Source organism: Tubulanus polymorphus, chromosome 2 (assembly GCF_964204645.1).
Source record: "Tubulanus polymorphus chromosome 2, tnTubPoly1.2, whole genome shotgun sequence".
NCBI classification, from domain to species: Eukaryota; Metazoa; Nemertea; class Palaeonemertea; order Tubulaniformes; family Tubulanidae; genus Tubulanus; species Tubulanus polymorphus.
In genome coordinates, this window is record NC_134026.1 from 17694472 (window position 1) to 17982829 (window position 288358).

Sequence of the window (288358 nt, forward strand, 5' to 3'; positions counted from 1 at the left end):
TGAGTCAATAGCAGAAGTTTCAACCTCATTGAAACTAATTGAACGCGGTGGAAAAAATTGATTAGGAGGCATCGAATTCCATTCAATGTTATAACCCAAAACCAAATTCAAAATTGATTTGTCAGAAGTTAAAGTCTCCCAGAAGGAGAAAAAAATGTTTAATTTGGCCAGCAACAGATGGTAATTGAGAACTTATTGTTTCCTCTGATGTTGACCTCTTTTCCAAAAATCCTGTTTAGGGAAATTGGAATAAGCAGGCCTTCTATATGGCTGGAATCTCCCGTTTCCATAACCTCTAGATCGATAGTTCCCACGACCTCGATCTACCATCTTCGTAACCATACGACTTGACCTTTCTATGTCTCGCAACTCAAGTTGTCATCAAGTTGATCCCCGAAAAGATCTTTCCCAATAGGATTTGAGGGGAGCCAGATTGGCTTATAAACATCGTTAAATCCACGCTTCAATAGTTCCCGACGTCTTAAATTCATTTCATAGTTGCTTTGCGCAAAGAGACTCAAGGAGTGATATAACGTCATACCTAAGGTATTTTTGTCTAAAGGTTCTAGACCCGATAAAAGATCCATTGTGTGACCGCAGTAATACCTCATAGGTTATAATTCTGAATCTTCTGACACTTTAAATCGAAAGCAGCCGACTCTTTAGTTAGCTTAGAACAAATTGGCTGATTTACTTTAGCGACGGCCAAACTCGGAACATTTTCAGGGCAAGCATACTGCCTAACGGATTTCTCCAATTTATCGAACAAATCCTTCTTAATATCAAAATTATCTCTCCCCTAAACCCTGTCATCAGTTTATCAACGGCTTGTGCTAACTGTAGATTTTTTGTTGGGGGTCCGACATTTTTAAGACCCTCCATCTCTGACGTAATACAGGTCATAAAGTCATTGTCCTCATGTAACTGGACGTTATTATTACGATCTTTATCTTGGAAAAAAATAGCCGCAAATTGGTCAGACGCATTGAGCTCATCACCCAAATCACAATTCGATTTGATTTATTTTGCATGAATAATTGGTACAAGGATTATAGCATAATAGTTATTACATAATATATAGTCGGTGTAACAATAATTTATGCGAGGAATTGAAGAAAAGCCAATAAGGCTTATACTAGTCTGAAATCCCTCACCACATACGCTCACATTCTCGCAATCATACGCACACCACACACATACGTTACTAGAGACACTCTAAAAGATATAAATATAAATTAGACTTGAAGTCAGAACACACAATCATGGTTACTAGTAATTAGACAAGAGCAGACTTCTGAGACTGTAACGAAATATACTTAAATGGGGCTGATTTTTCAATTCAGATGGTAGATTGTTCCAGTATTTTGCACCTTGAATTTTAATACTTCTAGATTTTATATTAGTTTTGGAAAATTCGATGAAAAGATCATTGATTCTGCGCGTGTTGCGCCAATTAGGTCTAGTACGCCGAAAAATGAAGAAATCTTCAAAAAGGTCAGGTAACAAATTATTAATTTGACAGAAGGTGAAAGTTCCAAGCTGTTGTTTATAAATATCACATAATTTCAGGATTTTGAGTCTTTTGAAAATTGGTGACGTGTGTTCTAACCAGTCAGAATGCGTTACAGTACGTATTGCTCTTTTCTGGAGAACAAAAAGAGGGTTTAAATAGGTACAACAAGCATTTCCCCATATAACATTGGCATAATCCAAATGTGAATGGACAAAACAATGGTATAAATTTTTCAAAATGTCTGGAGATAAGAAATTTTTCAACCGGTTAATGATGCCAATGCCACGTGAGACTTTTTTACAAACAAAATTGATGTGTTCCTTCCATGTTAAAGTTTGATCAAAAATTATGCCTAGAAATTTTGTGCTTGTTACTCTTTTTATCGGTTGACCATCTAAGCGTATATTTAGATCCGGAAAAAATCTGTTGCCAAAAATAATTTAATTTGTTTTATCTATATTAACGGAAAGGCGATCGATTCGCTCTAAACCAGTTGAGGAGCTGATTTAACTCTCGGTTAAGAATGCCCTCTAACTTTTTATAATTAGAGTTACTACAAAAAAAGTTGCTATCGTCAGCAAAAAATATAGAGTCTAATAATTTACAAGCATTAGGACAGTCGTTTATGTATACTAGAAACAAAATAGGTCCTAGTATGGAACCTTGTGGAACACCGGATGTTATATCCGCAGTTAAGGATAAAGCATTTTTATACTTGACCGCTTGTTTTCGACCTGTGATATAACTTTGAAACCAGTTTAGCGGAATGCCACGAATTCCATAGTGCTCAAGTTTAGAAATCAGGATATCAAACTTAAGGGTGTCAAATGCCTTTGACAGGTCAATAAATACCCCTGCAGTAAAAAGGCCCTTATCAAGGGCACTAGATAAGCGAGTGTAGTTGAGTACTTTTTCCTGAAACCAAATTGGTGTTGATTAAAAAGTTTGAGTTTTTCAAAAAATTTGTTAAGTCTGTCATATACGATTTTTTCCAATATTTTTGATATAGACGGCAAGACGGAAATAGGACGGTAATTACTGAATAGATTATTATTTCCACTTTTATAGATTGGAGTAACATGAGCTATTTTGAATGCACTGGGCACTTGCCCTGAAGTGAAACTGCAATTGAATATATGGCATAGAGGTTGTGAAATTATAGAAATAATCGATTTAAGTAACTTCATACTTATGTTATCAAAGCCACTTGAAGGTTTTGACTTGAAATTAGAGACAATTAATTCAATTTCCTGGGTACATGTTGGTGAGAGGAAAAAATTTTCACATACATTTTCACCTAAGTAATCTTTAAAGTTTTTCTCGGAAATAGGTATTTGAGATTCCAATGACCGCGCAGCGTTTACAAAATACTCATTGAAACTTTCAGCAATTTCTTGCTCATTTTTTAGAACTTTATCATTAAGAAGAAATTCTGAGTTAATCTCAGGATTTTGTTTACCTTTGTTAAGTAGAGAATTAACGTTTCGCCATATTTCTCTAGGGTTTAATTTACATGCTATAAATTTGTCCCTATAAAATGAATATTTACTCTTCTTGATGACAGAATTAAGAATATTTCTATGTCTATTATATTTATCTTTCCTCTCTTTAGTCCGTTTTCGTAAGTACTTTTTATACAGTTTTTCCTTGAAACGAATCGATTTTTTTATTCCCGTGGTAATCCACGGCTTATGGCTATAATTTGATTTATCACGTATAGATTTAATTGGAAAACTCGTCTCAAAACAATTGTTAATAATCTTATAAAATTCCGTGCATGACGCTTCAGGGTCACTATACTCGTACACACTTTGCCAATCATTGGTCAGCAAAGAACGGGAGAAATTTTCAATGGTCCTAGGATTTATATCATGGATTAACTTAGTATTATTACTTGTTTTATGTCTTTTATAGATACAGTTAAAACTAGCAAAAATTGGGTAGTGGTCTGATATATCAACTAAGAAAACACCACTTTGAGATTGGCAATTGTCGTTAAAATTGGTCAATATATGGTCAATAACAGTTGATGTAGTATCTGTTACTCGAGTTGGTAAATTTATATGCGGGAAAAAAGAATTACTTATTGCATAGTTAAAGAAAGAATCATTTGGTGAATTATCACCGTATTTACCGAAATAAATATTAAAGTCACCTAATATAATAACACGTAGCTTTTCATTGTCGACTTGGCTTACAAATTGTTCAAAATCAGATAAAAGTGCCGCTATACTTGTATCAGGTGCACGATATACAACGCCGATAACAGTTTTCATGCATGATTTACTTTGTGGAATCTCTATAATGAGAGATTCTGCTAAATGGAGGTCTTCCCTTCGTTTAAACGGAATAGTATTATTAACCAGAATACCAACTCCGCCTCCTTTTTTATTAAGCCTGCTCTGGTAAACACCGGAATAGCCAGGCAGATTATATAAACATTCATTTGGGTGATTAGTATCAGTCCACGTTTCAGTCAGACCGATTACAGAAAATTTGAACTTTAATAAATGTAGGTAGTCAGCTAACGAGTCGAAATTTTTCTTGGCACTTCGGATGTTAGAATGAAACACACTAAATAAGTCATCGTGCGATTTCAAGTTGAAATCGGACGAAAAATAGTAATTACAATTATCTATCAGGTCTGGAATGTCATGCATAACATGTACAAACATAGTTATTGATCATCATCGATATAAGGCTTTTTGGTTATTTTCCCTGCGCTTGGTGGCGTCTGTGATTCAGATCGATCTTTTCTTTTCGTTGTATTCACAGGGGTACTGAAAACTTCAGTGTGGTTTTCAGTAGTAATCGCAGTGATCATCGATTCAAAGTTCTTCGCAACAGTTGATTTCCCGAGTTCGTTCAAATGAATCCCCGATTTGTCACTAATGTTGTAAAACCTATCTCTTAAAGCCCCGTGGGGTTTCAGAATGATGTCATTATCAATGAATAGGATGTTCTGTTTGGAGCAGAATCGCCCCATGTATGAATTAACTGCGCAGGCGGCAGTATTGAAATCCCTCGCAGCGTTTGAGTTCCCTTTCTTAGGGAAGATACTTGAAAGTGATATTTTTGCGGAAGGAAAGTTTTCCTGAACTTTGGCGATGGCGAAGGTAATGTTCATTTTGATAGCATCGGTATCGGACTTGTTGCGATTGACGTCATTGGTACCAATGTGAACGATGACCTCCTTAACGGATTCTAGATTCGGTATTTGGGATGATGCTTTTTCTAAAAGCGACTGAATATTTTCAGCGGCTGCTCCAGAATGGTGGATGACAGCGCTGCTACTATGTGGATACTGGAGATCTCGCATGTTCGAATCTCCAATAATGACAACATCAGGCGATTGGTTTCTATCGGATTCTACACTTGTTTGCGTGCTTTCAGGTCCTGGGAGATTAGCTCTTTCAGTGACCGGGTGACCAATACTCTCTTGTTTAGCATGGTCATTCAACAACGGACAATCGCGTTTAAAATGATCTGCCGATTTACAGTTGTGACATAAACGATTGTTCGGTCGGCGCGGGCAATTTGAAGAATTGTGATCACAATTCAGACAGAGATGACATATAGAGTCGCAATCCAATCTCACTGGAAAATTTCCAATTTTTGTAAATGTCGGCATAACGTTTGCAAGGTTACGAAGCTGGAGATACCTTGTACCTGTAAATATCTGAGTTCCTTTTATGACACCTCTTTTAATTGATCCGTCCACGTAATCTCCGTATTTCAATAAAAACGCAACGATCACCTTGTCGTCCATTTCAATCGGAGCGTCAACTATCTTAACATTAATGTAATTAACATCCACATCGGTGAAATTAACTTGCCGATCCATGATAACAAGTTGGAGCTTTGATAAACGATTTTTTGTTTCCTTGTCAGTGGCTGTGATTATACAGTTAGAGTTAGTTAACTGAATCGACAGGATTTTACTCACGTCAATTTTATATTTCGCTAACGCATTTACTACATCCAGATGTCCTAACTTCTGCTTCCCAAACTGACTGAGGCTGAATTTAACAGAATTCTCTCTTATTAATAACGATTCTTGCACAGCATCCATTGTCTTACGATCACTTGGACAACGATTATTGAGAAAATATAACGAGCACGAAATTTGTGCGTCTGACTCTAAGCCGCCATATTGATATACTCGTATACAATGATCCTGTAACCGATCATAATCATTTTGCAAATATTAAGACTCTAAAGCCTCAGGTCTCTTTTTCATCTCTAAAAACTCTGTTATAACAGGATCGACATGACTTTCAGATAAAGTCTCTGGTTGAGCTGAACCTGAGCTTTTTGACCTAACAACTCGACGAGCAATTTTAGGAATAACTTTCAGTTTAGCGGCTTTGTCCTTATCTTTTTTATCAACACTTACAGCCTGAGTGTTCTTATTTGAAGACCCATAATAGTCAGACAGAAGGAGAAAAGACTGACTCCGTCCTTTATCAATAGCCTGTTGAACCGACATTTCGTCAGCCACAAGACCAGCAGAACAAGCTGACTCGTCCTCATTGGCGACCGTAATTTCTGACCCAATGTCAAGTAAATCTAATTTATTATGAGCCGCCATGGCATAAACATACCTTACAACAGTAGGTAAAGAAAAAGTAAACAAATATAAATATATAATATTTTTCACCTTACAACAGTAGATGACCACCGATAACGAACCAAAATAATTTTGATGAGAGCACTCTCAAAATAGGTCCGTCACCCACAAGGAAGTTGGACCTCAGTGACTCCGGAAGTGATCTCTTCTCATGGAATCCCGAGCATTATGACGTAATGCTGGAGAATTAGCCCCATTTACTCGTCAACAATGTCTACAATCCTGATTGTCGACCGATTTTACTCGTCGACTATGTCTACAATCCTAATTGTCGACCGATTCTACTCGTAGACAATATCTATATCTACAATCCTGAGCAAAATCCTGGGCAAAATGGCGGCGTGTATGTAGACGCAAAGTGTGTATGTCGTCCGAAAATATTTGCAAAATTCCTTTGATATGACATCTGACACTCACAAGGATTGGACAAGAGAAAGTACGTAAATCTCGGGAGATGTGTATGCATGAATTTTGTGAGTTTTGCGCAATATGGTGACTTGTAAAATACATTAGAAAACTTCGTGATTTTATTCGCTATTGGACTTAGTAATTCTCGCCATTGCAGACCCGATCATTACCAATAGACGCGACATAGGCGAAATTCCGTCACGCATGAATGAAGCTATAAACCCGCTCGAAACTAAGTAGTGAATGCACTAGAAATCTCTTCACAAGCAGTATTACCGTTTATTTCGTGATGCCTGCAAACGGGAAAAAGGACAAAGGTAAAAACCATAATACTCCGCAAACTCAGTCGACCAAAAGTTCAAAACGTGGCTCATTTGGGGCAAATAACACCCCTCCCGCTAAAAAGTCGTTACCGTCCAGAACGCTCCAGATGAACCAATTTCCTCGGAAAATGAATAAGCATCGGACTACAGCGACGACGAGGATGCGCTTACATTGAACGATGTGCTATATGAGATCAGGGGGATGAAAAAACCATCGAAAAGAAAATCGATAGGAAGTTCAACCTACTGAGAGAGGAGATCCAACACTCCAGATCCGAGATTGAAAAAACTATCGATTTTAGAATTGATTCTGTCGTAGGCCAGTTACGAAATGAGTTTACCATAAAGATAAGCGATGTCGAAAAATCGGTTAAGTCGTTGAAGTCATCAGGTACGAACACTAATGTAGAAAATGCCCTGTTCAAATTACTGGAGGAACGCGTTATTGATCAAGAAGCCATAGATGGGAAACTACAGCTGACTTGGCGCAGTAGGCGTCCTATCCCTAGCCGGCGTCCTAGGCCCTCAGTTAATTATATACTAAACGATGGTATACCGCAAGAAAGCCTCGACAAACCTCTTCAATCAATGGGGACGCGGTAGCGGCGAGCGGCGTAGCGGCGAGCGGCAATCTGGAGCTCAAAATGAAACCTCATTTACACAAATTTTGACTCTTGATTGGTGGTTTACTTAATGGAGAATTGAAATGTACAAAAAAATCTAATGTATTCACCTTCAGGTCAAAATTTAAAACTAGTGGTTTATCTAAGTCCTAGAAAACAAGTTTGATTTTGAGAAATTGCACTGGGGTTGAATACTTTTTCAATACTGTTGTATGTTTCTCTCAAAATATAGCCATAATTAATAATATACTTTCATCGAAATTTAACACGCTATAAAGATTAGATGGTCTAAACATTCATTCACTGTCATGGAATAAGATAACAAGAGATATACAGGCCCGTACGCAGCCTCTCTTTTGGGTGGGTTTAAATTTAAAGAGGGTGGAACTTATTTGATTGCGTCCGTGGCCAATGCGAGCGCATTGAAAAAAATGTAATTGATCCTCGAAACATATTCAGAATAAGTTTGTATTAAGTAGGTCTTACTCCAATAACATATACTGGAGTCTCATCCTTCGTTTATGGAGACTGGCTATTTTTTATAACGGGCTATATCCATATCATAGTTATATGAATGTGGGCAAGCGAGAGAAGAGAGACGTGAAATCAAGTCTTGAGAAATTTTCTTTGACAAAAAATAGTGGATTTCTAGATTTTGTGTGGAGGTGCCCTGCCTCCTCCCCCCTCCCTGGTTACGGGCCTGATATAATCTCGCTCAGTTTTACCAAGGGGAAACCAACCTAAAGGCCTATTTTGAGCCAGTCTACGCAAGATCATGCTACAAACTGTGTACAGTATCGAGTCGCACGTTTCCTGTAGCCGTTGACAACAGATCATGGCCATGTTCTTGACAGCTAGTACCATACCTGATGTTTCGTAGCTGCTGTCCACTGACCACAGAAGCGAATTACATACATCCGAGATATTACATAACTTAGCTTCCTCCCATGATATATAATGAGAATATTATCAGTTGCTAGTTCAATGTACTTTTTAGTTTTAGTTGTGTGGACATTCTGGTTTTGTTCGGTTTTCGGTGGCTCCCTTAGCTTCATTCGATTCCAGTTTTCCGATTTAGCACCATTCAATGAGATTCAGTGAGATTTCAAACTTTCATATGAATCTATTCAAGTCACGAATCTGGTCGAATTGTGCTCGTTTTCTGAGAATTGATTTTTTATTTTTATTTTGTCAAATTTAACAATGAGTTAATATACAGGTATATAGCTTATTGATCAATGATGCAAAGAAAATAGATATATATATGTATATATATATTGATAGGTATATTTCCTTATTCACGGGATTATCGGGACAGATGACGTCACAGCAATCCCGAAGAGGCATCGCGAATTTTCAAAAATCAATTTTGTTGCCATTTAAAATCTTTAATGGAGCTAAAACAGTGTCAATGTTTCCAAAAAATCATCTACAATTGAAATTATGGGCGCTCCTATATTTCAGGATTAAAATTGACACTAAGGACGTACTTCGGCAATCATCGGCAGTGTTCGGCTGTCCCGATAACTGCGGGTAGATTTAAGCATTACGGAGATAGGATCGTTTCCAGCCTTTCTGTATAGTATAGCTAAACGACCGGCGCGCGTTGCATCATGGGTAAATTTATTTTAAAACATGGCGGATCTATTAAAGTAGGATTGACGTATCGCTGGTAAATTATCAAATATTCATCCATTATCAAAGCCCATATTCAAGTGCCTGTGATTGTAGTAAGGATGTTTGTCGCAAAGAAGCATCTCGATTATGGGTACCTGATATCAATGCGATTGATATAAGCTTAGTTTCAGGGTTGAATCGGAATATTATAAACGTTGATATTAATAAACACTCCCAACGAGCATTAGTCGATACAGGTGCATCAATTTCATGTATTGCTAGATCAACGGTCGAAAGGTGTATCAAAAATCCCATATATAGTCATTCGGATATAAACATTATTAGAGGAGTTTGTGGGGAAGCACATTCAGTAATTGGTAGAATTGATGTACCCATTTGCATTCAATCTCATGTATTAACGCATAATTTTTATGTATTCGATAGGCTACATACAGATGTCATTCTAGGACTGGATTTTTTGAAGGAAAACAATGTAAACATTGACTTTGCATCAGGCACAATTGAATTTAAAGATGTTTCGATTCCATTAAAGATTCTTAGGAATAAACAAGAGCTGTACAGAAATAAAGCTAAAACGGTTAACATGATAGTTATTTCACCAAATACTAAACAAATAGTTCAAATAAGTGTCGATACGTTGGCGGAAGGTTCATTGGTTGTTTTTGAACCATACAACCACAAGTTATTGAATAAATGTTTAGGTGGAGGTAAAACATTATGCAAAATCACGGACGGTAAAATTTTCGCTACTATTGTGAATCCTACTAATGAACCAATTCAAATTTCAAAAGATTATGTGCTTGGATTTGCATACAATGTAACTGACGATGATTGTTTCGATTTCGCAGATGACAATACTAGTGCAAACATTTTCAGCCAGCCTGCCGATACAACAACAGTAATAGGGGTAATGGGCTTTCAGATCAAAGGTCGAAGGGTCGAGCTCGTAAAAAATGAAAAACATAAAAATAATAACAATTTCTACTTGAATTACTCGCGAAACTCATAAAAATTAAAAATAAATTCTCACACGCTCGAATTTATTTTTCATTTTTACTCGCTAGAAAAAAGTGTGAGTGAAATAATTCATAAATCATTGAATATTTATATTTATATGCGTTGGATTCATTTTGATAAAAGTTTTGTTATTGAAATGAAGACAGAAGAAGAAGAACCCAACTTTAAAATCGAAATCAATGAAACCAATAAATCATTTTCACAGTTTTACATTAAAAATTATATTTCAGCAACAAATTTAGTGTCCGCAAGACATTATAAAATCGATAACATAACTATGATTAATCAAATATTATCAAATGAAACATATTTACTCACTGAACTAGTAGATACTTTTGATAATGGTGTTAAAAATCCTAAAGTATTCAATACAGTTTTAAATTTTAAAGGAACTTTAGATGAAAACATAATTAATATTCTTAAAACTCCTTTCAATGAAAGAAATGATGATATAATACTTTCAAAAGATTACAATGATTTGATTAACTTAAGAATTGAAAAAAGACAATTATATTATTTCAATTTTGATAATAAACAAATTATCTATAATGAAAATTCATCAAATATTGGCATTCAATGTGAATTAGATAATGAAAAATCATTTAAAGATATTGCAGTTCAATGTAATTTAGATGATGAATTTAGAAAATTCAATCCTAATGAAAAAGTGCATTGTTATTGCGGAGGTAAATATTTAAAATCACATAAATCAAAGCATTATGAAACAATTAAACATAAAAACTGGCGTAAAGAGTAACAATTCTACATTATAATTATTGAATTGAGTTAAATGATTTAAATATCTAATAGACTGTTAAAATGATAAATTGTTTTACAGTTAAAATGATAAATTGTTTGACAGTTAAAATGATGAATTGTTTGACGGTTGAAATGATAAATTGTTTGGCAGTTGAAATGATAAATTGTTCGACAGTTGAAATGATAAATTGTTTGACAGTTGAAATGATAAATTGTTAGACAGTTAAAATGATAAATTGTTTGACTGTTGAAATGATAAATTGTTTGACTGTTGAAATGATAAATTGTTTGACAGTTGAAATGATAAATTGTTTGACTGTTGAAATGTTAAATTGTTAGACTGTTGAAATGTTAAATTGTTTGGCTGTAAATTTAATTGTTATTTGATTTAATCATTTAAAGGTTTAATATTTTTAAAATGATTATAAAATATCTAATTAAAAACTAGCAAATATTTTATAAACTGTTTAATTTTTCTCTTAAATAAATGGATGGTTTCATCCCAACTGGGAAAAGTGATTTGAAACATTATTTAGTTGCTGGAGGTTTAATATTGGCAGCATTATATTTTTACTATGAGAATATTTCAAAAGATTTGATGAATGAAAATAATAAATTGAGTAAAAAATTAAAGAAGTTAAATGGAAACAATCACAGAAATAAAAAGAATAAAAATGTTAATTTAGAAAATGATTTAGAGGATTAAAACAGCATCTTTTAATTTCATATATTTTGACTATAAAAATGAGTGAAAATATATTCAACTTATTACATCTAATATATAAAAATCAACAGAATATTAAATCAATTATTATGCTTACAGGTTTATTTTCTTTTTCAATTTATAGTATAAAACAGTTGTTAGAATTCTATGATAGCTGTAAAATTAGATATACAGAATTGAAAGATATGAAGATATGATCTGAATAAAAAAACAATAAGTTACTTTATCTAATACTAACTTATTTAAATTATTGTTTTTTTATTCAAATCTATTTGATTTCTATTCGCGCTATTGGTTAACAAGAATTGACTAGAATTCAAATAGATTTAACAAGAATATCAATAACTTTAACTGTTAGTATCACTCTAGTATTATTTCATTGTTTCTCTTATTGAATAAGCCAACTAACTAATATCACTCTTGTATTATCCTAGTCAAATGTAAAGAATTTAAAATATCATACTTGAATGAATTAAAACATAAATTGCTTCTGTTACTTCATTTTCAGAAATAAAGCCTAATATGTATTTAATACCATTAATACGTATTTAATACCATTAATACGTATTTGATACGTATTTAATACGTATTTAATACATTGATACCTCAACCCCCTTTTTCAATTAACTAATATTTCATACCAATATTTTATATTTTCAGCTAATTTAACAGTCTTATTCGTGATTTATCATTTAGTTTATGAATATACAATCTACACAATTCAATACTTAAACAGTTTAACAATCTAGCGGGTTCATTGTATTACTCTGTTAATTATGATAAATGTAAATATATAATTTAATATGATTTATACTTTTCCAAATATTTATAATAAATCTGTGAGATAGATAAATAAATATTGAAACAGAAATATATATGATAAAACTATTTATATATCTATGTACTAGACGTACGTAAGAATCCAAGAAATCTTACTTTCTTACTTTCTTGGCAAGAATCTTACTTTCTTACTCGTACGTCTAGTACATAGATATATAGATTAGTTTTTATAAAAATCATAAATATAAATTATTAATCTAAATATTGAAATAGTTATAATATTATCTATTTTTATATGTTCAACCAATTTAACAGTCTATTGCTTAATTTGAATTATACAGTTTATCATCTAATTCATGAATATATTTATGAGTTTTTAAACTCTTTTTATTTTTATATCTTTTATTGCATATTTCACAGCATTTAATATTATTCAATCTATCTGAAATATAATTTATGTTATCTTTCAATTCTGTATATCTAATTTTACAGCTATCATAGAATTCTAACAACTGTTTTATACTATAAATTGAAAAAGAAAATAAACCTGTAAGCATAATAATTGATTTAATATTCTGTTGATTTTTATATATTAGATGTAATAAGTTGAATATATTTTCACTCATTTTTATAGTCAAAATATATGAAATTAAAAGATGCTGTTTTAGTCCTCTAAATCATTTTCTAAATTAACATTTTTATTCTTTTTATTTCTGTGATTGTTTCCATTTAACTTCTTTAATTTTTTACTCAATTTATTATTTTCATTCATCAAATCTTTTGAAATATTCTCATAGTAAAAATATAATGCTGCCAATATTAAACCTCCAGCAACTAAATAATGTTTCAAATCACTTTTCCCAGTTGGGATGAAACCATCCATTTATTTAAGAGAAAAATTAAACAGTTTATAAAATATTTGCTAGTTTTTAATTAGATATTTTATAATCATTTTAAAAATATTAAACCTTTAAATGATTAAATCAAATAACAATTAAATTTACAGCCAAACAATTTAACATTTCAACAGTCTAACAATTTAACATTTCAACAGTCAAACAATTTATCATTTCAACTGTCAAACAATTTATCATTTCAACAGTCAAACAATTTATCATTTCAACAGTCAAACAATTTATCATTTTAACTGTCTAACAATTTATCATTTCAACTGTCAAACAATTTATCATTTCAACTGTCGAACAATTTATCATTTCAACTGCCAAACAATTTATCATTTCAACCGTCAAACAATTCATCATTTTAACTGTCAAACAATTTATCATTTTAACTGTAAAACAATTTATCATTTTAACAGTCTATTAGATATTTAAATCATTTAACTCAATTCAATAATTATAATGTAGAATTGTTACTCTTTACGCCAGTTTTTATGTTTAATTGTTTCATAATGCTTTGATTTATGTGATTTTAAATATTTACCTCCGCAATAACAATGCACTTTTTCATTAGGATTGAATTTTCTAAATTCATCATCTAAATTACATTAAACTGCAATATCTTTAAATGATTTTTCATTATCTGATTCACATTGAATGCCAATATTTGATGAATTTTCATTATAGATAATTTGTTTATTATCAAAATTGAAATAATATAATTGTCTTTTTTCAATTCTTAAGTTAATCAAATCATTGTAATCTTTTGAAAGTATTATATCATCATTTCTTTCATTGAAAGGAGTTTTAAGAATATTAATTATGTTTTCATCTAAAGTTCCTTTAAAATTTAAAACTGTATTGAATACTTTAGGATTTTTAACACCATTATCAAAAGTATCTACTAGTTCAGTGAGTAAATATGTTTCATTTGATAATATTTGATTAATCATAGTTATGTTATCGATTTTATAATGTCTTGCGGACACTAAATTTGTTGCTGAAATATAATTTTTAATGTAAAACTGTGAAAATGATTTATTGGTTTCATTGATTTCGATTTTAAAGTTGGGTTCTTCTTCTTCTGTCTTCATTTCAATAACAAAACTTTTATTAAAATGAATCCAACGCATATAAATATAAATATTCAATGATTTATGAATTATTTCACTCACACTTTTTTCTAGCGAGTAAAAATGAAAAATAAATTCGAGCGTGTGAGAATTTATTTTTCATTTTTATGAGTTTCGCGAGTAATTCAAGTAGAAATTGATATTATTTTTATGTTTTTCATTTTTTACGAGCTCGACCCTTCGACCTTTGATCTGAAAGCCCATTACCCCTATTACTAACAACCAGCCGGTTACAGTTATCACGTCCGCTTCACACGCGGAAGGTCGCGGGTTCGGCCACGCCGAAACCTTTTTGTGTAGTATAAATATCTTTTATGGGTCTGTCTAAAGAACATACCTCTAACCGCCCTTTGGTTTTTTCGTTCCGATTTTGATTTTAGTGTTTTAGATGCAACCTGAATGATTCACCCAGTCCCGAGCGTGGCGCTCCGTAATACTGCTCGCGTGTGTCCGATAGCGATATACCACTGTCACTGACACTCAGGTTCTCACTCAGTGCATTCGTTATCGATTAAATAATTTTAAGAATGAGATTAATCAATTTAAAGAATGGAACATGTTATTCATAAGAAAAAACATCATTAAGGCTATGCACTAGCCTAGTGCTTTTCTCTGCTGTGATGTATCATCACTTATAAGTTTCATTCACTTCAAATAACGATATATTGTATTTTGTAACAAGTACAAGGTATGGAATGATCAACTGTCTAAATCTGTTTTGGAATAAATAGAATATGTGACTAGAATTTAATACGATTTTGTTCACATTTCTGGTTTTTACAGTAAAATTTCAATTTAGAAAATTAAAACTCCTTTGTTGCAGAATTGAAATTTTATTGAAACTTTTGGAATGATATTATGATATAGCAGTGGTTTAAATCGGACACCAGAATTTAACCATCCTGTTTGGTATTTATGCTCAAATAAATGTATTTTAATCGTGAAAATGACATTCAGGGTCCAGTTCCACAGTTCTGAGTTAAGATTTAACCCTGGGTTAAAACATCGAAAATGAACTAACTTTAACTCAGAGTTAACTCTAACTCACAACTGTGGAACTGGGTCCAGATGAACGAATAGTAGTTGCTATAGCAACATCTTTAAGGTCACGCCTGCAAAATTTGGACCAATGATAATTGGATCCTGGTACTAGAGAACAAGGGCTACCTTCAAAAAAAAAAAATTCACGAAATTTCCACTCAAGCGAAAAGTCAATTTTTGGGACCCATGGACAGGACTAAAATATTGGAAAAGGTACATTTCAATCGTCAACGACAATTTTGGTATCATCTGAAAGAGGAAATATAGGTGAATAAGTAAGTCTCACATTTCTAAAAAAATTTACGTCTTCCTAACCCAATCAGTTTTTTTTTTCAAATTTAATATCACATTTCCAGTTTTCCATCTTATTGACAACTGGCATTGTTGCTCAAATTTAATATCACATTTCCAGTTTCCATCTTATTGACAACTGGCATTGTTGGCGCTTGTGCGCAGAGCGGTCTTCCTCTAAGTTGGCATTGGTTACACATCAGTAAGTGTATAATTATGTTTTCAGATCGAAGGTCGAAAGGTCGAGCTCAAAAATAAAAAACATTCTCGCCGGCTCGAATTTATCTATATTTTATTCACTCAACCTTTCAACCTTCAATATGTAAACATGATTATACACTTACTCTAATATCTATTAAAATGTTTTATTTTCATAATTATAAATAAATAATGAAATAAATATCAAAATATTAAAATCTAAAATTGATAAAATAAAAAATGATTATTTTGAATTTTTTAATAAATATCATTCAATATGTAACAAATAATATCTTATTATATTTATATTTTATAGTTTGTACCATTTTCAATATTAGAAAAATTATAAAATGTAAATATGACACTTGTTTATTATATCACCCCTGTGTCTTTATTTCTCCTTAGTAATTTCAGTCGCTTTATTAGATAAGGAATATAAAAGTAGTTTTAAAAATATAAAAATAATGTTTATATATTATTATTATTTCATAACTATTTCAATATCATAAAATTATGTGAATATTTCTCAATAATGATTAATGTATCTATATTACCTAATTTATTAAAATATTAAATAATATCAAATAATAATATAATAATTTTATTTTTGATAAGAAATATGTATAATGAATGGAGCGTAAACAATCACAAAACAATAAAAACTTTATTGAAAGAATAAAAGATATAACAGTTGCTAAGAATGTAGATTATAGATATAAAAAATTGATTGAATTAACATTTAATAAAAGATATTTAATAACAGATATTGAAATAATATCAACTGAATATGAATTTGTAGCACATTTAAGAAATAATCATGAATTTAGAACATATTTACCAGATAGATTTAATAGATTATCAATTGAAGATATTGATGATTTAAAATCAGGAATATTTGATTTAATTTATAAAGATAAAGATGAAAAAGGACATCATGTTATAGATTTTGAATGAAAAATATGTAAAATAAATGAAAGAATATAGAATATATGTTGATTCTAGAAAACTTACAAATCAAAAATCTAATAATTTACAAATACAATTAGATAGAGAATTATGTTCATTTAAAATTAGTAAATATTAGTTTATGTAATTCTTTTTATAATATAACGGATAAAACTCTTGAAGATAACGTTTTTTAAATTCATATTAAAATATAGGTAAATGGTTTACTTTATTTTTAAAACCAGGATTATACTATTTAGAAACATAAGCTCACGAAATTAATAGACGAGCACGGTTGAAAATTAGAGGTGATGATAAATTACTAATTAGATTTATAAAAAGTGATAGTTCAAACAAAATCAAAATAAAGGTATATGATGAAAATGAACAAGCATTTTTGGTAAGAAAATCAATAGCAAAGTTGTTAGGAATTAAACCAGATATTGTTACTGGAAACATAGAAGGTACATCAAAATTAATACCTTTTACACATTTTTATATTTATTGCAATTTAATAGACCCTGTTTGAAGCAAGTAAAGTACAATTTGTAATTCTAGTTTATTAAATATTTTGCCATTAAAAAATGTTAAACGATTTTGAACACAAATTAATTATAAGTTATCTGAATGTGATTTGTATTATTTAGAAAAACAGAAATATATCATTGATTGTGATGTATAAACAGGGAATAATTTTAATTGTAAACATTGATAAAATTAGTAAAAAGATTTATCAAAACTGAAGGATCAACTGTTATTTCTTCCTTTAATTCAACGTTTACAGTATTAAATAAATTGATATTTAGATTTATATTGCGTGAAACAGGAATTAGTTTCACAACTTTAAAAGAGATATAATATAAAATCTAAACCTTTTTATAAATAAGATACGCTTGATATTGAAGAAGATTTTAACATAAAATTATTATCAAAACAAGAATTTTAAGAAACTAGAGGGAATGAAGGAAATTAAACAATTTCAAGAGGATATCGATAAAAATAGAAATGAAATTTGTAATGAATTAAAGCAACAATTAAATATTGATTAATTATTTGACACAGCATTTTAAAAAAACTTGAAATAATTCCTGAAGTAAAAATTAATCATTATATTCCTAAAATATCTGGCTTTGAAAATAATACAATTTTTGAAATTAGAGGTTTTTCAACCAAATGTAAATCTTTCATCACCATCAACATCAACATTCGGTTGGATTCAACAATCGGTGTGCTACGCTTACAATATGCTTGCCCGGTTCTTATATGCTGGTTCCTTGTTCGCTCTATTTTCTTTAAATCGTTCTTCCACTTTCTTTGAATTTCCTTTGAAGTCGTACACCTTCGTGCGCATGCGTTAGAGTTAGATGAGCCAATTAGGACGCATCTGAATTGGAATAAGACATAGGCCCTCACTACCCCAAAAGGTCGTTGTGAGTGTAGTCACATCCATATTGCGTCACTTATACGTAAACACTGATACCTCCAAAAAGCCAAATAATCAATTCATAGTTGCACAGTTCTGGATTCAGTTCCACAGTTCAGGATTCAGTTCCACAGTTATGGATCCAGCTGCTTAGTTAAGAATTGACTCCGTTTAAGTAACAGAAAACTAGCGCATATGAAGCTAGCTTGGGACGTTTATTTACAGGTACATGCAGAACTCACATAATTCGGATGACTACGGACCGCCTAGATTTCTACGAATTAGGTAAGATCCGAATTATGAATAATAGTTTACATGGTTCCACACTTTCCATGGACCAAGTATTTCATCCGAATTAAATGAAAATCCGGATTGAGAAATCCAAATTAAGTGAGTTCTACGGTACTGATGAAAAATTTCAGTGACCATCAAACAAATAAAATTATTCAGATTTGAATTGTGGATGGTTTTTTGATTTAAACTTATAGGCTAGATACACACGTATAAATTTCATGCGATGTCATTACAATAAAACACAATCCTTTTTAAGGGTCGAACAACAATGAATGATACAAAATACAGAAAAACGCACCGGTTAAAGATTTAAGTATCGAAAAGTCTAAATCTACTCCAGCCAGATATCAATATTTTTTCCAGTCAACAATACAATCGTAGATTCGTTTTCTAGCAGCTTTTCTGAGATATAAGTGTTAACATTATTTGCATTTCACAATTTTTACATGGTTGTATTTGACGGTTTCCTTAGCTACAAAAACACAAAGCTCGAAAAAAGGTTTAGGGATTAGGGATCACTGCGCGAAAAGGATTAGTTCAATGCATAAATATTTTTACGGAGATCCAGAAATTTGAGCGAGGGAGGTCAAGCGCAGTGTTTCGCAGATAATTTTTCTATATTTCAATAAAAAATGCATTCTCCTGAGAAAAGAATTTCATTCATAAAGATGTGTACATTACCTACAGTAATTTCTGGCAGACACCGAAACAGCAATCGATAAAAAATTTGAAATGTGGATTGATATCACCATCGAAAAAATTATCAAACACGGAGCTGGTCGAGACACCCTAAAGCCCCTTCGCATCCGCCCTTGATTGGAAGGTAAAGAGGCGATTGCACGTATACGCATATGCATACGTACATTGGATGTAGTATATACCATAATCTAGTTCATAAAATACGACATATATGGTAAGTCCTGGATGCGATGAGATTTCGAACAGCAAAAACATAAATATGTGTTCGTAATTCAAAACCTGGAATTTAGTACACAGACAGTACATGCACTGAAAAATATTCTTACGAAGTACAAGGGGGTTAAAAGATCCAGGAGGAAACACACTAGATATTCGAAGGTTGGTAGCAAAGCAGTTGGTAGCTAGGGGTCTGATCGGTAGTAGTGTCATTTTTGGCCAGCACACAGATCACAACCATCATTGTCAGTCAATTTGGCAGGTGATATTTCGCCAATGCGTTACAAAATAGCGTTAACAATTTATGTTAATTATTACTGAGGCTTATTAAATTATTACTTATTACTGAGGCGTGTGACTTAGAAAATCCAAGGAAAGTGTGGAGAAAAGAGTTAGAGAAAAAAGAGCGGGCAGAGTAGTATTCGAGCCCGGGACAGCAATTGCTTATTCATATATTACGTACACGCGTTGGGGGAGGGGGTCATGTCTGATGCGTACAAGTCTATACAGGGAAGGGAGGTCAAGATATGTTGTGCGTGCGCAAATATGGATTTCTGAGACCACTCGATACGACGAAAGGCTCAAACAGCCAATACGGTACCTCGAAAACCAATAATTGCATTACGATATTAAGACTTATAAAGTCGAATTTCCAGTTTTCTTTTCATTTCGAATTTCGACTTAATTATGACGAATTTTGTGTTATTTTCATGTAGACTTATTATCTCGAAATCCGACATTAAAATAACTCGAAATTCGATATATTAACTCGAATTTCGACGTAAAAATTAGTCGAATTTCGACACAATTAAGTCGCAATTCGACTTATTAAGCCGAATTTAGACTCGTATGTCACCTGGATTCCGTACATATCAGTGCTATCGATCTTAAATCAATATAGAATATGGCTTGAATCTGTCTGAAATCCTGTTTAGAAAAACGATTTTTTGCAATTTTGTCTACTTGTAATGTATGAATGAAAGGTAAGTCCTTCGCGTACGTGTATGTACGTTTGAATACGTAATCGAGGAAGGGCCGCAAACTGTCCTTATGTACGTATACGCTGTGAACGTATGCTTGTTTTATGAAATGAGGATTTTACACTATAGTTTCAATGTCAAAATGTATATCTTATAATCATCAGTAAAGTAATGTATCCAAGCAGTATGAGAGGGTTTGAATATAGACACTATTGATTTAGTAATTACCAACTTTGGAGAAAGATAATTAATATCATCATACTAAGTCTGAATAGTAAATTGTAAGTTCGGCACTCTCTCACATGTCAGTTTAACGCCTATGTCAACTCTAGTCATCACTTCTAAACATCTAATAAACATTTTTGAGATAGTTCAGTTAAGCTCAGTGCAGAATACGTTCTGAAACCGACAAGGGCCGACCTGCGAGTCGTGAGCTCTGGATATTTATTAGCGAAAAGGCCGACCTGCGAGTCGCGAGCTTTGACATACATCAAATAGATAACATTCACGTCAGATTATCAAAAAGATGCTATCGTTAGTATTCTCCTCGTCTGGATTCGGATTTTAAAGGCCGAGGAGTATGGATGCTAGTTAACCGGGTGGCAAACACTTGAGATCGGCCGTCCCACTAACTACAGTATCTTGTTTATAGTGTTTAGAGTGAGCGAGGTTGGCTCACAACAGAAAAGCAGGTCACACACAGTTAAATTTGACAAATTCATAAAAGTTTTCATATCAAATTCTAAACTAATTTTAAGTAATCTAGTCATAGTGGGAATGAAAATCTGATGCTAGCGATGTTTTTTTGTAGAGATAGGGCCAAGATTAAAGATTTTAGAGACATTTCAAATTTTTTGAAAATCATTAATTTTTATCCGATTTCCATGAAATTTGGACACATCATTGATGGTAGATAACTAAACAAGTGTACGAGATTTCAGACTGATCCATTGACCATAGAAAAAGTTTTGATGTTGCCAAATTTTGGTACTATAAATGAGGCTATGTTTTGTTTATGTATACTGATGACTATAGGTATCAAATTACTGTTTATGTGCTCTGTGAGCTACACTAATTCACTGGATAACTCCTCCCTCTATGTCATTCAAAGATTCAAATTTTGAAGGAAATACCAACTAAAATGCTTAATTTCTCGTAGAGGAGGGCCTAAAACACATTTTTGACTGCAGAAATGAATATATTACACATTAATACATATGGAATATAGGATCGTCTATTCGTTTCATTTGCCAGGGGGGAATTGAAAAATAGGAATTTTAAGCGTTCGTAATAAATGAATGCTCTCTAGCCCATGTGTATAACCGGGAGCGGTGAATATAATGTAATTATGAATTGTACACATATATTAAATGACGCCACCATGAAACAAGTTGACTTAAAATGGAGTGATACAAAAACATTAATAAAAGACCAGACGATTATCGCGATAGTTTAAATATGAAAGAAAAATGAATGCCAGTAGTTAATGTCAGATTGAAATTCACTATAGGTGTCAAGTATTGGTAATCCACTGCTAGTTTAGATGGGATCGTAATTCTCTTCTGGCCGATATAAAAACGCTATATTGGTCTATACTCCAAAACATTTAGAAACCTGAAAAAGATGAAAATATATATACAACATAAACATATTTTTAAGAAGGGGAGGGCTTATTCATTCCATCTACACTCAGGCCTTATTATTCTGTCTATTTTTAATCGGACAAATCCCAACCCGAGGGCGCAAACGATATTGCGGAAAATTGAAAGCAGAGGGTCATCAGATTGGATTTATAATCATGTCATATAATATAACATTAATGATAGACACGAACTGGGGCTTCGATACAAATAATCTATTAAAAGTCCCCAGCGAAAGGGTTCCTGTGCATACCAATAAAATCGCTCACAATTTCCACGCATTTCTCATCATCAAATCAAAGTAAGGGTCGTCGTCTATCGATGCACTAACGCCGGCGTAATAGTTGACAAATTCCTCTCTGGTTATCTGAAATTGTTCAATCTAAAGTCAACGCTCTGAATAACATTAAGTTCTTGATCAAGTTTTAAAAAGCGACGGTGCGTACTTATTCAATATTAGTAATAGGGGAATGTGGCTTTCATACCAAAGGTCGAAAGGTCGAGCTCGTAAAAAATGAAAATAACAATAATATAGCACCCTGAGATTTCCGCCTCGCAAGCCCAGGGTAACTACGTAAAAAATCCTTAAGTCGCGAGAAAACGTTCTTAAAACTTCAAACCGTAAATTTCACTTTATTTTCTTCGATATATCGGAGAGACGAGGCTGGACATCCAACCCGCTCAAAAGCTACAACTCGAATCTCTGATTTCTTTCAACAAATTTTCCACCAGGATACTATTACATAAGACACCAAGGGTGGCAGAGACCAGAAGGCAGTTATCAAAACAATACAAACTGACTGACACTTCAAGTACATTTCTAAAACAAACAAACAGTCCGACACTCCAAAACTGATTGCCATCCTGCCCCCTTAGTAACATCGATGAAAATAAGACAATATTTGTAAAATAAGAAATAGAATTCATAACTAGACCTAAAAATGCTCTGTTAATTTAGACTAAATTTAGTTAAATATCTACGATGTTATAATAATTTCCAGTTGAATTAGTCGCGCACACTCCTAATTCAACTGGAAATTATTGTTATTTTCATTTTTTACTCACTCACCCTTTCAACCTTTGATATGAAAGCCACATTCCCCTATTACTCTTAAAATATTCATTTACATGGATAAAATATATATGAATAACATATAAAAGTAATTAGGAAATGGCGTTTTCAGATCAGAGGTCGGAGGTCGAGCTCTTATAGATAGATATATAGATATATTTCAAACATTATTTCAATATTTATATTTGTATGAGTTAGATTTTTAAACATTAAAAGTGTTAGTAAAGTGTGAGTGAAATAATTCATATTTAAATCATTGAATATTTATATTTATATGCGTTAAATTCTTATTTTCAATATAAAAAGTAACGAGTAATTAACGAGTGAAATAATTCATATTTAAAACAGTGAATATTTATATTTATATGCGTTAAATTCTTATTTTATGTTTAAAAGTAACGAGTAATTAACGAGTTGATGAAAATATCAATTTTAATTAAAAAATTACTAATAAATATGAATGAACAGATACTACAGTTCAAAGATATCGATTTAAATGAATTAGAAAAATATTTTACAATTAAAGATTTCATTCCTATTAAAGATTTGATTAAAACTGCGCGTCTTCGTTTTCAAGTGAAAAATATTACTGAATTAGTGTTTAAAAATCATTATCTAATAATAGAGTTATCGAATGATAAAGATAAAATCTTATTCAATACAATAATTCCAAAATTCACAACATTTGATGGAATAGATAAACATTTAATAATTACAGATGAAATGCAATCACTTTTTAATAATGAAAATTCACATAAAACATATATATATATATATATATATATATATATATATATATATATATATATATATATATATATATATACACATACATACATACATACATACATACATACATACATACATACATACATACATACATACATACATACATACATACATACATACATACATACATACATACATACATACATACATACATACATACATACATACATACATACATACATACATACATACATACATACATACATACATACATACATACATACATACATACATACATACATACATACATACATACATACATACATACATACATACATACATACATACATACATACATACATACATACATACATACATACATACATACATACATACATACATACATACATACATACATACATACATACATACATACATACATACATACATACATACATACATACATACATACATACATACATACATACATACATACATACATACATACATACATACATACATACATACATACATACATACATACATACATACATACATACATACATACATACATACATACATACATACATACATACATACATACATACATACATACATACATACATACATACATACATACATACATACATACATACATACATACATACATACATACATACATACATACATACATACATACATACATACATACATACATACATACATACATACATATATATATATATATATATTGTGTTAAATTTAATATAGAATACAAATATTATATTTATACTCAAAATATTCTTCCAATTCATGTGTTAAAAAGTAAAATATATATATTATTACACTCATCCATTCTCATCCACTCATCCACTCATCCAATTCATCCAACTCATCCACTTATCCATCAATATGTAAATAGAAATTAATCTTTTTCATTTTCATATTTTTCTTTAAGCTTATCATACAGGTGATAAAATTGATTACGCACAAGCAAAAATATAATTCTCAGCGGCATAAAGAATTAGTAGTAAGTCTAATTGTTATTTGAAGTGAAACATATAAATATTTAATATTTTATAAACTGTTTAATTTTTCTCTTAATCTACTCCAGCCAGATATCAATATTTTATATTGTGGAGTAGATTTTTTCCAACAATAATGAGGGGTGGTAGGTAGTCATGCAATTCAAGTCATCATTTATTACACGTTACTTCCGTGTTGTTGAAAATCTCGCGAGTCCTGGACCAAACCCCATTGAACAATATGATCTGTGTGTTGGCCACAAATGCACACAGATCACACTACACTACCCATTACACACTCCAGTACCCACAGCTTTCATATATCCATCCAAATATTGAGAGTGTCTTTCTTCCTGGATTTCGTTATAGAAATTTTCAAAACTACGGTTGTATAATTTTTTATGCATCTTGCTTGCTAAATAAAAGTCACCGAATGATGTCATTTTCATGCACGCAGCTCGGTAAATCAGCTCACAGATTATCAAAGGTGAATATTGTGAAAAACACCACGGAATATTTGAAATTTTTGAAAAACCTTTAAGTTTTTCTAGATATGAATATTGAAGTATTTTACTATATTTTGCCGTGAAATCAAATATGGGGGATTTTTACCAGGGTGGGGGCGGGGCGATTTTCACCTAGGGGGGAATTTTTACCGGGGAGTTATTTACTGGGAGGATTTTTACCGGGTGATTTTTGCCTGTTACCGGAAGCATCGATTCAATAGGGCACCTTTCCGAATTCCAACGACGAAGCGAGCACCAACATATGAAACTCATTGCAAGTTCAAATATACAAGGAAAATCAAATTTCCATTAATAAAAGAAATTGCAACGCTGGCACAATTCTTAATCTGAGATAATTAAAGAGTCATGCCTTATAGAGCATATTGGTAATAAGATATAAGATAGCGAGAATATTTTGAAATAAATTCTGCCCTCTATAGGATTTCTTAAACTATTTTTGGTGCCCTTTTCTGAATCTTTGACAATATTACGCGCCCTTGAGGAGTTTTGGCAATCTTTTTCGAATACAGATTAGTTTTATTTCCATCAAATTAATATACATCATCTTTATCTTGCCACGCACCACATACGGCATTACGGGCAAGATTTGAGATTTGATTTTTTCGGTAACATAGATTGGAATTTTGGGAAATTGATTTTGCCATGTACAGGATTTCTATATTCCTAAATGACAATTTTTAGTGCCCTTTTCAGAATAATTGGCAATATGACGTGCCCTTCATAGGTTTTGTCAATTTGAACGTGCCATTTCTTGAATATTTGACAATATTATTATTGAGTCGTGCCTGCCTGCCCCTTTTTTAGAACAAGGTTCCGGGCTGGACAGTTTTTTGCGAGAAATTTTTTGAAAGGGTACATGACCAATTTAAGTGGTCGCACGTGCCCCAGGTGCGGACCCCTGTATCCGTCCCTCCGAGGTCTCGACCCCTGCTCCGTATTCGAAAATATTCTCTGATAGCTATATCAATCACATCAATCATGAAACTAACCACAATTAAAATCTCTATTGATTGCTGTTTCGGTCTATGAATTACTGTAGGGATTGCACAGATTTTCATGCATGTAAAAATTTTTACTGGGAAAACATTGCGCTCGACCCCCTCTGCTCGAATATCTGGATCCGCCCCTGACTGTTTCTCTTCCTAGTATTGTTTGCAATATAGAGTCTCAAATTTGCTTAATTCAGATCGGTTTAATAAGTTTGAAAAAAAAATCTCCGATTGGAAATTGTGTAATCAATCATTATTTTAGTAATACGTACATATATTGGATGAATAAACGAGTGAGAGCAGGTGCAATAAGGCGAATATTTCCACTATTAAACAATCAATGGATTTGCAGCAGATGTGAATTGAATTGTTGGTCATGCTCTACAGATTCGATATACGTATACATATTTGAAATACACGCCCGACCGATCTTTGAGTAACCTAACAATCGAAGGACTAATGAAGCAACATCATCCTGCTATCACTGTCATTCCTGCGGCGACCGAATCGTTTTCGGTACTTTTCGATCTGTGGAACGTATGACGGGTAAAATACGTTATAGGGTAACTATTTCAGATACGAGCTTGACTTAATCCAGTAAGCCCATTAAAAATACAGTGGAACCACATTTTACGAATTTAGTGGGCAAAAGTGAAATTGACGTATTAAACGATTTCTTATTATCCAAAGCTTTTTTCATATAAATGTTAGCTGGGACATGCTGGAAACCATCGTAATAAACGGGTTTCGTATAAACGAAGTTCAACTGTAGAAACGATGCATAAGTTACCCCATATTCGAGACCATAATCGACCTACCTTTCCATCCTTATCATTGGGCGTGTCAAACGTGTGGAGGAAATTTTCCAGACATTCATTTTCTGTCCATTCACCGTTGACATATTTCGGGTGATGCCTCACATTGTAAACACCTTTCAGGTCTTTCACCGTCACAACTCCGTCACCAGTTTTATCTAATTTGTCGAAGGCTGCATTTATTAAGTTGAGTCTTCTTTGGTTCATCGGTGGCTACACAGAGACAAAGAACGGGTCGTTTCGATGGCTTGCTTGAATATATATGTGAGTTTTTTTTATGAGGCCGATCCACAAAATTTAAGAAAGAAATGCGATTTACAAATGGTGTTATGCTAGACTTCACAATGTCACGCGTATTGTTCACATAGGCCTATAATGCGACATATTGACCATCAAATATTAATTCTTTTATTAATTTATTTGACTCTAGGTCCATTTAAACATTCATATAATTGTTTACACTATTTTCTACGAGATGTTGCCCTTAGGGGCCAATAATCATTCAGAAGCGGACAATATGGAAGTCAACTGCGACTTCTTTTCTCCAATTGCCGCTTTCACCCTTGACTGCAAATATAACGTACTATAAACCCTATAGGCCCTACTCACTCGCAAAGCTACTAGGAATTCATCGAAAATCAGGGAACCACTTCCATCTGCGTCTAACATCGCAAATAGCTCTCCAATTTCGTCTTTGTCTAATTTCAGTCCGTAGTCGTGAATTCCATTTTGTAATTCTTGAATAGTCAATCTTTTATCGTTATTATCGTCCATGATTCTAAATGTTCTGCGCGTGTAAATACAAGTATATATATACGTAAACGTAAAAATAAGAGTTCGATTTCAGATGATGAAAATGAAACTGAATGTAAGGTCTCAATATATGTCTAAGATTATATTAAGTAGATCTATAATACGATCTAAAAGTGACCCGAAACGACGAAAAAATAGACCTACTTTCCGAAGCCTTTGATTCCACAGATGCCTCGTGATAAACATTGCGCCCGCAGTTTTTCTATCGGTGTTTTTGCCGTTCTTGCTTGTTCTCTGTTTTTCTTGATCATTGCCTCTTCATCCCGCGACGTTGACGTCATGATGTCTGGGTTAATTTACGATATAGATAAGATGAATATGTCTCCTTTTAGCAGTTGTATACTTGTTGCTGATGACTGATACGACCATATAACATAGGCGTGAGCCCCGGAAAATCGATCTCGGAGCCAACAGATGTTTCAATATATTGTCGTCTGCGTATTATAATGCTTGCTTTCCCTATACACATGCATATGTACATTGAATCTAGCTCTGGCAGCTGATAGCCGTCTATCACTAGTAATGTAGTATACTGTCGCCAAAACTCAATATAGTATATATTGATCACTGATTATTGATTAATCAAAGGGTAATCGATCGCCCTGATGAAACGGACGAATCGCTATTAGTGCAATGGGTTTATAATTGATTATGAATCGTCGCATCGTCTCCTTTGAGAATGCTAACAATCCACTGTTTGAAGGTGGTCATTCATTTCCATCTCCAGGTTAGAACAATGGCTGCCACGTCATAAGTTTCTTTCTTTTATAGTTCATCTTGAAACCAAAATCTCATTTTATATATCATTTGCACGTCATGCAGTCCAGGATCTGAAAGTTTTAGACACAATCTACCCGATGAACGTAGGCCAAAGTTCTTGTGGCTAATTCTATGAGGTATTTGTACCCGGGTTCTCGGACATTCTAAGGATACAATCATTCGGTTCAGATGTTATCTTTATATATCTTACAGTTTTTTTTCTCACGCGCTCTAAAGCTCCGGTTCTCGGGCACATAACTCAAGGGAGAAAACCCTACTAAAAACTACAGTTCTAAACGAAAATTTCAAATTTCGCATTATAAAATTAGTATGGCGTACATTTGATATTTGTTTTTTAAAATAATTTATTACTACATTTTGTCTGAGAATAAGGCCTACGTATCTATCCATCTCAGTCAGAAATAATCTCGTCATTGTCTAGCTCAAATTCATGCCTTTTCTCGTCACCGAGCAACCTTTGTTTCGCACTTTCTAATTAATCACCAATGTATCTACGTATATACATCTTCTAGAACTAAAACCATTTTCGTGAGCTAGAGTCAGACAACGAATACGGTATAATAAAACATAGAAGTATAAACTAAACAGTTAACACTTAGCAACGAGCTAGTTGATATTCAGCTACACATTTTTCTTGTGTTATAGTTTTAGTTTATGTTAGTTTCTATTTTAAAAAAATAATTAGATACTCCCACCCGCATCAATAAACATTTGCCCATAATTAATTGCAAAATGACGCTTTTAGGCCAGAGGTTGAGAGACCGAGTCGACCGCACTCTTTAGTGCTTTTTTGCAGAGTTAAAAACGATGAGAAAAGAGAAGTAAAACTATTTACTATTCTGATTAAAAGCGAGGAGTAAAAATATCTATCATTCTTGATTAAAAACGAGGTTAAAATGAGGGAAAATTTCTATTATTTCTAATTCAAAAAGAGGTTAAAATGTGGAGTAAAAATATTTATCATTTTTGATTAAAAACGAAGACAAAAAAAACTTTTTTCACCATATTTAGTTTTTCTAACTTAATATTTTATGTTCGATTTCTTGTGAAACATCAACCAATCTTTTTATTTCACATTCATTTTTTTATGGTTTTATTCTGTTATTTATTGACACTAAGAATGTCTTTCTATCTCCCATTTATAAGGGAAAAAATGCTGATGACTCGACCTCTGGCCTGAAAGCGTCGTATTGCTGTTACTCTCATATATATCATCTTTTTCCTTTTTTCGTGCTTGGATGAAAAGTTTGCATTGAATCAGTGATTGAAATTTGTGTAGATCGGGTTCAAAACTGCCGTGTTCAGAAGCAATGTCGAAAAAATGTCTTTAGACACTCCGAGCCAATGTCGAAGAAATTTGCTTCAACAATGAGAAACAATGTCGAAGAAATCTCCATCGACAATCACCGAATAAATATCAATTTCGTAATAATACCGACAAACATGTACCAACATACCGACATGGCCCATCTATCCCTATATGGGTTGTACGCACCGACACCCAGTCCCCTGATCTCAGCCACTTTATATAGGGGTTATCCAACACCCAGTTCCTCGGTCCCGGCCACTTTATACAGGGTTTATCCACTCAAAAAACTCAGCGCCTCGGTCCCAGCCTTTGACTGAATCGAAAAAAGAACTCAGACACCTGCCTCTCGTCACTTGTGAGAAACCAGTATGATGAGAAACACGGTACATGTATCAACTTTGAATGGCTTCAGGTTTCACAAACGGCAGGACCCTTCATGATTGAATTTTATTGAGTTAGATATCTGATATGCACGTCACATACACATTAGTAATGAAAAAAATAAATAAATACACATAATATCTGCCGTTTGTGAAACCTATTGAATTAGCAGGATATTGTATGCCTTAAGTAAGCCCCGACGGCCTTCTAGAAAACAGATAAGACACGATGATATATAAAAGAATGCATTTTATTGTCAATATTCTGATTCAAGTACAGACGAGAACAGAATGAGTTTTTTTTCTTAGTAGGTAGCAATTAATGTAACTGCTCCCACACGTAATACATGTACAAATGTTTTTCTACATCATTTTATTCTTACTTATATACTACAGCACACACAATGAGAGCGAACATTGACTCATATCCAGTATATACTTATAGTAAATAAGTGAGGCTAAATACAATTTTGCATACTTTTGAGAACACAGCATTTAATGGTTGCCATCTAACTATAATAAGTTTAAATTTCAAGAATAAAATAACTCGGAGCAAAGGTCCTTCAAAGTTCAATCATTTATATCCAAGTTGACATAAATATCCGGGTGTATAAACATGTCTAGTGGCCTTTCATGTATTAATAGAACCCAAATCACTTGGATTTGAACATTTTGGAACAAGATCCATTGTAATCTCTGATAAATTTGACTCTAGGATTAAAAACATTGGAAATTTATGTCCCTTAGTACATTTCTAACTCGACTGTGTCATTTGATTATCAATTTAACTCGGGCAAACATTGATTACATAATGTCATGTATGCTTTCAACTCATCTCGGGTCTTCACTCAAGTCAGACAAAATCCCAGAGGCAGTTCGCAGACTGTGTTTGAATTTCACCAAGGGTTAGTTCAACTATCTCTTCACTGTTAAAACTGCTCCATAATAGCGCCGTCATCTTGAGTTAGAAACATCATTTGAGCTTTGAAAAATGATTATAGCCGCACCACACAATCTAACAGCAATTGTAGCAGAATGTTATATGTACTATATGTATGCAAAAACGAAAAAACCTCTCACAAGAAATTGGCCCATCGTCTGAAGTGAAGTGGGGCGGAAACACACTGCAGAATAGTTATTATGCTACATGGAATCGTTGACTGTAAAATGGTTTAAGAGTCCATGATAACAAGCCCAAGTTTTGCAAGATGACTGGGTCACAAGTCGACCTGTGCTTAACCTAGGTAATCTTATCTGAATGGGACATTGTTGAAATCAATAAGGGATCGTTCATTTATTACATACGCATAAAAATTGATCCCCTTTCAATCTTTCAATCCCTTCCCATGTACACAAAATTGGCGATTTCCTTATACAAATTTAGCATTCCAGTACGCAATAACACTTACCCCACTCCCTTAACGTAATAAATGAATGACCCCTAACGAATCATAACGTTTGTGTACAGTAGGTAATGCAGTCTTAACACCAAAGACAGAGGGGTAGTGTTTAGTTCTGTGGCTATCAGGTTTTAAAAAACTTCCGTGACTTGCACTAGGAGATAATTTGCTCTACACAGCTTCTTTCAATGCACAAAGAAGTGAGTTTGAAATAACAATGTGAGAAACAATGCCGCACCCAGTTCCACGTACAGTTGTCAGTTAAGTTGTAGGAAGAAGTTCCTAGTCATCAGGGGAGAAAATAGGGGTATGAATTCACGTTTTTATGCAAGTAAATGATGAAATTCACAATTCTATGGCCGTATTTTTTGGATAATTCACAACGCACGTGTTAAATTCATAAGAATGGTGAGTTTTTATGAAAAACCGATATATTAGAATCCTCACAACCCAACTATGGCACTCAAAACCATAACAGACAGGCAAATGAAATTTTGTGACTACACTACAGATTTTCCCAAAATGTTAGGAATTTTCGACCACTTAGTCGATATTGGAGAATCAATATCCTTGAAAATAATTTTTCAACTGCGAGGATTTTTTCAAGGAATCAAAAAGTAGTATGAATCCCGAATGAACAAAAATTGAACCACATAAATTTCATAAAAAAGTTCACAAGTAAGTTTGTGCTCAGGTACTCCTGAAGATATTTCTACAATCATTTTAGCACTTATTCAAAGGTTAATGGTGCCAGTCCATCTTATCACTGCGGTTGAAGAGTTACTAAGTAAATCTGTACAAAAAATAAAATGCATATTCATACAATATACACGAACATTGATATTATTTCACATAATAATATACTGTTGATTATCATATCATTTCCTAGAGGCAACATACAATAACTTAAGAACGTCAGTGACAAAAAAATCATTGAAGGTTATATATACTTTCATTAATATACACACATCATCTTCATTATGGCATTCTTATAATGTACACAATACGCAGAAAAGTGCAATTTACATCATCAATAAATTAATGGTTAAAATTAGTTTTTTAAAACGCGTGCTTCGTCCATCTTGTTTTTTCAAATTGTTCAAACCTTGGCATGAATCCGTTACATATGCCCATACTGAGTTTCTTGTCTTGTTCAAATGTGAACTACCTGATTACACTACCTTGATACACATATACGGATAATCCCTCGGCTCCCTCAATAATGGACAAAGTTTTTTTTCTAAGGAAAATACACTCTACCTATTCTGGAAGAGCATAATCCGTTAAGTTATTTCCAGGTTTATCAATGAGAGGGTAATAAGCCACTAATTTGAGGATCAGAAAGTCTACATAGAAACCAGAAAAAAGCATCCACTCTTTTTGGTATTTTCAAGAGTAATGCCTAGTGGTAATATGGTGTGTCAACTAAAAAATGGCGAAATCAATTTACAAAGTGGAGTGGATCGATTGAACGATACTGCCATTTACACAAGTGATTTTGAGATCTATGAACTTGGTCCGGGGAATAAAAATAACATACACAAGTCATGACTCAAAAGACTTAAGTTTGACATTTAAGTAATTTTGCTGTATGAGATATTTGATGGATGTTCATCAACCAAAATTTCCATATATCGCAGAAGGCTAACTTTTAACCCGCAGAGTTGTCAAAACAGCATCACTAACTGCTGATAACCAATTCACCAGGGGCCAGATCTATAGACCGGTATAAGCTTTAACCCGGGGGGGGGGGGGCTAACACAATTGAAAATGAATTGAGTTAGCCCCTGGGTTTCATTCAGCACCTGTCTATAAGACCAACCCCACTTGATTAACAAATAAAGCAATATACACTAAACTAGGTAATAGACGTACTAAGATGCTGAATGCCTATTTTACAAGGTAGAATTGTTAACGAATTGCTTTCAACTATTAAATGTATATCTATAGAATATCACTTTTTACATTCACCTACTGTTATTTAAAGCTGACCTTGTTCAAGTGAAACTAAGTGCCACTACTACAAATACTAATATGTCCAGTGCGTAGTAGAATTCATTTGGCCGATGGTAGACGCCAAGATTTCTTTTCCTGACCGCGACTCCTTTGCAATAAACTTTCAGTGTCAACGACAATGAGTTCGGTGAAATCCATAAAATCATGCACCGAATCAATCTTATATCATTTGTTCATCATATTGTAATTCACATATCCTCCAGTCATAATATAATCACCAATCATAAATTCTGCACTAACGGAACTATTTATACTCTGAAAAATATCGAAAACACAACCATTTGATATTATCTCTTTTATTCGGTATGATTGGTAGTGGGCAAAAAAAAAATCGGAAAACAGAATGTTAGTTTCTAAGTGAGGACTGTACCATAGCAAATAGCGAGCGCAGGAGGCACGAAGCTACTTACGAGGGATCCTCCCTGGAAAATTTTGAAAATCCAGCGATTCTTTTAGACAGGGAGACTTAAAAACACATACAACAGACAGATCAATGTACTAACTCAAACAGCTGATGGCCAAGATGATTTTCAACTGTTTGTTGATTGTTCTCATCTGTTCCTGGCACACTACACTAATTTCCCGCAAGAGACATCGACAAGACAATCATGACGTTTTTACTGTCCCGATTGAGTTGTCGATATCCTTAACAAAAAAAGCCCCGACACCTCCCTAAAGGTTAACACCTCTACTAACACCTCCCACCTCACATTTTCTCGAACAGATTTACACAGATGTCAGGAGCCAGAAGGAGAAAGAAAAAAAAATATCCGATTGCCAGTATAAATCCGAAGATAATGGATTTGGTATGTTTGTTTAGTTTCTCTAGTTAGATGGCTTTGATGGAAGGCAGGTACTGTAAAATGGGATTGATTGAGGGAGTTAAGAACTTTGTTACCTTTATTTGGCAGCCATGTAGATTTTGGTGGCTATCTAGGATTTTTTAATCTTTTAATGATTATAAATAGTATGTAATCTCAGGTATAGTTGGTTGATAGTTTTCAATATGTTCACATATTCCAGTTGCAAGAATTTTGTCAGTTTGAGCAGAATTCAGTTGGACATTATTCCGCAGAAAATCAACAGTTGATCTCTAAATACCTTGTCCTCCTTCTCTTCAGGACCTTTTGACACAACGAACCAAGTGTTCACACTAGCAAAAAGTCTGTTCCAGTGTGAACGTGGTTTATATTTTGGAAGGATTGAGTGTCAGCTGATCAGTTCTATGCAGTAGAGTAATTCATAGTATTTTAATTTCTACGACGCCCTTTTCACTATGATGTTCAACGGTGCTTTCCATTAAATTGGTAATATTGCCCCTGTAACTTCAACCATCATTCATCTTTCCCTGAGGAGAAGTAACATCCAAGCAGCTATAAGGTGCTCAGGAATCATCCATCAAACCAGGTACCCATTTACTCATGGGTGAAGAGAGGCTATGAGGATAAGTGTTTAGGGCATGCCGTAATAGCAAGGCTCCATGTGGTTATTGTTGTCAGGCCTGGGATCTTAAGGCTGGCTTATGTCGACAAGCAACGCGTCGCCTACCGACGCAACTGGGTTTATCGCTGATTAGCGGCAACTAGCGGCCTACGAGAGGCCTCCAGTTGCTGCTCTATCGGTTTGACATAAGCCGCCTTGGGACGGCAACCCGACGCCTACCGACTCGTCGCAAGCCGTATCCAGCTAGTTTCCCATGTTCAAATTCGGCCTACAGTAGGCGGACAGTTGCTTTCGATCGCAGCCGATATAAGCTCATTTGCGGAGCGACGGAACTGAGCTCAGGGGTTCCAGCCAATGAGAGACCGCATATACATAGTACAGATTATCACCGCTAGTTAGCGTCATTCGTAATTAGTCATAAACTTTCAAATTCAAGTAGTTCAAAACGCAAACCAAACCTTCAGCACGGCAGAGGAATGGACCGAAGATCTAGAAACGAAATTGGTAGAATTATGGTGTGAGCGGCCATCTTTATATAATGTCGCTAGCACGTTGTATTCAAAACAGAATCAGAAAGATCAATGTCTTAAAGAAATAGCTTTTCTAATAGAAATATATTTCCTAATAATTCAAATTTATTCTCAAAATGCTTATCACGTGACCATTTGAGCCGTTGCAGTTGCTAGTAATCGCAACCGACATAAGCAGGTAAGCAACTGGGAGGATCTCATATCCCGCTAGTCGGCCTCAGTTGCTGCGAATCGGAGCGCAGTCGACATAAGCTGGGCTGCGATCGCGGTTGCTCTCAGTTGCGTCGGTAGGCGTCGGTAGGCGTGGCGTTGCTTGTCAACATAAGCCAGCCTTTAGGGAACACCAGAGGAAACAACTACAGATGAACAGAAGGAAACAACTACAGATGAACAGACCATGAAGAAGTAAGCAAGAAATTTGTTGTCATTTTACCATTTTGGAGGGAAGTAATGCAAGTTACAAATGTTCCATTATAATCTGTCTGGAATATCCAAGCACAGCAACTCTGAGCTAGAGACGGTATTTTCATTGTTACAGTTTAACCTTTTTGCTGCGTATGATTTAACCTTTTCATTTTGATTAACCTAAGTATTGTATAGCACGAGTCATCACACATAGTTATAACTCTTTGGACACATCCCAGACATCTTAAGCTTTGATTTTTTTCCGAAAGCTGGCAAAGCCTTCGCCAGTTGTTTCGGGTGGTTGGCTGGCGGAGCCATGTGCTGTCGCATCTTGATGGTGGTCGGAATTTAGAAATAATATTTCTAGCTATTTATAGGAAACACCACGAAACATCATAATAAATAAGGCCCAATTAAAAATTAATGGTTTTGTTTTATTCAAATTGCCTTGATTTTAATTTTTGACCTAGGGATCCCAGCACACCTCAGTTGCAGCCATGTTCGCAGCGAAAGGGTTAGAATCATTTCAAGATTTTGGAAGGGAAGTAAGTTTTCAAGGTGACCCGTTTTGCAGGTAAGCTAGGTTTACCGTAGTTTCATAACATATCACAAATACAATACAAACAGTTGAATAGTAAGTGACGTGTACGATGATGACTGATGAAACTAGGGGTATGAGACACCATGCCCTCTTAGTGAAGTGCTTGACAATCTGTATTTCACTAGTCAATGCAATATGAAAAGGTGCCGATATAACTGATTTCACTATTCAAGATTCCCTGCTGAACATACCAACCAAATTACCTTGAAACTCACCGCAATTATAGATCATGCTATGCGCCACAATATCGAAACTGATTGTAGTTAGACAACATGCATAGGTACCAAAATGAATAAGATTACATATCCAACTCCCCTGGTTTGGAAAATGATACATCAAATACCAAGAATTATGGGAGTTAAAACCTGTCGATATTTGTCTAAAAAAAACACCTTTATCCATCCATGAAGGAGACTAAGATGGCTCGGATTGCAGAAAAATCAACTGATATCAAACCTGTCTGCCATGTTAAACCTGTCCTTCCTAAAGAATGCCCACCTACCTCAATTTCAACGGATATGGCAAACCATGAAGAAGCTACAGATCTAAGAATTCAATAACCTATTTTGCCACAAAAAGGCAATTTCTTCTACATTTGATAAAATTTTTCTTGTGACGTTGTATCCTAGGGCGATACATATACACACCAATCATCAAAACAATTCATCCCGGTGTCTTCAAAATTTCCGACCGGGCCAGTTTTTCAAGTACAAATCTGTAATCATCTTCCAATACTAATTCAATCATTCCTGGATATGAGGAGTTTTAAAGGAGGAAATTTCAAATGTGTTTGGATCTCTTTCACATCCCAATCACTGTAGACTCCTCCAAAATCGGTACTGTTATCTCAGTAAACCATAATTCGGTGGTTATGTAAGCAAATCTCTACACTTTACACTACCTAAGCTTGGTTGCTAATTTGGCTAATTGGGTAAAAAACAATTCAGGTCCCAACTATACTTATTTAGGGGTTTATTGTACAAATTTAATTTCTTATCGCCTACTTCACAATGAAGGAATTACCCCGGTATGGGTATTTTGTTCAAATTGAAGTAGTTTCAAGCACCTTTAAAAGCATTTTCCATTTTAAAGGAATCAAGGAGTCATAGGGACTCTATAATTCTAGAGTGCTCAATCCATCAAAGCGTGTTAAAAACTTCCCCATAAATACCTCCATCTACAAAAGGCCCACAAAAAAAATGAACGCACTAGCCCATTGGGGCTTCTGAAGTTGGCTAAAAATGGAATGAAACTTACTAAAGGATGGTTTGTCTGCATACCTGGCCTTGGTTAAATGCAGCCGGACTTATACCGGCACCTATAGACGTGCGGGTAGTCTGCTGTTGTGACACGAGACTAATCACGCTAGGTATACTGCCTTGATTGATTGGTGCCGTATTCACTGCAAAAAATAACAAGAGGCCCATTGGTTTCGAAGTATTGGTAGATTATCTATACTGTGGTATGGTGTGAAACGATTAATGTTCATATCTGACGAATGCACAATTATGAGAGTGGTTGGCATGACCACAGACTTAAGGTCAATAACAATGTTTTAATGTACATTTTCTTTTTATTTGTGCTGAATTTGATATTCCTACTGAATGAAGGGCACACCTGTTGCCTCAAAAGATTAAACCATTTTAACCCTGAGCAAATGTTTTCTCCGGGCCCTGGGCTCCCAGCTAAAAATCGGCACCCCCTGAAAATTACAATTTTTGGAACTAAAATTTGTATTTCCGAGTAGTACTTACCCTTTCCTATGGTTTTTGCCAATATTTTCTAAATTTGGATTTATCGCCAATGGTTTTTCTATACGACCTGGCCCTGCGGTATTGCATTTAGCCACCGGCAAAATCCGCCATCTTTTTTCGTCATAGCAGACCAAAAAAAACAGCTATGCGGGGCAGGTGGGCGGGATTCCCACCATAGGAAAGGGTAAGTACTACTCGGAAATACAAATTTTAGTTCCAAAAATTGTAATATTTCCGTCGAGTACTGTACCCTTTCCTATGGTTTTTGCTAGACTAGCCTAGCACAAGGATGGTGGGAAAGGTAGATAGAAAAACCACCACTCAAACGCAAGGTAAGAGGGAAAAAGAGAGCACTTACCCAAGCACGGAATGGAGCACTGTAGCACAGGGAAGACCGGTTGGCCACAGTGAGTCCGTCCAGCTCAGGGGCCCCCCCCAGAATTTTGCGAAATTAATACTTGCAGATATAAGCCCAAACTATGTACAAGGATACACCCCCTGTGATCCTGATAATGCTACATAAATATTCTACACTAAAGGGTCCGATCGGAAAGAACGGACACCTTGAGCCATGACAACAGGACCAAGTGAAGCTAATGAGCCTAACTGGCCTGAAACATCCCGTAAATAAAATGACGTGAATGTCGACGGTGAATTCCAAAAGGCGGCCCGACAGACTTCCTCCAACGGAGCACCCGAAAAGGCTGCGCAGGAAGTAGCCATAGACCTCACTTGATGAGAAACGACTCCCTCCGAGGAAAGATTCTCCTTCAATAAAATGTCCTTGATCATTGAAGAGACCCATCGGGCTACTGTGTCCCGCGAAATATCACCCTTTAGGTGATCCAGCAGCGGAATAAATAACCGCTCCCGTGAACCCCTCCGTGAAGCAGAGCGATCTAAATAGAAACACAACGCCCGCACAGGACATAAAGTCCTGTCCGGGATGCCCGGTTCCACTCGATGTTTTAGGGCTTCAATTCGCCCGACGCCCAACCGAGCCTGGTCGTTGGTTCTTTGCCAAAAATTCCAAAGCAGGCCGCAGCGAAATAAATTCATTCGCTGGCCCAAAGACAATGTGACCTTGTCGGACTGAAAGCGCATGAATCTCAGAGCGACGGGCCGAGCAAGCCAAGAACAGCAAAAATACAGTCTTTTTTGACAAATTTGCAAAAGACGCTGCCGAAAGAGGTTCAAATGGAGCCTCCATTAACTTCTTCAAAATTACAGACAGATCCCATGGTGGAACTGTCCTTGTTACCCGAGGCCGGGAAATAGAAAACCCAGCAACCAGCTGGGATATCCGATGATCGCCTGCTACATTTGGCCATCCAGAAGCACGCAATGTATGAGAAATCGCGGAGCGGTAACCTTTAATAGTTATGACCTGTAAACCTTTTGCTACAAATAGGTGCAGTAAAAAATCTGCCAATTGAGCTACAGAGGGTGAGCATGGATCAATTTCCCCTGCAGCACACCAATCCGCAAAATGACTCCATTTGGCATCGTAAATGGTACTTGTTGATGGCCGCTTAGATCCTGCGATAAAGGAGGCAGCCTGTTCTGAAAAGCCTGAAGCTGACAAGGATCGCTGGACAATGGCCAGGCGAGCAGATTTAACCACTGGCTGTTTGGATGATGCCGAAAGATCCCCTGAGACAGAAGCGATGGGAAATTCGGAAGAATCCTGGGGTTGTCGCACAGTAGGTTGAGAAGTGGTAGGAACCATTTCTGAGCCGGCCAACATGGTGCTACCAGAACTATGTTGCAATTGACTGATCTCTCTATTTGATCCAGTAAGCGCGGCAGGACTGGTGTGGGCGGGAACGCATACGCATGCATCCCCGACCAGTCCAGAGAGAAGGCATCGACCCCCCACGCTTCCGCGTCTGGAAACGGGGACACAAACAGAGGACACCTCCGATTGAACCGGGTGGCAAACAGATCCAGCAGCGGATTGCCAAAAATGCCCCGAACCCGATCGGCTACTTCTTGGTGGAGAACCCATTCTGTCGCAATAGCCTGACCTCGACGAGACAGAGCATCGGCCATCACGTTCCTTTTCCCTGCTAAATGTGCCACAGTCAGGGACACGCCCTTTGTCTGGCACCAAAGAAGAATTTTGGCCGACAGACCTGTGAGGGTTTCTGAGTGAGTGCCCCCTTGGTTCTGAAGGTTAGCCCTCACTGTTGAATTGTCTGTGGCTAACCAAACGTGGTGGCCCTCCACTCTCCTGTGAAAGAACTTCAGGGCCTTCCACACGGCCAGCATTTCTAGGAAATTTATGTGGTTGGTGGCCTCGTAGCGAGACCATTTCCCGGCTTTCACTCGGTTCTCCAGATGTGCCCCCCAACCTTGGTGACTGGCATCCGTGAATACACGAACTGGAGCCTCTAACGGGGCTAGTGACACCCCGAGCCGAAGATTCGTAGTGGCCGCCCACCACTGAAGATCCGGACTTAGATCGGTTGGAGGTACGGGAATCAAGGCCTCCCAGTTGCCCTTCGACTGAGACCAGAAGACCTTCCAATATTGTTGCAAGCACCTGCTTCTGAGGCGGCCTAAGGGCACCACCAGACCCATGGAGCTGATGGAGCCTAGAAGCCGTGACCAGTAACGAGCTGTTCTCGGGGTTGTGGACACTCCCGCTACAGCTTCTTGAAGTTTGGCCACTCGAACCATAGACGGAAAGACTTTGCCGATTCAGAGATCGAAGTCCATGCCGAGATAAGTGAACTGTTGGGCCGGCGTCAACTGAGATTTTTCCCTGTTTACGCGGAACCCTAGCTGATGGACTAAGTCCAAGACTGAGGTCATTGCCTCCCGACATTCCTGAGCTGAATTCGCGACTATTAACCAGTCGTCGAGGTAAACGAACAGTCGAACACCCCGTGAACTGACTTGACCAACTTGGTGAAAATCCACGGGGCCGTACTGAGGCCAAATGGAAGAGACCTGAATTGGAACTGGCGGCCTTTCCACTTTATCCTGAGAAATCGCCGAGATTTTGGGTGAATTGGAACCTGAAAGTAAGCATCTTTCAGGTCCAATGAAGCCGCCCATTGAATCACGTCCTTGGGCTTGGTCATCCGGAACCTTGGAATGTCTAGGTGCCGATTGAGGGATGACAGATCTATCACTGTCCGTTGACCCCCTGTGGCCTTTGGTACCATGAATATTCGAGAAAACCAGCCGGGAGAAGTTTCGTTGAAAACTGGTTCTATCGCTCCCTTCTCTGCCAGTTCCTTGAGAGCCGGAGAGATTAAGGCCTCCTGACCTGGTTTTGGCCGCATGTCGGGAGGTGACCTCATCAGGCGCGGTCGCCTTAGGAAACGGAGACGGTAGCCCCGAGAGACGACCCGGGAGGGCCAACCGTCTCCAAAGAGGTCGGACCAGTGGGTTGCTGCCTGCTGCAGACAACCTCCCACTGGTCCCAAGAATTCATTTCGAGTTTTTCCGAAAGGAAGAGCCCCTTTTTGGAGCCTTCCCCTTGCCTCGATACGAACCGGAACTGTTACGACCGGACGAGGCTTGACACGATTGTTGAAGTTGCGCGCTAGTTCTCCAACCGGCATCCAAAGCCGCCTGAGAAAGCGCTGAAGTTTGAGATGGTCCTGTTTGCGTCCGTGCCGAACCGAACCTTGCGCCGCCGGCGTCGGACCAGAACGCTTTTTCCACGGAGTTCGGGGGTTGGACTTGGCCTGAACCTCCCGAATCTTCCTCAGCTCTGCGGAAACCGGAGCGCACCAACCGGAGAAGAGACGTGAAGACGTCCCCAATGGGGCTCTCAGCAAAGCATTGGACACCATATCCGGTAGACGAGTTTTGGCACTGGAGTCCATCACTGACTGACGGGAGGCTAACACCAGATTAGCCTGACCCCGAACCGACAACGGAATTACATGCGAAACAGATCGAGCCAAAGATTGGATAATCCGGTCCATTCCCTCCAGTTTTAGGGCAACTGACTCTGGGTCGGAGCCCGCATGAACGGCGGCGTGAGTCTCGCGAAGCTCACCCGTCAACACCTTAAGTGCCATATCTTGAAACGAACCAACCCTGGTAAGATTGTCCAGGATTGACGTCATGGCCACCAAACCGGACTTAGGCAAACGAATAGCCGACTGTGCTGTAACAGTATCCGGGCTGATCAAAGTATGATCAGCATCCAGGCAGTTATGACTGTGATCCACAGCACCTGGAGTTGCGTAATACGCCGAGCGAAATGCGCCTATAGGTGGATCGGTTGAACTAAAATATTTCCCAGATTTCATACCCCGTTCTGGAGGGGGAAATGAAAAAGTTCCAGGCCGACATTCACCCCATAATTGCGTATCCAATCGAGCCCATTCTCTCGAAACCGCTGACGATTCCCGTAAAACGTTAAGATCGGAGTCCGGAGGGCGATAAGCTTCCATTGACTCACCGACCAGAGGAGCTGCTGTGGGCTTAGCGCGAGTTGCCCCGTGCTTGACAAAGAACTCACTTATCATCGCTCTAAATGGCATGTCCCCCGCTGGTTCGGATAAAACTGAACGGGACGGAGATACATTGCGAGCCAGGGAAGCCCCCATCGTCTGGGGCAACCCACAATTGCTTGCGACAGGAACGACCCCAGAAGGAATTGCCGCCTCTGGGACCGGATCCTCATTGAAATCAGACCCTACCGCAGCATCCAGGAATTCAGAGTCAGAATTCCGAAAAACTGAGTGGGCTGGCGAACTTCTAACCGGACAATCAGGAATAGGCTTACCTGTTGTAGAAGTTGCAGCGACTTGTTGCGACGAAGATAACAAGTTTAAAATTTTCTCCTCAAATACATGGAAATCCTTCTGAGTCAGGTATTTTCCAGTATCCCGACGATCATGCCGACTTCGGTGACGGTCCCTCGAACGGGATCGCGACCTACTAGAAGAATCGCTTTCATCGCTAACCGACGTCGACGAACGATGAGAAGACCGACGGCGAAACTTCCGACAATAACGATCGTAGTCCCTCTCGCGATCAAACCTTGATCTGCGAGGAGATCTTGCTCGTTTATTACGCTCACGGCGTCTAAATCTAGTGGGAGAGCGAGCTCTATCCCCGGAGCGACGATCAGAATCAGACGATGAACGTACCGGATGTTTTGAACCGGACGACGTCTGGACCGGACCGGTGGCCGAACCGGACCGATGCCCGACCCGGACCGGTACCGACCGAACCGGTGCGGGCCGTTCGCGACTACCGCGGCGCGCGCTCGGTTCCGAACATGTAGTCTGAACCGGCCGAACCGGTGAACGACCAGAGACCGGTGAATGACCGGAGACCGGTGCCGGTGAACCAGCGTTCCTCCACGGTGAACGGAGTTGGGAAGCCGATCATACCTGAACGACTGGCGACCGCTCCGCTTTACGATAAGAAACAGGATTAGAAACGTCGGTTGGCACATCGGCCGAAACCGACGAATCCCTGCTAACTCGACGACGATCTCTTAGTTTAAGAGCCTTATCGGCCCGAAGCCAAAGGTCCTCGGACCACACGACGCAAATATTGCAAGGATTGCTCCTTGCACATATTTGACCAGATTTGCGCCTGCACGACGCACATGAATCGTGGTTGTCCCAGGCGCCAAACAAATGCCTGCATCCCTCCCCGCCACGATGCTGACCCTTAGGAGGGGGTGGCATAATTATCCTGTTACAAATCAAAACAATTCAATTCAATTCAATCAAATTATATTTGTAAATAAAATTCTTACGGAAAAAAAGAAATCAGGGATAACCCCCAAACCGAACGGACTCACCGTTACGAGAGTGAAAACTCCCTAATATCCTAATTCCCAGATTTTTACGGCGAAAAAATCCAACGCGTTCTACTGCGAGAACGCCAAGAAAAAAGATGGCGGATTTCGCCGGTGGCTAAATGCAATACCGCAGGGCCGGGTCGTATAGAAAAACCATTGGCGATAAATCCAAATTTAGAAAATATTGGCAAAAACCATAGGAAAGGGTACAGTACTCGACGGAAATATATTGTCTTATGGATTAATGCCAAGTGATATTTTCTATCATCCTGTTAATTATCACTATTGACTACTTTCAGTTTCATATTCATCAGAATTGTAATCCGAAATGAATCATGGTAGTTCTCAAATATGTTATTCAATCGTATTTTTGTCTCATTTTCAATTCTTAGCCATTATCATGGGTCCCAACATACTGAAACATTCCATTAAATCTTTATAAATTTTTTTAACGCGGAAGTAAAAACCATGATGTTTACATGTGCAGCAGTTTGTTATAAGATTGCCGATTGATCGACATCTTGCTCGGTTTCAATGTTTATCATGGAAGAATTCATCAGCGACATTGACATCGAAAACTCGTCCCGCACACTAGCAACAATGACACAGCTTCAAGTGTTGCATCTGCCACTATTGTAGGTCAAGTGGCCAATAAATCAACAATATGATCTCTACGCATGTGCATTGAATCTAAATCTGGCTAAATACTGCAGCATTGCAGCAGAATTAGGCGCACACTCAAACATATATAAAACAAATATCAAACATGCGGCAAAAACACCTAAAAGATATAAGTGCACACTAGGTGATTGTCATTGTTGGGGGAAAGCTATTGCAACAACGACAGGTTTTTTAAAATATTTTTTAAACTAGAATGAGGCAAAGCCTCGAATGCCCCCCCCCCTGAAATTCACTGCCACATGAAGTTACAGGGTTTGTGGTAAATGCATTAGAAATATCGAGGCCACAATTACTTCTACAAGAATGATATTAGAGAACATGTGTACAAAGTGTAAAAAATTGATCAACAGTTGTAGCCTCTAGGCGGTTTACCTCTGATGGCCCTAGTGGCCACAATTTGAATCGAATTGACCCAGAATCTTACATAGAAGTTGGAAATAAATCAGACAATAATTGCGGCCTCTAGGCTGTAAACATCATCATGTCCGCCCCCTGGTGGCAATAATTTGAATTATATTAACCCAATTTTAAATAGGGTTCTGGCCCAAGTGATATCCTACAAGTGTATCAAGTTTGAAATGAATTGGTCACCAATAGCAGCCTCCGGGGCCAAAATCAGTTTTCGTATCTAGTCGTATAGTGGTCGGAACTAATAACCAATGCCCTTGATTTTCGAACTATTGCTGGAATATAGTTCCGACTAACGGACAATCGGTTTCGCTTAGTTCGACTATAGTCGACTAACTCGGATAACCGAAGGTGGCCCAGGCTGTTAACGTAGTTTTTCATGTCGGCCCCCTGGTGGCCATAATTTTAATCGAATCGACCTTATTTTAAATAAGGTTCTGGCCCAAGTGATATCCTACTGGTGTAACAAGTTTAAAATAAATCGGTCAACAATTGCGGCCTCTAGGCTGTTAACGTCATTTTTTCATGTTGGCCCCCTGGTGGCCATAATTTGAAACAAATCGAACCAATCTTAAACAGGATTCTGTCCGAAGTGATATCCTACTTATGTACTAAGTTTGAAATTAATCGGTCGACAATTGCGGCCTCTAGGCTGTTAATGTTGTTTTTCATGTTGGCCCCCTGGTGACCATTATTTGAATCGAATCGACCCAATTTTAAATAGGGATCAGGCCCGAGTGATATCCTACTTGTCTACCAAGTTTGAAAACAATCGGTCGACAATTGCAGCCTCTAGGCTGTTAATGTGACTTGCGGCGGCGGCGTATTCAGACGGGGGTTAATCTATATGCCCCAAGTTGAGCCGGGGGCATAAAAATCTTAAAACTAAAGCTGTATAACTGAGAACATGTAAATCAACTACAATCCTACTCTCAGAAGCAAGCATCACTGCCACTGGGGAACACATCTTAAGCTAAAGTGCACTTATGAAGTGACAATGCTGATGACAGACAATGTACTAATGTCTATTCATTTTCGTCTGACATCGATTTTCTGGGGCTATTTCTCTTTATCTTTTGAACGCATAAACCTCAAATTGGTCTCAATACGACCAATGAAACTATGCAGTCTAGATAAACAAGCATCTTTATAACCATTTTACACTGTTATGAAGGATTGCTAAAAAGACTCCTTTAACTTATTTGAATCGGAGAAAAGAGAGTCCATATTATGAACCAAATCAATTCTAACAATATGTTTCTCCATGCCTTCCATTTGAAATTATTTTCAAATCGTCAAAAATCGTGATCCGTGGGCATGGAAGACAGGATACAAATTTTTAGAATTTCAAAAATGGCTGATCTTGTCTCATTTTAACGTGAGAAAATAAAGACTTTATAAGCAATACTTCAATACAATCTAAAATGGATATAAAAATGATGGTTTATCTGGACTGACTGTCTGACAGACGAAAAAAAATAAATATTTTCCGCAGTGTAAAATCACCGCTTCACGCTAATGCCAATAAACCACTGCCCGATGTGTCTCCATGATAAAAATAGGCTCCAAAAATCTGTATTCAAAATCACCTTCGTTATTAGTGAACGCTTTTTCGATGAGATAAATAGCAGCCTAGTGCGTGAATTTCTACCACTTATATTCCCCCAGTCCTTGAATTAATGAAAGCACCTCATTTGTGGCGCTCTCCACAAGAACTTGTCGCAGGAAAAATACATCTATTGACAACAACTCGCACTTAGGCTTCAGTGAAATATTCGTTGAATTTTGAAATTCATTTAGTATCCTTTGTCAGAAATTAGTGAAGATATGGACTTCACTAAGGCAATAGTCCATAACTAGGGGTCCAGGGTCACCATGCCCACTTGGGAAGTGGTTTCAAATGCTCAACAATCTAAATATTTCAATATTCAACGCCCACCGGTGACCATATACAAAAACCAATGACCTTGGACCTCACCACAATCATAGAAAATGTCAGCAGCTACTATTTTGTAATTGATTGTGATAACAAAATATGCCTCGTTACCAATCTAATATGGAAATACTAAGTTATTCTACTATTCAACGCCCCCTGGTGACCATATTCAAAACCCAATGACCTTGAAACTCAACATAGTCAGGTTATGAGCTACAACTTTCCAATTGATTGTGGTAACAAAATATGCTTAGGTATCAATATAATGTGGAAAAACTTTTTCCCCACCTACGAATCAGTACCGATGACACAAAGATGGCCGCCAATTGCGTCATAATTGGCTGATCAAAAATACCTGTCTCAGGTACAAAACATCCCTTTCCAAAGAATACCCATCACAAATTGCAATGAGAAGTAGTAAACCAGTAGGAAGCTACAGGACTCAGAATTCGGGCCAAAATTGACACTTTTGGGCACTAAATAGGACATAGGACGGCCATCTTGAGTCTGATCGACCCAATCATTCTTATGCTAATGAGCCCTTGGGGGATTCAAAATATAGATATGTCTAGGGTAGATACATGTGTAACCCAAATATCAAGACATTACATTGAAGCGTCTTCAAAACTTCCCAAACTAACTGGATTCCGTCTACGGACGGACGGACGAAAAGTGAATGCATTAGCCCGCTGGGACTAAAGTCCCAAGCGGGCTAAAAAATGGATTGCTTTTTGGTCTTGGGTAACCTATTCATTTCAACCATTCTGCAAATATCAATGTGCACGTATCGTGATGCGATTGCTTAACCCCTCTTCATCCACCACATAACGGGCAAAAATACGATGAAATAACTTTTTGGACCATTGAATTAAAAATTGGGCCACACAGTGTTGTAGGAATAGTATAAACATATCGTGTCTTAGCTTATGTTGTGTTGTGTCTAAGGTCTCACATGAACGTGATTTCGTATTTACTATCTTATGTCTTACATGAACTGTATATCGTATATACTATAGGTGAACAGGTTTATTTGTGCAACGATCAGTCAATATTGTGAAGTTCACTACTCAACCCTGGAACAGCACAATGAATGAAGGTAAAATAAAATCATCAGACCGCTCTGACTTGAGGTTCCTATTGAGTAGTTTTCAGCCCAGTGTTTCAGACGAACATTAAGCATGATCGATACCCAGAAACTGCCCAACTTGGCAATGACCCTGATCATTCACAAAAGTTGATTTGAGATTAAATTCAACATTGAATTCGAACAAGTCGGATAAGATTTGATGGTCCCGAGAGTTTCAACTTGAGCCAAGTCTACTTTACTCAGCATTAAATCATGGAATTATCAAATGGATAAACTTTTTTAAAAGAGTTGACTTACCAACGGGTATCAAATTGCTCTGCACTATTTGACTTGCATCGATTGTAGCTCCGTTAACACCATTGATCATGTAGGTTTGAACATCTGAAAAATACGACAATAATCATAGAATACCTAATAGTATTACTTATCTTAGGCATGGGTGAACCATGAAAACTCATTTTGTGAAAATTCTAAGAGATTGTGAATGCCCAAGAAAACAGCGATTGCAAGTTAGGCAGAATGTGCATAAGTGTACAGACACTTCAGTCTGATACCAATTCAATCCTAACTCCATATTTATTGGAACAATGTTACCAACGCTATTGCTGTTGAGACACTTGCAACTGTCAATAACCTACAATGTTCACTAATTAACTATCCAAACGTGATGGATATGCCAGTCTCACAATCAAGCAATGACTGGGCTATTCTTCTACAATTTGTATCTATTTCAGTAATGAACTGAAAACAGCCATGTATAGAGGTCTTGCATGTGATGTTATAGTTTGTTTGCAGGCGAGGTCTTGGAGACTTGCCATAAATAACAAAACATAATCAGGGGATTTACAATCATTGAGGGTACGTCATGTAAATCGGGATCATTCATTTATTATGTACGCATAAAATTTGAATTTCCTCTTCCTCCTCCCCCCTCTAGGCAAAATCGGCCATTTTTTCATATACAAGCATTACAGTACGCATTAAGCATTACAGTACGCAATTGCACTGAAACCTCCCCCTCCCCTAATGCGTACATAATAAATGAATGACCCCATCACCTATTGAGTCTACCAACCAATAAGTCGTCACTCACGGCCAAAAAGCACATGGCTGCAAGACCTATATACAAGTTTCTGAGTGTTTCCCATGTCCTACTCTACTATTGTTATATTGAGTAATTGTTTCATCTTGATCTTGTTCTTCACTGAGAAAATAAAATTTTGTAAGTTGAATCAATCATTTGAAGAATGAGAATGCATGCTTACTAATATCATAAGTCTTTTGGAAAAAGAAATATCTTTAGTATAGAGGAGTTAAGCGCTCACTTCTAAGTGCAGTTACTTAGAGAGGGTTATTAAAACAACCTTAACAAATATCAGGCTGGAGTGACTAGATTTAAATTAATACCCATTCTAGGTTATAATGTTAATGACTAATAGGATAATCAATTCAAATGAGGGAATACCAGTACATCTATTTACCTGCAGTGTTATTCCAGTATTGATCGGTTGGCGATTGGGACGCGACACCAGGCGGTGGCTGCGGAGCTTGTCCATTGTAGCGGAAAAATGGATTTTTCAGATCCAGGGAATTATTTGACTTGTTACCAGTGCCATCAACTTCCAATTCTATATCAACATCATAGCTTTGTCTAAAAAGCACAAAATTGTAATGATGTCATACAGTAAAGATAGGTGATTAGACCAAGAACAAAAATAAATTGTGAGTCAATTTAGGGCCTATATTGTCACGGACTGATATACACATACAGAGTTAAAGTGCAAATTCTCAAATTCAGAGGCAATTAAAGGTCCTTAAAAATGTTTCGTCAATTTAGAGTTTTCAATGAATCAAGACGCAGTATGAACCCTGGAGTATATACTTTACCTTGAGTTCGACCGAAGCACCACTCGCCCAGACACCGTTTGACCTTGCTGAACGAACAAGGGACGTTGAATCAAGCACCGTACCTGATACCAATGAGTTAATGGCTCAGTTGGGGATGTTGACAACCATACATCTTGTCTGAAATATTCACATTGATATTGTAACCTGGTAGCATAATGGATGATCAGTATAATTTTTCTTAGTGATTATTACAGTTTTGATAGATAATTGGTTAACTTATATTTCGAAGGCATAAGAAATTGAAGCACGTCTTAGCTTGCCACAAGTGGAATCCTTGATTGCCATAGTAGCAACAAGGTTCAGCATACATAAATAGACGAATATATTAACAGGAGAACCCAATGTCAATCATACAGTTTCACGTGTTCAAATTATGACAAATACTTACGAACTACCGAAAAATGCAACGTCAAACCAGAATGAGAGTCCATGTATGGCACCTGATTGATGTATCACATATTTTACTGGTATGTCTATAGTATACAGATCTGTTTCATCCGCAGTTAGGAAATCTACGGTATATTTGTGTGGTTTAGCCAGACATATCCGTACATCAAATGTGTCCTAAAAAAATCATTACATATGATCTCATCTTACCGTTTCAGCTTAAATAATGCTTTATGAGAAGAGCTAAGTATATTACTTTGGTGCACTAAGTAGATTCACGATTTTATCACTCTGCTAAAATGTATGCGCAGAAACAAATCATCTTGATAATCACTACAATCATTGATAAATCTCATGATCTACAACTATGCTATGATTGTAATTACAAAATATGTAATATAGGTACAAATATAAATTGAAATATTTAATCCATTTCATTATTTGACTTCATCTGGCCGTGAGAACAATACACTGGGCAATCCCAATTCGATGAGAGATGTGTCACATGACATTGTTTACAATGATTGAATAAAAAGACTAACAATGATTGAATATGACTATTAAAAGACTATAAGTTAAAACCTCAAAAACCATTCTCCAGATATTTCATCCGCTTATTTGCATTGTATACTAATCAGTTTATTATGTTTTTACACTCACACCACATCTAGTTTTTCTTTCGATGTGTTTTAAAATATTATTCCTTTATCCAAATTCACTTTTTATATTATATTTCTTTTTTTATTTCATATCATGTATGACTTCCTCTGATTCTCTTAACTAACAAAGAATCACTTTTTTCAGTTAAAAAATTAACCAAATTCGGGATGACAAGATCTAGACAAATAAAAAGTGAACACAATAGGCTATCATACATTCTCATCTAACAAGCTTACCACAACTGGTTGTTTGAAATATTCTATGACAGCAGCATTGCGTAAACTTGACAAATCCACTCCGTAAAATGAATGTTGATACCTAAAATATGTGCATGCAACAAATTGTAAAAACAATGAATATTTTCAGGGTTCACACTGTTGTTGTTCAAGTGAATCGAAGTGTATCTCAGTACAGTGTTGATGTTCTTAGAATAACTCCATAAAAAAATCCAGTTTTGGCTTACCAGAAATTGGCCTTAGAAAACTGTTCCATATACAATGCTTCATCTGTGAATGGCGCTATATGGAGATCACCTTTTGATGGGAACATTTTACCTATGAAATAAATGTAGCGCAACAGGTTATTTTTGTTTTAATTAAAGTTAAACAAATAATTTCCGAGGAAATGCTGTCAGACATGTACCTCCTGGTTTCAACCACTTTTTAGCGTGTAAGTAAGATTCCAACATTCGTTCATTAAACAACATGTATCCCATTGGCTCTGATATGATTACATCAACTTTTTCTGGCAGTTCTACTTCTTCAACTTTTCCTGGCACAACCAATATCTTGTGACCTAATTGGTTTTCTTTTACAAGCATCTGAAAGAATACAAATTCCTCACTTTTATCTATTCTTTACCAAACACAACATTAGTAGTAGCTGAAACATTGTACAATGACCATGAATCAGAAACACTTTTTGGCTTGTTCCATAAAGCCGGGCTCAGATCGACCTTACAACGCGACTCAACTGTCGGCGACTATCGTTGATTGTACTCAGATCGAATTCAGCGATAATCGCCGACCAGTTGCTATCGGTCGTAACGACTGGACGTGAGCACGCTCACAACGGCACCGATACCCCGAGTCGTAGGCTCCCTACGAGTAGATCATGTGACCCGTTCAAAGCCACTGCACAAATTTCCCTAATAAAAAGTAACGATATGTATGCCAATTTATTGCATAAACTCTCCATCTATTTAGCGGCATTATTGTGGGAGAAAAATTAAATTTTATGAGTGATTGAAATTAAATATTGATAATTTTAGGTTATTCATCAAAGGTTTTTTATCAACATGCAAAAATGTTGTGTAAAGGCAGCAGCAGGCTGTATAATGAGGCTGTTTCTCTTCCAACAATAACAATGAGCTTTCCTTCATATTTGGCGGGCCATGGGGTCGCCATGTTAATTTCTGATCCGCCACTCTGGCTGAAATTAGTTGTGGAGTCGGCAACTCATCGCAGAACACGCACATCGACGACGATGAGTCGGCGACTGGTTCCGTCTAATTATGTTTATCGTAATCTTACAATCTCTAACAGGGATCATAACTGCCCAAAAAATATCGGAAATAAAATTACGAATTTTTGCGGTTTGAATTAGCATCATCAACTGACAGAGTCAGCCGCCAGAAGCGAGCGCCGAAGGCGCGACACTGGATAAGGGGGGTCCGATGGATTTTTTCCCAAACGTTTGTAAATTTAGAGTGCTCTAGACGCACTCTGGGCCTTAGAGCTACACAAAATCAACGATAAAATCACTTAAATCAGACAGCCATTTTCATTGTTAACCACAGTTTACAGAGCTGCCAGTTGGTTGCGCCATCTATGACACATGTTTTATCTGTTGGTTTCGAGTCTTAAATACACGTTTTTCTCATTTCACTGCAGTCTCAGATATAGACCGTATACCGATTCTATGTTGTACTATTTATAGCTGCAGTAGGCTATTGTGCAATATACCAGAGATCGAAAAAAAAATACTCCAAGACGCTTTTACGGTTGGATTGAGTTTTCGATGTCCATGACAAGACCGACCCACAACCTACCCCCTCCCCCAATTATCTCAACGGATTTACACAGATCTCAGAACCTGACCAGACAAATAAAAAAAATCGGATTTCCGATAATAATCGGAAGATTATGATCCCTGATATTATAAGTAAATAAATCATTCATTCATTCTCTACGCACCTCACAATGAGTAGCCATAGAACTGGCTTCGATGGCATATACTTTTTTAGCCCCTGCTTGAACGGCAAAGAATGAGAGAATTCCGGAACCTGCTCCGACATCCAATACAACCTGGAACATTTAAGATATACGTAAATTAACATAAATAAATAAATGTCCATGGTGGCTGATGGACAGATTAATGTTCAGTATGCATTGCAGGAACACTGTCACATTGCATACAGTCAAGTTGAGTAGCAAGCTAACTAGAATCTTGTATTGTGATTCTGAAGGCAATGCTCAACGATCAGTCACACTGAAAGATGATCATCTCGAATTAAATTGTAGCATCGGAAACAAAAGAGTCAACACAACGCACAATTATTAGAAAGATACCCATACGGAGACAGGATCGCTGCAACTCCAATATGCAGTTTATCCTAAACTTCACAAGTTTGCTACCTCTACCGTGGTTCTCTTTGAAATGTTGTTTTTTTGTGTAAAATTTATCCGTGTATTCACACTTTGTAATAAGTATATGTATCACATATATTTTTTTTCCAAGATAACTACTAGTACATATAAAAAAATTTCAGAAAGCCAGATATTTTCAAATGAATATAGGCCTAATCGTGAACGAGAGGTCCATGGACTTGGTTGAGATAATTCAGTGCCAGACTGTTTGGAAGAATGAACTAGAGCCCGACTTAGACAGACAGGGCACCAAGTAGCTTGTTAACACGTTCGCAGCCACTGACGAGACAAATCGTCATGTCTGAATTTTTTTCATAAAAATCTTCGGAAAGCAATGAATTCTAGCTTCTTTTCTGGCCCATATTTAGAGAGCATATAGTGACTAAAATCATTCTATATCATTTTTACTATGAAACTTTTATTCTTTTCTAGATTTCTATTTGATTTTTCACACTTTTCACTGGCAATGGAGACGAGAAAAAATTGAGAATCTCTTCACCATTGCCAGTGACGAGCTATCTAGTCACTGGTTTTTAATACTTAAATAGATCAGTGTATTGATTTATCGATGTACAAATAGCGCTGGCAGCATATAAAGTGTATAATGTCAAAAATTACAATTTTTGGAACTAAAATTTGTATTTCCGAGTAGTACTTACCCTTTCCTATGGTTTTTGCCAATATTTTCTAAATTTGGATTTATCGCCAATGGTTTTTCTATACGACCCGGCCCTGCGGTATTGCATTTAGCCACCGGCGAAATCCGCCATCTTTTTTCGTCATAGCAGACCAAAAAAAAAAAAACTATGCGGGGCAGGTGGGCGGGATTCCCACCATAGGAAAGGGTAAGTACTACTCGGAAATACAAATTTTAGTTCCAAAAATTGTAATATTTCCGTAGAGTACTGTACCCTTTCCTATGGTTTTTGCTAGACTAGCCTAGCACAAGGATGGTGGGAAAGGTAGATAGAAAAACCACCGCTCAAACGCAAGGTAAGAGGGAAAAAGAGAGCACTTACCCAAGCACAGAATGGAGCACTGTAGCACAGGGAAGACCGGTTGGCCACAGTGAGTCCGTCCAGCTCAGGGGCCCCCCCCAGAATTTTGCGAAATTAATACTTGCAGATATGAGCCCAAACTATGTACAAGGATACACCCCCTGTGATCCTGATAATGCTACATAAATATTCTACACTAAAGGGTCCGATCGGAAAGAACGGACACCTTGAGCCATGACAACAGGACCAAGTGAAGCTAATGAGCCTAACTGGCCTGAAACATCCCGTAAATAAAATGACGTGAATGTCGACGGTGAATTCCAAAACGCGGCCCGACAGACTTCCTCCAACGGAGCACCCGAAAAGGCTGCGCAGGAAGTAGCCATAGACCTCACTTGATGAGAAACGACTCCCTCCGAGGAAAGATTCTCCTTCAATAAAATGTCCTTGATCATTGAAGAGACCCATCGGGCTACTGTGTCCCGCGAAATATCACCCTTTAGGTGATCCAGCAGCGGAATAAATAACCGCTCCCGTGAACCCCTCCGTGAAGCCGAGCGATCTAAATAGAAACACAACGCCCGCACAGGACATAAAGTCCTGTCCGGGATGCCCGGTTCCACTCGATGTTTTAGGGCTTCAATTCGCCATTGACGCCCAACCGAGCCTGGTCGTTGGTTCTTTGCCAAAGTTCCAAAGCAGGCCGCAGCGAGACAAATTCATTCGCTGGCCCAAAGACAATGTGACCTTGTCGGACTGAAAGCGCATGAATCTCAGAGCGACGGGCCGAGCAAGCCAAGAACAGCAAAAATACAGTCTTTTTTGACAAATTTGCAAATGACGCTGCCGAAAGAGGTTCAAATGGAGCCTCCATTAACTTCTTCAAAATTACAGACAGATCCCATGGTGGAACTGTCCTTGTTACCCGAGGCCGGGAAATAGAAAACCCAGCAACCAGCTGGGATATCCGATGATCCCCTGCTACATTTGGCCATCCAGAAGCACGCAATGTATGAGAAATCGCGGAGCGGTAACCTTTAATAGTTATGACCTGTAAACCTTTTGCTACAAATAGGTGCAGTAAAAAATCTGCCAATTGAGCTACAGAGGGTGAGCATGGATCAATTTCCCCTGCAGCACACCAATCCGCAAAATGACTCCATTTGGCATCGTAAATGGTACTTGTTGATGGCCGATTAGATCCTGCGATAAAGGAGGCAGCCTGTTCTGAAAAGCCTGAAGCTGACAAGGATCGCTGGACAATGGCCAGGCGAGCAGATTTAACCACTGGCTGTTTGGATGATGCCGAAAGAGCCCCTGAGACAGAAGCGATGGGAAATTCGGAAGAATCCTGGGGTTGTCGCACAGTAGGTTGAGAAGTGGTAGGAACCATTTCTGAGCCGGCCAACATGGTGCTACCAGAACTATGTTGCAATTGACTGATCTCTCTATTTGATACGCATACGCATACGCATGCATCCCCGACCAGTCCAGAGAGAAGGCATCGACCCCCCACGCTTCCGCGTCTGGAAACGGGGACACAAACAGAGGACACCTCCGATTGAACCGGGTGGCAAACAGATCCAGCAGCGGATTGCCAAAAATGCCCCGAACCCGATCGGCTACTTCTTGGTGGAGAACCCATTCTGTCGCAATAGCCTGACCTCGACGAGACAGAGCATCGGCCATCACGTTCCTTTTCCCTGCTGAATGTGCCACAGTCAGGGACACGCCCTTTGTCTGGCACCAAAGAAGAATTTTGGCCGACAGACCTGTGAGGGTTTCTGAGTGAGTGCCCCCTTGGTTCTGAAGGTAAGCCCTCACTGTTGAATTGTCTGTGGCTAACCAAACGCGGTGGCCCTCCACTCTCCTGTGAAAGAACTTCAGGGCCCTCCACACGGCCAGCATTTCTAGGAAATTTATGTGGTTGGTGGCCTCGTAGCGAGACCATTTCCCAGCTTTGACTCGGTTCTCCAGATGTGCCCCCCAACCTTGGTGACTGGCATTCGTGAATACACGAACTGGAGCCTCTAACGGGGCTAGTGACACCCCGAGCCGAAGATTCGTAGTGGCCGCCCACCACTGAAGATCCGGACTTAGATCAGTTGGAGGTACGGGAATCAAGGCCTCCCAGTTGCCCTTCGACTGAGACCAGAAGACCTTCCAATATTGTTGCAAGCGCCTGCTTCTGAGGCGGCCTAAGGGCACCACCAGACCCATGGAGCTGATGGAGCCTAGAAGCCGTGACCAGTAACGAGCTGTTCTCGGGGTTGTGGACACTCCCGCTACAGCTTCTTGAAGTTTGGCCACTCGAACCATAGACGGAAAGACTTTGCCGATTCGGAGATCGAAGTCCATGCCGAGATAAGTGAACTGTTGGGCCGGCGTCAACTGAGATTTTTCCCTGTTTACGCGGAACCCTAGCTGATGGACTAAGTCCAAGACTGAGGTCATTGCCTCCCGACATTCCTGAGCCGAATTCGCGACTATTAACCAGTCGTCGAGGTAAACGAACAGTCGAACACCCCTTGACTGAAGTACCTTCTGAACTGACTTGACCAACTTGGTGAAAACCCACGGGGCCGTACTGAGGCCAAATGGAAGAGACCTGAATTGGAACTGGCGGCCTTTCCACTTTATCCTGAGAAATCGCCGAGATTTTGGGTGAATTGGAACCTGAAAGTAAGCATCTTTCAGGTCCAATGAAGCCGCCCATTGACCCGGACGGAGCCCTTGAATCACGTCCTTGGGCTTGGTCATCCGGAACCTTGGAATGTCTAGGTGCCGATTGAGGGATGACAGATCTATCACTGTCCGTTGACCCCCTGTGGCCTTTGGTACCATGAATATTCGAGAAAACCAGCCGGGAGAAGTTTCGTTGAAAACTGGTTCTATCGCTCCCTTCTCTGCCAGTTCCTTGAGAGCCGGAGAGATTAAGGCCTCCTGACCTGGTTTTGGCCGCATGTCGGGAGGTGACCTCATCAGGCGCGGTCGCCTTAGGAAACGGAGACGGTAGCCCCGAGAGACGACCCGGGAGGGCCAACCGTCTCCAAAGAGGTCGGACCAGTGGGTTGCTGCCTGCTGCAGACAACCTCCCACTGGTCCCAAGAATTCATTTCGAGTTTTTCCGAAAGGAAGAGCCCCTTTTTGGAGCCTTCCCCTTGCCTCGATACGAACCGGAACTGTTACGACCGGACGAGGCTTGACACGATTGTTGAAGTTGCGCGCTAGTTCTCCAACCGGCATCCGAAGCCGCCTGAGAAAGCGCTGAAGTTTGAGATGGTCCTGTTTGCGTCCGTGCCGAACCTTGCGCCGCCGGCGTCGGACCAGAACGCTTTTTCCACGGAGTTCGGGGGTTGGACTTGGCCTGAACCTCCCGAATCTTCCTCAGCTCTGCGGAAACCGGAGCGCACCAACCGGAGAAGAGACGTGAAGACGTCCCCAATGGGGCTCTCAGCAAAGCATTGGACACCATATCCGGTAGACGAGTTTTGGCACTGGAGTCCATCACTGACTGACGGGAGGCTAACACCAGATTAGCCTGACCCCGAACCGACAACGGAATTACATGCGAAACAGACCGAGCCAAAGATGGGATAATCCGGTCCATTCCCTCCAGTTTTAGGGCAACTGACTCTGGGTCGGAGCCCGCATGAACGGCGGCGTGAGTCTCGCGAAGCTCACCCGTCAACACCTTAAGTGCCATATCTTGAAACGAACCAACCCTGGTAAGATTGTCCAGGATTGACGTCATGGCCACCAAACCGGACTTAGGCAAACGAATACCCGACTGTGCTGTAACAGTATCCGGGCTGATCAAAGTATGATCAGCATCCAGGCAGTTATGACTGTGATCCACAGCACCTGGAGTTGCGTAATACGCCGAGCGAAATGCGCCTATAGGTGGATCGGTTGAACTAAAATATTTCCCAGATTTCATACCCCGTTCTGGAGGGGGAAATGAAAAAGTTCCAGGCCGACATTCACCCCATAATTGCGTATCCAATCGAGCCCATTCTCTCGAAACCGCTGACGATTCCCGTAAAACGTTAAGATCGGAGTCCGGAGGGCGATAAGCTTCCATTGACTCACCGACCAGAGGAGCTGCTGTGGGCTTAGCGCGAGTTGCCCCGTGCTTGACAAAGAACTCACTTATCATCGCTCTAAATGGCATGTCCCCCGCTGGTTCGGATAAAACTGAACGGGACGGAGATACATTGCGAGCCAGGGAAGCCCCCATCGTCTGGGGCAACCCACAATTGCTTGCGACAGGAACGACCCCAGAAGGAATTGCCGCCTCTGGGACCGGATCCTCATTGAAATCAGACCCTACCGCAGCATCCAGGAATTCAGAGTCAGAATTCCGAAAAACTGAGTGGGCTGGCGAACTTCTAACCGGACAATCAGGAATAGGCTTACCTGTTGTAGACTTGTTGCGACGAAGATAACAAGTTTAAAATTTTCTCCTCAAATACATGGAAATCCTTCTGAGTCAGGTATTTTCCAGTATCCCGACGATCATGCCGACTTCGGTGACGGTCCCTCGAACGGGATCGCGACCTACTATCGCTTTCATCGCTAACCGACGTTGACGAACGATGAGAAGACCGACGGCGAAACTTCCGACAATAACGATCGTAGTCCCTCTCGCGATCAAACCTTGATCTGCGAGAAGGAGATTTTGCTCGTTTATTACGCTCACGGCGTCTAAATCTAGTGGGAGAGCGAGCTCTATCCCCGGAGCGACGATCAGAATCAGACGATGAACGTACCGGATGTTTTGAACCGGCGATGTTTTTACGGCGAAAAAATCCAACGCGTTCTACTGCGAGAACGCCAAGAAAAAAGATGGCGGATTTCGCCGGTGGCTAAATGCAATACCGCAGGGCCGGGTCGTATAGAAAAACCATTGGCGATAAATCCAAATTTAGAAAATATTGGCAAAAACCATAGGAAAGGGTACAGTACTCGACGGAAATATTAGCATTGGCAATGGCCACCGGACCTTAACTGCTAGGTGGCAGCGAACGTGTTAAGTTCTCAAAGTATAATTGCCTGCCTTATACATGTACATGAACTCTAAACGACATGAGTAGTACGTACTATGTAGGCTAACTATTTTATTTGACACAAGAGCTTTCACTACTTATGTATATTAGCTTCATCAGGTAACTCATACACCTGATTAAGCTACTACATATTAGTAGCGAAAGCTTGTGTGTCAAATAAAATAGTTAACCTACGTTAAGTACGTACTACTCATCTCGTTGTATGTATTCTAGTTAATTTTGGATTCTGATAAATGTCATGAATTCATCGCATTTAGAGTTCATATACAAGCCAGACAATTATATTTTGAGAACTTAAGACGTTCGCTGCCACCTACATAGTACTACTCGTCTCGTATTTATTCTACTAATATGGCATCTACACGAATTTGAAATCACACTCGCCAGCCTGAAACTATGTATTCTGGAAAGTTGTTTAAATGAAGGAGACTGACGAGACCAAAATGGTTACCAGTTCTGCATGATAATTGAGCAAACAATAATCTGTATGAATGATGAAAATTGCATGTTATACCAAAGGCTATAAAAGACTACAGACCTTATCACGGAAATCATTTATATTTGCTATCATGGCTTTCTGATACGTTGATGTTCGGATATAGTCTTGCATCATGTTTTGCTGCTGTGATAGATATCCATAAAACTGAAATTAAATAAGGTGCCCATGGGCAGTTAGATTCATTGCAGAAGTTAGCGAATTGAAGGAGTTAATCATATCCACCATACTAGACCAAACATTGGTTTTAGTAAGGTGCATTATCAGCTTATACTTAACATAAAAGGAAATGCATGTTATAATAGTATAAGGTAATTAGATTTTAAATGACAAACAGTTGTTTATACAAGGAAGAGAAGGTAAATACGTAGAAAAAAAGTAAGTAGGCCTAATAGATACATGGGCCCTATAATCATTATAATTTATAAGCCTCCTAATAAATTATGAGGTTTCGTTAAATCAAAAGCATCTCAGATGTCATATTTATATTTCCGTTGCTGAAGCTGAAATCAAATCTAGCTGTATCGGGAGATGAGAAAGTATTCTAAGTTCCATACAAACTCTGTGAGGATTTTCAGGATTCAAAGCCAAGACCTAAGGCTGAAAAATTGATGCCTTGTCTCTCCACTCATTGCTGAGCTTAAAAGTTGACACAGCCGGCCACCTATCTACCCGGCACATTACTTTTTAAAACCATGATCAATGATATTTGACTATAACAGACCCGGCAGTTTTAGATATGAACCCATAAACATTTTACAACTAAAAAGATTCATTCTGCGTGGTAGGGTTAGCAACAAGTTTGACATTATAATGAATTCTCTATCTATTCTCAAACTACACTAGATCAGTTCAACATAAACAATATGTACGTGTAAGCGATATCTATTCGCCGGACAGAAGCGACATTCCATGTTCCCTCGTAGTGACATTTTAACGGCAATTCAGTTTAAACCACGCCGTATGAGAGAGCGCGGATCACGGCCGCCCTGCTATGTACCCGTCTCATCATAAACCTTAACATCAGAGCAGTAGCACAGAAGAGACCCAGAGTTCAACAAGACGAATCCCACGCAGAGGCAGGATCGTAGCGAGTAAGCCCAGCACTCGCAAGGTTCGAATTCAACTATTTACTACACAATATTGGTCGACGTGTATGGTGTTTTTTAATGCGAATTGGAATTGTTTCAAATTCATCTGTATATCGATACAAAAGTTTTTTTCGTCAAGATAATCTCGGGCATATCCATAATTAAGTTCAGTTCAAATATTTTCGAACAAATCTTTTTTTATTAAGATAATATCCATTATCTAAAGATTAACAGCTTCGTTGATTTTGGTGAGCTTCACGTGTTACTAAAACGAGGGCGCTATCATCACAGCTCCGCAGTAAATACTGTAAACTATGCCGTGCATCGACATGCAATTTTCAGCACAGTACAAGAACAAGGGCCCCAAGGGGCACTATGGCCAGCCTGTCAGCTTTTCAAAAAATGGCAAATGATGATGCATTCTGTGGGTTAAATTTGTCAAAATACACTCCCAGCTCAGAGTCAATACCTAATAATTTACACAATACAATCGTAGAATACAAAAGTAGCACAGACAGCGACTGGATCTGGCAGAAACAAATACCTCAGATAAATCTTTTCCCTTGGTCTTATAGATTTTAATGCGGAATAGAATTGAATTTTCTGAAATTTGCTCAATAAAACAAAATTGAATTGGATTTGATGCTTTTATTTGTTCAATAAAGTAAAATTGAATTGTACTTAATAAAAATATTCCTGCCAAAAACCAAATCAACTAAAGCTTTCACAGAAATCGATCTTAAAATACAGTTGCACAGTAAAAGAGCCTTTGCTCTGGAAACCATGTCATTTAAATTCGCTGAATTTGTATAGTAATAGGCTCAGCCTACGGCTGGCCTAAAAATGAAAATCCTCGTCGATTTTATTTCTTCTTTTGTAGTTTTCTTATTGAAGAATTTTATATGTTCTATCAGTAATATATAGTTTAGCTGCGCTGAACCTAAAAAAAATGATTAAATTCCAAATAAATATCAAACTTATTCAATTGCCAGACATTATAATTCCATGACTTTCTTTAGCCAATCTTCATAACTTGATGACGACAAATTTTCTTATTGGTCAGCCAATCGAATCCCTACATCCTCATCCTCAAAGTATACTACAATTCCAAAAAACTTAAAGTTTGTGATAGACTAGGCGAACTTCGCCAGCTTAGGAGAGCAAAGTTGAATTCAGTGCTAAGACAAAATGATCACATCAACGCTCCCATAAAAACATTTGCTGCCACAGTATTGATACTCATTGGTTAGCACTGGGGCTCTTACTTAGTCAGTCATTGCTTGAAATTGACCAATAACCATCGAGAATGAAGCCGAGCTTGTTCGCATTGCCAGCCAGACACGAACTGTGTCATTCCCTTATGCCAGAATGCTAATATCTAACTATAAATTGGAGGAATCAACAACAAGTGTACTCATAGTGGCAATGGTGACGGAACTGTAAGGAGTACATTAGTAGCTGGCACTGAAAGTGTTAACCACTATTACAATAACAACACTCCAGCGGTTATAATATTCCCAGTTTTGTCTTTTATCACTTGGTTTCCTAGGCCTTAATTGAAATCGAATGGCTTGTAGCATGAATCGTGCCAATCCGACTAAATAATCTAGCATAATTCATAACAAGCCTACATGAATATACGATAATGATGTAAATTTAAACAACTTGGGATAGTCCAATATCGGCGACTTTCAACGACATTACATGTGGTGCCTGCACAAATGTAGGCCTAGAATCGTATGGCTGCTGCTGATCTTCCTGCACGCATTTAATAATTGCTAGCTGCGCTCTTCGAAGATCATCAGTACTCAGCTTATTGGTCTTCAATCCTTCAGCATTAGCGTTTTCGGCTACGTTGCGATATTTTTGTCTTTCTTCTGATCTAAAGCAGCAGCAGCAGCAGCAGCAGCAGCAGCAGCAGCAGCAGCAGCAGCAGCAGCAGCAGCAGCAGCAGCAGCAGCAGCAGCAGCAGCAGCAGCAGCAGCAGCAGCAGCAGCAGCAGCAGCAGCAGCAGGAGCAGCAGCAGCAGCAGCAGCAGCAGTAGCAGCAGCAGTAGCAGTAGCAGCAGCAGCAGCAGCCATATGATGCTTTTTAATCATCAGGACCTTTCATTTACTGGATTTCTTTCATTGTTCCCGGCAAATGATCCGTATTAAGTGGGGTCGGCACAAAACCCCTCTATTGGATACTGTTTCCTTGCAGCTGATCTTTCTCAATTACCTGGAAGTATTGAACAGCTGATGCATCCTCTGTCCGCTGAGTAAAAACTGACCTTTCCTTTTTCAGTATCATCTGTTTTAGACGATGATTAAATATTCTATATTCTGAAAAAAATTCATATCAGAAGCATGAAAATAAATGCCGATAAATTATACTGTTGCATTGGTTTCAAATGAAGAGATTAATTCATTTTTCATGAATCATGTATACGCATTCAAATTATAATTCTGAAATTCTCTTTCTGTAAGAACCCAGAAAACGTATTGATCAAGGAACGTGTGGTGTGGTCAACGTATTTGATTGAATTGCCTGAAGTTCCAGCTACCGGAATATCAGAAAAATTTGTCAAATTCCCAGTTTTCGCTGACTTTTTAGATTCTCAGTTTACCAGGTTTTCTAGCTCAGTGGACCCCAGTGACACTTACACATACCACATCTCTAGACAATCTACTAAAGGATTTAGAAAAATATCTAAATAAATATTTTTAGTGATTTACGCCGATGATAGATATTGTGCTGTTTAAGGAGCACTAAGTAGCATTAGTAACTCAGTCTTAAGGACTTGCTTGTGAACCATGTCTGTTCATGTCTATATTTACGATCTTGCTGCATTCATTTATTATTAGACATTTTGCTTTATGTTTGACAATCTATTGACATATAATTGTAATGGGTATTCGCAAAAATGTCATTTAAGTTAAATTGAATAATGAAGTCATACCAGATATGACCATTTTAATGATAGGGCTAATGAAATTATCATCACTGATAATCCAGTTACAACTTACCTTTCTCTGATGAAAATTTGAACAGGACTGAATTTGTTTCAGAATTGACAATGTAGCCTTGCTTTCCTAACCGACAACATTCCGTCTCATTAGTCAATGTGAAGTTTAAGACCATTTGGGTACCTAAAATAGAAATGACAAGGGAGAGGTTAAGCAAAGTTGGAACGTGATTGCGTAAAGATGCCAATAGCCTTTAGCCGCGATCACACGTGCATTTTTGGCCTGTGCCAAACTTGGTCGGTGCCAAATTTGGCCCGGAACAACTGTTCACACGGGTGCCAAATGGGCCTAAGCCTGTTTGGCCCGACCAAAAACATCGGACCAGACCCGAGCCTAATTTTAGCACCAGACAGATGATTGCGTTTGAATTGCAACTAGCACCGGAAATGATCCACATCGCTTTGTTGAGTATTGAGTGAATGGTTTACATGTGAACGCGCTCTTTAATTAGGCACGGGGAAAATTTGGCCCGAGTCTGATCGGTGCCAATTTTGCCCAGGCCAAATCGTCTCCATGTGATCACATCTTTTATTTCCATCAAACTGTATCCTGATACAATGACCCAACTTGTTGTTTCAACCAACCTACTCTCAGCTTCGAGGTGACAAGATTCAGAACCAGCATACACATATTATAATGACTTTACTAAGGCTATGTCACAGAAAGTATACGTAACTAGTAACTTGCATTAATTCACACTTAAAGTTAAGTGTGATTCAATTGCGGTGAATTTCATTAAAATTAGGTCCGGATCCATAAAATATATAAATCAAAAAATAAATCCCTCATTGGGGTAAAGTGCAGATCTGCACTAATTCTTGAGATTGACGTAATCTATTTTGAATTACAAATCACTGTTTCAGACTCAGAATGTCGCTAGGAAACCAACACAAGTTATTTATTTTATGAAAAATGGGTTTTTGATTTCCCAACTCTGTGTGTGAGTATAGGGTTGAAATGTGCTTAGTACACCACAGTACATAAGAGAGAATGTATGTAAAATTATCCAGAAATGGCGTTTCCAAGCCCAGCTTGATTTCAAATTTTTCTTTGGGCGGATCCAGGGGGTTCTGGAATACTGTCGAGCTTTGTCTGTGCCACTGGATCCACGGATTTGATACATAAGTGCCCTCATTTGTCGTAGTAAGTGCCCCTAAAAACCACAACTGATGTGAAGAGCCCTTGTTTGCCATAAAAAGTGTCCTCTCCAATAATAGTGGTGCCCTTATATAATTTGGAACCCCCTCTTGATAGACAGGGTCTTCGATCCGCCCCTGCCCCTGAATCGCTTTGTCACAGTCACGGATGCTCGATTGAGCACCTAAGCAATTCAAAGTGCTCAATTGATTGGTAAGGCACCCATACCTAAAACTTTTAGAATCTAACCCCTGAATTTTCATCACAAGATCGTCACAATTTTCAACTGGATGCCATCTCAGATTTGGTTATTCAAATGCAGACTTGTCACAAATACTGAACTGAGAGGGAATCAGTGCAATTACGTTAATCACATCTCAGTCAACTGTCACTTGGGTTTCACTAATGTCTATTTCAACTTGACTCGAGAGGACGTCAGGTGGCCTAGCTCAGTCAGTTTTGGTAGGATATACCTGATAGGTTTTTATAGGACTAGAATTGACTGACAGTTGAACTACAACATTTATTTTTAATCCATTCTTTACTGTATTGAAGGATTGCAAAAAAGGTTTCATTGAAAGGGGTTTGATAAAGAAAAGTATTCAAATCATGGAGATACTTTTCTCTCGCTTTCACCAGCCCCCTGGCCTCACGACGCATGATTTCATTACTGGCGCTTTTGCACATGACACGTCATATATCGATTTGCGAGGTACTTTCTTGTTCAGTACTTTCTTGGTCCATTTAACGGATATTCCAACAGAAGCCTAATGCTGTTGGTTACGTGCGCTGTGATTGGAACGACCGGATTCTGGTCGGCTAGTAACGACTCGTGAGGTCAATGGGTTCGGGGAATGACTTCAGCTTAGTGGGTTCGAATCCCTTGACGGGTGATGATGTCAATACAGTATAAAATGGATTAAAAATGTTTTAATTCAACTGCCAGCCATACTAATTCTCCCCCGGCATAGATTTCAAACCTGATGGCATTGAGATTGCCATGGTATGAACACTGCCACACTACACCGAGTGTGCAGCTATATGTGCAGCTTAGATAATATCATTATTAGCCAACCAGAAATCCTGTTTCACTTTAGCCCGGGTTTTCCTATCTATAGTTCTTCAGTGAAATATGCCTCAGCGATAATACAACAAGCAATCTGATCCGGTGCGTTGCGCTGCAAGTTTTCCCACGGCAAAGCTGCGCATGTACCTGTGCACCCGGTCTGGTCAAATCAAGAGGATCACAAAACATTGTTTCAATTTTAACGATTTTTGACATATCCCCACTTAAGATTTACCAATCCAATATGGCATCAGTTGCAATCATCGTGATGTACTTGAGCCAAAAAAACGATGACATTTTGATTCTGAGAATTGAAACAGTTATACTTGACACTGACAGCGAGAGGTGCGGATCTTGAATCTCAACTAACGAATTAACCTCGATTCACTTTATTCTCCGCGTATTTCATCTATCTAGGCCACAACCACTGAATGCGTTGTTTAGGACTCGTACAGGAATTAGAAACGAAAGAATCCAAGGCGGAGGTTCGAAAAACCACCAGAAGATTCCAGAATGGGTTAGGCCGGTATTCAGTAATACATAAAAAATATAAAAATCAATTCATTCTTCTTTTCCATCCCTCTTAATAAAACGCTTGGATAGGATTTGTCTTGATTTTGATTGTTCGTCGCGTGAACTTCTGTTGCCGTGGTGGTGACAGTAATTCTTTCTTCAAATGAATATTTTACCGTTGAACGCGCGTAATACAGCTTGACTTCCATTCTGCGACAATTCAACACGAACAGGGACGTCTAATTTCCCATCCAACTGACCAGAATCGTTAAAAGATCCTAATTCCACGTTTTCGAACACGGTTGCCATTGTAAAACGGGGGACTCGCACACACACAGCTCGCACCTGCACCGGGGCTAGGTAGTATCTAATGTCGCCAGCAGATGGCGCGTGTGCGAATTCAAATTACTTTATTGATTACAAAAGTTTTATTGAAATACTTAAACATGTTAAAAGATCGGAACATGTAACGTTAGAAAAACGAAATCAAGGTGGAAAATATTAAATGAAATATTTGCTTAAATGATCCTTAATTACATTAAATTGATTGAATTATGTTGGTTATGAAGACATCGGGCTCTCAATCTCAAGGACGCAGAGCAAATCACGAATCTGAAATTCACGAGTCCTCGTATTCTGCTTGTTGCCGTTCTGAAAATGGACAGTGTCAATTGCGTAGTTATTCCTGGCGATACCCTTCATTCTTTTAAATGCGCAGGAAAGAATGATCAAGTTGTAGTCGGACCAGGATTGAGAAAGGAGTCAGGAAACGTCATTGCGTCAAAACCCGGCATTCTCCGGTTCAAAGAACCCAATATCTATTGGATAGATAGCCACATCAGAAGGGTAAATGTTTTTTTGTGACTATATGTAAATGGATGAGAATGCACCTTAGGTTTAGGTCACTTTTCATTTTAAGGTGCAGATCTGGGCTAGAGCCGCACCTCTCACTCATGAAATGAATGCTGCAATTATAATATAAGGCTTAAAATGAGAAATTCTTAACTTCTCATCAAGTTACAAGTAACATGTAACATTAGGTCGTACTTCATTTTTCGAAAGCCAAAAGGATATTTTCGCGTTGTAACCTCATATAATTTACTTTGCGAAACTGTCAAAGAATGCAAATATCCTAATAATGCAGTAACGGTCTGAAACCCCTGTTCAGAGATGCTAGTTTTCCGGAAATATCCGGAATTCCGGAAATTTAGGATTGCCGATGTAAATTCCGGAAATTTGGTGAGAATTCCTCGCGGCGACCAGTAATGGCACGGACCGTAAAAGCGTTCGTTTGCTTGTACTCGTCGTCGCTTCTGTGTTATTTTATCTTGGTCTCTGTTTCCGAGGACGTTCTGCTACAATGTATATATGTGTGCTTGTTGTGGTATCTGTGCGTGCGTAAGCGGAGCGCCACTGTTGTGACGCCATTTCCAATTAAAAGTCAATTATCTTTGCGCGCCGTTGTACATCGTCCCGCTGACGGCCAACAATGTGAAGATGCACGTGGTAATAATTAAGATGATATTTAATCAATATCATCTTAATTATTACCACGCGCGTGCTATGTCCTGAGGCACGCAGCTTTGTAACTTTCTTTTTGCGGGACGGTCTGCAAAATGAGCACGCACGGAAAGATTGTCAGTCGGGAGTCGGCCGATATAAAGGCAATTGACAGCGGTATAAAAAATAGATTTAACTGGCACTGGCTAAAGTGTAAGGACAGTAACGGGGACTACTTATCGAACTACATTCGTAAGATAGACTTAGCTGGCGTGGCGTACTGCGTCGTTTGTAAAGACCAGGTCAAATACGGTAGTGGCGGGAAAAAAGATATTCTTCGTCACCCGGATAGCGCGCGGCATAAGAAGGCAGCGAGGGATGTGAAGCACAACGAATGCCTGCCGTCGTATTTTCAGATGAAAGATGCCGATCGTGATACTGCATCTCCGGCGATGCAAAAACGCAAAAATTTTTCTGGGGGAGGATCCCCAGACCCCCCCCCCGTTCTAAATTCCGGAATTTTGGTACTTTGGCCCTAGCATCTCTGCCTGTAAGTCAAAGTGAAATATGTGTAACGCTATGTAACACCCTATAACAAGGGTGTAACAGACTGTAACGCTATGTGAAACCCTAGTAACTAAAAGTGAAATATCTGTAACACTGTAACACCTTGTAACAAAGGTAATACCAGGCTGTAACGCCATGTGAACCCCCTGTAACTCAAAGCGAAATATGTGTAACGCTATGTAACACCCTGTAACAAGGGTGTAACAGGCTATAACGCCCTGTAATGCTATGTGAAACCCCTGTATTGTAACTAAAAGTGAAATATGTGTAACGCTATGTAACACCCTGTAACACGGGTGTAACAGGCTGTAACGCCCTGTAACGCTATATGAAACGCCTTGTGAAACCTATCCTGTAAGTCAAAGTGAAATATGTGTAACGCTATGTAACACCCTGTAACAAGGGTGTAATGGGCTGTAACGCCCTGTAACACCATGTGAAACCCCTGTAACTCGAAGCGAAATATGTGTAACGCTATGTAACACCCTGTAACAAGGGTGTAACTGGCTGTAACGCCCTGTAACGCTATATGAAATGCCTTGTGAAACCTATCCTGTAAGTCAAAGTGAAATATGTGTAACGCTATGTAACACCCTGTAACAAGGGTGTAACAGGCTGTAACGCCCTGTAACGTTAACTTATCTGAAACCCCTGGAACTCAAAGCGAAATATGTGTAACGCTATGTAACACCCTGTGACAAGGGTGTAACTGGCTGTAACGCTATGTGAAGTGTCTAACCAAATTTTTTTAAAACTTTTTCGATCTCGTTATTGTGGGATTTATATTTTTATTCGTCTCTCGCGATTCATTGCGTAGTTTTACCGTGAAGTCCCACAATGGTTTATTTCATATCCCCACTTGAAAGTAGGAGGTTTTTGGGCCATTTTTTGTCTCAAAATTGTTGCGATTTTGCACGGGACGACAGATTGGATTAGAAAATCTAAAGTGGAGATTTCAAGGACAGATCTAGGATTCTTAGATGTGGGTGGACCCGACAATTGGTCCAATTCCAAACTACATGCCCATTCCAATTTGGAATGGGCATGTAGTTTGAAAAAGGCAGATTTTGCAATGCGAGGGCTAGAAGTGCCAAACATTAGCAGGGTTTCTTGTGGCCCACCAACAGAAATTTTTGGATTTATATTTGTATGCAAGATCTAATTTAAATTTCTATGCAAAAATTGTTTTTCATGACTTCTTGGAGGGCACATTGGAAGTTTGAAGGGGTGGACCAGTCCACTCTAAATCCGGCCTTGGATTTGTTAAAAATGTTTTTTGATGTAATCAATTTGAGAATGAAAAGTATAATTTTCTTATATCAATTTTAACCACGATATCAGACAATTTGGCTAGCATAAGTAACCCAAGCGACAGTTGACTGGAATATGATTAAGGTTATTGCACTGATTACCCTCACATCATTTCAGTCAGTATTTGTGACAAGTCTGCATTAGAATAACCAAATTGAATATGGAATCCCGTGCAAAAAAATTGGGACAATCTTGAGTTGAGAAGAACTGGTCCATAAGTCTACTTTCTGTAAAGATCTGTGAATCACTAGAGTTGTGGATCTGCACTTTATCCACTTTTGTGATTGTGTTACTGTTTGTGTAATATGTAGTAGAAGGTTTACGCACATTATCATACCAGACACCTAAACTGCAGTTACTCCTAATTGCTTATGCTGTTGAAACTCAAACCTTTTGCAAACCATTAGCCCTAAACCTAATCTTTGCCATTTAACCTCAATGGTACTGTATTTCTAACTTCCTTTCTTTCCGATACTATGAAAACAATCAGAAGTTTTTGAATTATATTTGATTATTTGAATTTTACAGTATGTGCCTGTGCGCGGAGATTGTGTGATAGGAATTGTAACACAGAAAGCTGGAGATATATTCAGAGTTGATATTGGAGGCAGTGAACTCGCATCACTTTCATATTTAACATTTGAAGGAGCGACAAAACGGAATCGCCCTGATGTCAAGGTTGGTTTAGTAATGTGTTTGTCCAAACAACTGGCTGATTGATAATCTTACACAGGGCCGGATCCAAACGGTATTTTCCATCTTTTCAAATATGATCCAATTTTTTTTGCCCTTCCGAAAGTCAGCAAGAAATTCTTTTGATCCACCCGCTGGCACCATATCTCTGGTTGGGGAAATGGCTGTCAGATATGCACCATATAGGAATGAAATTTTCAAATAGTCGTCGAAGCACCCTCGAGTCATTGACTTTGCACTAGTTACTCAATGCATGCATCAGTCTTCTATCTGCAATCTTTCAGCAAAAGATTATTTATTACTTTTTTTCCAATTTTTAATCATCCAGAAATCATGCCTTCGGGGCTTTACCTTGATAACAAACAAACAAATAATCTACATACCGGTATACATTGTAGATACACAGATGGTTTAGGGCTGCAATTTGCCTTAACTGAAATCCTTTCAAGTCGTATTGTCACTTGATTCTGGTAGCTACTGTAGTTTCTATGGTTGACTCTTTATATTGATTCAATATGTACTGCAAATTTTACAGGTTGGTGATCTAGTTTATGCTAAATTACTTGTGGCAACAAAAGATATGGAACCAGAGCTAGTGTGTATGAACAGTCAAGGAAAAAGTGGAGGCTTTGGTGTGATAGGAGATGGAGGATTATTGATTCACTGTTCTCTAAACTTGGTCAGAAAGTATGTACAAGCCAAAAAAATTAATTATATACACACACGCACACGCGTATATATAAAGTAGGAATTTCGGAACTATTTATTGGCCGGACAGAACCCTACATTTGATGAACCTGACTGGTTGTATAGGATATTCCTGGGGATAGTAAACCCCCGAGTCTAGACAATAACTATTAACTGTCATCAGCAGCAAAAAAAAGTTCTAAGGTATCATCAGTACTGTATCGCCAGGAATATCCTGTGAAACCAGTCAGGCTCATAGAAATGAATATAGCGTTCTGTCCGGCCATGGAAAAAGGATACAATTTTCAAAGTGTGAAGAAAAAGTTGAAATTGTTACCAACAAGGTACATCATCATGCAGTAGTAATAATAACAATCATTTCAAGTCTCATTTTGCTTCTAAATAATGATGCACGGAAAAAAAATGGATTGGTCTAACCACAACATCAATATATAGTTGACCTCACCTTACTCGCACATGGCCATCTCAGATTTTATGATGCTTAACTCTGCCCAGCAAGATGATCAGCAAATACAAGTTGGCCATGCCCGAGTAAGGTGAGGTCTTCTGGAGTACATGTACCAATATACCAACCTGTCACTATAACTCATCATGTTTAAGAACAGAGCGCAGAGAATTACCAATTGGATTAATTTCATCTGAATGCAACTCCCATTTACTTAGAACTAGAGTTGAATTCTATTAACCCTTTCAGTGCGTATACACCCCATAGTGGTGTATAAATTGGTGATTGACTTTGCAGGTACACCACACACTGTATAATGGTGTATCGATGTAATTAATAAACATTTTTATCTCTAATGAAAGATGGCAGCACCTGTCAAACACAGTTAGATATAAGTAACTAACAATTCACCACAGCAGACGTGTTATAGCTGATGCCTGTTATTTGATGCACTGGGCTGGAATTTTTCACACATTTTCAAATTATCTCCAGCCCTTTAGGGTATTAGATAGTCAGCACTGAAAGGGTTAAGTCGTCATGCGGATTATGTCTTTGACAGCGATGGTCCCAGCCTATTTGATTTGAACTTTGTCTGGAATGTTCATACAGACGGTAAAGATTCAATACCATTTTGTCTTTACAGGGTACTGTCACCAGAATGTCCTCTATTGAAGTTACTGGGAAAATCGATGCCATACGAAACGGCAATAGGAATGAATGGTCGTGTATGGATTAAAGGACGTTCAACAGTTGAGACAATTGCATTGGCTAATGGTATTTCAGACGCTGAGTTTATCACTAATGATAAATGTAAACAGTTGTCGCAAACTGTGATGGATAAAATCCTTGGATTTACGTGAAATTCCTATAAAAATACTAAGTATGTTCGATAAAATAAAATAATTTTACTGATACAATGAATTACTCATGTTCATAACAGTCGGAAGTTTAATTTGACTCAGGATTCCAAGTACAGTCAACCCCACATAAGTCGTCATCGAATAAGTCGTATCAACACATCTCTCGTATAATTATTTTGATACTTTCTTGAGCGTCCGTATAGGCCTATATCGTATTTTCATGGGTTATTCGGGAATTCGTATAGAACCACGATTTATAGATAACTCGTAAAAATATGACTTACATGTGGCTCGTACATCACGAAAGTGGTAGAAAAATCGTCAGTCCCAAGGGCTACGACTTATGCGGGGTTGACTGTACCATAATTTTGACATCAGAGTTGAATCTGTGGAACTGGATCCAAGATATTCTTGACCAAGAAATTTCATTCGGTTAATGAGAAATCCAGATTAAAAATCCCACAGGCCCCCAGCAAAGTACATCTACAGTAATGAAGTCACCTGAAGTCCCAGTCCATTTGGAATTTAAGATATAAAATACAAGGGTCTATTCTAAATTAGTGGATCCACGCCCCTAAAATTAGGGTTAACTCTGATTTCATAAGTCAGAATGATAGAATCTCTTGGTCCAATTTTGAAAAAATATAGTATATTTTCGTTATCCCATGAAGCCGCAGCGGAAATATTGATCAATCGAACTGATGTGTTTGATAGTACATAGCATTGGAGTAACAATACACACACATCCGTCCATATTTTATACAGCGCCTCACAAACGCATGCAGATTGATTAGGCCACTTAAGTCAAAATACTTCTTGAAGTTGACAAAGGAATGGAAACTAGGGGTCCAAGGACACCATGCCCACTTGGGAAGTGGTTTCAAATGCTCAACAATCTAACAATTTCAATATTCAACGCCCCCTGGTGACCATTTACAAAAACCAACGACCTTGAAACTCACCAAAATCATAGAACATGTCAGCAGCTACGATTTTGTAATTGATTGTGATAACAAAATATGCCTCGTTACCAATTTAATATGGAAATACTAAGTCATTCTACTATTCAACGCCCCCTGGTGACCATATTCAAAACCCAATGACCTCGAAACTCACCACAATCATAGAACATGTCATGAACTACAACTTTGCAATCGATCATGGTAACAAAATATGCCTAGGTACCAATATAATAAGGAAATACTAAGTTATTCTACTATTCAACGCCCCCTGGTGACCGTATAGAAAAACTAATGTCCTTAAAACTCGCAACAATCATAGATGATGTCATGAGCTACAACTTTCCAATTGATTGTGGTTAGAAAATATGCATAGGTACGAATATAATAAAGAAATGCTAAGATATTCCATTATTCAACGCCCCCTGGTGGCCATATACGAAATCCAATTACCTTGAAACTCACCACAATCATAGAACACGTTATGAGCTACAACTTTCTAATTGATTCTGGTAGCAAAATACGCTTAGGTATCAATATAATGTGGAAAACCTTTTTCCCACTTACGAATGAGTACTGGTGACACAAAGATGGCCGTCAATTGCGTCATAATTGGCTGATGAAAAATACCTGTCTCAGGTATAAAACATCCCTTTCCAAAGAATACCCATCACAAATTGCAATGAGAAATGGCAAACCAGTAGGAAGCTACAGGACTCAGAATTCGGGCCAAAATTAACATTTTTGGGCACTAAAAGGGTCATAGAACGGCCATCTTGAGTCCGACCGACCCAATTTTCGTTATGTTGATGGGCCCTGGGGAAATTCACATATATCCGATAGATCAAGGTAATTGATCAAAGCGTCTTCAAAATTTCCCTCAAAAAGTTAAAAAATGTGTAAAAAATGCTGATTTTGGCGAACAACAATGGCTGCTAGTCGGCCATCTTGATTCTGACAGGGCCAGTTTTTGGGCTGAAGATGTGTCTAGGGTAGATACATGTGTAACCCAAATATCAAGACATTACCTTGAAGCGTCTTCAAAACTTCCCAAAATAACTGGATTCCGTCTACGGACGGACGGACGAACGGACGGACGACAGACGAAAAGTGAACGCAATAGCCCGCTGGGACTAAAGTTCCAAGTTTGGGAAGTGGTTTCAAATGCTCAACAATCTAGCAATTTCAATATTCAACGCCCCCTGGTGACCATATACAACTACCAGCAATCTTGAAACTCACTTAGAACATGGAACATGTCAGCAGCTTGATTCTGGCCAGTTTTTGGCTGAAGTTGTGTCTAGGATAGATACATGTGTAACCCAGATATCAAGACATTATATTGAAGCGTCTTAAAAACTAAATGACTGTGTTGGTCATTTCATAGCCAGTTCAGTGACAACTACATTGCACAAGAACTTTTGAATGGTCTGGCATAATAGTCACGGTACCTCAGAACTTTCTTGAGTTTATAAGTTATGGAACGCTTGTTACGACTATATGAGCATTTTAGTTTTGAAGCTATCATTTAATTTTTTCGTCAACCTTTACAACGAAGTACATGTATCGGATACTACAGTTTTTATTTTACCCCCAGAACTTCGGTGTAATGAGGTTTGACTGTACGGCTATGTATCATGAATACGAGGCATCAGTGTTAAGAACAATGTCTCAGAAATGTATTTTCTCACATGAAAGTACTTAATTTCTGAGGTGGAAAATGGCCTGGAATATACAGTTACCAGTAGATCTATAATCATCTGATGACTGGGTAGATGAAGATCCGCATCCCAAAGTATGTATGGCAAACTGCGTATAAGAATTCTTCAAATTTCCACAATTTCTTATTATGATGTACGTACAAAATGTTATGAATGCCTCTTTTTACAGAGCCGTTGGAAGGAATTTTTCAGTGGCGAGGCTTATTTCTGAAGGGGGTCTGGGGGACCTCCCCTAGAAAAATTTTGAAAATTCAATTGCCGGAGATGCGTTTTGGCGCCATTTCATGGTCTCATTCACAGAAGCATGTGAAGTCGTGAGCCAACCACCTAGTACAGAGAACGACGAGCTGCTACACGGTACAGCATGCTTTTGAAAAACATTTTGTTAAGCAAAAAAGTGGGGTGGCTTTGGCCGCCCCTGTTCCGAGCGCCCTGTTTTATAATTTCTGATGAAATTTTCCGAAAAAGCTTTCACTCACCACACAATCATGCAGAACCTTGGTGATAAGCAGCTATTTTTGAGTGTCACGAGACCATAACAGCAGGAGAAAATTAAAACAGCCCAACAGAATAGACATGTGTAAATTGCATGACTTTTTTGATTCATATATTTTATTTAACAAAAAAAAAAATGTCTACAGTAGAGGCCAATCATAAAGGTTTTAAGCTATTTTCCAATGTACAATGCTTAAAAATGCATATATACACACACATACATCAGGCCTTAGCATAGCGGAAGGCGTACAACGTTGTGAAACTGTTTATCGAAGTATACGATGTCCCTAAGGGGGAGAGACACTATGCGCATTTTTTATGCACAATGTCTGCGATCGCTGATTTTGCACCGAAATTCACACATTGTGATCAGTCCATTGCACCAATATATCAAACATTTCGCTGGAAATTTATTTGCATAGCGTGTCCATGAGATGCATTTTAGCCAAGCGCTGGGGAGCTTTAAATATCGTGATGAAAGTGATTGTCTGGATGCTGCTGTCGTAGGCATCAACAACAACCTAAACTTGGTTTTCTCAAAAACTAACACTATGACTTTAAAATTAGATATGTCGGATGACAACTGCTCTCTGTGGTTTGAACAATCCGCCATTTAGGTTAGTTCAGTTAACTCTTGAGAAGGTCAAATAATTTGCCTGCTTACTCCAACCAAGGCTTTACAGATCAAATTTTGAGCAAATCCGTTCATACAATAGTCTTAGATTTTAGATTAAAAATATTTTAGTAGACCGCATTGTTTTGCACCTCATATGATCACATATCTATATCTATACGAAGTCTCTCGCATCGCCATGCGACAAAATTGGTCGTGAATTTCGCAGTGTCAGGGGCGGATCTAGGGGGGTCTCAGGAGTCCGGATCCCTGCCTTCCCTTTAGAGTTGCCCCTGCCTTTTTCGTTGAAAATATTTTTTTACCTAATTTCTTTAAACAATGAATGATAATATGCCTTCTCATCTAAGTAGCTTGTGAGACAAAGCTACATAGAGGAGACTTAGTCTGGTCTAGACTAGTAGCATTTCCCTTAAACGCTGTAAAAAATCACGGGTCTGTTTATTCGACTATTGTTTGCTTGATAAATAATTAATCTTGAGATAATCTTCATAATTCATAATAGTCGTATAAAATTCACATCAAAATGTTTTATCATCAATCAGAATATATCTTTATCAGTTTGTAGCATTTAAATTAACATTCATATTGTTGTTCTAGATGCTGTTAATTGCGCAATTTTTCGATAAATGTCTACAGCATGGCTTGCTGTTTGAGGTAGAAGTCACTGTTGTGCCCCTTAATTCCTGTTCGGACCCCTGCCTTCTTTCAATCCTAGATCCGCCCCTGAGTGTGTCCCCCGCATTACATGATGTTGTCAGTCCGTGGAGCAGAATACAACAGCGGACCATGGACTCTTAAAACAAAGGGTCCATCATCCTCTGAGTAGACCTAATCCAAATTTGAACTAATCATTAACACAATACACCAGTCATGGATTGGTTGAAATCGAGCACAACATTTCCAAGTCATTTGACCCAGGGGCCAGTTGCACAAACATTGCTTAGATTTGAGACCAGCCTAAACCTGTTTAGGGTTCCATAGCCTATCTTACAACTTCTCAATCTTGATATTGAAGACTACTTAAGCTCTGATGTTACAACCATGCAACAAGACCCAGTATTCTCTCAACTAAAAATAATTTCAGCCGTGTCGAGTTCTATCTACTACACATGTAAGTCCATATAGGTACCCTGATTGTATAAGCGTACTCGTACATTATTTTCTAGTACATATATTACAACAGTTAAACAGAGCAGACTAAAAAGCTAAATCTTCATTAACTGCCATTTTTACAGTAAATTCATGTATTAAAATTGCGGTAAAATTCATATACATTGGTAACACAGTAGCCCGCTATCCACAATGATCACAGTAAATCGGTTTATAACTTCACACATTAAAACTCTCGCCACAGCCACACATCCCCTTCACATTTGGATTGTTGAACACAAATTCACTGCCCAGTTTGTGCGTTACAAAGTCCATTTCTGTTCCTAAGAGTGTCAGTTGTGCTTTCGAGTCAATTATCACACTTATACCTGAAATATTAGACAAGTGTCAGTGAATTAGACAACAAATATCGTGACACCCCTGCTCGGCTACCAAAAACATTTTTTACTAAAAACCAATCGTTTTCTTGAAGGAATGTACTCAATACAAAGCGGGCGAACAGTACTACATAATCTGTACCATATCATCTTATGTTAGGCCAAACAATATGCCGTATAGGCCCCTATCAGAGATTTTAGTGTGCGGTTTAACATTTACATTCTTTATGAACCAACATGCGATAGCTCTTCTAATGAGGAGTGCGTTTTTGCCAGGTGTGAGCATGGACGTATAAACTAGTTTATACCTCCATGGTGTGATATACCCTCTACCTATCTAATGTCATAACTAGAAATGACTGTGTTGGGCAGACTAATGCCCCAAAGCAGCACTGTTGGTAAGTCACAAAAGGATGTGTTAGTTAACAAAGGAATGCTTAGGTTTCAGGAACATCAAATATCAAATCAGAGAAATGGCAGATACTGGCATACATGTATCACCTTTTTTTGTAAAATAAATCTCAGGCTGTTTCAGGTATCAGCAAAATACAACTATGACCTAAGAGGAATTGTCAGAGCAAAGTTTACTACATAGATTGATATAAAAATGGCCACCAATCAGTCGACTTCGATAAAAACAAAAAAAATTAATAAATTGCAGGTACAACACAAACTAAAGCCACTGCATACAATTAGTTACATTGATGAATGAACGGACAAGCCAGTATACCCTCCTCTTCTTTCATTCAAATCAACAAAAGCCGTAAGAAATTAGTACCCTGCTTAACATGTCTCACGTGGGGCCCAATGGTTTAAGATTGAATAATAAGACATTATTAATAATGTAACTGCTACACAGAACTACTGTACCTTCTTTTGAAACAACTTCATCAAATTTCGCCTTCTCTTTGCAGTAATCTAGAGTATATGACAGACCGTTACAACCTCTTGTACGAACACCAATCTTTAACCCTAGCTGAAAAGAAAATATGGCTAAACTTATTCCATAGAAAGCCCTAATAAGAATGAAGGGAATACCTATCAATTATTGCGCCGCCGCCCATGGTGAACATCCAGAAACCAATGACCTCGAAACTAGCCAAAATCATAGAGCCAGCCATCCTAGCCAAACCATTAATACTTTTATTATATGAGAACCTTGATTATTTACTACAAGATAACACAAACTTACACGTAAATCAACTGGGAATGAGAGACAAGTATTTTCCCTTGAATTTTCTGAGGAGTAATAGGCATAGTGAAATTCCTGAGTGCAAAATGGTGCAGAATTCAGACCTTAAATTACCTTATTTGATGGGGTGACTAGTAGGCCTATAATTCCAAAGTAATGACAATACCAGTGGCGGATCCAGCCTACCGTGAGTACCGCTGGAAGGTTACTCAAGATTTCCCACAACATTTTCATAATAGTCAATATTTGTTTTTACAGTAATTCCTGTTTTAAAATTGCTGAGATAGCGACTGAGAGCACCTAAAATTTCAAATTCCTAAGGGGGAGGACCCCCTAACCCCCACAAGGGCATTGGGCCTACTAGGGAGACAATATTACTTTGAGCAGTACTCAGAAATGACCCCTGAATCTGCCACTGAATAAATCAAAGCAAATAGAAAACTTCCCAAAATGATTTGATTCCATCTATAGACCTACGGATGGACAGATGGATCATGGACAAAAAGCGAATATACTAGCCCTCTTGTACTTCACACAAATGAACTTAAAATGACAATTTGATATTTATTTCACTTACCATATCAGGTTTATCTTTCATAAGATCCTTAATCCTGTCAATGGCGGCTTGAGTCTGAAACATTGATAGAAATTAAGAAATTCAACATAAGAAACACTGTTGAGTCAAATTTTTAATGGCTTCAAAATATGCCATTTTAATTCTTATTTCTAAAAAAACATTGCCCTGCCAGATAGCTTTAGTAATTTTATTTGTCTGAGAAACACAAGTGTATCTTTTTTAAGCAAGCAGATTTGCCCCTCACCAATATGAGTGGATCTCTGGTGGGAATTAGCTTTTTTCTGGCAACATTGCGAACAGTGGCTGTTAATGCAGATTTTACTGACGACATGTTTCTGCCAGCAGCGTGTACGCTGGATGTAAAAAGAGACCTGTCCGTTCCCAGCAAAACTTCTGAAAGAAACCAGAAAGAGATGAATATATTGAGAGGTACTGTAGCAGTATCTCTAGCCTACGGAAATGTAATTGGAACTCGTGTGAATTCCTCTAGACGAAATTATATTGCGATAAATCATGATTTACCGTTATAACTAAATCGATATAACGCGTTGATTATCGCGATTAATTATCACGATATATTGCAATACAGATCGCGACTATTCTTAATGTCGATATCTGTATCGTGACATTACCGTACCGTCGAAACACGTATTACCACTTTACTTCTAATATCGTGATGCGTATGTCGATTTTGTGAGACGATATATTGAGATAGCCGATGTAAATCTAATATATGTTTCCATAAACATAGGTCTGAGAATAAAATCCATGATACAAACGTAACAGGGCCATAGGAACAGGGGCATGGGGGCATATACCACATACCAGAAACCAACCCCCCTCCACTTTTCAAACTGATAAATTTCTTTACATAGCCTGCAGTTAACTCAACTCATGATACCATGGTGTAAATACCGTTATTGTCGTATTTCTACATAGCATTTAAGTTACGTTTTGAAATATCTCTACAGCTCATATTATACTTTAATTAATAAATTTCAACCTGAAATGTACTATGAAATAAAATACTAAGTATTTTAAGTACTTAAAATACTATGTATACATACATACATACATAGGCCAACATACATGCATGCATGCACCATGCACGACTTGTTTGAGTCCTTCGATGAGAAGAAACAGACTGATGTGTGTTAGATTTTAGTAAGGCCTTCGACAAGGTACCCCACCAGCGTCTATTGAAGAAACTCGACAACTACGGAATCCAAAGAGCAACTCACAAACGGATGGCTGACTTTCTTTGCGGGAAAGCCCAGGAAGTTATCATGGAAGGTGCTAAGTCAGCATCAGTTACAGTAGAGTCAGGAGTACCACGGGGTACTGTGTTAGGCCCACTGATGTTTCTCCTTTTTATTGACGACCTACCAGACCAAGTCTACTCACGGGTCAGACTTTTTGCGGAGGACTGCCTGTTGTATCACGCTATCAAATGACATGAAATGGGATATCCACATAAACTCAACTGTTGCCTCTGCTAGCAGGACTCTGGGTTTTGTGATACGTAACCTTCGGAACGCCTTGAAACCACTTAAGGAGGTAGCTTACATGTCACTAGTTAGATCAAAGCTGGAGTATGCGTCGACCCGTACCACCGAAAGATCATCGAACAACTGGAGAAAGTGCAGCGGAGAGCCGCAAGATTCGTGATCGGAAACTATAAACATACCAGTAGCGTCACGACAATGCTGGAGGAGCTGAAATGGCCAAGCCTAGCCTCACGGAGCCAAGAAAATCGCACAGCGTTCATAGCCAGAAAAGTAGACAGAATAGTCTCAGCAATACACAAGGAAAACTACATCACACAAGGATCCTGAAGAACTAGATGGCAGAACGATTGTAAACTGCTACAGTTTAGGACATCGACCAAGGAGTTCCGAAACTCCTTCCCAAGTACAGTTGTGGACTGGAACATCAGCAGTCAGGAGAAGATCCATGGGATATGTTCTGCCGCCTCAGTACGCACCACCAATATACACGCTTCTTCTTGCCAAGAACAGTTGTGGACTGTAACAACAGCAGTCAGGAGAAGATCCATGGGATATGTTCTGCCGCCTCAGTACGCACCACCTAATCGCACCAATATACACACTTCTTCTTGCCAAGAACAGTTGTGGACTGGAACAACAGCAGTCAGGAGAAGATCCATGGGATAATGTTCTGCTGCCTCACTCAGTACGCACCATGTTATCGTATCACCTTCCCCCTGCATCGTTATACGAGAGATTGTGGTTCAGATGCAGTATCCCATGTAGACGTAGATCAAGGAGTACAGCCAAGTTTAGTCTAGTACCTAGCCGTTGTTCCTGAAACAACGTCTAGGGCGAAAGTGCTCATATAAGGTTAATTTTCGTCCCTCATTTTGAGGGACGAGGCTTTGAGCGTCTATTTCACCCCTTAAAACACCATCAACTTTCCTCAAACTGACTGTTCTGTAATCAGATGGAAGTTAACTATTGTTTGTGCCTAAATTTGTAATCCTAAGTAGCTTTTAACGATCGTAGTAGCTCAAAACTTTTGACTAGTCGCCTCAAAAAACAGTTGAAGTGAAGCAACATAACAAATATGGCGGCTTTTCGTGGTGCATGATGGGAGTGTAAATTACAGATTCGAACTTAAACTTGGTGTCAATGCAGATATTATTCTTGTTTTAAATTATTAAGGTTAAAATTGACCAAAATCTATGCGTTTTATCAACAAAAAATAATATTTAAAGTAATTTTAGAAAGACATATTGAATTTTCACATTTCAAGGTTCCTACAATTCCTGGTATCCAGAATTCAAGGACTTTTCAAGGAGTAATTTTCAAAATTCAAGGAGGTTTTTGCAGTCATATATAAGGAAACAAGAAATACTAGGGGTCCAGGGACACCATGCCCACTTGGGAAGTGGTTTCAAATGCTCAACAATCTAACAATTTCAATATTCAACGCCCCTGGTGACCATTTACAAAAACCAACGACCTTGAAACTCACCAAAATCATAGAACATGTTAGCAGCTACGATTTTGTAATTGATTGTGATAACAAAATATGCCTCGTTACCAATTTAATATGGAAATACTAAGTCATTCTACTATTCAACGCCCCCTGGTGACCATATTCAAAACCCAATGACCTCGAAACTCACCACAATCATAGAACATGTCATGAACTACAACTTTGCAATTGATCATGGTAACAAAATATGCCTAGGTACCAATATAATAAGGAAATACTAAGTTATTCTACTATTCAACGCCCCCTGGTGACCATATAGAAAAACTAATGTCCTTAAAACTCGCAGCAATCATAGATGATATCATGAGCTACAACTTTCCAATTGATTAAGGTTACAAAATATGCATAGGTACGAATATAATAAAGAAATGCGAAGATATTGTATTATTCAACGCCCCCTGGTGGCCATACACGAAATCCAATTACCTTGAAACTAACCACAATCACAGAACACGTTATGAGCTACAACTTTCTAATTGATTGTGGTAGCAAAATACGCTTAGGTATCAATACAATGTGGAAAAACTTTTTCCCACTTATGAATGAGTACTGGTGACACAAAGATGGCCACCAATTGCGTCATAATTGGCTGATGAAAAATACCTGTCTCAGGTATAAAACATCCCTTTCCAAAGAATACCCATCACAAATTGCAATGAGAAATGGCAAACCAGTAGGAAGCTACAGGACTCATAATTCGTGCCAAAATTAACATTTTTGGGCACTAAAAAGGTCATAGGACGGCCATCTTGAGTCCGACCGACCCAATTTTTGTTATGTTGATGGGCCCTGGGGGGATTCACATATATCCGAAAGATCAAGGTAATTGATCAAAGCGTCTTCAAAATTTCCCTCAAAAAGTTCAAAAATGTGTAAAAAGTGCTGGCCATCTTGATTCTGACAGGGCCAGTTTTTGGGCTGAAGATGTGTCTAGGGTAGTTAGTTACCTAATCGTTGGTGGTAAGCTTTTTATAATCGGATGGGCTTATACCAATGTTAGGGATGACAAGGACCAAAACACGGTTGAAAAAAGTAACACTTCAAAAATATACTTTCTATTCACTTCAGTCCACAATTAATGGCTTTATTCACAAACTAACACAGGTACCTTTCGAAATAATCCAATTTTATGTATGTTTCGAGTGATTAATCAACATTATTTTGAGAAATTAATTAATTTCTCCACAAATTTCGCCATTGGCCGCCATTTCTCTGTATTGCACATGTGGCATGATAAGTCAAGGGGACCTACAAGGATTTATATAAAACTTCCAAGACGAAACGACAATTTTTATTTTTGATGGTTTTCCAACTTTTATTTCAAATCTTCGTGTTTTCCATAACAAATAATGAGATAATAAATTTCTGGTAAAAGAAAAATATGAATAAGTGTTGATTTCTTTATTTTTTTTTAATTTCGTCGTTTCGCTTTGTTAGTTTGTGCTGTTGTCCTGGCCTCAGTCCACAGGTGCCAGCACCTCCAGTAATTTTCAAAATGGCAGCTGTTGACTGGACGGAAATTTACTCTCACTTTACGGCCGATTTGCACATGGATTAAGATCGTCAGGTGAGGTGTTATAGGTATCAGACAAACTACGAATCTGTTGTGCGTCGATTACAACAAAAATTAGACAGATATCTTAAGAGACAATGAAATGCCAGGCAAATTACTCGTCAGTCAAATTGGCTGACGAAGATTTCATACAAAAATGACCTTCCCATTCCTGACTGTGGTTTGTGAAAATATCCGATCGTGAAACTAAACCACAGAGAGGTTACTGACTATGTCTAGGGTAGATACATGTGTAACCCAAATATCAAGACGTTACCTTGAAGCGTCTTCAAAACTTCCCAAAATAACTGGATTCCGTCTACGCACGGACGGATGGACGACGGACGAAAAGTGAACGCAATAGCCCGCTGGGACTAAAGTCCCAAGTAAGTGGGCCAAAAAAGTCGAAAATTCAAAAACAAAATCCATGTTTTTCTCAAATTTTGATCAGTTGTTGTGTGTGCCGTTTTGGTTTTACATGTTTAAATGTTTTAAATCTCAAAGTGAAACAACTTTCACTCACAAGTCACACAATGAAGAATAATAGAATACACTGTCTTCTGAAAAGGACCTTTTGAAAATTTTTAATAGGACTTTCCCAGAATTTAAGGAGTTTCAAGGAGTTTATGGATATTTCTCAAAATTAAAGGATTTTCAAGGACCTTGAAAAATATATTCAAAAATCAAGGAGTTTTCAAGGATTCAAGGAGTTGTAGGGACCCTGCATTTTATTAATTTAGTCTGTATTGGAAATCCCTATAGGCCTAGTGGCAATCAATTCAATTCAAATCAAATCAATAAATTCTCCGGTTCGCGATTTAAATCATCAAAAATTTTATTACAAAACACGTTTTCAAAGTCAACAAGGAAACTTATTAATTTACTTAAGTACAAAGGTTTGATTTGACACTAAAATCAGTTGTTGCATTGCAATTAACAGGAGTTAACCTCTCTATATGATACTTTAGCGTCAGACGTTGTAGGGAACCGTAACAACGACTGGTATTCAGACTAAGCCAAGTTTTGACCCTGACCACTTTAACCTTGACCTTTGACCTATTCCTACTACGTATGGGACAAGAAGGGTTGATAGAATTATTATCCCAATATTCATTTCCGAGAAGGTTTATGTCAAAAAACTAGCCAACCATAACTTTTGACCAATGCCAAGCCCGATACAAACATTTACCCGTACTGTCGGCGTCCACTGGCACTGCCTGCCTGCCACTTTCTTAAAACTTAAGATTTTGTCTTTCAAAACTAACAACGTAATTTACAACGTAATTTTATTTGTCTCGTGGGTCGTTTACTAAAAACGACCCACGAGACAAATGGTTACAGTTCTACAACAAAGCGCCAACGTGAATTACAAGAATTTACCAGTTTACCTTGATTAATTATTCCAGTTCGGTCTAACTAACAAATCGTCAATGCTTACATAATTAATGGAAAAGTTCGAAATGGTACGCTAATCGACTAAACCACCACCTGCTGGCGACTCTCCAACTAACTAATTTGTAAATTAAGAAGCGAATATGAATAACTATGAAAACAATGCTTCAACGATGAATTGGTAAGTCATTCAATTTAGAACTGCACCGAGGAAATAATAAATGGATTTGTAATAAAAAGGTAACGTTAACGTTATGCTTATATATCTTTTTAGATCAACATTTTTCATCGTTGTTGCTTCAAAGTATCAGTACTCACTCCATATGCAACCAATATGAATAACTATAGAAATTGAGCGTTTAGTGAATGAATTTACAATATTAATTTGTAGAATAATGGAATATCAAATGGATTTAACATAATCGTCGTTGCTTTAAAGAGTTATTACTCTATATGCAACCAATTAGTAGTCATGGTTACAAAACCTCGATTCGAGTTGATTGCTAGGTAGAGGTTTGTTCCCATGCCTCACCGTAAAATACTATGACGTTGGCGTATAATTCGAACTATTTAAAATGAATATAAGCTGTTAAAAAATCTAGTCCTTACTACCCTTGTAATATTCATCAAATAAATTGAGTTTCTTGTTCAAAACGCAGAATTTAATTCCATTTAACTAAGTCAAACTTGGAAAATATACTAAACAATAAAACAAAATTTGAATTGACAGATCCATGCGTAATTCGTTATAACCATGTCTCTACAAAATTAACAAACGCTATTACCCGATTACTTGAGCCTGCCCTTCTGCCCTGCCCGTGCCTGTTCAGGTGGTCAAAAACATTATTCTGACCCGGTCACAAATTGGTTTTTATCGACGACAGTACGGTAATGTATTCTTCACCTTTTTAAAAACTTACGTTAAAATGTAAAGTGGTTTTGCGTTGCGTTGTGGAATTTTTGGAAGGAAAATTCTAGAATTTCTCTAGTAGCGGAAATTGGCCTCTTTAAAAAATGTTGGCATTTTCGTCAGGGTATGTGTCAGAAAATTTCTAAGTTATCTTAGATGAGTCAGCTACTGACTGTCACACATGCTCTCCGTGCGACGTTTTGATACGTAATTTTCGTTAATAATCGGCGGACTAGTCTGAATACCAGTCGTTGTTACCAATGTGGACTAAATTAATAAAATGTGAAAATTCAATGTGTCTCTCTAAAATTACTCTAAATGTTATTTTTTGTTGATAAAACGCATAAATTTTGGTCAATTTTAACCTTGACCTTTGACCTATTCCTGTTTGAAACAAGAATAATATCTGCATTGGCACCAAGTTTAAGTTCGAATCCGTCATTCACACTCCCATCATGTACCACAGAAAGCCACCATATTTGTTATGTTGCTTCACTTCAACTGTTTTTTGAGGCGACTAGTCAAAAGTTTTGAGCTACTACGATCGTCAAAAGCTACTTAGGATTACAAATTTATGCACAAACAATAGTTAACTTCCATCTGATTATAGAACAATCAGTTTGAGGTAAGTTGATGGTGTTTTAAGGGGTGAAATAGACGCTCAAAGCCTCGTCCCTCAAAATGAGGGACGAAAATTAACCTTATATGAGCACTTTCGCCCTAGAGGTTGTTTCACGAACAACGGCTAGGTACTAGACTATCGGCGGACCTACCCTTATTATGCATCCAATTTGTTCAGTGAGGAATTTGCATGCAGAATTAAACAACAATTTTTCCTTAAGTTTATTTTGTTTACATTTGAGCAATAGTTTACTCAGCATACCGCTTGTGTAAGGCCAAATAAAAAAAATTAGTTGTTAATCGTCCCCGCCCGACCCTACGAAAAATACCCGACCCAATTTTTTTTTAATTGTGTTCTATTTTGGTTCCAATCGAAAATATTTGCCATAGCTACTGTTTTATGTCGATTGTAGGACAGTATAGCAGCAAACAAAATTTATCGATCGACGAAGTGCGTTCACTGAATAACAAATTGAAGTAAATATTCGGTTATGGAGCATACACAGCGTGGATTTCCGGTTGTGGAGTGTATTTAGATCGATTTTAAAATCTTAGTTAATAAAGTTCTATGAATTGAATTGTATTTGTATTACTTGTGGCGCCACTCTTCCAGTCGCGTGCCTGTTGTGCAAATTGAACAATGCCACTTGTGATAGCTTCAATCGCATGGACGGGTCTTCGAGTCAAAATGAAGAGTTAAAATAAAAAATGTTTCGATGGAAAACCTGCTTTATTTTATCAATCGTATATCATTTACAACACTCGATCTAAAATAAAAGTTAAAAAAAAAACCTCCCGCCCTACCCAAGCTTTTTCAAAAAAAGGACGATAAACAACCAATTTTTTTTATTTGGCGCTCAAGAGACTTTGCTGTGACTTCATCACCTATTCATTAGCATAACAAAACAATGTAGGTGGCTTTCATTACCCGTAGTGTGTATCAGTTTTCACAACCTGTCAATTACAATTTCCAATGAAAATCTGTCTCTTCAAATATTCAGTAAGCATTTTCTCAAAGATCATACACTCACTCACCTTTTCCAAAATATGCCAATAACAACAAAGTTTGTAGATTATTTTCAAATAGGGATTGGTTCCGTCAAACACACCTCACGTATAAACCAGAGCCAAAAGCAACTGAAGCGTCTGTCGATTCTGATCTTCGCGTTATCTTGGTTTAAACGTGTACTGTGGGATTGTTGTCTCTATTATGTGGCAGCACAACGTGGCAACTGATACACACTTCCGGTAATGAAAGTAAGGCCTATAACGCGTATTGATTATTAACGAAATTACGAACCAAAATGTCACCCGGAGAGCATGATGTGTGACACACAGTAGAAAGAACAGCCCTGTATTAAATGCTTAAAAATTAACCTAGTCTTTAGGCACCTTAGAGTTATTCTAAAATTCTCGCTCAGAAGTTATGAGATTTTTAAGATCTCAAAATGGCTAGATTTTTAATATTTTTTATGTATCTTTATACTTTTTTTATTTAGGTTATTATGCGTAATTGATTTCTAGCCCTATTTGATAATTTGATAAAATTTTACAAAATCTGTAAGAGTAATATGCTAAAGAATTAATTATTTAAGTAGATTCTATTCATCCCTACCCAGTGAATATGTATGTAAGTCAAAATATATCTTTTATAGGCCTTATTTTCCGAAAAGCATGTGCACTTTTTTACTAAAATTATGACATCACCTGACTGTCCATACATCAACAAAATTTGAACAACAAAAAACTGCTTCAAAACGATGTTAGAATTATATAGCCTACTTGGTTCTCAAAAGCACATACTGGTATACTTAGAAAACAGCCTAATCTTTCGATTATCCGTGGTAAGCAATACTTAGTGTCATGTTTCGATCCATAAGACAATGAAAAAAGATTGTACTTCTGAAATGGTGGACCACGGACCTCCGTTCTGGGTAAAATTTGATAGCGTTCTCCTCATTAGTTTTTAGTTCAGGTTACTAAGGTAACTTGAGTCACCACCAGTGACTGTGTGAACTGATGAAAATCTCAGTATAGTTAACAAATAAAAACCCACTGTAGATTTGTAGAAACAGTTTATTTCCTAACAGTTTTGAGGTCAAAACTAAACCTCAACTTCAGAGGAACAAAAAATACAGTGGGTTTTTATTCACCACCAGTGCTGCAGTCACATCTCTCCATTGTAGTCTGTCCATTGCCAGAGGGCCGGTGTTTTCATTACCGGTATATGTACCATATTCTCCCAGGCAAGCGCCCTCTCTGCTGTTAACGCCCCCCACCTGTTCTTTGGAGATGAAGGAAACTCCATGTATGTAAAATGCATTTTTAACATTTAACTTGATTTACGCTTGCTAAGTGACAAATGAACCCACTAAGCTTTAGCCGTTCTTCTTGACCTCACAACTTGTTAGAGTCGTTACTAGCCGACGTTGGAGTCGTTACTAGCCGGATCAGGTCGGGTCAATCACAGCGCTTCTAACAAACAACATTAGGTTTCCATGGAATTTCCAGGTAAATGGACCAATCAACGAACACGTAGCGAACGCAGAAGTATTGTCGCGTGTTGATATATGACGTCATGCGCAAAAGCGCCAGTAATGAAATTGCCTGTAGTGAGGCCAGGGGGTACGCACCGCACCGCTAGCAAGCAAGCGAGGATGTCTTCAAACGGGAACTACGAGCAATCATCTCGTGCTCGTAGAAGTTAGTGTATCTCCAGCCATTCCGCATTTTCCCAATCAAAACTGTTTGACTTTTTCCCAATCTGGGTCAAAAAATTTCCAAAACCGGTAGAATGACAAATTGTAAATTTGAAAAATGGCCTGCTAAGCTTCCCCCAATCATCTCATTAAAATTATCAACACCTTATCCTGGCCACAGCTCAGCAGGATGTCATAATTTTCACTGAAACCATCGCACAAATGCTGTTGAATTGCACCATTTTCCTGCGGATTTTTCAAAATTTTCTAAATGGTGTTTACCAAGGATCTCCGTGGTAAACGCCCTCTGGGTCTCTTGCCAAAAATTACAAATTATTAAGGGGGCACTTGTCCGGGAGTATACGGTACTTCAAACTTTCAAATCAGTTAGAGACAGTATTTGATTTGCAAATAGGTTTCATTATTAATATGCCGACTCGCGTTCAGATATATTAAGGGCTTTGAACTCACAACTTATCTTCAAACCACGAGTACTTCAGCAATGGGGTACCGGCAACGTTACTGTGGTAAAGCAAAATTCCAACATTATCCGCCAGGTTTGCTAGAGTACAAAACAACGTCAACGCTGGATTTCTTCTCCAACTCAATTAAAATCTAATAAATTTCTCAAATTCAATGCATGATGTATGAAAATCGTGCCACATAGACTAATCAAGAGTTTTTTTTTATGCATGATTTGCCTAATTTTTGGATTGGAAGACCGAAAATCGAGATTAGTTTAAGTTACTTTAAAATGAACTAATTTTGATCAAGTTTGTCTGATATCTCAGTGGCGCCATCTGAGAAGATAGCTGGTGTGCCGCTTTTCCATTCAATGAAATTTAGAAGGAGGCTGAAACCCTGGAATTCCCTGATATCATACTAGGGAATCCTGAAGGTAGCCTACTCCCAAAAATAAGCCAACCACAGCGATTCTGGTGGAGGATACCCCTGGGAAAGCCACTAGGCGTGAATCAGCAGCAGAGAATGAATGGATGGCAGCATGGATTGCATAGTTCCCACAGGCCAGGGGAATTGAGAAAAACTAGGGAATTTTGAAATGATAATTCCCAGTTTGAAAATATTTTGGAATTTGAAAGTTTTGAAGTTTTCCTCAAATCAGGGAAATATTTGGCAAATTCATTAATATTTCATGTCAGTATTGTTATTTGCCAAGGGAAACTTTCTTCAGCGATTTCCCTTGAAAATTACCTATGGATCAACCAGTCACCACTCAAATGTTGACTGTAGCATGATGGTATCTGTTCATTTCCATTTGGAAAAATTGAAAAAACACCCATGAAATACTTAGGAAGTTTTAATTTATGTTAATGCAGGAACCATGGAATTCCACTGAATTACAGGATGGGGCTTAGGACTACGATTCGTACAAATAATTTCAATACGGATTTATTGCAAGTTACAGAATTATTAATGCAAAAAACCCATTAGGCCTATCAAGCCACATTTTGCTACTAGGTTTTACTTAACAAAACCGTATGGGGTACCATATATTAGGGGACATCCAGGGACGAGGGTATCCTTCAGGCTCATAGGCCTGTGGATGAAAGGAAGACTAGGAGCTCTGTTAAATGTTTCTACTATTATTAATAAAGAATAATTTTCTTACAGTTAATCAATCAAACTCAATAATGGCAGCTACTGAACGAGGTAACAGAGAATTGATGCAAAAATCAGCAGAAGAAGCAAAAAATGCGAAAACTCCAATTGAAAAGTTACGTTGTCAGTGTTTATCTAGAGGTGCCCATGGAATCAAAGGATTAGGAAGGTTTGTCGAAATAGAGCTATTTGAGTCAGTGAGGAAAACCCGCTACCATATTCATGATGAATAATCGTTCATGTAGTTGTGAGTGATGAAGATGGTATCAATTGACAGATTTTCATGAAAACTTCTGGATTCAATCATGGGGGACATCTTAGGCTTTTTTGATTACTTGGAGTACGGATTCTCTGAAATTCTGCCAAAAAACTTCATGCCGAAGATAGGTAGGCCTATGCATTTCCATTCATAATTCGAAAAAAGACACTTTTTTCTTGATATTTTTGGCGTCCTTATTTCCGATCTAATTATCTCTGAAAAGTCAGTCTTCTATCATTTGAATTCAATCCAATAGTTTTCACTATTTTTCATTTGTTCTGCTTATAATCTCTAATCTAGAGTACCAATGTTTAATTCAGATGCTGATTAATTATACTCATGTAAATTTAGGAAAGTCCGTATTGAGAATTTCGTTTCTTGTTGGTGTTTTTAAGTTATTAGTATTTAGTTTTTAACTATTGAATGACAGCAGCACCTGTCAAAGTGAAATATTGGTAACATGCGATACACCGCACTGTGGTGTAGACGCATTAGAAGTTGGCCATTATTCAACACACTGGGTTGGATTCTCCAGGGAATTTTAACAAGTCAGCAATGAAAGGGTTAAAACCAACATTATACACATTTCAGTATGATTATTTAATTGATATACAATTTTAATCATATCATCACCAGTGGTTTATTGGCTTTATTGCAGAGAAGTGACAGGATCATATAAAACATTAAGTTCATTGATTTCAGAAATGTTGCTTTATAAATGCAGTGATAGACTATACTAGACTACACAAAAAAATCCAGAGAGATCATTATTTCAATTTCTTGCAGGTCATTCCGAATAATGGACGATGATCGCAGCAGAAGTTTAGATTTTAATGAATTCAAAAAAGGAATTGAAAACTATGGCTTGCAGCTGGAAACAAATGAAATTCGTGAGATGTTTGAAGAACTGGATCGAGATAACAGCGGAAGTCTGGATTTTGAGGAATTCTTGAAAGCTGTGAGAGTGAGTATTTAGGATCATTAAATCTTAGTAAAAAAGTAGAAAGTCTATGGGAAGGAACTTTTTAGCTCCGCTGTGATGGAATGTCAGCTGAGCTGCCGCCGTCTCCGTCTCTCCGTCCGTCCAACTTTTACTTTGAATCGCTAGTAGTCCTTAAGTTCTTATTTGATCATTTCCAAAATTAGTATGAATATTCCATGGGGGAAGAGCTACAAAATAGAGCCACTTATTGGATTTGACCCCCAGGGGTTGCCCTACAGGCTGTGGCCCATATTTTTATGAATCACGACTAATCCTACAGTTTTTGTAGGATGGAGATATAACTTTGTACCAATGATCTGTGGCCTAAGGCTTAAGACAATATAGAAGAATTTTTTGGATTTTACCTCCAGGGGTGCCCGTAGGGGTGGGGCCTGTATTGCTATGCATGGTTCCCACAGAACAGGGAAATTGGGAAAAACTTGGGAAATTTGAAATATTAATTCCCAGTTTGGAAATATTTGGGAATTTGAAAAATTTTCTCAAATCAGGGAAATATTTGGGAAATTCATTACATGTCACGTGTTGCATTTGCCAAGGGCAACTTTCTTCAGCGATTTCCCTTGAAAACCACCTTTATCAACCAGTTACCACTAAAATGTCGACTTCAGCATGATGGTATCTGTTCATTTCCATTTGGGAAATATTTGGGAAAAACTTGGGAATTTTCATTCATGTAACTGTGGGAACCATTGGCGATTAGTCCTACAGTTTTCGTTCAATCAATGCAAAACCTGGTACAAATGCTCCGTTGGACAGGGTCTAATGCAATATAGAGCTATTATTTGGATGTGACCCCAGGGGGTGGCTTAGGGCCCATATTTCTATGAATCATTTCTTGTTTTCTGAATGTTAAGGACAAGCCTTAAAGACTATAGAGCCGTATTCTTTTATTTGACCCCATCTATCTGGGTGAAAGACTACAACGATAAAGACCCCTTGTTTTAGGATTTAACGGCCAGGGGTGGCTCTACCATGTAGGACCCATATTTCTATGATTTGTTACTAATCCTCCTCGGGTACCTTAAGTAATGGGGCAAGTAGATAAATCATGAATAATGAAGTAAACAAGACACAGCGGAGCTTTATCAGCCGATAGGCTGCATTTTATTTCGGTAGGCCTAATGTAGGCTAATTAATTAACCCTCCTATCAACAACTGCTAGTCTCGATAACCACCATGAAAAATATCTTTGTAAGGATTAATATTCATGCAATTATCTGCAACATTCACAGGTTATGAGTCCACTGGCTATTTCATTTCACTATTTGTCCATTATCTGTTGGTTGCTTGTTTGTAGACGGCATGCCGTTATTGTATCCCCAGTAACAGGGGATATTATGGTATTTCCGTCGAGTACTGTACCCTTTCCTATGGTTTTTGCCAATATTTTCTAAATTTGGATTGATCGCCAATGGTTTTTCTATACGACCCGGCCCTGCGGTATTGCATTTAGCCACCGGCGAAATCCCCCATCTTTTTTCTTGGCGTTCTCGCAGTAGAACGCGTTGGATTTTTTCGCCGTAAAAATCTGGGAATTAGGATATTAGGGAGTTTTCACTCTCATAACGGTGAGTCCGTTCGGTTTGGGGGTTATCCCTAGTTTCTATTTTTCCGTAAGAATTTTATTAGGGTTTTCTGTTATTTCACAGAAAACCCTATTGATATCCGCGTGATTATTATTATTATTATTTTCTTCCACACTATTTTTACCAAAAGAACATAGGCTTTGTTACCTTACCGCTGTTTCATATACAATCCATATAATATCGTTCAGCTCACTGAGATCTACAAATAGCCCGCGTGTTTTTTCACGAATCATCGTTACAAAAGCGCTGTCGGGCCGTAAACATCGAAAATTTAGCCCCATTCAATGGGGCGACATGTTTTTCGAGTCGTCATCCCGAAATCAACCCGCAGGCCGACTGTCACTTCGATTATCAATTCAAGTATAAATGAACTAATTTATTGCCGCAGACTTCACATTCAGTCGCGGTCTTCAAACAGTGATTTTAACAATAGCCCATTTTCCTCATCAGATCATATTACCGATACACTGGAAATTAACTACTTTAGATTTTAAAAGCTCTGTCGAGCCGTAAACATCGACGAATCGACGTGTGTTACTACATCGTCGTTCCGGGGATCAGCTGCGAGTTTCTCCTCATCATGAGAATCAAATCGAGTACAAATTAATTTATTACTACTAGTGATTTGGCTGCGGGTTTCAAGGAGTTAGTTTAACAATACCTATTTTTCTTTACCGAATTAACCGTGTATTTACTAAGATAAATCTTTAGTGTACCGGGGAATCGTAGGCCTAAACCAAACACGCCGAAGATATATAGCGGAGAAAAGCTGTTATGTCGACGAGGTATCAAAATAAAAGAATATATTACTTTATTCGGCCGCGGGCTACAAACTCTATACCAATACCATCAATACTCTATATTTCCTACAGTACATACCGATCATTGTCAAATGCACAAGGTATTTACTAAAAACAAGTATATAACACACTCCTTTCCGTATGCTGGACTCACACTTGACATTCGGAGTAAGCGTTCGCTGTGGGGGAAAGAAGATCGTTCGCTGTGTCGCTTGAAGTGTTTATCGAGTTTTACGCGGCTTTAGGCCTACCGGTACTGAGCTATACTAAAACACAGTATAATTGTTGCCTTTATTAACGGACTCATTGGATTGAACTTCAAAACAAAAATATAGCTGCAAAGCAGCGATAACGGGTTTTCTGCACAGTCTTTGAATCCTGTTCAATGGTTAATACAGTTTTTATTAGAGGAAGCTCGACAAACAGTCAATTAGACCTTCTTGAAACCATGGACAACTGAACCAGATGTCCTATTTGACTCTGGAAAATCGACTGTTAGGTGATAATTACTCTTTATGATTTAGCATTTAATAAGGTACAACATCAGCCATTACTAAACAAGGCTATTAGGAAACAGTATCAATGATAGGTTGCCGAAATGGCTCAGCATTATCTCTGAACGAAAACTTGTAGCCGAAATCAACGGAACGCTTCATCTTGGATTAAGTCGGTCTAACTAGTTGAGTCACGCAAGGTAGTATCCTAAGTCGTCTTCTGTTTAATGTCCTGACAAATGACATACACAGTAATCCAAAATATACCAGACCGAGTAAATTTCCAAAACGACCTTAACACGCTGTTCGACCAAAAAACTTAATGATCCGACAAGAAAATCTTGTACGCTTTTTGTTTGAACCAAAACTTTTCTTCATTCTGAAAGCTTTGTTATTGTTGAAATGAAGAACTTTTTGTCCCGGCAAAAAAATTTGGTTGAGCGAAAACAATTTTTTCGAACGAATGTTTGAATGAAAACAATTCTGTTTGGTTGAACGAAATACTTAATACTTTTGGTTCGGAGAAAAAACTTTTTACAATATACTTGTTCAAACGAAAAACTTAATGTTCTGAAAAGAAAATTCTGATCAAATTCAAACGATTCTGTTCAATCGAACAATTGTTCGAACAAAAAACCTTTCGTTTGGACAAAAAAAAGTTTGTTCAACTTTGTTCTAACGTTTTTTTCTAAATTGGTTCAATCGAACAGAATATTATTGGTTGGAATGAAATAAATTTTGTTCCGACAAAAGAATTTTCAAGCGAAAGGTCTTTTGAACGAAAAAAAAGATATTTCTGGGGCTCCGCAGTAACTTAAAGCCGGACGTAGGTCAGCCTTGTGACGCGATGCGATCCTTGCGTTGCATCGCAAGTTTCGGTGCAAGTTGGTTGCGATACGATTGTCAGCGACTGTGTGCGACTAGTTTCTGCCAGTCGCAAGAGCGCGTCGGTTGGTTGTGACAGTCGTGTCGGGTCGCAGAAAGTAGAACACGTGCGACTCCTTGTGACTGGCGTTGCTGAAAGTCGCAACCCGTCACAAGGGAGCGTAGGTCGATGAGTCGTTGCGACACAATCGTCGCTGGCGGTCGCAGTGATAGGCGTCGCAGTGAATCACAAGCCGTCGCTAGGCCGACCTACGCCCTGCTTAAATCATAAGAAATTAATGAAATACCAGTTTCATTTATGATGAAAAAACTCAAATGAAAAGTCTGGCTTATAAAGCTGTCTGCTCAGACGAAATTTTCAAAAAAATCTTCATTTTTGGCAATAAAATTGATAATTGTGATTGATCGTTGCAAGTCACAACCAGTTAATCACTAATTAACATGCATTTTAATAAATCTTGATTCCTCCTTTACAGTGAACTTAGCTTTAACCTAGTAGAGGCTACTAGCCTATGTAGGCCTATGTATATGCGTAGGCCTAAAATCTGGACAGATTGGTCGTAGGCCTATTGAATAACAACCCACCTAAATATCGTAAATTTTGTTTTGAAGTTCAATCCAATGAGTCCGTTAATAAACACAACAATTATACTGTGTTTGTTTAGTAAAGCTCAGTACCGGTAGGCTTAAAGCCGTGTAAAACTCGATAAACACTTCAAGCGACACAGCGAACGATATCCTTTCCCCCACAGCGAACGCTTACTCCGAATGTCAAGTGTGAGTCCAGCATACGGAAAGGAGTGTGTTATATACTTGTTTTTAGTAAATACCTTGTGCATTGGACAATGATCGGTATGTACTGTAGGAAATATAGAGTATTGATGGTATTGATATAGAGTTTGAAGCCCGCGGCCGAATAAAGTAATATATTCTTTTATTTTGATACCTTGTCGACATAACAGCTTTTCTCCGCTAAATCTCTTCGGCGTGTTTAGTTTAGGCCTACGATTCCCCGGTACACTAAAGATTTATCTTAGTAAACACACGGTTAATTCGGTGAAGAAAAATAGGTATTGTTAAACTTACTCCTTGAAACCCGCAGCCAAATCACTGGTAGTAATAAATTAATTTGTACTCGATTTGATTCTCATGATGAGGAGAAACTCGCAGCTGATCCCCGGAACGACGATGTAGTACTACGCGTCGATTCGTCGAAGTTTACGGCTCGACAGTGCTTTTAAAATCTAAAGTAGTAAATTTCCAGTGTATCGGTAATATGATCTGATGAGGAAAATGGGCTATTGTTAAAATCACTGTTTGAAGACCGCGACTGAATGTGAAGTCTGCGGCAATAAATTATTTCATTTATACTTGAATGATAATCGAAGTGACAGTCGGCCTGCGGGTTGATTTCGGGATGACGACTCGAAAAACATGTCGCCCCATTGAATGGGGCAAAATTTACGATGTTTACGGCCCGACAGCGCTTTTGTAACGCTGATTCGTGAAAAAACACGCGGGCTATTTGTAGATCTCAGTGAGCTGAACGATATTATATGGATTGTATATGAAACAGCGGTAAGGTAACAAAGCCTATGTTCTTTTGGTAAAAATAGTGTGGAAAATAATAATAATAATAATCACGCGGATATCAATAGGGTTTTCTGTGAAATAACAGAAAACCCTAATTTACGATATTTAGGTGGGTTGTTATTCAATAGGCCTACGACCAATCTGTCCGGATGTTAGGCCTACGCATATACATAGGCCTACATAGGCTAGTAGCCACTTCTAGGTTAAGCGTTCGCTGTGGGGGAAAGGAGATCGTTCGCTGTGTCGCTTGAAGTGTTTATCGAGTTTTACGCGACCTTAAGGCTTTATAGTATGGGCTTTATAGTATGGTTGCTGATAAGGGCCATGCGTAAAAAAACACGTATATGCAAATGAGGGCGACATTATAACAAAACGACAAAACTAAAATAAGGCGACAAAACAATAATTTCGGTTTTGGCACCCCCGACAATTCATTATTTTGGTTTTATCGCCCGCGACAATTCATTATTTTGGTTTTATCGCCAGTGACAATTCATTATTTTGGTTTTATCGCCCGCAACAATTCATTAGTTTGGTTTTGTCGCCCGCGACAATTCAATATTTTGGTTTTGTCGCCCGGGACAATTCATTATTTTGGTTTTATCGCCCGCGACAATTCATTATTTTGGTTTTATCGCCCGCGACAGTTCATTATTTTGGTTTTGTAGCACGCGACAATTCATTATTTTGGTTTTATCGCCTGCGACAATTTTTTTTTAATCGCCTACGACACTTCAATATTTTGGTTTTATCACCTGCGACAATTCAATATTTTGGTTTTATCACCAGCGACAATTCATTATTTTGGTTTTATCGCCCGCGACAATACATTATTTTGGTTTTATCGCCCGCGACAATTCATTATTTTGGTGTTGTCGCACGTGACAATTCATTGTTTTGGTTTTATCGCCCGCGACAATTCAAGATTTTGGTTTTATCGCCCGCGACAATTCATTTTTTTTTTTTGTTTGGTCGCCCGCGACAATTCAATATTTTGGTTTTATCGCCAGCGACAAATGATTATTTTGGTTTTATCGCCCGAGACAATTAATTTTTTTGGTTTTGTCGCCCACTTTGTTAGCTTTTGAATAATTAGGCCAATTAATAACGTAATAAAGACTTATGCTTTCGCCTATTTTTAAGTCGATTAATCTGATATAGTACAGAAGCGATAAAGGGCCTCGAGTTGTCGCGTTCAAACTCGACAAGTCGCCATATTTATGTCGATATATCGCGATATATCGCGTCAAGTCCACATGAATATGTCTACATATTGTGACGCTTTCACAACAAATTTCGCTTTTTTGCTCATTTTCCACGGGACAAGCCGTCATTTGAAGGCATGTCTAAGTGTAAGATGAGGACGCTAGTAATATGACGACTGAGTTTCAAGTCGTCATGAATATGTCGACTTGTCGCGAGGAAAATGGTCGAGAAAACGAAATATGTCGTCAAAACGTCACGATATATCGACTTGACACGATATATCGCGGTATGTCGACATAAATATGGCGACTATTCGAGTTGGAACGCGACATCTCGAGCCCCCTTATCGCTTCCGTAGATATAGTGTCGAATATTAAGGTCATTTTGGCAGATTCTTTTTTTTTTTAAGTGATATTAAAGCGATCATTCAAGTGATCCTACTTAACGAAAGATCTACCGAAGCGATAAAGGGCCTCGAGTTGTCGCGTTCCAACTCGACAAGTCGCCATATTTATGTCGATATATCGCGATATATCGCATCAAGTCAACATAAATATGTTGACGTATCGTGACGTTTTGACGACTTGAAACTCAGTCGTCATATCACTGGCGTCCTGATCTTTCAGCAACGCCAGTCACATGGAGTCGTACGTGTTCTACTTTCTGCGACGCGACAAAATCGCAAGAGCAAAGTTGAACAAACTTTTTTTTGTCCAAACGAAAGGTTTTTCGTTCGAACAATTGTTCAATTGAACAGAATCTTTTTTAATTTGAACAGAATTTTCTTGTCAGAACATTAAGTTTTTCGTTCGAACAAGTGTATTGAAAAAAGTTTTTTCTCCGAACCGAAAGTATGAAGTATTTCGTTCAATTGAACAGAATTGTTTTCATTCAAACATTTGTTCGAAAAAATTGTTTTCGCTCGACCACATTTTTTTGCCGGGACTTTTCATTTCAACAATAACATAGCTTTTTATTCGAACACATTTTTTGTCAGAATGAAGAAAATTTTTGGTTCAAGCAAAAAGCGTATTGTTCGATCAAACAGAATTATTTTCATTCGAACAAGATTTTCTTGTTGGAACATTAAGTTTTTTGGTCGAACAGCGTGTTAAGGTCGATTTGGAAATTTACTCGGTCTGGGATATGTTGGATTAGTGTGTATGTCATTTGTCAGGACATTAAACAGAAGACAACTTAGGATACTACCTTGCGTGACTCCACTAGTTTGACCGACTTATTCCAAGATGAGGCGTTCCGTTGATTTCGGCTACAAGTTTTCGTTCAGAGATAACTGCTGAGCCATTTGGGCGACCTATCATTGATACTGTTTCCTAATAGCCTGTTTAGTAATGGCTGATGTTGTGCCTTATCAAATGCTTCGTCGAAATCCACCGTTGAACAGGATTCTAAGACTGTGCAGAAAACCCGTTATCGCTGCTTTGCAGCTATATTTTACAAATATAATTTGATTCAATTGAATTGTTTTGATTTGTAACAGGATAATTATGCCACCCCCTCCTAAGGGTCAGCATCGTGGCAGGGAGGGATGCGGGCATTTGTTTGGCGCCTGGGATAACCACGATTCTTGTGCGTCGTGCAGGCGCAAATCTGGTCAAATATGTGCAAGGAGCAATCCTTGCAAGATTTGCGACGTGTGGTCGGAGGACCTTTGGCTTCGGGCCGATAAGGCTCTTAAACTAAGAGATCGTCGTCGAGTTAGCAGGGATTCGTCGGTTTCGGCTGACGTGCCAACCGACGTTTCTAATCCTGTTTCTTATCGTAAAGCGGAGTGGTCGCCGGTTGTTCAGGTACGATCGGCTTCCCAACTCCGTTCACCGGGGAGGAACGCTGGTTCACCGGCACCGGTCTCCGGTCATTCACCGGTCTCTGGTCCTTCACCGGTTCGGCCGGTTCGGCCGGTTCAGACTACATGTTCGGAACCAAGCGCGCGCCGCGGTAGTCGCGAACGGCCCGCACCGGTTCTGTCGGTACCGGTCTGGTCCGGGTCGGGCATCGGTTCGGGCACCGGTCCGGTCCAGACGTCGTCCGGTTCAAAACATCCGGTACGTTCATCGTCTGATTCTGATCGTCGCTCCGGAATATTTTAGTTCAACCGATCCACCTATAGGCGCATTTCGCTCGGCGTATTACGCAACTCCAGGTGCTGTGGATCACAGTCATAACTGCCTGGATGCTGATTATACTTTGATCAGCCCGGATACTGTTACAGCACAGTCGGGTATTCGTTTGCCTAAGTCCGGTTTGGTGGCCATGACGTCAATCCTGGACAATCTTACCAGGGTTGGTTCGTTTCAAGATATGGCACTTAAGGTGTTGACGGGTGAGCTTCGCGAGTCTCACGCCGCCGTTCATGCGGGCTCCGACCCAGAGTCAGTTGCCCTAAAACTGGAGGGAATGGACCGGATTATCCCATCTTTGGCTCGGTCTGTTTCGCATGTAATTCCGTTGTCGGTTCAGGGTCAGGCTAATCTAGTGTTAGCCTCCCGTCAGTCAGTGATGGACTCCAGTTCAAAAACTCGTCTACCGGATATGGTGTCCAATGCTTTGCTGAGAGCCCCATTGGGGACGTCTTCACGTCTCTTCTCCGATCGGTGCGCTCCGGTTTCCGCAGAGCTGAGGAAGATTCGGGAGGTTCAGGCCAAGTCCAACCCCCGAACTCCGTGGAAAAAGCGTTCTGGTCCGAAGCCGACGGCGCAAGGTTCGGCACGGACGCAAACAGGACCATCTCAAACTTCAGCGCTTTCTCAGGCGGCTTCGGATGCCGGTTGGAGAACTAGCGTGCAACTTCAACAATCGTGTCAAGCCTCGTCCGGTTCGTATCGAGGCAAGGGGAAGGCTCCAAAAAGGGGCTCTTCCTTTCGGAAAAACTCGAAATGAATTCTTGGGACCATTGGGAGGTTGTCTGCAGCAGGCAGCAACCCACTGGTCCGACCTCTTTCTAGACGGTTGGCCCTCCCGGGTCGTCTCTCGTGGCTACCGTCTCCGTTTCCTAAGGCGACCGCGCCTGATGAGGTCACCTCCCACCATGCGGCCAAAACCAGGTCAGGAGGCCTTAATCTCTCCGGCTCTCAAGGAATTGGCCGAGAAGGGAGCGATAGAACCAGTTTGCAACGAAACTTCTCCCGGCTGGTTTTCTCGAATATTCATGGTACCAAAGGCCACAGGGGGTCAACGGACAGTGATAGATCTGTCATCCCTCAATCGGCACCTAGACATTCCAAGGTTCCGGATGACCAAGCCCAAGGACGTGATTCAAGGGCTCCGTCCGGGTCAATGGGCAGCTTCATTGGACCTGAAAGATGCTTACTTTCAGGTTCCAATTCACCCAAAATCTCGGCGATTTCTCAGGATAAAGTGGAAAGGCCGCCAGTTCCAATTCAGGTCTCTTCCATTTGGCCTCAGTACGGCCCCGTGGATTTTCACCAAGTTGGTCAAGTCAGTTCAGAAGGTACTTCAGTCAAGGGGTGTTTGACTGTTCGTTTACCTCGACGACTGGTTAATAGTCGCGAATTCGGCTCAGGAATGTCGGGAGGCAATGACCTCAGTCTTGGACTTAGTCCATCAGCTAGGGTTCCGCGTAAACAGGGAAAAATCTCAGTTGACGCCGGCCCAACAGTTCACTTATCTCGGCATGGACTTCGATCTCCGAATCGGCAAAGTCTTTCCGTCTATGGTTCGAGTAGCCAAACTTCAAGAAGCTGTAGCGGGAGTGTCCACAATCCCGAGAACAGCTCGTTACTGGTCACGGCTCGAGGCTCCATCAGCTCCATGGGTCTGGTGGTGCCCTTAGGCCGCTTCAGAAGCAGGCGCTTGCAACAATATTAAAAGGTCTTCTGGTCTCAGTCGAAGGGCAACTGGGAGGCCTTGATTCCCGTACCTCCAACCGATCTAAGTCCGGATCTTCAGTGGTGGGCGGCAACTACGAATCTTCGGCTCGGGGTGTCACTAGCCCCGTTAGAGGCTCCAGTTCGTGTATTCACGGATGCCAGTCACCAAGGATGGGGGGCACATCTGGAGAACCGAGTCAAAGCCGGGAGATGGTCTCGCTACGAGGCCACCAACCACATAAATTTCCTAGAAATGCTGGCCGTGTGGAAGGCCCTGAAGTTCTTTCACAGGAGAGTGGAGGGCCACCACGTTTGGTTAGCCACAGACAATTCAACAGTGAGGGCTTACCTTCAGAACCAAGGGGGCACTCACTCAGAAACCCTCACAGGTCTGTCGGCCAAAATTCTTCTTTGGTGCCAGACAAAGGGCGTGTCCCTGACTGTGGCACATTTAGCAGGGAAAAGGAACGTGATGGCTGATGCTCTGTCTCGTCGAGGTCAGGCTATTGCGACAGAATGGGTTCTCCACCAAGAAGTAGCCGATCGGATTCGGGGCATGTTTAGCAATCTGCTGCTGGATCTGTTTGCCACCCGGTTCAATCGGAGGTGTCCTCTGTTTGTGTCCCCGTTTCCAGACGCAGAACCGTGGGGGTCGATGCCTTCTCTCTGGACTGGTCGGGGATGCATGCGTATGCGTTCCCGCTCACACCAGTCCTGCCGCGCTTACTGGATCAAATAGAGAGATCAGTCAATTGCAACATAGTTCTGGTAGCACCATGTTGGCCGGCTCAGAAATGGTTCCTGCCACTTCTCAACCTACTGTGCGACAACCCCAGGATTCTTCCGAATTTCCCATCGCTTCTGTCTCAGGGGAACTTTCGGCATCATCCAAACAGCCAGTGGTTAAATCTGCTCGCCTGGCCATTGTCCAGCGATCCTTGTCAGCTTCAGGCTTTTCAGAACAGACTGCCTCCTTTATCGCAGGATCTAAGCGGCCATCAACAAGTACCATTTACGATGCCAAATGGAGTCATTTTGCGGATTGGTGTGCTGCAGGGGAAATTGATCCATGCTCACCCTCTGTAGCTCAATTGGCAGATTTTTTACTGCACCTATTTGTAGTAAAAGGTTTGCAGGTCATAACTCTTAAAGGTTTCCGCTCCGCGATTTCTCATACATTGCGTGCTTCTGGATGGCCAAATGTAGCAGGGGATCATCGGATATCCCAGCTGGTTGCAGGGTTTTCTATTTCCCGGCCTCGGGTACCAAGGACAGTTCCACCATGGGATCTGTCTGTAATTTTGAAGAAGTTAATGGAGGCTCCATTTGAACCTCTTTCGGCAGCGTCATTTGCAAATTTGTCAAAAAAGACTGTATTTTTGCTGTTCTTGGCTTGCTCGGCCCGTCGCTCTGAGATTCATGCGCTTTCAGTCCGACAAGGTCATATTGTCTTTGGGCCAGCGAAGGAATTTGTTTCGCTGCGGCCTGCTTTGGAATTTTTGGCAAAGAACCAACGACCAGGCTCGGTTGGGCGTCAATGGCGAATTGAAGCCCTAAAACATCGAGTGGAACCGGGCATCCCGGACAGGACTTTATGTCCTGTGCGGGCGTTGTGTTTCTATTTAGATCGCTCTGCTTCACGGAGGGGTTCACGGGAGCGGTTATTTATTCCGCTGCTGGATCACCTAAAGGGTGATATTTCGCGGGACACAGTGGCCCGATGGGTCTCTTCACTGATCAAGGACATTTTATTGAAGGAGAATCTACCCTCGGAGGGAGTGGTTTCTCATCAAGTGAGGTCTATGGCTACTTCCTGCGCAGCCTTTTCGGGTGCTCCGTTGGAGGAAGTCTGTCGGGCTGCCTTTTGGAATTCTCGATCGACATTCACGTAATTTTATTTACGGGATGTTTCAGGCCAGTTAGGCTCATTAGCTTCACTTGGTCCTGTTGTCATGGCTCAAGGTGTCCGTTCTTTCCGATCGGACCCTTTAGTGTAGAATATTTATGTTGCATTATCAGGATCACAGGGGGTGTATCCTTGTACATAGTTTGGGCTCATATCTGCAAGTATTAATTTCGCAAAATTCTGGGGGGGCCCTGAGCTGGACAGACTCACTGTGGCCAACCGGTCTTCCCTGTGCTACAGTGCTCCATTCCGTGCTTGGGTAAGTGCTCTCTTTTTCCCTCTTACCTTGCGTTTGAGCGGTGGTTTTTCTATCTACCTTTCCCACCATCCTTGTGCTAGGCTAGTCTAGCAAAAACCATAGGAAAGGGTGCAGTACTCGACGGAAATATTACAATTTTTGGAACTAAAATTTGTATTTCCGAGTAGTACTTACCCTTTCCTATGGTGGGAATCCCGCCCACCTGCCCCGCATAGCTGTTTTTTTTTTTGGTCTGCTATGACGTAAAAAAATGGCGGATTTCGTCGGTGGCTAATGCAATACCGCAGGGCCGGGTTGTATAGAAAAACCATTGGCGATCAATCCAAATTTAGAAAATATTGGCAAAAACCATAGGAAAGGGTAAGTACTACTCGGAAATACAAATTTTAGTTCCAAAAATTGTAATTTTAGCTGCATTTCATTTCAGCCACCGATGAGCAGAAGACGGGTGAAGCTGATTCACGAAGCATTTGTGAAATTAGATCGCACAGGTGATGGAGTGGTGACTGTTGAGGATTTGCATGGTGTATACGATGTTTCGAAACATCCAAAATATTTGAATGGTGAATTGACGAAAGATCAGTGTTTGAGGAAATTTTTAGACTCATTTGATAGCCCTGATGACAAAGATGGACAGGTAGTGTATAGAACTATTCTGAAGAAGTGTATTTACTCTTGTTGTTTCATTTTCACTTTCATAAATATATCAATTACCGGTACATGTACATTGAAACTAGCTGAAGTTATTGTCCGGTCCTGTCAAACAAATGTATAAGAAAATATTTATGCTAGTAGATTTGGATTCTGAAGTTATTGTTCGGTCATGTCAAACAAATGTGTAAGAAAATATTCATGCTAGTAGATTTGGATTCTGTTTCTCGTCAATATTTCATTGCAGAAAACATTTTAACCCTTTCAGTGCTGGCTAATTAATACCCTATGGTGCTGAAGATAATTTGAAAATTCTGAAAATTCCACCCTAGTATGTTGAATTACGGGAATAGCACTATAGTGCGTCTACACCCTGGCGCGGTATAACGTTAGTTACTAATATTTCACTATGTTTGACAGGTGCTGCCATCAGAGAGATAATTAATAATACCTAATTAAATCAATACACCACAGTGCTGTGTACTAGCAAAATCCACTGATTTGTACACCGCACTGAAAGGGTTTAAGACATGTTCCCTGTTAAAGTTTAGCAATTTAGCCTTATTTTCACTGGATAATATAGCTTCATTTATTGGAGCTTTCATCTAGTTCTCTAGACTTGTTCACCAACTGGGATTTCCTCTGATGACATTATTCTAGGATTCTAATTGGTTGAAGCAGTAAGTGGCTGCCCCTTATTTCTGTTAATATTCCACACATTTGAAAGTTTATACCGGCCTGACCTTATTAAGGGTTGGGTTGAGAGTTCTGATGTGGATGGCTTTCTTCACCCCATATTTGAAGCTTGGCGTTCCCCTCCTAAGATCTTAACAGCATCCATATCAAAGCTGTGATCAGAGTGGTCAATGTTCTCATGGCGCGAAACTTCTGAGGTGGTACAGCTAGGACGTCTGTGTTCACCCATGCGTGCTTTCAGCCACCGATCAGTTTCACTGATGTAAGAATCTGCACAGTTCGAATAAGGGATGTAATGGTAATGATGTCATCAGAGGAAACCCCAGTTGGTGAACAATTCAAGAGAACTAGATGAAAGCTCCAGTACGTTAAGGTATATTATCCAGTGAAAATAAGTCTTAATATTGCTCAACTATATGAAGATACCTAGATAGATGAACGCTATGTTCCCTGTTGCCTACAAGATACCTTAATGTTTTCCACCATTTCCAAAGATGAATTATCTCAGGCGAGCGTTCATTAAGTGTGGGCTATGCAAGCTGTAGCTACCAACTAAAAGTTTAAAGCATATGACCTGAATATCTACCAGTTGCTAGGTAGCTAGCTTTTGACATGACGTATACGCAGATCATGATCAATTGATTGTGCATTTTCTGATTACGTTGCTGTTTTTTAAATGGAACTTACAGACACAATTTTGAGACACTTAGTTGACTTATTTTACATAGAACTCTCATAAACAACAGTTTAAGAGAGGTACTTTAAGTACCTATATCACAAAAGACACTGAATATCTAAACTGCCAGAGGCTGTCAGTGTCTGTACATAGGCCTATGGCCTTCTTTTATGGTAAATAATGATTTATGATATGATAATGAAAATGGGTAAAAAAAGAATTTACAGTTAGATGGGTCTTGCTTAGAGAAGTAGATTAAGGAGGGTATATTATTAGCCCACTTGGGACTTTAGTCCCAGCGGGCTATTGCGTTCACTTTTCGTCCGTCGTCCATCCGTAGATGGAATCCAGTTATTTTAGGAAGTTTTGAAGGGGCTTCAAGGTAATGTCTTGATATTTGGTTTATACATGTATCTACCCTAGACACATCTTCAGCCCAAAAACTGGCCTTGTCAGATTCAAGATGGCGACTGGCAGCCATTGTTGTTCGCCAAAATCAGCACTTTTTACACATTTTCCAAGTTTTTGAAGGAAATTTTGAGGATGCTTTTATCAATTACCTTGATCGTTCGTATATATTTGTATCCCCCAGGGGCCCATCAGCTTGAGAAAAATTGGGTCGATCGGATTCAAGATAGCTGACCTGTGTGACCTTTTTTGTGCCCAAAAATGTCAATTTTGGCCTGAATTCTGAGTCCTGTAGCTTCCTAATGGTTTGCAATTTTTCATTGCAATTTGTGATTGGTATTCTTTGGAAAGGGATCTCTTATACCCGAGACAGGTATATTTGATCAGGCAATAAATGGCCATCTTGGTGTCATCAGTACTCATTACTAGGTGGAAGAAAGTTTTTCCACATTATATTGATACTTAAGCATATTTTGTTACCACAATTAATTGGAAAGTTGTAGCTCATGACATGGTCTATGATCGTGGTGAGTTTCAAGGTCATTGGTTTTTGCTTATGGCCATCAGGGGGTGTTGAACAATGTAATCACTTAGTATTTCTATATTATATTCCTACAAATGCATATTTTGTTACTACAATCAATTGGAAAGTTGTAGCTCATGACATGGTCTATGATTGTCGTGAGTTTCAAGGCCATTAGTTATTCTATATGGTCACTAGGGGGCGTTGAATAGTAGAATAACTTAGTATTTCCTTATTATATTTGGTACCTAGGCATATTTTGCTACCATGATCAATTGCAAAGTTGTAGTTTATGACATGTTCTATTATTGTGGTGAGTTTAAAGGTCATTGGGTTTTTCATATAGTCTCCAGGGGGCGTTGAATAGTAGAATAACTTAGTATTTCCATATCATATTGGTAAATAGGCATATTTTGTTACCACTCAATTACAAAATTGTAACTGCTGACATGTTCTAAGATTGTGGTGAGTTTCAAGGTCATTGGATTTTTTCAAGGTCATTGGATGGGGCGTTGAATATTGATATTGTTAGATTGTTGAACATCTGAAACCACTTCCCAAGTGGGCATGGTGTCCCTGGACCCCTAGTTTGTGTTTCCCACATATTGATAATGTGTGCACATGGTAGGAGGTTATCATGCTAACAGTGTGTTAGGCCTATGTGCACACAAGCGGGAATGGATCTAAATTTTCTCTATTATTTCCCTGTAGACAGTGCAGCCTACTAAAATGAAAGCTTTCGAGTAGCATCCCACAATAATGATCATAGAAGTGAATGTGTTAATGTGTTCACACAACATTTTTTCAGATTGCTGTCTTTTATGTTATACTTGGCCTTTACTTGGGGATAAGAATTTTCTGCTGTGCCATGGGATTCTGCTTTTTAGCATTGGTTGACGTCTATGACGTCATACCAATGCTAGTAAAATGGATCGAAAAAAAAAGCGCCAACTCTTCTCATTTTCAAAGTAACTTCAAATTGTTACTCCGTTCTCATAAAACAGTAGACACAGCTAATAATGACTCATAATGATGTTTCAATTATTCCCTACAAGATAGCGTCGCCAGATTTTGATTTAATGGCCCAAAAAGTTATTCTATCGCATTTTTCTCGTAAGTTATCTGGTGGATGAGAGGGGGTTAAGCAATTGCGTAGTGATATGTCCGCATTGACATTGGCAGTTAAGAATGGGAACGGCCTCTTCTGAATAGAAAAACATGATATTATGTACCTCTTATTATATTTATAAATATCATAGTGTTTGAATATCACTGTTATTCCAACTATCAGTAACCATGGGATTAATTGGGATTAATTCTCAGCGTCAGAATACGTACATTGAACGGTAGGCTACCACCACGATACGATATCACCAATAAAGATAGATCGTTTTATTCAATTTTACCAGAGTTGTTAATTGGAGGAACATCATTATTAAGTACGCCGAGAACAACCATGTTGTATCATCAATCAGTTGATTGACAGTTTATTGTAAAATTTTACGGTTAGGCTATATTCTACATTAAGTTTTCACTTTAAGACGCCCTGCCTGCCTCCTGCGCACTCACGAGGCGGTAGCAGCCCCTTACGCACTCGGCAGATTGATTCGCTTTGTAATGCACGCTGGGGAAAATAACTTTTATCTTTTCCACATGTTGAACACCACAACAGTGATTAAATTTACACATTGTTTGTCGCAATTGGTTATTTGCCACTATCAATGTTGAGTGACAAGTGGGTTCGAGTCCTGCTGACTGCTTACAGTGTGCGGGCAACACTTCAGAGGCCGTCCCGTCGTGAGGTTAAATGAACAATCCAATAGGGTTAAAAACCAAGGTCCAAGCGACATAAACAAACAAAAAGACAAACAAGCAATCATCAGCCTGCTTTAGTAGTGACACCAACGCCGGCGTTGCTCTCTGCGACGTTTTGATACGTACATTTGTCCGGGTGATGCCCCTTAGTATTTTGCATTCAGAAAAATCGTTCTGTTTTTGTTTTCATTATTCAGCAATAGGGCCTAACAGTTCATGCAAGGAAAACCACCGTCAGTCGAGATTTCCCTTACAGGTGTACGTTAAATACGAATCTAATATAGGCGAAAGGGCCGAAATTGTTGTATTAAATGGGTTTTCAAATCTTGGTATACAAATCTTGATTGATATAAATCTCTTAACTGGGTGGGACATGATGGAAAACATCAGAATAAACTAGTTTCATTTTTAACAAAATCGCGTAAATGAGGTTTAACAATACAAATAGCCTATAGGCTAAATCGTTCGGCAGAAAAATGAAATTCATTCAATTCTTAAGTCTGTGGTCTTCCCGATCAACATCGTCATAGAACATTTTCTGGCAGATGTAAAGCATTAACCACTTAATACCTTACCACAGTGTAATCAACCAATGCTTCAAGGCCCATGGGGCTCGTGTTTTAGTTCGTGTATCGTGAGATGATATTTTGTTTCGTAGATCACAAAAGAAGAGTTCACCAATTATTACGCGGGGGTGAGCGCATCCATCGATCAAGATGCCTACTTTGATTTGATGATGCGAACTGCTTGGAAAATCTAGGTATCCAATCGAATGGTGGTAGTTCATTATTAGATATATTTCTAATGAGATACATATATATATATATATATAGCTTATATCTCCATAGCATGCTTTCAATAATCTTTCAGCCTATGTAAAATGACAGTGGAACTTCATTATAATGATCTCAGATAGAATCATTCACCAAATAAAACCAGAATTATATCCCAAACAGGCAAATTCTAATAATTCCACTAAAAAATGATTGGCTTATAACATATTTTCTGGTACTCTGATGGTTGTTGCAACGAGGTTCCACTGTAACATAAATTACAATTACCGGTAGTCATAAATTGATGGGGTACTGGTTATATGCAACTGTTTCAATCAGTGATTCCACTCATGGCAGGGGAGTGTTGGCTAGTAGATGGATAATTTTCAATGCTTCTATTTCTATCTGTATTTCAATTAAAATTCGTGCAACTTTTCTTACCAAATCAAATCAACTGCCAGTAATAACAATGAAAGCAAAAAACCAGAAATTTATGTATTTCTATGAAATATATAAATTTACTGATTTTACTAGCATGTTACTGACAGTTCATTACATCAACTCATCAGACCTATGACTTGGAATTTAGTGACATATCTTGTAAATCTACCAATTATGCCTGATAGCCTATGTCATTCAGATATTGCTGCCTAAAGTGGCTGGAAACTGAAATTTGGCTAGATAGTTTATTTGGATGGAGGAAAGATATTATTATTCTGTCTTACCAAGTATAAGGTAGCTTGAACTGGATAATGTTTGTACTTTTCCATATAGCTTCATTATCATCAATATCACAGATAGATGGAGGCCTGCGAGAGGTCCATTGGTGTCCGGCTAATTTGTTGATTTATTGGTTAAGGTGACAGGGTTTTTATGAAAGCTCTCTCACCCAGATTATGAATATATCGCTGTCCAAGTGTAGTCTATTGGGATAAAACATCAAATCTGATAAGTATCAAGTACAGTAGACTCCACTTACCGTTAAGCCTGTTGCCTCTGAACATTTTGTGGCCTGGACAAAATATCTAAAATTTCCTAACCGCAATATATGCTTTGATAACCCAACATGGCTGAGACTGCCCCATGAATCGCTTTCCCCATAGAAAATTTATCGATCCAGCGAGATCTGAAGTGAGCGAGGTTTAGTGGGTTAGCTATTCTCCCTAGACCATTGACAGAATCGTCTCAGTAAAATCATCTTTGCACCACTAATTTACCAAGAATTTGTTGCTTTTATTACTGCGTGTAGATCACAAGGGAAGAATTTCTAAATTATTACGCCGGTGTCAGCGCATCCATTGATCATGACGCTTATTTCGATCTAATGATGCGAACTGCTTACGGGTTATCAGGTTAGATGATCCCTAAAAGGTAATAATAGATTGAATTCGCTCGAATTGTTTTTATGTTAGATAACCGTTTACTAACTCCGCTTAAACAATGGCGCTTTCTTTGTTCATTAAGCTTTCACCTATATTACTTAAATGTTACCGTAATACTTGAAAATAGTATCAGTAAGGGCTTGGTAAGTGCTACACTGATTTTATTTTATGATGCGCTATCAATGGATTCCTGACAATTGCATTTTAAATTAAAGACAACAGCTTGATTCTGGATTATGTTTAACTTGATTGTAATGCAGGTATGAATCAATGGTCTGGAACCAACCCCTTTAGACATTCACCATTGTTAAAAGCGAGTCTTGAAAATCGATTTTTCAGAGAGCGGTTCGATTTAATTTCATGTGAGGTCCTGAGCTAAAAAGCCAGTGTTCCATTTAAAGTTTCAAAAAATTTAAGCTTATAACGGCCAAGTTTGAATTGTTGTCTTTAAATACATGAAGTAACAAATAGTAATAACCATGAATTTTGTATTAACTTACCCTAGGTTTCATGAAGAAGTTAACCTAGGACAACATTGTCCATGGAGACAACATTTCAAGCTTAACCGATATAAGCTTTAACCATTTCATGTAACCGGATTTTGGACAATGAAATTGTGACAAAAATTGTTGAATGTCTGAGAGAGTGCTCTCCAGCTGTAGCTTGATACCTGCTTAATTGCAAACATGAGATATCTACTAGTCTTTTAAATAGAAACTTCTTGGGATGGTTCATGAATGACTGGACAGTGGCCAGTAACTCAAAAGTGGGTTGGTTGTTCATAATTAACATGATTACACTGTTACCATTGCATTTATCCAATGGCTTGCTTCATACAACTATTGAGGAACTGGCCCCTGCCTTGAAATGTTGTGTTGTCTTACAGTTGGGTTATTTCATTTAACCAAAGATGTCTGAGTTTCTATACTTGGTATCGACCTTACTGGTAATTGGGATATGAGAAAACTGACTTCAGGCTCAAAAGCCTTGGCCTTATTTGTTTTGAGCCTCCTCATTTCACTGACTCGGTGATTGAAATGAAACATCTCGTTTCATTTCCGGTAGGTGTGGTTGGTTTGTTAGGGACACCAGGGCCCAGTTACACTAAAAGATCAAGGCCTAAATCGATTTAAGATCAACTAAGGAATTAAACCGATTTTAAGAGTTACACCTTTTTGTGAACTGGGCTCAGAGCATCAAATCAATCTCTATCAATCACCCAAGACAATCAAATAAATGAATGACCAAAAGCAAATGAATGTGCTTTCTTGCGGCGAATGTGCGAATAATGTCTTATTTTGTGATTGTAGACAATGATTTATTTGTGTTTCTATGTTTATGGGTCACTTAAAGACGTTCATATCATTTTTTGGTAACAAAAGCTTAAAGTGATGATATTTAGAATAGGTGATACATTGGTAAATGAAATTGAATATATAAATCACATGATGATATTGAATATTGCTGTTCATTTCAACCGTATCTGCATTTATTCATATCAAAATGTCTCTTCTATATCTATAAATCGAATTAAAATGAATTTGCATGCACTGAGGATTTTTTGCAATTCTTTTCAGATACACCGCTCAGAATTTATCAACTACTATTCTGGAGTTAGTGCCAGTATTGATTCGGATGCCTACTTTGACTTGTTGATGCGAAATGCCTGGAACTTGTAAACTATCAGCTCCCAGGTGCGAGAATTTCTGTGTAATCAAATGAACTTTAGATTTCACTGAATCTTTCACATTATCCAACATATCGTAATGTCATCTAAATGACTGAAAATCGCGGTTTCAGATTATGTGTTATTGACCATAATTTATGTACTGTGTGCCTTCTGGTGGGGAAGACGGATCTGGAAAATTTAATGTATTAAGTAAATGGGGGTGTCATCAGGACCATAGGGAGCAACGGGTGCGAATGTCCGGTTTAGAATTTTACTTTCAACCAGACAAGAACTGACAAAACATATATCGATACTCTAGGTTTCCTCAGCAGGATTTGATCATCTTAAAATCAATTATTTTTCCATATTTTAGAAGCAGGTAATTTTTTTCTGCTTACGTAATTTTTCGAAAATCTCTGGACCTCAGACTTCAATGCTCAGTAATCTCAGCTAAACCGACATTATCGTTACTGCAATTACAGTGGAACCTCATTATAACAAACTCTGATACAACTATTCATCGAATATAACAAATACAGAATTTTGTCCCAAGTAAGAAATTTAACTAATTTCATACTGGATACTGGAACGAACTAATGGTTATAACGAGCATATTTTCTGGCCCTCGCTGTAATGAGGTTTCACTGTAGTTCCATTATTCCATACATTCGAGGCGCCTTAAAAAATCCTGGTGACACCCTTGTGAAATGTGGCTGAAAAACTATTTATTTGAATGAATAGGCAAACTTTTTGGCTGTCCTGAATCATTATACACGCCTTCATTTTACACTGACTCCAGAATTATGTATTATAAAACCATGCCATCCTGTAGAATTACTCATTGGCTGCTTTCTATTTAATTTCAACGTTATCTGCCAAAGGTGCGTAAGCGTAGCTACAGTCATTGTCCATTCTTCTCGTTGGCAAATTCTCTACTTAATAGCTGGTATGGGAAACTAGCTCTATAGGTTTAGGTTAGTTTGCACAAAGGTTGTCAAATTTTGATCATAGGAACCAAAATCCATAAACACTGGTCTTTGAATTTTTGGTGGCATAATACGATTTACAAATGTACTTAAACATGTTACTTCGTATTAAAAACCAAAACCTCTTTCGACATTTCTGAGTTAGATTTAACACTTGGAGTAAAAATAAGTTTCTTATTATTCAAGCTTCTTCAAATTTTAATTCAGTAATGTCGAATTGGGTCCTGTTAACATCATACATTCTTTGAACAAGTGGCCAGACTATATTAGATTTGTTATGTAGATATTAATATTTTTTTTATGAACTGATTGAGTCCTGCTTGTAAATCTTTGATTGCCAAATGACTGTTACATTCCTGTACTGTACTGGAAAATACCAAGTCGGCAGATTCTGATTTAGCAGGACAATAGGCAATTTTCAGGGCAATTTAGTTGACGGTAAATCCACCTATCAAGTTTGGCAGTTGAAGAATATCTATTACCTTTGAGTCATCCGAATTCAGTCTCCCAACACTTTATGTCACCGGTGACCGAATCGGCTAGTGTGTCAAGCTATGGCAATTATACGCCTATTAACTGGCCGATGACAGTTCTCCAATGGTTCATGTGATAGCAAAATGGCGACTAGATCTTTAAGGGGTGGTGCTAGCATCTGGTTATGTCACAACAGCGATGAACTCAAGACGCCCGATGGCGTCACATAATGTCTTAGCTACTCTACGTGACCAAATCACTGAGAAAATCCCCTGTGACTGAATCACCAACTCAGTCACCAGCTGTGATGATTGCCTAGTGAGTCCGTGCTTTTTGTTAATGACCTGAAATGTCAATTTTATAATTTTCATGAGTTACATTCATAATTTTGATGAAATAGAGGGATTTTGTACTTGTGTTAAATTGTCACACAGAAAGAATTGCTGGTATTACTTGTAGAAACACTTGTATTTTCAAAGGTAACCATGAAAGGCCTTTTAATTTCTTGATTTTCTGTCTTGATTACATCAAGTCTTATCAAATCTATGTATGCTACATCATTCATTTCATTAGTTAATGATTTTGTAAGTAGTAAGTAGTATAATGTCACATTAAGGGTAGCATACTTTAGTACTAACTGATGGTTTATAGAATTTATTCATATCATTATCATACAATAAACCTCATGTATAAAAGTTGGATATTTCGGAACTGGCTGAATTTCTCTGGCCCAAATAGCTGATGATTCTTAACATATGCGATTTTAATGTAAATTTACCAAAATATTAAGAAGAAACTTCGACTGCGACCTTTTATCCGACTTATGCGAGGTTTGCTATTGAGGTGATTGTGCATGTACATTTATTAGCACGGGCAGATTTAGAGGGGGCATACGTTTCAATCAATCAAGTGTTGTTGAAAAACATTGGGACAATGAGAGGAATAAGAACAGAATTCATTTGCAGGGAAATGCATCTAAAAGCATAAATTTTTCTAAATTTTCTGGGGAGGATCCCAGACCACCCGTTATGGGTTTCTTATGGCAACAAATTTCTTTTTACTCAAAGAACGCCCTTGTTTAAAAATCTTCTAGATCTGCCCCCTATCTGGGGTGTTCTTGTTACAATTACTGGGTAAAATGCAATTTGTTTTTAGTACAATTAGCATTCTTTAGCATCAGAGAAAATTATTTATATTTATTCAAACTATTTTCTATGAGTGGTATCGAATCAGGTCAAATATATACAAGTATATTCCTGTGCGCTATATTTTTCCGTCCAAATTGCTACTGAACCCAGCAATTGGAAAATTGGTACTAGTTTTTCCATCCATCGTGTTAATCGTCCAGAGATTGTAACTTTTTATCAATCCGTGACCAATTGAAATGTTATTTTAAATTTTTGTTCATTTTATCAAGAAGTTTTCATTGCTGTTCCTACAGGAATTGTTGTGATGCTGGTTTTAATGAGTGGTCATCTCAAATGCGATATTGTCCATATAATGTTGTATCCAATATAATGTATGATTACTCTTAGTAGCACTATGAAAATATATGTATATTTTATATTATATAAAATTTTACATGACGTTGATGTTGATCTACTCGACCATTCATAAGTATATGGATTCCATACATATATACATGTATTACATAGTACATATCACCAAGAAAGAAGTTGTCTCTACATTGTTACTACAAGGGTTTGAATGAATGGAACCTTTAGAAATGAGTACTGCTCAACTTCAGTAGGATGCCAGTGGAATGAAAACTGGATTACTATATATATTTCTCTAACAAGAAAAAATTTTTCTTTTAATTGACCCGATGTTGGTTAGTGTAAACTTTTATTAAATTTATCTTTTATTAGAACTTTTTTGAATAATATCTTCGAAAGATTGATGAGAATTTTAAGACTTAACAAATGTTCATAATTCTAATATATCCTGAGAGAAGATGACATACCAGCATACCAGGTAAGCAACTAAAACTAAGAGAAAAAGCTTATGGATTCGTGACCAGGTACAACCACGAGATAATTGCTCATAGGTACAACACAGTACAAACTAACTGAAAGTTTACTCATCGGTTCATTAATCATATGGACACAGTTATAAAACAAATCAGAGGCTTTTATAAGTTTTTAAAATTTTGCAGGGCATTAAAAATTAACTGACGGAAAGTTTATTGACTGACAGTGGTTGTGTAGGCAAGTATCTGTAGATATTACTACGTGTACCACCTGCACCACCTGCTCGAGTTGCGCGTTATCTAATACTGACACATATCACTATTCTGATGAATCGATGGGTGCTATTCTCATTTCTGTGCCGCAGTTAACAAAAAAAATACAGATAAATGGGTTCCAAAAAGGATCGCGGTGCGGAAATCTACGATTTACGATCTTCAAGTTGGCTGAAGTCCAACTGTTAATAACTCGCAAACTAATCAACATGGGGGGGATTTTCAACAATGTAGAAGATCCTAATTATTTTTCTTCAAAAGTGTAGATGAGAATTACTAATTTTATGGAGTTCATACCTTTTGAAATGTGCAGGGTTCCTAGTGGTAAGGCCAGGATAAAAAGAAGTACTAAGAAGGACTTTGACTACAATTTTAGACCCAAAAGGAAGCATATTTTTGACTTGGAAAGAACTTTCCAGTAAAATGAGGGTGCATAAGGAAGCATTTTTGCAATGCCTTCACCAGTCGTATATTCCGGGGTAATTCTATAACACTTTCCTGTATATTCAATCTTACTAATAATTAACAGGCCTAAATATCAAATTTGGACTTTTTCATGATAAGGAAGGACTTAAGTCAAAAAGAAGGACAAAGTTGATGTTTGTCCAAACATTTTCCAAAAGAAGGACTTGGAAGGACTGCTGGAAACCTTGAGTGGGCAAAAAGCGCATTTTCTGGTACGATGAACCAGTTGACTTCACGCTGACTTCAGCATCCAGCGAAAATATTCACTCTTGAATGCAACAAGATTTCAAATCTGAATTTTCATTGCTTTTTACTTCTAAATCTGGAAATGTTTTGCTCTTTATTCACTCTTGCCTGTAACCATAGTAACAAGCAGCTGGAGTCCAGCGAAGTAGTGATGCTCTGTGTGAGTTTTACCACTTACAGCTGTCAGTATCAATTAAATAGTTTTTGATACTGGCTCTATGAGAGTGAAATGCTGCGGTCATAACCACTAAAACACATTTCTAGGCCTTGTATTATAATTAACTAGGGGTCCAGGGACACCATGCCCACTTGGGAAGTGGTTTCAAATGCTCAACAATCTAACGATTTCAATACATAACTCCCCCTAGTGACCAACACGTTATGGGCTACAACTTTCAAATAGAATATAGTAACACAATATGCTTAGGTATCAATTTAATGTGGAAAAACTTTTACCCACCTACGAATGAGTACTGATGACACCAAGATGGCCACCAATTGCGTCATAATTGGCTGATCATAAATACCTGTCTCAGGTATAAAACATTCCTTTCCAAAGAATACCCATCACAAATTGCAATGAGAAATGGCAAACCAGTAGGAAGCTACAGGACCTAGAATTCTGGCCAAAATTGACATTTTTGGGCACTAAAAAGGTCATAGGACTGCCATCTTGAGTCAGATCGACCCAATTTTTCTCATGCTGATGGGCCCTTGGTAGATTCAAATACAAACTAAAGATAGAGGTTATCGATCAAAGCATCTTCAAAATTTCCCTCGAAAACTTTGAAAAAGTGCTGATTTTGGCGAACAACAATGGCTGCCAGTCGGCCATCTTGAATCTGATAGGGTCAGTTTTTGGGCAAAAGATGTGTCTAGGGTAGATACATGTATAAACCAAATATCAAGACATTACCTTGAGGCGTCTTCAAAACTTCCCAAAATAACTGGATTCCGTCTACGGACGGACGGACGAAAAGTGAACGCAATAGCCCGCTGGGACTAAAGTCCCAAGTGGGCTAAAAATGAAAGGAGCCAAGATTTATAACTGCATGCAAGTTTTTGAACTTAATTACGAAGTTGAAGCTACCAAAATTACTTAATCGTGTTAACAAGGAGTTAAGTAAGAAACACGCTAGCAAAATGGACTCTAACAAGTCCGTAAAAATTGTTTAGTATGGCCATTATGTTGAACTGCCACTAGATGGCAGACTAGTTCAGCATGGATTAACACTGGATTCTTTGTTCAATAGGAACCTCGTCATGACAACCCTAGATTTAACAATTTATCGGTTATTACAAAATTAGAAATCCATCCCAAATAGGACAATTTTGATAATTTTGTATTGGATAAAACAAACTCTCGGTTTTAATTAAATAAACATATTTTCTAGTCCCTTGAAATTCATCGTAACTGGGTCCCATTATAGTTATAGCTTTTTTCAGTAAACTCTACTCAAGTCAGACCCGAGTTGGATGTTATGTACTTCATGTAATGCGTCACAAAAATGTTTCAACAAAAATCTGAATAAAGCATTCATCTGAATTGATGTAATCTAATTTGAGCCAAGTCTACTGCATATTCTATTTTCCCTTTATACAGACCAACCAACAGATAACTTACAATTACATGTAATAACATGATTAACTAATTTATTACATCATAAATTCATAAAAATCTAAAATCTTGAATTTTCTTTTAATTGACAAGCATCCGTTATCGTTTAACTATTACAAAGCCATAAAAAGTCACAAATTCCTGTTTAAATCAATTATACATTTTATAATAGATAATACAGTACATAATATTATACAGTACAGTAGTAGACCATTTTAACTACCCTTAAAATATAGGCCTAAAACGTAATGCCAAATAAGTATGCGTCAACAGCCTCAGACATTAGTTATTTTATCACCACAAGTGATTGTCAAGATTTTGTCCAACAATGGTGAATGTCTTATGGGGTGGAGATGATTTTAGTTCCTGTAATAACTAGTTAAAATCAATTATCAAATAGGGCCTAGTTGAATTCTAACTCGGAACTTAATTGGTAATGACATCTTTCACAAACAAACATTTTGATAGAGGATACACAGCACATGATTGGTTATCACAGATGTTCTTGTACCTTGAAGTGTTCCATAACGTACAGGGATCAAACTCCCTGAACTAACAACCTCAGTGATAACATGGGTGAACATTTGAAATATTAGAATTTTGATACCAGTTAACAAATCTTCACTGATGCAATACGTAGTCTTGTATCGACACATACCATTAACATTTACGTCTACATGGTAGTATGATCATAATTGTGTTGAATTTATCACAGCTGAATCAAAAAGTTTTGATTAAGTTTAAGAGCCTATTTCTTCAGTGTCTGCCGTTATTGGTTTGAATTCATAAGCCCCTCGTCCATCCATATGTAAGTAGTACTGCAAATGCACAAATAGACAATGAAACTTAGAGATCATCAGCAGCTAGAACAAAAAAAAGTACATGTATATGCTTTTCTCAATTGTCTACCTCATGATGTTTCCATAACGACTTTCGATGTGATACGGTGAAAAGTGTTATTCCAACCTGTAATTAATATAATTAGAACATGTTACGTCAATTTTGTGTACCCGCACTTAAAAACTCATTTACTGTAATGCACAAATATTTAAGAGCTATTGGTAGAATAGTTATACTAATTAGGGTATAAGCAGAAATGCCCTGTACTGTACCAAAAACTGAAGGGACATTATTTCAAGCTTTAGATTCTTTTATCTTGTATACAAAATGAGGGCATCCCTTGTTAGAGAAAATCCAAATGGTACGCACACATGATAGGGGAAGGGGGTCAGTGAAAATGTATACAAAAATGCGTACGGGGAGAGAGGGGGCATATGGCTCTGCGTGCAGTACGCACCTAATAATTATTTTTGCACCCTATCGACTGTTCATTCTGCATTCAAGTTACAAATGAGGTGAGATTTAAGTACTTTATGTTCTCTATCGCATTTTTTGTAATTTTGTAATAATGACTGCGACATCGACAATGATTTTATTTGCACTATTTTAGAATTAATATCCGGACCCATAGACGTCGCCTATCTGTTGAAAACAAAAACTAAAATGTGTTATGATAAAAACTTTAAACAAATTTTTATACAAACATATTGTTCTTGCGTACATACTGGGGGGGGGAGTCAAAATCGGCAGATATTAGCGTATGTATTAAATGGATGGTCCCCTTATTGAACTGACAAAGATATCTTAGTCAGATCAATAGCAACAAGTTTAACTCAAATCATACTTCACGTACCTCCTTACAATGTTGATAAATATAACCTTCGACGTCAACACTAACGGCACTGGTGCATTCATCTAGTATAGCAAACTGTGGCATGTGATAGAATAAACGTGCCATCTGAAATTGATAAACAAAATTTATATACCCATAAATAATGTACATACTGGGTAAACACTTGATTGCACAGTTGAATCTTAGGTAGCAATTCAAACAATATCCCTAAACTGCACCCACTGGTGCACAAAATTGAAAGACAGCTCTATTTGGACAGTTACAAAAAGCAGTACTTACAGCAATTCTCTGTTTTTCACCTCCACTAAGGACATCCATCCAGTCCTGCACAGAATCCCATCCACCTTCTCGATCTAATATATACGACAGCTGAACCTTGTCTAATATTCCTAGTAGTTGTTCATCATTTACATTTTTCTGCCGTTGATCTTGGGTAGTATCAGGGTATATAACTTGATCCCTTAGCGTTCCCAGAGTCATATAAGGCCTCTAAAAAGGTTATAGCCTGTGTTACTGATGATGAAACAAAGGATGATGAAACTTCTTCATTATCATCATCTAGCACTTACTTGAGGAACATAGAATAATTGACCACTGATAGGCTTTGTTAGAGTTCCGCCAAATAAAGGCCATAACTATAATCAATCAAATGGCATAACTTGAAAACACAAGTACCTGATAAATACAATTTATAGATGTCACATGCAGTTATATATCTCAGAAATGTCAGGCACCAAGTCATATCATTTTACTGGATGTGACGCTTTTTAACTACGTGGTCACTTAAACTAAGTGGTCACGTCAACGTAAAGAAACAGAAACAGAAACAGAAACTACTAGTAGACTCTGGTTTACTTGGCAGCATTGGCATAACCAGTATTTCAACAAGGTGATACTGAACACTGAGTAGAAACTAGGGACATAAAGAGTTTTTCCGAATAAATTTGAGTAATACTAACACACTAGAGTGTCCCCTGAGTTTGCCGATAAGAGTAAAAGTATCTACTATATATTGTCAACTCCCAGTTATTCGCCACTTTCAGGGCCCAGTTGCTTAAAAGTTGAAAAAATCCGAAAAAAGTCCGATTTTGAAAAGTGATTTTGCTGAAAAAGGATAAAATACCCTTGTCCTATTATATATGTATGATATGTACTCCTGGTCTTATAGGTACATACTCCATAGGAAGCTTTGGACTGCAAGCGTATTTGCAAGGCTACACTTTACCTTAACAACCAAAAAGGTCAGTATATAAGGAAAATAAACTGCCCATAAAATCAGTCATGCTTACAGGCCTGTTGATTCAATATGTCTTTTAGTCATACTTCACTAATAGATACTGGAATCAATACATGTTTTCCACACACTCGAAAATGAATACAAGATGATGAAGCCACATCTATTGATCTGCGATATTGCTTCAAAATTTGTTATCAATAACCTAGGTTCAATACATTCTTATCTTCCTTTCAGTTTTTGTAACATTTATATCATGACAGAAACTTACACCGCCTAAAACCCTGAATAAGGAGCTCTTGCCACAACCATTTGGACCACAGACAAGGACGTTAGTTCCAGACTTCACTTCGAATGACATGCTCTCAACTAATAAATCGCCGTTTGGTGTCATTAGTGGTACTTGATCAAATCTATCAATAAACAAATGTTTTATATCTAATTAGGAATATTGACACAAGTCAGCTACATACGTAAGAAACAAGAGAAATAAGAATGAAACGAAAGTCCCAACATAAAACATAAATATGAAAAGTCAATTATATTGGGAGGGCTACAGGTAATATATTCACCATAAATGTATAGCAGATGTAGTCTCTCAGTCAGTAAACCATCCAATATTACTAAGTTAATCGATTTGTAAATAATCATGAATTAAATTAATGAGATGAACTGCATTGTTCGTTTGAATATAAGAATTTCCATTAAACCCTAGTATAGCCGATTCAAGTTGAAGCACATGCAGTTATCACGTAATACATGTAGTTTGAGATGTATCAAACTTTTTTTAACGTTGCAAACCACTTCCATTAACCATTCTTAAACACTACGGCGGCAGGTGATGGAGGTTTTCCACTGACAACATGGGATGTGATCTGTCAGTGGGCAGAGTACACAGATGAATGGATGGACGACGGATGAAAAGTAAATACAATAGCCCATTGGGACATAAGGACCAAAAATTACCAATTACTCATTTGCAAGTGATTAGGATGGCCCTTGGCCTAGGATGACCACTGATTATGGTAGCCCATTGATCAAATACTTCCTAAATGTTTTTTTACATAAGAAGACAACAATATATTACAGTAAACCTTGCATAAGTCGGATCTTTTGAAACCAAGAAAAATCCTCTGATTAAAAAAGTCCAACTTTGAAATAGTTGGATTTCGGCCTCTTTCAGAAAACTACGTCTTGGGAATAAATTTGTCGGAAAAATTAAATCAACATCAACAAGAAATGATTTAAAAACACTTGAATATGTCGGGTTCATTTTTCTATTTTCATACACTAAGCACAAATAAAATAATGTCTGTAAACATGTACATGTATTTTCAATTTCAAGCCAGGAAAAGGGTTCAGAACAGTGAAGAAATCAAACTGCAATGGGAAGAAAATAACTCTCCGACTTTTGGTGAGGGATTTTATGGGACCAAGAAAAGTACTACGAGATAAAATCTGACTTCGGAATATAAATTTCTTTGAAAAAGAGAAGGAAAAATCAGGACCATCAATATTCATCCGATATAAGCAATTATCAGACTTTCACCAATCCGACATATACAGGGTTTAACTGTATCTACAGACTCTCATTCAATTCTTATCAAAAGTAGATCTTCATTCTTAATTTGTAAAATTGCTGTATAATTGTTAAATCATCCATGTTGCACAAATTGTATCATACAAATAGAATTTTCCAGGGGCTATATCTGATAGCTTTCAGAAAATCCATAGTTATCAGGGATTACAAAGTGTTTGAAAATTTGATCTAGCATGGATAGTGATTCAGTCATACTACAAAGGGATAAATATACAATATGATTTTACTAAGGGTCCAGTGACACTCAATCAGTATATGCTGGACAAATCTGATAATTACAATGTTCTACACCCCCTGGTGAACAAATACAGAAACCTATCACATCTTGATTTTGATTGGTATGGGCCAAGGGTATATACATGTATAAGGCTTAAACCAAACTTATCAAGACAATATAACAGCGCGTTGAAAACTTCCCAAGAAAACTTGATATCGTCTACGGACAATATTGAATTTTATAGCCTGAAGTGGGCTAAACAATGCTGGTCCAACATTTCTTATAATTGGTCCAAGACTTCTCAAATTTGCAAATATTTTGATATTCTAATTTGAATTTTTAGGGGATTCATCCTAAACATAATGCTAACAAGAGCCCCAAGGGGCACTATGGCCAGCCTGTCAGCTTTTCCTAAAATGGCAAATGATGCATTCTGTGGGTTAAATTTGTCCAAATACACTCCCAGCTCATAGACTTAGGCTAATATCGTGTTTTCATAAGTAGCACAGACAGCAACTGGAGCTGGCAGGAACAAATACCTCAGATAAATCTTTTCCCTTGGTCTTATTGATTTGAATCCGAAATTGCTCAATAAAACAAAATTGAATTTGCAGTTTGAGCACATGGCTAATTAGCATATCAAGGTCATCCATTGATTTGAGAAAAAGCTATTTTTCCCAGACTTTGCACAATCGTCAATGATATTTTCTGTAGTGCAAATAAAAATATTCCTCCCAAAAACCAAATCAACTAAAAATTTCACAGAAATCGATATTGAAATACAATTTTAGATCTTAAAATAAAACCTGGAAGTAAAACGGTAGACGATACCGCGGGTTTACGTGAACACCTGCTGATCTCTGCGGCTAAGCCAATCATAGCGAAGTCTTTGCTTTCTGATTGGCTTTTTAAAACAGAAAGTTTTGCGATAAGATTTTCGCGAAAAACCTAAAAATTCTAACGAAGCCCTCTTTTAAAATTCAGCTTCGTAGGGGTTGGAGAATGGATAATGCTCTAATGAATGATTTGTATGAATATATGCTCAGTTGCACAGACAAAGAGCCTTACTCTGGAAACCATGTCATTTAAATTCGCTCTATTGTATAGTAATAGGCTCAGCCTACGGCTGGCCTGATAACGACGTAATTACATGCTTAGCTTACTTGATTATGCGATCTTGCGTGATTACTTTACCACATCCGGGTTTTCGGGCGGTTTCATCTGAAGTTGTAGAAGCAATGTTAGACACTTAATTTACACCAGCTAAGCGTATATTATATCAACAAATATCATAGATTAATTATGAATATATCAAACCTTGATCCTGAGTAACCATTGTCCGCTGGTAAACTCCACGATTCAGGTCACTCAAAACCTTCATCAATTCCGTCACTCGAGCTGTGAATCTGCATCAAACAGTTGAAAAGCATGTATTATTATTTAAAGATTCTGAGAATAGGGATTGATAAACAGACAAACCCAGTAAACAATGACATGAACAATTTGTAAGTACAATCTCTTCCACTATACCGATGATGTTTTTGGTATAGTTGACATTTTGTTTTCATTGGTCAAATTCAAGCATGATTCAGTGTAACATTCTAATTGCAGGTAAACTAGACAAGCTTGTGGCACTGTACAGAGTACAGAGCCCCACTTCTACCAGCCTCTAGTATTCGCTTTTCATGAATAATGCAATTTGTGGGCTCAACATGTTTGACAAAATACACTTTCTGCTTCAATATAATTTACAACGTATAATCGTGTTTTTAAAGCATCACAAACAGCCACGAATACCTCAGATCAATTTTCTTCTTTTGTCTCATTGATTTGAATGCAGAAATTTGTTCAATGAAATAAAAGTGAATTGGAGTGAATTTTGAATTAAAACATACCCATAACTAAGAAGAAAAATGTGATAATGTATGGATTAAGGTGCCTAAAAATTCAGTTTGAAGTTCATTCATCGATAAATTAATTTTGACAATGAAAGACTGAGCGTTCGTCACACCATCTGGGGATAACTTGGTGTTGGAGCTCCCCATTGGAAAGACAATGTTATTTCACACTGCAATGTCTCACTGGTGAACTTGTAGAGAAACCAATGACCTAGTAATTCACCACAATGATGAACATATCTTAAGCTACAAATTTGCAACTGATTGTGGTTACATAATCCGCTGTGCCTGGTGGTTCAAGGCTGAAGATTGATACATGCATTCAATCAAACAAAATAACTAGTTTTCCTTGCATTAGTTATTTAATGCATCTAAGTTACAATAAACTGAATTAAGAAATCTGTAGGTTTTTCAGTTCTTACCCGGAAAGTCTTGTCATTTCTCGTCCAGCTAAAACTACTCGTCCAATAGCCTGAGCCATTCTTACTAACATTCGACCGCTTTTATAATAATCCTGAAGATATTATGTAAATTAAGAAACTAATACTAATGGGCATACTTTTGATGCCATAAAATTGTCAAACATATAAGGGACCAGTTTTATAAACTGGTATCAACTTAAACCTAGGGGATATATATAAATAAATCACCCATGGGCAAAGTGATTGACCTTCAAAGTGGAGCTTGTTAGGCAAGGGCATTACCTATGAAAAATCTTTTTAATTCTTGAGTTCAAAGTTCTATTTTTAGATAGTATTTTATCCTTTTCACAGAATTTTTTTGTAGCCAAATGAGGCCAAAATGCTCATTTCAAAATTTTGAAGGGTACAGGTAGGGAAACTATTTCATATTTTGAAAAAAATATTTTTTACAATATGAAAAATATGATTAAAAATTCATATTATATCACCAATCAGAGGTTGGCTGAATATTGAGCATATTTTACTCTGAATACTGAGGTATTTTCTTAAATCATTGCACAAATTTGACTTTTGCCAACCAGAAAATGGACCAGTGACTTAGAGAATTGGATTGAATATGGAACTAGGGGTCCAGGGACAATGCCCACTTGAGAAGTGGTTTCAAATGCTCAACAACCTAACAATTTCAATATTCAACGCCCCCTGGTGACCATATACAAAAACCAAAGACCTCGAAGCACACCACAATCATAGAACATGTCAGCAGCTACGATTTTGTAATTGTTTGTGATAACAGAATATGCCTCATTACCAATTTAACATGGAAATACTTCCATATTATTCTACTATTCAATAATGTCAATATGTCAGCAGCTATGATTTTTCAATTGATTGTGATAGCAAAATATGCCTCATTACCAATCTAATATAGAAATACTAAATTATTTCTACTATTCAACGCCCCCTGGTGACCATATTCAAAACCCAATGACCTTGAAACTCACCACAATCATAGAACATGTCATGAACTACAACTTTGCAATTGATCATGGTAACAAAATATGCCTAGGTACCAATAAAATAAGGAAATACTAAGTTATTCTACTATTCAACGCCTCCTGGTGACCATATAGAATAACTTATGTCCTTAAAACTCACCAGAATCATAGACGATGTCATGAGCTACAACTTTTGATTGTGGTAACAAAATATGCATTGGTACAAATATAATATAGAAATACTAAGATATTGTATTTATTGTATATTATTCAACGCCCCCTGGTGGCCATATACAACAACCAATGACCTTGAAACTCACTACAATCATAGAACACGTTATAAGCTACAGCTTTCTAATTCATTGTGGTAACAAAATATGCTTAGGTATCAATATATGTCAAAAAACTTTTTCCCACCTACGAATGAGTACTGATGACACCAAGATGGCCGCCAATTGCATCATAATTGGCTGATCAAAAATACCTGTCTCAGGTATAAAAAATAGCTTTCCAAAGAATACCCATCAGCAATTGAATTGAGAAATGGCAAACCAGTAGGAAGCTACAGGACTCAGAATTTGGGCCAAAATTGACAATCAAAAAGTTCAAAAACGTGTAAAAAGTGCTGATTTTGGCAAACTACAATGGCTGCCAGTCGGCCATCTTGATTCTGACAGGGCCAATTTTTTGGCTGAAGATGTGTCTAGGGTAGATAGATGTGTAACCCAAATATCAAGACATAACATTGAAGCATCTTCAAAACTCCCCAAAATAACTGGATTCCATCTACGGTCGGATGGACGAATGGACGCTACGACGCACGGACGGACGACGGACAAAAAGTGAATGCAATAGCCCACTGGGACTAAAGTCCCACAGGGCTAAAAAGGGAAAATCCTAGTAATACTTAGGTGTTTACAACTTAAAACTAGAATGTCGCTGAAGACGACTGATGCCCCCACATCAGGTGAAACGCCTGAGAGTAAAGTACAAGATTAATTCACTAATTATTTTACATAGTAATCGTAAACAATCAATGAATCAGAGCCCAGAAATGAAAATTCCAAAACAACTTCTAGTGACCTTGACCTTTGACCTACAGGACCCAACATCAAACCAGTTATCTATTTGTTCTAGGACAATCCATCAATTTAATTTCACCAAGTTATCTTAAACCATTTATGAGTTATAGCCCGGAAATGAAAACAGCAAAATAACTTCTGGTGACCTTGACCTTAGACCTACAGGATCGGATATCTAAGCAGTCACTGAAGGTCTCTAGGGTAACCCATCCATAAAATTTCTGCAAGTTATCTTAAATCGTTCATGAGTTAGAGCCCGGAAATAAAAATACAAAACAGCTCCTGGTGACCTTGACCTTTGACCTACAGGTTCCAAAATCTAATCACTTACCCACGGTCACTGGGATAACCCATCCATAGAATTTCACTGAGTTATCTTAAACCGTTTATGAGTTTGAGCCCGGAAATGAAATTTACAAAATGACTTCCGGTGACCTTGACCTTGGACCTACAGGATCCAAAATCTAATCAGTTACTAACCTCATCTAGTACAACACAGTTGTTAAATTTCAGGAAAATTTGTCAAAGGGTTTGGGTGCTAGGGCACGGAAACCACTGCGGACATACAGACGGACGGACGGACGGACGGACAACGAAGTGAATATAGTATGCCCCCCACAACGCATTGTGGGGGCATAACTACGACATAGAGACAGATTTTAAACGATAATGATAATGAGTAACTTGACGAATTATACAAGTTTTAGCAGTACAGAAATTCTAAGCTTACCTCCAATCGCTCACTGTGAGAACTAGTAAGATGTCTTGGATCAGCCAAGTTGAGGAAAGGCCGACTTACAACTAGATATCCTATCACAGTAGCAAAATCTGAAATTGACAAACAAGTATGGCTATGATGAAGTACATGTACTTGAAAATTGAATTATTCTACAGTAGAACTGGTTAAGTCGGTAAGCTTTAAGTCGGAAAATGGGCTAAGTCGGCCGAAATTCCAAGGTCCCGATTTTTTCAGTTCATTTTCCTATCAAAATCTTCTAGAATCGGCTAGAATATATGTTCCCAACATTTCAAAGCAATGCATTCTTCAATCAATAAGTCAGTCGGCTAATTTCAGTTCATTTTAAATACATCGTCACTGGCACACAGCGTCTATTATACACCGGTAGATCGATTTTTCTGTCCACGGTCACATATTAACCACATGTTTGAAATAGTAGCAGGCTAAAGAATAGAGTATCGACCCCGTGTCACTGAGTTGTTAGGGTTTAGGGTCTTAATCTGTAGCATACTCGGATTTTTCTTAGAAAACTCCAAAAATCCGACTTATTCATAATCGGAAATTTTCTAAGTCAGACATTTTCCCGTTGTCCCAACGTGTCCGACTTACACCAGTTCTACTGTATTTGATAAATCTATCTTTGAATGAAACTTACACTTCGCAATTATAGTATCGATAAAACCCATAGAACATCGGAAAGATATGAATTTTCTTATATGATCAACCTTAAAAAGATAAATGAAGCAGGTCTGATTCTGACATTTTGTAGATGGTTAGTAGAATTAGGGGTCCAGGGATACCCTGCACACTTGGAAAAGTGGTCTGAAATGCTCGACAATCTGAAATTTCAATGCCCCTGGTATATAACCAGAAACCAATCACCTTAAAACTTGCCAAAATCATAGAATATGCGCACTTGGGAAATGGCTTGAAATGCTCAAGAATCTGACAATTTCAATATCAAAAACCCTGTGGTGAACATATATAGACACCGATGACCTTGAAAGTCAACACAATCATAGAAAACTAAATATGGTAACAATATGGTGCACACAAAATATGAACAGGTACCAATATGATATGGAAATACTAAGTTATTCGATGTTCCCAGGTGACCATTCCCAAAAAACCAATGACCTTGAAACTCACTGTAATCATAGAACATGGAATCAACTACAATTTTGCAATCAACTGCAGTCACAAAATATGCATAGGTACGAATATAAACAGACAAATTCAATGGGCAACTCCCCCTGGTTGCGAAAACAAAACTGGGTGATCCCAATTCCATGTCAGGAGATGTATCCTGTAACGGAGCTAACAATTATCAAATATCAAGACAATAAATTCAAACCTGTAGATATTTTCTTCAAAAACCCTTTTACTATCCACAAATGAGGACTGATGACACTTTGCTGATCAAAAACTCATCTGATGTGTTAGAGACCCCTTACTAAAGCAGTATATCCATCACAAATTTCTATGAAAAATGACAAATCATAAGGAAAGGAACTACAGGTCCCTGAATTCAGGACAAAATGATTTTTTTAGATTCACGGCATGACCATCTTGTGTCCAATCGACACAATAATTAGGCCTATGTGCAAGATCAAGATAGTATTAGAGTTGCATGTGTGTGTGTTGGGTAGATGCATGTACATGTATGAACCAAGTATCAAAACAATCCCTCAAAGCATCTTCAAAACTTCCTATGATAACTGGAAACCTTATTTTTATTTCACTGAATTGAACGGATTACTGGTTAGACCGGTACCGGCTTAGGCATAGTCTACTGTAGCATGTTGACAGATTTTGATATAGATCTGAAATGATAACTCACCAGTCTAGCGAACGTAGCTAAAATTGTGGCTTGCTCCCTGCGATTTCCTTGGTAAAATGCAACCTCTTCACTGTAAAAGCATACATATTATCAATGAATATGTATTTGGTCACAGGAAAAATACTAATTCTTCATCACTTCATCAAGGGCATAGCACAAAACTAGGACAGTCTCTGTTAAACGTAATGAAAACTAGGGGTCCAGGGACACCATGCCCACTTGGGAAGTGGTTTCAAATGATCAACAATCTAACAATTTCAATATTCAACACCCCCTGGTGGCCATATACAAACACCAATGACCTTGAAACTCACCATAATCATAGAGCATGTCAGCAGCTACGATTTAGAATTGATTGTGATAACAAAATATGCTTCGTTACCAATTTTACTAATTCTACTATTCAACGCCCCCTGGTGACCATATGCAAAACCCAATGACCTTGAAACTCACCACAATCATAGAACATGTCATGAACTACAACTTTGCAATCATGGTAACAAAATATGCCGAGGTAATATATTATATAATAAGGATATACTAAGTTATTCTACTATTCAACGCCCCTTGGTGACCATATAAGAAATATATATATGACTGAATAACTAATGTCCTTGAAACTCACCACAATCATAGACGATGTCATGAGCTACAACTATGCAATTGATAGTGGTAACAAAGTATGCATAGGTATAAAAATAATATAGAAATACTAAGTTATTGTATTATTCAACGCCCCCTGGTGGCCAGATACAAAAACCAATGACCTTGAAACTCACCACAATCATAGAACACTTTATGAGCTACACATTTCCAATTGATAGTTGTAACAAAATATGCATAGGTATCAATATAATGCGGAAAACTTTTTCCCACCTACGAATCAGTACTGATGACACCAAAATGGCCACTTATTGCGTCATAATTGGCTGATCAAAAATACCTGCCTCAGGTATAAAACATCCCTTTCCAAAGAATACCCATCACAAATTGCAAACCAGTAGGAAGCTACAGGACTCAGAATTTGGACCAAAATTGACATTTTTGGGCACTAAAAAGGTCATAGGACAGCCATCTTGAGTCCGATCGACCCAATTTTTCTTATGCTGATGGGCCATTGGGGGATTCCAATAAATACAAAAGATCAAGGTAATTGATGAAAGCGTCTTCAAAATTTCCCTCAAAAAGTTCAAAAATGTGTAAAAAGTGCTGGCGAACAACAATGGCTACCAGTCAGCCATCTTGATTCTGATAGGGCCAGTTTTTGGGTTGAAGATATGTCTAGGGTAGATACATGTGTAACCCAAATATCAAGACATTACATTGAAGCGTCTTCAAAACTTCCCAAATTAACTTGATTCCATCTACCGACGGACGGACAATGGACGAAAAGTGAACGCAATAGCCTGCTGGGACTTAAGTCCCAAGTGGGCTAAAAATATCTAGGCTATATGTAGGCCTACCTATTAGTTATAAGACGAGAATTTACAAATCTGAATTCTCCTTCATGTTGCTGTTCAATCATCGTCATTTTGCCAGCTGGACGGCGTAATCTATGGAAAATACATAATTTCTTATTGAATAGAAAGGCATGTTACTAATTCTTAGGAAAATACTAATATTGCACTAACGGGATGTGTAGATGATATGCAAAGGAAAGCGCATAAATACATACACAGTACAAAAACATAAGAATTTATACCCATAGAAAGCATGACCTTATTTCGATTTTACAACCCTGTTCAAAGGAAGTTTAAATTTTTTATGCTTCAACCCAATATTTAAATAATAACTGCTATCAGTGGTCTTGACTCTTGAAAAACAATGTAACTTGTCTTTACTAAAAAACTGGTACTTGAAATACATACCAAAGCATTACTTGGGGTACTGGTAGGCTTGTGATCTGCAACAAACTTGAGCTAGAATTTTGTAGTTGCTTCTGGTTACAAAATGCGCATTGGTACCAATATTCAATACATTGAAATACCATGTTTTTCTGCTTTTTAATGCTGCCTGGTGATCATTAACCGTAACCAATGACCATGAAACTTATCACTCTCAAAGAGTATGTCATGATATACAATTTTGCAATTTATTGTGGTAACAAAATACGCCCAAGTACCAACATTTCTTGAAATACTTAGGCCTATATATTTTTTCCACTATTCAATGTCCCCAGGAGAACATAAACAGAAACCAACGACCTTGAAACTCACCATTGTCATAGAGTATGTCAAGAGCAATAATTATGCAAAATATGCCTAGGGTTGTACTCTTTTATCAGATCGGAGAATCTGTTTGCCTCTTATTGTATTTTATTATTGGTCACATGACCTTTGGTGAGTCCAAAACCTCTTTTTTTGTCGAGGTGGAGTGATTTGGATTTTGTGTGGAGCCAACCCGAGATTTCGAATGGAGACATCGGGGTCATAAGAGTACATCCTAGGTACCAATATAATATGCAAACACTAAGTTATTTTGCTATTAAATGCCTCTAGTGACCATACAAAAACCAATGACCTTGAAACTCACAACAATAGAAAATCTCAGGAGCTACAACTTTGCCATTGATATCGGTTAAAACATGTATAGATACCAATATAAATAGACAAATTGTTTAGAATTCAATATTTAACTTCAACTGGAATATGGCATGAGCTACAATTTTGCAATCCACTGCGGTCACAAAATATACATAAATACCAGTTTAATACAAATTTGATAATCAACTCACCCTGGTGGCAAAACCAAAAAATCGAGTGATCCCAATCCCATGTCAGGAAATGTATCTTATGACAATTAACTTACAATTATCAAAACATCAAGGTCCAGTTCCACAGTTCGGAGTTAGGATTTGACCCTGAGTTAACTCATTGAAAATGAACTAACTTTAACTCAGAATTTACTCAAACACACAACTGTGGAACTGGGTCCAAGAGTATATACAACAAGACGAGTACCGCCTATTGTACTTAATTAGAATAACTATTTTATATGATGCAAAAATCAATCGAAGCCTCTTCAAAGTTCTCTTCAAAACTTCAAAAATGTGTAATAAGTGCGGATTTTGGCAACCAAAAATAGCCAAGTTTTTGGCTTGCAGGTGTGTCTAAGGTATAAACATGTATAAACCAAACATCATGACAATCGATTGAAGCGTCTTCAAAACTTCTCAAAATAACTGGAAACCCATCGAGACAAATAAACGTCCGGATGAAAGGGCAGGAAGATGGACAAAGAGCTAATTCAAACATCCTAAGTGGGCAAAAAAAAGACTGTTTTTTAAAATTTTCTCTCACCTTGTTAGGATCATTCCTGATACAGTCAAATAAAGTAACATATACGTTGGGCCCTAAAGAGAAAGAGAAACATTTCGTACCAATATCTGCCCGTCGGAATTGGATAATAGAAGCTAGCAGATAGCAGTGTCTACATTTAAGGCCGAGCTCCAGTATAAAAGGGCCATCAATGTCAATGGATTCATTCTCATTCTAGCAACCTTTATTCCAGAGTATAGACGACAATTCCCTTCAAAAAGACAATATTTTGTTTCACGTAGAGTAAAAGATGCCGTATAAGCGTATTCCATGCTGTATAAGCTTAGACATTTTCGCGCCGCAGAGATATTTCACCCAGGAAAGTAAAAAATGTCAGTAGATGGCCCATGTACATGCAAAATGATGCCACCATGGAAAACCCGGAAACAATATTATTCAATTCGATACTGTATAAGCATGTATGAAAGCTCCATTTCATAGTAGGTATATATATATATATATATATATATATATATATATATATATATATATATATATATATATATATATATATATATATATATATATATATATATATATATATATAAATATATACACATGTATACATGAATTTCTTTTTTTAAGAATCTAAATTCTAATTCGGGATAAGGAATGAAATATATTAATAACATTTTTATATCTGTATTATGAGGTACGAAAACATGTGAAATAGGCATCTATTTCAGGTTTCCCCCATCCTCCCATGGCAGGGATTCGAACCTGATGGCATCGCTACTCTCAGCCATGGCACAAACCCCTGCCACAGTAGGCCGGGGGCGCAGGTACACACGCAGCTTTGCCGCATAAAAACTTGCGGCACTAATCAGATTGCTTGTTGTATAATCGCTGAGGTAAATTTCACAGAAGAACTCTTAATGGGAAAACCCGGGCTAAAATAAAACAGGATATCTGATTGGCTGATAAAGACATCATCTAAAGCTGCGCACTCCGTCTAGTGTGGCAGGGTTTCGTACCGTGGTAATCTCGATGCCATCAGGTTCGAATCCCTGCCAGGGGAGGATGGGTTTCCCCAGACGTTATTGCGAATTTCACACAAATGTCAAGCCAAAACATTGAGACAGCTAAAATTATAACGACGTTGTAATAATACCAGGTAAGCGAAGTTAAATTGGACATTTATTTCCTGGTTTTCCAAGATGACGTCATTTACCTGTACTTGGCAGCATCTGCTGACATTTCTGCACATGATTTTGTGGCACCAGTAATCCCTAGAATCACAAAAGTTTCATTTATTTCCATCTAGTAATCAGATTTTTACTGGTTTTAGTAGAATCAATGGTCAAGTATGCAGTTAGTAACTCTGCATGGCCAGTCCAAGAGTCATGCTGAGATGCAATGATAAACAAATACACTGAGTTGATACATCGGTGTAACGTGGGATGGGCTTCGGAACAAAATATCAAGTAGAATAACCCGGTAAACTCAAGTCATTCAGAGCTCGGCCTTTAAAGGGCACATGTCCAATAAATTGTACTATTCATGATTAATACTAAACCAAATGCTACTTTTGTATAACAATAACAACTTGAGATGTGACTGATCCAAAACAGATTACTTATTAACCCTAAATCAGTCATTTATTTAATGTTTACTTTGTTTATGTAGTTCACCTACAACCCGCATTCGGCACTATTTTTTACCGTATCTCCATGATAAACGTAAGCACGTGTGTGCTTTCAGTACATAGTAGCCTATGTAAAATCAACTTCATTTATTTGCTTTTAACACAGCTATATAAAATACACCCACTGATATACGGATGTTTATCATGTCATATACGATGGCACAAAACATATTTAATAGTTTTTCCAAAAGGATCAAAAACCATTTGAAATGACTAGTGAAAACAATCGGCATTCAACAGAGATGATGTCAGATCTGCACCTGCAAACAATATCGGCGAGCAAGTGCTCAAATTGCCGATAATTCTCAGTAAAGGCTGAGCTAAAATACAATCAGTAGCATACTCATAATTTGTGAACATATTAGTTTATAGAATGACTTGCACACGTTATTCTATTTATTGGGCATGCAGTTGCCCTTTAGGCACAACACTGGAGTACATGAACAATATACAACATACCAAACATCACTAACACTCACAACCCTGCATTGTTGAAGAAATTAGTGATGCTTTGACAACTTAAACTAATCTTTAATCTTTTATATAGCGTCAACTCTCAGTTATCAACCATATTTTGTAACCAATATCTTCAATATATTATGGGAAATCGAGTGAGGCAATCATTTTATTATTGATTTTTTTATAATCGGGAATTAGAAATTCTGGTGGAAAACCAAAGGATTGTCAATGTTTTGGTTAGTCTAACTTACCATAACACCAATGGCACCAGCTAATTTAATGGCATAGAGCACTATATCCAACATGGGCTAAAAAAGAAATAAAAGGCTGATTTCACAACCATTATAGAAACTAAATTTACTTTACTTTTATCTACCTATGGTAACAATTGAATGTGAGAAACTGACGGAGTTGAGAACCATTCTAGCTAAACAGTAGATTTCGCTTTCCTGGTATCTTGCAGCACCAATAAATCATTTCACAAATTTCGAGGCAGTCGGAGCAGGGATAGGTCATTATCATAATGAATTTGAGTAAGTTTGTGATTTATTGTCTGAGCCACAGGAAAATCCAAGGCAATCGGCTCAAACGGCTTGTTTTATGAAGAAAAAGGTACAGCCGGTTAGTGTGATCACTTTTGTCATGATATCAAAAAGATTCCTAACACGGGTTTCTCTACAATGAATCTATAACACCAACCCAATGAATATCAATTCCATAATGATTTTTAGTCTACTAAAATGCCTACCTTACTCAAGTTGGAATAAAGATCACCAATACAGTTACAAAACTTCTCAACATCTTGAGTGAGCAACTGGTCCACATTTGCTATCCTCGTATCAAGATTATTCATCTTGTAGTAAGTAAAACCCCTGTTCATTATAACAGAAAATTGAATTAATGATATAAAACTAGAGGGTCCATAGAAAGGCATTCAAATCAGTATCAACTAGTGGAACTGACCTAAGATATTTGTCAAACAAATCCATGGTAAGTCGAGTACGAAACCTTAACTTCAACTCAGCTAATCCAAACTGAAAAACGTGCAAAAAACAGCCCACATTTATATTTCATTCAAATCGCATAAGATCCAATCCAATAGTCAGATCGTAAGGAGGCAACTAGTCACCTATTTATCAGTCGGAGAAATTCTGCAGCATGAATGTACTTAAGATTGTTAAGACTGATTGTTGACCAGTCGTAAGCAAAATCGTAAGGATCAGACATGTTCTATGTCTTAGAACGATCAGATCGGAATTTTTAGTTTACTAACGACCGATCATTAGGTCGTAGCCAGTGAACAGCAATGTACACATCACATTACTTAAGCGTTCGGTTCAAAATGATCGTTGATCTCAGGTGACCAGAGATCAAATTAAATAGTCTAGGCCTAATCAATGATTCGTCCTTACAATGTGACCGAATCGCAGAGATCGGATCTGATCTTTAATGCGACCAGAGTTTGGCTTTAAACATCATTATCACCAACAAAGAAACACGTCAAGCCTATCGACCACGCATATGGTAGTCTTAAGTTCATGGACCTCACCTTGAGTATATTATTTATGATTGACATCTAAAATATAGAAATGAAAACCAAAAACCATGAATATTCAAATTATAAATAAAATCTGGTATCACTATCTATTGATGATGTTAACATATACTTACTGCAGGCATGGCAAATATAAACTTGAAAAGATGAGCTTTGAAAAGTTTCATATTCCTTCCTATGATTGCACTGAAATAAAGAAACTTGAATCAGTACTCTCTCATTGTTTGAATAGGTATGATATGAGTGATGTTAAAGGGCACATGCCCAATAAATTACGCTTTTTGTGATTAGTAAACCAAATGCTACCTTTGTATACAAATAACAACCTGAGATGTCAGGGCCGTTGGAACAGGGGCGGCAGGAGCGGCCAAAGCCGCCCCACTTTTTTGCTTAACAAAAATTTTTCAAAAGCACGCTGTACCGCGTAGCAGCTCGTTGTTCTCTGTCCTAGGTGGTTGGCTCACGACTTCTCCCCCAGACCACCTTTCAGAAATAAGCCTTGCCACTGAAAAATTCCTTCCGACGACTCTGGATGTGACTGACCGAAAAAAGATTACAGATTACAGCCCTAAATGAGTAGTTGATTTATTCTTCACTTTGTTCACATAGTTCGTGTACAACCCAGTCACCACTATTTTTGACGGTATCTTGGTTTTTATGTGTGATAAACACAAGTATGTGTGTTCACTCAGTACGCGCTAGCCTATACAAGAGGTCCATGGACCTTGAGACTTCGTCGAGATAATCGGAAGTTCCAGTTTGGGAAAAGGAACAGGTCCCGCCTCGCCGGGCAGGCTGGATCAATGTTTCTAAACGTATCAATTACATTTACATGCATAACAAACATACATATGTCACCACTTGTGCTGAAATGTAATTTTAGAATTCAATACTGTCTTAATTTTTATATATGCTTGTCTTCTGGACTTATTTTCTCAAAGATCCACATGAGTTGAAACTTTTCACTGGTAATAATACCTTTTGAGGTTTATGTTTGATGCTTTATCAAACCACTCCAGTTTCAAACTGCATATCAGTGAATACCTCTTAAAGGAGATGATAACTGCCTCAGCAAAAACTTCACGGAGAAGACGAAAAATGGTTGTCAAACTTACTCAAACTTTATTGAAAACATTTTCAAAAATATTGCAATATAAAATCTCTCAATGAAAAATAAACATTACATAAAGTCTTGATTATAACACATTATTTGTTATTACAAATACAGTTAATAATGTAACGATATAAAATATTTCAGCAATTCTAAATTTTACTTAAGGACCTGCTTAAAAGTAAAAAAAATCAACAAGACTGTCTTTGCTATTAGGACTTAAAGGTTAGTCGTTATCACTAGCAAAGTATGAATAAGCATGAATAAGTATGAATATGGACATTTTAACTTACTTGTACAACAAATTCTATGGGCACACAAAAATAAACATTGAACCATGCTCTTTATTTTCTGGATTTGAAGTGAAGATAGGTGGCTGAATGAAACATACATGATTAGATCAAAAGCGACCCGCTTCTCGATATTTTTGAAAACGCACAGCAGTTTGATTGCCAACAAATTTTTGAGGAACAGTGAGTCCATTGAGACTTGAATTGTATTAACTTCAACTTTTCTTTTTAATCTTAAAATAGGGATTGTCCCTGTTATCTATTTGGTTGGTAAATTTCGTTTGATTTTTTGATTGGGTGTCCCTTACGGACCCACCACACCTGCCAGGAGCGAGCAGGGGGTTTGATTTTGAAATCGGAAATCGAAGTACAGATATACTTGTGTGATCGGTGGTCGAGTTTACAAAAGTTTTTCGTTTAAATTGGAGTACATAATTGGGAAATTCGGTTCCAGATCATTCAAACAATCTTCCATTCAGTCCAGACCGGCAAGCAACTGATTGGTTGAATTTTCTTGGCTGCCTAATCTAATACATTAATGTGCGGTCTGAGGGAAATTCAATGTCTGATCTAGGCCTATCACTACTGCACGTGCTGTACCACTAGGTTGTTTCAGATAGGAAATGCCTTTACTCAAATGGAGTATCGATTTTGAAGCTATTCCGAGCAAAGCAGTGTTTGCTATAGTATAGACGAATAGAAACAAATGTCTAGTGTAGATAGGGATTGTACCTACCATTCAACATCCATTTGACAAATCTGAAACAATAGAAATGTACCAATCTAGTTTCCGCCTAATCAAAATACTGTCAGGGCTCGTCAAGTTAGGATATCTATAAGGCCGGCCATGGAAAACCCCATGATCTAGTTACCATTGGCGTTGTTTGCAAAAAAAATCTAAGTCAAAACCTAAGAAAAATTTGGGCAGAAGCTCCTGCCCAGCCAAGCCATTTTCATTCATCCTCCCAACCCCATGCAAGTATACGACAACTGTCACAATAAATTGCCCCCATCCCAAATTGAAATTACAGAAATACTGAAAAAAAACTCATTTAAGCAGGAAACCTGAAGCAGAGATTGAGAACAATGAATCTGAAATGAAAATGGAAATATTTTACTCATTTTATCGTTACATAGGTCCATATGCGGCTGAGAGCAGATCGTCTCCCAGGTGAAATAAATTTAGTTGAAATTTGAATCGATAATTAATAATCATTTGAAGGGGACACAAATGCGGTTGAAAATAAATCACATGCAATTAAAAATTACGCTACATACTTTAATATCGATGCAATGTAGCTCCGTTAATCATTAGCCTAGGTAAATGACGGTTCGTCGCTAGAAATCGACAGAAAACACCAGCTAAAACCACAGGCACAGTTGTCACGTTGTCTAATCTACTTTTCGTAAGAATTATGCGTGCTTATAGGACATTGACGGAATAAATTAAAGTCAGAATTCCATCAACATTGGACCCAGCATTGCCATACTTAACTGGATTCTTACACTACATTAGATAATTCTACCATATTCAGCAAAAAACATGAACTTCACTTACCCAAGCGGGTATTCTGAGGGTATGCTGAGAGTTTCCCTGGTATTCCCTAAACAACCAATCAGAGCGCAGCTTTCTCACAATGAGGTCACAAGCGCGATCACGCAGGCTGCGGTCTACCCCGTTGAAGAGCAGTGATTAGCTGTAAGAGCCCACGTTATCTCCGCAGAATGAAGGTATTCATGTTCCGGATGGAACATATATTCGCGAAAAAATACCGAACTTTGACTAGAGAGAGAGAGAGGGGAGAGAGAGAGAGGGGGGAGAGAGAGGGGGAGAGAGAGGGGAGAGAGAGGGGAGAGAGAGACTGCTAATTACTGCGTAACTGGAACGTTTCACAGTTTCACCTTCTCACCGTTTTATCTTTATTTGGTAACGTTTTAAACGGCACAAATCGCATAACGAAAGTGTACGGTACAAAAGACGAGTTTATGTGCACAGCATTTTGTGAGCAAGTTATTTCCAGACAGTTCTCCAGACCATGAAGACTTTGTCGACTATGTTGACAAAGTCAATAAAATCAACATAATTTGATAACTTTATTTACGGCTATACAGTCACCCACTAACATATGTTTATCATGTCATACATGATGACACCAACATATACAACAGTCTAGAATTCATGAATTCAAAAAATCTTCCAAAAGGATAAAATGCCCTTTGAAATGTCTAGTGAAATGTGTTGAAGCAGTCAGCATCCAACAGAGATGATGTCAGAAACATGCATACATAAACGTAAACAATAACAGTGAGCACATACTGAAATTGCTGATTAATTTCTCAGTAAAGGCTAAACTAAAATTCAAATCAGTAGCATACAGGTATTTATTATTTGTAAACATATTACTTAATAGAATAACCTTTATATATCCTATTTATTGGGCATGTGCCCTCTAAGGCCATAACCATCAATGATGGTGGCAAACTGCATGACTGGGTGATAGGGCCTACATCAAAATATCCAGTCAGAAATTTCAATACAATAAGGCTCACCCTAAACTAGGGGTCCAGGGACATACCATGCCCACTCTAGAAGTGGTGGTGAAATGCTCGACAATCTGATAACAATTCCCAAAATAAATTGATTAAATCTTTAGATGGCAGGATGGAAACTGGACACAATGAAAAACTGGGGCTTCACCCAAAGTGGGCCAAAATGAGCAATAGCCTAGGATTTCATGACAAAAATGTAATCATGCTCTATGACTATCAGTACCTTGCACAAAGTAGACTATTCCTATTTAACATTACATATATTACCTTTCAATAGCAGTTCCATTTTGTATCATCCAGATATCACAGTATGTCCGAGCCACCAATGTGGCAGCAACCACCACAAGATACCCAGTCTATAGAAACAAAACCCACAGATTATATCTAGGTATCCCATATCAGCGCCTGTTCAACAAAAACAAGCTGATATAGAAGCTACCATAAAAGTAACAGTTGAAGAGTAATCATAGTTCATTGACGCCACCACTGTTTCCTAAACAGCCATTATCAGGTGAAGTGATGAAATACAATGAAAAAGTATAGGAAATGGAACCTTGTTAACAGCGAAATGGTTGTATCCAAACAGGTTTTATATCATTTGAATGTGGATTAATGTAAATATCTCAACCAGGACAGAAATCATTGTCTTGTTAACAGGTTTTGTTCTAAGTTCAACTATACATCTACCAAGATGTAAATTTACCAGGGATACTAATCTATTGAAGAAACGACAACTTACCTCAGGAGTAAACCAACCTGGAACAATAATTTTCAGTATTCTCAAAAGTCGTCTAAAAATAAAAAAAGAAAAATTATTCCTAAGTAGGATTCATCCGCTATAAAGCTTCAAATGCTCTAATCATGTGATGAAATGTATGAAGGTGGATATCCTCCGGGTTGTTCAATTCATTCACTTATTAGTTGACTTTGTGGTCGGGATACTAGTACACCAGCTATTACGCCAAGGCAAGGCCTACTAATGCTTGACAAAAACTAGAATGAGGCAAAGCCTCTAATGCCCACGGCCTGAAATTCACCGCCAAGTGAAATTACAGGGTTTGTGGTAAATGCGTTAAATATATCATGGCCAAAATTGGTGAACGATATTAGAGAAAATGTGTACAAAGTGTAAACTAGGGGTCCAGGGACACCACGCCCACTTGGGAAGTGGTTTCAAATGCTCAACAATCTAACACTTTCAATATTCAACGCCCCTGGTGACCATATACAAAAACCAATGACCTTGAAACTCACCACAATCATAGAATATGTCAGCAGCTATGATTTTTCAATTGATTGTGATAGCAAAATATGCCTCGTTACCAATCTAATATAGAAATACTAAGTTATTCTACTATTCAACGTCCCCTGGTGACCATATGCAAAACCCAATGACCTTGAAACTCACCGCAATCATAGACCATGTCATGAACTACAACTTTGCAATTGATCGTGGTAACAAAAATATGTCTAGGTACCAATCTGATAAGGAAATACTAAGTTAATGTACTATTCAAGCCCCCTGGTGACCACATAGAATAACTTTTGTCCATAAAACTCACCACAATCATAGACGATGTCATGAGCTACAACTTTGCAACTGATTGTGGTAACAAAATATGCATAGGTACGAACATAATATAGAAATACTAAGTTATTGTATTATTCATCACCCCCCTGATGGCCATATACAAAAACCAATGACCTTGAAACTCACCAAAATCATTGAACACGCTATGGGCTACAACTTTCTAATTGATTGTGGTAACAAATTATGCTTAGGTATCAACATAATGTGGACAAACTTTTTCCCACCTACGAATGAGTACTGATGACACCAAGATGGTGACCAATTGCGCCATAATTGGCTGATCAAAAATACCTGTCACAGGTATAAACTTCCCTTTCCAAAGAATACCCATCACAAATTGCAATGAGAAATGGTGAACCAGTAGGAAGCTACCGAACTCAGAATTCGGGCCAAAATTGACATTTTTGGGCACTAAAAAGGTCATAGAACGGCCATCTTGAGTCCGATTGACCCAATTTTTCTTATGCTGATGGGCCCTTGGGGGATTCAAATATATACAAAAGATCAAGGTAATTGATCAAAGCGTCTTCAAAATTTCCCTCAAAAAGTTCAAAAATGTGTAAAAAGTGCTGATTTTGGAGAACAACAATGGCTGCCAGTCAGCCATCTTGATTCTGAAAGGGCCAGTTTTTGGGCTGGATATGTGTCCAGGGTAGATACATGTGTAACCCAAATATCAAGACATTACCTTGAATCGTCTTCAAAACTTCCCAAAATAACTGGATTCCCTCTACGGATGGATGTGTAACAAAATTTCATTTCTCAAGACAGATACCTCTATCCCCTTGGTTATCAGCGACCGTGCAGAAGATACATTTCCCCTTGCTTCAACGCCGGCGATAACCCGCGGCTCCTTAGTCCCGAAATTGTTCCCGGTGGTAAATAGTACCGCCGCTGTATTTATCTCGCCTTTTACACACTAAATAATTATCGAAAGTCATCATGTACGATACCGTTTGAAAGAGGATTATAAAGTCTTGACTCGGTGAAAGCATCTACTAATGTCATCGTTTTTTAGGCGACACGAGTTGTAGTTTGGTAGATGAACCGATTTCGCCGGTTTGTTTACTTCCGGTCCGGCCACATGATCCGCTCGATGAGCGGGAGAGTTAAAGTTTCTACGATGACGTCTTGTTACTGTCACCATAACATATCACCTTAGTATTTAGTCACATAAATTAAGTTCTTAGATAATTATCATTATTACAAACCTAGAAGATGATTTCGGCACCTTCGTGCCTTAAAGCTAATGAGTATTCGACGGTTAAACCTGCGATCTCGAACGCGGTCACGCATGACGACAGCCTTTCGGGACCTCACTTGTCTTTACGACCGAACTATCTAACACGAATTTCATATCATCGGAAAGTACAAGTTCCAACCTTTTTAATGGTATATTACTTCGATAAGAAGACAACGTAGTTCAGCAGCAAAGCGGCTCGGAAGAATCCTAGGAAGCACATCCGACGGGGCGGCCATTGTTGAGCGACCAGTGAAGCGACGCGGAGTGAAGATGCAACACATCGGAGTCGGCAATATCAGAATATAAGGCGCGCAGTTTTTCTCTTTCAGTCAGTTACTCGGAGAACGTCTTTAAGATGTAAGTCGGTCCGGGACAGCGCCGCCTGGCGGCGTTTCGGGTCTTGTACCCGTTCGTCTCTGTTCCTTCTTTCTGAGTTAGAAATTAAGGGCCTTAGGCCCACAGAATCCCCCTTACTGTAAATACGTTACTAGTCTTGAGTATTACTCTTTGTTAAGCATTAAGCTACGGCAAAATCATAGTACGATTTCCTCACCTATGGCCATAAGTCATTGGGCATTACGTTTACCGTCCATACTTATGTATTATTGACGGGCCCTGTGTTTCTCGTTTGTCCTTAGGATCGTTGAACTATATATAATCCGTCAATACTTATGTATTAGGTATGGATTCTTGATACCAGGCCTTGGGTTCTTGTGTTTCTCCCCGTTTATACTTAAGTATATAGAGACGGGTTTGACCATTACTTGTGCTTATAGCTTTATCAAACTATTATTCTGCCTTCATGTATGTGTGATATAGGTCCTTAAGACCAGCTTTCAGGCGCGTATCTTTAAGTTTCAATAAATTTTATATAGGTATAATGTTCGCGGTCTATATGTTCGTTGTATAAGTTTGAAGCGTAACAGCATGTGTCAATCGCATTATCTTTTCCCTTTGTAAGTATGTAAGCATTTGTGGAGTATGAACCTGTCTTGTATTTGAGCATGACGTATGTCAGTTTCTGATAGACGAATAAAAGCTGCTGTCGCAGCACGTAATGGTATTAACGATTTAGTAATAGATGTTGGGTAGTAAAACCGTGGAGTTGGTCGGAGCGTCCATGGTCTGTATAGAGGCTTACTCTCGGAAATGGTAGAGTCCAGCGGAACGTAGTGCAATCCCGTTCGGGTGACGGGCGGTTTCTGTTTATTCCGCTATCCAATTTAGGCTCAAGCGAGGAAATTCCACGTCGGGGGTGGGTGACGTGGTGTGTGATACGGTCGATTCGGGTTCATGTATAACTACGAGGTCGTATGTTATTGGGTGAACAGAAGGGTGCGCATCGCTATCTGTAGGTTCTAACATAGGGTTGGGCCCGATCCTTAGTTCCCGGAGGATAGTTTTCGAATCGACCCAGTCGTTACGTTCCTGGATCTATCAGCAATCTACACCCGGGGTTGCGGGAATTGCTTACTCGTGTGCTAGGTCGAGTTAAGCCTGAGAGTCATTTATTATTCTACACACAAACATAACTTCCTGTGGTGGTCGTAGACCCCTTCATAAACATCTTTCCCGTTGTTTACGTGACACAGGCGGACCCTTTGTAGCGGCGCCATTTTACATACATCTATTACATAAGTACACATTTACATATATACACTCTGAGGACATATAAGAGGATCACGCTACCGCTATGATCGACTCTGGTGCGAGTGAGTGCACACACTCGCCCGGTGAGTATTTTCAGGTACTATGTGGATGAAGAAACATGCTAAATTCTTAATGTATTCTAACTACGAAACGCTACAGATGGACGAATGGACGGATGATGGACGAAACGTGAACGCAAAAAGTCCCAAGTGGGCTAAAAATTGATCAATAGTTGCAGCCTCTATCTAGGCTGTTTTCCCCTGATGGACATAATTTGAATCGGTCAACAATTGCAGCCTCTAGGCCCTTAATGTTGTTTTTCAGGTCAGCCCCCTGGTAGCCATAATTTGAATTGAATCGACCAAATTTTGAATAGGGTTTTGGCCCAAGTCATATCCTAATTGTGTGTCAAGTTTGAATGAACGGTCAACAATTGCGGCCTCTAGGTTATTAACGTAATTTTTCATGTCAGCCCCTGGTGGCCATTATTAAAATCGAATCAACTCAATTTTAAATAGGATTTGGGGCCAAGTGATACCCTACTTGTATACCAAGTTTGAAAACAATAGGTCAACAATTGCGGCCTTTAGGCTTTTAACGTTGTTTTTCAAGTCAGCCCCCTGGTGGCCATAATTTGAATCAAATCAACTCAATTTTAAATATGCTTCTGGCCCAAGTGATATCCTGCTTGTGTACCAAGTTTAAAATGATTCGGTCGACAATGGCAGCCTTTAGGCTGTTAGCGTTTTTTTCATGTCGGCCCTTTGGTAGCGAGAATTTGAATCGAATCAACCCAAATTATACAGGCTTCTGGCCCAAGTGATATCCTACTTGTGTACCAAGTTTGAAAACAATCGGTCAACAAGACTGTTAACGATGTTTTTCATGTCAGCCCCCTGGTGGCCGTAATTTGAATTGAATCAACCCAATTTCAAATATGCTTCTGGCCCAAGTGATATCCTACTTGTGCACCAAGGTTGAGGTCATTGAAGCCTCTAGGCTGTTTATGATCGTTGGCGGTGTATTCAGACAGGGGTAAATCTACATGCCCACTCTCAACTAAAGTTGAGCCGGGTGCATAATTACATTCAATTCCCAAATAACTAGAGCTAGATCTAGATCTTGCCTTTCAGATCAAAAAAATCGGTAAAACATGCACCATTGAATATTGCACGATTTTAATCTCATTTTTCATTAAATATTTCAGAACTTATAGCCTAATTCAATCTCACAAAAATACAGCTTAAATTTTGGTTTGTACACAAGTGAACTCATAGAAGATCTCAGTCAAACCTTGTTTGCCACAGTAGTTTTTTTTTTGTAGAAAAGACTATAGGTCTATTAAATAAAACGTATTACCTGAAGAATATGCCATCAACTGCAGCTTTCTCTTTTTTCTGTCCATCGTCTTTCATCACAAGACGTACATCTGGAATCTCATCCAATAAACTGGAAAAATAATTAAGCTCATTTTGATGTAACTACTGTGATTTGGATCTACTTAAGATGGAAAAAAAGACAATTAGGCTTCGACGAAAAGCTAACTATTGGGTATTTTTGTAAATGCTATTTTGCCAATGTATGACATCATTTCGAGGAAATTCCATCCGCAGGTGATTTTGGTCATCGGGTTCGAATCCGGATATCAATAAATCAAGAAATAAAGCCATAACAACTAACTTATTGTTTGAATCATTTCCATACATTTTTAAAGTTCTATTTCTATCAGTTATGGTGGCAGATTTAGAAACATGTCAATATTTTTTTCATCCTCCACGAAAAAACACAAAAACAAATCTTACGCACAAAAACAAACAAAACATTTAGTTTTTGCGTGCTAAAAGTTTGTTTTTGAGCACGCGCAAAAGCGAAAACGTCATGTCCCAAATCAGCCACGATAATCAGTCTATTTCTTATCTGTTAATTGAAGCAACTTTTCAACCCTACCGTAAGCAAGGAATAAGGAGACGGATGTTCATTGTATGGATAACGGAAAAGGAGCCGGAAGATAAGGCAACGACATAAGATCATTTTTATTCATTTCTCATATCCTATTTAATCACTTTATCATACTTCTATTTCAGACCAGTGGATAGAAACGAAATAAATGCTCACAGTTATCAAATACATGCATGCTATAGTAAAATATTTTAATCCAGATATTTTGTGAACCAGATAAATTTCATTGGTCCGTAATGAATGGGGTTTGCCCAGATGACGTAACATATATTTTAGCCAATGAGAACAGGCCTTTACTAAAATAAAGCCTCATAGGTAAAATATCCACTTCCTTAATTTTAACTCATAACTCTCACATTGTTTCCGCAAATACTGAAAATCTCCGCAAATACTGAAAAGCTGTTACAGTTTTAGAAACTACATCGCCAGAAACGGCGTTTTTAGCTTAGTTTTATAGGTGCTATTTATAGTGCTTTGTTCGATGGGAGTCCCTATTATGACATCATCGCTTTTCTGCTGGAATACATTTGTATATTTGCGCCGAAAAATTTATCTCATTGATTCATTCCAGGCTTCAAGAAAGAATTAAATATAAATGTACAGGTTTCCGAAAGCAAATGTATTTGAATTCTGTTCTTCTGTATACCTGTATTCTATGTAATAAATATATACATACATGTAACCCAAATTGTTTCGAAAATGTTTGTTGTATTTTGAAATGAGTCTAGATACAGCTGTATTGATTTTGAGTTGTAACGTCATCGGCCACCAATTCATTCAATCACTAGCCATCACAAGTCCAATTAGCTTGGAGGCATTGAAGATGTTAATTACCTTCAATGAACCAACATCATATGCAGTCCAATATATCCCTCAACCATTCTATGCTTTATTAGGCAAGATAAGACCATGGGCAAAACTTAAAACTAGATTTTTGATACACTAGTTTATACATCCATGATTGATTTGTCTTATGAGAATGATAATTATAATAATAATTTTATTTTTATTTTTTACATATAATATTTACACATCCGTTCACCTCAGCACTTTAATTATTATTAACTAGGGAAAACGTCTAAGTAGGTGGGGGATTCCTCATATATAACAAGTGGACTGCCAATAATGGCTTAATAGTTTATGATTATAAAACTAACTACGCCAAAAACGGCGGAATACGCAAGAAATGGCGAATGTTTTTATGTGTACCCATGGCAACGTTTACTTGAAAACTTTATAATAGTTTTTAAAACTAGTTCCAAAATTTATTTTCAACAAAAATCATGATTAATAAACTTGTTTCATGCTGTAGTAGTTTTGAGAGTTTTCCCGGAATTTTTGGGCTTCATATGACGTAATCATTTAGAAAAACGTAAATTTGACCACTTTTCCCAGCTCAAAAATTTCCATCCTAGCGTCATATGAAAGCTTATCGTCTGCTCGAGATTATGACGTCATCGGCAACATGCGCTAATTGAACCGGAAGTGCGCAAAAAACTTTCAAGCAAAACTCGAAACTTAGTGAGCTGAAACTGGCTGATTAAGCCATAAACGACTGTGAAAGTTTCAAAAGTGAGTGATCCATAAACGGCTGATTCTGCCGTAATTGGCAGAAAACGCCGAAATTGGCAGAATAAGCCGTTTTTGGAAAGTGTTCCTGACTGATACAAGACCCTGTGCATAGGCCTATAGGCCTCGGCTTAATTAACTTTTACTTGTCTCAGCATGATGACGTGATTTTTACCTGGAACGTTTACTTTGCGAGGTAGACTTATTCCTGTTTTGGAGCACTACATAGGCGACAATGGCAGCGCTAGAAAGATACATGGAATTTTTGGCAGACACCATTCCAGTCAATTTAGAGCCAAATTTACTCAATGTGGACGGCATGGTGATCTGATTCTACGAGCGTAAATAGATTTATTGTTACAGCGTGTTAGGTCCTGTGTTGTTTATTATCAATTCCATATACCCAGTACTACAAAAGTACGAGCAAAAGTAAATTTCAGTCCTGTCAAAAAACCCGGAAGTATATCTACGGTTCGGACGTATGGTAAATATCGGAAAAGGGTAGCACCGAGAATATCCAAATCAGGGCATTCATCGCGGCATAACACCGCATATCAAAACCGGACCTTCTTCACCCGTCAAGGGATTCGAACCCACTACGCTAAAGCTGTTCTCCGACGAGTCGTTGGAGTCGTTACTAGCCGACCAGAATCCGGTCGTACCAATCACAGCGCTTGTAACAAACCGTCAGTAGACTTATGTTGGTTTTCCCGTTAAATGGACCAATCAGCGAACGTTTTACCGAACAAGGAAGTATTTCGCAAATCGATATATGACGTCATGCGCAACAGCGCCAGTAATGGAATCACGCTTCGTGAGGCCAGGGGGGCTGGTGGAAGCGAGTTCGGGAGTGATACTGGCAAGCGAGGATGAAACCGGACAGGAATCCGTGTCGCGGCACTTGGCAGGAGTCCCGAATTATCCATATCAGGGAATTATTGAATTATCGCTATACCTGCACTATTCAACGAAATAAATTACATTTATGATACAAAGATAAACTTTTGATTCCGAATATCTTTGATAGTGCTGTCACAGAACTAATTTATTACTACTATTAGACGTTTTTAGAAATTATAATTTTGGTTGACCTGACTTCTGCATTAGTAGGCCTTCGCAACATGGGTTTATTTTCTTAAGGTATGGGATAGAATAGTCTGAATACCAGTCGTTGTTAACGGTTCCGTACAACGTCTGACGCTAAAAAGTATCATATAGAGGTTAACTCCTGTTAATTGCAATGCAACAACTGATTTTAGTGTCAAATCAAACCTTTGTATTAAAATAAATAAATTAGTTACCTTGTTGACTTTGAAAACGAGTTTTATAATAAGATTTTTGAAGATTTAAATCGCGAACCGGAGAATTTATTGATTTGATTTGAATTGATTGCCACTATCGGGTTTCCAATACGGACTAAATTAATAAAATGTGAAAATTCAATATGTCTCTCTAAAATTACTCTAAATATTATTTTTTTGTTGATAAAACGCATAAATTTTGGTCAATTTTAACCTTAATAATTTGAAACAAGAATAATATCTGCATTGGCACCAAGTTTAAGTTCGAATCCGTAATTTACACTCCCATCATGCACCACGAAAAGCCGCCATATTTGTTATGTTGCTTCACTTCAACTGTTTTTTGAGGCGACTAGTCAAAAGTTTTGAGCTACTACGATCGTCAAAAGCTACTTAGGATTACAAATTTATGCACAAACAATAGTTAACTTCCATCTGATTACAGAACAGTCAGTTTGAGGTAAGTTGATGGTGCTTTAAGGGGTGAAATAGACGCTCAAAGCCTCGTCCCTCAAAATGAGGGACGAAAATTAACCTTACCCCTGTGAAGCTGGCTCCCGGTTCCCGGTTCCTTATTCGGCTCCCGATTCAAAATGCTTTTGAACCGGGAGCCGAATCGGGAACCGGGAACCGGGAGCCGGCTACTGGTTCAGCTCCCGATTCAAAATGCTGTTGAACCGGGAGCCGAATCTGGAACCGGGAACCGGGAGCCAGCTACTGGTTCAGCTCCCGATTCAAAATGCTTTTGAACCGGGAGCCGAATCGGGAACCGGGAGCCGGCTACTGGTTCAGCTCCCGATTCAAAATGTGAAGCTGGCTACTTATTCGCCAGGTGGCGCTGGTGTACACTGTGCTGTAGTCCAGACATTTTACGTAACTATGTCTACTCTGCTGATAAACAAACTCGACCTCGACCTTGACAAGAAATCGCCAGGTGTGGCGCGAGCCAATCCAGACGTCTAAACACGATTGCGTATGCGACCGCGAGACTCGCGGTCAGCTGTATGTAGCTATACGTCAGTAAGCTGCGTCTATTAATAACATAACTTGGTTTAAGAACGTGCGTATTGCTCGGTCGTTTTTCTCGTCACCAATCGACTTCTTCATATGTTATTCGCCTCTTTAATCATTTAATCAATAAACCATCGATTGTTCCCGAGCTATAGGGTATTGATTAGTCAGCACTGAAAGGGTTAACAAGAGAGAAAGTTTCTAACGAAAGTTATCGAATCCCCAAGACAACAATATCTGCAAGCCCATGAAATTGTAAGATATAAAATAAACAGACGCTTTCTGCCTACCGTATAAATCACCCTTCATGCAGGGTAAATCCATTGTCGAAGATGAAAAAACAATCACTTCAATATTCTATTAAACTTAATATTTTCCTATCTATCAAATTCCATAGAAAAAAGACCGGGAATCGGGAGCCGGAACCGATTCGGCTCCCGATTCAAAATCCTTTTGAATCGGGAGCCGAATAAGGAACCGGGAACCGGGAGCCAGCTTCACAGGGGTATTAGCCTTATATGAGCACTTTCGCCCTACTAACACAGCCAAGGATAAAGCCAACATCCTCAACCAACAATTCAAGTCTGCCTTCACAAAACAAAGTTGCATGACCAAAGAGGAAATCCAAGCCAAAGTTAAAATGGATGGAATCTTTCCAAAAATGGGGGATATAAACATACAAACTCGAGGAGTGGAGCAGTTGTTAAAAAATCTAAAACCAGGGAAAGCAGCTGGACCAGATAACATCAAACCTCGGATCCTGAAAGAACTTGCCACGGATGTAGCCCCCATTCTCACATTAATATATCAAAGATCCTACAATAACTCGGAAGTACCGGAGGACTGGCGGAATGCAAATGTCACCCCAGTTTATAAAAAAGGTGATAAATTTAATGCAATCAACTATCGACCGATATCATTAACATGTGTCTGTTGTAAAATGATGGAACATATCATCACCTCTAACATCATGAACCACGGAGAGCGACAAGGAATCCTCTACCCACTTCAACATGGTTTTCGTAGAGGCCTCTCCTGTGAAACACAACTGGCAGAATTTATTGATGATGTAACATCCAACATAGACAACAGAAAACAAACGGACTGCATTGTGATGGATTTCAGTAAAGCCTTCGATAAAGTCAGCCACCAGCTACTCGTACACAAACTTGACCACTATGGGGTCTCCGGCAAAACAAATGCATGGATTGAGGCATTCCTTTCATGAAGAAAACAGGCAGTCGTTATTGAAGGAGAGTCATCTGAAACAGTGGATGTTGAATCAGGAGTTCCACAAGGATCGGTTTTAGGCCCAAGTCTATTCCTCTTCTACATAAATAACATACCGCTGAATATAACATCTAAAATACGACTTTTTGCTGATGACACCATTGCCTACCTAGTTGTCTCTTCACAGAAACACGCAGAAGTGCTGCAATACGACCTCGATCTCCTCACTGAATGGGAAACTAAATGGAACATGGAATTTAACACAGACAAGTGCCATGTCCTCAGTATCACAAGAGGACGTCCCCACGAATACACCTATAAGCTCCGAGGTCATATCCTATCACATGTACAGACAGCAAAGTACCTAGGTGTAACCATCACCAACAATTTGAAATGGACACCTCATATTGAAGAACTTTGCAAAAAGGCAAATCGAACGATTGGATTTCTGAAAAGGAATGTTAACATAAACTCGATACATGTGAAGGACACAGCTTACAGATCACTGGTCAGACCCATAGTAGAATATGCGAGTAGTGTCTTGGACCCATATCTCCAGACTGACATACACCGATTGGAGATGATCCAACATCGAGCTGCAAGATATGTCACAAATCGTCACCACAATAGATCCAGTGTAACAGATATGTTGTCCCACCTACAATGGCAGTCACTACAGGAAAGAAGAAGACAGGCCAGACTCACACTATTGTATAAACTCGCCAACGAACAAACTTTGGTTGATACGAGCACACGCCTGGTTCCACCTGTTCGTAAAACTAGAGAATCGCACTCGAAAGCTTTCCAAGTCAAGTTCTCCCGTACTGAAATCAAACGACAATCCTTCTATACCAGAACAGTCAGGGATTGGAACGCTCTACCTGCAGATACTGTGTCAGCGGAGAGTACGTATCAAAGCTTTTAAGACTCTTCTCTCCCACACCGCTTAGCTTAAAAACTCTTATTATTATTATTATTATTATTACTATTATTATTATTATTACTATTATTATTATTATCATCATTATTATTATATTAATACTAAATTTATTAGTAATGTCTGTATATATTTATTTGCGCACACCTACACTGTGTTTCATCAACCAGTTGATGTTGACAGATATCGGAAGAAGAAGAAGACAATAGACGTTGTTTCAGGAACAACGGCTAGGCACTAAGAGACTAGGGATAGAAGTGTACACTTCTATGGTATGGGCAATTTATCGATCGATTTTCAGTTCCTCATGCACTATCCAACAGTGAATCTAAATAATAGTTGACAATTGTTATACAATTTGACTAATTTATTTTTGATGCAGTAATTGTTTATATCTTTAAGTACGGTTATGTGTTTTTCTTTCGAGTAATAGGTTCAGTCTTAATTCATCCGCTAGACCACGTGGGTTTATTATTGTTATTGTTTACGTCTAGCGAAAAATATGGTCTGCGCATGCGCCGGTCTCTTGTGAAAAATAAATTCGCGACCGGACAGTGCTGCCACACGTCAGTACTTTTCGTAATGGTGGTTGTCAATCCGTAGAGTCTGTTCGCTTGCAAATTCCCCGAATCTTTCTTCAAAATGTCATCATTATGGTCCCGAACTCTTCCACCAAAGTTGAAGACGATGAATTGGAATGTACAGAAGGGTTAGTGTGTTGCAGGATTCTATTTTACTTTACTTTCTTGTCTGACCATATTCGTCAAAGGCGAATCTATGTCAATGTGGAGCCGCCGGCCGGCAGGCCTGGCTGGCACAGTCACTTGAATCACAGGCACTTGAATATGGGCTTTGATAATGGATAAATATTTGATAATTCACCAGCGATACGTTGTTCCTACTTCGATAGATCCGCCATGTTATATAATAAATTTACCCATGATGCAACGCGCGCCCGTCATTTAGCTATACTATACAGAAAGGCTGGAAACGATCCTATCTCCGTAATGCTTAAATCTACCCGCAGTTATCGGGACAGCCGAACACTGCCGATGATTGCCGAAGTACGTCCCAAGGTGTCAATGTTTATCCTGAAATATAAGGAGCGCCCATAATTTCAATTGTAGATAATTTTTTTGGAAACTGACTTTTTGGAAATTGACACTGTTTTAGCTCCATTAAAGATTTTAAATGGCAACAAAATTGAATTTTTGACGCCTTATAAAACGTTACCATTATGAAACCTAAACAATGCTAACCATTCAGCGTCATTTTACAAACGACAACCGTAAATCGATGTGCAAAACGTCACAGGTTTATGTGTACACATACAAGCGATTTGGCAAAATATTATTGATAAAGATGTAGAATGGCTCCCGTGATTATATAATGACCTCTATTTGAACGTCGGAATGTTATATTGCATTGAATATCATGAGAAGACGTATTGTAATAGTAAAGGATGTATGATTATATCAGGAGCGGCAGGCATAAATAGAAATGATAAGTAAATCGGATTATTCGGTTAAATGGCGGATGTATACACGATTTGGAAGTCTGATATAAAAGTCAGACCCTGTCATGGGGATGCTAGTGGAATGACGAAGCTATCTACGATCTGAGTAGGGCCGGCGTGAATTTCATCGGCGGCTACAAGCGGTCTATATAAAAACGTGTAAACATATAATTTCAATATTCAAATGTTTTAGAAAATATGTTCGATATTAGGGGTATGCAGGTTTCATGAGATTAGCAATTTATAATGGCATAGCTGTCATATACGGCTCCGCGTCCACTGATGGCATGTGTATAAGGTGACAATTCAATTCAATACTTTATTGATCCTTATTACATTGAAATTCCAGGATAAAATTCCCAAATTCAATAAAGTTACAAATTTTAAACTAAGAAAATACAAAATACAAGACACATGGGTAATTCATACAGAATAACATGAATAAGTTATTTAAATGACGATGTCTACTTCAACCCAGACTCAAGTCTAGGATATCGAGTGACAGCCAAACCAGGCCCCTGGACCGGGCCGGCTGGCTACACAATATGCTCGAAGTCATGATGAAGCAGACATCAGAAGAGCTCTTTCTTCAACCATGGAGGCAATGAAGTTTCAGAGAAGCTTAGAGCAAAAGTGAATCGAAGTCGGTCACAAGTTGACAATTTTTTTTAATTAGACCAGTCGAAGACTGTATCATCGCCAAATCTCATAATTCCCCAAATTTCTTAAAACTTTGATTTCAAATTTGCAATTCCACATTAGCTTATCCCAGAAATTCTACATTTTTTCGCAGGCGTCAAATAATTTATCAAAGTTAATTTTCTTGTTTTTAATTAGACCAGTCGAAGACTGTATCATCTACCTAATCGCCAAATTTCATAATTCCCCAAATTTCTTAAAACTTCGATTTCAAATTTGCAATTCCACATTAGCTTATCCCAGAAATTCTACATTTTTTCGCAGGCGTCAAATAATTTATTAAAGTTAATTTTCTTGTTGAAAATTCGCGATGCCTCTTCGGGATTGCTGTGACGTCATCTGTCCCGATAACTGCGGGTAGATTTAAGCATTACGGAGATAGGATCGTTTCCAGCCTTTCTGTATAGTATAGCTAAACGACGGGCGCGCGTTGCATCATGGGTAAATATATTATAAAACATGGCGGATCTATCGAAGTAGGAACAACGTATCGCTGGTGAATTATCAAATATTTATCCATTATCAAAGCCCATATTCAAGTGCCTGTGCTTGAATATGGGCTTTCATTATGGTTGATAAATCATTAGTGATACATGTTCACTCAGAACCTTAGTGTCAGTGGTATATTGCTATTGCGACCCTGGCCTAGTCAGTGACCTGACTGTGGTTTAGTTTCACAATTGGATATTTTCACAAACCGCAGTCAGGAATGGGAACGTCATTTTTCAATGAAATCTTCGTGAGTCATTCTGACTCACGAGTAATTTGCCTGGCATTTGCTAGTCTTTTGAGATATCCGTTTAATTTTTGTTGCAATCAAGGCACAACAGATTTGTAGTTTGTTTGAAACCTATAACAGCTCACCTGACGATCTTAATCCATGTGCAAATCGGTCGTAAAGTGAGAGTAAATTTCCATCGAGTCAACTGCGGCCATTTTGAAAACTCCTGGAGAACGTAGCGGCCGTGGCAGATAGTGGCGCTCTAAGATCAAAACGCCCGCGAGAAACGGTATTAGCTTGGCTGAAATGTCGATGATAGTAATGGTAATAATCTTTATTGATGCGAATAGTTTGGGGAAGCTTTGTCGCTCTTCAGGCAAATGACTGTTGCATGTGGTAAACATATTTATTAATGGGAACAGGTTTTTTAATGATTTTCAACAATGTAAATGACATAACTATATTTATTGTATGTCAATTAAGTATCTGAACGGCAATCAAAAATGGTAATTGATTATTAGTGCAACAAAGAATTTAAAATCATCGCGATATGTGTCGATGCGCTAATCCTGTTAGATAAAACTAATGAAATAAACGATATATAGATAAGTGATGAATCATTCATAATACGACCGATATTGCATACACAAAATGAACGCCAATTTAACCGTTCATTGTTTTAACTAAACTTCTTCGAATTTCCAATTTAGTGCTATATCTCTTTAAAAGTTTTTTCACAGTCGAGCCATTTGCCAACACCTTATAACGATATTCCGGGAACGATCGATGGCAGCGCTCCTGCTGGGCTTCTATGCATGTCTACACATATAATTTCTTTGCAAAAGATCACTTTCCATTGAAAGTATTTACAAGCATTTACCTTGTATTTCTTCGCCAAACGGTTTGGGAAAAAAGTGCTTTGCAGATTTGGCAAGGTGGACAAACGTTGCATGCAAATGAACCGCGATCTGGTATATATCTAGAAAGGTCCTCCTGCTGAAACATCACAACGAATTTTCGGATATCCGCTTCGAAGTTATCCTTTCGACCGCACCACTTTTGAAATTCTTTTTCTGTTACCGTTGATACATACGTAGCATCAAGCGCACGACCGAACTCTCCGACCATGCGGCTCTACCTTTCTACGGTTTTTAGCCCACTTGGGACTTTAGTCCCAGCGGGCTATTGCGTTCACTTTTCGTGCGTCGTCCGTTCGTTCGTCCGTCCGTAGACGGAATCCAGTTATTTTGGGAAGTTTTGAAGACGCTTCAAGGTAATGTCTTGATATTTGGGTTACACAAGACACATCTTCAGCCCAAAAACTGGCCCTGTCAGATTCAAGATGGCCGACTGGCAGCCATTGTTGTTCGCCAAAATCAGCACTTTTTACACATTTTTGAACTTTTTGAGGGAAATTTTGAAGACGCTTTGATCAATTACCTTGATCTTTCGGATATATATGAATTCCCCCAGGGCCCATCAGCATAACAAAAATTGGGTCGATCGGACTCAAGATGGCCGTCCTATGACCTTTTTAGTGCCCAAAAATGTTAATTTTGGCCCAAATTCTGAGTCCTGTAGCTTCCTACTGGTTTATCATTTCTCATTGCAATTTGTGATGGGTATTCTTTCGAAAGGGATGTTTTATACCTGAGACAGGTATTTTTCATCAGCCAATTATGACGCAATTGGTGGCCATCTTGGTGTCAGCAGTACTCATTCGTAAGTGGGAAAAAGTTTTTCCACATTATATTGATACCTAAGCGTATTTTGTTACCACAATCATTTAGAAAGCTGTAGCTCATAACGTGTTCTATGATTGTGGTGAGTTTCAAGGCCATTGGTTTTTGTATATGGCCACCAGGGGGGGCGTTAAATAATGCAATATCTTAGTATTTCTATATTATATTCGTATCAATGCATATTTTGTAACCACAATCAATTGCAAAGTTGTAGCTTATGACATCATCTATGATTGTGGCAAGTTTTAAGGCCATTAGTTGTTCTATATGGTCACCAGGGGGCGTTGAATAGTAGAATAACTTAGTATTTCCTTATTATATTGGTACCTAGGCATATTTTGTTACCATGATCAATTACAAAGTTATAGTTCGTGACATGTTCTATGATTGTGGTGAGGTTCAAGGTCATTGGGTTTTGAATATGGTCACCAGGGGGCGTTGAATAGTAGAATACTTTAGTATTTCCATATTAAAGTGGTAACAAGGCATATTTTGTTATCACAATCAATTACAAAATCGTAGCTGCTGACATGTTCTATAATTGTGGTGAGTTTCAAGGTCATTGGATTCTGTATATGGTCACCAGAGTGGTTGAATATTGAAATTGTTAGATTGTTGCGCATTTGGCACCACTTCCCAAGTGGGCATGGTGTCCCTGGACCCCTAGTTTCAGTTAACATGCCATTTGCATCTTTCAGTGAATCTACGAAAATAGTTATAAACTTTCATTTTCAAGGAAAAAAATCTCAATTTGTCATTCTGATTTTGAACGTAAAATGGATCATAGGAAATTTACCATTAAATTCGCGATTCAAAAATTCGTTCACCAGATCCATTTCCAAGTTTTGACCGTTTCCACCTCGGTAATTGACCGTTCTATTCCATACCAGGTCCTGCTTCAAACGTTCCGATAGCCAACCATTCAGTCCTAGAATAAACGGTAAGAATATCTTGAGAATAATTGATATGTCCGATATGATATTAATCGAATTCATGGTATCCTATAAAATATTTACCTGCCGTTAGACGATGTCCCAATATTGCATATTTACTGTGGTTCTTTATAAAAAAACGAAGCATTGTCTGTTCTCCAAAATTGGCAGATGACAGGGCCATCATTTTCACGAATGGCGTCCCGTCTTACTAATTCTTGAAGGCCCGTGAATAATAATACGCTGCTTGTATAATTCAGTTTGAAGTCATCACCTGTCTTCTTTTTAACTTTTTGACAGATAGCCGAACAGTACCACGATCCACCTGCAAGTACATGTATTATTTATTACTGGTGATTTATAATTCCGGAAAAATTGAGTTGCTATTTAAAAAAACGTTTGTTAATAAACAAAAAGTGACATTAAGTACCTGGGATAGCACCGGCCGGTATTCCAACGCAGCTCAAATGGAACCAGCTACCATTTGGACAGTTTATATTATCGCACCCAATCATTCCAGCCGTCGAACCATGATCTTTTTTACAGGCGCAGTAAGGGTATTGTTTCAGACGACATTCGTCTGAAAAATACCAATCTCCAACTAAATCGTCGGCATCGACATCCATACAGACTAAATGGAAAGTTTTGTACTTGAATAATCCATTAGCGCAACCGACCGTTGGTTCTTCATCACCTGAATCTGAAAAAGGAGTGAATTAATATTCCATAATTGAGGATTCCTCTGAGAAGAGAGAACATGAGGCTTATATTTACATTTACCTTCATTACATATACAGGGAGAATTGTCTTCTTCGTCCCTGAGAATACAGTGAATTCTAGCCTCAGTCAAATAATCCGGCCATACAAAATCTACAATATCGCGAGCAAATTGGCGCAGGAAATTTCGGAGGTCGTCAGGGCTTATTAATGTTATTGGCGGGGTTGTGTCGATCCGTTCCATCTTAAGTAAGTGTAAGGCCAATAGTACGGCAAAAGAATGCGCCGTGAGCAGAAATTCCGACGTGTGGTTGAAGGTTTCTCCAACGTCCTTCTTAACATTATGATGGCCAAACACGTTTCTAATGTGGGCGAGAGTTCCACGTTCGGCGACACTCGAACCTTTGAAAAATTCATTCATTACATCCTAAATAAGAAATATAATTTGAACATGATTAAAATACTTAACATTGGAGTACTATTAATTTTAATAATTATACACACCTGCATCAAGAGCATTCTTTTGTGGAATTCCTGTGGAGCCGGCTCCAATCCCTCCAAGCGATTCCATTCATCACCCGAATTGAACTGTGCATTTTGAGCGTCGTTATGTCGCTCGCATGATAAACCATCACCCCAACAGAGAATAGTGGTTGGCGATCTATCCGGCTGTTTCAGTACGTATTGTTGCAGGTTTTCCAAGATTTTTATTACCCCGGCTATTGAAGACGGGTTCTGGAAAATGCCGAGATTTGTCTGGAAGCAGAAATTGAAATAAACTTGTATGAAGACTCATAAAATGTGATGCTTGAAAATTTTGAAAATCAAAACTGACCACATTTGATTTCAAGGAAGACTCGTAGAATCGATCATGCGTTATGTGGTTATAAACGAAATCGCCGAAGTTGTTTTTAAAGAACCGGACGTATTGGCATAAAATTTGTTGTACAATAACACCCATACAGCACTTTCGGTTTCCATTTCGGCAGCATTCTTGTTCGGTAGTTCATGGATATTTTGTTCATTCATAGTATTCATTCGATTCCTGCATAGGTATAACAGGGCCAACAATTTTAGTGTATTGCCTTTTTCTGAATTGTTGTGGCGTGTTATTTGTCGCAAGCCGACGTTATCCCAACACATTGTTATGCCTTTAGCTAAAAGAATGTAAAGATGCAATTATGATTAACAGTTGATATCACTGGTAGATTTTGATAGGACTAACCTTTGCATGTACTGCTTTTGACATTATTTGACTTACGCGAGTTATCTGTTGGCTCAAACGACGAAGAACTATCAACACTTGCGGTAGCGTCGGTTTCGGATTCTTCTGGACTCGACAAGCGCGATTCTTCGTCGGAGCTGCGGGAAGACAGTTCCTGGCTTGACTCTGCGTCCGAAGTGACCGGTCCGATTATGTCAACTATAAATAAAAATATTAAATTGATTTTGTACAATATCGAAAATAGATAAAAAAATTATCAATATTTGATTCGCGTTCTACAGTGTGCACTCACCGTTTGTCGATTCTTGGCTAGGGCCTTGCGGTTTCGCCAAAAAATCTTTAAGTTCATTTTTTACTGCGGTTGAATCCATGACGTGTGTTTCTTGTAAAACATCGATCATCAATCTAGTCTGTTGGTGACCCAAACACAAACCGACGTAGCTGAACATTCTTAAAAAAGCTGCAAAAAGAAATATTGATTAGCAATGTAAAATTGAATACGAAACTAAGTTTGCTATCAATGTCTAATAACTTTTTGTGAGCAGCCCGCTCTCCACATTTGAGCAGAATTGCACTGCTGAATAAACTTGAAAGCCCTTGGATGTCGCGTATTCAGCAGTGTCGCCAATGCCATTCCGATCGCTGGGATGACATGCCTTATTTTAAGGCTACAACTAAAATGAAAATCAATATAAATATTAATCTCAAATAAATATTAATATCAATCTCAATGCTTATTTTTCTCTGAACACATGTTTATTAATGTTGATAGCTCACCTTAATACGGAATCATTGATAGGTCTCTTTACGGCGACACATTTAAGACAGGCGTAAAGTGTTGGCGCTTTGGTCTTAACACATTCTAATGTATCGGTCCATGAAAACGAATTGAGGTCTTCAATAGTTTTTGGGTTTTTCGCAAAATGAAAATCTCTTTCTTCTTTGAGACGCCTCACTTCTGCAGATATGTTTTTCATCACAACGTTAATCATTGCTTTTTTCGCCGCGCTACATCTTTTGAATATGTATCTGAAGCCCAGTCCGTATCGACTAACCGCGATGTATTTCGACGCTTGGTGCGATGCTTTGATTTTTGTAACCTACGTAATATACATTTAAAAGATTATACATTACAGACCAATGTATTGGACGAATTGGTTCAATGTGCAATTCATTGTAATAATTTGTTATTTATCATTTTTTGACAATGATTACTAATAATTTCATAATGTATATATAAATGATGAAACAGCAACTATTACAGTAGGATCTGCTCAAGTCGTATCTTTTGGAGCGGTAACAATGTCTCCAACTTTGCTGTCAGAGCTGGGTGTTATGTATTTCTTAAATAGTGTCACAAAAAATATTTCAACAAACATCCAAGTTGAACAGATCTGACTCGGGCGGAGTATTTAGTTATCGCATGATTTACTCCACATTATCTACGCTAATACAACAAACGAATCATTCAATTGCACACGTTTATTGTTGATATTTTTTAAGTGGACAGTGTTCATTTCATAATTTCATTCAGAGTGAACATCTCTTAAAGAACAAAATATAATATTCATCTGAGAATATCGGTGAATGATTGGTGAAATTTGCTCATAGTAAATGGAGCTTACCTTTTTTGCTTTGAATGATGTAGCTGGCCTTCTCGGGCTCTGTCCGACGGTTGCAGATGCTATGTCTCGAGTCACCTTACCCATTCCGACCGGCGTTCGAAACTTAAGTTTCTCTGCTAAGTTTCAGTTTTTTTGCTAGGTACCCCGAGCTGTGCGTTGACGCAATGAAATTGTTTTTACCAGCAGCCATGGATGTTTTCGATTTATAATATGTAGCTAACTTGGTCGTGCATTCATGGCAAAGATGATAACCAACACGTGTCGAATATGGCGTCAATTTCGCAATATCTTTCGAACAATTCAGAAAATCCGTTTGAAAAAGGTCCGATATTTTGCAATCCAATTTCGGTAAATTAGAGCTTAATGAATGTCTCTTGAATTTGAGCAGAATTGCACTGCTGAATAAACTTAGTCCTTGGATGTCCCGTATTCAGCAGTGTCGCCAATGCCATTCCAATCGCTGGGATGACATGCCTTTTTTTAAGGCTACCACTAAAATAGAAATCAATATAAATATTTATCAATCTCAATGCTTATTTTTCTCTGAACACGTGTTTATTAATGTTGATAGCTCTCCTTAATATGGAATACTTGAGAGGTCTCTTTACGGCGACATATTTAAGACAGGTGTAAAGTGTCGGCACTTTGGTCTTAACTCATTCTAATGTATCGGTCCATGAAAACGAATTCAGGTTTTTCGCCAAATGAAAATCTCTTTCTTCTGTGAGACCCCTCACTTCTGCTGATATGTTTTTCTTCAAAAATCTACAATATCGCGAGCAAATTGGCTCAGGAACTTTCGGAGGTCGTCGGGGCTAATTAATATTATTGGCAGGGTTGTGTCGATCCGTTCCATCTTAAGTAAGTGTAAGGCCAATAGTATGACAAAAGAATGTGTCATGAAACGCGGAAATTCCGACGTGTTGTTGAAGGTTTCTCCAACGTCCTTCTTCACATTATGATGGCCAAACACGTTTCTAATGTGGGCGAGACTTCTACGTTCGGCGACACTCAAACCTTTGAAAAATTCATTCCTTACATCCTAAAAAAGAAATATAATTTGAACATGAGTAAAATACTTAACATTGGAGTACTATTAATTTGAATAATTATGCACACCTGCATCAAGAGCATTCTTTCGTGGAATTCCTGTGGAGCCGGCTCCAATCCCTCCAAGCGATTCCATTCATCACCCGAATTGAACCCACATTTTGAGCGTCGTTATGTCGCTCGCACGATAAACCATCACCCCAACAGAGAATAGTGGTTGGCGATCCATCCGGCTGTTTCGGTTCGTATTGTTGCAGGTTTTCCAAGATTTTTATTACCCCGGCTATTGAAGACGGGTTCTCCTGGAAAACGCCGAGATTTGTCTGGAAACAGAAATTGAAATGTGCTTATATGAAGACTCATAAAATGTGATGCTTGAAAAATTTGAAAATCCAAACTGACCGCATTTGATTTCAAGGAAGACTCGTAAAATCCATCATGCGTTATGTGGTTAATAACGAAATCGCCGAAGTTGTTTTTAAAGAACGGGACGTATTGGCATAAAATTTGTTGTACAATAACACCCATATGGAATTTTTCGTTACGAAAGCACTCTTCTTCTGGCAGGAAAATTTCGGTTTTCATTTCGGCAGCATTCTTGTTGGATAGTTCATGGATATTTCGTTCATTCATAGTATTTATTCGATTCCTGCTTAGGTATGGCACGGCCCACAAATTTAGTTTATTGCCTTTTTCTGAATTGTTGTGGCGTGTAATTTGTCGCAAGCCGACGTTATCCCAACACATTGTTATGCCTTTAGCTAAAAGAATGTAAAGATGCAATTATGATTAACAGTTGATATCACTGGTAGATTTTGATAGGACTAAACGTAGCATGTACTGCTTTTGACATTATTTGACTTACGCGAGTTATCTGTTGGCTCAAACGACGAAGAACTATCAACACTTGCGGTAGCGTCGGTTTCGGATTCTTCTGGACTCGGTGAGCGCGATTCTTCGTCGGAGCTGCGGGAAGATGGTTCCTCGCTTGACTCTGTGTCTGAAGTGACCGGTTCGATTATGTCAACTATAAATAAAAATATTAAATTGATATAGTACAATATCGAAAATAGATGAAAAATTTTCAATATTTGATTCGCGTTCTACAGTGTGCACTCACCGTTTGTCGATTCTTGGCAAGGGCCTTGCGGTTTCGCCAAAAGATCTTCAAGTTCATATTTTACTGCGGTTGAATCCATGATGTGTGTTTCCTGTAAAACATCGATCATCAATCTAGTCTGTTGGTGACCCAAACACAAACCGATGTAGCTGAATATTCTAAAGAGCTGCAAAAATAAATATTGATTAGCAATGTAAAATTGAATACGAAACTAAGTTTGCTTTCAATGTCTAATAACTTTTTGTGAGCAGCCCGCTCTCCACATTTGAACAGAATTGCACTGCTGAATAAACTTGAAAGTCCTTGGATGTCGCATATTCAGCAGTGTCGCCAATGCCATTCCGATCGCTGGGATGACATGCCTTTTTTTAAGGCTACCACTAAAATAGAAATCAATATAAATATTTATCAATCTCAATGCTTATTTTTCTCTGAACACATGTTTATTAATGTTGATAGCTCTCCTTAATACGGAATCATTGAGAGGTCTCTTTACGGCGACATATTTAAGACAGGCGTAAAGTGTCGGCGCTTTGGTCTTAACACATTCAAATGTATCGGTCCATGAAAAATAATTCAGGTTTTCAATAGTTTTTAGGTTTTCCACCAAATGAAAATCTCTTTCTTCTTTGAGACGCCTCACTTCTGCAGATATGTTTTTTGTCATAACGTTAATCATTGCTTTTTTCGCCGCGCTAGATTATTATTATTATTCTTTATTCACGAATTAAATTACACTAGAAAATTACAACAAGATAATATAATAAAATAATGTAATTCAAGTAGATCTTTTGAATATGTATCTGAAACCCAGTCCGTATCGAATAACTGCGATGTATTTCGACGCTCGGTGCGACGCTTTGATTTTTGTAACCTACGTAATATACATTTAAAAGATAAAACATTACAGACCAATGTATTGGACAAATTGGTTCAATGTGCAATTCATTGTAATAATTTGTTATTTATCATTTATTGACAATGATTAATAATCATTTCATAATGTATATATAAATGATGAAACAGCAACTATTACAGTAGGATCTGTTCGAGTCGGATCTTTTGGAGCCATAACAATGTCTCCAACTATGCTGTCGGAGCTGGGTTTTATGTATTTCTTAAATAGTGTCACAAAAAATATTTCAACAAACATCCAAGATGAACGGATCTGACTCGGGCGGAGTATTTAGTAATCGCATGATTTCGTCCACATATCTACGATAATACAAACGAATCATTCAATTGCACCTTTTATTGTTTTTAAGTGGACAGTGTTCATTTCATAATTTCATTCGGAGTGAAAATCTCTTAAAGAACAAAATATAATATTCATCTGAGAATATCGGTGAATGATTGGTGAAATTTGCTCATAGTAAATAGAGCTTACCTTTTTTGCGTTGAACAATTCAGCTGGCCTTCTCGGGCTCTGTCCAACGGTTGCAGATACTACGTCGTGAGTCACTTTACCGATTCCGACCGGCGTTCGAAACTTAAGTTTCTCTGCTAAGTTTTGTTTTTTTCGCTAGATATCCCACCTGTGCGTTGATGCAATAAAATCGTTTTTACCAGCAGCCATGGATGTTTTCGATTTATAATATGTGGCTAACTTGGTTGTGCATTCATGGCAAAGATGATAACCAACACATGTCGAATATGGCGTCAAATCCGCAATATCTTTCGTACAATTCAGAAAATCTGATTGAATAAGGTCCGATATCTTGCAATCCAATTTCGGTAAATTAGAACTTAATGAATATCTCTTGAATTGTCCATTCGGATAACGTTTAAATCGTATTGCACAATTGGCGCATTTGTCTGCGTCAGTCATCTTTATAAAGTTGATATAAGGTTTCCTTTAGCTAATTGTTGATTCGATGACGTTTCGACAGCGTTCTAATAAACATCTACAGGAATACTGAGTTACAGCAGAAATTATGAGATATATAGGCCTATACAATACAGGACAAAGATACTAATTCAAGTAATCAGAACTGGTACAAACTAATGGAAAAATTAACATAGAAACAGTTACACACTAAAATAGATTAAAGAAGAACAAACTAGGGGGTAATTATATAATACAATAGTGAATAAAAGTTTCATTAAAATTAATTCATAGATGTAAAGCGACAAACTAGGGGTTACTTAAATCAAACCATAGTGACTACAAGTTGAGAAACTGTAATTGATGAGTGAAATATAACAAAGCAACAGATGATCAAAGGATATATCACGTGTTGAGCTTAACCGATTTTCAAAAGAATTTGGATATAAGTTTATTGTAGGGAGAATTGTACATAGTAGTTATTTGAATTTTATTAGAACGCTGTCGAAGCGTCGTCAAATCAACAACTAGCTAAAGGAAACATTTTCGCACTTTATATATATTTTTTCGTTATCATTGTGGGATTCTCTACAGATCAAACAACTCATTCGTTAGTGAAGGCTTGTTAAAATGGATGACGGTAAATGTAACGAACTTGGAAAAACAAATTTCGCGAAGAATGTCGAAAATACTATGTCCAAATTTGGATATAATTTTGCGTTAAGGCCTCAACAAATGAATGCGATAGAACGAATCATAAAATATCGGGGGAATGTACTCGCACTTTTGCCAACTGGTTATGGAAAAAGCTCCTGCTACATATTACCGCCTCTAGTTCTTGACCAACAAGTGAGTAATTTATTCGTATTCATAGATATTCTTGCTCAAATTGGTGTAGGTATTTTGTATTTTCATATATGTATGTATTCGTATTACAGATGAAAAAAGGTTCACATCATATTGCGATCGTAATATCGCCTTTGAAAAGCCTGGTGTATGATCAGGTAACAGATTTGAATTCGCGGGGGATTGCCGCAATTGCACTATCCAGCGAAACAACACAATATGAGTTAGAAGCTATGAAATTGAATGGCATGTATTAAACGAGCATTTTCCATGATTGTTCGTACACATCTTGTATAAGCTTTTATATTTAGAATTAGCTAGTGGAAAACATTCCATTGTTTTCATGGGTCCCGAGATGATTCTTAAAAGGAAATGCCTAGATATGCTTCTATCTCCCAACTATCAAAAAGAGGTTTGCCTTGTAGCTATCGACGAAGCTCACTGCATTTCACAATGGTAGGTGTTAATCTAAGTGTAGTGAATGATCCTTATATTTCATTCCTTCTATTTCTAATAAAACTCATTTTTTACTAGGGGTGATGACTTCCGAACTGACTACAGCAAGCTGTCTATTCTACGGTGCTTTTTCAGCAACGAATCGACCTCATTTCTTTTGCTGACACTTGAAGGTGATTGCGAAATCATTGCCGTCGTTCCAGATAGGTAAAGTTTTGATAACAATACATTTCATTCTAAATTGATGTAAACGTTTAATACTATATTAATGTGCAAATTTGTAGGCCGAATATTTATCTCGATATAAAAAAGTATGTAAAGGAAGATTATGAGGAACATCTTCATTGGCTAGCGGAATCGTTGAACCATAGAAATGTTTCTCACCCCAAGGTGATAATTTATTGCAAGTAAGCACACTTTCTCACAGAAAGGTCCCACATAAAATATCATATCGTATTCCATGAAATCGATTCACCCCGGCAACCTTATATATCTCTCTCTCATTTCAGGTCTATAATGGCTGCTCAGAACATATGTATGTGGTTGGGCATTTATCTTAAAGAGAATGCATACAATAATGGACATTTTCGTGTCGAATTATTTCACGGACAAACCCACGCGGCAACGCAAAAGCGAATTTTAGATGAATTCAAGAAGACCGACTCTATGATACGATGTATTGTAGCAACAATTGCCTTCGGAATGGGTTTTCAGATTGATGATGTTCGTCTGATTATACATTGGGGTATTTCGAAAAACATTCTAAGCTACTGGCAAGAGGTTGGTCGCTGTTCTAGAGATGGACAATTTGGTGCAGCTATATGTTATGCTTATCCGCGCAGTTTGGTTGTTCCTCGGTCAACTACTAAGGATATGAAACATGCCGTCATATCATATAACGACGATTCAGCATGTATTCGAAAAATTCTTCTAGAAAGTCTTTCCGTCAGTGAGAGTGAGAATTACGATTGCATAACCGATAAGTGTAAGCTGTGTTCGTGCTGTGCCAATTGTGCGTCTCATTGTCCATGTAAAGAATGTATCAAAGACATTGAGACTTTATATAATATCGAATCATCAACATCATCATCGAGTTGTGAAGGATCGAATATTTAATTGAAATAATATTCTAATCTTGTTTCCGTAAAATCATATATGCTTGTTTACAAATTATTGTGTATTTGCATATATTTCAATCACGCGATACGAAAATATAATTCGCCGTTTCATGCAACTTGAGTTCTCGTTTTATGATAACCCGGCTTTCTCTTTGAACCGTCCACAGCTGATATGTCCACACTTGCGTGACGTCACAAAAAAATGGCGGATGCCTTCAATTTTCTGAAATATCAGGAATAAACGACGATTATTATCGATCAATGGTATCAAGGAGCATATAAACGACTCATTTTGACAGGGACCTATCCCAGTTTAGCTTTCAAACCCCCACTTACGGACTGAAGTGAATAGAAAGTATATTTTTGAAGTGTTACTTTTTGGCTCTTGTCATCCCTAACGTTGGTATAAGCCCATCCGATAATAAAAAGCTTACCACCAACAATTAGGTTACTAACTATCGCGACCCCTGACACTTAGTCGCAGAAGCCACAGTGTATACCGATGATTTTAAATTCTTTTAAGGCAGGTGATATTTTGCCAATGCGGCATTATTCCTGTTAACGCTATTTTGTCAATGGCGCGTTCTCATTGGCTAACTGACGCCACGCATAGGCACCGAGGTGTGCGACTTAGAAAATTCAAGAAAAGTGTGGACAACTAACAGAGTTAGAGAAAATAGCGGCATAGAGCGGGATTCGAACCCGGACCAGCTGATTGCTAGCCTTATGTCTTTCCACTAGACTACCGGGCTCACTCAAAAACCACCCGTAAGTTTTCACTTCATATAGCCTCACCTTACCCTAACCCTATCCCTAGGGGTAAAAACGGACCCTAAAACTCGCCCTAGTCTAGTACATAGCCGTCGTTCCACAAACAACCTTTAGGGCAAAGCTCATATAAGGTTAATTTAGACGAGGCTTTGAGTGTCTATTTTACTCCTTAAAACACCGTCAACTTACCTCAAACTGACTTTTCTGTAATCAGATGGAAGTTTACTATTGTTTTTGCATAAATTTGTGAAGTGAAGCAACATAACAAATATGGCAGCTTTTTGTGTTGCATGGTGGGAGTGTAAATTACGGATTCGGACTTAAACTTGGACTGACATTGATGCCAATGCAGATATTATTCTTGTTTCAAATTCTTAAGGTAAAGTTGACAAAAATTTATGCATTCTATCAACAAAAAATAACATTTAGAGTAATTTTAGAGAGATGTATTGAATTTTCACATTTTATTAATTTAGTCTGTATTGGAAATCCCGATTGGGGCAATCAATTCAAATCAAATAAATAAATTCACCGGTTCGCGATTTAAATCATCAAAAATATTATTATAAAACACGTTTTCTAAGTCAAAAAGGTAACTAATTAAGTACAAAGGTTTGATTTGACACTAAAATCAGTTGTTGCATTGCAATTAACAGGAGTTAACCTGATACTTTAGCGTCAGACGTTGTAGGGAACCAGTTACAACAACTGGTATTCAGACTAACCTCACCCTTACCCTAATCCTTACCCTCTGGACCCTAACCCTATCGAAACCCTAACCCAAACCCAATATAATGATTTTATTGTCATATCTTATTACCATATCGCCATTGGCAAAATAGCGTTTACTAAAATAATGCCGCATTGGCAAAATATCCACTTCCTTCTTTTAAATTCACCTCTTATTATATCATCACTACTCAGATCTCATTCAACCGATTTTTAGATTTAGCGCAGCTGAATCTATTAGTATAAAACGGAGTGCTGAATTCGTGTTGACCCCTATCTCCTAGTGTGAAATGATTCATGGGCCAAGGTCTGCATTAAGTTGGCTGTTATAATGGCAGCTAAGTGGCAACTGCTTTTGATGAAGCCTAAATTGGGTAAATTGGCAATTTTATGCCGTTTTTTGGGGATTTTAGCGTTGTAGTGTGACGTCATCTTGATCTATTTACGTAAACAACATGAGCAGAATTGTACAACATTTGCTGTTGAATTTACAAGTAGGCTTTTTATATATTACTGATACAACATATAAAATTCTTCAATGAGAAAACTACAAGAAGAAATAAAATTGAAGATGATTTTTCATTTACTGTGCTGAAAATTGCATGTCGATGCGCAGCGTAGTTTGCAGTATTTACTGCGGAGCTGTGATGATAGCGCCCTCATTTTAGTAACATCTTAATCACCGTTAATCTTTAGATAAAGATATTCTGTTAATAAAAAAGACTTGTTTGAAAATATTTGAAACATAAAAATAATATTTGGAATATTGAAATTAATTATGCATACGCTCAGGATTATCTTGACGAAAAAAAACGTTTGTATCGAAATGCAGATGAATTTTAAACAATTCTAATTTGCATTAAAAACACCAAACATATCGACCAATATTGTGTGGTATATAGTTGAATTCGAACACTTGGATAGTTGCGGGTTACTCGCTATGATCGTGCCTACACGTGGGATCCGTTTGACCTCTGAACTTTATCAGTTCATTTCTAATCTGCCGGGTCTGATAATAGTAAAATATCATTGATCATGGTTTAAAAAAAGTAATGTGCGGGGTAGATAGCTGGCCGGCTGTGTCAACTTTTACGCTCAGCAATGAGTGGAGAGACAAGGTATCAATTTTTAGCCTTAGGTCTTGGCTTTGAATCCTGAAAATCCGGACAGAGTTTGTATGGAACTTAGAATACTTTCTCATCTCCCGATACAGCTAGATTTGATTTCAGCTTCAGCAGCAAAAATATGAATATGATATCTGAGATGCTTTTGATTTAACGAAATCTTATAATTTATTAGGAGGCTTATGATTTATAATGATTATATGTATTTCATTTCAAAATCTATTAGGCCTACTTAAAATGGGTGACGTATTTACCTTCTCTTCCTTTTATAAACAACTGTTTGTCATTTAAAATCTAATTACCTTATACTTTCATACCATGCATTTCCTTTTATGTTAAGTATAAGCTGATAGAGCACCTTACTAAACCAATGTATGGTCTAGTATGGTGGATATGATTAACTCCTTCAATTCACTAACTTCTGCGCTGAATCTAACAGTGCCCATGGGCACCATGTAATAAATAAACCATCATTACAAACCTCTGATCTTTCTTGTTCTTACTGCTGTGTTAGCCATCTTGTCATCCTATTTGTGTATGAGACGATTTTTCATTTTTTGAACTTCAAATATAGTCTTCGGAGTGTAAAGAATAAAAAGATAACAACATAATGTCAGTGTAAGTAGTTTATTTATTGGAATCGGATGAGTAGTTTGAGTACTGAGTGGTATAAGTGCCGACTGAGCAGGTGGCAATTTTCGACGTAAAATAACGTTTACGTGACTGGGTGGGTGGTTCACGCGTGCTAGTACACGCAGTATACGGAGCGCCATGAACCGGCTACTCTCAGGACTCGGTGAACGATACATGTAGTTCTACTTCGATCAGCCTGCATTTTCATTAAAGCAGGTGATATTATTTTGCTGATGCGGCATTGTACCTATATAAACAACGTGAGATCTTGATGTACACTTCCAATCCTGGCAACTTTATTTAACGATTCGATTCCGTTTCTATACCTAATGAAATGGTGCAACGGCGGGGTGTCTGCCTTGATTAGGTGTGTAATTAATGGAAAGAGCCCAAAACTTTTTTTTCTGATCCTATCATTAGCTGTAAAGCTGATCCTAGACTAACTCTCAGGACCCTCTAGACCCTTTCCTTGTCGATACCCTAAACCTATACCTAATGAAATAATATATTTTATTGCTATTTTTGTTAGTTTATCTAATTGTTGGCAAAATAGCGTTTACTAAAGTAATGACATATTGGTATTACATCAGCGGAGCTGTAGGGTTGGGGGATGAGTTGGTGTCATCTGACTGTCTGTCCAGTGTCAACTTTTATTGGTGTCACATTTTTCTCCATAACCATGAGGAATATCACAAAACTTGGTAGGCCTATACTTGTTAACGACTTTTCAGTGGCTGAAACAGAGATTTTATCACTAATCTTAAAACAACCACTCATGCCCAGAAAGTCCTAACTAGACCGATAGCTCTGGTCATTTTTTTTTTTTACCGGGGACCTAAATCCCAGCAGGCTATTGCTGTCACTTTTCGTCCGTTCGTTGGTCTGTCCTTAGATGGAATTCAGTTATTTTGAGAAATTTTAAAGACACTTCAAAGGTTTGTTTTTATATTGGTTTTATGCATGTTATTAGTCTAGACACATGTGCAGCCCAAAAACTGGCCAAATCAGATGCAAGATGGTAGCCATTATTGATTGTCAAAAGCAGCACTTTTAACAAATTGTTGAAAATGTAATCGAAATTCTGAAGACACTTAGATCAATACCTTTCGATGTATACCCCTCTGGGCCCATTATCATAAGAGAAATTGGGTCGATTAGATTCAAGATGGCCATATTTTTGGTCAGAATTAATTTTACTAATGGTATGCCATTTCCTGTTGAAATTCATGATAGGCCTAACTATTTTTTGATCGGTCATTTTTGCGTAAATGGCGGACATCTTTGTCCTACCAGTCCTCATGCATGGATGTGTAAAAGATATTTGAGGAAAACCTGAACTGATTTTATAGTCTTACTATTTGATCATTGTCAGCATTTTGTCATGAGACACATCTGAATTGGGCTTACCAAGTCTTTTGTTCTCCCCACCTGGGGGGAGTTAGATATTGCGTTTAAATATTTCTATTGGTACCTATGCATAATTTTTACCGCAATCATTATTGTAGAAATGTATTTCTGTATAAATGGGTAGCTATGCATATTTCTTAACTACAATCAATTGCAGAATTGTAGCTCATGATAAGCTCTACGATTGTGATGAGTTTCAAGGCATTGGTTTCATGTATTAAATTCACCAGGTTGTTGAATATTGAATTGTCAAGCAATTTGTCAAGTGGGTATGGTATCCCTGGGCCTCTAATTTTAAGCCTTTCATGACATCTCTGGACCCTGTCTAGGAAATAGGAATAACCAGGGTTTAGTCACTCATGCGATTTCTGGTTCATTGTAACAATTCTTAAATCTGCAGTTGCCTATTAAAGGAAGTTTTTCTTCAATATACCGGTAGGCCTAATTATTTGCGTAGCAATTTTGTATTGGACAGCACTGTCTGATGATGATTTTGAAAATTCAATTGATATCTTATTGTTCAAAATTTGTAGACACGTCAAAAAAATAAATCTCATGAGGAAATCATACAAAGAAGATAATTGCAGAATGTGCAACTAGATTTTAGAATAAGGAATGACCAAGTTGCACAATATTTATTAATATTTATTTTGTAATAATTGTGCAACTGAACGGCAGACTATAACGATTTCAATTGCTGACCTTTAGTCTTTTCCTAAAACACTAAACATTCTGATCAGTGATCACCGATAGGCCAACCCAGCAAAATACAAGACAGCTAGGGACCTGGTAACTTAAAATAACATTTTGCACACCTGGGGTATGATATTCATTGTCGCAGTGTTAAAGCTCTGAGGCTGCTTGTTTAATTGAAATTGTACATGTGCTCATGATATTCTTGAATAAATTGACTGTAAGATTGTATCTACTTGCATTCCATTCAACAGTAGGGTAATTTTACCTACTTTGAAGAATTTCCAGGGATTTTACCCGCTACTGAGATAGATGCTCTCTTAGAATCCAGGAGTTTTTTGCAAAGTGAATAACCAAACGAAAAATAATTTCAGAGGCCAGTAAAGCTCCCAGACCCCCCATAATGATCCGCTGCGCTCGGGTGGCCAAATCCAACATCAACTTTTTTCAAACGGAAGTGACGATTCTTATTTCAAGGGTTCATCCTCTTCAAATAATCCTAGACTTGCCCTTGAATTTATCCAGGGCCCTGTTCTATAGACTGGTAGTATCTTTATCCCATTGGTTAACTCAATTCATTTTTGATTGAGTTAACCCTGGGATAAATTTAATACCAGTCTATAAAACCGAACTTGAAATTAGTAGTTATCAAATGCCCCTAGAATTTTGGTGATTATAGCTCTAACATGGTTCCTACAGCCCCTCAAATCCCCCAAAAACCCCTCACATTCCAAAATCCATTTTTGAGGGTACAAAATCCCTCAAATTCTGAGTTTTAGCCCTTGGCCCCTCAAAAGTTTTGTATCTCCTATTTCTAAAGGACCTTTCTTCAGCGACATCTCAATGTACATCATAAATGTAGTGAGACACTCAAGGCCCTACTTGATTGTTGTAGTCCATAAATCCAGAGAGTGAGGTTGCCCTTGAAAGTATAATAACCACTAATCCAGGCTCCAGGAGAGTTAGATTTCAAGGTGCTGCCACTAGACGGTACTGTATGAGCTAAATACTCAATACAGTAGGACTTACCTTAATCTACGAGCAATTATCTCAACAATTATCTCAACAATTGCTCGTAGCCTTTATACAGCCCTGTATATAAACATATAACATTGACATAAAACTGAAATTCAAAAGGTAATTAATGATGCCATTTTAATTGGATTTCTTAAGTTAATCTATGAAAAATTTCATTTTTGCAGGATATGTGAATATGGTTGGCTTAAGGTGCCAGAAATGCTATAATCCTCATGAAAAAAAGTATGTTCATTCTGTTTAATGGGCTTTGACTGTGCTCAACTCTCTGATATGCCAGATTTTTTCTCTTTGAATCAGAGCACACTAGTAGATCATAGACCTGTAAATACTGGCTTATCCAGAATTAAACAAATGTATTCAGCTATACCATGAACATCAGGCCCATATGCAGCCTCATTTTGAGCTCGCTTGGCTGAAGGCCATGCGGACTTATGCTGTACACCTTGGGCCAGTTTTATCGACTGGTATTAACTTGAACCTATGTGCTCAACTCAATTCATTTACGATTGAGTTAAATCAAAACAGATTAACTTGATATCAACGCTGAACCTCCACTTAAAAATACATTTCCATTTTTTTGTTGAAAATTCCATTTAGAGCTATTTCTATCTGCCACCGCTTTTATCCGACCTGAATTTTACCAAAACCGTTTTTAGCCCTATGATGTTCATTTAAGCCTATGACAAATAATGCTCTAGAGTGTGCCGGTGTGATTGATTTCAAGTAAATTTATTTGTAAGCATAGAGGCCTCGGCTCTAAGTTACAAGAGTAGTTAAGATGTAGTAGACTCCTCTTTCCTACTAAAACTTGGAAAAAATCTTCAGTGTCTCTGATTCATAACTTTGAATCTGGTCGACTTGGAGAATTATTCGCAGTCCAAGTACCACGTAAGGCAAAGTTTAATGTTTTATTAAAATTATTATGGAATGAGCTTCTTTATTTTTCAGTCGTCTACGCCTTGTTAAATTATCCGTACGCACCTCAAGTTCCCGTCATCTTAGCGACTTTCATGTACCAAGGAATGGTCACCTGATCTCTTGTCAGTGTCGAACTTGTACGTTTATACGCTACAACCATAATTTAGGCACTGCAACTCAATGCAACTCGGGTAGTAGATACGATTATAGAAATAATTTATTGCTTAATTATGACTTCAAAAATCAATGGTTATCAATTCGAACGCTGCACACATCGAGTCTTCGCCGGAAAGAAGAGTCGAATGTCACCAAAACGGTGAAAGTGCTAAAAAAGGAGCAACAGCAAAAAGGAAACGATGTAGAGACTGTTTCGACGCCGAAACTGAAACCGCAAAAAGCTGTTGCAGCGGAACCGAAAAAAACGTTAACACAACGATTCGTCGCCGAGGTGAAACACTATTATCATGGCTTCCGTTTGTTGGGAATCGATATAAAGATATCGAGTAAGTTGCTCTGGCAAGTACTACGGGGTAGTGCGCTTTCTCGCAGGGAACGCAGACAGGTAAATTTCTAATATCAATTTTCTAACTATTCTTAAGTAAATATGATCAAATTCATTTTTAGCAATGGTTGATGTCTATGACGTCATGCCAATGCTAGTAAAATGGATCGAAAGTCGTAGTTGAAAAAAAGCGCCGACTCTTCACATTTGCGTAGTAACTTCAAATTGTAACTCTGTTCTCGTAAAACAGTAGACACAGCTGAAAATGATTCAAAATAATGTTTCAATTATTCCTTACAAAATAGCATCGCCAGATTTCTGATTTAATGGCCAAAAAAGTTATTCTATCGCATTTTTCTCGTTAGTTATCTGGTAGATAAGAGGGGGTTAAGCAATCGCGATATGTCCGCATTGACTTTGGCAATAAAAAATGGGGAACGGTCTCTTCTGAATAGAAAAACATAAAATTATGTACCTCTGATTTATAAATATCATAGTGTTTGAATATCGCTGTTATTCCAACTACCAGTAGCCATGGGATTAATTGGGATTTATTCTCAGCGTCAGAATACATATTTCTAGAGCAGTGGTACAGCAGGCCTACTGTGACTGAAGCCCGTATAGGTAGTTTATGTGATCATGCGGGAATGCCTTTGATAAAGTTAAAACCATCTCATAATGATTCGAAACATTAAACGGTAAACGGTAGGCTACCACTATGATACGATATCACCAATAAAGATAGATCATTTTATTCAATTTCACCGGAGTTGTTTATTGGAGGAATATCATTGTTAAGTATGCAGAGAGCAACCATGTTGTATCATCAATCAGTAAACAGACAGTTTGTTGTAAAATTCCATCGGTTCGGCTACATTCTACGATAAGTTTTCACTTTAAGACGCTCTGCCCGCCTTCTGCGCACTCACGAGGCCGTAGCAGCCCCTTACGCACTTGGCAGATAGATTCGCTGCGATTTTTTTCACAAGAGAATTGCCATTATTTTGTTTGCAGTGCGCATGCTCTGCTGTATTTGTAAACAAATGCACGTGGAATCGCTGAACACTGTCAAGAACTAGTGTCACTGTAGTGTAGGCCTGTGCCCGCGTACCTATGTATAGAAGTGTATACACTTCTGTTAACACACCGATACATATGAGTACCGTATGATCTACTACTCAATTGGATGGAAAACCTGCTTACGAAGAATCTGGACACGTGTAGCATTTTCTTACTCGATCAACGAAATGTTTGAAACTTACACAGAAAAGACTTGTTGATGAATCTAACGAATTAGAAATTTGCCCCATAAAGATCAATTTTTGAGGAACACTGAATGTATACAAAATTCTGTTTAAATTCCCAAACCACATAATCCAGGGCAATGCAGCCTTTTTGAAAGAAAGTCGAATGATTTAGATTTTGATCTTTCATTTTCAATCATACTAATTTCCTTCTCAAGCATGCAGATGTGCCAGTCATTTGGAAGCTTAACGACTTATATTTCTTTAATTAAATCCTCCAAAAGTTTATGAGTTGAAATATGAATGAAAAGGCGGTGACAAAAAGTCAATTTCAAAATTTTTCATCATGTAAAATCGTAGAAAAGGCCTGCCCCGGGATGGCGGGTATAGTTGACACGGTTTTGTTTGTATTAAGTTCATAGCCGCGAATGCTGATACAGGAGTGTAGTGCACCCACATGTGGATTGTGTTTAAAAACAGAATGGGGAGCATGCGCACTGCAAACAAGATGGCAGAAACTCTCTTGTGAAAAAAAAAATCGCAGATTCGCTTTGTAATGCGAATCTGAAAAATAACTTTTAACTTTCCCATGCGTTGAACATCACAACAGTGATAGAATGTATTCGTTGTTTTTTTAAATTGCAATATTGTGATGGTTATTTGCAGCAACTGTAGTTTTTAGTTATAAGATGGTAGTGAGTTGGTAGTCATGAAGGTTATAAGATGGTAGTGAGTCGATGACGTCATTTTCGTGTCGCCACTTATAACTTGTTGGTGGGAGTTCAGAGGAAGATTTGTCAAACGAATAAATACTTTAATCTTATTTATGCAGAGTGTGAAATTTCGCTTTTTTAAAATATTTCCCTAAATTATTAGAAAATGCCAATAGTAAGACCGTGGGAAAGTTTTTATTGTTGAATGGGTGAATCACGGTGGCGCAGTGCACCTGTGATAAGGCGGAAATAGTTTCATGTGAAGGCAAAGCTTTTAAACGATAAGACAGTCGGAGGTGGTGTATCAACTTTTTTCAACTAAAGTGCTGCTATTTTCCCAATCAAATTGCTAGATTTCGATTATTTCTCATAAGTCAACACTTGTAATTCAAGCGTGATTTTGATGTGTGTAGAAATATATCGTGACTACTGAAAAATTTTGGATTGATTCACCGCATAGCTTTTTCATAGTGAACATTTTAGTATATGAATCAATTAAGATGATTGACAGACACTGGTGCGGTTGTATCAGCTGTTGAAGACGTTCGATGTAAACAATAATTTTAACCACGTGCGCGTTGAAAACAGGGACATCAAACTAAGAAGCACTGAATTTTTTAATTACTTGTGATTTGAATAGGCATCTGTGCTGGTTTTTCAAAAAGTCGAATTTTAATTGACTCCTATTGCGTAGGCCTAAGCCAGGCCCTCTGGAATTGAATTGAAGTCAACACAGTAATTCGCCTGTAGGCCAAATTTGCGATGAATCTTTTTGAAAATTAGCTTGAAGATTGGGTCTGGCGAGATGTCCACCCCTATTGTAAAAAAATGTCATTGGCGATCAAATATGGCTGCCATTTGGGTGGCCATCTTGAATTTGGTGTGAGGATCAGGGTAAGTAAACTGTCCATGCCTTTTGTATATGGAGGTCATCGGCTTTCAAATATGGCCGCCAGGTCAGCCATCTTGAATTTCTAGCATGAAACAGCCTGCAGTACTAGTACTAGTTGAGTTCTAGTATGGCCACCAGAGTTGCCATCCATCTAGGATTTTTTTTCAGCATGATGCCTACATCAATTCTTGATGCATTTTTTCATGAAGTGTGTTATTTGGGGCAGCTAAAATGGGCTTGTCTTTTCATGTAAGGATATATTAACAGAAAATGTACATTATTGCCACATTGCCTATACCATCTTAACTATTTTAAAACTTATTACATCGTTACAATGTAAATCTTTCTGTAAAACTTTGAATCATACTGAATCATTCTTCTTCTACTGCGTCATGTAGGTATAAGGCCCGTGGGCCTCTTGTTTTTGAGGAATCAAAGGCATATAACAGTACATTCATGTACTGAAAAATTATGAAATACTTCAATCTTCAGTGCCCGGTGGCTCTTAATGGTTTATAGTTTGTTAATTTTGTTAAATTTTACTCACACAGTCGATTTCTGTCGATGTTCTTCTCATTTTGCCTTTGGTCTAGATGACCGAACACTAGCGCACCTCGCGGTGGCGGCAAACATCAAAATCATTTAGAATAGAAGTAGGGCCTAACAGTTCATGCTTGGAAAACCACAGTCAGTCGAGATTACCCTTACAGTTGTACATTAAATGTGAATCTTGTATAGGCGAAAGTGCCGAAATTGTTGTATTAAATGGGTTTTTGTATACAAATCTTGATTGATATAAATCTCTAAACTGGGTGGGACATGATGGAAAACGTCAGAATAAACTAGTTTCGTCTTTAACAAAGTCACATTAATGAGGTTTAACAATACAAATAGCGTTTAGGCTAAATCTTTCGGCAGAAAAATTAAATTCATTCAATTCTTAAGTCTGTTGTCCTCCCAATCAACATCGTCATAGAACATTTCTGGCAGATGTAAAGCATAAACCACTTAATACCTTACCACTGTATAATCTACCAATGCTTCAAGGCCCATGGGCCTCTTGTTATTGAATTTTACATTCGAGAATTTTTTCGCACTCCGATCCAGGAGCCATCTGTATTCTTTTGTTAACCGCGGAACACTGAGAGATATCTGTGCTTGAAAGAATTAATTCATGTCATTGTGTAGTAGACTGCTCTTGCAGTGAAGCAGATCATGGTTTATGGTTCTAGGTTTACTTGATAAATCTTTTGAATATTCTAACTTTGTGATGGCCCATCACTCATCAGCTTGTCCCTTAGCCTGCACTGGGGGGCTCTTGTTCATTTTGTCGAAATTTCTGGAACTAACGATCATCTCAACTCCATGTTGTGGACCTATTATTATCATTATTCCCCAACTTGTGATTTGATTTTCTCATAACTCTCATAATGCTCTTGGAACTAATGACGTAATTTTTTTTTACAGCTTGTTTGTACGACCTCTGATTTATTTCGTATGGTGCCATTTCTCGTCTTTCTGATTATTCCGTTCATGGAATTTCTCCTGCCTGTTGCAATCAAGCTTTTCCCGAATATGCTACCTAGTACATTTGCTGAGGCTGATAAAGAGGTAAATCTAAATAATGGCTATGATTGTAATGTATTAAGCCTTGAGCTACATGTTAAATTTTGATATTTTCTCTTCTTCAAGTTTACCACTGCTGAACAGTATGCTTTGATATCCTATATACCCTATATGAACCATACCGCGGTATTCAGAATAACGGGTATGATAAAATATCATGAACATGGCTCTATTTTTGTAAGTCATCTAGGATTTCTGCCATGGTCCTTGTCACAGGTCTACCCTAGCTGAATTAATATTCATGGTTTATTTTATTATCAGTGTCTCGATTTCCAGTGTTCTATACAACAGGTTTTAGAGGGGCGGCCACCCGTATAATTTTTACATTCACTCCTCTGAAAATCAACCACCCCTTATAGAATATCTGCTGCCCCTATTAGAAATTGAATTTGACACCAAAATTAAGTTAAATTTTCTGTATTTTTTGGGGGATTGAGAGCCTTGCTTCTTCAGCAGACACGATGTCATGCACTTAACAATGAAGGCAGCCAATTTAAATTCCAGTGTATGGAAGAAGCTGATTTCCTAGTTTAGTTATCTAAAAAAAGTGCTGGTACAGATGGGTAACAGTGATCTACCAGTAGTGAAATGAACTCTTCGAATTACATGCTCTCGATCTCCTATACCATTAGCATAACTATCTCTAAAATCTAACACTTACTTTAATAGGTTGTGATGCTAATAGTAATGGCTCGATTAGTTGTGATATCATGCACCTCTTGCCATCTTTATTAGAAAGTTGTTCATAATTCGATTTTAAACCTCTTAATGTCAAAATGTCTAACGTCCTCTTGCAGCGTATGGAAGTCTTAGGAAACATTGGATTCCATTCAATTTTTTCATTCATATTAAACTATATTTCGTTTCTATTTTCAACAGAGATTGAAAAGGAAAAATGCTTTAAAAATGAAACTGGAAATGGCAAAATTTCTCCAGGAAACCATTGAAGAAAGCGGTGTTCAAGGAAAACGCTCAAAGGAAAATACTAATCACGTGAAAGACTTTGCTGCCTTCATGGAATCGGTACACATTTTATATAGTCCCATTTTCATATCTAAACATTTTGAATGAAATTATGTTGTTTTTTTTCTGTACAACTAGATTCGCAGTGCTGGGACAATGGCGAGTAGTGAGGAAATCAAGAAATACAGTCAGTTATTTGAAGATGAAATAACGTTAGATAATCTGAAACGATCGCAATTGGCAGCTTTATGCAAATTACTAGAACTGCAAACTATGGGCACTACGAACTTCTTGCGCTTCCAAATCCGGATGAGATTGCGTCACTTGATGTCTGATGACAAGGTTTGTACATATTGATAAGCTGACTTTTCACAAACAGTAGATTCTGATGTCGATCTTATGGGACCTCAAAAGTCTTTCCAAGTTGAGTGATAGCCAAAGTAAAACCAGAGTTGTTCGGATCCGACTTGAGCGGAGTTTACCGTTGTGATTATTTGCGGCCACAGATACTAAAATTACTGGAACCCTACTCAGCCCTGACATTTTAAATTGGAATTGGGTGATGCCGTTTTCATTTACATCGAATAATCATCTGATATGTCATGTATTGATAATATTTATTTGATTTGGTGTTGCAGTTGCTCTCTGAATCCCGTTTTGTATAAATAGAGATTTCTGTGAGACCACCCCTGGGTTCTTCCGAACTTCTGACCCAAGGGGAATTTAGTCAGCACCCGAACATTCAGTAGTTAAATCTGCTTGCCAGGCCGTTGTCCAGCGATCCTTATCAGCTTCTGGGATTTCAGAGCAGGCTGCCACTTATCCCATCAAGGAGTACCATAAACAATGCCAAATATTTTGCCGATATTTTGCAAATTGGTGTGCTTCAGGGGAAATCAATCCATGTGCTCCCTCTGTTTGCGTGATTGTTGAAAAAAGCTGTTTAAAAATTATGGGGAAAATACCACTAGTACTCGTCATTAAATTACTTGTACCTTTTTAATGGCATGAAATCTATGCTGCAAAAGGTATTTAGTATCTTGATGCACTAGATTTGTATAAGTTAGGTTATGTGGATATTTTTCTCAAAGCTGTGGAAAGATCCTTATAAATTGCTAAAATTATAATTTCCTACATATCGATATGTTCACATGTCCCTTAATCTTAATCAATTTCATAAAGTACGGTGGTAACCCGTGTGGCCTCTTGGCCAATTATTCACCTTCAGCCAATACAGTTGAACCTTGTTAATACAATTTTGACAAAATTCAATTTTGACGAAACCCATTTATTACAATGATTGCCAGCATGTCCCAGCTAAGATATTTAGATTAATCAAGCTTTGGATAATAGAAACCCGTTTAAGAAACGAAATTTCACTTTTGCCCTCAAGATTTTGTATTAATGAGATACCACTGTATTAGTCTATGGATGATATTGAAAAGGTGCAATGTTAGTTTTAGATAATCCATGTTTGAATTTCCATTGAATCTTATTATAGATGATCTTGAAAGAAGGTGTCAATACACTTACTACACGTGAGCTGCAGGTAGCCTGCCGTGAACGTGGTATGCGATCGCTCGGTGTATCTGACGAGCGCATGGTGCAACAATTACAACAGTGGATCAAGTTGCACATGGATGATGACATCCCTGCCTCCCTATTACTCTTGTCGCGTGCAATGTATTTACCGGAAGACATTTCACCAGAAGATCAACTGAAACAAACGATTGCAGTTCTACCTGATTCAACAGTAAGTACTAGGGCCCAGTTACTACATCACGTTTTCAATGCAGCTTTGACTTTAGGCAGATGTGGCCCGGATCTATTTGATTGATGATCACTGCAAATAGTCCATTGAATATTCACGTACTAAGTTCATTCTAGGCTTCATCGGTCTTGCTTGTTGTGGTTTTGGGGTATAATTTTCTTCTTCAGTCCGTATCACAGAACATAAAGAAATATCCTGTTTGAAATTGCCTACATAAGTAGCACACAGTTGTATGTTATTTGTCATATTTTAAGGCTGACAAGGCTAAGGTGAAGATCGCCGAAATAACTGGAGATGCAGTGGATAATTTAACAAAATTAAATCTCATCAAACAAGAAGAAGAGGCTATCAAACAAGAACGGGAAGAACAGAAAGAACATGAACAGAAGGAAGAACAAGAAGCTAAGGTATATTTTAGGCGATTTTCCTACTTGTAGTATTCTAATCTTGATTGACGATTCATAATCCATGGCAAAAATGTATTGTAGAAAAAAGTCGAACCCATTGTGGAATCAGCTGTTGCTGATGCAGCACCTGAGATCACAATAACTGCGGATGAAGAATTGAAAGACAAAGCTGAACTACTTGAGACTCGAGCTGAAGAAGGTATGAAATTATCTTTAGTGGTCACTTTTCATCTGTCGTCTGTAAAGGGAATATAGTTTTCTTGGGAATTTCTCAATATGCTTTGATGTATGGTCCTGATATATTTGGTTGATGCGTCTATCTAGCTTAGCAGCATCTGCAGCCCAAAATTGGGCCGATCAAAATCTTTCAAAGTGGCTGACTTGTAGGAATTTTTGTTCGGCAAAATCAGCACTTTGTTGAGGGTTTAATTGGAAATTTTGAGGAGGCCTTCTTCACCTGTGTCAATTGATTAGTTTAAGATGAGCCATGTATTAATTGTGTCAATGAATCGTAAATTTCCAGAAAATTTTCTAAACACGAGCTCCCCCGCTTGCGACCTCCGGTCGTTATACAAATTAGTTATACAAATTAACCAATGACGAATTAAGCGAGTCGCTTAATTCGTTGTTGGTTAACGAGGTTGATTGTATGTAATATTTCCACTGAATGACTCTGTTAATGGTCATCCTTCCTTAATCAATCTCCGGTTTTCAGAATTGAAAGCAGAAGATGCTGAAATTTCTCACCAAGATTTAAAGGAGTTAGAGACTGCCATTGATTTTACTCTTGCTGAAAAGAAAACTGTCGATAAAGAACTAGGAGCACTAGAAGCACTGAAAGAAGATGTTAGCGAATATCAAGAGGTGAAACAAGAAAACATGAATAGTTTCTGTTTTTCTTGGATTTTAAATGCTGAGCAATAACCAGTATGCAACATGCAATAAATCACACTTAAATCGATTAGACCAATCAAATCAAAATCAAAATTGTTTGTTGCTCATTTTGAAATCACATAGTAACATACTGATTCGTACTATCCAGCTTCTATCGCTTTGTTACATATTCATTCTGTATGCCACTAGTAAAACAAAATAACATTGTTTTATGACAGAAAATATGTCAATCAGTTTCCACGGAGAGGCTTCCCCAACAGAATGATATGAAAATCATGCGTATGTTGTCCATTCTTGTTTAAGGAAGAAGCAGCAGTTTATTGTCAATATTATACAATTTATACTGGAATACCAATATATTGCATCATCTGTAGGTTTTCATGAAATTCTGTAAATATCAGTTAAGAAAAGTAGGGTTGGCAGCGCTGAATTATAGATCAGTAGCCAGTTGGCAACTTTCGAGGAACTATCTCAAAAGTTGGTTAAAGATAACAAACCAGCGCATAATATCATAGCACAGTAACGATGAACTTTTAATTGTCACTATGTCAACTATCCATTGGTTAACTCTAACCAACCTTTGGGAAGCTGGCCTCTAACTAGCATTGTTTCTGAGAAAGAGTTCAATTAGTGCACTAAATTACTAAAAAATATCCTGAAATATCTCTCTCATAACTAACCCCACTTGTTGTGAAAATACTCAAATGGAAACATCTTGGTAGTTGGATCTGTTGCGTATTTTGTATATTTTCATCCACCGGCTAGTGATGTGTAATCATTTATGAATAACTACATATCTATTTACAGGATCTACAAGATTTGAAAGAGGTTGTGGTTGCGACTGGTTTGAGTGACGTGCATATTCAAGAATCGAAGGCAGCACGTAACTTGAGCAAGCGTCTGAACACAATGATCACACAAATGGATGGTCTTATTGATGAGCTTCATAAAGAGCGACATTCACTGTTAGAAGACATTGAAGTTAATGAAGTGAAATTGCGTCGTAGTGCTGATGATGCCAAAGAAGAACTGAGGACTCAGATTGCTGAGAAAAAGTAAGCTCATTTTTTCAGATCTAAAGAATCCATTGTGCATTCCCTAGGTGAGTAATGTCGAACTGACTGCTGCACTTCGCCCTAAGGTATTACCTACATCTATGAGAGTAGTTTGAGATTTCAACTTAGATGCTATGAACCATTTTCTTAATAATTTGGGGCTTTTCTTCAACTGATTTGAGACTGTCTATAGAAACCAAGACTACACGTTATTAAGTAGCATTTGTACCGTCTCTTACAGTATGAGACTGTACAAATGTCACTTAAGTTGTCCAGATGAGATAAGAATCAGGTAAATGTATTTTAGTTAGATTCACAGACTTTAATTTATCAAGTTGACTGGTACCGAATGATTTACCACTGCTTTATAGTTCGCCAATATACTGTATTCCTTTATTTGTCATTGAACGGGGACCCGACTCGATAATCTCCGGATTCTTCTCACTTTTTGGCAATCTCATTATTATCTCTGCTCATGTATTTCTATAATTGTTACCAGTATTCTTTATCAGATTGCAAATAAAATACAATACAGGACCTGACTGGTTATATTTGCAACTAGAGGTCAAGTAGGAAAGCAGATTTCTGCTATTTCAGATGATGTTTCATCTACGTATATCGTACACCAAAAACACATCCTTCCTTGCCTTTGCATATGCACTTAATAGATGGTCCCTCAGAAAATGAATGAATTAATTATAACATTTCGTCCGTATTTCATCAATAGGTCAAACATAATTAAAGTCAATGAGTTGGTGTTAGCAATGAAACATTACCAGAAAGTGTCCAATTCAACCAGATTGCAGAAAATTGCTGAAGTTTTGGATGATGATGACGATGGTAACATTAATTTGGAAACTGTAATGAAGGTAAGTTGGATGAGCTGTATATTGTACAGTAAAAATTCGGATTTTGATTTATCAAATTTAACAATCTTAGAATTTCGTCCCAAGAAAGATGATTCGATTAATTTCATATTGAATACAACATCAGTAAAGCCCTATAAGAAACAGAGTTTCTCAGAAGTTTGTTCTATTATTTGAAATATTCATCAATTGTATTCTGACGAGAGTTTAATACTGTAGTCTAAAAACAATGTTAATTTGGGGGGGATGATGCCAATTAGTAAATTTCTTCTTCGTAACTAAATTTGTTGAATATTTTTTGATGGCGGATAATCGTACAAAAATCAGCTGTTATTATAAGAATCGTTCAGAACATTTTGTGGTGTATGGCGTGTATGGACTTTGGCAAAAAATTAGAAGCTGAAAGCTTTGATTAATTTGGAACTAAGCGTTTGCTTGGTGGTAGTCAGGAGTGGCAGATAATCGGAGGGCTGATAACCAAGAGTTGACTGTATAGGGTTAAGGAATTTTTTAGCATGTTTGCTGCCAATTACGAGATATCTTGTAGTTCCAGTACTACCACAATTGCCACTTAGAGTTATTCACCATTCGATATTTCAGCCAATTACGTACATTAGGGGAGGGGTCAGTGCAATTGCGTACGGTAATGCTTAATGTATATGAATGCATGGCCGATTTTGCATACAGAGGGGGAGGGGGGGTTGAAAAATTCAAATTTTATGCGTACGTAATGAATGATCCCCTATGAGATGTCTATGAGATGCGGTGTAGACGCACTGAAAGGGTTAATGTCTTTATTATTTTAATAAGAAAAATAGTGGCTCTTATCTATTTTCGTGTTTGCTTCTCTTCACCTGAATCTGGAAGTGCGCACGCGTCGTGACCACCTCCTTCTTTTCGCTCTCTAAAAATTATCATATGATTACTGATAGTAGTACCATAATTGCACGATCCCCCTTGCACATTCATTATCTAAAGACCCTGCACAAATTAAACTAAGGCCTATAGTAAATCGGTTGTCCCAAACCGTAAACTAATGGTTTTAAAGCTGTTACCAAGGTAAACTATACTGACTACATCCGCCATATTTGTTTACATCCACCATATTACGTCATAATACCCGACTTTCCCCAGGTCGTAGACGACCAATATCTCAGTTGTACATCTATAGTACACCATAACCCTGTTACCAGCTCTGAAATTAAAACTCAAAATGGCTGTCTTGCATGTACTATTAGTCATGTATGCACTCTCTGTTGGTTTTAAAAACGTATTTACTCCTACAAAAATAACCCCGCAGTTCCTGTCGCAATCACAGCCCAGGACCAGGAGTAACAGTAACAGTCACGGTAGTGTTGCTTCCCTCCTATATCCATCATCCGCGGCAAACCCCAACTGCCGGAAATCATTCCTGTTTAGACCAAACAAATTTAAACCGTTCTCACTACAAAACCTTAATTTAGGCTATCTTGCACTGCTCGTACTTGCCACTGCAAACGATATAGAAACAAACCCAGAACCATCCATGGTCTTCCCTTGTGGTTCCTGCCTAGACCCTGTCACAACAAGGCATCCTGTGTGATGAATGTGAAACAGCTTTCAGGGAGTCGACAGCGGTACGTACAAGACCCTTACCGAACATGAAAACGTAGTTTGGAACTGCTCAAAATGCGGTTCACCGAACTACACTACAGATATTTTTAATGCACCAATTGCATTATCCTCTACCTCTTCGAGTTTTTCCTCCCTGAATTCCTTCTCCCTACTCGCTGATGATGAACTAGCAGATGAAACTGAAGGACCACTCACATCCACCCCTGTTAAAGGGTCGGAACCTAACCCCCCATCAGTTCTCAATTAATATCCACATAACAAATGTATAAAAAATACTTTGAATCAACAGCGCCAACCTAGACCCCTGAAAGTACTTAATATAATTTTTCAGTCAATCAACAACAAACTCCCATCTTTCTACCAACTACTGGACTCCGTTAAACCGGCCATAGTCGTAGGCTCAGAAACCTGGCTATCTGAAGATAAAGCTAATGGCGAAATTTTTCCTCCCTCCCTAGGGTATACTCCATTCAGACTAGGTCGTAACAACAAACGTTGAGGGGGAGTAGCTATCCTAGTTAAACGAAACCTGGTCTGTTCAGCCCAACCCCAACTGCAGACTAAGTGTGAAATACTATGGGTTAAATTACAACTTACTAGGAGCAAACCCATCTTCATAGGTGCATACTACAAACCACAAGAAATTGACCACGAAAGCCTCGTTAACCTTAGGGAATCCCTGCCGAAAATACCAAAAGATAATAATATATGGATCCTGGTGATTCAACCTGCCAAACATCTCATGGCAGGATTGTGAACCAAAAATCCTTGATAGTCAGAAAAAAGGTATCTATGAGGAATTTATCACCCTCATATAAAATTATGACTTCAGCCTCACACAAATAGTTACCCAGCCAACCAGCAATAATACCATTGACCTTTTCCTAACAAATAACCCAACATTAGTCAACAAAGTAACCTCCAAGAAAAAACAAGTACCCGACATAACAAAACGAACTGGCATGCCCTTAAAGCCCATTTTACCGCTTTCCAGGCGAGCTTCCTAAAGAACTTTCACAGAACCGTAGAAACCCTCTGGTCTGACCTCACAGCAGAAATCAGGAGGGCATCGGCAAAGTTTATCCTAATGAAAACCCTGGGAACCCGCCCCCAGCTGCCCTGGATGACCCAACACATTAGACGTCTTGGACCGCATTTATTGCAGGCACAGGAAATCAGGCAATAGCAAGCAACGTAAAGACTTCACTAATCTAAGATACCAAATCCAGAGACTACTTAGACAGGCACATAATAAGTATGTCGCAAATCTCTGGAACTCAAGGGAGGAAAATCCAAACAATCTTTCCACGAAAAAGTTGTTCTCGTACCTGAAATCCCGTAAGCGAGACTCATTTGGAATCCCCCCATTAAAAAATGATGGAAAGATGTTCAACGATAACATTGATAAAGCAGAGATTCTGAATAACCAGTTTCAGTCAGTCATCTCACCCTGCTCACCAGCCAACCTGAAACAACTGTGCTCAGAAAGCCTCCCAAATAACTCTCCCACCATGCTAAGTATAACATTTACAGTAAAAGGAGTTGATCGCCTCCTGCGTAACCTAAACCCTGAAAAGGCTTGCGGCCCAGACCAAATTCATCCTCGACTACTAAAAGAACTCCATAGTGAATTGGCCCAAATAATCACAAAAAATTTTCCAAACATCATACGATTCTGGCGACTGGACCGCAGCCCTCATCACCCCAATCTTCAAAAAAGGGGAAAATCCAAAGCAGCAAACTACAGACCCATCCCTCTTACCTGCATCCTATATAAATTGATGGAACATATCATAGTCTCAAATCTCAATAAGCACCTTGCCCGAAACAATATTCTGTACGATCTCCAACATGGTTTCCAAGAGAAGAGATCTTGTGAATCACAACTTATCTCCCTGATCGATGACCTTTCTCGTACCACTCAGGCTAGCAAATAGGTAGATCTTATCCTACTAGATTTCAGTAAAGCCTTTGACAGTCAACCACACCAAACTTCTCCACAAGCTCAAAAAACATGGTGTTGAGCCAAAAACGGTCGACTGGATCAAAGGCTTCCTTTCCCACCGCTTCCAAACAGTCGTTGTATCTGGCGAACATTCCTCTCCTATTCCGGTAACATCAGGAAACCATATAACCGCACGAAAGTCCATCCCTACATCCTACATGCAACATGGCCATACACTTCAGTCGGAGCACCATGCACGATACCTAGGCGTGGACATCGACCATTCACTAAAGTGGAACCATCATGTATCACGTATATCAACAACTGCAAATAAATCCCTTGGTTTCATCAAACGCAACATCAAAACACCAAACCCCAAAATCAGAGCAACTGCTTACAAGGCCCTGGTTCGCCCACAGCTCGAGCATGCTGCAGCTGCATGGGACCCTTATCTCAAGTCGCAAATCAGCACCATTGAACTGGGCTGCACGGTGGGTCCTTAACAATTACAGCCCCCAAGCCAGTGTTAGTGCCATGCTCGCCACCCTCGGCTGGCCGACCCTCAAGAGTTCAGAGCTATAGGCCGCCTAACACTCATGTATAAAATTGTTTACGGCCTTGTGGCAGTCCCCCTACCAGTGAATGTGACCCAACCCACGCGCCTTACAGGTCGTGGCCATCCCCTCCGTTTCATGACCATAAGAGCAACACGTGACTGCTACAAGTATTCTTTCTTTCCAAAAACATTAGCCCAATGGAATACTCTCCCTGCATCAGTTGTCCTGACCAAGTCACCTGAATCCTTCAGGAGGCTGGTATCTGTGGCACACCCCTAGATTTATTCCAAAATCCTGTTAAGTGTTTTTAAAATGTACATTATCTCTTTCATTATTATTATTAATCGGATTTTCCATGCACACTCTTTTTCTTTCTCTTCTAACACAGACGCGAATGCGAGTGTGCTGGAGTATTTAAATGAATGAATGAAAGTCACTCGAGTTAGTCACGTTTTTTCTTTCAGCTGTAAATTTTTCTATGCAAAATCATTTCCACACAATCCGATAAGTAATCTAGCAATGATCAACATGATGATAGATTCTGTTAAGACACTGCAATATTCAAATGACAACTATCCAAAAGCTTGCACTAACTTGGTCCGCGTCTACAATAACAACATTCTGATTCCCAGTCCCCGTGTGTAACATTTTATGTAACGATGTATGACAACACCGATCTCTTAGCTCTTTAACAAGTAATCAAGTTCAAAGTTTAATTCTACTACAGAAATACAAAACCACCAAGCAAGCTTTCAGTACAACCATGACAGCAAGCCCATTTTTAGAATTTTTTCTTGTCATGAGTCTATTCTTGGTTATTTATATTAGGTTATTCAATTGATCGGACAAGACAACATTAAACTAACCGGTGCTGAAATACAGAATATTGTTAAAACGTTGAAAGAAGAAACAGAGATTGAAGAGGATGAGAAACGTCGCGAGAACGAAATGAGTGAATTCTTCAAACAACTTGACGAAGAAAAAGCTGAAGCGATGCAACAGTTCAAAGGTGGAAATGATGAAGATCGAAGAGAAGAGCAAAAGCAATAAGAATTTATCTTCTTTTATTTAGAAATAAAATGATGAGATACGGGTACCTGATATCCAACTACATGTGTACGTAGTAAGATACGCAACGGAAGCAGCCATTTGACATGGTTCTAATTTCAAATGATAGTTTTCAGATGAATTTAATAGTTATGAAGTACTGTCATATGCTTTTGTCAAGAGATAATACTTTATACATTAAGTCCATCCATTCAGGGTTCGATTTAACAGACTAACCGGAGGCCAGTGGATTTCCTGTCGGGATCATATTCTTTACTCTTGAAATCCATCGGGCCAGTGGATGTTTAAGCTACCGCTATTAAAGTAATATAGTCTATGTGCGAACATCTGTTTGTCTGCCTCTGCATCATGTGGTTCCTCAGTCAGCTCTCGGTATACATTCAACTCCGAATATAACTTCATGTTGGCTTCATTTCTTAGAACTGCGTGTGCAATAAGGTGCACAGTCATCTGTATAAAGTAGAGTATGGTGGTGAGCGAAGCTAATTGACAGTATTTGATGAGGTCACATTGCTGACCGACTCAGTCGCTAGACATTGTCAGTAGGCCTATGGCTTACAACGTCGAGTAGTACAATTTAATATCATTAGACAGGCCACTGTAAGTGTTGGACCAGAATTTAGCTTCGAGATTGGTGAATTTTGAGATATAAATCAGTTTGTGTTTATAGTTCTCAATTGAGCAGGACAATACACTATGAATGTGGGGAGTCCCCTGAAATGGTATCAAAACAATCTAATTGGGAATTATACAATGTATTTATGAATTTATAGTTTTCCTTTAATCAGCTGTCTTTATCTACAGCAACTTGAATTGGAAAAAACACTTTGGTATAAGAACTGCAGCCAGTAAAATAATTGGAGGGCCAGTATTAAAATCAAATCCACTGGTCCTTTTGTCCTTAAATCTTACCCTGTCCTTTCCACCAATTTTAAAAGATCTTCTTTTCATATTAATTTGTACTGATAATATCATAGAATTTTGTTGGTCTGAGTTGATACATTATATCCGAAGAATACCGTTTAGAATAATTATGTCCGATGATATCCTGTTTTGAAGTACATGTATTTTACAAATGATTACTAGAATGTCTAAGATAATATAATGAGAAAACATTTATAGCTGTAATACTACATATATTGTCATTAGGTAACTTCCTGAAAAGATCTCAAGAACTATTCGATATCAAATGGAAATTTATGGAGTTAAGAAATCTGCACCGTTTATGAATACATGTAATTGATATTGAAATATTGTTCCGTTTGTCGTGATTAGTAACTAGGTTTGAATAGGTCTAATGAAATCCCGAGTGTTCGCGTGTATATAAATATGTAGTATTTTCGTAGGTAATCAATCATAGATTCTGAAACGTGTCTTGTTAACTGATAGATATTGTTTCAGAATGTATGCTTCTTGATGTTGTTAGTTTATAACTCCTGTAAATAGAGCACAAGATTTGGTGTAAATATACATAGATATTTGATGAATACCGGTATATAATTTACCAATGGATGAATGGAGAAATATAGCAAATATTATATTAGATATTTAGAGTTTTTGTTTTTCTGAGCTAGAATTATCTTACAGGACCGATTCTGAAGTCTGACTTTTATGCTTTATCAGATGGAAGCCTAAAGGATAATTAAGTTTGGTGTGATTTTCTGGTAAAATCCAGATCCAAGAGGCAAAATTTCATCACAAAATCCATGGAACGAGCATATTGAAGATGTAGTATATGCCCCAAGCATGCCAAGTCTCAAAAGCATAAAAAACTAATTAGATATTAACTAAACATATGGAGAAGCACTACGAATAAAGAATGCACCATTGGGAATACAGCGAATTATTGTCACAGGGGCCAGTGTTTATCGATATAAAATAACATAATAATTAAGTTATTTTATATACATTATAGACACTGGATTAACAGATTATCGTTTTTAGTGCATTAATCTACGGCTCTGATGCGAACCGCCTGCGTGATTATTGCCACTAAGTAGCTTTGACATTGTCCGCGTCCGTGCGGTCTGATCTGTCATGTCAGGTCCCGAAAAAACCCAAACTCATGACAATATTTGACGAAACGGCGAAATATCTAGGCATGTGCTGGACGAATGGAAGAACATTTTGAGTTGAATGAATATTCTGACCCGTCGTTAATATCGAAAATGATTCAACAATTACGATAAGGAAATTGTTCTGACAAATAATTCATTTGAAAGGTTGATTTATAAGAAGAAAATATTTATGTGTAAACTATGACTTATTTCTGTAATAAAGGGAAAAAATAAGTTTCAGGCATAGATGAATTAATTAATGTAGAAGTAAGAGTACATTATAAGAGAAAATTTAGATGAATCGCTAGATGAATCGAGGTCTTGATATTTCGTTTCCGCAATAAGACAAGGAAATTATCTGCTCACTATCACAGTTCGGCAACACTCCTCACTGTCCTGAAGTCCTGAAGTCTCACTATTTATATTCATTGTCTTTATGATGAACATGTTAAAGAGCCGAATGCAATATAGAGACTGATTTTATTGAGACTGATTTTAAATCAACTCATCAATTTAAGGCATGAAGTTTTATTTCTATTTATACCAGTTTTAATGCAGACCTGTCACCTCAGGTCCCGAGAAGCTCTGAGGTCTGAGGTCTTACTTCATAATTATTGTTTCATAGTAACTTAAGATTAACTATATCCATGGTTAGCAATCTATATTATATTCATTACTATAAAGATACCATAAAAAGTGAAGTTTTTTCCATTTCATCAGTTTTTATGCAGGCCTGTCACCTCAGGTCTCGAGAAGCTCTGCAAAATGGCGCGAGCTGCCGTGTGAGGTCTCGCTTCATAATTATTGTTTTATAGTAACTTAAGATTAACTCTATCTATGGTTGGCATTTTGTATTATACTCTTTACTATAAAGAGACCATAAAAATTAAAGTTTTCCTTCATTTCATCAGTTTTAATGCAGACCTGTCACCACAGGTCCCGAGAAGCTCTGCAAAATGGCGCGAGCTGCCTTGTGAGGTCTCGCTTCAAAATTTTTGTTTTATAGTAACTTAAGATTAACTCTATCTATGGTTAGCAATTTATATTACACTCATTACTATAAAGAGACCAAAAAACAAAGTTTTCCTTCATTTCACCAGTTTTAATGCAGACCTGTCACCACAGGTCCCGAGAAGCTCTGCAAAATGGCGCGCGTTGCCGTGTGAGGTCACGCTTCAAAATTATTGTTTTATAGTAACTTAAGATTACCTATATCTATGGTTAGCAATTTATATTATATTCATTACTATAAAGATACCATAAAAAGTAAAGTTTTTTCCATTTCATCAGTTTTAAGGCAGACCTGTCTCCTCAGGTCTCGAGAAGCTCTGCAAAATGGCGCGAGCTGCCGTGTGAGGTCTCGCTTCAAAATTATTGTTTTATAGTAACTTAAGATTAACTCTATCTATGGTTAGCATTTTATATTATACTCTTTACTATAAAGAGAGCATAAAAATTAAAGATTTCCTTCATTTCATCAGTTTTAATGCAGACCTGTCACCACAGGTCCCGAGAAGCTCTACAAAATGGCGCGCGTTGCCGTGTGAGGTCTCGCTTCAAAATTATTGTTTTATATTAACTTAAGATTAACTCTATCTATGGTTAGCAATTTATATTATACTTATTACTATATAAAGGTTATCAAAAGTAAAGTTTTTTCCATTTCATCAGTTTTAGTGCAGACCTGTTACCACAGGTCCCGAGAAGCTCTACAAAATGGCGCGAGCTGCCGTGTGAGGTCTCGCTTCAAAATTATTGTTTTATAGTAACTTAAGATTACCTATATCCATGGTTAGCAATTTATATTATATTCATTACTATAAAGATACCATAAAAAGTAAAGTTTTTTCCATTTCATCAGTTTTAGTGCAGACCTGTCACCTCAGGTCTCGAGAAGCTCTGCAAAATGGCGCGAGCTGCCGTGTGAGGTCTCGCTTCAAAATTATTGTTTTATATTAACTTAAGATTAACTCTATCTATGGTTAGCATTTTATATTATACTCTTTACTATAAAGAGAGCATAAAAATTAAAGATTTCCTTCATTTCATCAGTTTTAATGCAGACCTGTCACCACAGGTCCCGAGAAGCTCTGCAAAATGGCGCGCGTTGCCGTGTGAGGTCTCGCTTCAAAATTATTGTTTTATAGTAACTTAAGATTAACTCTATCTATGGTTGGCATTTTATATTATACTCTTTACTATAAAGAGACCATAAAAATTAAAGTTTTCCTTCATTTCATCAGTTTTAATGCAGACCTGTCACCACAGGTCGCGAGAAGCTCTGCAAAATGGCGCGCGTTGCCGTGTGAGGTCTCGCTTCAAAATTATTGTTTTATGGTAACTTAAGATTAACTCTATCTATGGTTAGCAATTTATATTATACTTATTACTATATAAAGGTTATAAAGAGTAAAGTTTTTTCCATTTCATCAGTTTTAGTGCAGACCTGTCACCTCAGGTCCCGAGAAGCTCTGCAAAATGGCGCGAGCTGCCGTGTGAGGTCTCGCTTCAAAATTATTGTTTTATAGCAACTTAAGATTAATTCTATCCATGCTTAGCAATTTATATTATATTCTTTACTATAAAGAGACCTTAGAAATTAAAGTTTTGCCTCATTTCATCAGTTTTAATGCAGACCTGTCACCTCAGGTCCCGAAGCTCTGCAAAATGGCGCGCATTGCCGTGTGAGGCCTCACTAATTAATCAGTGTTATGTCTAATTTATCTATGTCAACTTATAAGCTTGGACTGAAATGTTTTTAAATTGTATGTACACTTGGTTAATTTATTATGTTGCGAGTAATTAATAATAATATGTAATAATATAGGGCCTAATCTTAATGAGTATAATGATTGTTATTAATACTGATTATGATTACATAAGGCACTACTAGTATCATTGCCTGATCTTGATATTTTCATGTTTCGTGTTACAAAAAAATAAATCAATTGTAAACAATTCGTTCAATGTTCTCCAATAATTCACAATCATTCCATCTTTATTATTATAAGGCGATATAGTTCAACAACTTTTTATAAACGGACAAACATAAATTCTTAAATGAATTCATAACACATCATAGTTTGTTTTTTTGTTTTTGAATAATATATTCAGAAAGCACTACGATATGTTCTTTGTGTTCTTATCGGCTATCATTTGTTCTAAATCCGCGCCTATCATATCTTCTAATCGCCTATCATCGGTTCAGTCATAACGATTTTCATTTTAGCGAATCGACCTGTCACCTGAGGTCCCACGTGTCATGTCAGGTCTTGGGCCCTGACATGACAGGTTCTGGAAACTCTGCAGACAGACCTAAATGTTTCACTTCCGGGTTGACTTGACAGAACTCCGAACTTGGCAATATTTGGTTCAATTGACAGCTTTTGCGTGTAAATAAGTGTGCTTGATCGTAACCAACAGTAAGGTTGGTAATTGTGGTAGTTTACCTTGCCCTGTTAAACAAATGCCACGTTCCGTCGTTCGTTCGTTCTAACAACAACAACAACAACAACAACAACAACTATAGACTTAAGGTACTCGATATCAACTCCTCAGTCCTCGGTCCCGTAATTCAATCAAATTTTATTTGGCAGGTTAAATTATTGCCGACCCGGCATTATTGCGCTGTTAACTCTATCTTACCGGTTGCAGGTTCTGATTGGTGAATCCGCGCCATGCATGCACACAGGTGTGGAAAATTCGTACCGACCCGTACGGATTACTCCGGAAGCTATTCGTACGGACCCGTACGGATTACTCCGGAAGCTATTCGTACGGACCCGTAGGGATTACTCCGGAAGCTATTCGTACGGACCCGTACGGATTACTCCGGAGGCTATTCGTACGGACCCGTACGGATTACTCCGGAAGTTATTCGTACGGACCTGTTCAATTTCAATTTATTCATGTTTATTCATCATAAATCAAAGAGTACGATTGTGAATGAAGGAAAAAACAATACAAATTCCGTATTATTCGTATGGTATATGCTATTCGTATGGACTACTCCGAAAGCTATTCGTCGTAGACATAGAACTATTCAGAACAACGTGACGTAGAACAGACAGCCTTAATATTATGAATATTATACATATGAATTACATTATTTTCAGTTATTCTAATTCTATTCTGACGGACCTCGCTACACGTGAAGAGAATGTCCGTACGGATAACACATAATTCTATCGAAGTGGATATTTTGCCAATGCGGCATTATTTTAGTAAACGCTATTCCACCAATGGCTATATATAATAAGATATATAATAATAGAATATAACAATATCATCATTATATTGGGTGTAGGGTTAGGGTTTCGATAGGGTTAGGGTCAAGAGGGTCCAGAGGCTTAGGTTTAGGGTTGGAGTCCGTTTTTACCCCTAGGGATAGGGTTAGGGTAAGGTGAGGCTATATGTAGTGAAGAATTACGGGTGGTTTTGAGTGAGCCCGGTGGCCCGGAGTCGCGCACCTCTGTGCGCATGCGCGGCGTCAATTAGCCAATCAAAACGCACCATTGGCAAAATAGCGTTAACAGGAATAATGCCGCATTGGCAAAATATCCACTGCCAGAAATGCCTAATTCTATTCTGACGGACCTCGCTACACGTAAATAGAATGTCCGTACGGATAACACATAATTCTATTCTGACGGACCTCGCTACGTGAAGAGAATGTCCGTACGGATAACACATAATTCTATTCTGACCGACCTCGCTACACGTAAATAGAATGTCCGTACGGATAACACATAATTCTATTCTGACGGACCTCGCTACGTAAATAGAATGTCTGTACGGATAACACATAATTCTATTCTGACCGACCTCGCTACACGTAAATAGAATGTCCGTACGGATAACACATAATTCTATTCTGACGGACCTCACTACACGTAAATAGAATGTCCGTACGGATAACACATAATTCTATTCTGACGGACCTCGCTACACGTAAATAGAATGTCCGTACGGATAACACATAATTCTATTCTGACGGACCTCGCTACGTAAATAGAATATCCGTACAGATAACACAATTCTATTCTGACGGACCTCGCTACGTAAATAGAATGTCTGTACAGATAACACATAATTCTATTCTGACGGACCTCGCTACGTGAAGAGAATGTCCGTACGGATAACACATAATTCTATTCTGACGGACCGCGATCAGATTGACAATGTCCTCCGTAGTACGGATCCTTTTTTAAGATAGCAACATTTTTGTGTTTAAATGCAGGTTTTTTATTATAAAGTATCACAAATGAAATAAATCAACAAAAATTTCTACTATTTACAATGATTTATACAACAGCACCAAAGAAATGATTAAAACTACTTAACATGAATAACAATTATTTTTTTCAAGTTTAAAATAGAACATTTTGTATAGCATATACAATAATCAATTTGGGCAGCACCAACTAAATACGTTCGAAAATCTATGCGGTTATAGTACTTAATAATACAATCAATAAAATCAATTAATACATTTACAAAAAAGAATAAAATAGAACAGTAGCATACACATTAATCACACAATCAGTAGGGAGCATTGCACCTTAAAAATCAATTAATTAATACAATTACAAAAAAGAATAAAATAGAACAGTAGCATACACATTAATCACACAATCAGTAGGGAGCATTGCACCTTAAAAATCAATTAATTAATACAATTACAAAAAAGAATAAAATAGAACAGTAGCATACACATTAATCACACAATCAGTAGGGAGCATTGCACCTTAGAAAATCAATTAATTAATACAAATACAAAAAGGAATAAAATAGAACAGTAGCATACACATTAATCACACAATCAGTAGGGAGCATTGCACCTTAAAAATCAATTAATACAATTACAAAAAAGAATAAAATAGAACAGTAGCATATACATTAATCACACAATCAGTAGGGAGCATTGCACCTTAGAAATCAATTAATACAATTACAAAAAAAGAATAAAATAGAACAGTAGCATATACAATAATCAGATGGCGCGGTAGTCTGTCAGTTCTGTACGAATAGCCTCCGGAGTAATCCGTACAGGTCCGTACGAATAGCCACTTTGTTCAAAGAAACTCAGTGGATATTTTACCACATATGGCAGAGTGTTTATTTCCGCCATTTTACCGTACATCATCGTTGATTGGCTGATTTATGCTGCGCATGCGCACTGACTAAGGTGCGCGACTTAGAAAATTCAAGGAAAGTGTGGATAACAGTTAAATTGAGCGGATTGAGCGAGACTCGAATCCGGGCCATTAAGTTACTAGCGCAGCGTCGTACCACTAGACCACCAAGCTCGCTGAAAACCAACCGAATGTTTTAACTAGATATAGACCTGACCTCACCTTAATCCTATCCCTAGGGGGTAAAACGAACCCTAAACCTAACCTAATCCTAACCCACTGGGTCCATTAAACCCTAAACCCATCAGAACCCTAACCCTAAACACAATAAAATGATTTTATTGTTACTTTTATTTTTATTAGTTAATACTATAATATAAAGTAATGATGTACAGTAAAATAGCGGAAGTAAACACTGCGGCATACGGTTAAATATCCACTTCGAAGAAAGAAATTGGAGAACAGAGTTGGAGAGAGCGAATAGAGCAGTATTATCCGAACCTGGTTCGCAGCCAGGCCAGCATATTGCTAGCATAGTGTCTTCCCACTAGCCCACTGAGACAACCTACAATTTTCAAACTGGAATTGCAAAAAAACTTGAGAAATTAAACAAGCCTTTATTATTATCTGTGAGCCCTCCCTATTCCGATAATAGCTTTCAGTAAGATTGGAGCAATTTGAATTTTCTATGGATTTATAAGATGATGTTGTTATTATTTTTTTCAGTATATCCTATTAGGGCCTATATGTATAGAGGTCAGCAAAATAGTGTTAACTGGGATAATGCTACATCAGCAAAATATACATTTCGATTTTATTTTGACTGAACGGCCAATGACAATGGGGCAGATTGATGTCCTGAACCATCTGCTCATGTGTTATTCAAAAATTATTTTTCATTGGGCTTTGAGGCCTTTTTATAATATAGCTTATCATTGAGTAGTATTTTGCTTTAAACCCTCAAATCAAAAGAATGTTAATTTTCCAGACTAAATAACTGACTCATGCCCGTACCAAATAATGGTGGCAACATGAGCCAAGGGGTAGGAATCAAAGAACATGGGCCACTTCTACGCAAAGGAAGCTCGTCTAAGCGGCCACTCAAAGAAAAGATTGTTCAAATATATGAAGCATTGTTTAAGGTATGAAATTTTTTTCTCATGGTCCTATACACTAGGTGTGACTGATTTTAAATCTTCGTTTTATTTAATGCCCATGTATATTTTATTCATTTTGTCTAGGGTGAAGATCCTTCTGATGGAAATGTTAACTTCTGGGATGAACTGTTCCTCTTGAGGGTGATTGATTCGTCTGAAATTCTCTCTTGTTCAGATGAAATCTTCATAAATGTTTCACCATGATGTTTCTATTTTAGGTGAATTCACAATATATCGAGTCTGAATTTGAGAAATTGGACGGTGCACAATTGATCACATTGAAGGTAATTGATTGTTCCAATCTGATCATTTGGCATATGTAGGCCTAACGTATAGGCCTATATAACCAGTAATAGTGGTAAATGCCAATCAAAATCATCTTAGTAAATACATTTGTAATTGGTAACATATAGTTAAAAAAGGAAATTACACAAATTGAACTAACTAACTTATTTATTGTTATTCCAGGACAATATTAATGTATTATTTTTTCACTGTGTCAAAATATTCAAGACAGATCATCCTATTAGGATTGTAAATGCTGCTCAGGTAAATATTTCACGAGTTGAGGGGTTGTATGTTTTCCAAACAGCTAGTGAATCGTCATTACAGGGTTAATGGTTTTGACGGTAGAATTCTTTTGGTTCATTGGTTTTTATTGGCCTCTCTCTTTATGGGGCCTACTTAATCAACTCAAGGTGTAACTTGTAGTACAAGATTTATGTTTTTTATAGACGATATGCTCCCTGATTCGTGGAATCTTTAGCAAACGGCTGGGAAACTATGGATTTGATGTTATTAACATACTTATTGGATTCGAAGCAGCTGAAGGGCAGATGCAGGTACGGTGTATTCATTATTTCTCATTTATCTGAAAAAAAGTAGTTGTAGTACAGTGTATGGACTACACCTACCTTGAAATAAGTGGGACCTGTTTTTATCAAAATTCGGTGATAATTGAAAATGGACAATTATAGAAGTACAGTTCTAGGAATTGTTCTTTTGGTCTAAGTTATGAAGACTTGCCCCTCCCCCAATTTGTGTTACAACCATAAGCCATTTTACTACGCCATGCGACCACGGTGCTGTTAACTACCTTCTGTGTCATATACCTCTTGTAAGATCAGATCATGTAACCCTATATTCTTCCAGTAGTCTAGATTGTCATCATGCAGGAAATTTCTTCCTTTGATGCCAAATAACACGTAAAAGAGACTAAGTTTCTTGGTAGATATTATAAAAAGTTCATAGCAGTAATAGTGCCTTAAGACCAAACCAATAACATGACTTAATTACAAAAAAGTTCTGAGAAATATCCATTGATCTATTTTCCCAAGTTCAATCACAAGTTAGAATTATACGAAAGGACTTAGAGCTATATACTGACTACGACATAGAAATCAATGTATATAGCAGGGGTGTACTGTCGCAGGAGTTGTGTGTCGTTCACGCATGATCACATTATTCAGATAATCTACGGAGGTGCAAGAGAACTTCATCATTAAAATAGCTGCCAGAGACTGGAGGATTTTTACGAGAATTGGATTTTTGTAGTCGCTAAATCGATCGCGAAAATCGAATGCTCATTAAAATGCCTTGGAACTCAATAGATTGAAGAAAGTGGGTATTCGGGGATAGATGGATTTTCATGAAACTTGGTGTGAGACACCTGTCTGAGAGTCCATCTTAAGTATTTTGAAACTTGTATATCTTGTATATATATATATATATATATATTTGAGCAGCTGAAAAAGTATCGCAGGAAAAGTATATGAATGTTGTTTTATCTTTCAGAGTCTCATAGAAAGTTTGCACAGGTTTCTTACTGGAGATTTTCCGCCAAGTTTGAAGACCGTGTCATTTCAGTTGCTGCTTGTTCTAGTGACGGTAATTGATCTAAATCATTTGTTGAAGCATTTCAAATGTTGGAGAGGTGGACTTGATTATGAATACATATTGATTATTTTTAATTTTTGGACATGTGACTAGCCAGATCCTTCTTTTTGATAGCCAGTGTAGCCTGATATAGGTAGATAAATCATAAGAAGCTATTGCAGTAAATTCAATCATGTTTGATTCAGATCATTTAGTACCAATAGATTATGTATCATATTTTATGAACACTTGTGTATAGGTGGAACATAGATAATGTGTAGGTTTGATCAGAATTCTGATTTAGCTGATTGGATTTATGAGGGTGCACTGTATGACCAGAGAGTACCAATTTTCCTCCAGTATCAAGCTGTTTACTATAAGGCTAACCTCTTCTCACCAGGGGAAATGGTTTACACACAAGAAGTACTTAATCTATATACCATTTGTGCATAATAATTTTAAATGGTTACCGCTTTTCCGTTTTCTTACAAATTTTCTGGCAGTAATTAAATTCTCATTTACCAATGATTTTTTCGTGTACAATTCAATTGCCACAACTTCATCGAGGAAATCGAGATGATTCGAATACGATATTAGTGAATACGTGTTAAACTCTTTTTCATTAGGCTACTGTCAACGTTAGTCAGAACACGTTGTTGGAATATGTGATGATGAACAGTGCATTCGAAGCAATTATCCAACTATTAGCGAGTCCGATGAGTCGGCAGAATCATGGTCACGATGCTGTTCTATTACTGACACTTCTGGTTCAATACAGAAAATACGAGGTATCTACTTAGACATCTATCTGTATATTCATGAAAACGTTCATGTTGAACCAGCTGTGCAAAAGATTAACAAGGATCATTTTCATGATCAATCCTAATTCATATGCAAATAATGTAAATGCAATTGATTAATATATCCTTGTTTGTTTCTCCGTAGTCGGCAAATCCGTACATAGTCAAATTATCCATACTCGATGATGAACTAGCATTGAATGTAAGTTGCCTTATTTCTAACCCTTTTGTATGCAATTTCCATCATTGCGAGATGTATTAGGTTTCCCCAATATATTCATCAGAGGCATTGAATATTGAAATGTTTAGATTATTGAGCATTTCAAAACATCTCCCAAGTGGGCATATTGTCCCAGGCCCTATATTCCACTGGTTACATAAAACAATGGTTATTTTTCAGGGATATGCTCAAGTTGTTTCTACAGCATTGACAGAGTTTAATCGGTAAGCAGTACAGAATTAATATTATGTCAACAAATATTCTATATGTAAATTTGGTTATGAGGTTGAGTTACTGTAATACTGTGTGTTTGATATGAGAAGGATATTTCCCTAGCATATTTAAATCAATGAAATTATATTTCAAAATTATTTGATAAACAGACAGCACTGTACTTGAAAAAAAGATTCATATGGATATCCATACAAGATATTCTTCAATTGATATCAGAGATGCTAGTTTTCCGGAAATATCCGGAATTCCGGAAATTTAGGATCGCCGATGTCAATTCCGGAAATTGGGTGAGAATTCCTCGCGGCGACCAGTAATGGCACGGACCGTAAAAGCGTTCATTTGCTTGTACTCGTCGTCGCTTCTGTGTTATTTTATCTTGGTCTCTGTTTCCGAGGACGTTCTGCTACAATGTATATACGTGTGCTTGTTGTGGTATCTGTGCGTGCGTAGGCGGAGCGCCACTGTTGTGACGCCATTTCCAATTAATAGTCAAATCTTTACGCGCCGTTGTACATCGTCCCGCTGACGGCCAACAATGTGAAGATGCACGTGGTAATAATTAAGATTATATTTAATAAATATCATCTCAATTATTAGCACGTGCGTGCTATGTCCTGAGGCACGCAGCTTTGTAACTTTCTTTTTACCTGCAGCTGTCAAGCGGGACGGTCTGCAAAATGAGCACGCACGGAAAGATTGTCAGTCGGGAGTCGGCCGATATAAAGGCAATTGACAGCGGTATAAAAAATAAATTTAACTGGCACTGGCTAGAGTGTAAGGACAGTAACGGGGACTACTTATCGAACTACATTCGTAAGTTAGACTTAGCTGGCGTGGCGTACTGCGTCGTTTGTAAAGACCAGGTCAAATACGGTAGTGGCGAGAAAAAAGATATTCTTCGTCACCCGGATAGCGCGCGGCATAAGAAGGCAGCGAGGGGTGTGAAGCACAACGAATGCCTGCCGTCATATTTTCAGATGGAAGATGCCGATCGTGACACTGCCGCTAGTACATCGACACAAGGAAAAGTATCCGTTCCGTATGGTGCTGCTCCGCATATTGAAAATGTAGTAACAGTTACCGAGACCACCCAGATCGCTCTAGAACGCATCTCCGGCAGTGCAAAAACGCAAAATTTTGTCTGGGGGAGGGCCTCCAGACCCCCTTTCTAAATTCCGGAATTTTGGTACTTTGGCCCTAGCATCTCTGTGATATGCACAGTTTTGTTGAATAGATTTAATGGAGGGTATACATTGCCTTGGATGCGTGTCGGGTCCGTGTAGGGTGATAAGCATTCGTGTGGAGGCATGGCATTCCCCTACAGCAGTTTCCTATTCCGATTCAGCATTCATACAATTAAGTGTAGAATCTGTAATCATAAGTTTTATGGGTTTTGTTGTTTCCCAGCATTTTCTTAAGTAAATGTATATTCGAAAAGACCGTAAATCAATACCTCCCACGGTATTTATGAACGTGGGTATAGTCAATCTCTAGCTGACTATAGAAGCTACATTTTTTTGGACCTATGATTAGCTAAACCCAGGTCAGTCAGTCTGTCTGAAAAGATCATTAATTCTGTAAAATAATTATTAGATTGGCTAAAATCTGTGATCAAGCTTGTACTACTATTAGATAGGAATTCAAAAAATTAAGCTGCCAATGACCAATTGAGCTTTTATTAGGGGATGGGCTTAGTGGAATATTATCAATTGTGAATGGAAACCACAATCAGTTTACTGAATCACAGATTCATCGATTTTGTTAAGTATTGGTTAATTGCTTTTCGCTTTCAGACATTATCAAATCAAAACTGAGGAACCGCAAGGAGGATTTTTCTCAACCTTGACCAATATGGTCAGTGTACTATTTTCAGTGTTGACATTGAATGGTCGTAAATTTTTCTCAGTATTTTAAATATTTTTGGTTTTGAATTTTTCTAGATGAGCAGTATTCTAGTAGCTGAAGAAAGAAGAGTGGCAGCAGTTAGGTATGTAAATGAATACATGAGTATATCTGGCTATTCCCAACTTTGGGGTGGTGTTCCTTGAGTTGCATTCAATTTTTCAATATGGTTCTTTTTCAATGAATGCCCAGTAAATATGGCCCAGAAAATATCTAAATAACAAAATGGAACTGAAAGTTAGAAGAAATGGACTTACTTACGTAAAACCACCTCTACAAGTCCATATAGTTCAACTAATATGTTAACTGTTGATTAACTAGACCAATGGCGACTAATATTTGACGTTTTCCTGACAATTTCGTATAATTTAAGGTACTATGATATCTCATAACTAGATAATCACTACCTGAAAATTTCAGTGTATGAATGTATTAAAGGGAACATTTAAGTAGATATAAATTAAAGTAGATGTAATTGAGATTTATCCAAACTTACAAAACCCTCATCATTTCATCTTGGAGATACTATCAGCAACCCACATTTAATGATTTAATCTTTTCTTCCAGGGCAAATGATTCAATTTTATTGGCATTGTATGAAGCTGTGCATTTAAACCGAAACTTCATAACTACATTAACTCATGTAAGTAAATGATAGCAACTAATGGTAGATACCTTGTAATCATCATTTATGGAAATTTCTTCAAGACATGTTTGATTTGTGACTTGAGAGTTTATCTTCAAATTTTGTATTTACCGTTAGAAATTTTTTTTAGAATTGTCCCTTATCTATGTGCTGGAAAATTGTGAATTAATTCAATTGATTTTATTTAATGTGAAAAAGATTTTTTCATCATAGGCTCACACTCCATCAACACCTGCAACACCTCCTGACAGTCCTACATCTCCTCGGCCACCAAATATTGAAGGTACGTGAAGGCCCTTTATACCAAAGATTCGATCGTCCAACCAAGGAATCCTGTGCAGTTCCAATGTGCTTGTGCTTCTTGTTGGTATTATTACCCCCAGCCTACATTTCTGAACATCACTCATCTATACTACATATGGTATACATGTGTAAGTTGCTACCATTTATCAGTCCAGGTAACCACTAGCCTTTGTGTTGAGGGAAGCGATGAGGAAAAGTGTCTTGCTCGAGGTCACTGTGTCATGCTGCAGGATTCAAACTCATCTGGCATGTTTGAATAGAATGCAGGGATGAGAATTCCCCGCGGATCCGCGGGCGGTATTGAAAAATATCAATTTTCCAAATAGTCAAAAAATGATGTAAAAGTATAGGGGGTGATGATCTCACTCAATTGGTTCAGGTGAACCGTAAAAGCGTTCAGTGCCTGTTTTACTTATCGTCGCATATCGCATTTCAATGCATATTCATTGCAACACTGATTTTGTATCTACTACGATGAGTGTGTATGTATTTTATCGATCTGTTGCAGACATGCGCGCACGGCAGCAGTAGTAATGGCCTACTTACGCCTTCAGATATTATACACTACTGGGTGATGATTTTTAGTGAGCATTCATCGGAGCATTTTAACTGCAATAATTCAGGGCTTGACCCGTAATGCATGAGATGCTGAATGTCATCGAATGAGGATGTGCCACATTGGAACTTGCCATTACCTTCCAAAATATAATAGTCGTTCATGGGTTCAAGATCGCTCTAAGTGGTCGGAAAACGCTTTTGATTTCTAAAATTTTCTTGGGGATGACCCCCCAAGATAGCTTTGCGCCTTTGGCGCTCGTGAGTGCTGACTGCGTAGCTGGTTCGCGTTTGTAACTCAAGAAAAAACTGTGGATTTTATAGGTCGGCGTTCTCATCTCTTAGAATGTTGTAACTACTACTGCTACTTGCCCATGCCACTTCAGGATGCTCTTATATTTAATTTCCTATCATTTAACCTCAGTCAAAATGATAATCTTGACTGGCACAGAGCTTTGTACTCCACCTGAGAAATCAATGTAAACTGGAGCCTGAAAACTAACTTACATCATAGAAAAGTTCATCATATATTTCGCACAAATTGGAACTCAAAAAATGTAGTTAAGTTTTTGGCTTATTCATATTGATGAGTTAATTGGGCTGTTATTTGTTGCAGGAGTTCAAAATATTGATCCAACTGAGGTGACTGAACCAACGAGCCAACCTACGAATCTTTTAGTCACATTTCTCGAGTATACATCAATAGTTATGCAAGACACTAAAGACGAAACTCGTTACAACAATGCAAAACTGTGTATGATCATTTTAACATGTATCTCTGAGGATCAGTATGCCAATTCATTGATGCACGATATCAACATGAACTTTCGAGTTCCTATTCACAGACTGGTAAGTAGACTCAATGTCGTCCCTTATGATTTGTATGCATTTTGCCTAGAAATGTATAGCACTGATAATCACATGTGGTATATAGCATGAATTAACACATCTGATCCGAGTATATTTGTGGTAGCATTTTGATTGCTGCATGCAAGGCAGAGCTGAGTAGAAAGCTAGCTACAAATAGCGTTTCCCAATTGTTGACTGCTGAGCCTGATTAGTTTAAGTAATTTGCATTTTCCTCCTTGTTTGTAATGCTGCTTTCAAATGGGAACAGACAATATTCAGTTAAAATTTTATGGGCCTTTTTCATGTATTGTGAAGTTACTTCAACAATCCTAACTGCTTTTACTTCACCAGATACAATGTAATCCTATACTGCTCAAAATAATCCTAAATAAAAACTACATTTTGAATTGATATATTTCATATACGTGGGAACTGAACCAAGATTGTAATTTCGGTATGCAGGATCTACATGATAACAGCTTCATTATCGGCATGTCATTGTTAGCAACTTATCATATGTTCTTGCAGCCAATGAGACACAGAAAAGCTACAGTAGACCGGAGGCCTCCATCAAGACCATTAGCTTGTGCACTTTTGGGTATGTCCTTTTTCATACATTTAGGTTGTGGATAATTCAAAATTCAAATCCCAATTATGATAGCCATACCACCATAGGGATGAATCTGAAGTAGAATTGTTACAAAACTCCTGAATCTGTTGCGGATTTTCTGTGGTGATTGATCTTACACGGATATTGTGTATCTTCTAGACTCATTTTCCCCTATAATCTGGACGCTGATGTTACACAATAAAATGTTAGTAGTGTCCCTGGAGCCCTAGTGTCAAATTTTATAACACACATGTACAGCTTTATTTAATCAAACATTTCTCATTTTAGATTTGATGGTGGAATTCATCATGAGTCACATGATGAAAAACTTTCCGTTAGAGCTCTACAGGTAATAACAAATTTAGAATTAAACTCCGATTCATTTTAGAAAGTCAATTTAACTCCTATTTGTATGTATTGATGAAATGTCTGAGACAACAGTATTCTGGTGGTCATCTTATTCAAATCATTTACTTGGTGGAATAACTGTTATAACACTTCTATATCCTAGCACTTTTTGAAAAATCTTAGCTTTCGTACATCTAACCTTTGATTAATTAATCATTCAAATCTCACATCTTACATGATGGAATTACCAGCATAAGATATTAAGTTCAAATTCATTTTTCACAAATGATGATATACCAAGGGGCATGTATTTGATTGTTGGTTTGATTTTGCTACTGTAAAGGGTTTTCTCTTTGTTTTAATGATTGTAGGAAATGTTTGGGTATAACACATCGTGTGTTGTGTTACCAAAAGAGATGTAGAGTAAGATTGCAGTACGCATGGAAAGAACTTTGGACTGGTATGTATCATATGTATCTGATCATTATCTGATTATTGTGTATCATGCACAGCATTGATTGCGTCTTTTCTAAATTGATCAATTCCAGGTTTCAAGTTAGAATGGACTAAGTAGTGATAGTGTGAATGCAGCTAATTTGTTTCATATTTTGGGTTGATGCACGAACTGTAGTTTTATCCATTTAAGCCTCGTGAAAATCAAAAATTTTTTTTTTGTATGGATTCTATTTTTCATAAAAGTACATTGTAGTTAGATATTTATCATCTTTTTAGGTCGATAAATTGTATGATTTATTTACAGTGATGATGAATCTATTGAAATTTTTAATGTCGAATGAAACGCATCTCATGAAGAAGCACAACATATTCCCTATTGCTTCCCAGGTAAGTTATTTTGGTCATAAAAACCATCACAGTATATCCACATCTAAATTCCTGATGGCTATTTACAATCCAGTCATTTTTAGTAAACAGTATATTTGACATCACAGAGTCTAAACCATCACCATCCATCTATCTTATGAGTAATTGCTTAGCTGGTATGAAAGCAGTGTTGTAGTGTTTTTGTTCTATGTTGAGCCTTATTTTTATCCTACTAAGTGTGGGAGCGGATAAGAGGCAGATCCTTGAAAATGATGCCTTAAGGAAGACCGGTATAATGTTGTTTTTTGTAGGTTGTGAATATATTCAATTTGTTCATCACATATGGTGATACATTTTTACCTAGTCCAAATAGTTATGATGAGCTTTACTATGAAATAATCCGGATGCATCAGGTATTCGACAACTTGTATTCCATGGGTAAGTTCTTACTTGTACTCGATCAATGAATCATCATGGTTTTTTTCAGCCAGCAGTACCTTTGTTCCATCTTTGTTCTCTTCCTCTTGGACTTATTTATAATCAGTTTAAGTAAAGGGCATTTGCACTTTCCTCCAGCTTTTCGATGTTGTCGGCAAAGATATACATTCCCACTTAAATCGCCAAGCTCGATAACCAAACCATATTGGCTCAATAGAATTACTTATCATCAAAACAGGTCCAAAGGGAAATTAAGGTTCTCAGTGATAGTACGGCCTGGGTCAAACTCGAGCCAGTTGCAGATGGTGAACAGCGCACCATACGGCTCGAAATATAATCGTTGAACTGATACAGATAAAAATAGACTGACAGGAAAGTCTCTGTCTTATCATCTGGGTCATGGCACCTCACTTCCCACAGGTCGTTATTTTTCACAGTTAATGAGGGTATTTGCTTACATAGTAAGTGCTAATACACAAACATATTTTACTACTGTTTGACTGAGTAGAATCAGGGAAGTAATGAGATTACACTTCCCTGGTAGAATCATGAGAACAGACCATCGAAACACATCAACGCAATACTAGCGACAAAATCAAGATACCTTTCATTTTCATCGTCACAATAAATAAGACATTGAATCGACATATAATAATTAATGATAACAATTTGATAGTTTTGATTTGATTTATCAAGTTCATCTATTATCAAATGATTCATATCATCGAAATTATATAAACGATTTTATTCTGTTTAGAACCGATATCAACCATAGCGAGTATAAATTAATTTTGGTTAAACAATTTCTAGTTATATGAATAAAAAACTAACCCGATTCAGTTTATTAATATGATATTCAAGTCTTTTGGCATCACTTTTCGTGTGATCGCGTCTCGATAAAAAACAAGTGACTTGTGAAATTTGCAGAATCGACGAAGCTTCTTCAGAAATGTTTCTAGCTATCGTATCAACTCTGGCCACGAGGATTAGGACCCCTTGCAACTTAAGGTGGTGTTCGAATCGCCGAAATAAATGTAAAATATAAATTTGCAATTGAAATGGTAGAACGATCAGACTAATGAAACTAAATACGACGTAATTATTGATGGTTTAACTGGAGTTATGTTGCTACGCTGGAATTTACGCCAAAGTAAGTGACGATTCTGCCAGTTCGATAAAATATTAGACGAACAGGTAACAGAATAACATTCTAATCCGCAAACGAGGAATTCAACGTGCTTTAAAACGATAAATAATTTCACTATAGCGGTAAAAATGTCCCATCATTAAATTTTATTCATCAGTATATTCAACTGCCACGATTTGGTAATTCAGCGAAAGTTCAAACACCCACTTGGAAATAGTGCAGGCCACATCCTACCAGCGCGGTAGTTTGTGTATAATGTTTACAGGAACACATCTGGCTCTCACCAGTTTCACACAGTACCATAATGACGATTCAAAAAAACTTTTTTCATGTATCTTTGAAATCATTTTGATCATATTATTTTTCTAAGTTATATTTCACTGATTCCATGGATGTTTTTTCATAAAAATTCCTCCAGTAATAACGGATTTGAACATAAAATCTGTATTTTCAATATATTCAATTTTTGTTCAATTTCGATGAAATTTTGACACAACATTGCTGATAAGAAACCTAGATGATATTGAAATATTCAGTTTCATACAACTTTTAGGTAAAAAGTTTTCTGACCCCCAAAGTATGCACTAGAGAGCGGCACCTGTTTGGTTTTTGGTGTTATGACTCTAGGTTACTGTGTGAAGTTTGTTGCACCGCTTTTGTCCCGGTACTAGTAGAGTATTTCCAGGCAGTTTCGCGCGACCTACCGTATGTAGGCCAGCTCTCGGTGACATTTCTCTCCCTGCAACCAGTAAATTTCACGTCATTGATACGGATATAGCCGAGTCGAAAAAGCGATGAAATCACCAAAATTACTAATATAGCGGGATTTTATACGAATAAGATTTCAACTCTTCCATTTCTTCAAGATTTCCATCTTAATGTAGAAAAAAACCGGGAATTCATAAACCAATTATCTGTTCAGTTATGGTTCTGTCAGTGCAAAAATAGCCCATTTCGAGGCTAAAGTACTGAATTAATCATTCCAACCTATATATTTTTCCAGGATCTTTTAGAATAGTGTAGGTTGGAGCATTGGAAACATAAATCAACTCGTGAACTTTGATAGGAAAATCCCGCTTTTTTTTTTCTGAGCGACAGAAGTTTTCAGGATAGATTTGTGTAGCGCAAATGATGATCTTTCTGAAAACAAATTACATACACAGATAGCCCAAAATCTTCTTCTTTGAATAAAGCAAGAATTAAAAGAATCGGATGAATAATGACGAAGTTATGACCATTTTGAATAGACAAGCTGCGCTCTGCATCGCACTATACATTGACCCGCGCCGTACTATCACTGAGTTTTTGATCCCGGAATCTTATTTCACACACAGACCAAATCTTTATAGATACAACATTTTTGTGTAAATCTGACATTGTTTCCCCTGTTCAGCCACTGAGCCTCATGCTACAATTATTAGAGTGGGGACATCCATTTAGAACATTCAAAAGTGATAATTAGGTGCATACCGTTATGCAGAGCCATGTTCCCTGTATGCATTTGTATGCATTTTCACAGACCCCCTATCGTGCGAACGTACAAAATGGATGGTCCCTATTAGATTGAGATCATCTATTCTTCCTATTGATATGGTAATTTTCTCAATTTAGCCCTTAGGTATACAACTACAGATACCGATGCAAAAGAATCGGCTGCAAAACTTACAAGTCATCTCGTTAATGTGAGGTAAGATGACTGAATGTATGTACTTAGCATGACCGATTACTCATTGTGATTACTTTCGTGAAACTTAAAGAATGGTTAATATTCAATTGTATGTTTAATTGTTTCATAATCTAATATACAACTACATCCTAAGCTTGTCTTTTCTATTTCAGAGCAATTATCAACCATTTCACCCCTAAAGTTGATTCATGGGCTACAGCAAATCATTTATCTTCACTGACTGAAGATCAGGTGAGAAAATTCAGTAATTTATGTCCCCTGTCGCTCTGCAGAGTTTTTTTATGAGCAGGATTAAGTCTGAACCAGTCGATGGAGTCTTTTGAAATTTTATGGCATGATGTTGGATAATGTCGGGAAGAAGTTATTGATTTTGGAGGTTCCACCTTTCAAAATGACCAGCAAACATCCGCATAATAGGTTGCAGTCTGAACCAGTTGATGGAATCTTATGAAATATTGAAATATATTATGCATGATTGTCGGATCATACATTAAAGGACCCTATTGATGGGTAAGGTTTCACCTTTCAAGAAGATGGCCAACTGACCGCCAGCTTCATTCTTTAAACTACCGGTAGTACACACAATACAGGCTGAACCAGTGGATGTAATCTTTAGAATTTTATGACATGATGTCCAATCATGTAGGGAAGAATTTGGGGTTTGGCTGGCAGCCATCTTTTTTCTTTAAAATTGCTATTTAAGCAAACATCCTTTTCGAAAGGTTTGGTATATGTATATGTATACTCCTAAGGGAAGCAACATAAAATATATTGGGTCCATCCAAAATAAAATGGCTGTCAAAAAGGTCATTTTAGAACACATCACTTCTCATGGATTTGGGATTGCCCAGTGTATTGTTAAGACCACCAGGAGTTAAATATTGAAATGTATGAATTATTTCAATATTGGTACCTGTGCATACCTTCTAATCAAAATCAACTGCAAAGTTGTAGATCATGACGCTCTCTATGATTGTTATGTTTTCAAGATCATTGGCATTGAATTTTGAAATTGACAGATTATTGAATATCATTTATATCACTTGCATAGTGGGTATAGAATCCCTGGACCCCTTGTTTGTATATAGCGACATGGGCATAATGCATTTTGCTTGTTTGTCATAGCATATCATTTATTACTCGCTGTGCTGGTATTTTGTGAATACAGTCAACCCCCGATATACCGCCCTCATCGGTGCAGAACGATTTTGGCGTTTTAGAGAGTATGGCAGTATATCGGGAGTGTTTTACTATGTAATTGTATTGAGATGTACATCGAGAAAACCTGGCGGTAGACGGGGGTGGCGGTAAATGGGAGGACGGTATATCGGGGGTTGACTGTAATTGCCATTTTTGTAACTTAGGTGCTAGAGGTTGTTAGAACCAACTATGATACATTGACCTTAAAACTACAAGAAAACCTTGATCAGTTTGAAAGATACAGCGAAAAACCAAAAGAATCATCTTTTTTCACAACCCTGGTATGTATACTGTTATAAGCTTGTTATATTTTCAATAAATATTTCTCATGATTTAACATGTTTAATTCTGTGTTTGTATTTCAGGTGAGGTCAATTATCGGTGGTGTTCAAAAAACGCTCAATGTTCACTGTATGGATCATGTGGATATCTTAAAGGAGTTTTCAACAATTTCATGATTGAAGTCAATTTTTATGATGAATCTACGGGAGACTTATGATAATCAATGGTGTAATTGATTGTGAAAGGAAATGTACAGTGAAAAGTGTGAATGCAGTTCTAATTCACATATATGCATGTTAGATGTTTACTGAAGAATTCAACCATTTTATTTCTATTCTGAATTCACAAAATTTACCGTAAATGGCAGTATTTACATTTAAATACATGTAAAATACTTTAAGAGAAAATCAGACAACTCGCCCATTAGCGGCTTACATACATTTCAGCCAGTGCACCCTAGAGCCATGATCTGAGCCAACAGATCAAAATAAGCTTGTGGAAATGCATCAGTTAGAGATACATTTAATTGATGACTTATGTTTCTAGTTGTGGAATATATTGGAACTTGTGTGGTTGTTTTACCTTTTAGCGATAGCTCTAGTGATCACTAGGCTTTAAAAAGAATTTTGATCTGTTAATTCCAGGGCCGTCAGAAGGTATAAACTATCGGTATGGCCATCCCCAACCGTACCTAATAAGGAGAAGCGCGTAGCCAATTTTGAAAAATTGACTTATGATACGCAATCTCATCTTCACCCGTCAAAGGATTCGAACCCACTATGCTAAAGCTGTTCGCCGAACCCCTTGACCTCACGAGTCGTTGGAGTCGTTACTAGCCGACCAAAATCCGGTCGTACCAATCACAGCGCCTGTAACAAACAACATTAGGCTTCTGTTGGTTTTCCCGTTAATTGGACCAATCAGCGAACGTTTTACCGAACAAGGAAGTATTTCGCAATTCGATAAATGACGTCATACGCAACAGCGCCAGTAATGAAATCACGCGTCGTGAGGCCAGGGGGCTGGTGGAAGCGAGGGCGGGAGCGATACCGGACCACTGGCAAGCGAGGATGGCGCATTCTGGGAGCATTTCAGAATGCATTTTAATGGTCAATTTTGTTTCGTTTCCATCAAGCCCCAATAGCGGTGTCCCGTGCACCGTAAATTTTCGAGGACAAAATTTGCCAGTTCTATAGCCACACATCAAGAGTATTAATTGTCATGGCCGCCATCGGCATTGTGGCGATTTGTTGGGGAGATACTTGAAGGTGGTTAAAATTATAAGGTTGCTACACATGATTTAGACATCTATATACACAAAACCGGCTTTTTAATATCGTAATGAAATTTGGTCATCTGCTGTTCAATTTCCATGTAAGTTTTCGCGCAATAATAGCATGACCACCGCGTGGGCCACCTTTGGTTATCTGAGTTAGTCGACTATAGTCAAACTAAATGAAACCGAATGTCCGTTAGTCGGAACTATATTCGGGAAATAGTTCGAAAATCAAGGCATTCATTTATTAGTTCCGAGCACTAGTCGACCAGATACGAAAACTGAAATTGGCCGTAGCTTTTTACTAGACTGGTACCCGGTATATTTGTTAGACGGATCCCGGTGTACAACATCATGATGCAGCGGCGTCGATGATGTCATCAACAATGACAACGGCACTGGGCCCAGCCTATGTTTACACAGAAAACAAAAACAACATAGATAGACCTGTGGTCGTCGGCGTGACAAATTTTATTACACAAATTTTGAAACATAATTGGCAAAATTATTGGTCCGGCCATGGCTGTACTGGCTGAACCGGTTCCGCCGGCCCTGTATTCAGATTTAGTTTTTATAGCATTGTTGTTTTGGGAGCGTGCAATGTGGCTACGTATTTCATTAATTCTTTTCATATGGTGTCTGTCACAAATCTTTCTTCATGGAAACTAAACACTCAGAAATGTGGGAATGCTCTGTAGATGTTGCTCAATAAGTTCTTGAAAAAACTTGTCTTGTTAGAATTTTAAAATGTTGGCATGTGTACATAGCTTATTCAAATACATATTTCCTTGTCAAATATAATTTCTGTCATGTGTGTAACTGTTTTCTGTTTTTAGCCTATGGCAGGGTATTATGGGTACTGGCACTCCACCAGGGGCAGATTAGGGTAAATGATGACTGTACACCAAAAATAGAAATTTCATCATTTACTGCCGAAAGGGCATTTTCCATTCATGCCCTTTTCTGCCATTTTCAACGGCTTTTTCATTAAATGCTGGACTGCAGACTGTACTGCAGACCCAATTTTGCGGATGTGGAGAATTTTTAGCGCATTTAAAAAACCCAGACTATTGCATGTGCCCCAACAACTCTGCATTATTCGTTGTGAGAATCAGTTGATTTCCATTAATATTTGAACTTTATGGTTAGTGTCAAAAACTGAAAATTATCAAACAAGTCATTGGAAAGATCAGGGATTCGTTTTAGAGTCTATGGATAGATGTAAGATTCATTTTTGAAATGCTTAACAACCTGTCAACTTCAATATTCAACGCCCCCTGGTGAAGGACCAATCACCTTGAAAGTCATCACAATCAGATCATGTCATGGGCTACAATTTTGCAAATTATTGTTGTAAACATATAGTATGCCTAGGTACCGGTACGCATGATATGCCTTTTTCATGGTTTATTTGATGATTTGAAAATAATTTCAAATGGTAGGCTTGGAAACATTGCTTAAGTCGATTTATTTCATAAGATGTTGCTCATTTTCTCTGATTCAAATCAGTCAAAGAAGACTTTCTGGCAATCCCTCGCAAGGGGAGATCGGCACAACGTTCAAATCGAGACACCATCCATAAAATTTGAACCATTGCAGTAAATTCTTTTTCACACAGTTGATACATCTGTTAGGAAACTTAATTTCGAAATTTTCTTAAGTGATTTTCTCCAGAAGTAAATTGAACAGAAACAAACAAGAAAAGGATTTATTAAAAACAGAAAAAAATTACAGATTTTCGAGTAGAATATTCGAAAGGAGTACCGGTATAGACCTTCCAGTATTTTGCCCATATATCGTATCGTATCGTATCCGTTTGGTACTCTGGTCTCTTAGACCTTGACCTCTCCTAGCGTAAATAAAAATCTCTACTGCAGCTTCGGTTGGTGCGCAGTTTTATAAATTCGTAAATCGATGCTCTGTCCCCTTACTAGTCCGCTTACTATTCCGTTTCCGCTAGCGTTTTTATAACACAATTCTAAAAAGTTTCATATATACACACGTAACATATGTTCAGAGTTTAATCCTTATAGGAATACAGCTTCGGGTGCGTACCGGTACTCCAATGTCTGTCAAGCCTGACCTTAAGGCTGGCTTATGTCGACAAGCAACGCGACGCCTACCGACGCAACTGGGTTTATCGCCGATTAGCGGCAACTAGCGGCCTACGAGAGGCCGCCAGTTGCTCCTCAATCGGTTCGACATAAGCCGGCTTGTGACGGCAACGCGACGCCTACCGACTTGTCGCAAGCCGTATCCGGCTAGTTGCCCATGTTCTACTTCGGCCTACGGTAGGCGGGCAGTTGCTTTCGATCGTAGCCGACATAAGCTCATCTGCGACGCGACGGAACTGAGCGCAGGGGCCCAGCCAATGAGAGACCGCATATACATAGTACAAATTATCACCACTAGTTAGCGTCATTCGTAATTAGTCATAAACTTTCAAATTCAAGTAGTTCAAAACGTACACCAAACCTTCAGCACGGCAGAGGACTGGACCTGAGATCTAGAAGCGAAATTGGTAGAATTATGGTGTGAGCGGCCATCTTTATAGATGTCGCTAGCACGTTGTATTCAAAACAGAATTAGAAAGATCAAAGTCTTAAAGAAATGGCTTTTCTAATAGAAATATATTTCGTAATCATTCAAATTTATTCTCAAAATGCTTATCACGTGACCATTTGAGCCGTTGCAGTTGCTAGTAATCGCAACCGACATAAGCAGAGAAGCAACTGGGAGGATCTCGTATACCGCTAGTCGGCCTCAGTTGCTGCGAATCGGAGCGCAGTCGACATAAGCTGGGCTGCGATCGCGGTTGCTCTCAGTTGCGTCGGTAGGAGTCGGTAGGCGTCGCGTTGCTTGTCGACATAAGCCAGCCTTAAAGCAATCCACCGACGGCGCACTAAAAACGGTAGCGAATTCCAGATCTGGATCGTTCGAATGCTAAAAAAGTATTTTCTACAGTTTAATTTTGCTCGTGACAGAAACAATTTAAATGGATGACCGCGAGTTCTAGTGGACAGTACCCTGGGTAGAAAGTTTGGTGGGGAGGGACATATACCATGTACATATTTGTACGTGTTGATTGCATCACCCCTCATTCTTCTATAGACCAGGGTTGGAAGTTTAAGTTGTTTTAGGCGCTGTTCATAGGATAAATTCTGTAATCGGGGAACCATCCTAGTCACTCTCCTTTGGACTGCCTCAATAGCGTCAATATCCTTTTGATACTGCAAGGCCCATACTACATTAGCATACTCTAATATCGGTCGAATTAGGGCCTTATACAGAGGTATCAGTGTATCCTCTTCTAGATAGACGTATGTGTTTTTAATAGCTGATAATGTTCTGTATGCTTTGTTCACTACATTTCGAACTTGTGATTCAAATATCAGTTTATTGTCGACGTCTACTCCTAAGTCTCTCTCACACTTGATTTCCTCCAATGGTAAGCGGTTTCCCTCAGCATCGTTCATGTGGTACCTAAAATCCGGTGGGTTTCTACCTATTCTCGTTACTTTGCATTTAGCCGTTTGAAATCCCAGTTGCCATTTCTCAGACCATTCTGTCATTCTGTCAGTATTTGCCTGTAAATTCTCACAGTCTTTGATTTTTTCGATGATGTTATATGCTTTAGTGTCATCTGCAAACATACCCACGCAACAATCTAACACATCTGGCAAATCATTAATATAAATAACAAATAGTATTGGACCCAAAACCGATCCTTGGGGTATGCCACTAGTGACAGCCGCTGATGATGACGATTGACCATTAATAACCACTTTTTGTTCTCTACCTGACAGAAAATCATTAACCCATAGACATACCTCGTCCGATAGCCCGTAACTATGCATCTTTTTCAAAAGTCGTTGGTGTGGGACTCGGCCAAACGCCTTTGCAAAATCTGTATAAATGACATCTACACTTTTTCCAGAGTCTAGGGCAGTTGTCCAGTTATTTAGTGCTTCCAGCAAGTTCGTCACGCAGTTTTTTCCTTTGACAAAACCATGCTGGTGATGACTGATCAAACCATTGATTTCTAAATGCTTCATGATATGATCTCTTATGAAGCTTTCCATTATTTTTGAGCAGATCGATGTAAGACTAACTGGTCTGTAGTATACACCCTCGGCTCTATTTCCCTTTCCTTTGTATAATGGGGTCACGTTGGCTTCTTTCCAGTCGTTTGGTACTATACTATTACTCAAACTCTTGCGAAATATGAGTGTTAAGGGTTCCGCTATAGCCGAAGCCACTTCCTTTAGCAGTCTTGGATGCAGGCCATCTGGTCCCATACTCTTGAACACGTTTAAGCTTGATAGTTTTTTTTCCACTGCCTTGCTTGTAATATGAATGTGCTGAAAAGGCACCAGAATCTGTCTATTTTGCGGTCCAGGGATGATTGTCAGGTTTTCTGATGTAAACGCTTTAACAAACTGATTATTTAGCAAATCTGCTTTCTCTATTTCATTACTGACCTTAACTGATGTGCCTGGGATAAGGAGATCAGGTATAGATGACTTAGCTTTTGTTTTGGACTTGGCGTAAGCCCAAAAATCCTTCGGGTTAGTCTTAACTGATGTAGTCAATCCTTTTTCGAAGTTTCTAACTGCAACCCTGATTTCATTCCTAACCTCTGTTCTGGTTGCCTTGTACTCCATATAATTCGCTCGCGACCTATCGGCCTTGTATTTCTTAAACAGACGATGTTTTGTCTTTACCTTGTGAATAATAGTTCTGGATAGTCACTTCGGTTTACTTTTATTATTTTGATTCGATCGTTTCGGGATATACTTTTCGCTACATCCATGAAGGCAATCCTTGAAAAATATCCAATTCCCGGCAATATCTAATTTTTGTATCTCATCTGTCATTTTGGCTTCTACAGGTTTTTCATTTATTGAGCTGTAGTCTGCAGAATCGTACATAAGCCTCACAGTATTAGCGCCTCTAGATGAGTTAGAAGAAAGTGGAGCATTTATTTCGAACAGAAGAACATTGTGGTCGCTAAGACCGATAGCTGGCAAATGGTCTATCTCCCCGATAATATTTTCGTCACTTACCAAAACTAGGTCTATGAGATTCTCTCTGTCCATACCTATATCTTGTCGGTTCCTGTACCATCTGCTCTAGCAGATTATCCCTCATCACATCGGGGAACCTTGCTTCAATATGTGGGTGTTTATGAGTGGTTGATGTATTTGACCAATCTATACCAGGGAAGTTGAAGTCACCCATTATAATCGTTCTCTTTCCTGATTTCATATTGCTATTTATAATCTCAAGTAGTTTCGCATCATTTTGCTCAGTACTATTAGGGCTTCTATATATACAGCCTAAACGCAGCACACCGTTTTCTGTCCTTCGATCAAACCATAGGGACTCCTGAAAATTCTGATCTACAATACTGACAGGAATAACCGGAAATTCCTCCTTTATATACACACAAATACCCCTGCCTTCACAATCAATGTTGCTGTAAGGTATGTTATATCCATCTACCTTCAGATTTTCTGCTTGTAAGCTATATATTGAGTGTTTTGGTTTCACCTCGGTTACACAAATAATATCAGGGGCATGACGTATTGTGACAACTTTTAACTCGTTCAGTTTATTCTTTAATGAGTCCGCATTCGTATAAAGTATTTTACAATATTTTGGCCCGTTATCTACGGGCATCAGATCGAAAGGGCTGCCCTGCGTTGTAGTTCTTGTCTTAGCATCTTATATTGTTCTCTGTCTTTCTTCGATATATCAGCTGTAATATGTAATTGTTCTAGTATCGTTTTATCTGTCTCATTTACACTTCTCCTTAATTCGCTATTTTTGCTTAACACTTTTACTGGATCTTCCTTCGACCAGAACAAAACTTTAATAGGTCTTGTCTTTTGTTGTTGGCGAAGAACGTAATCGGAATATTTGTCGAATTTTCAAAGTATTTTGGTAAACTGGTTCGACATTTATATCTGGATATGGATTTTTGTCCTGTATTCTAAAACGCAGTAACTTGAACAGACGTCTAACTTCGTTACTATCATCAACTAATCTATCCTTAAACTCATCCTTCAATGATTCCTCAATCTGATGTATCACCAAATTGAATTCTCTTTTCTCATTTTCAAGTTTGTCTTTAACATCCTTCAGTTTGCTGTCGATATTCGAGTCCAAATCTTTCATCTTCTGGTCAACTCTTTTGTTGAATTCTGTAAGTTCCTTGTTCACTACTTCGGTTACTGCTGCATCCACCTCAATTTTGATTGTCTTTTTGACGTCATCTATTTTTTCATTTAAAGCATCAAAGCGTCTGTGATTATCTAATACTAATCTATTTAATGTGTCAGCAATAGTTTGTATTGTCGCCTCTTGTCTGAGATAAGTCAGTTGAGCTCTAGGCCTACTCCTCTCAGTCATCTCCTTTGGACGTGCCCCGTTCTCTGTGGTCCTCCCTTTTTTGGATACCTGTTTATCTACCTGACTTACATCAGTAGTTGCTTCTTCAGGATCTGTAGGCAATCTGGCTCGTTTGGACGTAGTACTATTAACTGGATGGGAATCTGTTCTAATCGCTCCTTGTCCGTCTTTATCGTGATCATCAACCATAGAATGCCTCATGTCGTGAAGATTTATTTTACTTTGGGCGACTGCCAAACTCAATATATCATGATTTTCCCCTGTGGCTGTATCATAACTAATCTCTGGTCCCACCTCACTTATAGGTCCTCCTCTCGACATAGTAACCAATGGGGATGGGGTTTGTATTATAGCAGGTCTCATCGTATATTGAGATGGATTTACCCTGTCTGGCATTGCAATAAGATCGAGGGAGGGTACTGTCCCATTTGGATATTCCCGTTGTTGGTCCATAATATTATAGTTCTTCTATATTCTCTATACCGTGTATATGCTAAAGATTTAATCTAGCTAATATATGCAAATGAAGACATAGTAGAGTCAAAAGTTATTTACCAATTCCAATCAAGATGGTCTCACGCCTTCATTTAAAGCTTGTGAGGGCAGTTTGACTTTCCGGGGTACCTTCCCAATATGCGCGCCACACACGTAATTAAAAAGTTACCAAATTCTTTCAAAATCATTTTCCCGGCCACTGGCATGGTTCCATCCCCGGCCCGATCATCGTTGTAAAGATGCGCTTCTGATAGACTGCATATGGTATAATATGGACTTGAAAGGTTCCATTATTTTCACAGCGATGTGGTCACTGCATTGATCCAGTTTATCATTGAGTTTGTGATTGTATAAAGTTATAAAAACGTCTCAATAAATTATTTTGTCAAAATTAATGATTTTTGTGATATATATTTTGGTGCGTTGGGTGCCCTAAACTAAAGTTACGGTGACTCCATCCAGGATAGATAGCCACAATAAAATTTTGCTATCAATTATCATATTGCTTCCAGAAAAATTTCAATCTAAAGCCAATTGGTTAAATATGTAATAGGCCTAAGCTTATGTGGTGTTGTTTTTGCAAATCTCCAATGTTTGAAAAATGTCTCAATATTGCCCACACGACCCGGCTTGGATAGAAACGATGGTGAGAATTACGCCCTTTTCATGTTTTCTTCGGGCACTTGTACACGACGAGGCAGATAATAATAAAACAAAATGGCACATTTCAGTCGGCCATCGCTACCCTGCCAACATGGGTCCCTGGATCCGCACCAAATGCCCACTGCCTAAAATAAGCTTTATATAAATGAGAAAAGTAAGTTCAGTTGAGGTCAGTTCAAAATATGTTGCGGATTAACCCATATGGGTCTTAAGTACAATTTTGTAACGCAAAAATATCTTGAGAGTGCGCATAGATTTAAATGTTTTGTCCTACATTTCGGAGCCGCCTAATTATATAAGTTGGATTCATACTCGTAATTAAGACCAATTTGAGGTGCGTGTTCAGAAAACTTAGAGAAATACCAGTAACACAAAAGATCGACCCTAGCTAAAAATTGATAGACTTAGTTCTAAGAACATTGTGAAAAAAATGTTCTTAATTGTCGAGGTGGGATTCGAACCCAAACAGTGACGTCACCTGGTGTGAATAATGGCTCCTTTTCGATGCTGCGCGTGCGGTTCAGTGGTTGAGAATAAAGGAAGAGGTGCTGGTTTTGTGGCGGATGGTCGAGTAGTGACGCGAGATGACGCAGGCAATGGCGTGGATAAGAGGGTCTCGACTACTACGCTACGGTACGGTAGGCATAAGCAGCTAGGGCCCTGGGACCGCATTCACGAAGCAAGTTACGTGTCACGTCAGATTTACGGGTGAACTTACGCCTTACGACGGGCGAACTTGCGGGTTGTCTACGTGGTGGTATTCACGAAACTACCCGTAAGCAGTGAGTTCGCACGTAAATTCACCCGTCGTAAGTTCACCCGTAAGTTCACCCGTAAATCTTACGGCACTTAATAAAGGGCAAATGCCATCAAAATTGTACTCTCCGCGATTTCTTAACCAGAGCAGAAGAAACTGGGTCCTGCTAAAGTATGAAACTACGAAATTACAAAACTACGAAATTACGAAATGGAAATTTTTTTGCCAGGAGTGCTAAAATACGAACCGAAATACGAAACGAAATGGTCACATTTCAAACACACGCCCATACCAGGGGCGGATCCAGGGGGATGAGTAGACATTATTGGAAGGAAATTTAAGGGCACCCTTCTGATCTTAGGGCACACCCAGTAGCCAGGTCAATGCGAGCGCCGAAAACTTTGAAAATATGGTACCATTTAAAGGCTTTTAGAGGGCTTCTAGAGGCTAGCAGAGCAATCCAGAATAAACGAATCCGAGAAGATTTCAACAGATGCGGATAAAAAATGAAGCTGGCGAACCCATGAAAGAATGGTTGTCGCCAACTTCAAGATCAACAATGAATTTCACAGAAGACACCCAAGAAAAACACTGGCATTGTTTTTTATATTTTCCTTAGTGCCCCTATAATCTTTAAAAGTGCCCCTTAACAATTATACAGAATACGGCTAAGTTGCCCCTTCATTGTTAACAATCGGCAAAAATTGCCTCGTCTTCACATTTATCCGTATGTCGTGTGCCGTATTCCAAAGCAAAAGTGCCCTTAAAATTTTAAGAATTAGGCAAAAAAATGCCTTTTTCATCAGCATTCACCGCGAATTAAAGCCTGACCCTTGAAAAGGCAAAGTGCCCTTTTCTTCAACATTTTCCGCGTATAGTGCCCTCTTCTAAAGTACGAGTGCCCCCTTTAGTCCTCCCTGAAAATGCAAGGACAAGGTGCCCTCATCAAAAGCATGAGTGCCCCTTAAAAAAGGAAAGTGCCCTTCTTAATTTATCATGATTAAAGGCCTAATATCAAATATGATTATCTCTCCTCACTTTCTCGGAAGCAGTATTTACTGATTAATTTTATAATTATGCCCGGATTCCGGACACGGAATTAGCGGTTGCTGAAATAATGCCGTCAAAAATATTGCCGGTGAAATTTCGAAGGGCACTTAAAACTTCTAGACCGTATTGGGCAATACGGCTAATACGGTCTGGATCCGCCCCTGCATACTATGGTCAAAGCTCGTTATAACGCTACGGGACTGTAAAAATCTCGGCGGTGCATGTAAATGATCTTTTGATACCATATTAGTACCATATTCAAGAATTTATTTTCTTAAACTGGAAGGTTTTAAGAACGTCTACAATTAGTAGAAACTTGTAGGATGTTCTCAAAAACAAATAATGAATACGCTGCGCCATTTCCACGAACTCAGACGCGGTAAAGCATAGTGAAACGATAGGCCCTACACATGGACTACATGACTATCTTTTTACCGCTTAACAGCGTAGTGACGAGCAATTTGAAAAAAATTCCGGCCGTGATTTTTCTTTTCAAATCCGCATCCCTTGCAAAATCCAGACAGGGTAAAGGTCTTAGTTTATTTCGTTTTGATAATGGAAAATAAATGATACAGTGCGATACTGCTGACCACATGTATCAATTATTAACATAACAGACGGGGGAAACATCATTGGCGTTTTATAACGAAAGTTTTTTCTAAGAGTTAGAATAGGACTGTATGATTTCATTGGCGTTATGGCGGAGGGTCGAGAGCTATTCCTTAGATACACAATTCAGGCTTCACAAAATGAACTGTGCACTAGGATCAAATTGATCCATAAGTGAATTTACATTTACTATGACGAACTTTGACTATTTCTCTGAACCATTACTACCGTACTTACGTATTCCAAAAATATGACAGATATAATGACTTTTTCCTCCTTCGATTAAGAAGTATACTAGAAAAGTTTGATGTTTGTTCAATAAAAAAAGATTGAATTGAAAACTTATGCAATATGCAATATTTTGAATGAAATCAGAAGATTTGGAATTTATAATTGATACGACTTACGTGAAAATTTCACCCAGCACTGGCAGTGGTTGTCTCCACCAGTGATCTACGATCCTAGTGTAACCAACCACCCAGACGCGTGCATTCAAATTCGCTGTACAGTTGCCGACCAGAATTTGGTCGGCTTTTTTGAACGTGTTCAAACTGCGATATCTCAGCAAATAAACAACCGATTTTGATGAATAAACTATGTACACTAACCTTATGATGTCTTACGTTTGTTCATTATATAATTTTGACGATAAATCTGATTCTAGTACGATTAAATTCAAGATACAAAAATGATGCGCTGTTTAGCGATGAGACACGCATTGCTCAAGTTGTCTTGTTGCTAACGAACTACAGTGTTACAATGCCTAGTTTCAAAGTGAAAAAATGGTGTCATTTTTGCTTTTTCTGTATTTATATCGCATCAAGCACGGACTATGATGAAGGAACCTCCGAATGAATATAATAATAAGAAAACTGAATGTTTGAGGTTTGTAAAGAGAGTTAATTTTTCACAATCGGTTTGATGAAACTGGATTTCTAGTGGTTTAAAGTCACAGTGATTTAAGAGTATTGAGAAAATGTTGTTCGTGTCTTAGTGTCCGTGGTACATCACAGACACTAAGGTTCTTGGTGAAGTGAAAATAAAACTTATAAAGTACGAGTTATAAGCATTATTTTATAAGGTTTAAAGAAGAAAAAAATCGGGACCAAAATAATTATACGAGAGATGTGATGATACGACTAATTCGATGACGACTTATGCGGGGTTGACTGTAGCAGAAAGGAAAGGCAAGCGCTTCACGCGACACCGAGCTTGTAACCATGATAGGATTATCCCGTTCTTGGACACGGGCTGACATATCTGAACCTGTCTAGTAGCGATCATTTAGCTCAGAAAAAATTAATGTACAGGGTAGATTAGCGGCCGGTCAGCAGAGGAGAAACAAGGTATCAATTTTTTAGCCTAAACACTGCAGGATATATTTTAAGGCACACTTCGTTCTCTAACCCGTAATTTATTAATCGCTACCTTCCAGTTGTATATGAGCATGTGCAGATCATTCTCCCTGATGGCATCGCTAAACTTAGTCGCGGCGCGGAACCCTGCCACACTAGACCGGGTGCGCATGTTTAAGCCAGCTCCACGAATCCGCTGCTATAGCGCAAAAAATTACAAAATTTTCGTTTCATATTACATTTTATACTTTAGCAGGACCCGCGAAAAAATGACCATTTCGTTTCGTAGTTTAGCATTTCGTATAGTATTTCGTTTCGTACTTTAGCATTTCTTAATTTCCTTTTGCATTTCGTTCCATATTTCGTAATTTCGTTGCATATTTCTTAATTTCGTAGTTTCGTACTTTAGAAGTACCCGAAGAAACTTTAGTTTAGTATCAACAGGGGTCCGGTTCCACAGTTGTGAGTTAAAGTTAACTCAGAGTTAAAATCAGTTCATTTACAATGTTTTAACTCTAGAATCAAATTTAACTCAGAACGGTGGAACTGGACCCTGAGATGTGCCTGAAAAAAGGAGCACAAATTAGCCGTAATAGTTAGCGGAATAGTCATCTATTTATCCTTTTCACTGCGTGCGTATAGTTCATATTGTAGCGGAACGGGGATAAATAAATAACCCCGGCAAAATATTCTTCCTCTGAAGTCCGGTTCCATGTCATTGGTAGCGTTCAATAAAACCGAATTTAAATTGGCGTCCGCCACTGGGTCCGTCCCGGGTCCATCCAGTGCCGGAAGGGAACTGGATAAGGGGATGTGTGGTTTAACATCCACCCCGAGATAAGTAAATAAAAAGAAAGAAAATAACCACTAGAGAATATCCGTCATTATGATTCGACCATCAAGGACCGTCATAAAGGGTAAGTAAATAAAGTGAGGCCTATCGCCGCTGGCAAACACCTCCTCCACTGTTGTCGCTCCCACTTTCCGTGACTCGAGTCACCTGGCCAAAGTAACCACCCCCAACCCACTCAGGATAGACGTCAGGGGATTTCTCACATCATCGCTCTATCGCGTCCTCAGAGCGGCACAAAATTCCGTCTACCCCCCTGGGCCGAGTCACACAACATTCCAAGTGCCCACCGCACAATCTCGTCCCCCGCACAGTCTCATGGGATCAGCGAACAACTAGTCTGGACCTCAACCAAATATCTTTGTGCAACGTTGACGACAAACGTCTCTCAAATCTACATACAACTGCGTCATCTAGTTCGAATCCTGTCATTGGGGCTTGCGTGGTGATGCAGATAAGAAAGAGGAATCCAGGATCTCGATACTACGTAAACAAACTCGTATAGAATATAGTACGAAAAAGTGCGTGTCTTTATTTACTCGATGGACATCCCGACAACACTAGCAACCGTTATCGATATAAATAGGCATACTTGTAATATACACTTGGAAATAAACCTTCGCATACTGATTACTAATACGATTCGTTGACTAAAAATGATATAAAAGAAACGTAAGGCGTTCTCGAGCTCATCCTCAGGCTTCAGATCCGAAAGCTAGGAAACTGGCTTGGAGCTTAAAGCTTAAACTGCGGTCCGATGATAAGTTGGTAAGCTTGACTGGTAAGCTGGTTGATAAGCTTGCACAGAGTCGATGTTGAAGCTGAAAAACTGGGTCAAAATTCGCAGGCACAAGCTTCAGCGAGCTTGTCCTGGAGCTACGGCTAAAATCTTGAATAATTTGGGCATCCCGCATCGGCTTGAGGATGAGCTTGAGCAACGAAATCAACTTCCGGGACCCGGAGGTACGGAGGAGCTCAGAGAGTAACACACGTACCAATAGTGAGCGGAGAACTGTCGAATCTCCGGCCGCGAGCCGTATTTATAGGCGATGCAGTGACGTCACAACCAGCTTGGGATGCTGATTGGACCACTGAGGCAGAGCGCCGCGCGGCTAGAGACACGATCACATACAACGATTTAAGAATAATAGAAACAAGTACAATACTAATACACATATATTGAACAAAACACTATACGATTCACCGATTTGTAAAATTGTCTGTAAACCTATTCCAACTTTATCTTGACAGTGATAACACAAAAAAAAACAAATAATATCTTTACATACACCATTACCATCCGGACGGGACTCGAGTCGTGCTGACTCGTACAGCGGAGCACAGCTCGAGCTAAAAACAATATATACAAACAGCCGGTATAAAAATAGATCGGATACAAAAAATATTATAGCCTGAGTTATAGCTAAATCCATTTGTCAAAATAATCTAAAATCTATAAGATATAATGATTGTCATGCAATGCTACGGATTAATACTGAATATCGAACACGAGGGAAGGTATAGGGAGAAAACCACCAGGAGCGCTGACCCAGATTGGTGGACCTGACACGACCGCAGTCACTTCCCAGCAATTTTCGCCACAATACCCCCTCCCAGCCTCAAACGTATCGAGGCGAATACGAATCAAATACGGAAAATTTTTCATGAAGTCGAAGGTGGTTGTTCTTGTTTCTCGAGTTCCCGGCAAATCTCACACAGGCAGCACTATAAATCTTCGACCTCGGTACCGTACATCACATGGCGATGAATCTTTATCCCGGCCGACGTCCCGACCGGTTTAAATGGCAAACCTGCCAGGCGACGGCAGTCCGCGTAGAACTGACACTGTGGGTTTTCGTTCCGCGGATGTGTAATTTCTATCGTCGACAGAAATCTGGAATGCACGTGCTTTTTAGTTGCGCAAGGCACACTCCGTTGCTGCTTCTTGTTCAATTCCTGGTCGAGGAATGTCCCAAAATTTGAAAAATAATTATATTTGATCGAGGCGTGTATATATTTGTTGAAATAATGTAAGGTCAGTTGGAGATTGGTCATCGGTCAGGTGATATCTCCGGATTTGTAATATCGTAATTAAAAGTGATTATTTATACTGATATCTGAAACTGATATCTATGAAATTTGTGAATACATCACATTTGAAAATGAATTTTACATAATATTCTATTTTGATGGCATATGCTCTTTAAATAACAAAGCGCATATTATTCTTTGAACCATCATTGGCGAAGGCCCGTCCAGACGCCGGCCTTAGGAAAATTTGCGGATCAAAAGATCCACTCATTGGTAACATTCATTCGTTTTCGTTCAAAATATACACATACTTTTTAACTTACTTCATTTAAGGCCAATATAATAGGAGAAAGAAACAAAACTTTCATCCCAAATGCTATAGTTGTGAAATTGCTTTTTTGTGCATCTAAAGGCTAAAAATGATTCCTTGTTTCTCCATCTACCTATCACCTATCTATCCAGTACATAAAATCACGATCAGGCTAACTACTGACCTGGCAGCTATAGAAATGGACTGATTACAAATTGGACCCGGCCGCCAGTGCGGAAAAACAAGGTATCAGTTTTTTGCCTAATTTTCAAAAATTTTCTGCGCGCGCAGCCTGAAATTTGCGAGGGTACATCACAACACATTTCACTTTCAAGAAGCAAGTTTTACTTTCAGAAAAATCGATTCAATGTTAACTAGAGTTGTTTTTTTAAGCAAAATAGCCTATTTTTTGTTTGGAAGATGTATTACTAAGACGTGAATGAATTCATATGTTATCGCTGATTGAAATGTCCGTTAACGTATCGCTGACTCATTTCTTATCCATCACGGAGACCGTCATCGGCCCTGGCGTAATGTTCCTCCTCATCTGGTCGCTCTTCAAATTCATTTCCTGGTAATGGAAGGCCGTGTAATTGACAAAAGTTGTGAAGTAGCATAGTAACCGCAATCACCGAACTGCATTTTTGATGGCTAAGCATAATAGCAACACATAAAAATGAGAATTATTAATAAATGAGATCATGAATTCCATTTCAAGCAATGTAATTCATCCCTGGATTTAGATTTAGAATTGAATGCGGTATCTGTTTGTTAATATCATATACCATCGATTGATACTTGTAATTTGTTGTTTTTACACAGCACAGCATGTTGCACACTTGACATTTAGCGAACTTACCACAATTGTGGCACACCAACCATCGCATCTTCCATCGGCCAAATGTGCATTCAATTTTGCACCTTGTTTTCTTGTGGCTGACGATGTATTTCTGCTCCCCTTCTGTCCTCGGTTGATCAAACAGTGTCATCGAGTATTTCCGCAGAGGATTTCCACTATCTCCAAGTAAGACACAGTTTTCTGAATGTACCATAATGTCTCTGAGACCGCAATTGCTCCATATGTGAGCATCATAAGTTGAACCCGGCCAACGCACCACAATATCGAGAAATTTCATTGACGCATCACAAACTCCTTGAATGTTGATGGCGTGAAAATTCTTCGGCACACGTAGATGTTCTCGTTTACAACGGGCCGTTTAATTCTAACAAATGCGAAAAATGCGCTCTCTCCAAAAATTTCGACGTAACTCGTTCACGTAGCAAAATTGCAGCCATTTTTGAAAGTGCGCGTTTGATCGAAGCAACACTGACAAAGGTTTCCACAACAATGCGATTACAATAGTGACGTCGGATACCATAGATGATTATCGTGCACTTGACATAGGTTTTCGAAACTTGATAGTATGGATTGTAAGAAAAGACGCAAGTCCAATTGGACGGAAGAAGATTTTAGTAGACCTCGTAAGCGAGAAATACAATACCTTAAAGACCGCGTTCAACAACGTGATACAAATAAACTGAAGAACGAAGTTTGGCAATGCATTACAAATCAAGTGAATGCCGCTTCAACCGAGGAAAGGACAGTTTTAGAAACGAAGAAGAAATTCGAAGATTTGAAAGCTGCAGCAAAAAAGAAAGCGAACTGGATCAAGAACTCTTCTAATCGAACTGGTGGAGGAGAACCAACGTCACTTCAGTTGACACCCGTGGAAGAGGCGATCGTGTTTATGATTGGAAGCGATGCAGTGTATGGTTTAAAAGGGTTAGATTCCAGCAACTGTACACATGAAGATCATGTCATTTTGGTAGATGCATCCGTGCCGGTTCAGGTAGCCAACGAAGGTCTTACTGTAAAGCCAACCGATCGATCTACACCGGTAAGTTCGCCAAAAGCCAGAAAAAATTTACAGTCGACAAAACAATAAAACAAACTCTGATCTTTTGTATTTGTTTCAACAGAAAACTATGAAAAGAAGTGATTGTAGCCGTGAGAAGGGATCAGGAACCGATTGTAAGGAAGTGAAGCGACCGAAAATGTCTCATAAAATTGGCGGCCAAGATGAACTTTTTGAAATCGAAAGAGAGAGACTTTCCATTGAAAAGCAATGACTAGACGTAGAGAAAGATATATTACGACAACTTGAAACTATATCTGCAGTTCTTACGCAGCGTTACGTGGCAACTTTTGAAGAATCAGGGAAAACCTATTTCAACATCTAATGTGATCTAATGTTTTGTTTTCAATGTTCTGTTTTCCTGTTACATTTTTTTAAGTATACACTATTTCGATGAATAAATTGACATCAGTTCTAAGTCAGAGTCATATTCTACCAAATTATGAATATTCTCACTTTTTGTTGTTGAGGTAAATATGATGGAAATCATGTAGGTTTTATTCACAAAGAATCATCTGCCGTCTCATCCGCCTACAAGTGTCAAATCCAAACTCATAATTACTCAGATTTAAGACAGAGGGGACTTACGTGGGAACTTACGGGTAGGTGAGTCCGCCCAAAAATTCTCGCTACATTTAGGGCAGACTTACGTGACACGTAAGTTACAGGTGCTTCGTGAATAAGGACTTTTCTCTACGTGTGAACTTACGGGCAGACTTATGTGACACGTAGGCTTACCCAGCTTTGTGAATACGGCCCCAGGCCTGAGAGACAAGGAAGTAAGTTTTGATGAGTGAGTGGAAGTCTGACCGTTTGGTTTGTTAATGTTGGATTGAGTTGGAGGGAGGAGGGGTAGTGTGCTGATCCGCATCATATAAGAATGATGATCCGGATGATGCGGATCATGCCAGCGCTAGTTACATGTAGTCTATTTTAGAATCTCTCTTTCAGTACGTCATCGGCAATCCAGTTTAATCAGGTCGACTTGCATAGGGGACTACGTATTTCTACGGGTATACCGTAAATTTACGTGACATCCGGTAAATCCCGTAAATTTACGAGACTATCTTCAAAGGCCACACAAACAACTTATTCTTTGTTTCTTAATATTGATTTGTTAGAATAGGGGTTGGCTTGAGCCGCGGAGCCGCCCAGTGCAGAAAAATTTCCCCACAGCGAGCTGTCCGTTGCGGGGCAGTCTCCGCGCATCATGTAGCTAGCATGGTGTAGTAAAGGCCTTTTTTTTTTAATTGCTTGCAGCACGGATTTTATTACCCAAAAAATGGAAGGGTGGAGGGAAAAAAATAAAAAAGATTTTTCCAAAAGACCTTGTAAAAAAGTGGAAGGGTGAAGGGAAAAAAAATTAAAAAAATGATTTTATTTAGATAAAAATGATATTATTGAGTTTCATCGCATAATCTGGAAGGGTGAAGGGAAGAAAAACAAACAAAAAATAAACATTTTCCCATTTATTGCCTGCTATTATGGGATATCCTGGAGGTATAAAAGAAAAGATAAAAAATTGTTAAATCACATATTTCTTTATTTCAGAACAGAACACAATCTTATTGATTTCCTTATTTTGTGCCCCTCCCAACCACGCACAGTCCAGCATCAAGGCACGTAATGCAAATTGGAGGCACAGTCTTGTATAATGCCTCTGCCTCTTTCCATCTTTCATCGTCTTGGACTCTGCTGTGGCGCCTCCCTCCACTCTCACCACCTTTCCACCATCTGTATCTACCATCGATGCCACATCAGACACCCTGAGACCAAGTGACAGCCTTGACAGTCGCCTGTCTTTGCTTCCTTTTCCGACAAATGAGTTGGAAAGCTGCCGCCGCCATTTTCGCTTGCCGAAATCCTACTATTTACTGAAAGAAACCTCGATGACAAAAATCGGGAACATTGAAAAAAGACGGAGGTCGGAAAAACATAAAATTTTATTTTTATGCCCCCACAACGCGTTGTGGGGGGGCATACTATATTCACCTCGTCGTCCGTCCGTCTGTCCGCAGTGGTTTCCGTGCCCTAGCACCCAAACCCTTTGACAAATTTTCCTGTGCTGTACTAGATGAGGTTAGTAACTGATTAGATTTTGGATCCTGTAGGTCCAAGGTAAAGGTCACAGGAAGTCATTTTGTAAATTTCATTTCCGGGCGCAAACTCATAAACGGTTTAAGATAACTTGGTGAAATTTAATGGATGAGTTATCCTAGAGACTGGGGGTAACCGATTAGATTTTGGGTCCTGTAGGGTCAAGGTCACAGGAAGCCATTTTGGAAATTTAATTTCCGGGCTCTAACTCATAAACGATTTGAGATAACTCAGTGAAATCTATGGATGGGTTATCCCAGTGACCGTGGGTAACTGATTAGATTTTGGAACCTGTAGGTCATAGGTCAAGGTCACCAGGAGCTGTTTTGTATTTTTAATTTCCGGGCTCTAACTCATGAACGATTTAAGATAACTTGCTGAAATTTTATGGATGGGTTACCCTAGAGACCTTCAGTGACTGCTTAGATATCGGGTCCTGTAGGTCTAAGGTCAAGGTAACCAGAAGTTATTTTGCTATTTTCATTTCCGGTTTATAACTCATAAATGGTTTTTGATAACTTAGTGAAATTAAATTGATGGATTGTCCTAGAGCAAATAGATTAGATGTTGGGTCCTGTAGGTCAAAGGTCAAGGTCACCAGAAGTTGTTTTGGAATTTTCATTTCCGGGCTCTAATTCATCGATTGTTTACGATTACTATGTAAAATGATTAATGAATTAATCTTGTACTTAACTCTCAGGCGTTTCACCTGATGTGGGGGCATCAGTCGTCTTCAGCGACATTCTAGTTTTCTCTAATTTAGCGGTCATTGTAGAATGGCGGGCGGGAAAAATAAAAATATTTTTTATTTTTTTTAAAGTTCACGGATTTTCAGCATGGGTGAAGGGAAAAAAATGTTTCTTTTTTCCCAAATTGACGGAAACGACTGCGCCGGATCCGTGCTGCAAGCAATTAAAAAAAAGGCCTAACACATCTATGGAAAGATGTTGTAGAGGGGGTGTTTTCTGGCATAAAACTGTAATCTGGTAAACAATCTAACTTAATGCAATCCTCTATCAAATTTCCTGTTTGTACCTAAGTGATAGATATACTAATTCTGTTGAGACCTGTGAGGTATGTACCCCAAAAAGTTAGTGAAATATCTCAGAAAAACAGGTCTCATCCATTTATAAATAGACACAGACTCTGGCTCTTAAGTTTGAAAAAACAACTTTTAATGAAATGTGCTGTGTTCTTTTTACCTGGATACAACAATTTTTGCAAGTTTGCAGAGCATTCTCCAAATACCGGTATTTAAGACAAACATACCATATGACCACTTTGCACAAGCGACTGTTGTCAAAGTAAATAATATTCCATTGGATATTGATTTCAAGAAATAGAAAAACGATATCAAACTATTGAAAGATTAATCAACTAGATGATAATTTCGTGAGTACCGGGTAGTTTTTCTTTTCGGGTAGTTTAGAATTAGTTCCCAATTTTCTCCTTCATATTAGGCCAATTCTCTTGGAGTTTTAGAGGATTTCCATTATAATTTGATTCTTACACTGAACCCTTTTTTTTACGAAAAGAACAAGGCTCCCATCAGTTGCCTGATAATAGCCTACAGGTTAGCTTAAGTAGATAGGGGTGGGCGGTTCCGTACTTTAATCATTATTCAAAACAGCGATCCATCCAAATTCATGCGATCCAGCAGACAGTTTCTTAAGGAATAACCTCGTCTTTTGAATTTGTCATTACACCTTTGCCTTACACGTTGTCTCCTTACACCCCAGATTAACTGTCCAAAAAGGGGAAGTCGTCTCCTTACACCCCAAACTTCCTGTCCAATATGGGGTAGCCATCTCCTTAAGCCCCAGACTAACTGTCCAATATGGGGAAGTCATCTCCTTACATCCTAGACTAACTGTCCAATACGGGGAAGTCGTCTCCGTAAAAATGTGCATGATTTAAACAAATTAACAAACAGAAGTCCAAAGATTAATATGAAGATGAATTTCGTTTATTTTACAGTTGATGATGATAAAAAGTGCAAGTGAGTCTAAAGGTTTCACAAGCATTTGATAATTTCAGGCCCACATTTGAATTGTAAAAATGCAATACGGTCACATTTAACTTCCAGAGACATGTTAAGTTAATAAAAATGTCATAATAATATTGATGTGCTAATACATGTATAATGCAATACGTTTTACTAAAATTGAGTGATCAAATGTTGACGAAAAACCAAAAACCATAGCATTAGAAAGTTCAGTATTGTATCAACTGGGCGGCTGATGTGATGATGATCATTTTTAAAAACAATTTGTCAACAAAGAGAATTTACCTCAAATTGCATATGGATATTTGAAAAATTAGATGCACTGGTACATGCATTTTTTTGAAATACATAGAGCCTAAAATAATTAACCTAAAATAGTTACGGGGAACTTCGATATCCAAGGCATAAAGTTAGTTGATTTGATATTTTCAATTAACTGAAACTGTCAACTCATCCGGATAAAAAATACTATAGAAAAAACATTCAGCTATCCCAAGCTATGAAATAAATAGCCTTACTACCCTTATGAAAATGGTACACGTGTATTTAGCTAAATACACGTGTAATACACGTGTAATATGAAATTACACGTGTACTTTTGACATGTATTTTGAAGTACATGTGTAAAACACGTGTATTTCTAAAATGCACGTGTAGTTTGGACATGTATTTTGAATTACACGTGTACTGAAGATGTGTATTTTGAAATACACGTGTAACTTAGGACGTGTATTTTAAAAACACGTGTAAATTCATGTGTGGCTTCTGAAATACATGTGCAATCTGGATGCATGTACCTTGGCTAAAAAATTATACATGTACCTTGTTTCTCATAATTGGTCACTTTTGTAAACTGCAATAAAATTTGTAATTACATCATTTAGCTTCACATGATTTCATAAAAAGTAAGATTTTGCATGTAATGTTCGGAGAATTGAAGGAATCTCCTGTCTTTTTAATTGTTTGATCCTCATTTAGTAGCTTTTTCCAGGATGCCATGTCAAAAAATCATGTTGTTTGTCCTGTATTGACTAGATTGGATCCTGTATGAATGAAGCACATGTCTTTGTTGCCCTCTGAATAAATCCAAAAACTGTTTCACAAAAATCATGATCTGAACAAAAAATTTTGGATATTTCATTTATTATCAAGATAACTAGAGGCTTAGGGGACTGCCCAAGCCCCGAATTACAATGTTATTTATGAAAAATGTTGAATATATTGCTGTCACCAGCTCCAAGTGTTCTGCTTTCCTTGTAGGCCCATACACAAAAAATGTCCTTTTTCCTCTAATGTTGCCTTATCGTACTGTATATCACATAATGAACATTTGTATCATACCTGCAGTTTTTTTAATAATGTCTTACATACAGCGCAGTAATATTTGTTCACCTCCGCACATAGAGAAAATCTTTTCAAAATAGGCATTTAGAACTGCGTAGAACCGCTTCTCAGTAACAGTAAATTCAACCGATCCAACAATCCAGTCAAAACAGTTGATGTGGATCCAGCTTTGAGGGAGAACATCATAATAGTAGTAACAGCCCCACGAAGGGTCACCTCAGCATTTGTGTGGAGAGGATCATCTATTTCCATCAATGAGCTGTGGCTGCAAAACAGATTAAACATTTTGGTGATTGGTCAAGTTCATATCGGATGAGTAGATTGGCAATTATGATTGCATTCACTTTAGTCATAAGGCACTGTATTACTAACTTACGTCGTCACAACCATTGTCTGCATTATTGGTGGATTGTGGCCATTTTCAATTCTTAAATCTTCCAGATTCTCAAAATCGACTTCTTGAAAAATCAAAATGTCCATCATTTAGCAACATATTACAAACTACAAAACAAGAAGTAATTTGAGAATAAATTATTCCCAAGCATATAGAACTTAAGGCTACAGTAGGCCTATACGTAGGTTGGTTTCCAGCTAGCGATTTCGTAGCATATTGTTGCGATGAACATGCATAACGTACCAGATCGGACCTGGATTTTTTGTCTGTAAGGGCTTATATACGAAATACCTAGCATTGTCTATCATACATTATCCATTATATATGTATACACCACATTTTGTATGTTATACACATAAAAAGTATGTGGTACAATGCGATCGTCCAATACAGACACTGAGACAGACAGAGGCCATCCCCTCAATTAGCACTGAGCCCGCTTGTGAAAACTAACAACATTAACATTAAACTAAACAATTGGCCTATGCAATAGCATAATTCTCCATGTCTCTTGTTTGTCCTGTCAACTTTATTGAACTGTCAAACCAATAATTTACTTGTTTAACATTATTATTGATAAGGACCAATAAAGTCAATTTGATTTGCTTAGATTTAAAATGATCTTACCTCCAAATGTTTAACATGTAGGCCTACTCGCGTATTTTAACTGGCCTTCTACTTGCAATTTCTTTTTCAAACTCCATGCTTGCAAAAGACGAATTCGGTTGGTATACATCGATATTTACCGGTAATTTTTCCACTAAAAAGTGCATCTTTATGTTATTTGTCTTCCATTTTGGAACACTACTAAAATGAAAACCTCACTGACGAACTGACTAGCTCCGATTAAATGGTTTTCAATGAACAGAAAAACAACCTAGACAAAATAATCTCATCTAAATGTTGAATTAAATACTAACAGGCCTTATTCATGCACCTTTTTGTCTATTTTTATAATACAGCGTATATTTAAATGATCGTCATTTCTTCACTGAATCGTTATTTTCAACTTACTTAATTGATTTTGCCTTAGCTTCATAATAACTTAGTATAAGTAATTTTTTTACTAATTAAATATCACTTATCACGATTATTCTTAAATTCTAAAAGAACTAAAATGCTGATGTAAAACTTATTAATAATTAAATAATCTATTTCAATTAAACTCCCAAGCACCCCTGCGCGGTGGCAGCCATATTGCCATTGTTAAGCAACACGTTTTCACGCCGTTTTCACAGGCTTTCACGATCTATTCAGTATTATATTCTCATAATGATTGCAAAACGCATTGGATGACAATGTATAATAGGGGATCATTGACAACTGGACCAAAAGTGACACTGCTTCTTTGTTTGAGGTGAAACACATAGTGGATCATTGAATGATTAGATTCATTAGAGTGGATTCGAATGGAAGTGGAACAGAAAAAGTCGAAGGCCATTTGATTTATTATCCCGCGTTTAAAGGACGCGTTGTGGATTGTTCAGGTATTATTATTGTTATGTACATGTAGTAAAGTAAACGTTTATTGTGTTGGGCTTCAGGCCACCACAAGGTCACTAAAAGAATATGCTTATTGGAATGAAAACTAACATGACTAAGTAAATATTGTAGGCCTAGAATCTTTATTTTTAGTATTGAATTGAATTTGAATTAGTTATGGTTATTAGTAGGCCTTAAATGATTGAATGTCCAGTGAAAAAATTGTGAGTGATCATTCCAATCGTGAGGGATAAAAATGGAGTTTCTTTGGTGTTTATTCATCCAATCTAAAAACCGCAGGATCATTTTGATTTTGTTGTGCGCCCATCATCGCCATTAAATTTGTATGCTGGACATGAAATTAGGTCGCTGTCGGAGTTTCGATTGTCGGCAAAAACGACGTTAGTGCAATCAATTCTTGACCATTTTTTTTCAAACTTTATAGGGTCTACACCAATAAGAATTGATCCAAGCCGACACTATTAAATTGGAATTCCCATTTTTTGGCTTAAAAATGTGCCCACCAGGGGATTGTTGGAAAATGATGTTAGCGCGAGAGAGCCTTCAATTTTCCACTGATTTCTCAACAATGACAGTGTGATGAAAATCAGGTATTTACATAATAGATTATATGAGCGTCGAAATGGTTTTAGTATAGATTACAGCGTGAGCATTGTAAATTCTTCTCATTTTAGGATGCCTACTCACTATTGAATGATACAACAGCTGCTGCCATACGCTGATTATTCTGAAAACCTAATACTGTTGGGTGCATGCATGCTGTCGTCCACTCATTTAAAAGAAGAACTAATTGTCAAGGCATTGGACTGGATGCGAAGCAATGAAAGTCTTCCATGAGGAAAAAAGTTGGACCCAAACCGGGTCAGCTAAATAATACGTAAGTACATGAATTCAATATATAATGGCTAGCGTTCATTTGTTGTTGATTTACAGGGGCGGATCCAAGCTGGAAGAACGAGGGTTCAGCTCTTATGAAAAGGGCACTAGTCAATACAGGTCTCACGGTGTGAAACGGTAGTATGGGGTTTGTGCACTTCGATCATAGGGTGGAATTTTTCACCTGTGATTCAAAAGGGCACTTGGTCAGAAAAGGGGAGGGTTTAACGTTTAATATGGCGCTCGAGGCGAACAATCACCGTGTCCTGATGCGTTGGGTGATTCAGTCGAAGGACGTGTTGGATTCGGGCGATTCAGTCGGCGCAGACCCTGACAAATTAGGTGATTTTACTGACGATTTCGTTGCACAACATAAGTGCTCGACGAAATTGCCTAATGTGTCCCCAGCTTTAGTCCATTTGAGACTTTAGCCCAAGCGGGCTATTGCATTCACCCTTTGTTCGTCTGTTGTTGGAATCCAGTATTTTGGGAGGTTTTAATACTCTTGATATTTAAGTTATACATATATCTATCCTAGCCATGTCTCCAGCCCAAAACTGGTCCGAATCGAGATGGCCAACTGCATTGGCCATTTTCGTTCCCCAAAATCATCACTTATGCAATTTTTTGAAGTTTTCAAGGGAAATTTTGAAGATGCTTCAATCTTGACACAAGATGGCCATCATGTGACCTTTTTTGTACCCAAAAAGGTCATTTTTGCCTTGTAGCTGCCTAATGGTTTGCAATTTTTCTTTGAAATTTGTAATGGGTGTACATTCTTAACAATCTAAAACATACGAGACAGATTTTTCGATCAGTCATGCGTGACACATTTGGCAGCCATCTTAGTGTCATCAGTTCTTATTCATAGATAGAAAAAGGTTTTTGAAGGAAAATATCAACAGGTTTTGACTTATAGTCTTGATATTTGATAATTGTTACCACTGTTGTAGTATTCATCTCATGTGGAATTGGGGTTACCCAGGTTTTTGTTCTCACCACCAGGGGGAGTTGAATATTGAATTATATACAATTTGTCTAATTTATTTTTGTACCTATGAATACTTTATAACATCGATCAATTATGAAATTGTAGCTTGTGACATGTTCTATGATAGTGGTGAGTTTCAATGTCCTGTTTCTATTTTATTATGTTGATTGGTTAGCATTCGAAACCATATGGGCATGGTGTCCCTAGACCCCTTGTTTTTCATCAGGTGGCGTTGAACATTGAAATTTCCAGATTGTCAAGCATTTCACCATATGGCTTAAAATCAAGTCATTGAAGAGTGCAAAAACTGTTAACTGTTATATGCAGAAGACTCTTAGAAAAAGCTACAGAATTCAATCATCATCCCAAGCAGCTGAAGTTGAATTATTTATCCGGGTAAAGAAATCATTTTATACTTTTGCTTAATTTTTTTCAAATGGTTATCATTTCAGAACAATGTCAAAAGGAGAAGGGTGCGAAAGAGGCCAACATAAGACATGCCATTACTCAAAGATTTATAAAATTTATGAAGATGAATAAATCAGTTAGTATGGAAAATGTGAATCTCTTGAGTACGTTCATTCTAAACAGCACATGGATTAAGGAGATTTCCTCACATGGTGGTTTGATTTGAATTCAACAAAAAATAGCAATTGAAGACACCTGTATTTAGCATGAAGTACACGTGTAAGACACGTGTAATATTGGATGAAATACACATGTAATTAGGATAAAGTACACGTGTAATACAAGATGAAAAACACGTGTAATAAGGATGAAGTACACGTGTAATTTGGATGAAGTACACGTGTAATAAGGATGAAGTACACGTGTAATTAGGATGAAGTACACGTGTAATTGGGATAAAGTACACGTGTAAAATTGGGCCAATTTTACACGTGTACTTGAAGTACACGTGTAATTAGGATGAAGTACACGTGTAATTGGGATAAAGTACACGTGTAAAAGTGGGCCAATTTTACACGTGTACTTGAAATACACGTGTATTTTCATTTACAATTACACGTGTACCATTTTCATAAGGGTATGCTTGAGATGAGGATCGAGCCCCTGATGTTGACAATGTGATTTGGGGGAGTTCAGAATCCCTCACACACACACAACTATGAAACGTCATATGATTGTCCCTTTCCCTTCTACTCCCTCTCTATCAACTGCAGTGTACTCAAATAAGGATTAAGGTGTATTGCCGTAATGTATTGTCTATCAATTAAAGAATTTAACACACGCGTTACAACACCAGTTTTCCCGAATTACTTGCTCCAATTCGTTTTGAGCTAAATTGATGCAACTAGAATGATACCACCTAACACAATGATTGCAACCAATCTGAAAGATTTAAAAGGAGATAATTCGCTTTTATGCGGGGGAAATATTTTTTAAGTAATTTACTCAATCAATCACTACCAGCTGTATACATATACTTTTATGATAAGGCATATATTTCTTGATTCAGAATACATGATTCCGCAAATGATTTCATATGCTTACCCATTGAGATCCATTCTCTCCAGACCGGCAACATGCCCAACAACTATTTTCTACATCGACTAGCGATGTCTCGCAGCGATGTCTTTGCGCTTTGCTTTAGGATTTACGGCAATTTCTTTGTTTTTTCAGCAGTAATTCGGCATACTGTACACGTTTTAGGGAAATAGATATCGAGGTCTTAAGCTTGTCTCTGCACTAAGTACAAGTACAAGTACAAGTATAGGCCTTTATTGTTCTTTATTATCGGAACTTACATGTATTACGTATATGCCACAGTAATGGCCATCTTGTTGCAAAGGATGAAAGCGTCCCAAATCTTTGATTTTCAGTGCGATCTCCCTGTACCGCAGATATCTCCTATTCATTCGAAAGAATAAAGCAACGTACAATGGATACAAAGCTTTTGTATTATCTTCTTTGAGTGAAATTGAGCCCAGAAAAAGAAAAGATTAAACATGCCTGAAATTATCTCTGGCTTGGAGAGCTGCGTTTTCATTATATCCAAGTGGGTCAATGTAGATGAAATTTCGCAGACGAGGTTGAACCACCTGTGAAAAGATAGGAAAGTGTCATCAAATTAAGCGCTCTTATTTAGGAAGGCAAACAAAAAAATTGTACTCACCACTAGAACCCAATGACTCCTATTGTTCCTATGATTGTGTCTTTTGATTCGAAACGATCCTGAATTCGGTTTATATATGCAATATGTTCAATGAATATGGGTAATCAAATCAATTCTTAGATCAGACATACGCACGCACCCTACCGCATGCACGCACACACAGATACACACATGCACGCACGCAGACACGCACAAGCACCAATTATCAAATTATCAGACAGAAAATCAAGATCAAATTACTCAATTAGGTCAAATTACTAAACTCAATCAAAGTCTTCAAATAATTAGTATTAACCAATGCATATTAAATTCATTCATTAAACAAAATCTAAAACAAATAAAATGATACCATGAATCCACGAATCTCTTGACGAACCTTCCTTGCTACCGACGATCTTCCGAGGTTATGATTCAAATAATTCCACGACGCAAAAATACGCACTCAGATACAGAGACACAGACACACTGCCAGTTTTTATAAAACACTAAAAACCACGTGATTAGAAAAATTTTGATGCCAGGATTTAAATTAGTAACAGTTGTATGAATTTGTATGAGCTATGTTCTGCGAAACATTAAGACTTTTATCTTTCATATTGGCAAATATGTGTGGGTTGGTTTCTTAGAATTGAGCATTTGTGCCTCTCCTATTAAGGATTTCAATTGTGGCTTGCATGTCTTGAGTTGGAAGGATGTACACATTTTTGTTTTGCTTTCCCTGTGTTCCAACTAGTTCCAATCTGAAAAAAATATGATGGACTTTAAGAGACTTCTTAGAAACATGTTCTATTGCAATGTATGATTAAGTATGATAACTTACTGATCTATTAGTTTCTTTTCTATGTCGGATATGCATTTATTGATAGTCTCCAATTTTTGCCACCTTCATAGTCAATCGGCTTAAGAATCCGATTTCACTGCTTCGTTCTTTACTAACACCCTCTGTAATGTTGCTTCAGCATGTGCCTTGAAAGTTGCTGGATGCAGATCTTTTTTCCAAGTTGGTCTTTGTGCTCTTGCATTTTTACATCAAAATGATTCCTCAAGGTGATTGAATCATTTGATATGGGAAGGAAGGACATTCTATTTAAGCTTTGTGTATTCTGTGTGGTGAGAGCAATGCTGAATATTTTGTCTGACCATTCACTTAGATGAAGCTTGATGTAGACATCAAAGCATTTGAATGTGTTGTCATCGCCACTCATTCCTCTTTTAATTTCTGCACATTTTATCAGGTGATTACCAATTCTGAGTGCGTAGCTAGGTATCTCAAATACTTGAATCTGTTCAGAGTTTATTATGTGTCATGCTTCTTACACTGCGCATTCTTCGGCAGACATCTGCTCTTCTTGGGCTCTTCCTAATTTTTCTATAAGTATCCCTTTAAAGGAGCAAACTCTGCAGTGTCTCCAAAGCTCTTGTACAACAAAAAATTTAAAACAAAAAATACATGGCAGGAAATCATTGTTTCTTGAACCTGAATGACGTCTTGCTGCAATGATATGCCTTTCACCTGTTGCTAAAAACTAGATGTTCTGTTTGAAATTTCTTATGTGTTTCAATTTTGCAAAATGAGGGTTTGCTTCATTTTTAATCTTCCTTAGCAAGAGCCAGAATGCAGAATCATTGGCGTGCTGGCTGATGTGGTGATTTTGTTTTTGGATATTTATAGAGTTCCTCAAAAAGTAGCATGAAAGTATAGCTTGTTATAAAGTCGCTATTATTTTGATGTTCTTGCAGTGATTGTACTCTCGGCCCTATAGAAATTGAAATGTATATATAATCTTAAATCCCCCTGGTTATCGAAAGGGTATAAGTGCTTGAAGCTTGCTAAATATTTTTCTTTGTTAATATAAGTTGTCTTTCACTAAGTGATGGCAATTTTCTTCAACATTTCGAGGATAGTTGTACATTTTTTGCTTGGAGATAGGTGAAAATGCTAGGCTAAACAAACGAAAAACCATTCAAATGAATGTAAACACAGATTGTGGCATTATTTCACGATATTCCTCTTCTGTCATTACTGTTTGAGACCTAAGTGCCTCTTCTAGTTAGTTGTCTGCACTACCATCAGTATCACATCTCTAGATAGATCTATTCCAATATTGGTATCAGAACCTCGGTTGCTCACTCACTGATCAACTATGAGGAAGTGTTTAATTGTCCGACTTCTGTAATACGTCTAACCCGCACTTGCCTGTTGTTATCGGCCACCGTGTGGTCCTCCAAATCTGATTACCTAAATCACCGATACCGACAACAAAATACAAAACGCAAACACTGGAATAAAATACTACTTTATATATATATGTCTATTATTGATAAGGAAGTTACTCAAATTATCAAATTATCAGACAGAGAAAAATAAGATCAAATTACTCAATTATGTCAAATTACTAAACTCAATCAAAGACTTCAAATAATTAGAATTAACTAATGCATATTAAATTCATTCATCAAACAAAGTCTAGAACGAATAAAATGATACCACCAATCTCTTGACGAACCTTCCTTGCTGCTGACGATCTTCCGAGGTTATGATTCAAATAATTCCACGACGCAAAAATACGAACTCAGATACAGAGACACAGAAACACTGTCAGTTTTTATAAAACCCCCATGATTAGAAAAATTTTGATACCAGGACTTAAAAATTAGTAACAGTTGTATGAATTTGTATGTGCTATGTTCTGCAGAGTCTGCCAAACATTAAGACTTTTTTCTTTGATATTTGCAAATATGTGTGGGTTGGTTTCCCAGAATTGAGCATTTGTGCCTCTCCTATTAAGGATTTCAATTGTGGCTTGCATATCTCGAGTTGAAGGATGTACACATGTTTGTTTTGCTTTCCCTGTGTTTCAACTAGTTCCATTCTGAAAAGAATATGATGGAGAATAATAAAGAGACTTCTTAAAAATATGTTCTATTGCAATGTATGATTAAGTATGATAACTAACTGATCTATTAGTTTCTTTTCTATGTCGGATAAGCACCATGTAATGTCATCATTTATTGGTAGTCTCCAATTTTTGCTCCCTTCATAGACATCTCGCTTAAGAACTCCGATTTCACTGCTTCTTAGTTGAATATTAACACCCTCTGTAATGTTGCTTCAGCGTGTGCCTTGAAAGTTGCTGGATGTGGATCTTTTTTTCAAGTTGGTCTTTGTGCTTTTGCATTTTTACATCAAAATGATTCATCTAGGAGATTGAATCATTTGATGTGGGAAGGAAGGACATTCTATTAAAGCTTTGTGTATTCAGTGTGGCGAGAGCAATGCTGAATATTTTGTCTGACCATTCACTTAGATGAAGCTTGATGTAGGCATCAAGGCATTTGAATGTGTTGTCATCGCCACTCATTCCTCTTTTAATTTCTGCACATTTTATCAGGTGATTACCAATTCTGAGTGCGCAGCTAGGTATCTCAAATACATGAATCTGTTCAGAGTTTCTTATGTGTCATGCTTCTTACACTGCGCATTCTTTGGCAGACATCTGCTCTTCTTGGGCTCTTCCTAATTTTTCTATAAGTATCCCTTTAAAGGAGCAAACTCTGCAGTGTCTCCAAAGCTCTTGTACAACAAAAAATTTAAAACAAAAAATACATGGCAGGAAATCATTGTTTCTTGAACCTGAATGACGTCTTGCTGCAATGATATGCCTTTCACCTGTTGCTAAAACCTAGATGTTCTGTTTGAAATTTCCCATGTGTTTCAATTTTGCAAAATGAGGGTTTGCTTCATTTTTAATCTTCCTTAGCAAGAGCCAGAATGCAGAATCATTGGAGTGCTGGCTGATGTGGTGATTTTGTTTTTCGATATTTATAGAGTTCCTCAAAAAAGTAGCATGGAAATAGCTTGTTATAAAGTCGCTATTATTTTGATGTTCTTGCAGTGATTGTACTCTCGGCCCTATAGAAATTGAAAGGTGTATATAATCTTAAATCCCCCTGGTTATCGAAAGGGTATAAGTGCTTGAAGCTTGCTAAATATTTTTCTTTGTCTGTTAATATAAGTTGTCTTTCACTGAGTGATGGCAATTTTCTTCAACATTTCGAGGATAGTTGTACATTTTTTGCTTGGAGATAGGTGAAAATGCTAGGCTAAACAAACGAAAAACCATTCAAATGAATGTAAACACAGATTGTGGCATTATTTCACGATATTCCTCTTCTGTCATTACTGTTTGAGACCTAAGTGCCTCTTCTAGTTAGTTGTCTGCACTACCATCAGTATCACATCTCTAGATAGATCTATTCCAATATTGGTATCAGAACCTCGGTTGCTCACTCACTGATCAACTATGAGGAAGTGTTTAATTGTCCGACTTCTGTAATACGTCTAACCCGCACTTGCCTGTTGTTATCGGCCACCGTGTGGTCCTCCAAATCTGATTACCTAAATCACCGATACCGACAACAAAATACAAAACGCAAACACTGGAATAAAATACTACTCAATATATATATATGTCTATTATTGATAAGGAAGTTACTCAAATTATCAAATTATCAGACAGAGAAAAATAAGATCAAATTACTCAATTATGTCAAATTACTAAACTCAATCAAAGACTTCAAATAATTAGAATTAACTAATGCATATTAAATTCATTCATTAAACAAAGTCTAGAACGAATAAAATGATACCACGAATCTCTTGACGAACCTTCCTTGCTGCTGACGATCTTCCGAGGTTATGATTCAAATAATTCCACGACGCAAAAATACGAACTCAGATACAGAGACACAGAAACACTGTCAGTTTTTATAAAACCCCCATGATTAGAAAAATTTTGATACCAGGACTTGAATTAGTAACAGTTGTATGAATTTGTATGTGCTATGTTCTGCAGAGTCTGCCAAACATTAAGACTTTTTTCTTTGATATTTGCAAATATGTGTGGGTTGGTTTCCCAGAATTCCACCGACTCTGCCCCTCCCGAGGCCAACCTGACGGTCAGGGGCCTCATCTCTAATGCCATCTGCTATAAATACCAAAGCAACCCCCTGCTCAAAAGGCGCCTGCGCACTGCGCTGAAGGAAGTCTTAATTGGCGGGCGAGAGTTGCGAAACCGCATGGCCGCGCGGAACCAGCCGCAGGTATGAGCGCCCCCTCCCCTTGGCGATTAAAAAAAAAGGATCTGAAGCGGGCACCCTTACGCGCTCTTAGATTTTTTTTTTTTTTTGCACGCCAATTACATGGGCTTGTGCGGCAGCTGCTGCGGTGACGGCGACAAATTTGGGGCAGGTCCCTGCGCAACTTCCTCGGGAGTCGGCGGGCGATTGCATGCATCGACGCGGCTAAGCAGGTGGTTCATGGCATTCGTGTTCTGAATTTCACCCTCGAGCAAAAGCGTCTGCTGCACAAGTGCCTCAACAAACTGAGAAATGCGCAGGTGATCTCCATGGGCGCGCTGCTTAAGGCCCTGCCCATCGGCTGCCGCCTTCTGCTCTTCTTTTTTCTCTTGTGCAGAGGGGGGCAAAAAGGCGCGCAGGTGTTTGCCATGTGTCAGCACGTATTTGTGGATCGCGCTTTCTATGTATTCCACCAGCGAGGTGGAGTCCTCTGCTAGATAGCTCATCAATATGATCTTCGTGAGCGTGTGGGTGATCTTCGTGGAATGCTTGTGCGGCAAAAATGCATGCATCAGCAGGGCCATGAGCTCCTTCTGCACTAGTGTCGACATGAGCTCCACAAATGTCTTTTGGATGGGCTGACCCGCGCGCGCCTTAAAAGGGCCACTGCGCTCCAACACAAACTGTAAAAAGAACTCAACGGTCGAAGCCGAGTTAAAGAAGTAGTTCGGCATTTCCTCGGTGCAGGATCTGTTAATGGTGTCTAGGACCATTGAGGCCATCTCCTGCGCATGCAAATTCATGCTCGAGTGATCTTGACAGCCGACCAGTTTTGTGGTCTTCACCGCGATGTCCTCTTTCAGTTTTTGCAGGACGATGATGAATGCATTGATCTCGCCGCGATTGGTGACGTCGATGGGCAGCTGGCGCATTTCATTTATGACGCGATCGGAGGAGATAATGCGGCTGGTGGAGTCCCCTGATACCAAGTGCATGATTTCATTATAGCAATTAATGGCCAAAAGGCGCTTGTCAGGATCGTCAATATTCTGAATCGATCTTTCCAGGTATTGAGGCCCAAAGCGGCTGCACACAGAGCGCGCTGCCCACTCTTCTAGCGCCTTTGTATAGATTAGCAGGGAGCCGCTGTTTTTGTGCGAGGCCATCACATGATTGCACTCAAAGATAGATCGGCGCCTGGCTTCTTCTTTCGTGTACAGGCTCAGGAAAGCCATGAACTCGCCCAAGTCGCGATCTGCGATTAACTCATGCGGCTGCGGGCCCATTTCCTTCTGATACGATTTCTTGCTTAAGACTAGCTCGACCGCCGCGCCGCAGAGCCAATCATAGGCGGCCTGCATCGTAAAGGCCATTTCTGTTTTTTCTATAATTAAGGCGGCGCAGGCGGAGAACACTGCCCGAACGCGGCGCAATGCCAGAGTGGACACAGTGCGATGATAGCCGCTCAGGATCGATTGCAAATAAGGCGACTGCTCGCGGCCCCTGATCTCTTCGCGCACCTTTGTGCACATTTCGCTGCAGATCAGGCCCAGCACTTGGGGAATGCGCGCAATGACCACCACATTAGAAATGGCATTATCCACAAAGGTCTCGAGCAAGCGCACTGCCTCAGACATGATCCCTTGAATGAGCTGGCCCCTCTGATAATAACTAAATTGAGCGCCAATGTATTCTTAAACATGCTGATGGCATATGCTGAAATAGAAATCAGCGACGGCACCAGCGCAGAGATCAATGAGACCTATAACCTCTTCGCGCCCGAAGAAGAGGCCTCCGATGCGAGCCTGAACATGAAGACGGCTAAAGGGGTCTGCACAATAACCAAGGCCGAAAAGTATGAATTTGTATGTGCTATGTTCTGCAGAGTCTGCCAAACATTAAGACTTTTTTCTTTGATATTTGCAAATATGTGTGGGTTGGTTTCCCAGAATTGAGCATTTGTGCCTCTCCTATTAAGGATTTCAATTGTGGCTTGCATATCTCGAGTTGAAGGATGTACACATGTTTGTTTTGCTTTCCCTGTGTTTCAACTAGTTCCATTCTGAAAAGAATATGATGGAGAATAATAAAGAGACTTCTTAAAAATATGTTCTATTGCAATGTATGATTAAGTATGATAACTTACTGATCTATTAGTTTCTTTTCTATGTCGGATAAGCACCATGTAATGTCATCATTTATTGGTAGTCTCCAATTTTTGCTCCCTTCATAGACATCTCGCTTAAGAACTCCGATTTCACTGCTTCTTAGTTGAATATTAACACCCTCTTTAATGTTGCTTCAGCGTGTGCCTTGAAAGTTGCTGGATGTGGATCTTTTTTTCAAGTTGGTCTTTGTGCTTTTGCATTTTTACATCAAAATGATTCATCGAGGAGATTGAATCATTTGATGTGGGAAGGAAGGACATTCTATTAAAGCTTTGTGTATTCAGTGTGGCGAGAGCAATGCTGAATATTTTGTCTGACCATTCACTTAGATGAAGCTTGATGTAGGCATCAAGGCATTTGAATGTGTTGTCATCGCCACTCATTCCTCTTTTAATTTCTGCACATTTTATCAGGTGATTACCAATTCTGAGTGCGCAGCTAGGTATCTCAAATACATGAATCTGTTCAGAGTTTCTTATGTGTCATGCTTCTTACACTGCGCATTCTTTGGCAGACATCTGCTCTTCTTGGGCTCTTCCTAATTTTTCTATAAGTATCCCTTTAAAGGAGCAAACTCTGCAGTGTCTCCAAAGCTCTTGTACAACAAAAAATTTAAAACAAAAAATACATGGCAGGAAATCATTGTTTCTTGAACCTGAATGACGTCTTGCTGCAATGATATGCCTTTCACCTGTTGCTAAAACCTAGATGTTCTGTTTGAAATTTCCCATGTGTTTCAATTTTGCAAAATGAGGGTTTGCTTCATTTTTTATCTTCCTTAGCAAGAGCCAGAATGCAGAATCATTGGAGTGCTGGCTGATGTGGTGATTTTGTTTTTCGATATTTATAGAGTTCCTCAGAAAGTAGCATGGAAGTATAGCTTGTTATAAAGTCGCTATTATTTTGATATTCTTGCAATGATTGTACTCTTGGCCCTATAGAAATTGAAATGTATATATAATCTTAAATCCCCCTGATTATCGAAAGGGTATAAGTGCTTGCAGCTTGCTAAATATTTTTCTTTGTATGTTAATATAAGTTGTCTTTCACTGGGTGATGGCAATTTTCTTCAAAATTTCGAGGATAGTTGTACATTTTTTGCTTGGAGATAAGTGAAAATGCTAGGCTAAACAAACGAAAAACCATTCAAATGAATGTAAACACAGATTGTGGCATTATTTCACGATATTCCTCTTCTGTCATTACTGTTTGAGACCTCAGTGCCTCTTCTAGTTAGTTGTGTGCACTACCATCAGTATCACATCTCTAGATAGATCTATTCCAATATTGGTATCAGAACCTCGGTTGCTCACTCACTGATCAACTATGAGGAAGTGTTTAATTGTCCGACTTCTGTAATACGTCTAACCCGCACTTGCCTGTTGTTATCGGCCACCGTGTGGTCCTCCAAATCTGATTACCTTAATCACCGATACCGACAACAAAATACAAAATGCAAACACTGGAATAAAATACTACTCTATATATATATATATGTCTATTATTGATAAGGAAGTTACTCAAATTATCAAATTATCAGACAGAGAAAAATAAGATCAAATTACTCAATTATGTCAAATTACTAAACTCAATCAAAGACTTCAAATAATTAGAATTAACTAATGCATATTAAATTCATTCATCAAACAAAGTCTAGAACGAATAAAATGATACCACCAATCTCTTGACGAACCTTCCTTGCTGCTGACGATCTTCCGAGGTTATGATTCAAATAATTCCACGACGCAAAAATACGAACTCAGATACAGAGACACAGAAACACTGTCAGTTTTTATAAAACCCCCATGATTAGAAAAATTTTGATACCAGGACTTAAAAATTAGTAACAGTTGTATGAATTTGTATGTGCTATGTTCTGCAGAGTCTGCCAAACATTAAGACTTTTTTCTTTGATATTTGCAAATATGTGTGGGTTGGTTTCCCAGAATTGAGCATTTGTGCCTCTCCTATTAAGGATTTCAATTGTGGCTTGCATATCTCGAGTTGAAGGATGTACACATGTTTGTTTTGCTTTCCCTGTGTTTCAACTAGTTCCATTCTGAAAAGAATATGATGGAGAATAATAAAGAGACTTCTTAAAAATATGTTCTATTGCAATGTATGATTAAGTATGATAACTTACTGATCTATTAGTTTCTTTTCTATGTCGGATAAGCACCATGTAATGTCATCATTTATTGGTAGTCTCCAATTTTTGCTCCCTTCATAGACATCTCGCTTAAGAACTCCGATTTCACTGCTTCTTAGTTGAATATTAACACCCTCTGTAATGTTGCTTCAGCGTGTGCCTTGTAAGTTGCTGGATGTGGATCTTTTTTTCAAGTTGGTCTTTGTGCTTTTGCATTTTTACATCAAAATGATTCATCTAGGAGATTGAATCATTTGATGTGGGAAGGAAGGACATTCTATTAAAGCTTTGTGTATTCAGTGTGACGAGAGCAATGCTGAATATTTTGTCTGATCATTCACTTAGATGAAGCTTGATGTAGGCATCAAGGCATTTGAATGTGTTGTCATCGCCACTCATTCCTCTTTTAATTTCTGCACATTTTATCAGGTGATTACCAATTCTGAGTGCGCAGCTAGGTATCTCAAATACATGAATCTGTTCAGAGTTTCTTATGTGTCATGCTTCTTACACTGCGCATTCTTTGGCAGACATCTGCTCTTCTTGGGCTCTTCCTAATTTTTCTATAAGTATCCCTTTAAAGGAGCAAACTCTGCAGTGTCTCCAAAGCTCTTGTACAACAAAAAATTTAAAACAAAAAATACATGGCAGGAAATCATTGTTTCTTGAACCTGAATGACGTCTTGCTGCAATGATATGCCTTTCACCTGTTGCTAAAACCTAGATGTTCTGTTTGAAATTTCCCATGTGTTTCAATTTTGCAAAATGAGGGTTTGCTTCATTTTTGGTTTACCTTTGTCAGCGATATGATGTTGGCATTGAGCCAATTCATGTAAAATCGCGGTACGTTTTTTTATGTGAGCATTTGTTTCATTGGTTCTCGGCTTAAAAGACGTATAATCGATGCGATTGAAGACATGGCGAATCTCCGTCGATGACATGGTCAATTGAGTTAAAATTCTACGAAAAACTGTTTTTGGCGGGAAAATTCTTAGCTCTCACGTATAAAATTGCAATGACCTCGATTGGGGGGGCGTTGTCTCTACGAACAAATGGGATTGTTTTTTGGATATACGGGGAATTCCGGCGCTACTAAAATTATGGGAAAGCCATAGAATGGTGTACGTTTCATTGGACTAGGTGCCGTATACGTGCCGATTTCAAATGCTCATTGCTGGTGAGGATGTAATTATTTCACTCATCTGCCATAGGTATTGTTTCATTTTAATACCCGGTGATTGTTTTGATTGACATTGAGGTGTAAGCGAATATTCACTTACACGAGGCCTCCACATGCACGCGGAGTGCTACACCACACACACACACACACACAAGCTCGTACAGTACACTACGGTGATGCTGTAACGCGTGAACGTTTGATATGAAAATAGGCTGAATAATCATAGCAGAAGATGAGCGCTGTGTTTTCTGTTCGATAGAATTTGTAATAAATTGTAATTTCTTGTGACCTGAAAATACTAAGCAGCAAACTAAAAGGTCTGTCGAGGTCTGAATATTGTAGTGGTAAATTCCAGGACTTAAAACGATCTAATAGCCGATTTCTTCTGTACCACCGATATTTTAGCTTCCGTGGCCAACATTGGAAGAGGTTTCCAAGACCCAATATTCAGCCACCCTCTGATATGTGATGAATTTTAGGCCATCCCAAAATAATGGTCTGTTTGCCGTAACCCGACCAACCTGACTTCAGAGGTACCGAGTGAAAACTTTTTTCTAGGATTCATTGAAATAAATTTTATTTTTGATAAAAACAGCCGACCGACTATGAGCTACGTATGTTTGAATTCTAGTGTGCATGGTGTGAAAACATGCCTTGACATGTGGCCTAGTTTAAGTTTCCAGGAAACTGGCAGTGTTCCAATAAGCTGCCATTCATTCTAATAGTGACTAAAGTGACTGAATAGCTGGTAACGTGAAAGCGCGCACATATTCAATGTACCGTTTCATTTTTAAGACAGAGATGACGCTCTGGACGAAGTTATAATTTTAGAATAATTCTTGAAATCTACGCTATTAGACAAATTTCCTGTGCGCAACGTAGATGATTTTTTGCGATATTGTTTCCATGTAAAAAAGCCCAAAGGTGAAAAAATTTTTTTTTTTTGCCCAAAAATTTTGCAAAAAAAAATTCTACCTACCTACCGACTCATCCTGAAAAGTTGAGTCGGTGTTGCAGCAAACAGACAATTATTTTGGGATGGCCTTATTTGAATATTTTTTCATATTATATTAAACATATTTTTTTGAAAATATAAAATAGTTTCCCTGCCGTGCCTACCTGTACCCTACAAACTTTTAGACGTGGACCGCAAACAAATGTATATCTTTGGTCTTATTTGACTACAAAATAATTCTTTAGGAAAGATAAAATACAATATAAACTGTGGATCTTTGAAGTCACGAATTAAAAAGATTTTTCAAGCAATGCCCTTACTCCAAACAACCTCTAGCTTTCAAGGTAAACCACACTTTGCCCATGGGCAATTTATTTATCTTCCTTAGCAAGAGCCAGAATGCAGAATCATTGGAGTGCTGGCTGATGTGGTGATTTTGTTTTTCGATATTTATAGAGTTCCTCAGAAAGTAGCATGGAAGTATAGCTTGTTATAAAGTCGCTATTATTTTGATGTTCTTGCAATGATTGTACTCTCGGCCCTATAGAAATTGAAATGTATATATAATCTTAAATCCCCCTGATTATCGAAAGGGTATAAGTGCTTGCAGCTTGCTAAATATTTTTCTTTGTATGTTAATATAAGTTGTCTTTCACTGGGTGATGGCAATTTTCTTCAAAATTTCGAGGATAGTTGTACATTTTTTGCTTGGAGATAAGTGAAAATGCTAGGCTAAACAAACGAAAAACCATTCAAATGAATGTAAACACAGATTGTGGCATTATTTCACGATATTCCTCTTCTGTCATTACTGTTTGAGACCTCAGTGCCTCTTCTAGTTAGTTGTGTGCACTACCATCAGTATCACATCTCTAGATAGATCTATTCCAATATTGGTATCAGAACCTCGGTTGCTCACTCACTGATCAACTATGAGGAAGTGTTTAATTGTCCGACTTCTGTAATACGTCTAACCCGCACTTGTCTGTTGTTATCGGCCACCGTGTGGTCCTCCAAATCTGATTACCTAAATCACCGATACCGACAACAAAATACAAAACGCAAACACAGGAATAAAATACTACTCTATATATATATATTTCTATTATTGATAGGGAAGTTACTCAAATTATCAAATTATCAGACAGAGAAAAATAAGATCAAATTACTCAATTATGTCAAATTACTAAACTCAATCAAAGACTTCAAATAATTAGAATTAACTAATGCATATTAAATTCATTCATTAAACAAAGTCTAGAACAAATAAAATGATACCACGAATCTCTTGACGAACCTTCCTTGCTGCTGATGATCTTCCGAGGTTATGATTCAAATAATTCCACGACACAAAAATACGAACTCAGATACAGAGACACAGAAACACTGTCAGTTTTTATAAAACCCCCATGATTAGAAAAATTTTGATACTAGGACTTAAATTAGCAACAGTTGTGTGAATTTGTATGTGCTATGTTCTGCAGAGTCTGCCAAACATTAAGACTTTTTTCTTTGATATTTGCAAATATGTGTGGGTTGGTTTCCAAAATTGAGCATTTGTGCCTCTCCTATTAAGGATTTCAATTGTGGCTTGCATATCTCGAGTTGAAGGATGTACACATGTTTGTTTTGCTTTCCCTGTGTTTCAACTAGTTCCATTCTGAAAAGAATATGATGGAGAATAATAAAGAGACTTCTTAAAAATATGTTCTATTGCAATGTATGATTAAGTATGATAACTTACTGATCTATTAGTTTCTTTTCTATGTCGGATAAGCACCATGTAATGTCATCATTTATTGGTAGTCTCCAACTTTTGCTCCTTTCATAGACATCTCGCTTAAGAAGTCTGATTTCACTGCTTCGTTGTTTGTTGAATATTAACACCCTCTGTAATGTTGCTTCAGCATGTGCCTTGAAAGTTGCTGGATGTGGATCTTTTTTTCAAGTTGGTCTTTGTGCTTTTACATCAAAATGATTCATCTAGGTGATTGAATAATTTGATGTGGGAAGAAAGGACATTCTATTAAAGCTTTGTGTATTCAGTGTGGCGAGAGCAATGCTGAATATTTTGTCTGACCATTCACTTAGATGAAGCTTGATGTAGGCATCAAGGCATTTGAATGTGTTGTCATCGCCACTCATTCCTCTTTTAATTTCTGCACATTTTATCAGGTGATTACCAATTCTGAGTGCGCAGCTAGGTATCTCAAATACATGAATCTGTTCAGAGTTTCTTATGTGTCATGCTTCTTACACTGCGCATTCTTTGGCAGACATCTGCTCTTCTTGGGCTCTTCCTAATTTTTCTATAAGTATCCCTTTAAAGGAGCAAACTCTGCAGTGTCTCCAAAGCTCTTGTACAACAAAAAATTTAAAACAAAAAATACATGGCAGGAAATCATTGTTTCTTGAACCTGAATGACGTCTTGCTGCAATGATATGCCTTTCACCTGTTGCTAAAACCTAGATGTTCTGTTTGAAATTTCCCATGTGTTTCAATTTTGCAAAATGAGGGTTTGCTTCATTTAATCTTCCTTAGCAAGAGCCAGAATGCAGAATCATTGGAGTGCTGGCTGATATGGTGATTTTGTTTTTCGATATTTATAGAGTTCCTCAAAAAAGTAGCATGGAAGTAGCTTGTTATAAAGTCGCTATTATTTTGATTTCTTGCAGTGATTGTACTCTTGGCCCTATAGAAATTGAAAGGTATATATAATCTTAAGTCCCCCTGGTTATTGAAAGGGTATAAGTGCTTGAAGCTTGCTAAATATTTTTCTTTGTCTGTTAATATAAATTGTCTTTCACTGAGTGATGGCAATTTTCTTCAACATATCGAGGATAGTTGTACCAGGGAAGTGTGATGAGATGGAATACGGACGCTTTTAATTGCCGGATGTAGGCTATTCAATTCAGCCGTACATCAAAGGTTACCGCAACAGCAGTAAGCTACGCTTATCGAGTGTGTGTTACCAGCTGAACACCAGTCAACATCAACTTTGATTCGGTCGCAGAACAACCCGCAATAGTTTTAGCCCGATAAATGTTCTGCGATCGATTCTACGCATGCGCACTGCAGTTCATTGAACAACGTGGAAGTGGCTGTGTATACACATATTTTTCTTTAGAAAATCGGTTGAAATTCAACAATTTCTCGTAAAATTTGTCCAAAAAGGTATGTATTTTTATTCTTCTATATCTCCGAAACCCGGTATCGGAACATTAAGTATTTATATTGTGATTAAAGTCTGTTTTTATGTGTTAAACATATGTTTTTGCCAGTTCGTTCCGATTCCGGGTTTAGCGTTATTTGGGCCTTGAAGATGTCAAATATTTCGGCCCAGACTCGCGCAGCTTTCGTTTCTGACGTCATGTTGCTATGTTATGACACAAACATATACACGAAGTATGATCTTTAAAATGTGTATTTACTACATAATAATGTTACTTAAAAGCGCTTACATTTGGCCTACAAATTATTGTCCCCCATATAAACCGAGTTGCCTAAATAGCATCAGCAATCTCATTTAATTAACCTTTTCTCGTTTTTAGTCATGGATCTTTGTCGATTGTGTGGAAAAAATGCGAAACCTCCGGATCGTCGTCCTATCGATAAAAATAATTTCAAAAGCCATGTGAAGGAGTTGTCCAACATTGATTTTGATGATGATACTGAACAGTACCCGATATATATCTGTAATATGTGTCGTGTCAAATTACAAAAATGGCGTAAGAACAAAAACGTTAAAAAAACTGTCCCTGTGACTATCAAATTAAAACAATGGACATGTAAACCACTGGTTAATTCCAAGTCTGGACGGCGACGTATTTGTAGTCAAAATTTTATCGATTTTCCATAATGTACTGCTGCCATTCCATTTGAACTGAATTTAAATACTCGATGGTTAATCACTTCAGTCATAGCCTTTTCCAAATATATAGTGTTCCTGCGAAAATAATAATAATGATTATTATTTTAACATGTACTTATCTGGATTTTTATATTATGTTTATGTATTATTTTCTGTATTCGTTTATTATTTTATAACCTAAAAGGATTGTATTGATTATAAAAATAAATGTAAAAAATACCTGTATGTGTGTTTTCTCGTGTTCAGATCGCAGTCTCTGGTCAGCTGAGCCTGAGAAGTACCTATATGAAAAAGAAAAGGAAAGAATAAAGTGCCTGCAATTAGGTGGAAACTATTCCGATATTTCATTGATTCAAAAGGAATAACACTCACTAGAATCGGCCGAATTAGTTGATCCTGATCCAGAGGATTCCCGTAATATTTCCGTATCGATCTGAACCAATTCGTCACTATCAAAGAATAGATCGTCAAAATCGTCATCATTTATAATTTCGTTGACAACCGTTGCCATTTTAATACGGCGGAAAGAACCGATATCACGATTGATAAAACACTATATCCGTCTGAAGCGATGTAGAGAGAATCCCACAATGATAATGAAAAATTCCAAAAATGTTAGTAGTTTATTCAACATTTCGTCTATGTCCTAATAGTCATCTTCAGAAATAATGAATACTACAGAAATTATGAGAGATATTAACAATCCAGAGACAAAGAGACTAATTCAAGTAATCAGAGATGATACTAACTAAAGGAAAATTAACGTAGAAACAGTTACACGCTAAAACAGATTAAAGAGAAGCAGTTAAGAGACAAACTAGGGGGCACTTAAATTTAAGACAATTGTGAATACAAGTTGATCGACTAAAATTGATGAGGGGAAATCAGGTGTTGAGTTTAACCAGTTTACAGAGGAATTTTTATAAAAGTTTATTATGGGATGAAAAACCGATATTCGGAAACAACTGAATTATTACGGAGATTCCCGATCTCGCTGGTTATCGCTTATCGGCGCGTTACGTAACAAAGCGCTCGCCGACGAACCGTTATCGGCTTTAGGGCAATTACAACGCACATTCGACAAGAGCTGCACAATAGCGTCCGTATTCCATCTCATCACACTTCCCTGATTGACGTCACAGCGTCGGAGATCGACAGAAATTGCCGATGATTTCTAAAGCGATGTATACAATGAAATGAGGTCAAAGATTGTCTTTGTTTCGAAAGTTCGGTTACTAAGCCGCTCATCTGGTTTGTGTTTATATATTTACTGTGGATGACATCTTGTTTATGTTTATTCTCCATCTATGTGAAATAAAATCAGTCACTTCCTAAGTTTCGTAGTAACCAGACGTGTTGCTTCTTTCTCTCGGATCTGTCCCCTCTGGTCGAATCGAACCTTTCACGACATTTTGGTGCCGTGACCAGGATGGGGTCAGAAGGAAGGCTAACGGCAATCAGAAGGGTCCAACGGGGCCAAATGACGAAGATTTTCGGTAAATGGAAGAAAAACTCGCAAAGATTCTACTCGTCGATGAAAGTTCAAGAACTCTGGAAACTGTTCAACCGTTCTCCACGTTAATCGACGCGCTGTTCACAAAATTCGAATATTTACGACAATTAGACCAACAATTAATGGATGAAATCGCCGATGAAACCGAGTTAACTAACACTATAGTTGAATCAGATGATTATCTCACTGAGATACAAATCAAACTCGGTCGATTCAAACTGAACTTGCATAATCTACTAACGAAGATACCAAAACCACAATCGCTAAACGAATCTGTAAGTACCATCAATCGAAGCAGTACTACCTCAACCGGCAGTAAAAAAGTCAATCTACCAAAATTGGCTCTCCCAAATTTCGATGGTGACATTTTGAAATAGTCTACTTTCTACGATAATTTCATCTCAGCCATCGATAGCGATCCGCATTTGGACGATATCCAGAAGTTTCAATATTTGGTCGCACAACTCACTGACGAAGCAGCGCGTACCATAGAAGGTCTGCAAATAACTAGCGCTAACTACAAAGAAGCTCTGACGATCTTAGTAGAAAGATAGGGTCAACCTCACAAGATCGTGAACGCGTACATCAGAGCTTTATTAGATTTGCAGCCACCGCTGGATCACGAGAGTCTACGCGAATTTTACGATTCTTTGGAAACATATATTCGAGGATTGCGCGCGCTCGGGGAATCGGAAGATGCGTTCGGTGTTATACTCGTTCCGGTAGTCTTCGATAAGCTACCGAGTCCCGTCAAAACACAAATTTCACGGGAGCACGGAGATCGCGTCTGGACACTTAAAGAACTACGCAACGCGATCCGAAAGGAAATACAAGCTACACAGGCAGGAGCGAGCTGCGTCAACTTCGATAATGAAAAATTATCCGCTCTTCATATAAGCACTAAAACGAGGAAAAATCCGGCCTCGAAAAACAACAGTTGCGCGTTCTGCAAGGGTCCACATACGGCGTTCTCATGCGATATAATCGTTAACCCAAAAAAGCGACAAGACATCATAAAGGCAAATCGTAAGTGTTATAACTGTTTTGGCAATCACATGGTAACAGCTTGCCAATCGAAATATCGTTGTAAGGTTTGCAAAGGCAAACACCACACTGCTATTCATATGGATCGAAATACTGATACGCATATTGAATCAAAAAATATTCATGTCAGTATAGCTCCAACTTCAAGTCCTGTTCTCTTGAAATCGGCTATTGGTCAAATAAATTATGGTTTGAATTTGACCACGGTAAATATCTTGTTTGACGAAGGAGCGCAGTGCTCATTCATCACTAAAAAGTCGGTAAATGAATTAGGTGTCCGATTGGACAAATTTGAAAAGCAAGATGTAAATATTTCCACCTTTGGTGACAATTCGCCTGGGGCACGTACTCTACGGAGTATAGATTTAAAACTTCGTACGCGTAAAGGCAAAATTGGTTTACGTGCATTAGTTGTACCGGAAATATGTCCACCAATTCAGAATAATGTAGAACTTGCTGTGACAAATCACCCGTACCTTCGAAATTTACCATTAGCACCGTACGTCAACACCAGCAATTGTGAAATTAATCTATTAATCGGTGCTCATTATTACTGGTCGATCGTAGAGAATGAAGTGGTTAGAGGAGCTGGCCCGACAGCTGTCAGTTCCAAACTCGGGTTCCTTCTATCAGGACCCATCAATTTGAATGCGAATACATCGGTACTCCATACTACCTGTCTTTTGAATACTATACATTCAAACGATGAATTCTCAAAATTATCTAACTACTGGGATCTTGAAGTAATTGGCATCATGAATTTTGAAACATATCCAGACAATTACCTTAAACGCGATACCAGTGGTAAATATATAGCGAATTTACCTTGGAAAGAAGATTATCCACCGCTCCCTACCAATTTTGATATTTGTACCGCTAGAACTAGATCTATGGTTAAACGCTTGTCTCCAGAACTGAGGCAGACATATAATGCGATAATAGCAGAGCAACTTGCACACGAATTTATTGAGATAGTAGAAAATGATGACAAGAGCCAGGGCCATTACATACCCCACCACTCGGTTAAAAAGGAATCAATCACAACACCGATTAGAATTGTTTATGATTGTAGTTGTAAACAAGGGGATAATCCTAGTTTGAACGACTGTCTCGAAAGCGGTCCTTCATTAATAAATGATCTTGTGCAGATATTAATCCGCTTTCGCGGGAATAACGTCGCATTTACAAGTGATATTGAAAAGGCATTTTTAAATGTAAAACTCGGTGAAAACGATAGAAATTTCACAAAGTTTCTTTGGCTATCAGATCCTACGGATCCCGATAGTCCCTTCAAGGTCTATCGTTTCAAATCAGTACTTTTCGGGTCCACTAGCTCACCATTCATCTTAAATTCTGTAGTGAAAACACATCTACATTCCGAAAATACAGAAATCTCAATCGATATACAATCAAACATATACGTCGATAACGTTCTCAGTGGCTCTCATAACGCTAAAAAAGCAATTGAATATTTTGAAGAAGCCACAAATACTATGAGCAGGGGTGGATTTATTCTGAGATCATGGGCTACAAACAACCCAGAACTAAGATCGTTGATAAAACAACAGGCAATGGGTGAGAAAAATGAAATCGTCAATGTCGTAGGGTTACAATAGGATACGATTAGTGACACTCTTCAGTTTTCAAAGGCCATAAAAGACCCAGCTATGTGCACTCAGGCTGTGGTATCTAAGCGGGAAGTTGTGAGCGTAACAGCGTCGCTGTTTGACCCCCTTGGTCTCCTCTCGCCTGTGCATATTCAAGCTAAAATGTTTATCCAGAAATTGTGGCAATCTAAACAAACTTGGGATGAACCCTTATCTGATGAATTATCATTACTCTGGTTTGAAATACATCAGCAGTTATACGTCTGTCAACATACAGCTATACAACGACCATATTTTGGTCAACCGACTAGTGAATGTGAACTACACATTTTTGCTGATGCCAGTCCCATTGCTTATGGGGCTGTAGCTTATCTGAAAACTGACAAATCGACTTCAATCATTATGGCAAAATCACGGGTTAAACCATTAAAAGAGGTTACTATCCCTAGACTTGAATTATTGGCAGCACTGATCACTGCACGACTCGCGAAATTTATCCGTGATGCATTCGACAAGTCAAATTTAAGTTTAACAAAATGTGTTCTTTGGTCCGCTAGTCAGATCACTATACATTGGATTCGGAGTGAGAAGAAATTACCCACATTCGTCGAAAACAGTCCGTGAAATTCGGTCTGTCAAATTTGACATGATCAATTATTGTCCCACAAAGGACAACCCTGCTGATCTCTTGACTCGGGGCATCAATACCCAAGACTTGGATAATAGTAGATTATGGTGGTTTGGACCAACTTGGCTGCCTAATGGCGATTGGCCAATTGATCGATTGAATAATTCAACTGTACTATATTGTTCAATAAATAATTCTGAATTGCACTCTCAACAGTGTGCAGAATTAGCTAGTACTTATTCTCAGTTCTAGCAACCACCGCAACTCCATCAGAACCGTCTGGAATACAAAAAGTAATAGATGTCGAGCAATTCAATTCGCTACATAAATTACTTAGAGTCACAGCATGTGTACTACGCTTTATTTCTATTATGAAGAAGACATGTCAACCTCGACATAATCATATTACCGTGCCAGAAATACGTTTGGCTCGTACACGTGGGTTCGCTCTTTGCAAGATGACGAATTTTCAAATGAAATTAAATGTATTCAGAAAGGGGGACGAGGTACCCAATTGACTAAACAATTAAACCTATTCACTGATAAAGAGGGTTTAATTAGATGTGGCGGTCGTTTTCAAAACGCGAACCTTAACTACAACGCTAAGTACCCAATATTATTGCCATCGAAGCACCCATACACAAAATTAGTAATTAGTGACGCCCATAAAATGGTTCTACACAGTGGGTTACAATCAACTTTGTGTTACATACGTCAATCATATTGGATACCAAGAATTAGGCAAATAGTTAGCCCAATTATTAGAAAATGCTCAGTTTGCATTAGACATGATGGTAAATCATATCGTGCGCCAATCACGCCTCCATTACCTGCCTGTAGACTAAAAGAAGCTCCACCCCTTTACCATCACAGGCGTTGATTTCAATGGCCATTTATATTATCGCACGAAACACTCAAAACAGAACAAGGCATACATATGTCTATTTACATGCGCCGTTTCCAGGGCAATACATCTGGAAATAGTCACTGATCTGACGCCTGCTTCCTTTATGAGAGCATTTCGCAGATTTGCCAGCAGGAGGTCGTTGCCAAGTCAATTGATCTCTGATAATGGTTCAACATTTTTGTCTGCAGAAAACAATATCAAAGAAATATTCAAATCAACAAAAGTCAGAAACTTTCTGTCTAACAAACTTGTTACTTGGACATTTATACCGAAACGCGCGCCATGGTTTGGTGGATTTTATGAAAGATTAGTCGGTATAACAAAAAACACTTTGAAAAAAGTAGTTGGTCGAGCGTGTATTACCTTGGACGAATTGTCGACTCTAATTACTGAAATAGAGGCTACAATAAACGATCGTCCTCTAACGTACATGACAAATGATGACGATGAGATCATTCCCTTAACTCCATCACATTTAATTTGTGGGAGAATGATTACTCTGTTACCTCAACCGGTAGTTGAAGAAAACGAACTAATTGATCCGAATTTTAACTTACCGTCCATCGGTTTCTCCGACGCGAACAAACGCATGAAATACTTAGACAGTCTTTTCCAAGATTACTGGATACGGTGGCGAAATGAATATTTGCCAACCTTAAGGGAAAACCACTGTCAGACGCTAAAGCGGGGTGGCATTACGGAAAATCATGTCAAAATAGGCGATATAGTGATCGTTCATGATGACTCAAAAAAGAGAATCTTTTGGCAACTCGCTATCATTGAAGGTCTGTACAAGGGCAACGACGGTCTTGTGAGATCCGCGGTAATTCGTACTAAAAACGGAATTACGAATAGACCTCTTAAGAAATTATACCCCTTAGAAATCAATTCTGATAGTGGTGAGAAAATGAATGATGAATCATCGCCACTAATTAGTAATATTCAACCCCCAATGAAAATAAAACGAAATGCAGCATTGAACGCTAGAAATAAAATAAAAAACTGGTGTGACAAACTGGTTGACTAATGCACAGGTTCAGCCTAATCAGAGTATAATTCAAACTTATGTTCATAATGTTTCTTAATATGAGTTAATTTCATTTTTTGATGATTTATAATGTTAAGAATATGTACTTCTATGTTTTTCAATTATTAAAATGTGTAAATGACGATCACCATAGTATATATGTAGAATTTAATGTTAATTGAAATGTAAGTTGAATCTGAACAGTGAAAATCATGTACGTATACATTCAAGCACAAATTGTATTAATGTTATAATATATACTATGTAATTTCCTTTCTATTATATACCTGAATATATATCTGAGTAAATGTTCTTTTTATTTCTGATATTCACATGTTTTTAATTTCAAGAATACGTCAATCAATATTGTAATCCGTTATCTCATAATAATGCTATACAATATCCTAGTTATCATGTATACACCTATATTTTAGTTGAGACACAACGCAATGTCAAAGTTTAACGTCAAAGCTTAATGTCAATGTTTAATGTCAAAGCAATCTCAGTTTTGTGTTAAATGAAGATTAAGAGTAATGCAAACTTAATGTATCGAAGATTTAGTGATTCTGATATGAAATTGGAAATTGATTAATTTCTCATTTTTTACGTAGGCTTATTAACCTCATATGTATTCCTAATTGATTATATGTCCTATTTTTTCTACCGCCGCCGGGAGTGTTTCGAAAGTTCGGTTACTAAGCCGCTCATCTGGTTTGTGTTTATATATTTACTGTGGATGACATCTTGTTTATGTTTATTCTCCATCTATGTGAAATCAAATCAGTCACTTCCTAAGTTTCGTAGTAACCAGACGTGTTGCTTCTTTCTCTCGGATCTGTCCCCTCTGGTCGAATCGGACCTTTCACGACAGTCTTACAAAATCATGATTTTCGCGGAAACTACACATCTTTGAACAGAACTATTTCATAATCTTCCTTAGTTCGATAGAACTTATTGAATTTTGAAATAAATAAAAAAAGTGTCAGTTACCCTTTAAACAAAATCTACAACAAATAAAATAATACCATGAATCCACGAATCTCTTGACGAACCTTCCTTGCTTCTGACGATCTTCCGAGGTTATGATTCAAATAATTCCAGGACGCAAAAATACGCACTCAGATACAGAGACACAGAAACACTGTCCGTTTTAATAAACCCCCATGATTAGAAAAATTTTGATGCCAGGACTTAAATTAGTAACAGTTGTATGAATTTGTATGAGCTATGTTCTGCAGAGTCTGTCAAACATTAAGACTTTTTTCTTTGATATTTGTATATGTGTGGGTTGGTTTCCCAGAATTGAGCATTTGTGCCTCTCCGATTAAGGATTTCAATTGTAGCTTGCATATCTCGAGTTGAAGGATGTACACATGTTTGTTTTGCTTTCCCTGTGTTTCAACTAGTTCTAATCTGAAAAGAATATGATATAGAAAGATAAAGAGACTTCTTAGAAATATGTTCTATTGCAAAGTATGATTAAGTATGATAACTTACTGATCTATTAGTTTCTTTTCTATGTCGGATGAGTACCATGTAATGTCATCATTTATTGATAGTCTCCAATTTTTGCTCCCTTCATAGACATCTCGCTTAAGAACTCCGATTTCACTGCTTCTTAGTTGAATATTAACACCCTCTGTAATGTTGCTTCAGCATGTGCCTTGAAAGTTGCTGGATGTGGATCTTTTTTTCAAGTTGGTCTTTGTGCTTTTGCATTTTTACATCAAAATGATTCATCTAGGAGATTGAATCATTTGATGTGGGAAGGAAGGACATTCTATTAAAGCTTTGTGTATTCAGTGTGGCGAGAGCAATGCTGAATATTTTGTCTGACCATTCACATCGATGAAGCTTGATGTAGGCATCAAAGCATTTGAATGTGTTGTCATCACCACTCATTCCTCTTTTAATTTCTGCACATTTTATCGGGTGATTACCAATTCTGAGTGCGTAGCTAGGTATCTCAAATACTTGAATCTGTTCAGAGTTAATTATGTGTCATGCTTCTAACACTGTGCATTCTTTGGCAGACATCTGCTCTCTTTGGGCCTAATTTTTCTGTAAGTATCCCTTTAAAGGAGCAAAGTCTGCAGTGTCTCTAAAGCTCTTGTACAACAAAAAATTTAAAACAAAAAATACATGGCAGGAAGTCATTGTTTCTTGAACCTGAATGACGTCTTGCTGCAATGATATATATGTCTTTCACCTGTTGCTAATACCTAGATGTTCTGTTTGAAATTTCCCATGTTTCAACTTTGCAAAATGAGGGTTTGCTTCATTTTTCATCTTCCTTAGCAGGAGCCAGAATGCAGATTCATTGGCGTGCTGGCTGATGTGGTGATTTTGTTTTTGGATATTTATAGAGTTCCTCAAAAAGTTGCATGGAAGTAGCTTGTTATAAAGTCGCTATTATTTTGATGTTCTTGCAGTGATTGTACTCTTGGCCCTATAGAAATTGAAATGTATATATAATCTTAAATCCCCCTGATTATTGAAATGGTATAAGTGCTTGAAACATTCTAAATATTTTTCTTTGTCTGTTAATATAAGTTATCTTTCACTGAGTGATGGCAATTTTCTCAAAATTTCGAGGATAGTTGTACATTTTATTGCTTGGAGATACGTGAAAATGCTAGGCTAAACAAACGAAAGAACATTCAAATGACTGTAAACACAGGTTGTGGCATTATTTCACGATATTCCTCTTCTGTCATTACTGTTTGAGACCTAAGTGCCTTTTCTAGTTAGTTGTCTGCACCACCATCAGTATCACATCTCTAGATAGATCTATTCCAATATTGGTATCAGAACCTCAGTAACTCACTCACTGATCAACTATGAGGAAGTGTTTAATTGTCTGACTTCTGTAATACGTAGCATATACCAATGAAAATTCTTCTGAGTGTAACCCGCACTTGCCTGTTGTTATTGGCCACCGTGTGGTCCTCCAAATCTGATTACCTAAATCACCGATACCAACAACAAAATACAAAACGCAAACACTGGAATAAAATACTACACTATATATGTATGCCTAATTATTAATAATGAAGTTATTGAAATTATCAAATTATCAGACAGTAAATTAAGATCAAACTACTCAATTACGTCAAATCACTCAATTCAATCGAAGACTTCAAATAATTAGAATTAACCAATGCATATTAAATTCATTAATTAAACAAAATCTAAAACAAATAAAATGATTCCATGAATCCACGAATCTCTTGACAAACCTTCCTTGCTGCTGATCTCTCGAGGTTATGATTCAAATAATTCCACGACGCAAAAATACGCACACAGATACAGAGACACAGAAACACAGTCAGTTTTTATAAAATCCCCATGATAAGAAAAATTTTGATGCCAGGACTTAAATTAGTAACAGTAAAGGACACTTATGAATGAGGAGATTGAGATATCTCTCTTGAGATACGAGATTTTGTGCACACAAATACAGAGACACAGTACAGTAAAGGACGCTAATGAACGAGGAGATTGAGATATCTGTCTTGAGATACGAAATTTTGTTACACACCCCTGCCAGACCGAACAAGGTCGAACAATATAGCAATAAAATTTCCATAAGGAGAAGTGACCGGCAGATCTTCAAATCGAGTTGAACGTATAAGACGGATAATGCCTCAGAAGAAGAAAACGGAATCACAATTTATTTATTTTTTTTATTTACAGCCGTTTATTTTGAGGATTTTAAAGGTACTGATGTTGAGCGATGTAAACGCGGCACTGTATACAGTTGAACGCATCACCGGCATATCCAAGATATTTTACACCAAGGTGTTCGTGCAGCAGCACATACTCGTTCTTCCCACGGACGTCAGTTTGAGTCGAGGCGTCCCGTCTCACGATACCTGGTGTTAAGATGATCGGTACTTTTGGAGGATACCGCGGGGGAATCACCGGAACCCGTTTACGGTACTTTACAGTGACCAGCTTCGGTGCCGGTTCACCCTCTGATCCCGCCTCCACGACTTGTGTGAGGATAGCGTCCAGCTTGCTTGGTGAAGGCGCGGTACTAGCTGGCGTCTCGATAGCTGTACCATTATGGTACCGCATCATGTGAGATTCAAGGATTGCAGGAGGGAAAACCCCTTCACAGATCTTACATACTTACATACTCATACGAAATCGTTAATATAATTTCACGTACTGCAACAGCAGCTTTTAGTTAACCACAAGAAATCAACATACGTCATGCTCAAAGACAAGAAAGGTTCATACTCTGCAATTGCTTACATACTTACAAAAGGGAAAAGACTGCGATTGACACTTGCTATTAAACTTTAACCTCACACAACGAACACATATAGACCGCGGACATTTCATAACCTTAAGGGTTGCCTATATGAATTTCATTTAAACTTAAGTACGCACACATAGAAACTGGCCTTACAGGCCTATAATAAAAACGACAACGAAGGCGACAAAAGCTTATGATGATATCAAGAGCAAACGATTATCAGACCCGTGTTAAATACTTAACCCTTACAATACCCCTTCCGTATGGTTCCGCATTCGATGTCAGATATATCGGTTTCTTCGCTACTTGAAGTCATAATACTGTATTGTCAATTTTCCTTATGTATTCCTTATTTTGTTATGTTGATAGGCGCTTTGTTGCGTTTTTCAACAAAGATGACGTCAAGCGACGATTGAGTTTAAACACACCTGGCGGCCATTTTTTGAACTCAGTGAGTGGAAAATAACTGAATTTCAAAAGCTTATATTTGGCATAATATTTTAAAAATCAACCTTGCATTCGTTTGTGTGATTTATTTAATGCATACGTTTTGTATATTTACATTTACGATTAAATATAAATAGTGGGCATGTGCCCTTTAAACTAATTTTTTTCTATTCTTTAAATAGTTTTCAAACCAGTTGTTCAAGACACCTCTTATTAGATAAAAACATCATTTTCTTAATAAGATTTTGTGATCAATGGTGTCAAAGGCTTTAAATAAATCTAGGAATACCCAAATGGTTGATTTGTTTTCTTCTAAATTTTGTGATGTTTCGTCACTTATCAAGGTTAAGGCCATGGCAGTTGAGTGGTTCTTTCAAAGCCAAACTGGTTTGGTTGAATAATATGAAAACTACAATATTCTGTTTATCGATTGTCCACTTTCTTTTCAAGAATTTTGGAAAAGCAACGCAGTACAGATATCAGTCTATAATTATCAAAAGAGTCATTATTGCCAGCTATAGAGAGAGGACGTATCCGCGCTACCTTTTCGTAGCCATTAACAATGATACCGTTCCTCTTGAAAGAGCAAGGTAATCTACTCCAATCATTGGAAGATTTTCCAATTAAATTGTATAAGATATTCCATGTTTTTTCATATCGGATTTGGCTGCTAATAATTTAGTCTCGTAATACTTTTTCTTGGCATATTTGAGTGAACAAGACAAGGTATGTTTGTAATTCAAATATGTGAAATGTTCCAATTACTCCAAGGATAGAACTGCCTTATGGTAACTGTTTAATATTTTAGAGCAACAATGATGACAGAAGTTACTTCAATCACATTTATTCTATAACCCCAACAAAATACATGTACTCTTTCTCAGACTCTGGTTTACAAGTCCATACTTAAATTCTTACATATCAATCACGTTCTCATCATTACCACATTCAGCATTTTCGTAGTAATGGAGATTGATACACTCGGCATCACTGCCTTCAGATATATCAAAATCAGCCCGGGTTGATTTCTTGGATCACTTTTCTCTGCATAATTGACATCCATATGATTTTCATCAGTTTCATCATAATCGACGGGCATAGCACAACCAATTCCCTCTGTATTGCGTTCCGATTCTGATGCATAGCAGTCATCGTTTAAACTTCAGCAGTAGAATTTTCATTGTCATCAGCTCTAGTGAAATATACTGCATTCCATCTATGGTTTGTAGCTTTCAGGACTCGATCAACTGAATTTTGTTTAAATACTGACCCATACTGCATATATGATCACCATGGCTTCAGATCCTAAAAAAGAAATAGAATATGTATGAATTACAGCCAGAGTTGTTATGCATTGAATTAAATCCTTAAGTGACGATGACTCTATAACTTGATTTAGCATGTTATTCCATTGAGACAGTAGTCAGTTTAACAGTTTTGATGGTCAAGACACTTCGGTTATTATGTTCATCACGTTTCCATTCAAATTGAACTCTGCGTTTTTGGTATGTATAATCCACGATTATAGTACTGGTACTGTAAAAGAGTCACAAAAGTCCACATGCAACTTTACAAGAAAACAATAATACAAGTTGTTGATTGAATTGTTTTTAAAACCAAAATGTTGTCGTTAGTTAGGCCTAAATTAACCTGCTGCTAAATTTTACAGCAATCTAAATGCCTTCAACTCTAAAGAACTTGGCCTACCTGTCGGTTATGTACTCTTCTTGCTCTACTGAATCCATAGTTATAGATTAGTGAATCTTTCGTGAGATTCCTATGCGGGAATGGTTTGCCTATGTTGTTTCGTAAAGGAAATGCATCATCACCTATGATGTGATAGTGAATTGGTATGTCCTGGCCAGGGACAACACCTGGGGGAAGGATATTGAGTAATTCATTTTGCATCGCTTCGTTAAGGGACGACTGGTTAAAGACACCAGCATCTCCACTTCCACCACAGGCGCCAACGTCGATGTATAGAAATTGATGATCGGCATCAACTAACGCTAACAATGTTACACTGAAAAAGTGTTTATAATTTCAAAAATTTGATCCAGTACAGTCTGGCTGCTTGAGTTGAATATGTTTCCCATCCAATGCCTCCTTACATAAGGGAAGGTTTCCTAAGAGTTTTTTAAGTTAAGACTTATTAAAATAACTCGAAACGAATGAGAATGACTTTAGAACATCTCCGCGATAACTGCTGCGATTTGAACGCTGAAATTTCTAATGAATAACCAATGGGTGGGCGAGCAGAGAGTTATGGTGGCGGAATATAGATCTATTCCAATGTATTTGAAATTTTTATGCTCATTTTTTGCAAGCCGGCTTTTAAATTGATGAAAAAACTTACTTTTGATTTGCGGACGATTGCTGCGCTGTACTAATTTGCATAGTTGAACACGGATCATATAAACCAGATTTCATATAAACATTTAATGTACGGTGCGGCTCTCTTTGCGCTGCAGGCTCTGCGGTTAATAACCGTGTCTGCTCTCCGGCGGGGTGTACATCCAGTGACCGGCGCTAACTGGCTGGCTGGCCAGATCTTGAGGTTGATGCCGTGAGGTGGACAAGCTAGAGATGCTTGCCTTTGCAGTTCATAACGGCAGGGAATATTGTCTTTATACAAATGCTAGTGAGAAGTGCGTCATGAACACAACAATGGGGTGGATATTGTGACCAATTAGATATGAGAAATGAAAAAACCTTTTGCATTTGGTAAATCCCAAAATTGAAGAACTAACCGAGTAACCCGATTGTAAGTCAAGCCGGGTACAAAATGTTTTTCTGATGAAAACATGAAGGACTAAAAGAATTTTTTTTATTTAATGAATTTTGCAGAATGGGGGGGGGGGGGGAGAATCTGTGCTCAAAGTCATTGTAAAATGTCTTGGCTATGCAAAGTACTTTACCTTAGACTTCACAAAGCCCATGGACCTCTAGTTGCGACCTGCTTCCATTCTCCTGGTGATTTGGGGGCATTTTAATGATAGAGTCAAGAATCAATCAGAAGCCAGGAAAGCAGTTCAAATGCTGCTAGTCACATAGATGAAATTGAGGAAAGTGATGAGGAGCCAGATGAGACATAAATGACTGCGAAGAAATCAATCAAAAGACCACTGGCATCAACCCCCGTCCAGTCTTCATTCCAGAAAAAAAATTATCAGTGATAGGTTGGAGATCAATGCGCTGGCTGGTATCGGAAATTTTCTCGAAAAAATGTATTGAAAAGTGCCCCTACACCTGCTCCTGTACCCGTTTCTGAGGAGGAGATTGATACATATGGTAGAACTCTTGCTCATGACTTTGACTTGATGACGATGCCTATTCCTAAAGCATGAGATTTCAGATATGCTGATTAAGCTTGAATAGGGAGACTTGTGACACCTCATGCACAAGAGCCATATTATATGAATCGGGATCAGAGACGCTACTGAAGAGTATTACTGCCAGTTGTAATTAATTTTTTAAGGGGGCATACTGTATTCACTTCGTCGTCCGTCCGTCTGTCCGCAGTGGTTTCTGCGCCCTAGCACCTAAACCCTTTAACAGGTTTTCTTCAAATTCAACAGTTGTGTTGTACTATATGAGGTTAGTAACTGATTAGATTTTGGGTCCTGTAGGTCCAAGGTCAAGGTCGCAGGAAGCCATTTTGTCATTTTCATTGCCGAGCTCTAATTCATAAATGGTTTAAGATTGCTTACTGAATTTCTATGGATAGGTTATCTTAGGGACTGCCTGGACTGTGGGTAACTGATTAGATTTCAGGTTCAAGGTCAAGGTCCAGGAAGCCATTTTGTGAATTTCATTACCGGGCTCTGACTCATAAACGGTCTTAGATAACTTACTGAAATTCTATGGATGGGTTATCCTAGAGACCGTGAGTAACTGATTACATTTCAGGTCCCATAGGTCACCAGGAGCTGTTTTGTATTTTTCATATCCGGGCTCTTAATTCATAAACGGTATAAGTTACCTGGTTACCCTAGAGACTGTGACTGATTATATTTTGAGTCCTGTTGGTCAAAGGTCAAGGTCTCCAGAAGCCGTTTTGTATTTTTCATTTCCTTCCTTCGTAAATAGGTCGACATACGCTCAGGGTGTATTTTACACTTAGGCGTTTCACCTGATGTGGGGCATCAGTCATCTTCAGCGACATTCTAGTTATCTTATTTTTCACCTGTTTGCCCCTTCTTTCAAAGTCTAATTCCGTCAATTGAATTGTCATTTCAACATTATCATTATTCCAAAGGCATATTTCAACCACTCTGCGAGCTCTTGAAAATCGGTAGTTGGAAATGCTTTGCTCAGTTGTGATATTTTGAAAATGGAAAAGGTTTCATTAAATCGTCCCTCAGTGGGAACTCATCATTGCCCTTCAATGTGGTTGGACATCATAATATCTGAATCCGGAATGTGTGCAAGCCTTTGATTTAAGGCTCGCAGTAAACTGCATCCAGCAAAAACTTCTCCATCTGAAACCCTTCCATTGCAGCTGACATCCATATAAATAACCTTTTAATCAGCATCAACAAGTGCCATTTGAACAATGCTTAAGAAGTTCTTTCATGATCAGGGGCGGATCTAGGATTGAGAGAAGGCAGGGGTCTGAACAGGAATTAAGGGGCATAACAGTGACTTCTACCTCAAACAGCAAGCCGCGGGGGCCTAGGGCCCTGAGCGGGGGCAACTTTAGATGTTCTTTGAAATATCGGGCAAAAAATGGCGCGATATACAGCATTTTGTTTTCATCGACAACTTGCTTTTGCATCAAAAACTTAACAATAGTTTACTAGTCTGTTGTAGCAAATGAGTGTCGACTGAATAACCACTCTCGGACATGATAACTTTCAGTAGATAGAATAATAAAAACCCTCTACATACGAATTGAAACAAGATAAATAATTCCTAAAGGACGCAAAAAATCTGAACAAAAAATGACCTTGGTACATATTTTAGAATTATTTACCAGACAATGTTTTAGCAAATATGTATCCTCCCAATGTTGCAATCAATGTGCAATTTCCCCGGTCAAAAATAAGTTTTTTTAGATTATCCATGGTGGTTTCAGTTTCCTCTTCGGAAAGCCAATCTGGTTTTTTTTAATCGACAGCCAACCACAAGAAAAAACTTTCTGACGTCAAGTTGCGACCAAATATTTCTTTGGCACATAGAATGTCCTGGGTTACAGGAATATTTTAGCCCTCACTGAGCCAAACACAATGAGGTTTCTTCATACTGTTATGTTTTGGTTTGGACATATTGGACAGGTTATCATTGAGGATATCGCAAAATGCTGTGGTTCACAATTTTTAAAACATAATCAGCAAGGCCCAACTGTTCCTAAAAGCTGTCTTTAAACTTGTGGTTTCATGAGTGGTTTTATAACTCGAGATTGTACCAAATATTGTATACATTATTGTTAAAAACCTCTATCCACATAAAGTATTCAACTTGAATACATTCACATCGATTCATCACACCTCACTGTAGTTAAGTGGAATTATTTAGAATGATTTGTGACATCTCTTGGCAGCAATGTTTGTCCCATACCGAATTTCTTATCTATTCCCATCACTATTTTATTGTCTCCTTTTTGAATTACCAAAAAGTATTAAGCAGATATAAGGGGCTGTTCAAAATTATGTAACGCATTAGGGGGTGGGGGTCTAACAAATTTTATTACAGCTTGTTACAGGGGGAGGGGATGTCAGGACATCTGTTACATAACAAAACACATGGAAATCACAGAAGGATGAAATTCTTCATAATACCCTTTGAACTATAGAATATGCTTGCAACAATAGCTGAATTATATTCAAGAATTTGACCACTGAGGGCAACATGAACTTTAAACATTTGTTTAACACGTTTGCTGCCGCTGACGAGATAAATCGTCATGGGGGGGTGCACTGCAGTTTTCCATGACAAATTATATCGTCATCGATTCAATGTCAATTTATAGCGTTATGAACGACCTGGCAGAGGCGAGAAACCAGCTAACAATTGTCTGGCAGTATGGAAAGACTAAGATATTATTTATGGGGGTAACTCAAGTCTGGGGCACACTTGAAATTTTTCCAAAAAAATCTTCAGAAAGCAATGAATTTTAGCTTCTTTTCAGGCCAATATTTAGAGAGAATATAACGACTAAAACCACTCTTTATCATTTTTACAATAAAACTTTTATTCTTTTAGATTTTTATTTGATTTTTCACACTTTTCACTGGCAATGGGGACAAGAAAAAATTGAGAAACTCTTCACCAGTGCCAGTGTTGAACATATCATCTTTGAACTCTGGTAGATCTCAAACTCGTTTCATGTCTCTCAGGTGTCTCTTACTTTTTATTTTCATTGATGCACAGACGGAACCAGCTTGTGCTGTGAAGCAACAGCGAAATCATCTCAGAAGAGGGGCCTGTTTGTTCGCAGCAGTAATGCCAATTGGAATCCTTGCTTTGTCGTCCTGCGAGTGAAATGTCACTTCATTCGGGCCAAGTAATGAAGCAATTTCCTCTAGGTTAGCTATACTTGCACGTGCAAATAGGCCATCTGGATGTGCTGAGTGTCTATCATTTTGAGATCTCACTAATCTGACAGGGGCGGTTTTGATATGCCATTTTTCTTCTTTATTCATCGAATTTCTAGGTAACAGTCGGAGATATACTGAACTACGAGACAGATTATAGCCACTAATTTCAAGGACTTTAGTTAAATCATCAAGGGTTCTCACAGTCTTCTCACAGTCTGAATCATTTCTGAACGACGGCGCTCGTCAGCAGCAGATCCACCTATTGCAATATCTACAATAGCTTTTATAAGTTTGTCCTCGTCCTTAACTATGTGAGGACAACCCTTAACCCCTGGTTCATTGACTTAAAGTTTCTTTTTTGTTTCGTCATCGAGAGCATCTATTTAGGGTTTTCTGTTATTTCACAGAAAACCCTATTGATATCCGCGTGATTATTAGGGTTTTCTGTTATTTCACAGAAAATCCTATTGATATCCGCGTGATTATTATTAGGGTTTTCTGTTATTTCACAGAAAACCCTATTGATATCCGCGTGATTATTATTATTATTATTTTCTTCCACACTATTTTTACCAAAAGAACATAGGCTTTGTTACCTTACCGCTGTTTCATATACAATCCATATAATATCGTTCAGATCACTGAGATCTACAAATAGCCCGCGTGTTTTTTCACGAATCATCGTTACAAAAGCGCTGTCGGGCCGTAAACATCGAAAATTTAGCCCCATTCAATGGGGCGACATGTTTTTCGAGTCGTCATCCCGAAATCAACCCGCAGGCTGACTGTCACTTCGATTATCAATTCAAGTGTAAATGAACTAATTTATTGCCGCAGACTTCAAATTCAGTCGCGGTCTTCAAACAGTGATTTTAACAATAGCCCATTTTCCTCATCAAATCATATTACCGATACACTGGAAATTTACGTCAAGCCGTAAACATCGACGAATCGACGTGTGTTACTACATCGTCGTTCCGGGGATCAGCTGCGAGTTTCTCCTCATCATGAGAATCAAATCGAGTACAAATTAATTTTTTACTACTAGTGATTTGGCTGCGGGTTTCAAGGAGTTAGTTTAACAATACCTATTTTTCTTTACCGAATTAACCGTGTATTTACTAAGATAAATCTTTAGTGTACCGGGGAATCGTAGGCCTAAACTAAACACGCCGAAGAGATATAGCGGAGAAAAGCTGTTATGTCGACGAGGTATCAAAATAAAAGAATATATTACTTTATTCGGCCGCGGGCTTCAACCTCTATATCAATACCATCAATACTCTTTATTTCCTACAGTACATACCGATCATTGTCAAATGCACAAGGTATTTACTAAATACAAGTATATAACACATAATCCTTTCCGTATGCTGGACTCACACATGACATTCGGAGTAAGCGTTCGCTGTGGGGGAAAGGGATCGTTCGCTGTGTCGCTTGAAGTGTTTATCGAGTTTGACGCGGCTTTAGGCCTACCGGTACTGAGCTTTACTGTCTCAAACAAACACAGGACAATTGTTGCGTTTATTAACGGACTCATTGGATTGAACTTCAAAACAAAATTTACGATATTTAGGTGGGTTGTTAAATTCAATAGGCCTACGACCAATCTGTCCGGATGTTAGGCCTACGCATATACAAAGGCCTACATAGGCTAGTAGCCTCTACTAGGTTAAGCGTTCGCTGTGGGGGAAAGGAGATCGTACGCTGTGTCGCTTGAAGTGTTTATCGAGTTTTACGCGACCTTAAGGCTTTAGTATGGTGGCTGATAAGGGCCATGCGTAAAAAAAACACGTATATGCAAATGAGGGCGACATTATGACCAAACGACAAAACTAAAATAACGCGACAAAACAATAATTTTGGTTTTGTCGCCCGCGACAATTCATTATTTTGGTTTTATCGCCCGCGACAATTCATTATTTTGGTTTTATCGCCCGCGACAATTTTTTTTTTGTCGCGGTTTTATCGCCCGCGACAATTCATTATTTTGGTTTTATCGCCCGCAACAATTCATTAGTTTGGTTTTGTCGCCCGCGCCAATTCAAGATTTTGGTTTTTCTGCCGCGATAATTCATTTTTTGGATTTGTCGCCCGCGACAATTCAATATTTTGGTTTTGTCGCCCGCGCCAATTCATTGTTTTGGTTTTATCGCCCGCGACAATTCATTAATTTGGTTTTATCGCCCGCGAAAATTCATTAATTTGGTTTTGTCACCCGCGACAAAACAATATTTTGGTTTTGTCGCCCACGACAATTCAATGATTTGGTTTTATCGCCCGCGACAATTCATTATTTTGGTTTTATCGCCCGCGACAATTCATTATTTTGGTTTTGTCGCACACGACAATGGCGACAATTCAAGATTTTGGTTTTATCGCCCGCGACAATTCATTTTTTTGGATTTGTCGCCCACGACAATTCAATATTTTGGTTTTATCGCCCGCGACAGTTTTTTTTCTTTTTGTCGCGGTTTTATTGCCTGCGACACTTCAATATTTTGGTTTTATCGCCTGCGACAATTCATTATTTTGGTTTTATCGCCCGCGACAATTCATTAGTTTGGTTTTGTCGCCCGCGACAATTGAATATTTTGGTTTTGTCGCCCGCGACAATTCATGATTTTGGTTTTATCACCCGCGACAATTCATTTTTTTGGTTTTATCGCCTGCGACAATTTATTATTTTGGTTTTATCGCCCGTGACAATTCATTAGTTTGGTTTTGTCGCCCGCGACAATTCATTAGTTTGGTTTTGTCGCCCGCGACGATTGAATATTTTGTTTTCGTCGCCCGCGACAATTCATTATTTTGGTTTTATCGCCCGCGACAATTCATTTTTTGGATTTGTCACCCGCGAATATTCAATATTTTGGTTTTATCGCCCGCGACAATTCATTATTTTGGTTTTATCGCCCGCGACAATTTTTTTTCTTTTTGTCGCTGTTTTATCGCCTGCGACACTTCAATATTTTGGTTTTATCGCCTGCGACAATTCATTATTTTGGTTTTATCGCCCGCGACAATTCATTAGTTTGGTTTTGTCGCCAGCGACAATTGAATATTTTGGTTTTGTCGCCCGCGACAATTCATTATTTTGGTTTTATCGCACGCGACAATTCATTAGTTTGGTTTTGTCGCCCGCGACAATTGAATATTTTGGTTTTGTCGCCCGCGACAATTCATGATTTTGGTTTTATCGCCCGCGACAATTCATTTTTTTGGTTTTATCGCCTGCGACAATTCATTATTTTGGTTTTATCGCCCGCGACAATTCATTAGTTTGGTTTTGTCGCCAGCGACAATTGAATATTTTGGTTTTGTCGCCCGCGACAATTCATTATTTTGGTTTTATCGCACACGACAATTCATTTTTTTGGTTTTGTCGCCCGCGACAATTCAATATTTTGGTTTTATCGCCAGCGACAATTGATTATTTTGGTTTTATCGCCCACGACAATTGATTATTTTGGTTTTATCGCCCGCGACAATTTTTTTGGTTTTGTCGCCCACATTATTAGCTTTTGAATAATTAGGCCAATTAATAATGTAATAAAGACTTATGCTTTCGCCTATTTTGAAGTTGATTAATCTGATATAGTACGGAAGCGATAAAGGGCCTCGAGTTGTCGCGTTCAAACTGGACAAGTCGCCATATTTATGTCGATATATCGCGATATATCGTGTCAAGTCCACATGAATATGTCTACATATCGTGACGTTTTCACGACAAATTTCGCTTATTTGCTCATTTTCCACGGGACAAGCCGTCATTTGAAGACATGTCTAAATGTAAGATGAGGACGCCAGTAATATGACGACTGAGTTTCAAGTCGTCATGAATATGTCGACTTGTCGCGAGGAAAATGGTTGAGAAAACGAAATATGTCGTCAAAACGTCACGATATATCGACATATTCATGTCGACTTGACGCGATATATCGCGGTATGTCGACAATAATATGGCGACTTGTCGAGTTGGAACGCGTCATCTCGAGGCCCCTTATCGCTTCCGTAGATATAACGGAATATTAAGGTCATTTTGGCAGATTCTTTTTTTTTAAAGTGATATTAAAGCGATCATTCAAGTGATCCTACTTAATGAAAGATCTACGGAAGCGATAAAGGGCCTCGAGTTGTTGCGTTCCAACTCGACAAGTTGCCATATTTATGTCGATATATCGCATCAATTCGACATGAATATGTCGACATATCGTGACGTTTTGACGACTTGAAACTCAGTCGTCATATCACTGGCGTCCTCATCTTTCAGCAACGCCAGTCACATGGAGTCGTACGTGTTCTACTTTCTGCGACGCGACACGACTGTCACAACCAACCGACGCGCTCTTGCGACTGGCAGAAACTAGTCGCACACAATCGTATTGCAAGCGACTTGCATCGAAACTTGCGATGCAACGCGAAGATCGCATCGTGTCACAAGAACAACCAACGTCTGGCTTTAAGTATCTGCGGAGCACCAGAAATATCTTTTTTTTTCGTTCAAAAGACCTTTCACTTCAAAATTCTTTCGTCGGAACAAAATTTATTTTGTTCGAACCAATAATATTCTATACAATTGAACCAATTTTAAAAAATCGTTAGAACAAAGTTGAACAAACTTTTTTTTGTCCAAACGTACATAAGCGATAAGGGACCTCGAGATGTCACGTTCCAACTCGACAAGTCGTCATATTTATGTCGACATATCGCGATATATCGCGTCAAGTCGACATGTATATGTCGACATATTGTGACGTTTTCACGACAAATTTCGCTTTTTCGCCCATTTTCCACGGCACAAACCTTCATTTGAAGACATGTCTAAATGTAAGATGAGGACACCAGTAATATGATGACTGAGTTTCAAGTCGTCACGAATATGTCGACTTGTCGCGAGGAAAGTGGTCGAGAGAACGAAATATGTCGTCAAAGTGTCACGATATATCGACATATTCATGTTGACTTGACGCGATATATCGCGGTATGTCGACATAAATATGGCAACTTGTCGAGTTGGAACGAGACATCTCGAGGCCCTTTATCGCTTCCGTACAAACGAAAGGTTTTTCATTCGAACAATCATTCAATTGAACAGAATCGTTTTAATTTGAACAGAATTTTCTTGTCAGAACATTAAGTTTTTCGTTCGAACAAGTATATTGAAAAAAGTTTTTTCTCCGAACCGAAAGTATTAAGTATTTCGTTCAATCGAACAGAATTGTTTTCATTCAAACATTCGTTCGAAAAAAATTGTTTTCGCTCGACCAAATTTTTTTTCATTTCAACAATAACATAGCTTTTTATTCGAACACATTTTTTGTCAGAATGAAGAAAATTTTTGGTTCAAGCAAAAAGCGTATTGTTCGATCAAACAGAATTATTTTCATTCGAACAAGATTTTCTTGGTGGAACATTTAGTTTTTTGGTCGAACAGCATGTTAAGGTCGATTTGGAAATTTACTCGGTCTGGTATATGTTGGATTACTGTGTATGCCATTTGTCAGGACAATAAACAGAAGACAACTTAGGATACTACCTTGCGTGACTCCACTAGTTTGACCGACTTATTCCAAGATGAGGCGTTCCATTGATTTCAGCTACAAGTTTTCGTTCAGAGATAACTGCTGAGCCATTTGGGCGACCTATCATTGATACTGTTTCCTAATAGCCTGTTTAGTAATGGCTGATGTTGTGCCTTATCAAATGCTTCGTCAAAATCCACCGTTGAACAGGATTCTAAGACTGTGCAGAAAACCCATTATCGCTGCTTTGCAGCTTTATTTTTCTTTAAAAATTTCCCTAAATTTATTTTAATTTACCTGATTTTTCACTGCTTTTTAAATCAGACTGTCTCTTCCAATTCAACTTTTTTAGCTTTTAGTCTTTCGTTCATCATCAGTTAAGAGCCCTTTGTCCCTTTTAAGATACATAGAATTCACCTCTGATTCTAGAACTGATATTTTCGTTTTTATCTCATCCTGCCTAGGGGTCTTCAGAGTAGTCTTTTTGTCTGTCACATCCAGTGCATTGCTCCTATTTTCTTCATCTTCAATCTCCTGACATAACTCATCACTGCTGATAGAAGACGGTGTAGACTTGATATTATTGACATTTTGTAAAGATTGTAAAACACTAGAAAAACCAATATTGCTTATTGTTGGAAATATGATCTCATATAACGAACATCTGAAAATCTATGAGTGGTGCATTATTTACTGCTAGAGTGTTACTTCCTAGGCATACCCAATGTCCTAATCGTCTAAATGAATAATTAGGCCTATATGGGGGTATTTCATTTTGTTACATAATATTTAGGGGGTGTTACAACATTTGTTACAAGGGGGAGGGGTATCTAAATTTCCCCAAAAATGTGTTACGTAATATTTGAACAGCCCCTAAGAGATCCATTTTCTAAATTTGCTATACGGTTATTTCTACGTCTGGTACGCACTGAGTTGCTGGGTATGACCCTTCCAGAAACGTGTACTTTCCCATATTTTCTTGCAACATCCTAAACTCTACATAAAACCTAGGGCTCAAAATCTCTGATGTTTTCAGAATAAATAAATCTAAATAGAGCTAGCAATAAGAATATTGCTAGGCTCCCACCTAAACCATATCTTTTGCGATTGCTTTAAACTTTTTCCACGACCTAAAGATATTTGAAATTTGAAGGGGAACTGCTTGAGTTCCATGGAACATCAAAAGAATTTCCTGACAATATCCTTCAAATATATATGTTAAATAGCACAACAAAGGGCCCCTATTAGCAATGGTGTCAGTGATGTGCATCATTGTATATAACAGTTTTAAGTCCGTATCATTCCTCAAATTGAATTACAAATTTTGAAAAGCACTTTTTAGCAATTTTTAAAGCAACCCCTTCGAGAAGCACCATAACACGCTTCAAATATATTAAGGGAAGGATACTACGCAAAACTGGTATTACATCGAAGCCAGTCATGCCATTCATTCCCTTTCCAGTACTTCCTTTGGTTGACTGATTGAGGAATTCTAGTAACTTCATATGGTGGATGGAAATAATGAAGCTGATTATCAATGTGACTGGTTTTAGTTCGTATGTACCATACATCTTGATTGTAACAAGTGTCACACTATGCTTTTACCAACTGTGTTGGTACCCTAAGATCAACGTAATGCAAATTATCAATGACGAAACCATGGAAAATATTGAAACTGCTTAATGCCAGCAATGGTTTGGACCTTTTACACCATTGATAGTTGATCCAGTTTGCAAAGCATGACGTGAATCATTAACCATGCCTTTATGCGTTCTACTTGGGTGTAGGTCACTATAAGTACTCTATAAGTACTTTCGGGTATAAGTCACTTGAAATACTGTTTTCTCATTCCACAATCTTCCCTGGATCTAGGCACCAAGCACAAC

The 288358-nt window shown here is 37.9% G+C and overlaps 11 protein-coding genes, 2 long non-coding RNA genes and 1 pseudogene across 19 annotated transcripts; 7 read left to right on the forward strand and 7 right to left on the reverse strand.

The window, feature by feature from the left end:
* Window positions 1-18820: 18820 nt before the first annotated feature.
* Window positions 18821-28571, reverse strand: LOC141900262 (calcyphosin-like protein). The gene is made up of 5 exons (XM_074787065.1): window positions 28289-28571; window positions 27941-28118; window positions 27335-27544; window positions 22428-22541; window positions 18821-22148 (listed from the first exon to the last, which is right to left on the reverse strand). Exons 1-4 carry the CDS (start codon window positions 28423-28425, stop codon window positions 22440-22442), a joined length of 627 nt encoding a protein of 208 aa, XP_074643166.1. The 5' UTR covers window positions 28426-28571; the 3' UTR covers window positions 18821-22148; window positions 22428-22439.
* Window positions 28572-30865: 2294 nt separating this feature from the next.
* On the reverse strand, window positions 30866-67961 carry LOC141900865 (histone-arginine methyltransferase CARM1-like). Of its 2 annotated transcripts, none has more exons than XM_074787912.1 (14): window positions 67816-67961; window positions 64924-65046; window positions 64136-64239; window positions 60867-60971; window positions 53809-53919; window positions 52257-52434; window positions 52078-52168; window positions 51851-51932; window positions 50956-51131; window positions 50547-50684; window positions 50141-50310; window positions 48957-49040; window positions 38289-38410; window positions 30866-34284 (listed from the first exon to the last, which is right to left on the reverse strand). In XM_074787912.1, exons 1-14 carry the CDS (start codon window positions 67946-67948, stop codon window positions 34195-34197), a joined length of 1707 nt encoding a protein of 568 aa, XP_074644013.1. In that variant the 5' UTR covers window positions 67949-67961; the 3' UTR covers window positions 30866-34194. The 2 variants fall into 2 exon arrangements, with proteins under 2 accessions (XP_074644013.1, XP_074644014.1); XM_074787913.1 differs by having other exon boundaries at window positions 38266-38410.
* Window positions 67962-68237: 276 nt separating this feature from the next.
* Window positions 68238-73767, forward strand: LOC141899772 (exosome complex component RRP40-like). Its single transcript, XM_074786290.1, has 4 exons — window positions 68238-68485; window positions 71546-71695; window positions 72246-72397; window positions 73507-73767. Exons 1-4 carry the CDS (start codon window positions 68297-68299, stop codon window positions 73721-73723), a joined length of 708 nt encoding a protein of 235 aa, XP_074642391.1. The 5' UTR covers window positions 68238-68296; the 3' UTR covers window positions 73724-73767.
* A 3241-nt stretch (window positions 73768-77008) lies between these two features.
* Window positions 77009-86844, reverse strand: LOC141900468 (iron-sulfur cluster assembly 1 homolog, mitochondrial-like). Of its 2 annotated transcripts, none has more exons than XM_074787389.1 (5): window positions 86747-86844; window positions 81033-81181; window positions 80789-80842; window positions 79890-79995; window positions 77009-79010 (listed from the first exon to the last, which is right to left on the reverse strand). In XM_074787389.1, the coding sequence occupies exons 2-5, from the start codon at window positions 81117-81119 to the stop codon at window positions 78862-78864; spliced, it is 396 nt and encodes a 131-aa protein (XP_074643490.1). In that variant the 5' UTR covers window positions 81120-81181; window positions 86747-86844; the 3' UTR covers window positions 77009-78861. The 2 variants fall into 2 exon arrangements, with proteins under 2 accessions (XP_074643490.1, XP_074643491.1); XM_074787390.1 differs by having other exon boundaries at window positions 86797-86829.
* Window positions 86845-87507: 663 nt separating this feature from the next.
* On the forward strand, window positions 87508-118247 carry LOC141898384 (calcyphosin-like protein). 2 transcript variants are annotated; one of them, XM_074784242.1, is made up of 6 exons: window positions 87508-87638; window positions 92613-92769; window positions 93646-93823; window positions 106870-107079; window positions 111870-111971; window positions 114944-118247. In XM_074784242.1, exons 2-5 carry the CDS (start codon window positions 92633-92635, stop codon window positions 111969-111971), a joined length of 627 nt encoding a protein of 208 aa, XP_074640343.1. In that variant the 5' UTR covers window positions 87508-87638; window positions 92613-92632; the 3' UTR covers window positions 114944-118247. The 2 variants fall into 2 exon arrangements, with proteins under 2 accessions (XP_074640343.1, XP_074640342.1); XM_074784241.1 differs by lacking the exon at window positions 111870-111971 and adding an exon at window positions 113234-113355.
* Window positions 118248-121140: 2893 nt separating this feature from the next.
* LOC141899849 (ATP-binding cassette sub-family D member 3-like) lies at window positions 121141-153099 on the reverse strand. 2 transcript variants are annotated; one of them, XM_074786416.1, is made up of 23 exons: window positions 153030-153099; window positions 149560-149649; window positions 144456-144507; window positions 143984-144072; window positions 139882-139951; window positions 139760-139786; window positions 139174-139244; window positions 138959-139082; window positions 138462-138518; window positions 136089-136141; window positions 134253-134342; window positions 132790-132859; window positions 131605-131674; window positions 130941-131038; window positions 128131-128222; window positions 127128-127216; window positions 126974-127031; window positions 124265-124406; window positions 123329-123394; window positions 123039-123248; window positions 122760-122864; window positions 121976-122032; window positions 121141-121884 (listed from the first exon to the last, which is right to left on the reverse strand). In XM_074786416.1, exons 2-23 carry the CDS (start codon window positions 149613-149615, stop codon window positions 121807-121809), a joined length of 1824 nt encoding a protein of 607 aa, XP_074642517.1. In that variant the 5' UTR covers window positions 149616-149649; window positions 153030-153099; the 3' UTR covers window positions 121141-121806. The 2 variants fall into 2 exon arrangements, with proteins under 2 accessions (XP_074642517.1, XP_074642515.1); XM_074786414.1 differs by lacking the exon at window positions 153030-153099 and adding an exon at window positions 151904-152193.
* Window positions 153100-156775: 3676 nt separating this feature from the next.
* LOC141899634 (mitochondrial proton/calcium exchanger protein-like) lies at window positions 156776-196757 on the forward strand. 3 transcript variants are annotated; one of them, XM_074786053.1, is made up of 13 exons: window positions 156776-156916; window positions 178359-178416; window positions 179143-179674; window positions 183931-184074; window positions 184969-185112; window positions 185191-185394; window positions 186554-186805; window positions 187078-187230; window positions 187312-187429; window positions 187946-188094; window positions 188932-189179; window positions 189907-190048; window positions 194990-196757. In XM_074786053.1, the coding sequence occupies exons 1-13, from the start codon at window positions 156850-156852 to the stop codon at window positions 195209-195211; spliced, it is 2433 nt and encodes an 810-aa protein (XP_074642154.1). In that variant the 5' UTR covers window positions 156776-156849; the 3' UTR covers window positions 195212-196757. The 3 variants fall into 3 exon arrangements, with proteins under 3 accessions (XP_074642154.1, XP_074642156.1, XP_074642155.1); XM_074786054.1 differs by lacking the exon at window positions 156776-156916 and adding an exon at window positions 175002-175272; XM_074786055.1 differs by lacking the exons at window positions 178359-178416; window positions 179143-179674.
* LOC141900834 (uncharacterized) lies at window positions 161632-169130 on the reverse strand (annotated as a pseudogene).
* On the forward strand, window positions 170095-170565 carry LOC141900769 (putative ATP-dependent DNA helicase RecS). Its single transcript, XM_074787795.1, has 3 exons — window positions 170095-170228; window positions 170318-170383; window positions 170537-170565. The coding sequence occupies exons 1-3, from the start codon at window positions 170115-170117 to the stop codon at window positions 170540-170542; spliced, it is 186 nt and encodes a 61-aa protein (XP_074643896.1). The 5' UTR covers window positions 170095-170114; the 3' UTR covers window positions 170543-170565.
* Window positions 196758-200594: 3837 nt separating the features above from the next.
* On the forward strand, window positions 200595-221208 carry LOC141898699 (armadillo-like helical domain-containing protein 3). The gene is made up of 24 exons (XM_074784744.1): window positions 200595-200713; window positions 204409-204562; window positions 204662-204718; window positions 204796-204861; window positions 205046-205126; window positions 205312-205419; window positions 206372-206464; window positions 207079-207240; window positions 207398-207454; window positions 207653-207696; window positions 209500-209560; window positions 209647-209693; window positions 210176-210251; window positions 210468-210537; window positions 211729-211961; window positions 212490-212559; window positions 212860-212920; window positions 213291-213379; window positions 213680-213762; window positions 214053-214179; window positions 216938-217013; window positions 217166-217244; window positions 218378-218494; window positions 218579-221208. The coding sequence occupies exons 2-24, from the start codon at window positions 204425-204427 to the stop codon at window positions 218669-218671; spliced, it is 2088 nt and encodes a 695-aa protein (XP_074640845.1). The 5' UTR covers window positions 200595-200713; window positions 204409-204424; the 3' UTR covers window positions 218672-221208.
* A 14513-nt stretch (window positions 221209-235721) lies between these two features.
* On the forward strand, window positions 235722-236435 carry LOC141898983 (uncharacterized). Its single transcript, XM_074785132.1, has 2 exons — window positions 235722-236203; window positions 236286-236435. Exons 1-2 carry the CDS (start codon window positions 235730-235732, stop codon window positions 236433-236435), a joined length of 624 nt encoding a protein of 207 aa, XP_074641233.1. The 5' UTR covers window positions 235722-235729.
* A 4985-nt stretch (window positions 236436-241420) lies between these two features.
* Window positions 241421-242884, reverse strand: LOC141900470 (uncharacterized). The gene is made up of 3 exons (XR_012618698.1): window positions 242689-242884; window positions 242044-242168; window positions 241421-241932 (listed from the first exon to the last, which is right to left on the reverse strand). It is a non-coding gene; the product is annotated as an uncharacterized LOC141900470 (long non-coding RNA).
* A 372-nt stretch (window positions 242885-243256) lies between these two features.
* Window positions 243257-245992, forward strand: LOC141900471 (uncharacterized). The gene is made up of 4 exons (XR_012618699.1): window positions 243257-243548; window positions 243989-244154; window positions 244239-244441; window positions 245884-245992. It is a non-coding gene; the product is annotated as an uncharacterized LOC141900471 (long non-coding RNA).
* Window positions 245993-262931: 16939 nt separating this feature from the next.
* Window positions 262932-263479, reverse strand: LOC141898984 (uncharacterized). Its single transcript, XM_074785133.1, has 3 exons — window positions 263341-263479; window positions 263189-263249; window positions 262932-263043 (listed from the first exon to the last, which is right to left on the reverse strand). Exons 1-3 carry the CDS (start codon window positions 263477-263479, stop codon window positions 262932-262934), a joined length of 312 nt encoding a protein of 103 aa, XP_074641234.1.
* Between the last annotated feature and the right edge of the window lie 24879 nt (window positions 263480-288358).

Coding starts and splice junctions, on each gene's coding strand:
- LOC141900262 (XM_074787065.1), bottom strand. CDS start 28,425: ATGACGTCAACGTCGCGGGATGAAGAGGCAATGATCAAGAAAAACAGA. Junction 27,545..27,940: donor AATTCCTAGTAGCTTTGCGA/GTGAGTAGGGCC, acceptor GTCTCTGTGTAG/CCACCGATGAACCAAAGAAG. Junction 22,542..27,334: donor CCAATGATAAGGATGGAAAG/GTAGGTCGATTA, acceptor GAACAATTTCAG/ATAACCAGAGAGGAATTTGT.
- LOC141900865 (XM_074787912.1), bottom strand. CDS start 67,948: ATGGCAACCGTGTTCGAAAACGTGGAATTAGGATCTTTTAACGATTCT. Junction 65,047..67,815: donor TGTATTACGCGCGTTCAACG/GTAAAATATTCA, acceptor TTTCTATTTTAG/GTACCCAAATGGTCTTAAAC. Junction 52,169..52,256: donor AAAGTGGTTGAAACCAGGAG/GTACATGTCTGA, acceptor TTTATTTCATAG/GTAAAATGTTCCCATCAAAA.
- LOC141899772 (XM_074786290.1), top strand. CDS start 68,297: ATGGACAGTGTCAATTGCGTAGTTATTCCTGGCGATACCCTTCATTCT. Junction 68,486..71,545: donor TAGATAGCCACATCAGAAGG/GTAAATGTTTTT, acceptor TGAATTTTACAG/TATGTGCCTGTGCGCGGAGA. Junction 72,398..73,506: donor TCTCTAAACTTGGTCAGAAA/GTATGTACAAGC, acceptor TTGTCTTTACAG/GGTACTGTCACCAGAATGTC.
- LOC141900468 (XM_074787389.1), bottom strand. CDS start 81,119: ATGTCGTCAGTAAAATCTGCATTAACAGCCACTGTTCGCAATGTTGCC. Junction 79,996..80,788: donor TGAAAGATAAACCTGATATG/GTAAGTGAAATA, acceptor TTTTCTTTTCAG/CTAGGGTTAAAGATTGGTGT. Junction 79,011..79,889: donor TGAAGTTGTTTCAAAAGAAG/GTACAGTAGTTC, acceptor CTAATATTTCAG/GTATAAGTGTGATAATTGAC.
- LOC141898384 (XM_074784241.1), top strand. CDS start 92,633: ATGGCAGCTACTGAACGAGGTAACAGAGAATTGATGCAAAAATCAGCA. Junction 92,770..93,645: donor GGAATCAAAGGATTAGGAAG/GTTTGTCGAAAT, acceptor AATTTCTTGCAG/GTCATTCCGAATAATGGACG. Junction 107,080..113,233: donor CTGATGACAAAGATGGACAG/GTAGTGTATAGA, acceptor TACTGCGTGTAG/ATCACAAGGGAAGAATTTCT.
- LOC141899849 (XM_074786414.1), bottom strand. CDS start 152,049: ATGCCGTCCACATTGAGTAAATTTGGCTCTAAATTGACTGGAATGGTG. Junction 123,249..123,328: donor AATTATTCTATGTTCCTCAA/GTAAGTGCTAGA, acceptor TAACCTTTTTAG/AGGCCTTATATGACTCTGGG. Junction 122,865..123,038: donor GTGAAAAACAGAGAATTGCT/GTAAGTACTGCT, acceptor TATCAATTTCAG/ATGGCACGTTTATTCTATCA.
- LOC141899634 (XM_074786053.1), top strand. CDS start 156,850: ATGTCATCATTATGGTCCCGAACTCTTCCACCAAAGTTGAAGACGATG. Junction 156,917..178,358: donor GAATTGGAATGTACAGAAGG/GTTAGTGTGTTG, acceptor TCATTTTTGCAG/GATATGTGAATATGGTTGGC. Junction 188,095..188,931: donor ATGTTAGCGAATATCAAGAG/GTGAAACAAGAA, acceptor ATCTATTTACAG/GATCTACAAGATTTGAAAGA.
- LOC141900769 (XM_074787795.1), top strand. CDS start 170,115: ATGAATGCGATAGAACGAATCATAAAATATCGGGGGAATGTACTCGCA. Junction 170,229..170,317: donor CTCTAGTTCTTGACCAACAA/GTGAGTAATTTA, acceptor TTCGTATTACAG/ATGAAAAAAGGTTCACATCA.
- LOC141898699 (XM_074784744.1), top strand. CDS start 204,425: ATGCCCGTACCAAATAATGGTGGCAACATGAGCCAAGGGGTAGGAATC. Junction 210,252..210,467: donor TCATAACTACATTAACTCAT/GTAAGTAAATGA, acceptor TTTTCATCATAG/GCTCACACTCCATCAACACC. Junction 214,180..216,937: donor CGACAACTTGTATTCCATGG/GTAAGTTCTTAC, acceptor TTCTCAATTTAG/CCCTTAGGTATACAACTACA.
- LOC141898983 (XM_074785132.1), top strand. CDS start 235,730: ATGGATTGTAAGAAAAGACGCAAGTCCAATTGGACGGAAGAAGATTTT. Junction 236,204..236,285: donor CAACCGATCGATCTACACCG/GTAAGTTCGCCA, acceptor TTGTTTCAACAG/AAAACTATGAAAAGAAGTGA.
- LOC141898984 (XM_074785133.1), bottom strand. CDS start 263,479: ATGGCAACGGTTGTCAACGAAATTATAAATGATGACGATTTTGACGAT. Junction 263,250..263,340: donor AACTAATTCGGCCGATTCTA/GTGAGTGTTATT, acceptor TTTTTCATATAG/GTACTTCTCAGGCTCAGCTG. Junction 263,044..263,188: donor ACGAGAAAACACACATACAG/GTATTTTTTACA, acceptor TTATTTTCGCAG/GAACACTATATATTTGGAAA.